This window comes from Solanum lycopersicum, chromosome 11 (genome assembly GCF_036512215.1).
Source record: "Solanum lycopersicum chromosome 11, SLM_r2.1".
Classification (NCBI taxonomy): domain Eukaryota; kingdom Viridiplantae; phylum Streptophyta; class Magnoliopsida; order Solanales; family Solanaceae; genus Solanum; species Solanum lycopersicum.
Genome location: NC_090810.1, coordinates 13,647,957 through 13,936,314, shown reverse-complemented (window position 1 = coordinate 13,936,314; position 288,358 = coordinate 13,647,957). Strand labels below are relative to the sequence as shown.

The 288,358-nt window shown below is 34.8% G+C and overlaps 3 protein-coding genes and 1 long non-coding RNA gene across 4 annotated transcripts; 2 read left to right on the top strand and 2 right to left on the bottom strand.

The window, feature by feature from the left end:
* Positions 1–34,543: 34,543 nt before the first annotated feature.
* On the bottom strand, positions 34,544–34,984 carry LOC138339254 (uncharacterized). Its single transcript, XM_069290836.1, has one exon. It carries the CDS (start codon positions 34,982–34,984, stop codon positions 34,544–34,546), a length of 441 nt encoding a protein of 146 aa, XP_069146937.1.
* Positions 34,985–89,545: 54,561 nt separating this feature from the next.
* LOC138339253 (uncharacterized) lies at positions 89,546–90,555 on the top strand. Its single transcript, XM_069290835.1, has 2 exons — positions 89,546–89,784; positions 89,871–90,555. The coding sequence occupies exons 1-2, from the start codon at positions 89,546–89,548 to the stop codon at positions 90,553–90,555; spliced, it is 924 nt and encodes a 307-aa protein (XP_069146936.1).
* A 35,269-nt stretch (positions 90,556–125,824) lies between these two features.
* On the top strand, positions 125,825–235,158 carry LOC138339252 (uncharacterized). The gene is made up of 8 exons (XM_069290834.1): positions 125,825–125,957; positions 126,126–126,833; positions 127,359–127,463; positions 127,947–128,098; positions 128,437–128,679; positions 128,824–129,215; positions 161,359–161,702; positions 235,017–235,158. Exons 1-8 carry the CDS (start codon positions 125,825–125,827, stop codon positions 235,019–235,021), a joined length of 2,082 nt encoding a protein of 693 aa, XP_069146935.1. The 3' UTR covers positions 235,022–235,158.
* Positions 235,159–279,967: 44,809 nt separating this feature from the next.
* LOC138339680 (uncharacterized) lies at positions 279,968–282,602 on the bottom strand. Its single transcript, XR_011212536.1, has 2 exons — positions 281,300–282,602; positions 279,968–281,216 (listed from the first exon to the last, which is right to left on the bottom strand). It is a non-coding gene; the product is annotated as an uncharacterized lncRNA (long non-coding RNA).
* Positions 282,603–288,358: the final 5,756 nt, after the last annotated feature.

Genomic DNA, 288,358 nt, shown 5'->3' with positions numbered 1-288,358 from the left:
CAGTACTTGTTGGAATTTTTGAGGTCTTCCTCAAAAATTCTGCCCAGTTAGAACTTTTGAGAAATCTCAAAATGATTACCAATTTCGACTTGACTGGGTATATGGCCGAGCCGTCAGGGTACCTACATATCCTGTTGAGCCAGAAATCAGATCAAATGTAGTTCCAATCCTTTAAATGATGAATACTGCAAAGAATCTGAGACAAGATCATCAGCAAAAAATGCACATTATGAGCATGATGAAATAGGAAAATAATATTCCATGTGATATTCAAAACCTAGAGATAAAAGACATGTCATATTTTCGGGATGGACAACCCCATAAAGTAAAATAGAAATGTCACATATACAAAAGTAACCTAATGACACTTTTTACAATAAACAACTAACAAAGGCAATTTTTCTTCATTTTTAATTCTTATTTTAAATGGAAAGACTCTAAAAAAAGGTTTAAAAAATATTGAAGAGTGGGTCTTGCTCTCACTTTTTCTTTTTCTTTTTCTTTTGAAAAATAAAGAATGTGATGAGACAGTCAAATCTTGACTACAATTGGTACCAACAGTTAAGATTGCAGGTAAATCTCTCACTCTCTTTTTAAATCTCTTTTTCTAATTAAGATTGAATTGAAGGTAATTTCTACATCTTTAAGTGGTACTTCAAACATAGTTAAAGATCAACAAGATTCGTTCATCCTACTTCAAACACAGGTTTTGAATTGTATCAATCCTCATGTTTCCAGTGCCTCACTATAAAGACTAATTTTATTCACGCATATTCAAAATATTTAATTTTAGCACATTTTTCAAAGTGCACTCACACACACAAGAATGTTTAATGTATACAACTGTGATACCATTTGCTTCGCCCTTTTGTAAATCTCCACTAATGTGAGAATATTTGAAATGACATCATGTAGGGCTTGTCATTGACTTGTAACATAGGCTTAGGGATGGGTGAAATATTTATTTGGCATAAGAGTGACTTAATTCCTCCTTGAGCGACACACTGAATTTGTGCCCTTAATGATTAATACACCTTTAATGAGATCCTCTTCATTGTCCTCCTTTTTTGACTTCTTTTAAATTCTCATTTTTTGGGAGCTTTTCCCTTCTTCTTCTTTTTTTAACCCCTTTTGTTTCGACTTCTTTTAAATTCTCATTTTTTTTGGAGCTTTTCTCTTCTTTTTCTTTTTTTCACTCCTTTTGTTTCGACTTCTTTTGAGTCCTTATTTCCTGGAGTTTTTCTTTTATTTTACTTCTTTCTTTCGACTTCTTTTAAGTCCTCATTTATTGGATCCTTTCTTTTGAATTTTCTCCTCTTTTGTTGTAGTATTCTTTTTCTTGTCTTTCACTGTTCTTGTAGGGGCATTTTTGTCTTTCTTTATTTCTTTCAATCCCTTTTCTTTTGATTCTTTCTCTAGAAATCGTTTTGCTTTCTTGACTTTAGGAGACTTGATATCGTTTGCCTCCGGCAACTCCAAATGCGGATCTTCTCTTATATCCTACACATCTTTGGTTCGCTCAAGAAGGTTGAGCCAAGAGAAGGATAGTGCATATAAGCACTTAAAAGGGAAATGACTAAAATGTGATTGTCCAAATAAAGGGCTTCAGACTCAAAAGTGGGAAAACTAGGAATTAATGTGATTTGATGGGCTTTGAAAGGCACAATCGGATCAAAGAAAACATACAATCCTTTTCCAAACAAAACATTACTCAGAATTTTGCCTCGATAACATTCAAGCCAATCTTCTAGATCAATAGTGCTATGCAATTGAATTTTAAACTAAAAACTCACCATACAATGCACATGAAATCATGAAATTGACTTTGTTCTTATTCTGGATGCATGAAAGAGAATCTTCAAGCATCACAAAAATACTAGTGAGAGGTACCAAATGAATGTATAGTTTACCACAAAATCAGTCATCTCTATCACATCGAATATTTTTACATGCTCTTAACTGCATTGGTCCAAAATGAGTTAAAGACATGACCTTTATGAATACACAAAATTTTTTGTAAAGAATGAATATCGAATCCAAGAAGGGCTGCCTACGTATCTCATTGAGATGAGAATCAGGTGTGCGTAGTTCAAGTAATCATGCCTTTGAAATTATGCACAAACCATTTTATATTTTTTTTTTACTTTTCAATAAAATAATATCGAACCCAAGAAGGGATGACTACGTACCTCACTGAAATGAGAATCACATTGGCGTAGTTTGTGCATATATGACTTTGAAAATATGCACAAACTATTTCATTATATTTTTTTACTTTTGAGCAAAATAATACCGAACGCAAGAAAGGATGTCTTCGTATCTCAACGAAATGAGAATCAGGTTCACGTAGTTCGTTTAAATGTGACATAAAATAATTTTACAATTTAGACAAACTTGAAACAATTTTTGTATCCTCTTAATTGTCAACCTTTGTACTATCTGATGAATGTGGTCTCTCATTTTTTAATAGTAATTACTTGTTTTTGTATTCCTTTTGAATATTTATTGAAATTGTGTCTTTTTCCAATTATTCACGAGAATCACACATTGTTATGACCATTGCAGACTGTTGTCAAGGACAATTTTCATACAAAAATATTATAAATATGTGAGAGCAATACCATCATGCAAAATAATAATAAAAAATAAATGAGTGCGACCCCATAGTCAAAAACTCCCCTCATTTTTCATTTTTACTTGCTATTAATGTCTTGTAAAATACAAAGAATCGAAATTCGCGAGTCCTCTTATCCTTTGCAACTTTAGACGAACAATGATTTCTAAATTTTGACATAAATCAACCTCTCGCTTCCAAAAGAAGAAAAACTCAAAAGGTAAATCTGTTAGTTCGTGTTCATAACGAACAACACAAAATATTATACAAAGAATCAATTAAACACATAAGCACTATTTTGATTGAAGACAAACTCAATTACATATATCACATAACATACAAGCAATCATTTCACGTCCTATACAAATATGTGATCCTTTTATGCCAAGGTTAGACATAACGATTTGAAGGATGTATGATGTTAATTAAAATATTTGTCCCTCAAAGAACTAATTACAAATTTTATGAACAATTTCAAATATGATTACAAAGTAACGAAAAAACAGGATACAAATAATTAGTCCCACGTCGGGGTACCATCATAAACTAAGTCTGTGTGGAAAGACTTCCTCTTGAACTTATTGCTATCTCAGAATAGGACGATACATCGCGGTGACTCAAAAAATAATCAATTAAGGCAGTTTTAAAAGAATTTAAAGAATAAACGAATTTTAAAGCAGTCGCCACCTAATTTTAGGGAAAAACTAGGAGACCATTAAATGATTTACGAAACCAATTTGATTCTAGGTAAGGGGTTCAAATTATTCCGAAGAGAAGGGGTTAGGCACCCTTCAAAATTCACAAATGTGGATCCTGAATGAATTCATTTTTTCCAAATTGAGAAGAAGAATAAAATAATGTACAAGTATAATAAACATTCAAAATGCACAAATATAAAATCAGAAAATAGAAGAAACGTCCTAAGGTTTGCCCAACGTCAATAATATACACAATAATGAATAAAATTACGATTCGAATTTTATTCGAATAGCTTCGATTGAAAGCAACTCGGTGTACCTGTAAAGACACTTAGCAAAGTGTTTGTACTAAATAAATACAAATAAATAAATAAAATAAATAATAACTTCAAATAAAAATACGTCTTATTAAATGGTAGGCTTTGGAAATGGATGTTAGTTTATTCCTTGGCCATTTTAACAAATAAAATATATAAACTTAAATTAAAATTTTGTCTTTAAAAATGGAAAAGCTTCCAAAATCGACGAAGTGTTATTTTCATTGGCCATTTTTAACACCTAAATAATATAAATTTTACTAAATTACCGTCTTAAAAATAGAAAAGTCTCCAAAATTGACGGAGAGATTTTTCTCATTGGTCAATTTTAACATACATGAATATATAATAAATTAGAAATATAGTAAAAATAACAAAACAATATTATAAGATAATAAATTGTGGCAAACTATAATAGATAATGATGAACATATTCTTTTTTTAAAAAAATTAGAGTACATACATGATCAATCTAATCATAAAAAAAATAACAACATAAAAAATACGAAAATGAAACACTAAATCGGTTCCAAACATAAATACCAATGACAATACTAAGTAAAAGAGCAAGAAAGAAAGAGACATTAATTAAAATCATAGAAAAAAAAAAGAAACGAAGCAAATCATTACAACACATATTCATGATGTAATCATAAGTAACAAAAAAAAAGAAATTAAAAGTAACAATAATAACAATGAATGATAAACCGGGAACGATTTATACGTAAAAAACACTTCAATATATCCAAACAAATAAAGAAAAGTACAAAAATTAAAAAATAAACAGTAACCAATAGCTTAGCAAAATAATTTAAAACAACTTCCATATATCAACTATATTTGCTTAAAGAAACAAAACAAATAATACTTTAATGAAGAAATAAAACAATCTGAGCTTCGAAGCTAAGTAACCAATAGCTTAGCAAAATAATTTAAAACAACTTCCATACATCAACTATATTTGCTTAAAGAAACAAAACAATAAAATAATACTTTAATGAAGAAATAAAACAAACTGAGCTTCGAAGCTTACACTTTTCCGGTGAAATCAAATATGTAAAATTTTGGTTAAACCTGATTGTTCCTTTGCATTCCTCGCCAGAATAGTGAGGTTAAGAGAAGGAGGATCGATGTTGGAGGTGAGGTGGCTGTTTGGTTGGTCTGGTAGCGAGCAGATATGGTATTCCATCAATTTTTTGCCAGAGTTTCCGACTTTGAATCAAACACCTATAAAACAATACAAAACAAAAATGTAAAAGGGGAAATGGAAGGGGACTGTTTCATTTTTTTTTTCTTATTTGGCTCCGGTTCATCGGAGCTTAAAGATCCTCGACGGGGCCGCTTCTTACTGCAAAAACGAGAAAGAAACAAAAGAGTTTTGGGGGTGGTGTGGTCGGAGAAGAAGGAAATGGGGTTTGGGGTTTTCTGGTGATTTTTCCGGTGAAGTTTAGTGGTGCTGGTTGGTTGTTTTTTGAGTTTCTGGTAAGGGAAAAGAGAAGAGGGAGGGGGAGGTCAGGTTGGAGATGGGTCAGAGTAGAAAAGGGAAAACGGGGTCTCTTTGGGGGCGGACTTTTAACCAAACTAAGCCATTATATAAAGTCATTCACCAAAATAATATATTTTTCTAAAATTTTACAAATCTAGTATAAACGTATTCTACATTAACGTTTTAGGATATATTTTATTTTTTAAAAGTTGATGGCGTCAGATTGATATACGTTACTGAAAATAACGTTTTAGGAGTAAAATGTTACTTACAATAACGTATATCAACCTAATGCTGTTAGTTTTTTTTTTAAAAAAATATATCCTAAAACGTTACCGTGAAATACGTTTATACTAGTTTTGTAAATTTTTTGAAAAATGTATTACTTTGGAAATTTATTTTATATAATGGCTTAGTTTGGTTAAAAATTCTTTCTTTGGGGGTCGGAAAAATGCAGAGAAATGGGAGTCGTTTTGTTGTTGTTGGTGGCATGGAGGAGGCGGTTTGGTGATGGCTATTGGTACATGATTTTTGGTGGCTGTTTGGTGGTGCTTTGAAGGTGGGTTTATTTGGTGGTTTTCCGGTGGCAGCGAGGAGAGAAGTGGAGGACCACCAATGGGGTTTGGTGGTGGCTGGCCAGAAGGAAGTTTCATAAACATGACAGTCACTAGATATGCTGGGACAAACCCCAACTAAGTCTAGAAAAAACTAAATAAAATACTAAATAATGTAAAGAAACACATGACTATTGTCCTCGGAGAATGAGGACTCACCACTAAATCGCTGAACTGGAGATCGAAATTCAATCTAAGCGCGATCTTGATGCTGCGATAATGAACCTACATGACGAGAAAATTTAGCGCATGTATGTGTTAGTACTTGAAGGCACTGAGCATGTAGGATAGAGTAAAACTAAAACAAAACATAACTGAACAAGCACAAGAGCAAATATAATAATTTCAACATGATATACTGAATTCTGAGCTAACTGGATGTAATGACCAAATTTATAACATGATGAGACTGAACGATAATTGATCTCTAAATATGGTCAATGTAATAGAGTCCGACTGAACTGTGGGACCTACTAATAACCGTTAATAAAACCACATGAGCTAAATGTGGAGTCCGATATATACACTCCATCGAGATTACCCAATATACCCTGCTAGATGTATAAATGCATGTTGGCGTGATCACCAAACTGATTTCCCACAGAGGGGACTTACAACCTACTTAGCTAGTAGTTTTGGGACTAATTGGGTACGTTTTACCCTATTCCAACTTCGTATTATGCTTCTCCCAATGAATTATGTAATCAATTGTTATGACTGAGTTTCTGTAAATATTGGATAACTCAAAACTGAACATCAAACTGAGAATACAATAATTAATCTAGTAATTATGCATTTATAACTGAGGCATGTATATCTGAAGTAACTGAAATATCTGACCTAGCATGTGTAATTTAACAACTAAAGATATACATAGCTAGGGTTTTGAAATTCATGTGATAAGCTGAATAATAACATGGAAATCTGATTTGGAACATACAACTAATTAATTCATGAAGTTTTGTTGAAGTTCTAGAAAATCTAGGTCTAATCATGAAATGGAAATAAAGAATCTGACAAAAAACTAGGGACCCAATGGGTGAAAGGAACCTACTACTGAAATTCCACATACTTTGTGATGAAATCCACAGAGAAATATTTAGATTTTGGGCTGGAACTACTCCAACCTTGTTGCGTTCTTCAACTAGGGTTCTTGAAACTTTTCTCCTTTCTTTCTTCTAATTTTCTAAGTTTTTATTTAATGATTTGACTTAGGTAAGTTTTAGTTATGTTTCTAGGTTTAAACTGACTAATATATGATGATTTAGGATCAAAACAACGTATCTTAGGGTTTAAACAAAGTGGGAAAAGATCAAAAGACTCCTGAGTTAATTCTTGTCGGACCAAACGACGACCTGGACTGACGGGCCGTCGTTCAATCGGCGGTCTATCGTTTGGGTCCGTAGGTTGGGTATGTTCGATAGGCCTTTACTAAAATGGACATAACTTTTTACTCGGAGGTCTAATTTTAGAAAATTCGGTGGCTATGAAAAACTAATTCAATTATCTATTATTTCATAGGTCATGTGATACCTAATTCAGTTTTTGCTAAGAGTTATGATCAATTGAAGTTGACCAAAATGCATTTCTCCCCTAACTTCCTGCTAATTTTGATGTACGATCCGTAGGTCCATCTACGGACCATACTGGTCAATCATGATTCTTGTCAGAGAGTGGGTTAATGGGGTCTTGATCGACGGACACAGACTATGGACCATAGTCTGGCCTACGGAGCGTCGTTCCGTCCGTCGTTCGACACTTAGTCAAAATTTTTTGGGGCTTTAGACTCAAACGAGTGATGCACATTACGGACCATTTATCAGACTAAGGTCCGTCGATTGTAACCGTCGGTTACGCTTGCAGATTTCTGAAAAGCTGATTTCTAATTTGTTTTAGATACGGGGTGTTACATAATATCTCTTAATAGACTTAGAAATTATATCAATACAAATTACTAATAGTTGATTCGAATACCATGCCTAGTACATGTGATTGTTTGTTTCTGGGTTCCATAAGTGAAGCAAGTTTACCTCTTTGTGGTGTATTGTTATATATTGATTCATGAGTGATCAATATTTATATTTAAATTATTAGATGGTTCTTGTAAAGACCGAAATAACATGTTAAGCATTATAAATGATATCTTAGGAAACCTTAGTGTTTCGGGTTGTATTAAAAGTGTGATGAATCACATATGGGTAATTATTATGATTTTTGATATCTTTCAATTAATTATTAAGACATGAATTTGACCGGGAGTTTTCTTATTCACAAGCTTGCACATTATTTTTAGTTTGATGGTCTAAAACATATTTGATTAGGGGGATTTTAGTCAAGGTTTAGTAAAAGTCTTGTAGGAAGTGATGGGCTCAGAAATTTTACTAAATGGGTTCAAAATAAAATAAAAAACTTAAATAAGAGAATAAATTAACAACAAAACAAAGCATGATTGATCAAAATATTCATTACAATTATATTCTTCGAGTCTTTCGTTTCTTGAAACCTATTCATAATATTGTCATTACAAAAAATATTTATTTTTTATATAAATAAGGCTACACCCACTAATTAGGTCATTGTCCATTCAATTTTGCATTTTACTTTTCATAAACTTCAATGCCAAAAAATCTCTTTGAACTGAAACAATGGCTACTGGCAAGAGCAATGCAAATTTCACTAGGCGAAATACAAGGGAATAATTTAAATGTTTCTTTCCATTGACTGTCTTTCAAAAAAATATTATCAAGTCCTTTTTTGAATAAAGAACATATCATCAACATTACAGACATCAACAATATAGGTCTCTAACTAACTCTTACGAGTAATTATCATATTTTCACCAAAATCATTAGTATATAATTCAGTCATTCTCAATATTTTCTTGATGTTAAAATTAAAAAGCGAGTCAACCGGATTCAAGAAAGCAACTTCAATATGTAAATTCGTTCTCACCTTATTAAATCCATCATTGAGTTCTTGAACTTTTCAATAAATAATCTTAAGATAAACTTTAACACGATAATGATGTAAGATAGTTTACTCAGTAACTTTACATCGAGATCTTTCAAAATTCACATAGAACTCATTAAACATTCGGTATCAAAATGTCATACTTAAACAAAAAATGTAGATACATTCTCTATAAGTGAATCTCATTCTTAATCCTCTACATTTTACAATCATCTCTTACCACTTTATTAAGTAGAACGAGTGTGGAGTATTCAACTGGATCAATGGTGCACTTCGTGCTGATCTGGTTACCTGAACCTGCATCATAAACAATGCAGGCTAATTGGTATCAGTACAATGAATGTACGAGTATGCGAGTTGGAATAACAACTCAATATAAAGCAATAAGGACATATGCAATATATATATATATATATATATATATATATATATATATATATATATATATATATATATATATATATATATATATATATATATATATATATATATAAAACTGATAAAACATTGTAACTCTTAGATCATTAAAGATATGACAAAAATAAACTCAAATATACTTATATATCAAAATAATATAGTTTATGTGGGAGTTTCTCTAACCGATAACCATCACTATTAGCCTAAGTGATAATACAATGTCTCGTCCACGCTACCAGAACTGTCCTATATTTTGCCGTCACATAGGACATCCTCTACCTAGTGGATCCACTGGCTAAACTTACATGATCATCTAAAAAGTATGACACATTAATACCCACGATGGCTACATGGTTTACTTGGGGACTTGAGTTATCTGAACTCTCATTCCCACATCAGTCCTTAATACTACTCTTAAAACATACTTTAGATCATACTTTTATTAAAACATCCTTACTTTGGGTTGAGATAATTTACTAAACCCTTTAGCTTTAAAAATATCCTTTCGGAAACAAACTTCCCCTCTTTAACTCAAAAATCTTTTTGGAACTTCTTAGTTCCCTTTTAACTTAAATGTGAAACATTTATCAACCTTTAGGAAGTACTTAGCCCCCCTTATAACTTTAGAGAAATGAACTCAACTCTTACTCTTTACTTAACTTGAAACATTAACTCTTAGGGAATCCTTAGTTCCCTTATACCTTTTGAGAATTTAATTCAACTCCTTTCTCTTTGCTCGACTTGTAACTTGAGCCTTAAATAAAAGTTAAAATGATTTCTTAAGAATCTTTGAAATCTTTAAGAACTCACTTTAACTTGTTTCTTAACTTTTAAAAATTGTCTTTTAACTTCTTTAAGTTTGATCTTAGCTTCCCTTGAATTAAATTATGGATTCAAGGATCATGATCTCATGTTTATGGATGATTTCATGATGTTTATATATACTCTAGAGTGTTGGAATCAACTAGGAATTAAAGGTACATCACTTAGGAACTAGTACTAAAAGATAGGGAAAGAACGGGGTCTCCTGGGGGTATTGGCGCTCTGAGAGGCGTGGGGTTCCAAGGCCTATCAGATAGACCCTGGTCTGGGGATCTCTTGCTGGAACGCTCCAGGTCCTATCAGACAGAGCCTGCCCTGAGACATTTTGGCAGGCGCGACGCCCCAAGGGCTGTCTGACGGGACCTCCGACTTTTCTTCTCTGTTTTTCATCTCTAAACCTCCCAAACTCCCATGATCCCACCCCAAACACTTAGGATCCCTATAACTCATTAAGCAATAGTTTAGACCCGAAAAAAGTCCGGAGACATGAAATGAAACTACTAGAGATCAACTACAATTCAACCAACAAGAACTTCACAACTTTTCATCACGAACATCAAAATTTTCATTCAAATATCTAATTTTCTGTATTGAATCAATTCGGAGTGTGGGTGAAAGGACCCAACACCAAATTATCTCACATACCTTGTTAGGTATCGCCCCCTATGAAATCCACGCAATGATCTTGGTGTTCTTGGACGATTCTTGGCCTTCTCTTTTTTTTTCTCTTTTTCTCCCAAGCCCTAAGGCTTCTAAAACTTTGTAAAAATGATTTGGGACATAGTATTTACCCAAAGATAAACTTAAAATGAATTTGGAAATACTATGGTGAAAAGATAAATTTGCCCTTGCTAAAGTCCGGATTGGATTTTCCTCAGCTCAACAGCCCAACTTTTGAAAAGCATATCTCCCTCATACGACCTAGGAATTTTCACAAACTTGGTAGAGTTGTAATGATATTCCCAAGGGATTTCCAACCATATACAGAACTCACCCAAACTCTTCATGAGCTGCAAGTTATGACCGTTTGAAAATGACCAAAACTCACTTTTGAAAGCAGGAAATTTTCGAGTTTTACTTAGTTATTTCCAAAAATAATTATTCTTAGTTTCTTAGCTTATTCTTAGTTAGTTCAAGTTATGAGTTGTTACAATATCTCCCCTTGGGAAAATTCGTCCTCGAATGAGAAATCTTTCACTAAGCTAAGGGTAGTAATATCATTTCAACACTCAACAAACAAAAGCAAGTAATAACATGCTTATACATAACTTAATAAAATGTTAAGAAGATAATTTAGTTCCTTGATCCACATTTTCTCCGGATTAAAAGAGATGTGAATATCTCTTCTTCATATCCTCCTCAGCTTCCCAAGTCGCTTCTTCAAAAAATTTGTTCATCCGGAAGAACTTGACTGAAACAACTTCCTTTGTTCTGAACTTGCAAACTTGACGATCTAAAATCTGAATCGGAACACCTTCATAGAATAAGTTATCCTTAATACCCACATTCTTTGTTGGTACTATCACTGAAGGATCACGCAAGCATTTCTCCAACATATAAATGTGGAATACCGAATGAACCGCTGTTAACTCTTGGGGTATCTTGATATACCGTGGTTTCACGGTATTATTAATACTTCTTCCTTAAGTTTAGTGTGTCCAAAAGCCTTTTTGTGCTAATTTTTAATATAAGTTTCTCCTTATTTGTAGGAAATCTGTCCAAAGATGAATGTGGAGGTTTTTGAGCGAAGAAATGAAGAAGAGACCACCTACGGATCTTGTGACGGTCCGTCATGCTCATGACGGTCCATAGGTGGCAGCGTAGTGCAACTGCTGAAGGAAGATGGGAAAGTCTGACCAAGTGTGGTGTTACGGAAAGCGTGACAGACTATCGTATCCATTATCGTCCGTCCTGCAGGTTCATCATAAAGTTAAAAGAAGTAGTCCCAGTACCCATATTCCAAGAGTTCAAGTGTTTTGGAACGGAGACACTCGATGGACCGTTGTGCCTGTGACGATCTGTCATACTTGCCGTCGAGGGTAATGAAGAGAGCAGCAGAAGAAATTGCATCAAGTATGGGACGACGGAGTCCATGACAGTCTGTCGTGACCACGACAATCCGTGGTGATGTCCGTCGATCCAGCCACGTTTTGACAGATTTCCAGCAAATAGAGTCCTTATGTAATTAGGATTTTATTTTTTATAAATAGTTTGAAAAACCTCGTTTTTGAGGTTAGACTCTGGATTATTTGGTTAGGCCTTGATTATTGTTAGACTCTTATTTATGTTTTAGACCTTTTGTGAGATTCTTGATTATTTTGAGATTCTTGTAATTGATTGTTGGTGATTTTTGTTGATTAATCAAGCGAACATTCGGATTTTACAAACGTTTGTAACACTCAACCTACTTTACACCCACGAAATTGACTTAGTATAGAAATACATAAACACCAAACATAAACAGCAAGCAGACTTTACAGGAACTTGTCCCAACCTTTATTAATCTGTAATTAATACAAAGGAAGGCTTCACGAATTAGTCTAAGGCTAAAAACACTCTTTCCAAGCCTTAGACGAATTTCCACCCTTAATAAAAAATTTGCACATGGCAGTTACATGCGGAAGTTACAAATGACACCTGTCCGACACTTGTCATCACAAGGTTCAAACTAAGTTTTCCAACAGCTATATTTCTAACAGATAAAATCTAATTCAAATTACATTTTTATCTATACGAAATACTAATATTCTAACACTTAGAATCTTTCAGGCTACATTCCAACACTTAGAATATTTCAGCCAGCTTCCAACACTTAGAATATTATAGCTGTCCTCCAACACTTAGTTTTATTTCAGCAATTCGGGTGAACTGCCTTTGTTCTTGCCATTGTCAAGTCTTCACAGCCTTGCCTTGTCAAGCTAACACGCTGCCTTGCAAATGCCCTTAGCCCGCACGTAAGCCTTGCATGTTCAAGCTGCCTTGCCAACACCCAAGCACCTTGAACTTGTGTTGGTTTGTTTTGCCATCACAGACAATTGCCCAAGTCCTTGACATGTCTGCATGTAGTTAGATCAAGTAGTTTGCGGGTCTAACAGACCACCCTCACCACTTGAACTCGATGTCCTCATCGAGACTGTTTTTAGATAGTCCTCGATTTGAGCATCAAACTGCTATAAGTCTTTTGCCTTTTCCCAAACTGCATCAACTGCAGCCTTGCCTTTCCAATGAACCAAGAATTCTTTCTTAGTATTTTTCTTACTTGTTCCCAAAACCCGGTGATCAAGGATCTTCTTAATTTCAGCATCATACTGTGTAGGTACTGATGGAGGAGCCCTCTTTGACTTGTTTCTGTCCGGATCATCTGCATCTGCAAAGTAAGGTTTCAAGAAACTCACATCGAAAGTGGGATGAATTTTCAACCTTTCTGGCAGCTTTAACCTATAAGCAACTTCGCCCACTCATTTCACCACTTAGAATGGACAATCATACTTAGGAATCAAACTCCGATGTCTGGTCTTACTTACAATCTATTTCCAGATTTGTGGGGTAAGTTTAAGTAACACCCTGTCACCCATATTGAACTCAACTGAGCGACGATGTTGATTAGCATACTTCTTCATGCGCCGCTGAGCCTTGCGTAAGCTATCCTGTGCCTCGGATAACATTTCAAGTCTGTCCCTTGCAACCCTGTATGCTGCTGGACACTTTTCCTGATTTTTAGATTTGGCAACATCTAGTGGCGTCATAGGCTGTCTGCCTAAAATGATTTCAAAAGGGCTCATTTCTATTGCAGACGACTTGTGCAGATTATAGTCGAACTGCGCAGTGTGTAACAATGTTATCCAATTTCGTTGACTTGCTGTCACATAGTGCCTCAAGTATTCTTCCAACAAGTGATTAATTCTTTCCGTCTGTCCATCTGTTTGTGGATAATTTGCAGTAGAAAATTTTAATTCAGTTCCTATCATATTGAACAATGCTGTCCAAAATCTACCAATGAACCTTGTATCTCTATCACTCACAATGTCAGCCGGAACACCAAAAATACTCAACCACAAATTTGTAGAACATATCAGCAGCGACTTCAGATGAACATATTTCAGGTGCAGCAATAAAAACATAATATTTTGAAAACATGTCAACTACCACCATGATAGATGCTTGGCCATCTACTTTAGGAAATCCAGAAATGAAATCCATGCTTACTGATAGCCATGAACTTCCAGGAACAGGCAAAGGTTGCAGCAAACCTGCTTCCTTCTTACGTTCAGTCTTATCAACTTGAAAAACATGACAAGTCTTGACGTATGCCTCTATATCGTCTTCCATCTTTGGCAAAAAATAAACACGAGACAGTAAGGCTAACATCCTTCAACACCGGGATGTCCAGCCCAAGCAGAATCATGCGCCTAGTTCATTAAGTCTTTTCGCAACCCGCCCTGATTTGGTACAACGATTCTCCCCCTATTAAAATAGAGCAGATCGTCCCCGATCCAATACCGTCTCATTGTGCCATCTTGCACTTGAACCATCCATTTAACATATAATGAATTATTTGCAGCACACAACCTGATTCTATCATAGAAATCAGTTTCAAGTTTTGAAATTGAATATACTGTCACAAACACTTCTTTTCTACTCAGCGCATCAGCAACCTGGTTGTGTTTTCCTGGTTGATATCCCACATGAAATCATATTCTGCCAGGAATTCTTGCCACCGTGCTTGTTTAGGACTCAAATTTTTTTGTGTCTTGAAAAATGTATTTTCTACATTATCAGTTCTTACTACAAATCGAGTACCCAAGAGATAGACTCTCCAAACCTGCAAACAGTGTACCTCCTCAACCGTTTCTTTTTAATGTGTTGAGTATCGTTGTTCAGTATCATTCAATTTACTATTTTCAAAGGCTACTGGATGACCTTCCTGCACTAATACGCCACCAATTGTCTTGTCTGACGCATCAATGTGCACTTCAAATGGTAACTCAAAATCAGGCAATTTGAGTATAGGTTCAGATGCAATAGCATTTTCAAATTCTGAAATGCTTCATCACACCGTTCAGACCAAACCCACTTTGTATCCTTCTTCAACAAATCTGTCAAAGCCGCTGCCCTTTTTGAGTAACCAGCAATGAATTTTCTGTAATAGTTAGCCAAGCCAAGAAACGACCTTAAATCCTTCACATGACGAGGTGCCTACCAATCAACAACGGCTTGTACTTTCATAGGATCCATTCGAACTTGGTTTTTACTAACAAGATGCCCCAATAATTTTATCTCTTGTTGAGCAAACTCACACTTTTCCATCTTGACATAAAGTGTGTATTTTCTCAACTGAGACAGAACCAAACTTAAGTGATTAACATGTTCCTCCAATGTTCGACTGTAAATGACAATATCATCTAGATAGACAACAACAAATCCATCAAGATAGTCAAACAGTACATTATTCATTAAGTTGCAAAACGTTGCCGGGGCATTAGTCTGCCCAAATGGCATTACAAGGAATTCGTATGAACCATATCTAGTTACACATGTTGTTTTTGGTTCATCACCATCTGTTATCCTAACCTGCCAATAACCCGCCCTGAGATTAAGTTTTGTGAACCAGCATGCCTTACTCAACTTGTCCATCAAATCCTGCACCAACGGAACCTGATACTTGTTCTTTATAGTTGCCTTGTTCAGCGCCCTGTAATCTACACACATTCGCATTGTCCGGTCCTGTTTCTTTTAATATAAAATAAGAGCACCATATGGGGCCTTAGATGGCTGAATCAATCCAGCATCCAACAACTCATTCAATTGTTTGCGTAATTCAACAAATTCCTTAGGAGCCATATGATAAGGAGCCTGTGCAGGAGCAACCGTACCAGGAAGCAACTCAATTTTATGATCAATATCCCTCCTTGGTGGTAGATTCTTTGGTAATTCAGGCGGCATAACATTAACATACTGTTTAAGCAATTCAGCAATACAATCAGGCACTTCCATTTTCACATCAGGTTTCGCTTCAACCAAGGCAGCAAGTATAGTGTCATCACCTTTCTTCAGCCCTTTGTCGATTGACATAGCAGACAAGAACATCCCCTTGTCTTTCTTCTTTGCAACTTTATTAATGTTCCCAAATGGATGAATTCCTTTGAGAAATCCAGCATTGCTTCCATTCATGACCATCACTCATTCTAAGTGAGGAAACTAAACAAACTGGAATTTTCTTAGAAAATCAATCCCAAGTATGATTTCAAATTCACCAAGCGGCATCACCATCAAATTATGTTTTCCCACCAAACTTCCAGCTGACATAGACACACCATAAGCCATACCCACAATGGCCTATGCCCTAGCATTGACTGTTTTGACGTGGAAGGGCTTTTAGACAACTTCAGCCCCAATTTTGTAGCAATTTTCACATCTACAAACGTATGTGTGGCCCCTGTATCAACCATTGTCATCACACGTTATTCTTTCACTTTCATTTCTTTATGAATTAGGGAAGCATGAGGATTCGAAGTACTATACATTTCTCCAACATTATTAATCCCTATAATATGGTTGAAGGACAATCCCAATGGGTTTGCCATTGCAGCCACGATTTCCTCATCTTCCTCCTTTTGATTCATATTTCCAGCAAGCAAAGCATTTACTTTTTCTCTGTTTGGACAAGACTTGTCCAAATGAGGACCACCACAAGTCTAACAGCCCTTATAATTACCATCTTTGTTCTTTGGTCTGTCTTTCCCATCCTTCATTTGTGTCTTTCCTTTGTCATTTGTATTGTCCTTTCGACTATCCTTTTTCCATTCCCCTTTCTTATCATTCTTTTGCTTAGTTTTTGAAGTGGAGGAAACATCTGTCAAAGGATGAGTCGTTCGGAAATCAACAAACAAATCTGCAGCAGCAATTGTACCAGGCAGATCTTTAACATTCTGCCTCCTGAGTTCGTTTTGAGCCCAACCTTGCATACCCGAAATGAAGTTGTGTAATTTATCATCATCAGACATATTTTGTATGTCTAACATCACAGAGGTAAATTCTTTAATGTATTCCCTCACCGAACCCGTCTGCCTTAGCCTTTTCAATTTATCCCTTGCAAGCCAAGATGCGTTGCTAGGAAGAAATTGATCAGACATTTATTTTATTAACTTATCCCATGTATCAATTCTAGGACGAGCAACACTTACATCATCTGCATTTTGAGTCCTCCACCAAAGTTTAGCATCACCCATCAAGTACATTGTGATAATATTTAACTTGTCAGCGTCAGGCACTCTTGCAGCAGTAAAATACTGTTCCATGTCCCAAATGAAGTTTTCCAGTTCTTTAGCACTTCTTGCGCCACTAAAGGCCTTAAGTTCTGGAATTTTAACCTTAGATGATTCAACACTATTTGAACTCAACGTAGCCACAGCCCGACACAATACAACGAGCTCTTCACAAAGGTTCTCATTTTCCTTCTGCAGTCCCTCAAGTTGTTGCGTAGTTGTGATTCGAAAATCCAAGATTTCAGTGATATGATTATCAACATTCTCTCGATATACACCAATCTCCCCCTGAACTTTCTCAGCGTCAAGTCTCAAATCAATGACTTGTGTAAACAAATCCACAAACGTAGAGTCTCCCAAGATATTATCTGTAAACCCAACGAATGCTTTTGATTTTTCGTGCCAGTTCCCACAATTCTGTGTTTTTTACCATCCTTCAACCGTGCTCTGATACCAATTGAAAGAGGGTCGATTTATTTTTACCGAACACCACTCTAGGTAGTCTTACAAAAGTCTGTAACACTCAGCCTACTTTACACCCACGAAATTGACTAAGTATAGAAATACTTAAACATCAAAGTTAAACAACAAACAGACTTTACAGGAACTTGTCCCAACCTTTATTAATCTGTAATTAATACAAATGAAGGCTTCACGAATTAGTCTAATGCTAAAAACGCTCTGTCCAAGCCTTAGACGAATTTCCACCCTTAATAAAAATTTTGCACATGGCAGTTACATGCGGCAGTTACAAATGACACCTGTCCGACACTTGTCATCATAGGGTTCAAACTAAGTTTTCCAACAGCTATATTTCTAACAGATAAAATCTACTTCAAATTACATTCTTATCTATACGAAGTACTAATATTCTAACACTTAGAATATTTCAGGCTACATTCCAACACTTAGAATATTTCAGCCAGCTTCCAACACTTAGAATATTTTAGCTGTCCTCCAAAAAATAGTTTTATTTCAGCAATTCGAGTGAAATGCCTTTGTTCTTGCCATTGTGAAGTCTTCACAACCTTGCCTTGTCAAGCCAACAAGCTGCCTTGCCAATGCCCTTAGCCCGCATGTAAGCCTTGCATGTTCAAGCTGCCATGCAAATACCCAAGCACCTTGAACTTGTGTTGCACTATTTTGCCATCATCCATGTCAAGACCAATGCCCAAATCCTTGACATGTCTGCATGTAGGTAGAAGTAGTTTGCGGGTCTAACAGTTGGGGATTTGGTGCTTTTAGACAGTTGTGGGTTACCTTGTCTTCCGGGCAAGCTCAAGTCCAAACGGACTGGCCCTTACTTGATTACCCAAGTATTCCCTCATGGAGCAGTTGAGTTAAAAACCAAGTAGGGAGTGCGGTGGGCATACTGCATCGGTGAATGAAGTGATACATGCATACCATCTTGATGAAGACTGAGTAATCAAGTGTCCTCAGTCGTGCCGCGACGTTAAACCAGACGCTTGTTGGGAGGCAACCCAATACTTATAGTTTTTTCTTTTTAGTAATGGTAGAATTTGCTACTAATGGGTTTTAAAGTTGCAGGCACATCACCAGGAAATTCTGCAGAAATTACTCTGCAGCAGTCACTGACGGATACAGCGACGGACCGTTGCTCCTGCGCCGGACCGTCGCATGAATCCGTCATGCCGGGTAATCTTTCTGTTATTTTCAAACTAGGGCACACCCGACGGAACCAATGACGAACCGTCACAACCGAGACGGACCGTCATCGGGGAATCGTCGCGTCTTTAATGAAGCGTACCCTACCCGACACGGTTGGGTTTTTTTTTTAAAATTCATCATTTAAAACCCCCACCCTTCATTTTACCCCATTCTTTCACTCTTTCTCCCATTTCCCTCCCTTTTCAACTTTCAAAGCTCTCTTACAACCGATCATTTTCCCCAAATTCCTCAAAATTCATCATCTACTAGTCGGAGCTGCTGCTGTGAGTGTCTACTTGATTACCAAGTACCTTTCCCTCTTATTTTTCTCAAATTCTCAGGTATGTGTCTCTAATTTCTACTAATTTATATTGCATTTTTGTTTATCTATTAGTAGTAGCCTAGTTCTTCTTGATATGTTCATTCTTTATTAAATTTTGTCTGACCTAGGTTAAAAAAATCCTCGAAATTACCGTGTTAAAACCCTAGAAATAGGTGCTTTAGCATGGCTAGTTTACTAGGTATTTGGGTTAGACAAATGTAGGCCAAAACACTACCAATTCGATTTGGGTCATAGGGGATGAATGGGGCATCTACAGTTCTGTCACTGAGTTACAAAGCGAGACCCCGATGACGGACCGTCGTACCCAGGACGGACCATCATTGGGTCCGTTCCAACCGCCCTAACACCCTACTGTCCAATTTTCTCCAAGTGTCCACCAACGGCCACATGCGCGACGGAGCGTCATTCCCACGACGGTCTATCCTGCACAACTGTTCTGGTTGTCAGAGACCCTATTCCTAAGGGTCTCTCACTTTTTATAAGTGTCCTTCAACGGAAACATGTGACAGACCGTCATCCCTACGACGGTACGTCCTGCACAACCGTTCTGGTTGTTAGAGACCCTGTTCCTAAGGGTCTTTCTCTATTTTTCTAAGTTTCCTCAAATGGACAAGTACGATGGACCGTCATACCCACGACGGTCCATCCTTCATGGCCGTTATGATGGTCAGAGACACCTCTCCAAAGGGTCTCCATATTTTTTTTAAGTGTCTTCTGACGGACACCAACGACGGACCGTCGTACCTGTGACGGTTCGTCCTGCACATACCGTCACACTTGTCAGAGACTCTCCTTCAGGGTTCTCCATATAAACATAGTCTAAGTAAGACAGGAACGACACCATGACGGTCCGTCGTACTCACTACGAGCCGTCACCTGGTCCGTTGTTTTTCACTGTTACTATTGCAATGTCATTTTTTTTAATTTTGTGTGGTTTTGCTTGTCTTGTTTGCTCCTTCTAGTACGAATATTGATCCTTTACAGGTACTATCTACTATGGCACCAAAACAAGATCGAGTCTATGCACGCAGGTGATCCAAGTCTGTCGCCCCGTTTGCCCGTCTGGTCATTGGCTCTGATGATGAGCGTGACACCGAGTACTTGCCCCCAGGCACTTCAACCCCATCCTGTGCTGCACGTGCTGCAAGAGCCACACCAAAAAAGGTGGCGTCCGACGTAGTCACTGCCTTCCAGTCTGATGAGGAGCGCACACTGACCGGCACACTTTTCGGGACAACCACAAATGAAGAAATAGCATCTGGCTCCTTAGGAGTTTCATGGTCGGAGGAAGCCTCTGGATCTGCTGAGGTTCCCTCACCCGCCACCGCTGCGGCGTCGGCCTCGTCTGAAGAGGCTGACAGTTCAGAATCCACAACCGGTTCACCAGCTGGTTCTCTCACCCCAGTTACTAACCAGCCCAACCGGTGGTGTGTCGACGGGCAATTTCAAGTCTATTGACGATGCCTGAGATCCACAATCTCTTCACCAAACATCGACTGGAGTGTACACCACGTCCGTTTGGACGTTATAGTGAAGAGCTGGTCCGAGAGTTCTATGCATCCTAAGTAGCGGCTCTTCGATCACTGATTGATAGGCGGGCTACCCCCGCCAAACAGGCCCATTGGAGAAAGTCCGAGTACGTGGCGTTAAGGTTGATATCTCCTTGCCTACCATCCGCCGGTTTCTATATGGCTAGTTTGTTGATGCTAATCAGACCCCTCTCACTGCCGAGTTTGACTATCGATGGCAGATTAATAAAGATGGCCAATTCCTGCGTGAGCCATCGCTGAGAGAGACCACCAAGAGGTGGATGGCCCTGCACTTGTCCGTTGATGGAGAGGGTGCTGACTGGGTGACCGAGCCAAAGGGGGCCATCAAGAAGGCCAACCTGACTTTCACGGCGAAGTTTTTGTGGTTGATTGTCCGCCACTGCCTTTCCCCCACAGCCGCTGATAATATCGTCACATGGGATCGAGCAGTACTGATGGTGACGATGATAGTCGGGTTTAAGGTGGATTTTGCATGGCTTCTACAAGCGGTCATGCACGAGAGGGCTTTTAAGGTCACAACTTCTTACCCTGTCTCGTGCATGATATTTTCTCTATGCAGGTCCGCAGGTATGCCTATATGGCACGTTGATCAGCTCAAGACCCCTCTGGGCACTGTTGATATCGGCCTCATCAGGGATGAGGCCAATGAGTTGGCTCCACACAGAGGGCCCCTCCAGAGTTGCCTCCACTTGTTGACAATCTGGCTGATACAGTAGCACAAGCCTGCACGGCTACGCAGGCGACTTCCAGTGACATTACCCCGGCCGAGTTTATCCCGGGTAGTAGCACTGCCTCGAGCTCCTCTCGCTCAGCCCCTTTACCCGCTCTGGTCCCGCTTGCTAGGGTCCAGAAATTAGAGGCGCAAATGGCTACACTTCTGCATCATATCCAGCCTTGGATGTAAAGGTCTATTGACGAGGCAGAAGAGCGCTTGGAGTGGAGAATGGTCCAACACACAGAGCAGAAGATCGCTGAGGTTCATCAACGCTTGGATGCTTTTGAGTTACGGGTGCTAGCCCGTCCAGCCCTTCCGGTGGATTTGTCGATTCTTCAGGCTGCGGTCGACAATCTTTGCGCAGATATTGATATGATCTTAGAGGCTAGGGTGCCTGAGTCTGAGGCCCCTTCTGCAGAGCCTGCTGAAGACACAGTGATGGCGGCCCTATTCACCACTTCAGAGATTCCACCACCTCCCCCTTGAGAGCATGCAAAGAGGTGTAAAGGTCTAGAGGAGGATGAAGCTCGAGCACGGAAGAGGGAGCGCCGTGAGATGGAGGCTGTCAGGAGAGCCTCGCTTGCTGAAGAGGAGGCGCATCAGATGAGAGCAGGAGAGTTAGCTGTTGGGGCGTCTAGCTCTAGAACGGTGGAGATAGCGGGAGGCACTGCTGATAGTGCGTTGATGTTGAGGACACCACTAAGGGTGTCCATATTACAGAGGTAGTGGGTTCCAGGGAACCAGACCCACCAGCTTGCTGATCGTCGGCGCTTTGCGCCCCAGGTTTGCTTTACCTACCACTCTAGCATTTCAATTTTTTTATGCATTGGGGACAATTGCATGTCTTTTTGTTGGGGTGGGGTAAATGGAAAGTGAGTGCTAGGGGGAAGTCTGAGTAGCCCTATTCACTATCCTCTTTTGGGGGTTTTCTTGCCTGTTTTCTATTTCCCCAAGAGACTAGAGCCGTCAATATTGGCTAGGCCTGTTAGGCCAGCCTGGCCTAACCCGGGATTTAGTAGGGTTGGGCTAAGATTTTTGGAGCCCGTTTAAGAAAAGGGCTTTTTAGCCCGACTTGAATAAGTCTGTTGATTTGTGGGGCTTGAGAAATATAGATAGGGCCGGCCCGTAGGCTAATATAAATTAATTTAAAAATATAATATAATATCAAAACTTAAAATTAAAGAGAGTCCAAACTAAAAACAATTAAGTAAATATTTCTATTTAGATATTTATATTTTTTCTTGGAAAAATACTTAATAAATACTATAAAGATAATTTTATGGGATAATTTTAGAGACCTCTCTCCAAGTTTCGCTCTATAACACGGATCTCCATGTGGTTTACGATATTATGTCTACCTCCCTTATTTCCATTTACTTCTAACAATTTTATAAAATTATTTAAAATAAATATAAATTAATTTAGATTTAATAATTTTACCCTTTTTACATTAGTTCCTTTATATTAATAAATATTATATAAAGAATAATTTATTTAACAAATATTTTAAAAATAAATCAGCACAAATACATATTTTTTATCAAACAATGATCAAAGTCTTCATTCAAGCTGACTCACCATTTCACCAAATATTAAATCTTCATATCCATTTCATCTTTATCAATAAATGTAGATTTTTTCCCTAAAATAACCCATCATTTTCCATCAACAATTTCTTCAAATAAAAGATAAAAATGAACACCTCAAAAGAAAAAGTCGATAAGAACAATGAAATTTTGTCTAGTTAAACATTTTCACGAGCAAAGAAGAAATATGATCCAACGAATAGAGATAAATCATTGAATATTAGATCTAAACTTGTATATATAAGGGTAAAATTATCAAATTTAAATTAATTTATATTTACTTTAAATAGATTTAAAGAATGGTTACAAGAAAATAGAGATAAGGGAAATGGACATAACATCGTAAACCTCAAGGGAGGTGAGTGTTATAGAGCAAAACCTGGAGGGAGGTCTTCGAAATTATCCCTAATTTTATTTTTTGATTTGATTAACAAGTAGTAACATTAGCATCAAATAATTTTATTTTGTGATATTTATGATAATATTTTAAAATTATGATTTTTAACTTAATTTAATAATTTTTTAAAAAGTGGGCTGGCCCGGCAAGCGTGTAGCCCGCATACTTGTGGGTTGGGCCGACTGTTTTCTGGACCATGCCAAAAATGGCTAGCCGTAAAATGTCAAAGCCTGTATGAGTTTGCCCGGATTGGGTGGGCTAGCCCATATTGACAGCTCTACAAGAGACTGATTACTTTTTCTGTTGAACCGACATGTCTATATCTTGTGTACATAGTTTAATTCTAGAGCATGATGGCTAAATGATATCCTGATAAAATGGAAAATGATGCATGACTAGGCATAGTAATTGATAAATGTGTGGCTCTAAGCATGACATAGAGGTATACCACTGCATGACCCTAAGTCTAAAACTCGAACTAGGTGTCTGATAATCTGGTAGAGTGATAAGATTTCAAGTGAGTGTGAGGAAGATTTGAATAGTCCACTATTTGTACTGAGCTAGAACTTGCCTGGTTAGTCCTGCTAAAAGTAAGGTGTAATAAACGATTAGAAAAGGATCATAGGCCCTTATTCATTATAGCCCATTTTTAGCCTAAATAAAACAAAACCAAATGAAATTTATCCTTCTTTGATCCAAATGATTTGAGCTTAAATTAGACCTTTCTTTTTAACCCCAACTGATCTTTTCTAGGAATAATGTGTTGGCCCTGGTCCCTCCTTGGACATGTGCACCTCAGCTTATGCCAAAAGCATAAGTTGAGGGTGGCTAATGCACTAAACATCCTTTATGGCCTGACCCACCTTTGGGTATTGTGTACTTTGACTCATGGCAAAGCCATGAGTTGAGGGTGGCTATTATGAGGAATGCTCTGGAAAGTGGGGTTGAAAGAACAAAGAGAGAGAAAGAACAAAAGTAAAGTGACTCAAGAATTAGTTGAAAGAAAAGTAAAAAAAAATACAAAAAATACAAGCAAGAGAAGAAGAGAGTCACTTACAAAAATGAAGAAAAAAGGGAAAATAGCAAGGTGAAAGAATATGGGAAGCTGGCAAAATAAAATGATAAAAAATGGTATGTTTAGCCGATATGTCTAGGAGTGATAAAAGTCACTAAAGTATATCTAAATATACCCTACCTGACCATGAGCCTGTGTTACAATCTAAGAAAGTCCTATCGTGATCCTAAGGGTTGTATAGCGAACTTAAAGCAGTGAAAATAAGGGCAAGCTTATGGAAATAGTTATGAATGAGTGTGAATTTGTTCTGAGAGTGAGTGTTGAAAAGAAATCCTTATACTGAAACTGAAATCATTGTGTGAAAAATGAGGATTTTGTTTTGAAGTGAGGACAGTAGTTGCAGTACAAGAAATATTAGCACCTCGGTGAGAAACTGAAGAAGATAGGCGTTTGTGCATGGTGAGTCTGTGTCATGGTCTGATTCCACATAATTCAAGCCTAATAGTGATAGCATGCATAAATATGGTGAGATTAATCAGGATTGATAGCCAAATGATTACAAAGGATAAAACATGGATACTATTGTACAAAGATTTTGTATTGAGTCATAGTGCGTCGCTTGAGGACAAACAATGAATTTAAGTTGAGGGTGTTGATATATTGTGGTTTCACGGTATTATTAATACTTTTTCCTTAAGTTTAGTGTGTCCAAAAGCCTTTTTGTGCTAATTTTTATATAAGTTTCTCCGTATTTGCAGGAAATCTATCCAAAGATAAATGCAAAGCTTTTTGAGCGAAGAAATGCAGAAGAGACCACCTACGGAGCTTGTGACGGTCCTTCATGCTCGTGACGGTCCTTAGGTGGCAGCGTAGTGCAACTGCTGAAGGAAGATAGGGAAGTCTGACCAAGTGTGGGGTTAGGGAAAGCGTGACGGACCGTCGTATCCATTACGGACCGTCCTGCAGGTTCGTCAAAAAGTTCAGAGAAGTAGTCCAGTACCCATATTCCAAGAGTTCAAGTCTTTTGAAACGGAGACACTTGACGGACCGTTATGCCTGTGACGATCCGTCATACCTGCCGTCGAGGGTAATGAAGAGAGCAACAGAAGAAATTGCATCAAGTATTGGACAACGGATTCCACGACGGTCTATTGTGACCACGATGATCCGTCGCGATGTCCGTCGATCCAGCAGCGTTTTGACAGATTTCCAGCAAATAGAGTCCTTATGTAATTAGGTTTTTATTTTTTTTATAAATAGTTGGAAAAACCTCATTTTGAGGTTAGACTCTGGATTATTTGGTTAGACCCTTTATTATTGTTAAACTCTTGATTATTTTTTTAGACCTTTTGTGAGATTCTTGATTATTTTGAGATTCTTGTAATTGATTGTTGGTGATTTTTGTTGATTAATCAAGCGAACTTTTGGATTTTACTCTATCTCATTGAAGTAAGTACATGATTCTTATACCATATATTTGAATATTGTGATTAAGACTATGGGTAACTAAACTCCATAACTAGGGTTGTGGGAACCATAGACAAATAATGAGGTAAAACCTAACTAAAATAACAATTCTAGAATAGTGTCTTGCATGTATTGATAATTCTTTCGTGTAGAAGTCTTTTTAATGGATGATCAACGTTAAAACTCGCCTTAATGCTACTTGTTGGACCAAGGAGGTAGATAATAGGAAAAGAATTATCAACATAGATTTAGTGTATACTATCTAATAGGCTAGTATTGATATCTACGAGGTAATAACTTAGTCAAATATTTAAAACGGTGCTTAATAGGAGGTAAAGATAAGGGTAAGGATAGCAACACACGTATACGGACCAAGGTGCGGAGTGAAATTTTCTAGATGTCGGATCAAGGATTTAGAAATACATAACTTATCACTTTGCATGCAACATACTAGGAAAGAATTGTTATAGTTAGACTTATCAAGTTATGAACCAGTGGGGAAAACGTAAACCCTAGTTACTTTCATTAATTGATTAAACTCCAACATTTAAAGCTGTTAAGTGTCTCTTTTAATTTTGCTAGTTATTTTGATTTATTTAGAAATAGAAACCCCCCTTTTATCATTATTGCTTTCCAAGGAAGTAATTGACTGAACAATAATAATAATAGATTGAAGTTAAGTCTAAACTATTTTCCTCGTGGGAACGATCCCAACCTTACTAGTTGTGTTATTTACTAGACACGACCGCTTTACTTCTTATTTGAGAAGTAAGTTTGAGCGTATCATAGCTCCAACTCATAACCACATTGCCCACTCTCTAGGAGATTCTATAAGGTCCAGTATGGCGGGGACTAAGTTTCCCTTCTTACCAAACCTCATAACTCCTTATACGGTTGAAACCTTAAGATAAATCCAATCATTGACCTCAAACTCTAGTGGATTTGTCCTAACGACTGTGTAGGACTTTTGGAGACTTTGTGTTGTCTTCAACCTTTCTTGAATCACTTTCACCTTCTCCATAGCTTACTGAAATAAATGTGGTTCTGTTAGCCCTGCTTCACCAACTTTGAACCACCCAATAGGAGATTTGTACCTTCTCCAATAAAGAGCTTCATATGGGGCCATTTGGATCCTCGAATCATAACTCTTGTAATAAGCGAACTCAATAAGAGGTATACGATTTTCCCCATTTCCCTTGAAGTATATCATACAAGATCTCAACATATATTCTAATGTATGGATGGTACTCTCTGCTTGTCCATCTATATTAGGATGAAAAGAAGTACTCAACTTTGCCTTTGAAATAGTGGAGACAGGAACTCCATGAAATCTTACTACTTCTTGAAGGCACAACTTAGCATAATCCTCGACCGAATATGTAGTCTTTACTGGCAAGAAATAGGTCGACTTTGTCATTCGATCGACAATCACCCAAATAGAATCATGTTGCCTTTGAGATCTTTGAAAGCCTGCGTTGAATTACATAACAATCATCTCCTACTTCAATTCCGGAAGTTTGATATTCTGAGCTAAACCTCCGGGCCTTTGGTGACATCAACCAATCAATATATTTCACTTATGAATGGTTCATAAGACAAGAATATATGCGAAGCTTCTCCTTAGTTTATCACCCTTATATATCTCCTTCTGATGCATACATCCATCAATTCAATTCAATAAATCGAAGGAGAAGATTCTTATTTTAGAAAAATTGTCGTTGTATTGTAATATTTATTACAAGATTAACGTATTTCTCTTACTTTGGTAACTTTATATTTTTAGTTATTCCTTTTGAATTTATCATTCATAATAAATATTTGCCTTAAATACACGTATATAGACACATGCAACTAGTGGTGTACAATATCAAACTGAAAATGAATCAAACAGAAGATCGAGTCAAATAACAAAAAATCTTATTTGTGGTTTGGTTTGATTTTATTTTATTTGATTTGGTATTGAAATAAAATCCAAGTATACTTTTTTGATTTGATTTCAACTAAAAAAGAAGTCAACCTGAGACCAAATCAACCCGACAATATATATATAATTTTAAAAAGTTATTTTTACATAAAATTAGGGGGTGTCAAGTGAGCTGGTTGAGTTGAAATTGAATATATTAAAATGGGTTGAAATAGAAATCGAGTTGGGTCTTCACTTGCCGAAGTTTACTTTGGGTTCAAATGTGTTGATTTGGGTCTTGATCCGCCCTTATTTACCCGATTAATCTCAATAATTCTAACATAATGATATCTAACTTTTATAATCACAATGCGAATTTCAGCTCAAGTTTTTTTAGAAAAAACAACAAATGGAAAGGTAAATCCTAAAAGATGTTGAATAGATAATAATTATACCTTTATTATAAGAATGTATCCTAGTAAAGATATCTAAAATAGTTGAAACTGGAAATTAAATTGGACTCAATTGAGAATTCTAAAAATAGGTTATGCTTGACTGAGTTGAGATTGAACCCAATTAAAATTATCTTTAGCCCAACCCTTATAATTCTTGACGGGTTACTTATGTGTGTGTTTTTTACCCTCCACCCCCCCCCCCCCAAGGAAATCTCACCCCTTTTGCTTCCTTGGTGACTCTAATTTACAACCTTCATGTTGGAAGTAAGGGAGTTGGAAGTGAGGGGTGCTTACCATCCGAGCAGCTCCCTCTACATAAAAGTATTGACTTCTATATAATTTCTAAATATCACTTCTAATTTTTCATAGTTTTTATCATCTAATATATTTTTTAATTTTTGAGATTTAGAATTTTGAATAGTGAAGTAAAAGTTATAATCAATTGATATATGTAACTCTAATAAAGCACAATTCCAAATTAACTAAACACTAGTCCTAACAAAATAAATAAATAAATTAAGTCAAAAATAAAATGAAATAATGTTGAATATTTATACTTTAGTTTTACATTGATTTAGACATTTACATTACATAACCTAATTTTAATTTTTATTTAATTCTAATCATGTAATTAATTCTTTTTAGACTTATTTTAGCATGAGTACTTTGAAATTATAATAATCATTTTCATAATGACTTATTAATTTGAAAATTTTATTTTATGTGATATTATTATTATTATTTTTGAATATTTTAGTGTCATCACACAACTCATAATTTGTGTTATTTTGTTAAATAACACCTAAGATAGTTGTATTATTCTTGGATTAAAAAAATATCTGGAGGACAAGTTAAACATATACTTGTATGAACATTTTACCAAAAAATAAAAAAATCAAGGTTTATTAGTATCGTTTAATTTACTAATTAAAAAGTTAAACACAAATGATTTTATTTAATATTTAAAAAATTGAACCACCCCGAAAAATTGTAAAGTAAAAAAAACCCTAATTTTATTAATTTCATTTATAAATTCAAAAGTTTTACACAAATAATTTAAGTTGATATTTAAAAGGGATAATTCACAAGTACCCCCCTCAAACTATGCCCCAAATTCCAGAAACACACTTATACAATACTAAGGTCCTATTACCCCCTTAACTTATTTTATATATAATTTTCTACCCTCTTTGCCTTACGTGGCACTATCTTGTGGGCTCAGTGTGTGTTGACATTTTTTTTTCAAACTAGTGTCACGTAGGCCCTTATAAAATAAGTTCAGAAAATTATTATAAAATAAGTTCAGGGGGGTAATAGGACCATAGTACAATATAAGTGTGTCTCTGAGATTTCGAGCATAGGTTGAGAGGGTTCTTATGCATTTTCTCTATTCAAAATGAATTAATCTAATTATCATGTACCACTAGATATTGTTATCTCAGAAATAGTGAGATATTCTTATCTTTGAAAGAGTGTTGAATTGCTGCATTGATCTCTTAAAATACAACACTTACTATATGACACAACTACCATAAAATGGGTATTTGCTTAGTGAAAAAGAGTCAATGATGATTTATATGTCAACTAGTATTTGAAATATCTTTTTAACACTTCCTATTTGATAAATTTTAACAACTTAATTTTCCCCTGTCTCTTTTGTTTCTAAAATTCGAATTGAAACTACAATAGAATTTTGAAGTTTATCAAATCACCAAATTATAATTACGAAATATCTATTCCAATTTAGGATCAAATAATCAAAATAAATTATCTAATTTATTTAAATAACACATATAATCTACCATATATATATGGAGCTGATCGAGCAAACCAAGCTTTTGTGATAAAATATAATGGCATTATAATAACATAAGAATAACAAATTGAGAAGAGATGACAAATATGGAAGAACATATATCGCATAATCATTCATATGTATTAATTGTTTAATTTAATTAGAGATTAAAATGGATGTAGACACAATTCAATTAGTTGTAGTTATTTTTGTGAGTGTTTTAATTGTAATTATACTCGTGGATGTTTTAAATTAAATAAAAAAGAGGAGAAGCACCATAGAATTATTTTGAAATATAAAACTTAAGAAAAAGAGGGTAAAAGGAAAATACTTTATAATATATTGCTTACACTGAGTTATTAAAGATAAATAACCTAATGACTACTATGAGAAACTTTCTAAAATGGACAAATCAAGAACTATGAGAGATACCAAAAAAGGAAACGGTGTGTGTATATATATACACACACTGATAGGTAAGAAACTAATTCCAGAGATATATTGTTGTGTGAGTAAAACACAATGGAGAAGAAGAGAGGACTGATAGAAGAGAATTTTTTATTGACTGAAAAAAAAACTGCAATGCAGTCATTCTTATATATAAAAACATAGTAAACGTTAAGCTAATATATAGTAACTATCCAACAAGATTTTCTCCTAAAAACTAGGTAACAACCCACGTTTAAACTAGTTCCTAAAGACTAGGACAAACAAAACAGATACGAATTTATTTTCTAACAGAACTCTAATTTACTAAACTGAATTATTAAAACTAACACCCTCCCTTAAACTGAAAACTCTCAAGCTTCAGTTTAACTTCAGCTTCTTGAACTCTTCCATTATGTTGATGCCCATCAACCTCCTCAGCTTTTGGAAAGGGAGAGACCTGAGAGGTTCAGTAAAAATGTCCGTCAACTGATCTTCACTTCGGTAGTACTGCAGCTCTACTGTTCCTTCGTTATTGAGATCTCGTAGGAAATAATACTTCACATCAATGTGCTTGCTTCTTCCATGTAGAACAGGATTTTTCGATAGCTTAATGGCAAAGTTGTTATCGCAGAAAATTATAGTTGCTCCTTTTTGTTTGAATCGTAGTTCTTCAAGAATTTTCCTCAACCAAATAGCTTGACAAGCACAGGCTGTAGCAGCAACAAATTCTGCTTCAATATCGATAAAGTGACAATTTTTTGCTTCCTGGAAGACCATGAAATAGCCCCTGTGCCTAGCACAAAAACATAACCTGAAGTGCTCTTTCTGTCGTCTTGATCACCTGCATAATCGCTGTCAACAAAACCAATCAAATTAGATTTTTCACCCTTCTTGTAGAACAAACCGAAATCCTTAGTTCTTTGTAAGAAGCGAAGGATTCTCTTGGCAGCTAGCAGGTGAATTTCTGTCGGGCTCTCCATATACCTGCTTATAAGACTTACACCATACATGATGTCGGGCCTTGTGGCAGTAAGATACATCAAATTACCTACAATTTGCCTGTAGAGTGTGTTGTCTACCTTAGCTCCTCTTCCAGCTTTGTTTAGCTTCAGGCCAAACTCAACTGGAGTATCGGCGGAATTGCAATTCTTCATCTTGAATCGGTTTAAAATTTCCCGCACATATTTCTTTTGGGAAACAAATATACCATCATCAGATTGCACTACTTCAAAACCAAGAAAATAATGCATCTTACCAAGATCAGACATCTCGAATTCATCCATCATAGATTTCTTAAAATCAGAAAACCTGGCACTATCATTCCCGACAAATATAAGATCATCAACATATAAACACACAATGAGCATTTTCCCAAATTCTCCAATTTTAACAAAAAGAGAGTGCTCATATGGACATTTCAGGAAACCAACTTTTCGAAAGTAAGCCTCAATGCGACTATACCAAGCTCGTGGAGCTTGTTTTAGTCCATAGAGAGCCTTTTTCAACTTGTATACCTTATGCTCATCTCCAATTTTAATATAACCAGAAGGTTGTTCAATAAATACCTCTTCCTCCAAGTATCCATGTAGGAAAGCTGATTTGACATCCAATTGAAAGATTGACCACGAATTTTGTGCCGCCAAGGCAATTACCATTCTAATGGTGTCATGCCTTGCGACTGGAGCAAACACTTCAGTGTAGTCCACACCATGCTCCTGCTTGTATCCCTTAGCCACCAATCGCGCCTTATACTTGTCAATTTCACCATCTTCTTTCAATTTTGTCTTATAGACCCACTTGACACCAATGGTTTTCTGCCCCTTCGGAAGATCTGATAACTCCCAGGTTCCATTTCTTTCAATAGCATCAATCTCATCATCCATAGCTTTCCTCCATTTCTCCTCTTTGACAGCATTCTCAAAAGTTGTAGGATCGCAATCTGCAAACAATGCAAAATGGGAAACATCTTCATTAACATCAATTCCTGTTACCTTGTAATCCGTCATCCATGCGGGCCTTCTACGAGCACGACGAAGAGGCTGTTCAGCTGCATCAGTCTCTTCTAAAGTTGCTGGTACAGTTTCAGCAATTGGTGAAATTTCAGCAACAGCTGGTAGAATTCCAGCAGCTGTAGAAGCTGAATTCTCTGCACTTTCAGGCATCGCAGCTACTTCTTCGGCTCCAATATCAAACACAATTGGAGTAGACTTCTCCATACTCTATTCCCAAGTGTTTTCTTCATCAAAAATGACATCTTTGCTGGTCACAACTTTTTTTGTCAAAGGATTGAACAACTTGTATGCCTTGGATGTGTCGCTAACACCAATAAAAACACATCTCTCACCTATATCGTCAAGCTTCTTTCTTTTTGCTTCTGGGACATGTGCATAAGCAATGGACCCAAAAATTTTAAAGTGGTCTACTGCCGGTTTCCTTCCGCTCCAAGCTTCCTCAGGTGTAACATCTCGAAGAGCAAAAGTGGGACATCTATTCAAGATGTGAATGCTCCAATTCACTGCTTCTGGCCAAAATTCCTTTGGAACTCTTCCTCGAGCTAGCAAGCTACGAACCATATTGAGAATGGTTCTGTTCTTTCTCTCTGCCACACCGTTTTGTTGCGGTGTATATGCTGTTGTGAGCTCTTTCCGAATGCCACTAGTCTTACAAAAATCAACAAATACCTTAGAGCAATATTCTTCTCCGCGATCTGTTCGAAGGTTCTTAACAGTTCTTCCAGTCTCATTCTCCATGTGAGCTTTGAAGATTTTAAATACATTAAAGGCCTCCGACTTTTATTGCAGAATATACACCCAAGTCTTCCTGGAATAATCATCAATAAAAGTAATAAAATACTTTTTACCTCCATTCGAGATCGGTGTTATTAGCCCGCAAATATCTGAGTGTACCAACCCCAATACCTCTTTGGCTCTCCACGACTTACTTTTTGGAAACTGAGAACGATGTTGTTTGCCAACAACACATTCTTCACACACTTGGGAGGGAACAACAATTTCAGGAAGCCCCGTCACCATACTCTTCCTTTGAAGGATCTTCAAGCCACCAAAGTTCAAGTGACCATATCGAAAATGCCACAACCATGATGGGTTTTTCACTTCTGCCATAGAGCAAGAATGAACATTTTCAATCTTCAAAGGAAACAACCTATTTTGACTCATTTTCACAATAGCAATAATTCCTTTGGAAGAATAAGAAATTTCACATGCACCATTCCTTAAGATGATGACATATCCTTTTTCTAACAGTTGACCGACACTCAGCAAATTGCTTTTCAAAGCTGGAACATAGAACACATTAGATATGATCTCCACACACCCATTTTTGGTTCTAAAATTTATATTACCCTTTCCCATCACATTCACAGTAGATAGATCACCAAAACTAACTGTCTATCGGAAGCTTTCATTTAAATAAGTAAAGAAGACTTACTTCCAGTCATGTGGTTACTACAACCAGTATCCACATACCAAAGAGCTTGTTGGTCAGGCTCTTTTTCAACATGAACTGCCATTAACAAAGTTTCTCCTTCTTTGTTCTCAACGAAATTTGACTTCTCTTGTTTCTCATCAGGCAGCCTAGTATAACATTCAGAACGATAATGACTAAATTTATGACAACGATAACATTCTACCTTGGATTTATCGAAATCCCTTCCTCTGCCTTACCGTAGTCATTACCTCTAAAATTTCCGCAGCCTTCTTTGTTGCCTCCGTCTCTATTTCCACGATCTGCTCTTCCTCTTCCTCTTCCTCTACCTCTACCCCTTCCTCTAGAATTGGAAGAAATAAAAGTAGAAGCCTTTAAGGCCTGCTCCTCAGAAGCTGAATTTTGATTCATCTTCTGTTCATGTACCAATAAAGAGCTTTGCAATTCATCAAGCGATAACTCATCTATATCTTTTGACTCCTCAATTGAGCAAACAACATAATCATACTTCGGCGTTAAAGAGCGCAATATCTTTTCAACAATTGTGACATCGTTCATCTTCTCTCCATGGTATCACATTTTGTTGCTAGTCTCCATCGTTCTAGCACAGTAACTCATTACAGACTCTCCTTCCTTCATCTGCAAAGTCTCAAAATCCCTTCTTAAGGCTTGAAGTTGTGCGCGCTTCACTCTAGCAGTACCTTGATATTTCTTTCTCATGGAGTCCCATATATCCTTGGAAGTTTCTTTACAAAGAATAGTTTCCAAGATAGGACGTTCAATAGCCTGAAAGAGGTAATTTTTTGCCTTCAAATCTTTCAACTTTCTTGCTTCGAACTCCATCTTTTGAGCATTCGTCAAAGCCTCGACTTCCGTTGGAGCGTTGATGCCATCCTCGATAATTTGCCAATACTCTTTTGACCGTAAAAAATTTTCCATCAGCATACTCCAATGGTCATAATGACCATCAAAACGAGGAATGGCTGCTTGCACGAAGTTGTTCTCTGAAGCCATAAACTCACAATATCTCTCTTTGTTTTCTTTTTGAAACTAACCTGCAGCTCTGATGCCACTGATAGGTAAGAAACTAATTCCAGAGATATATTGTTGTGTGAGTAAAACACAATGGAGAAGAAGAGAGGACTGATAGAAGAGAATTTTTTATTGACTGAAAAAAAACTGTAATGCAGTCATTCTTATATATAAAAACATAGTAAACGTTAAGCTAATATATAGTAACTATCCAACAAGATTTTCTCCTAAAAACGAGGTAACAACCCACGTTTAAACTACTTCCTAAAGACTAGGACAAACAAAACAGATAAGAATTTATTTTCTAACAGAACTCTAATTTACTAAACTGAATTATTAAAACTAACAACACACGTCTACCAAACACATGATAAGAGAAGGTCTTAATTGGATGATTTTGTTTGTTGGAATGTACACAGTATCTTTTCACCAGATTGCGATGAAATGATCATACCACTTTGCTAAACTTCACTCCAATTAATTTTTTTTAACTTATCAATGAACTCATAAGACAAAACTACGCGAGAGGTTTCTCCTTCTTTTATTAGTTTTATCCATTATCCTTTTGATGTTGACATTATTTCTTTAACAAACGATTCAATTCAATAAAAGGGGAAATATTTTTTTGGTTGAGAAGATTTGTCTTTCTCTTGTACTATATTTATAACAAGTATTGCATGGGTATCTTTTAACTTTGTTAATTTCATAAATTTATCTTCTTTTTATAAAAAGATTTTCTACCACAATTAATGTTTGCCTTTTTAAACTTATGTTTACAGTTATGTTTCACGACATGGTTTTTTGAATTAACTTAAAATTTTGTCAAACCCAAAACTATTTTTAAGTCTTTTTATTGCGTGACCTATTTTTAAGGCAGTTTTTGATTTTTTAAAGTACTTGACAAATATAAAAAATAACTTATAATAAGTCAAAAATGTGTTAAAATAACTTAGGAGCTGTTTGGCAAGGTTAAAATTACGTGAAATAAGTTTTAGAAAATCAAGGTTTATTGGTTTGGTTTGATTTATTAATTTAAAAATTTGAAACAAATAATTTGGTTTGATATTTGAAAAAATTGGAACCAACTCGAAAAAATACTATGTTGAAAACCCCCAATTCTATTAATTTGATTTATAAATTTAAAATTTTAACATAAATAGTTTAATTTGATATTTAAAAAATCTTAATCGATCCAATCATTTGCACCCACGTACAACAATTGATATTCTTATATTAAATAGAGTGTTCGATTCATGCTTTAAACTTTTAAAATACAACACTTACTAAAAGTAGGTAACTGCTCGTAAAATATGAGTCAATGATGATTGATACAATCAACTAGCATTTGAAACATTTTTTCAACACTAACTATTTGATAAATTTTTTCAACACTCAATTTTCCATAATATCGTTTGTTTCTTAAATTCAAATAGGAACTACAGTAGAATTTTGATGTTTATCAAGTCACCAAACTATAATTACGAAATATATTCTACCCCAATTTAACATAAAATTCATAAAATAAATTGGCTAATTTACTGAGGGAGCAAACCAAGTTTTGTAATAAAATATAAAGACACTATGATAATATAAAAATAACAAATTTGAGGAGAGATTGATACGCTCAAATTTACTTCTCAAATAAGAAGTAAAGCGGTCGTATCAAGTAAATAACCCAACTAGTGAGGTTGGGATCGTTCCCACGAGGAAAATAGTTTAGACTTAAGTTTAACCTATTATTACTATTGTTCAGTCAATTACTTCCTTGGAAAGTAAAAACAATAAAAGGGGGGTTTCTATTTCTAAATGAATGAAAATTACTACCAAAATTGAAAGAGACACTTAACAACTTTGAGTGTTGGAATTTAATCAATTTATCAAAGTAACTAGGTTTTACGTGTTCCGCATATGTTCCTAACTTGATAATTCTAACTATAACAATTCTTTCCTAGTATCTTGCATGCAAAGTGATAAGTTAAGTATTTCTAAATCCTTGGTCCGGCATCTGAAAAATTTCACTCCGCACCTTGGTCCGGCTACGTGTGTTGCTATCCTAACCCTTATCTTTACCTCATATTAAGCATCGTATTCGATATTTGACTAATTATTACCTCGTACCAATCAATACTAGCCTATTAGATAGTATACACTAATCTATGTTGATAATGCTTTTCCTATTATCTACCTCCTTGGTCCGCAAGTAGCATTAAGGCGAGTTCTAACGTTGGTCATCCGTTAAAAAGACTTCTAAGCGAAAGAATTATTAATACATGCAAGACACTATTCTAGAATTGTTATTTTAGTTAGTTTTTATCTCATTATTTGCCTATGGTTCCCACAACCCTAGTTATGGAGTTTAGTTACTCATAGTCATAATCACAATATTCAAAAATATATTAGATAAGAATTTATGTACTTACTTCAATGAGAAAGAGTAAAATCTCAAAGTTCACTTGATTAATCAGCAAAAATCACCCACAATCTATGATAAAAGTCTCAAGATAATCAATAATCTCTCGAAGAGTCTACAAATTAATCAAGAGTCTAACACTAATACACAGTCTAACAATGCAGAGTCTAACAATACGGAGTCTAACAATACCGAGTCTAACCTCAAAAACAAGGTTTTTAGAACTATTTATAGAAAATAAAAACCTAATTAAACAAGGACTCTATTTGCTAAAATCTGTCAAAACGCGGCTGGGTCAACGGACCTCGCGACGGATCGTCGTGGTCACGACGGACCGTCATGGAATTTATTGTCCCATACTTGTGCGATTTCTTCTGCTGATCTCTTCATTACCCTCGACGACAAGTATGACTGACCATCATAGGCACAATGGTCCGTCGAGGGTCTTCGTTCCAAAACACTTAAACTCTATGAATATGGGTACTGGGATTACTTCTCTGAACTTCATGACGAACCTACAGGACGGACTGTCATAGACACGATGGACCATCATGGACTCCATAACCCCACACTTGGTCAGACATCCCCATCTTCCTTCACCATCTGCACTACGCTGCCACCTACGGACCGTCACAAGCACGACGGACCGTCGCAAGCTCCGTAGGTGGTCTCTTCTACATTTCTTCGCTCAAAATCTCCTCATTCATCTTTGGATATATTTCTTGCAAATAAAGAGCAACTTATAAAAAAATTAGAACAAAAAGGCTTTTGGACACACTAAACTTAAGGAAAAAGTATTAATAATACCATGAAACCATAGTATATCAACACCCTCAACTTTAATTCGTTGTTTGTCCTCAAGCGACGTACTATGACTCAATACAAAATCTTTGTATAATAGTATCCATGTATTATCCTTTGCAATCATTTGGCTATCAATCCCAATTAATCTCATCATATATATGCATGCTATCATTATTAGGCTTGAATTATGTGGGATCAAAACATGACACAGACTCACTATGCACTAACACCTATCCTCTTCAATTTCTCACCGAGGTGCTAACAATGCCGGTATTGCAACTAGTATCCTCACTGTAAAACAAAATTTTCATTTTTCACACAATGATTTCAGTTTGAGTATAAGAATTACTTTTCAACACTCGCTCTCAGAACAAAGTCACACTCATTCAAACCTATTTCCATAAGCTTGCCCTTATTTTCACTGCCTTAAGTTCGCTATACAACCCTTAGCATCACGATAGGAATTTCTTAGCTTGTAAAATAGGCTCAGGGTCAGGTAGGGTATATTTAGGTATACTTTAGTGACTTTTTGCCCTCCTTGACATATCGGCTAAATCTACCACTTCCTATCATTTTATCTCGCCCAGTTTCTCATATTCTTTTACCTTGCTATTTTCTCTTCTTTTTTCATTTGTGTAAGTGACTCTCTTATTTTCTTGCTTGTATTTCTTGTATATTTTTATTTTTCTTTACTTTTATTTCAACTAATTCTTGAGTCACTTTACTTTTGTTCTTTCTTTATGTTTGTTCTTTCAACCCCACTTTCCAGAGCATTCCTCATAATAGTCACCCTCAACTCATGGCTTTGCCATGAATAAAGGTACACAATACCCAAAGTTGGGTCAGGGCCATAAAAAAGGTTGTTTACTGCATTATCCACCCTCAACTTATGCTTTTGGCAAAAACTGAGGTGCACATGTCCAAGGAGGGAACAGGGCCAACACATTGTTCCTAGAAAAGATCAATTGGGGTGAAAAAGAAAGGTCTATTTTAAGCTCAGATCGTTTGGATCAAAGAAGGATAAATTTCATTTGGTTTTCTTTTATTTAGGATAGAAATGGGCTATATTGAATAAGGGCCTATGATCCTTTCCTAATTGTCTATTAAAGCTTACTTTCAGCAGGACTAACCAGGCAAGTTCTAGCTCAGTACCAATAGTGGACTATTCAAATCTTCCTCACACTCTCTTGACATCTCATCACTATACCAGATTATCAGGCACCTAGTTCGTATTTTAGACATAGGGTAATGCAATGGTGTACCTCTATGTCATGCTTAGAGCCACATATTTATCAGTTAATATGCCTAGTCGTGCATCATTTTCCAATTTACCAGGATATCATTTTAGCCATCATGCTCCAGAATTAAACTATGTACAAAAGATATAGACATGCTGGTTCAACAGAAAAAGTAATCAGTCTTTTGGGGAAAAAGAACACAGACAAGAAAACCCCAAAAGAGGATAGTGAATTGGGCTACTCAGACTTCACCGTAATACTCACTTTCCATTTACCCCACCCCCTACAAGAAAAACATGCAATTGTCCCCAATGCATAGAAAATTTAAATACTAGAGTGGTAGGTGAAGCAAACCTGTGGCGCAAAGAGCCGTAGATAATCAAGTTGGTGGGTCTGGTTCCCCGGAACCCACGTCCTCTGCAATCTGGAAACCCTCAGTAGTGTCCTCAGCAACAACCACACTATCAGCAGTGCCTTCCGCTATCTCCACCGTTCGGGAGTTAGACGCCCCAGCCGCTAACTCTCTTGCTCTCATCTGGTGCGCCGCCTCCTCAGCAAGTGAGGCTCTCCTCATAGCCTCCATCTCACGGCGCTCCTTCTTCCATGCTCGCGCCTTGTCCTCTGCTATACTCCTACGCCTCTTGGCATGCTCTCGAGGGGGAAGTGGTGGAATCTCTGAGATGGCGAATGGGGCCGCCAATACTGTGTGTTCAGTAGGCTCGACAGAAGGGGCCTCAGACTCACGCACCCTAGCCTCTAAGATCGTGTCGATATCTGCGCGAAGACTGTCAACCGCAGCCTGAAGAGTCGACATATCCACCGAAGGGGCTGGCCGGGCTAGCACCCGCAACTCAAAGGCGTCCAAGCATCGGTGAACCTCAGCGATCTTCCGCTCTGTATGCTGGACCATTTTCCGCTCCAGGCGCTCTTCTGTCTCGGTAATGGACCTCTGCATCCACGACTGGATATGATGCAGAAGTTTAGCCATTTGCGCCTCTAATTTTTGGACCCTAGCAAGCGGGAACAACGCGGGTAGAGGGGCTGTAGGAGAGGAGCTTGGAGCAGTGCTACTACCCGGGATAGACTCGACCAGGGTAGTGTCAGTGGACGCCACTTGTGTAGCCGTGCGGGCCTGGGCTACTGTATCAGCAAGAATGTCAGCAAGTGGGGGCAGCTCTGGACGGCGCCCTCTGCGTGTAGCCAACTTATTGGCCTCATCTCTGATAAGGCCGACATCAACCAAGCCCTCGGGGTCTTGAGCTGATCTACGTGCCATATATGCACACCTGCGGACCTGCAGAGAGAAAAGATCATGCACGGGAAAGGGTAAGTAGTTGTGACCTTGAAAGCCCTCTTGTGCATGACTGCTTGTAGAAGCCACGCGAAATCCACCTCGAACCCGGCTATCATCGCCGTCATCAATACTGCTCGATCCCATGTAACGATATTATCAGCGGCTGTGGAGGAAAGGTAGTGGCGGACAATCAGCCACATGAACTTCGCCGTGAAAGTTAGGTTGGCCTTCTTGATGGTCCCCTTTGGCTCGGTCTCCCAGTCGGCACCCTCTCCATCAACTGATAGGTGCAAGGCCATCCACCTCTTGGTGGTCTCTCTCAGCGATGGCTCGCGCAAGAACTGGCCATCTTTAACCAGCTGCCATCGGTAGTCAAACTCGGCAGTGAGAGAGGTTCGAGTAGCATCAACACCCTCGCCGTATAGATACCGGCAGATGGCAGGCAGGGAAAAGTCGACCTGCATGCCCTGTACTCGGACCTGCTCCAGTGGGGCCTGTTTGACAGGGGCAGCCCGTCTCTCAATCTATGATCGAAAAGTCTCTACGTAGGATGCGTAGAACTCTAGGACCATTTCTTCACTATAACGTTCCAATGGACGTGCTGTCCACTCCAGACGATGCCTGGTGAAGAGATTGTGGATCTCAGGCATCGTTGGGAGACTCCCTGTAAGGACCCGCCGCTCCAATATGAGTGTTCGAGTCATAACTCCTTTGTCAGTCAAGAACTTGGCGTCGGAGTAGACTTGAAATTGCTCGTCGGCACACCACCGGTTGGGCTGGTCAGTAGCTGGGGTGGGGGCATGAGCTGGTGATCCTGGTGTGGCTTCCGAACTGACAGCCTCATCAGATGAGGCCGACGCTACAACGGTGGCGGGTGCGGGAACCTCAGCAGAGCCGGAGTCTTCCTCCGACCACGATATTCCTAAGGAGCCAGATGCTCCTTCTTCGTTGGTGGCTGACCCATAAGGTGTGCCGGTCAGTGTGCGCTCCTCATCAGACTGGGAGGCAGTGACTACGCTGGACGCCACCTGTGTGGGTGTGGCTCTGGTGGCACGTGAAGTACCAGAAGGGATGGAAGTGCCTAGGGGCACGTACTCGGGGTCATGCTCATCATCAGAGCCAATGACCATGCGGGCAGACGGGGTGACAGATTTCGATCACCCGCGTGCGTAGATTTGATCTTGCTTGGGTGCCATAGTAGATAGTACCTGTAAAGGATCAATATTAAGACGAGTAGTGGCAAACAAGACAAGCAAAAGCACACAAAAAAATTTAAAATAGTACGTCATTTCTATAGTAACAGTGACACACGACGGGCCTGGTGACGGCACGTCGTGACTATGACGGACCGTCATGGGGTCTGTCGTGTCTTACTTAGACTATGTATATATGGAGAACCCTGAAGGAGAGTCTCTGACTAATATGACGGTATGTGCAGGACGGACCGTCACAGGTACGACGGTCCGTCGTAGATGTCCGTCAGAGGACACTTGAAAAATATGGAGACCCTTAGGAGAGGGATCTCTGACCGTCATAACGGTCATGAAGGACGGGCCGTCGTGGGTATGACGGTCCGTCGTACTCATCCATTTGAGGACACTTAGAAAAATGTAGAGAGACCCTTAGAAACAGGGTCTCTGACAACCAGAACGGTTGTGCAGGATAGACCGTCGTGAATACGACGGTCCGTCACATGTGTCCGTTGGAGGACACTTAGAAAAAATGAGAGATCCTCAGGAATAGGGTCTCTGTCGACCAGAACGGTTGTGCAGGACGGACCGTCAATTTTCGTTGGAGGACACTTAGAAGAAATGGTCAGTGGGGTGTTAGGGCTGTTGGAACGAACCCTACGATAGTCCGTCGTGGGTACAACGGTCCGTCATCGTGGTCTCATTCTTTAGATCAGTGACAGAACTGGGGGTACCCCATGCATCCACGATGATCCCAAATCAAACTTGTAGTGTCTTGGACCTACATTTGGCTAATCCAACTACCTAGGAAACTAGCAATGCAAAAACACATATGTCTAGGGTTGTAAACATGGCAATTTTGAACATTTTTAACATAGGTTAGACAGAATCTTATATAAAAGAAACGAATATATCACGAAGAACTAAGCTAATACTAATTAATAAACAAAAATGCAAGATAAATGAGTAGAAATTAGAGACACATACCTTAGAATTGGAGAAAAACAAGAAGGACAAGTACTCGATGACCAGGAAGACACCCACAACAGCAACTCCAACTAGCAGATTAGAACTTTTAAGGCTTTGGAGAATTTTGGGGGGGGGGGTAATGATCGGTTGATAGAAGGAGAGATTGTGGAAGTTGAAAATAAAGGACAATGGGAGGAATAATGAAGGAATGTGGGTGAAATGAGAGGTTGGGGAGTTTAAATGGTGACATTTTTTTAAAAACTCCAACCGGGTCGGGTCGGGTACGCCTCATTAATGACGCGATGATTCCCCGACGATGGTCCATCGCAGTTGTGACGACCCATCGTTTGTTCCATTGTGTGTGCCCTAGTTTGAAAATAACAGAAAGATGTACCTGGTACGACGGATGCATACGACGATCCATCGCAGGCGCAACGGTCCGTCACTGTATCCGTCAGTGACTGCTGCAGAGTAATTTTCTGCAGAATTTCCTGGTGATGAGCCTGCAAATTTAGAAACCCATTAGTAGAAAAATGCTACCATTAATAAAAATACTATAAGTATTGGGTTGCCTCCCAACAAGCACCTGATTTAATGTAGCGGCACGACTGACGACACTTGATTACTCAGACTTTATCAAGATGGTTTGCCTCTATCACTTTATTCCCCGATGCTTTATGCCCAAAATAGAGTTTTATTCGTTCTCTATTAACCTCAAACCGCACTTCCTTCTTGGCTTTTAACTCAAGTGCTCCATGAGGGAATACTTGGGTAATCAAGTAAGGACCAGTCCATTTGGACTTGAGCTTGCCCGGAAGACAAGGCGACCCAGAACTGTCTAAAAGCACTAATCCCCAATCATAAACTCTTGTTTTGCACTTTTTTGTTCATTCTCCTTCTTCATCTTTTCTTTGTGGGATATGGAAGATACTGATTGGAGATCACCACTCTGCCTCATGGTCCTACAAATGTTGAAGGTCGCTTCTTCATTGTTCAACCGAAATTTCATCTGTCCCTTTTCCATATCGAGTAAGGCTCTACCTGTAGCAAGGAATGGACTCCCAAGAATAATAGGCACTTCAAAATTGACTTCACAATCAAGAATAAGAAAATCATCCGGAAAGATGAATGACTCTACTTTTACTAGGACATCATGGAGTATCCCTATAGGCCGTTTCACTGCCCGATCAGCCATTAGTAGCCGCATCGCAGTGGGGTTTTGGATCCCCCAAACCCAACTTTTTGTAAATCGAGAGGGGCATGAGATTTATGCTTGCCCCCAGATCACATAATGCTTTCGCAAAATATAATGACCCAACTGTACAAGGAATAGTGAACGCACCCGGATCTTCGTTCTTTTGTACGAGGGATCTTGTAGCAATAGCACTACAATGTTGTAGTCTATCATCATCCTCAAAAGTGACCGATCTTTTCATGGTGACCAGATCTTTCATAAATTTGGCATAACCGGGCATTTGTTCTAGAGCTTCTACCAAAGGGATATTGATAGAGAGCTGCTTCAGCATTGTTATAAAACACCGATATTTACCATCCTCGGTTTTTTTCACTAATCTCTAAGGGAAGGGTGGTGGTGGTCTAGACATGGGAATTACGTTCATAGGCACTTCTGCATCTTTTCCATTGCTCTGTTCTTCCTCACCACTACCCTTTACCACTTTATCATCATCCTTTCTCACATTTTCCTCATTAGACGGCATAGGTTTGGTCAATGGTTTGCTTACCACCCCTAGTAGTGATTTCCATACAGTGCGCATCATTTTTTGGATTTTGTACAGTGTTATTAGGAAGAGTGCCCGGTTGCCGTGTGTTCACTGTCGCAGTTAATTGGGCCATTTGCAACTCGATCTGTTTAATCGATATTGCATGTGTATCAACTTTTTGCCCAATACTAGCTAAATCACGCCTTAACTCTTTAATGTGCTCATCACTAGCATCGAACCTCCTCATCATTTTGTGCTACATATCCTCAACTTGCGCCATACTATCTCCACCATCCCTAGGAGTAACTTCACGATTTTGGGGAGGGACATAGGGCCGATTCCTATCAATTCTGTTACCGTAGTTACCCCTGTTGAAGTTGTTGTTGCGGTTGTATTTTCCTTCTCGGACATAATGACCCTCACAGTTATAGTTACCATAGATCCGACCTTGGTTCCCTTGACCTTGGTGCCAGTTATCCTTATTTGAGCCTTGGGCGCTCGGTCAGAAACCCCCCGTCTGCTTATTTACTGCATAAGTGTCCTCCGCATAATACATCATTAGGAGGTGATGGTTTAGCCAAGTAGTTGACTGCATTTATCTTTTCTGCACCCAGTGACATGTTTTAGTACCAACCCAAGCTCAGTTCTCATCTGAGCCATTTGTTCACAAATCTCATCTGTGGCTGGGTTATGAGTGAAGTGCACTGCGAAGGTGTTTTTGTCGGTATCTGACTTCTTAGTAATCCAACCTTTATTATTCTGAGAGATTTTCTCTAATTTTTCAGCAATCTCAGCATAAGGACATTCCCCATAAGATCCACCTGCTATAGTGTCCAACACCGCTTTATTATTATTATCATGCCCCGATAGAAGTATTCCTTTAATGACTCATCATCTATACGGTGATTTGGAACACTTCTCAAGAATGAGGTGAATCTATCCCAAGAAATACTGACTCTCCTGGTAGTGCCACAAAGTTGTTCACTCTGTCTTTGTGGTTTAGTTTCTTGGAGACCGGATAGTAGCGTGCTAAGAAAACATCCCTTAGTTGGTTACAAGTGAAAATTGAGTTATAAGGGAGCTTAGTGAACCATATAGCAGTCTCTCCCGTCAGTGAGAGAGGAAACACTCTTAGCCCTATTACATCTAAGTCCAAGTCAGACCTCCCTACACAGCTTTTACACACTGCCCTTACCTTAGCTATATGGGCACAAGGTAGCCCTGAAAACAAACCTCAGGTAGTGAGCATTTGCATCAGGCTACTTGTTACTACAAAGGTGTGGCCTGTGGGTAGCGGAGGAAAGACAAGTGGCCTCTGTAGTGTGCTTGGGGCCGTGGAATGGGATTTTATCCCCTCTGTTAGTGTTCACCCGGAGCATCAGGTAACAACTGACCATGAACATCAACCGGAGCTGGGATGTTCTGGTTTGGATCAGCATCATTGATTCCCAAGTTTCGATTCATGTTGCGTAGGGTACACTCTAATTCGTGATCGTAGGAAACAAGGGGTCTCTTCCTCTCCGTGAATTTGGCATACAAGGAGATAGTTCTGAAAGAATCAAAAACAATAAAACAAAGTAAAATCAAGAAAATATCAACTAAACTATAGTAATAAGTTCAAGTTAATGTTAAAGCTATATTCCCCGGCAGCGGCACCAAAATTTGATACGCTCAAACTTACTTCTCAAATAAGAAGTAAAGCGGTCGTGTCAAGTAAATAACCCCACTAGTGAGGTTCGGATCGTTCCCACGAGGAAAATAGTTTAGACTTAACTTTAACCTATTATTACTATTGTTCGGTCAATTACTTCCTTGGAAAGCAAAAATAATAAAAGGGGGGTTCTATTCTAAATGAATGAAAATCACTACCAAAATTGAAAGAGACACTTAACAGCTTTGAATGTTGGAATTTAATCTATTAATCAAAGTAATTTGGGTTTACGTGTTCCCCACAAGTTCATAACTTGATAATTCTAACTATAACAATTCTTTCCTAGTATCTTGCATGCAAAGTGATAAGTTATGTATTTCTAAATCCTTGGTCCGACATCTAGAAAATCTCATTCCGCACCTTGGTCCGGCTACGTGTGTTGCTATCCTAACCCTTATCTTTACTGCATATTAAGCATCGTATTCGATATTTGACTAAGTTATTACCTCGTACCAATCAATACTAGCTTATTAGATAGTATACACTAAATCTATGTTGATAATTCTTTTCCTATTATCTACCTCCTTGGGCCGGCAAGTAGCATTAAGGCGAGTTCTAACCTTGGTCATCCGTTAAAAAGACTTCTAAGCGAAAGAATTTCTAATACATGCAAAACACTATTCTAGAATTGTTATTTTAGTTAGGTTTTATCTCATTATTTTCCTATGGTTCCCACAACCCTAGTTATGGAGTTTAGTTACTCATAGTCATAATCACAATATTCAAATATATTAGATAAGAATTTATGTACTTACTTCAATGAGAAAGAGTAAAATCCCAAAGTTCACTCGATTAATCAGCAAAAATCACCCACAATCAATGATAAAAGTCTCAAGATAATCAATTATCTCTCAAAAATTTTACAAATTAATCAAGAGTCTAACACTAATACACAGTCTAACAATGCGGAGTCTAACAATATCGAGTCTAACCTCAAAAACGAGGTTTTTCAAACTATTTATAGAAAATAAAAATCTAATTAAACAAGGACTCTATTTGTTGGAAATCTGCTAAAACGCGGCTGGGTCGACGGACCTCGCGACGGATCATCGTGGTAACGACGGACCGTCATGGACTCCGTCGTCCCATACTTGTGCAATTTCTTTTGCTTCTCTCTTCATTACCCTCGACGGCAAGTATGACGGACCGTCATAGGCACAACGGTCCGTCGAGAGTCTTCGTTCCAAAACACTTAATCTCTTGGAATATGGGTACTGGGATTACTTCTCTGAACTTCATGACGAACCTGCAGGACGGACCGTCATAGACACGACGGACCGTCATGGACTCCGTAACCCCACACTGGGTCATACTTCCCCATCTTCCTTCAGCATCTGCACTACGCTGCCACCTACGGACCGTCACAAGCACGATGGAGCGTCACAAGCTCCGTAGGTGGTCTCTTCTGCATTTCTTCGTTCAAAATCTTCGCATTCATCTTTGGACAAATTTCCTGCAAATAAAGAGAAACTTATATAAAAATTAACCCAAAAAGGCTTTTGGACACACTAAACTTAAGGAAAAAGTATTAATAATACCGTGAAACCACGGTATATCAGAGATGACAAATATGGAAAAAAGATATGTCTGATCATTAATATGTCTTAATTGTTCAACTTAATTAGAAATTAAAATGGATGTTGACACATTAAATTTATTGCAGTTATTTTTCTGAATATTTTACTTGCAATTGTACTTGTGGATGTTATAAATTAAATAAAAAAGAGGAGAAAGACCATATAACTCTTTGACATAAAATATGGAAGAACAAGAAGGCAAAAGATAAATACATTGTAATATTGCTTACATTGAGTTATTAAAGATAAATAACCGAATGAGAAACAACAAAAAATAATCAAGTATAGTATAATATAGGATAACAAAGCATGACAAGAGAAGGTGTTAATTGGATGATTTTGTTTGTTGGGGGTGCAGCCGATATCTTATCATCATATTGGGTTGAAATGATCATATTGTTTTTCAAAACATCATCCCGATTCAAGTTTTTTAACTTATCAATGAACTCATAAGATAAAACTACGCGAGAAGCTTGTCCTTCTTTTATCACTGTCATCCATTCTCCTTCTGGTGTTGACGTTATTTCTCTATCAATCGATTCAATTCAATAATTAGGAGAAGAAAATTTTTGTTTGGAATGATTTGTATTTCTCTTGTACTTTATTTATAACAACTATTGCATGGGTATCTTTAACTTTGATAAGTTGATATAATCTTTTTTAGCTATTTTTGTGTTTGCCTTTTATTTTTTTATTTTCTTTCCTTAATTAATGTTTGTCTTTTATATTTTTAATTTTCTTTCAATTATTAATGTTCTCTTTTCATAAATATATATTGACTTATGCATCACAACATTTACAATATGACAAAAATACCATAAAAATAAGTAATGCTTATGAAAAATGAGAGGGTGTGTGGATTGACTTAAAATCCGGTCAAACTTATTTTTAACTTAGCTTTTGACTTCTGGAAGTATTTGACAAATAAAAAAAAGTTAAAATAGGACAAAAAAAGACTTAAAAGATGTAAGAAAGTGTTTGACAAGGTAAAATGACTGAAAATAAGTTCAAGACGACTTGAAATAAGTCAAAACCTAGAAGTAGGTCTCCCTCTGCTTTTTATTTCTTATTTTTACTTAAGAGTTAACTTTGACTTAGTATTTGATACTCCCTCTATCCACAATTGTTTAACAGATGTATTAAAAATAGACATCCAAGATTAATTGTCAATTTAAAAAAAAAAAGGAATAATAAATCATTTTTTCCAATTCTGCACTTAATAATTACTCCATTTTGTTCAATTGAAAAGTTATGTAGACTTTTGATATTCTTGGTATAGTAAAGTTATATTAGTCAAATTACATCTTGTATTAAATTTTCATTGAGGGGAGTGCATGACCTTATCTTGACAAATAATTATAGACGGAAGGAGTATAATTTTTCAACATAATTAAGACGTTAACATATGTTGAAAGTTACTTAAGTTATGTGCCTCACCATGTTTAATCTAGGGATTATTAATAAATTTATATATAAGAACAATGTCTATTTAAAAGAGAAAATACATCAAAATTCTCCTAAACTTTCCAGCAAAACTTAGTACTTGAACTATATGAGCGTTTAAATACCCCTTAACAATTTGAAAGTGATTAAGTACCTCCTTAAGGGCTGACGTGGCAAAACAAAGTACTCACTCTTTTAAAAGTGCGTAAAACAATAATTAAAAAAATGGTAATATCAAACATATGACATTCTTTTATTGGCAAATATATAACTAATAGGCTTTAACTTTTTCTATAAGGTAATTTTTTTTTTTAAAAAAAGTGAAATTTCTTGTTTAGAAGTAAATGAAATTTGTGGGGTAATTTTTTTTTTTTTAAATAATCTTTTTGTCTTCTCCTTCTTTTAATGTGTTCCTAAAATATTTTCTTTCCCATTGACACACTCTTTATACCTTTATTCTTTCATATTTGTCATTATTCCTTCAAGTTCATCTCTCACCTCACTAGCCATTCATTAATCCATAAAACTCAACACCTAATTCATATTATTGAATGTTTACTTTCTTGAATTTTAAGTAATCTGTTTTGAATTTTATGAGTTGTGATGCAAAAAAAGTTGGTCTATCGACTTTCATATACAACCTTCATTTTATATTTGAGTTGTTAAGAAAAAAGTACTTTTTATAAAAAAATCATTTTCCAAGAGCAAATTTGTAGGAGAAGGAGAGGGAGACGGTTCAAAGAAAAATAATAAGTATGCTATTTTTATAAAAAAAAATTGATGAATGTTAAAGAAAAAATCAAGTATAGAAGTTTGAAAATGATCGGAGAAAAAAGAAGTCACTGAAAGCTAAAAAGTGTGAAAATCAAAAAAGAAGAAACACACGGGTGGGGTGTAGAAAAAAGGGGTGGAAGGTGGGGCAATTTTAATTTTAAAAGACATTTTTAATTAATTTATTAGTGTAATGAATTTTTTTAAAAAAATTGAAAAAGGGTAAATCAGTTAAAAAATAAATTGAAAATTAATGACGTGGTGCTTACATAGTTGTGACGGAGCACTTACATGACTATGATGTTGCAGGTTAAAATGATATTTTACTCTCAGGGTTGTATTAATTCACATACAAATTTTAAGGGGGTATTTAATCGCCCGTGTAGTCTAAGTGCAAAATTAAGTTGTGCTACGATTTTTTTTAGGGGGGGGGGGATATGTGTTTTCTCTAGTTAGAACAGTAAATTCCAATTCATGATGATTGTTTTATAAGTTAAATATTGCAAAAAAAAACACAACACAATTTCCTTTTTAATTAGAAATTAAGGTCATGCTTGCAATGAAATTTTTGCTGAAATTCAAAAAAGGGAAGTTTTTTTTTTTTTTTAAAAAAAGTGTTATTAAATACAGCCCATTACCTTGGGAGTTAAAATCTTCTTCTCGAATAGTTTCTTTTGAAGAATCTGAAGTATTGATTTTCTATACAAAGTATTTATGTCTAAAATTGTTGATTCATTTGATCAACTTTTTAAAGAAAAACAATTAACTGCTTTCTATATTGACAAAAGTTATAAAGGTAAATTTCCCCATAAGCACTATTGGGACCTTGATCAATAAGAATTTTTGGTCCTATTTTTTCATGTTTTTATTAAATTGAGTATTTGAACACCCCAAAATTACTCATTATTGTACAAGAAGTTTTTGGGTAAGAACAAGGGAAATTTAGGGTGATTTCATTATTTTCATCAAGATTCTTTTTAAAGGTAAATAGTTTGTTCCCCAATTCTGTACTTTGATTTCTAGGCCTTAGAGACGGTAATTGTGGACCTATGGGAGGGTTTGGGTTCATCCAAAGGTGGGGAAACTCGGGTTTATGAGGATTTTGGTGTGTAAGACCTTGGATTTTTATAAACACATTTGTTCTGAATTTAATTACGTAATTCTCTTATGTAACCATGGGCCTTATTATAGTTTTAGACAAATAAATGATGGGAAAGTATTGGATTTGATGGAAAAATAATGAGGTTGACCTGAGTTTGAGAATAATTTATAATCCAGGAACGTTACACTAGTTGGGATTTATTTTATACTTGTGTTCTAATTTAGACCTAGGACAAACTAAAATTTTACAAAAGGAGTGAACAGTCTGTGATCAAACGTCTATTAATAGTTGTTTGGCGCCCAAGCAAGCTAGACTGAAGCTATTAGTCATGCATGTCTTTAATTTCATAGTACCTTCAAATTATAAAGATATTACATGTATAGATCTTTGGGTACGAAGTTTGTCCAGATGAACATGTGATATAGTTGCTTAAGATAATAAGACATTTGATAGCTAATGTTGACCTTATTATTGTTGTTGACTGTTTCTGTAGGGGTGTCAATCTATGAGGTTGTATTGTTTCCCATTTATGTTATATGTGGTTTATCAACTGCTTCACTGGTATAACTTGTATATATATTGTTAGGGAGACGGGAGGAGTATAAACTTAAATATTAGCTTGTTTCCATTCTCATGCAATTAATGTGTTTATTTAGGTGTAAAAGTGTCATTTTATTAATTGTGATGGTCCATTGGCTCGGGTAAACTTCATAATACATACTAATGGTTGGCTTGATTACCATGTGTGGTACATAATATCTCTTAATAGACTCAGAAATTATATCAGTACAAATTACTACTAGTTGATTCGAATACCACACCTAGTACAAGTGATTGTTTGTGTGTGGGTACCATGAGTGAATCAAGTTTACCTAAGTTGGGATTTATACCATTAACCATATATTACTAAATAATGTTTATTAGAGAATAAATATTTGCTCAATTTTAATAGATCATATGCTCGTTTATGGTGTCTATTTACTTATATAGTAGATGATTTGGTGTTAGAGTTTTACTTACACACGGATGGAAATTGGACATGTCATCGGGTACGATTGTAGCACAAGATTATATGTAATTTGTCTTGATTATGGGAACGGTATAGTTCCAACTTCTTGTGCTAGTACATTTTGTATGTATTGAACGGGACCGAGTAGAGATAGTTGTTTTAGACTGATTGACAAAAACATACTCTCTAAACTTTTAAATGTTCTTATATTCTTAGTCCTGATATAACTATTATGATCTGTACATATTAATTATCGTTTTGATTTGTTGAAAGGTGAGATACTGAGATGAGTCAATATGGCTGGTAAATTGGATGATAATAATATATATTGGTGAAATAATAAGTTAGTTGATAGAATCTATGTCTTGTTATAAAGATTGATTGATATTTCTTTTTGAGAAACTTATAAGTTTTCATCGTGTCAAATCTTGCAAGTGGATTTATGAATTTGACACATTAAATAAGTAAAGTAGTGCTCTAAAGGAAATTAATCATTAAGTTAAATACGTCAGTAATTTAATTTATTGATTAGTATCTGAATTCTTAACATGGGGAATTACATAAGTGTTTAATGGGGCATTACTAAATAGAGGAGTGCATTTACAAATTTCTAGTGGAATGATTTGTAATTTATTATGGTAAGAATAATTTAAATTAATTATTTGAAATTATTTCCATAATAGAAAGCCTCGATAATTAATTCTGTGGTTCCTATAGTTCCCATATTTAACTAGAACTCAGTATTCTATTTCTATGCAAAAAGAATAAGAATATGAGTTTTTCTATTCTTTAAGAAAAACTAGGTTTTCTAGTTATTTTTGGATTAGGAAGAAATCTCTATATATAGAGATTCTCCTACCCTAGAAAAGAGAGGATTAATTTTCTATTCGATACTTGCCCACCCAAGTATTGAGAGAGTTCGGATGTGACTTGGGGTCACTGTATAAGACCATAACTATTGTTTATCTTATAGATTCGCTTCAAGTTCTGTCTATCTTGTAGATTCGCTTGAAGGTATCAGTTCACTTTTCAAAAGGTATTTATCGAATTAAATTTCAGTATGTTTATGTGTTTTAGCATGATATATATTTTAACTTGAACGGTTTTGATTATGTATTATTCATGTCAGTAGTAAAGATCCTGATATGCTTCCGCTATATATATACGTTTTCCAATATTTGGTATCAAGAGCTAGACTTACATCCAAAAAGATAACATGTTTGATATATATATATATATATATATATATAGATGTAAAGATAACATGTTTGATATATATATATATATGCGTGTGTGTTTTGTTATATATACATTGAAAAATAAGTTATGGATTGATCGGCAGACGGCTATGGAAAAGATACGTAGTCGTTCATCAAGTGACGGTTAATCTGCAAAACTGATTTTCAGTTCTTTAAAAGGAGAGGCGACACATGCTATGTAACGAGCTACCATTACATTGTTAAAGAATTGTGCTTTTTTTATTGCCAATCATGAATTTTTTTTGAAAAAAAATAATGACAAATAAATAAATAAAGAGAAGATAGGATTGGTGGCTGCCTCTGCTTGCATGCAGTAAGAAGAAGGTTTTAACCCACTGTCTTCACCACCAAGACAATTATTTGTCTTGACGATGCCAAAATTCTACGTTTTTTATGGTAATTTTATTTATTTATTTTATTTGTTTACTTTTTCTTTCTTGATTATATAATTATATACATGAGCCTTGAATAATTACACGTGTATATAATATTATATGATATATATGTCAGGAATTATGATTAATAAATAATGTGTGCTAAAGTTATCTATTTATTTGGAATCATTTATATACATATGAGATTATACTTATACACGAATTGAGAATTATGATTAATAAATATATTCTACTGACATGATTTATTTATTTGAGTCATTTAGTATTTTCAATGTATCATGTATAAATTGTTCTAAGTAAATACTAGCGGTAAGTTTTCATTTATATGGATGGAGGTTTATCTTAAGATGCTAGTAATGTCTATTTATTTATGAGAAGAGCTATTAATGGTTTTCACCGGTATAAAAAGAACAAAACAAAATATTTTGGATTCTCAAGTGTATTAATTGAGAACAATTTGTTGTAAGAAGGTTTGTTGTGTGTCTTAGTTAAAAGAAAGACACATAATATACCTTATGCTCGTGAGATAATTATTAAAAGAGAATGGAATTTGAATCAAGTTGTTTTAATCTTTAACTTTGCCTTAAACGATTAATTTTTCAAATTTGGTCATAGTTTAGGTGGTCATGAATTTTATGACCTTTGATTGACTTGAAATTTGATGGTTCCAACGAAAATTGTTCAGATGGGTTTAGGTAGTTTGTCATATTAAAATGTGATTTGAATATGATAAGATCATTCTTTATGTTAGTTATGTTTATATTAAATTTAGAACATGATTGCACATGGTTATTTGACATAAATTGATATGTGATAAGAATGCAGGTCATATTGTTTTAATTCCTAAAGATGGTTAAATCACTTGAATTTGAATTTGGTCATAGCTTTGGAAATGAAGATTCTTATCAGACTCCAATTGACCTAAAATTTGATAAATTCATTGATAACGACCTAGTAAAAATTACTCATTACTATGTGGTTATAGTTTTTTGAGATCATTAAAATGATTTTAAAGTACTTTAGAATTAAAATGTGATTTAGCATGAATGACATTCTTTATATTGATTTTATTTATGTTATATGTGGTACATAATTACATGTGATGAGTTAACATAAATTGATATATGATAAGGATGTAGATCTGTTCATTTTTTCTCAAATCGTTTGAATCTGAATTTGGTTATAGCTTTGGAGATAAATATTAATTTTTGAAGTCCGATTGACCTGATATTTGATAGTTTCATTAGAAATGATCAAATTTGAAATATTGATTGTTATGAACTGATTTTTAAATTTAAGGTCATTTAGATTATAGATATTTCTTTGTACATTGAAAATCAATTTTAATGAAAAATTACTTGACTAAGATATAATGGTGATAGAGATTATTCCCTATGGTTATCATGACTAAATTTTAGTGAAGTATTAAGTTTATGTGTTGACTTAAACCTTCCTCCATAACGGATGAAATTAATACAACTCATTAAAATAGAACCTCTAATTTGATTATTTGTATTGATTCTCCTAAACTGAGCAATATTTGATTGGATCAATGGATATAGGGATAATGATATTCACTTAATTTAAATTAACATATACTCTCCATCTGAGTTGGATTTTATTTTAAATTTGTTGAAGTGAATATTTGACACCATATATGTATGATGAATAAGTAGTCATTTTTTCATCAAAATTTATTGTTCAAGATGTATTGATATCTATGAAGCGTGTTTTGAATTTTAACATTCAATGTATACAAATACTTTTTTTTCTTTTGAGATTTTAGAAGTTCATTCTTTATTATTGATTGGTGTATCTATTTCACAAAATGTTGATATATGATAAGAATTACTGAGCGGGAAAATCTTAAATTCCATTTTGGCCAAATAATTTTTTCAACCAAATTGATCATAGTTTTGGAATTAAAAAAAAAAAGAAACTCTGATTGATCTGAAATTTGGTTGATTAATAAGAACGACCTAGTAAGAAATTAATTTCTTTCTGATCGTTATATGAGTTTTTGGTCATATTTGATTAAATTGTAGTGAAGTATTCGTTTTATGTGTTGGCGTAGACCTTCCTCCACATCGAATAAAATTGATGCAAATCACTATGTATTTAATCGTCTAGTTTTGATACTCTATATTAACTCTCCTAAACTGAGTAATACAAGATTGGATCAATGTATCTAGAGGATTTTCATTTGACTAAACTAATAGTAGACTCTCCATCTGAGTCAGGTCTGCATAAGTTTATAGAGGGAATCGGTCATCGTACATGTGTATTGTATGAGTAGTTCTTCAATCCCATCGATTGGCTATTCGAGATGCATGGATATATATGTATAAATGGGCCCTGAATTTTGTATTCAGGATTATTCAAAATATAATGATTTACTTAATGTATTATATCTCATATTCTCAACAGACTTTACGCAGTCACTTAGTACTACTTAAGCTTTTCTTTTGATAGGGATAAAATATTAATTCAAATAATGCATTATACATATACCTTGTGTTAGAAGGAATTATTTTCAGTTTCTAACTACATAAGAGATGAATATTTGATATGTTTGTTTGTAACTCTCCTATCATTGAATTTGATGTATATTTCATTTATAGTAGTATGTAATGCGTGATTTTTTTTATTAATATTATCTCACATGAATTGAATTTATTAATCTATCTCATAGGAGAAAGTATTTTTAAATTGAATGAAGCTTTTTGTACATTAAAATCTAAGTTATTTATTTTGAATAGAACTTCGAGGTTGGTTAATAGAAAGACATAACAGTTCATTGAAAGTGAAGTCACTACCAACATGTGAGTTCTGTTTAGAAGGAAAAATAAGTAAGAGACTTTTCCTCATAAAAAGGAAAAGGTGGTACTGATAAGTTAGAATTATTCTATCTTGATTTATGAGGTAAATTAACATTCATGCAAGAGATGACTTTGAGTATTCTAAGATTTCCACAAACGGTTACTCATGATATGAATATTTTTTTTTAAGTTTTTCTAGTCTGAATATCTTGATAAACTGATTAAGATATTTTAAACTAATACAGCATCATGAAAAAATATATATAAAATCATTGCGATCTGATTGTAGTAATTTAAACCTCTTTACAGAGCTCATGAGTCACTTATATTATACAATAATTACAGTTCAATTGTCTACACCAGACGCTCTATAATAGATTGGTGTAGAAGAGAAAAGAAGTAGATTCTTATGAAGATGATAAGATTAATTATTGACTTACTATTAGTTATTTTGTTTCTTTCGGGATAGGTTCTAAAAAGTACATATCACATTCTTAATTCAATTTCATTCAGATCAGTACCTTGGACAACTATAGACCTAGTTGGATGAGGTAAGTCTAATATGTGACATGTTCAGATATAGGATTGTCCAGCACATTGGCTGAGTGGGAGAATAAGAAAATTTGAATTATGAATAGAATGTGTGTGTTAATTGGATATTTCAAAAACTGAAAAAGGGTTTATTCTAGTGTACTAAAGAAAATAAGACAATTGTTAACAGAATCGTCTGATTTTTTTGAAAAGGATCATTTAGTAGACCACGTTCCTAGAAAGAAACTCGTTTTACAGGAATTGAACAAACAAATAACAAATAAGTCGATTATAAATTCAGACACTCAAGAACATCTAATGGGTATGTCAGAATGGAGGTTTTATGGTATTTAAGTAGTGGGAGAAACGTTACTAGACATAAGAAAACTACTTTCTCAAGTACTGGGACTGATGTTTAGCATATTAAAAAAACACTTCATGAATAGTTGCTAATATTTCAATATAGAAAGATTTTAAAGATAATATTAAAACTCAAGAACATGAAAGGTGGTTATAATATTATTACTTAGTCGTAATGTGAGAATCATAACAAAGATTGATTTATTTTGTATGTTTGAGAAATACTTTATGATAGAGCTCCTAAAAAGAAGTACACTCTTGGAGGGTTTTATGATAAGGTCTCTCAAGATCTAATACAAAATTTATTTGTTACGACAAAGCACTACTAGACAAAATTGCATGAGAAAATAGTTTGGTAAATTTTCTTTAGATAAGAAATAAAGGAACGCCTGCGAAAGTTTACGTGCATAGCTAAGAGTCTAAGTGGGAGATTGTTAGGGTATATACTATTAATCATGTGTTTAGACATAGTATTCTTACAAATTTCAACATATTTGATTAGTGGGATTTTAGTCAAGATTTGAGAAAAGTCTTGTAGGCAGTGGTGGGCTCTGAAATTTTACCAAATGTGCCCAACACAAAAAGGAAAAAAACTTACATAAGCGAATAATTTAACAACAAAAGAAAGCATTATTGATCAAAATATTCATTACGATTATATTCTGCGAGTCTTTCATTTCTTGAAACATATTCATAATATTATCATCAGAAACAATATTGAATATTTTTTTTCTAAATAAGGCACAATACATCCTCTAATTAGGTCATCGTCCATTTAATTTCACATTTCACTTTTCATAAACTTCATTGACGAAAAATCTCTTTGAACTGAAACAATGGCTACTGGCAAGAGCAATGCAAATTTCACAAGGCAAAATACATAAAAAAAAATTAAATGTTTTTTGCATTGACTATCTTTCAAAAAATATCATCAAGTCCTTTGTGGGTAAAGAATATATCATCAACATCACGGACATCAATAATATATGTCACTAACTAACTCTTATGAGTAACCATCATATTTTCACTAAAATCATCAGGATATAATTCAGTCATTCTCAATACTTTATTGATGTTAAAATCAAAAAGCGAGTCAACCGGATTCAAGTAAGCAACTCCAATAAGTAAATTTGTTCTCACCTCATTAAATTAATCATTGAGTTCTTGACGTTGTCAATAAATAATCTTTAGTTAAGCTTTAACACGATAATGATGTGAGATAGTATACTTAGTTACTTTACATTGAGATCTTTCAAAATTCACATAGAACTTATAAAAAGTTAGGAATCAAAATGTCATACTTAACAAAAAAATGTAGATACATTCTCGTTAAGTGAATCTCATCCTTCATCCCTCACATTATGCAATCATCTCTTCACCACTTTAAAGAGTTGAATGACATTTGTAATATCCTGTTGTTTCCTCATTAAGCTTATCTGTAATAGCCAAAATATCTTTCATCAAGTGCAATATGAAAGAAATATCAAATGTTTGACAAAATTTAAGACATCATGTTGCTCAAGCGCTCTATTCAACAAATTAAGAATCAACATCTATAATTTTAAATACCCCAACAAGTAAACTAAAGCTGATGAACAAAACAATGGATTGCATGAGTTGATCTACTTTCTTGTCGAATGAAAATTTAAGGCCATTCAGTGTCGTTGCATATATCTTTCTCCGTAATAAAATTTCCCACGTATATGATGTACACTCAGAAAATATCAAGCAAGAAAATGAACAATTGCTTTTTAAAAAGAAAACATAAAGCACTAGTTCTATGAATATGAACAATCCCAATTGACCTTTCAATTAAAAATCTCTATTTAACAGCATATCACAAAACAATTTTCATTTTCTCTTTACGTGACGCATCGCAATATTCATCGACTAGCAATGACAAATAGTAACCATTTAGATCCTTCATAATAGCTTAATTGTTTCAATCTTACATGCAGTGATAATATCTTTGTCAATTTTATGAGAACTAAAATTATTATTTGTAATGAATTCATTCTATTGTTAAAGAAAAGTCAATGAAGAATGAATCGGGGCAAGAAACTCTTTTGAGTAACTTGGAATTACCCAATCCAGTCTAGATTTGAAAGAAGTCGGAGTTATTTAGGTGTAGGAAAAATCTAGAAATAAATAAGAGATATAATAGTGATTTTTATTACATGAGTGGATAGATAAGAAAATAACAAACCCGTACCATTTTAGTAATCGAATTTTGATGAGTAGTACTTCCGAATATAATATTTTCGTGAAAGGGTACATTCTACCTCCGTAGGGAAAAGTAGAGTGGGATTTTGGCCTCTAGAGTGGCAAACTTTCAACTCCCCGAATCAGCCTTTTAATTTGTATAACCTATTTTCTTAGGTTATCGTTGAGAGGAAAGGGTTTTTATCTAAGAATTATGGTGGCAAAATCCCTAATTTGGGTATTATGATCATGAATTTGAACTAGGGTTCATAATTCTTTAGTATTTATTTATTGACTCCCATGTATAAATTTTTAATTGTACACCACGAACAAGCGAAACAAATCTGAAAAAGGAAGGATCAAGTTTTCTAGGGTTTCAAGCTTATTTCGAGGTAGGTGATGGTTGCAATAGTATGATTGTATGATATACACTTGTTTTGCTTTGTTGTGATACTTGTATATGTATGCATGCTGCAATATTAGTCATTGATGTTGAAATGAGGTATGTAAATATCAATACCAGGAAATCATGATTGAATAGTGATCTTGATGTGCTAATGTGATATGTGATTGGGATCGGCTGCCACATACGTTATGACATACTAATTTGGATCGGATTATAATATTTTGGCATGCTAACTTGATTGGTTGCCGTGTTCCGACATAAAAATTGGATCGGACTGCCACATTCTGGCATGCTAACAATTTGACTTTGGGTCCATGAAAGGACCAACTATGTGATGAAGCATGTGAATTGCGATGTTGATTCTTATGATAGTATTGGATATTTTGATATTTATGAATGTGTTATAATGTTTTAATTTCTTTTTTATGTTTCACCAGTGGGATAACCACATAATTTTACCAGTACTTTATTGTTGTGTACTAATTCTGCACTTCCTATTATTTTTTGTTGAGTACATGACATCTTCCAGCAGCTATTGACAACCTCGTTTATAAGATAAGTGATCATTCGAATTCAGGGGTGAGATAGCTCTACCGTGCTTCTTTCAGTTCTGTTTGTTTAAGTGCACTCTTTTCGGACTCAAACTATTTTGTTAAGGTGTTGTTAGTTCTTGGATTGTACTCTTTGTTCTTCGACTTGTCATTGTTAGAGTTTTGGTACACTGACTTTCATGTTATTCTAAGTGTATTTTCTGTATTGTTTAGTTTATTTAATTTGCATTTGTAACTTAAATACCTTTGCTTAGATTATTTGCTTTAGCAGGATGGTAATAGTGGCTCTCCCATTAAAGTGTTAGTATGGCTGTTAATCACGACGGTTTGGGTCATGACATTATTATTTCTTGAAGCTTTTTTCAACACAAGATCTCTAATTTAATCACACCGCCTCTCATACCATGAAAGAATTTCAAAAATTTACCTTTGATTAATGATGACTCATCTTATCGATGTCCATAAAATATCAATCCTTGATTCGAAAGGAGTCTCAGCACCTCAACTAAAGCATTTAAACAAATTGTGTGCTCTTGTTTGGTTTGATTAGATTTTTAAAAAAATGCATCTTGAATAGATTGATATTCTCGCATTATTAGATCTTCATACTTCTTCATTGTTTGGTTGTGATCACAATTCGATCAACCAATGTGTACATTTTTTTGTGTCGACTACTATTGCTATATAACTTGACATAGTCTGATAACATAATTCTTTAACTGGTGAAGGCAATGATGATCTCCAACAACTTCTACAAATTCTTTATTTATGATGCAAGTTCAACCATGAACTTCTTTGATTTGTACATATATATGCAAAAATAAAGTTATGCTAACATATTTGTGCACCACATTTGACCCATGTTTTAGCTAAGCTGATAGGATATATTCATGTATTTTAAGTATAATTACTATATACTTAATCATCTAATCATATTAACCACGTGACAAGGTAAGGTGTTAGTTGGATGATTTTATTTGTTTGGATGCACATGATAACTACTCATAATGTTGTTGTCAAATCATAAAATCCTAGTTCAAAACATCATCAAATTCAATATTTTTAACTTATTAATGATTCATAAGACAAGACTACATGTTAATCTTCTCCTTATTTAATCACTCTCATATACTCTCCTTCTGTTGTAGACATCCATCAATTCATTTCAATAAAAAAGAGAAGAAGATTCTTACTTTCGAAAAACTGTCTTTATATTGTAATATTTCTTACAATTATTAACGTGTTTCTCTTACTTTGGTAACTTTATCAATTTAGTTATTACTTTGGGATTTACCATCCCTAATTAGTATTTGCCTTAAATAGACGTATATAGACACTTGCAACTAGCTGTGTACAAAATAAAATTGAAAATGAATCAAATAGTAGATCGAGTCAAATAACATCTTATTTTTGGTTTGACTTGATTTGATTTGGTATTGAAATAGAATCCAAGTATACTTTGTTGATTTGGTTTCAACTAAAAACAAGTCATCCAGAGACTAAAACGTCATTATATATATAATTTTAAAAATTATTTTATACATAAAAGTAGGGGGCGCTTAGTGGGCTGGTTTGGTTAGAATTGGAGATACTAAAATGGGTTGAAATGGAAATCGAGTTAGGTCTTGACCTACCCAAGTTTATTTAGGTTCAAATAAATTGGTTTAGGTCTTCAGCCACCCATTTTTTCTCGATTAATCTCAATAATTTTAACATAATTTTTATTATCTTTTATAATCACAATGCGAATTTTAGCTCTAGTTTTTTTTTTGAAAAAACAAAAACAAAAAATGGATAGATAAATCCTAAAAAATGTTGAATTATTAATAATTCATACCTTTAATATGAGAACATATCTTAGTAAAGAGTTTTAAAACAGTTGAAACTGGAGATTAAATTTGGCTACATTGAAAATTCTCTTTAAATGGGTTATGTTTGAAAGAGTTGAGATTGAATTCAATTTAAATTATCTTGAGCCCAACCCTTATAATTCTTGGCGGGTTGGACGAGTTACCTATGTTTGAATTTTTTTGCCCCCCCCCCTCTTCCCTAGGAGATCTCACCCCTTTTTCTCCCTTGGTAACTGGGACTCGCAACCTTCAGGTTGGAAGTGAGGGGTGGTTACCATCGGAGTAGCTCCCTCTACATAAATATCATGCCCCAAGACTACACCGTGGACGTGGCCGGCACCCAACGACCATTGTTGGCCTTGAGAGAACCCTTGGCTTGGATTACTTGACTTAGCAGAACACTTAACTTAACTCAAGTATAAATATGGAAACATTCTCATGAAAACACTTTAAATAAATAGTCTTGTCCAAATATGGTAGTTAAGTCTAAAAATAATGTATGTCAATCTGCTGCAAATAAAGAGAGACCAAAAACTGACTGTTTGACTATCTGTTTGTCTATGAAGCCTCTACTACTACTAAGATGAATATTAGGAAAAATCCCACAAAATACTATAAAGAAAATACGGAAAGTAATTAAAGAGCCCTCCGGAATGCAAGAGGGCTCACCACTGACTTTGAATGCTTAAGCTGGATCAACGAGGCGCTGGATGCTGATCCTGGTTACCTTCTTCTTTGTCATAAGATGATGCAGACCAACTGATTCAATATATTGAATGTACGAGTATGCGAGTTGGAATGCTAAACAAAAACTGATAATCTTTAAAGGGTCAAGAATGAACTTACATTAGCTTTGATCAACTCAAGCAGTCACAGCTGACTGTAAATGTGTTGAAGTTTTTCTACATAGTTTCAAATCCTGCAACTCTATATAAAGTAGTAAAGACACATGCAATATATTATAAAGTTTGTAAAATAGTGTAAACACTTAGTTCATTAAAAGTAACACAATAATAAACTAAGCTTTAAGCAATAAAGTTTCTGTTGGAGATTCTCTAACTGACAACCATCCATATGAACCAAAGCGATGGTACAACGTCATACCTCATGTTTCAAGAGTACCTCTCTATACCTTATCGTCGATATATAACCTGATGTACTAAGTCGATCCACTAGTATATGCTAAAAAGCACTAACTAATCGTCTAAAAAGTATGATCCTTTATTTTGTCCATGATGGCTACATGGTTTATGGAGACTTGAGTTGGTATGAACTCGCGTTTCTATATCGGTGCTCAATACTACTCTCAAAATACTTATCTCATATGTTTTTAAAGAAACTTATTCTCTAGTCTGAGGTAATTGCTCAAACTTAGGTTTAGAAGCTCTCTTGGAAATTATAGCTCCCATTTTCTAAAACTAACCAAACGCTCTGTAGAACTAGCTTCCTTTCTTTCTCAAAATGTGAAAACATTTGTAACTCTTTGGGACTACTTAGTTCCCTTATTGATTTTTAGAAATGAACTCACTCTATACTTTTTTCTCTACTTGTAACTTAACTCTTAGAGAATAGTTAGTTCCCTTATAACTCTTGAGACTTAAACTAAACTCATTACTCTTTGCCCAACATGTTGATTGAGCCTTAAAACAAAGTTAGAGTGTTTGTTTAAGACTCTTCAAAACCTTAAGAATTCACTTTTACTTACTTCTTAACTTTTAGACTTGACTGTTAACTTTTTCCAGTTTGATCTTAACTTTCCTTGAATTGGATTATGGATTCAAGGATCTTGATCTCATGTTTATGGATGATTTCATGATTTTTAGATGAACTTTAGAGTGTTGGAATCAACTAGAAATTATAGGTAGATCACTTGGGAACTCGTACGCAAAGATAGGGAAAAGGATATCTCGAGGTGACCCTGACGCTCTTAGAGGCGCGGGGCACCAGAGTTTGATGGATAGAGACTGTCTTGGGAGGATCAGGCTGGTAAGACATGCTAGGCTCTGTTAGAAAGAGGCTGCCTTGAAGGGCTCTGGCAGTCGCAGCGGCCCAAGGCTAGGGCTTCCCAAACGGTTTTTTCTGACTTTTCTTTTCCAATTTTCAATTCTACACCTTTTAAACTTCCATGGATCTCACCCAAAACACTTAGGATCACTAAAATACTCAATAACTAATAGCTTTGACTCGTAAAATAACCTGGAAACATGAATCAAACAAATAAGCCTTGCTAGAACTCAAACAACAAGAATTCAACAATTTTTCGTCAAGAACTTCAATGTTCATCATTCAATCTATGCGCTAAATTAAACATATTGTTGTGTGGGTGGAAGAACCCATCACAGAAAGATCTCACAAACCTGATTAGGGATCACTCCCGACGAATTCCACTTGGTGAAATCTTGTTCTTTCTCCATTCTCCTTCTTCTCTTCTCTTTTCTCCCAAAGTCTAAGCGTGAAAACTACTTTTATAATCTGAACTAAAACTTGGTTTTACCCCAATTAAACTCTTAAACAAATTAGTAAATAGTAGGGTGAAAAGACTACTTTGCCTTTAATAAAATCCGGATTGTGTTTCCTCAGTCCAATAGCCCAACTTCCGATAGGTATATCTCCCTCATACGACATAGAATAGGAGAAAACTCGGCACCGTTGGTGAAGATCTTTCCAAGTGATTTCCATTCATATAAAAAAACTGCCCCTAACTCCTCCTAAGCTAGAAGTTATTGCAGTTTGAAAATTACCATTACATAAGAAATTTCCAGATTTTTCCTATTCATTTCGAAAATAACTATTTTTAGTTTCCTTGGTTTAATCCTAGATAATTCGAATTACGAGATGTTATAATAAAAGTATTGTCTTTTAATTATAATTTCTAAATATCACTTATAATTTTTCATAATTTTTATCATCTAATATATTTTAAAATTTTTGAGATTTAGAATTTTAAGTAGTGAAGTAAAAGTTATAATCTATTGATATATGCAACTCTAATGAAGCACAATTAAAAATTAACTAAGCAGTACTCCTTAAAAAAAATTAACTCAACACTAAAATGACAATAATGTTGAATATTTATATTTTAGTTTACATTTATTCAGGCATTTAAACTGAACAACCTAATTCTAATTTTAATTTATTGTTAATCATGTAATTAATACTTTTTAGACTTATTTTAGCGTGATTGAGTACTTTTAAATGATAATCATTTTCATAATGACTTATTGATTTGAAAATTTTATTTTATATGATTTATTATTATTTTTGTTGAATATTTTAGTGTCATCACACATCTCAAATTTTGTGTTGTTTTGTTGAGAAGCCCCTTAGATAGTTGTATTATGGTTGGACTAAAAAAATATTTGGAGGACAAGTTAATTATATGCTTGTATGAATAATTTATCGGAAGAATAAAAAAATCAAGGTTTATAAGTATGGTTTAATTTATTAATTAAAAATTTAAACACAAATGATTTAGTTTGATATTTTAAAAAATCGGACCAACCCAAAAAATTGCGAAGTTGAAAACCACCAATTTTATTAATTTGATTTATAAATTTAAATTTTTTACAAGAATAATTTAGTTTGATATTTAAAATGAGTCAATTTGATGGTCATGTATGGTCATGTATCACTAGATATTCTTATCTCAGAAAGATTAAGATATTCTATCTCAGAAAGAGTGTTCAATTGATGCATTAATCTTTTATATTACAACACTTACTATATGACACAACTACGATAATAACATGTAATTGTTTCGTAAAAATGAGAATGATGATTTATATGTCAACTAGTATTTGAAATATCTTTTCAGCACTTACTATTTGATATATTTAACAACTCAATTTTTGTCAATCTCTTTTGTTTCTCAAATTTGAATTAAAAATACAGTAGAATTTTGATCAAGTCACCAAATTATAGTTACGATATACATTCTATCCCAATTTAACATAAAATAATCAAAATAAATTAACTCATTTATTTAATTAACAACATGCAATCTACCATATATATAGGGAGCTGAGGGAGCAAGTCATGTTTTTGTAATAAAATATAATGACATTTTAATAACATAAAAATAACAAATTTGAGAAGAGATGACAAATACATGAGGACATATATCGCTTTATCATTAAAATGTATTAATTGTTTAATATAATTAGAAATTAAAATGGACGTAGAGTCATTTAAATAAATTGTAGTTATTTTTATGAGTGTTTTAGTTTTAGTTATATTTGTGGATGTTTTAAATTAAACAAAAAAGAGGAGAAACACCATAGAATTCTTTTGAAATTAAAAACGGAAGAAAAATAAGGTTAAAGAAAAATACTATGTAATATTGCTTACATTGAGTTATTAAAGATAAATAACCTCATGACTCCTAGGAGAAGCTTTCTAAAAAGAACAAATCAACAACTATGAGAGAGACAACAAAGAAATATATATATATATATATATATATATATATACACGATAACAATAACTGACAAGAGAAGGTGTTGATGGGATGGTTTTGTTTTTTGGGATTTACACAGTAGCTTTTCATCAGATTGTGATGAAATTATCATATCGTTTTAGAATGACCAAAACACCCTTTTAAAAAATTCGGATTGGACTTTTCTCATTTCAACAGCCCAACTTCCAAAAGTCATATCGCCCTCATACGACCTCAAAATTTCGTAAACACAACGCTTTTTTTAGGATGTTCCCAAGAACTTCCATCCATATAAAGAACTCACCCTAACTCCTGCTGAGCTAGAAGTTATGGCGGTTGAAAATGTCACGACCCAAAATGGGTCGCGACTGGCACCCACACTTACCCTCCTATGTGAGCGAACCAACCAATACAAATCCAAACATTTCAATATAATAAACAGAATATAATGCAAAAGACTTAAACTCATTAATGAAAATCAATTAAATAACTTCTAAAAAACTCAACAACTATTATTATCCCCAAAATCTAGAAGTCATCATCACAAGAACATCTATCTCAAATTACTAAATCTAAGAGTATCTAAGAAGCTAAAATAAATGAAAGCTAGTCCATGCCGGAACTTCAAGGCATCAAGACACGAAGAAGAAGACCCAGTCCAAGCTAGAAACATTAGCTCACCCTGAAATCCGGTGTAGTGAAGACTGGCTAGAGTTGCGGTTGAGTTGAAGACGATGGTACGTTTGCTGTACTCCACAAATAACAAAGAAAGAAACATACAAGTAGGGGTCAGTACAAACACAAGTACTGAGTAGATATCATCGGCCAACTCAAAATAGAAAACAGTATATATCAGATAATATCATAACATCAACTACAATACTCAACATGCGGCATTTACAATTACCATAACCCTTGGTCACAACACCAATCACATCAATGAGGACTCACGCCTCCATATCATACTCATTTGGGAAATAGGTTCATTAAGTTGAGTATATTAACATATTTCAAGATTCATTATCTTTATTTCTCTTGTGTCGGTACGTGACACTCCGATCCTCATATACTATCCTGGTGTCGGAACGTGACACTTCGATCCTCATATACTATCCTGGTGTCGGAACGTGACACTTCGATCCTCATAAACTATCCTGGTGTCGGTACGTGACACTCCGATCCCCTAATTCTACGTGTCGGTTCGTGACACCCGTTCCCCTAATTCTACGTGTCGGTTCGTGACACCCGATCCCCTAATTCTACGTGTCGGTTCGTGACACCCGCTCCACTAATCTCATTCTATTAATTCATCAAGCCTTCTTTTATACTAAGGCACCAGCAATCTCATTGCTTTAGTTTATCAAGCCTTCTTGTATACCAAGGCATCATCATTAACAAAGAGGTGTTCAAGATTTAGGATTCAATAGCCTCATCATGCTTATTTTATCACAATTATATAATCACATTCATGCAAGCATACAATTAAGCATATAGAAGGGTTTACAATACTACCCAATACATATCATTCGCTATTAAGAGTTTACTACGAATAGTATAAAAACCATAACCTACCTCCACCGAAGATTCGTGATTAAGCAAGCAATTTCCCAAAGCTTTGTTCTTCTTCTCGTTTCCCCTCTTTCTCGTTCGATCCTCTCTCTCTCTTTGTTCTTTCTATTTTTCTTATTCAAACCCCTCTTTCTTTTACCCTAATTAGCATATAATTAAGTATAAAAGATGAGGAATTAACCCATTAATTAACTCAAGGTTACCTCTTTTAACCCCCAAGTAATTGAGTTATTAATATTAAACCACTAACTTTATAATTATAGCAGGAATAGTCCAAAACGTCCCTTAAAACATTTAAAGAAATCCGACCCAGCCTTGGATTACGCAGTCTGTGACAGTCCGTCGTGCCTGCGACGGTCCGTCCGGCTGCTTCCGTCACAGAGTTCGGAGATTCAATTTCACCAAAGGTTCTGTGACGGTCCGTCGTGCCTACGATGGTCCATCCTCCCATGTCGTCACGAAGTTCAGAGAGTCGATTTCAGTACCCAAATTTCAGAATTCTAAGTGTTTTGGAATGAGACCCCCTCGACGGTCCGTCGTTCCCATGACGGTCCGTCGTGAGATCCGTCGACCTAGACAGTTTTTTTTCAGAAATAAAATCTGCTGCTCAAAACGAATAAACAGGTCGTTACAGTAGATACCAATTTACCCATCGTTCGTCCTCGAACGATCATAAGAAGAAAAACAAGGGCAAAAAGGAGTACCTGAATCTGTAAACAGGTGTGGGTATCTTTCTTGCATATCAGCCTCTTTCTCCCAAGTGGCTTCTTCAACTGGTCGATTCTTCCATTGAACTTTGATGGATGCAATCTCCCTTGACCTCAGCTTGCGGACTTCTCTATATAAAATAGCAACAGGTTCCTCCTCATAAGACAAATTCTCATCAAGCAAAACTGAATCCCAACGGATAATGTAGTTTCCATCCCCATGGTATCTTTTCAACATAGACACATGAAATACCGGATGCACTCCTGACAGCCCTGGAGGCAAGGCTAGTTCATAAGCCACCTCCCCTACTCGCTTCAGTACTTCAAAGGGACCAATATACCTTGGGCTTAGTTTACCTCTTTTACCAAACCGCATCACCCCTTTCATGGGTGAAACCTTCAGCAAGACTTGTTCACCCTCCATGAACTCCAAGTATCTAACTTTTCGATCTGCATTTTCCTTTTGCCTACCTTGCGCCGCTAACAGCTTTTCTTGAATAGATTTCACTATGTCTAATGAATCCCTCAAAAGGTAAGTACCCCAAGGTCTAGCCTCAAATGAATCAAACCAACCAATGGGAGACCTACATCTCCTCCTATACAATGCTTCGAATAGAGCCATATCAATACTTGAGCTATTATTGTATGAAAACTCTGCTAAGGGTAAGAAGGTATCCCAATGACCTCCAAATTCTATCACACATACACGAAGCATATCCTCCAACACTTGAATCGTTCGCTCAGACTGACCATCGGTCTGAGGATGGAACGTAGTACCAAGGTCCAACCTAGTACCCAATTCAGCATGAATGTTTTCCAAAACTTAGAAGTAAAATGTGTACCTCTATCTGATATGTTGGAGAGTGGAAACCTATGCAACTGAACAATTTCTGAGATATAGATTTGGTTAACTTCTCTGCATTGTAAGTCACCTTGACCGAAATGAAGTGAGCAGACTTAGTTAACCTATCAACGATTACCTAAATGGAGTCATATTTACTCATTGTCTTTGGAAGACCAACCACGAAGTCCATTGCAATCCTTTCCCACTTCCATTCAGGAATGGACATTCTCTGAAGTGTTCCTTCGGGCCTCTGGTGTTCATACTTTTCTTGTTGACAATTTGGACATTTGGCAACAAAATCAACAATGTCGCGCTTCATTCTACTCCACCAAAAGTGTTGCTTTAGGTCATGGTACATCTTGGTTGCACCAGGATGTATAGAGTACCTTGAACTATGAGCCTCTGTCAGAATAGTGTTGATCAAATCATCAACGCGGGGTACACATACCCTTCCCTTGATTCTCAAAACACCTTCCTCATCGATTTGTGCTTCCTTAGCCTCTCCTGGCAATTCTTTATTTTGGATTCTGCTTAGTTTCTCATCATCAAACTGTTTTCCCTTAATCTTGTCAAGAAAAGAAGATCTTGCCTCCACACAAGCTAACAATCTTCCTTTCTCATTTACTTCTAACCTCATAAAGTCGTTAGCCAGAGTCTGAACCTCTTTAGCCAATGGACGTCTAGAAACTTGCAAGTGAGCTATACTTCCCATGCTCCCTGCCTTTCTACTTAAGGCGTCTGCCACAACATTAGCCTTTCCCGGATGATACAAGATAGTGATATCGTAGTCCTTCAATAGTTCCATCCATCTCCTCTGTCTCAAATTCAAATATTTTTGAGTGAAGACATACTGTAGGCTACGATGATCCGTGTATACTTCACACTTAACCACATACAGATAGTGCCTCCATTGCTTTAATGCAAATACTACCGCAGCCAATTCCAAATCATGGGTCGGATAATTGCGTTCGTGCACCTTTAATTGCCTCGAAGCATAAGCAATTACATTCTTCTCTTGAATTAGCACTGCACCCAAACCAGAATAGGATGCATCACAATAAACAATGAAGTTCTTACCTTCCACGGGCAAGGTGAGAATTAGTGCAGTAGTCAACAAAGTCTTGAGCTTCTGAAAGCTTTCTTCACACTCGTCCGACCATACAAATGGAACATTCTTCTTAGTCAAGTTCGTCAATTGGGAAGCAATGGAAGAGAATCCCTTGAAAAATCGACGGTAATAGCTAGCTAAACCAACAAAGCTCCTTATTTCTGACACATTAGGTAGTCTTACCCAATTCTTTACTGTCTCAATCTTAGAAGGATCCACCATCACTCCATCCTTAAACACCACGTGCCCCAAGAAGGACACTGAATATAGCAAAAACTCACACTTGGAGAATTTGGCATAAAGCTTTTTCTCCCTCAACATTTCCAACACAATTCTCAAATTCTCCTCATGTTCTTTCTTGCTCTTTGAGTATATCAGTATATCATCAATAAATACGATCACAAAGAGATCAAGATATGGATTAAAAATCCCGTTTATCAAGCTCATGAAAGCAGCAGGGGCATTCGTAAGACCAAAAGACATCACTACAAATTCGTAATGCCCATACCTGGTCCTAAAAACAGTCTTTGGCACATCCGTTGCCCGTATTTTCAATTGATGATAAATGGATCTCAAGTCAATCTTAGAGAAGACACAAGCACCTTGTAACTGATCGAACAAGTCATCAATGCGAGGAATGGGATACTTGTTCTTAATAGTTACCTTGTTCAACTGCCGATAGTCTATGCACATCCGGAAACTCCCATCCTTTTTCTTCACAAATAACACCGGAGCACTCCAAGGAGATGCACTTGGTCTAATGAAGCCTTTCCTCAACAACTCTTGAAGTTGGGCCTTTAATTCTCTTAACTCTACGGGAGCCATTCTATAAGGGGGTATATAAATGGGGCGAGTACCCGGTTTCAGATCGATGCAAAAATCAATATCTCTATCCGGTGGCATACCAGGATGATCTGCAGGGAACACATCCAGAAACTCATGGACTACCGAAACCGACTCAATTGAAGGTACTTGGGTAGTATCATCCCTGATATGCGCCAAGAAAGCTAAACAACCCTTACTAACCATTCTCTTAGCACGAAGAAAGGAGACGATTCGAACCGGATTGGAAGTGTAGTCGCCCTCCCACACTAACATATCTGTCCCAGGCTTGGCTAACATCACAGTTCTAGCATTACAATCCAAGATCGCAAAATTTGGAGGCCAAGTCATACCCAGAATTACATCAAAATCAACCATTTCTAAGATAACCAAGTCTACATAAGTATTGCTCCCCACAAAAGTCACCAAATAAGACCTATATACTTTTTCAACTATCACTGACTCACCCACCGGAGTAGACACACGAATAGGTATGTCAAATAATTCACAATGTAAATTAAGACCATTAGCAAATGAGGAAGATATATATGAAAATGTGGAGACAGGATCAAATAATACAGAAGCCATGCAATCACAAATCAAAAGATTACCTGTGATAACAACATCAGATGTCTCCGCTTCAGATCTCCCAGGGAAAGCATAACAATGGGCCCTATCACCTGTCTGCCCGTTGCCCCTACCATGTTGTGCTGTAGTGGCTCTAGTTTTCCCGTCACGCCGGCCGTTTTGGTGACCACCATTACCTCGGCCACCATGTCCTCCAGAATAACGGCCTCTACCATGACCACCTCTACGTCTAGCTATTGGGGGTCTATAACTCTGTTTTGGACAATTCCTCCTAATATGTCCAATCTCCCCACATCCATAACACTCCTTGGAGTCAAGCATAGGTCTCTCAGAGAAGTGTTGACCGGTCTGACGTGGACCCCCAACTACAGCCTGTAGTGAAGACTGAATTGGTCGGACTGAGTAACCTCCTGAACCCTGTCCTCTAGAGTAAGAACCATTGAACTCACCTCCCTTTCGAAACCTTTCTGATGTTGATGCCATGGTGAAGTCATATGGCTTCACTCCTTCCACCTCTATCACGAAGTCTACCACTTCTTGAAAGGATTTTGCCGTAGCCGCTACCTGTAAGGCTGAAATCCGCAATTCTGACCTCAACCCCTTCACAAAACGACGAATCCGCTCTTGTGGACTGAAACAAAGTTGGGTGGCATACCTGGATAATGCACGAAACTTAGCCTCATATGCCGTAACTGATATCCTACCTTGCTCTAGGCTCAAGAACTCATCTCTTTTCCTATCCCTCAGTGTCCGGGGGATGTACTTCTCCATAAAAAAGCTAGAGAATGATGCCCAAGTCATAGGTGGTGCCTCTGTTGGTTGACACTCAGCATGTGACCGCCACCACATTTTGGCGTTCCCTTGAAACTGATAAGTCACAAACTCAACACCAAACCGTTCTACTATACCCATCTTGTGTAGTAGCTCATGACAGTCAATCAGAAAATCGTAGGCATCCTCAGATTCAGCACCCTTGAAGACTGGAGGTTTCAATTTCAAGAACTTACTGAAAAGTTCATGCCGATCATTTGTCATTATAGGCCGTGTAGTCAAACGAGGAAACGTACCTATTTCCAATGAGGCATCCATGTGGGGAGCCACAGTAGCTGCATGTTGTACCTCCGGAACCTGAGGTACTGGTACAGAAAACACTGGAGGTGTCTGGCCCTGATCAGATAACCCGCTAAGATAAAAAAGAACCTAATTGATCATCTCTGGGGTAGGTTGGGGTGGCATTTCCTCATTCTGCACTTGTTCATTTTCCCCTTCCTCACCCTCTCTTACCATTTCCTCAGTCGGTGGAGGAGTCACCGCCCTAGTACCAGATGGGCTAGGTGCTTGTCCTCTTCCCCTAGAGAACGTCCTCCCACGACCTCTTCCACGGCCTCTTGCCACTACTCCTCTTCGAGCTACAGCCCCAGTGGCTGGCTCAGACGCTTCTTGTCTTGCCGGTGTTGGTGTTGGCGCAGTCGTTGCTCTAGTTCTAACCATCTGCGAAATAGAGTGAAGATGGTCAAATACCAATTTGTATCACCTAGATACCAATTGGATCCAAGTAATAGCACGAAAGAAAGAAAGAATGGAATTTTCCTAAAGTCTTATAGCCTCTCAAATAAAAGTAAAGGCGTCCCCCTACCGTTCCTCAAGACTCTACTAGACTCGTTCTTGTGTGATGAGACCAACGAACCTAATGCTCTGATACCAAGTTTGTCACGACCCAAAACGGGTCGCGACTGGCACCCACACTTACCCTCCTATGTGAGCGAACCAACCAATACAAATCCCAACATTTCAATATAATAAACGGAATATAATGCAAAAGACTTAAACTCATTAATGAAAATCAATTAAATAACTTCTAAAAAACTCAACAACTATTATTATCCCCAAAATCTGGAAGTCATCATCACAAGAACATCTATCTCAAATTACTAAATCTAAGAGTATCTAAGAAGCTAAAATAAATGAAAGCTAGTCCATGCCGGAACTTCAAGGCATCAAGACACGAATAAGAAGACCCAGTCCAAGCTAGAAACATTAGCTCACCCTGAAATCCGGTGTAATGAAGACTGACTAGAGTTGCGGTTTAGTTGAAGACGATGGTACGTTTTCTGTACTCCACAAATAACAAAGAAAGAAACATACAAGTAGGGGTCAGTACAAACACAAGTACTGAGTAGATATCATCGGCCAACTCAAAATAGAAAACAGTATATATCAGATAATATCATAATATCAACTACAATACTAAACATGCGGCATTTACAATTACCATAACCCTTTGTCACAACACCAAGCACATCAATGAGGACTCACGCCTCCATATCATACTCATTTGGGAAATAGGTCCATTAAGTTGAGTATATTAACATATTTCAAGATTCATTATCTTTATTTCTCTTGTGTCGGTACGTGAAACTCCGATCCTCATATACTATCCTGGTGTCGGTACGTGACACTCTGATCCCCTAATTCTACGTGTCGGTTCGTGACACCCGTTCCCCTAATTCTACGTGTCTGTTCGTGACACCCGATCCCTTAATTCTACGTGTCAGTTTGTGACACCCGTTCCCCTAATTCTACGTGTCGGTTCGTGACACCCGATCCCCTAATTCTACGTGTCGGTTCGTGACACCCGCTCCACTAATCTCATTTTATTAATTCATCAAGCCTTCTTTTATGCTAAGGCACCATCAATCTCATTGCTTTAGTTCATCAAGCCTTCTTTTATACCAAGGCATCATCATTAACAAAGAGGTGTTCAAGATTTAGGATTCAATATCCTCATCATGCTTATTTTATCACAATTATATAATCACATTCATGCAAGCATTCAATTAAGCATATAGAAGGGTTTACAATACTACCCAATACATATCATTCGTTATTAAGAGTTTACTACGAATATTATAAAAACCATAACCTACCTCCACCGAAGATTCGTGATCAAGCAAGCAATTTCCCAAAGCTTTGTTCTTCTTCTCGTTTCTCCTCTTTCTCGTTCGATCCTCTCTCTCTCTTTGTTCTTTCTATTTTTCTTATTCAAACCCCTCTTTCTTTTACCCTGATTAGCATATAATTAAGTATAAAAGATGGGGAATTAACCCACTAATTAAGTCAAGGTTACCTCTTTTAACCCCCATGTAATTGAGTTATTAATATTAAACCACTAACTTTATAATTATAGCAGGAATAGTCCAAAACGTCCCTTAAAACAATTAAAGAAATCCGACCCAGCCTGGGATTACGCAGTCTGTGACGGTCTGTCGTGCCTGCGACGGTCCGTCTTGCTTCCGTCACAGAGTTCAGAGACTCAATTTCACCAAAGGTTCTGTGACGGTCCGTCGTGCCTACGACGGTCCGTCCTGCCATGTCGTCACGAAGTTCAGAGAGTCGATTTCAGTACTCAAATTTCAAAATTCTAAGTGTTTTGGAACCAGACCCCCTCGACGGTTTGTCGTGCCCATGACGGTTCGTCGTGAGATCCGTCGACCAAGACAGTTTTTTTTCAGAAATGAAATCTGCTGCTCAAAACGACTTAACAGGTCGTTACAGAAAATGACCAAAAACCCGCTTTCAAAATCTGGAAATTTTCTAGATTTCCCTATTTATTTCTAAAAATGATTATTCTTTGTAGGGAAAATGCATAAGTACCCCCTCAACCTATGCCCAAAATCTCAGAGACACACTCATACTATATTAAGGTCCTATTACCCCCCTAAACTTATATTATGAATAATTTCCTTCCCTTTTTCGGCTTACACTAGCTTGAAAAAAAATATCAACACACACTGGGTCCACATGATAGTGGCACGTAGGCTGAAAAGGAGTAGAAAATTATTTATAAAATAAGTTCAGGGTGGTAATGGACCTTAGTATAGTATAAGTGTGTCTCTGATGTTTTGGGCATAGGTTGAGGGGGTACTTGTGCATTTTCCCTTCTTTGTTTCTTAACTTTTTCTTCGTTATTTCAAATTATGAGATGTTATAGTAATATTTCTTACATTGAGTTATTAAAGACAAATAACCTAATGACTACTAGGAGAAGCTTTTTAAAAAGAACAAATCAACAACTATTAAAGAGTCAAAAAGAAAACGGTATATAGTATAATATACGATAACAAAAACATGACAAGAGAAGGTGTTAATTGGATGTTTTTGTTTGTTGGGATGTAAACGGTAGCTTCTCATTAGATTGCAATGAAATGATCATATTTCTTTGCAAAACTTCATCCCAATTCAATATTTTCAACTTATCAATGAACTCATAAGACAAAACTTCGCGAGATTTATATTTCTCTTTAACTATATTTATTACAACTATTGCATGAGTATCTTTTAACTTTGGTAATTTCATAAATTTAGCTTCTTCTTCTTTTTTATAGATTTTATATGACAATGAATGTTTGCCTTTTATAGACTTATGTTTTTACCTATGTATCACGACATGATGTTTGAATTGACTTAAAGATTTGTCAAATCCAAACCTATTTCTAAGTCTTTTTTTTGCGTGATTTATTTTTAAGTCAGATTTTAATTTCTTAAATTATTTGACAAATATAAAAAATAACTGAAAATAAGTCAAAAAATGATTTAAAGTAAGTTACGAACTATTTGGAAACGTTAAAATGACTTGAAATAAGTATTAAAAAATTGAGGTTATTAGTTTGGTTTGATTTATTAATTTAAATTTGACAAAATAATTTGGTTTGATATTTTAAAAAAATTGAAGCAACCTGAAAAAATTCGAGGTTGAAATATCTCAATTCTATTAATTTGGTTTATAAATTTAAAATTTTGACATAAATAGTTTAATTTGATATTTACAAAATCTTAGCCGACCCAATCCTTTACACCGCACTTGCAACAATCGATATTCTTATATTTAAAAGAGTGTTCAATTTGTTACATTAACCTTTTACAATATAACACTTGCTAAAAATAGGCAATTGCTTATAAATATGAGTCTATGATGATTGCTACAACCAACTAGTATTTGAATCATTTTCTCAACACTTACTATTTGATACATTTTTTCAACACTTAGTATTTTGATATTTTTTTTCAATAACTCAATTTTCCCCAATATCGTTTGTTTCTTGAATTTAAATCGGAACGATAGTAAAATTTTGATGTTTATCAAGTCACAAACTACAATTGCAAAATGTAATCTATTCCAATTTAAGATAAAATAATTAAAATAAATTTATAAATTTATTGATGGAGCAAACCATGTTTTTGTAATAATATATAAAAGCATTATGATAATATAAAAATAACAAATTTGAGGAGAGATTAAAAATATGGAAAAAAAAAGATAGTGTGATAATTAAGATGTATTAATTTTTCGATTTAATTAGAAATAAAAATGGACGTAGGCACATTAAATATATTGCAGTTATTTTTCTGAATATTTTAATTGAAATTGTACTTATGGATGTTATAAATTAAATAAAAAAGAGGAGAAAGACCATATAATTCTTTGAAATAAAATATGGAAGAAAAAGATAGTAAAAGAAAAATACTTTGTAATATTGCTTACATTGAATTATTAAAGATAAATAACTGAATGAAAGACAACAAAAAGTAACCCAATCTATCTATATATATAATTGAGGATCATAGAGGAGGTGATGTGGCACCTCTCTATGAGCTCCATTCATTTTTTCTTATATTTTTTCTTTTATTTGACTTTTTTTCTTATTTTTTTCAATTTTTTTTTATATAACTTATACCTCTTTAATTATATAAATTCTATTCTTAAATTAGTATTAATAATATTCATAACCCTCAAACCTTTCATATTCATAACCTCTTAAACCTTTTATATTCATAACTTCTAATTATTTTATGTGAAAGGTTATATTAACACTATAAAATCATACTAAAATTGTTTGTTATTTTGTAGTCATCTTTGGTAGAGAATTAATGCAAGAAATATTGCAATCGTTGTAAGCTTTGAGGTGCATTATTTTTTTAAATATTATTTCATATATTACTTTTAATTAGCAAGTAAGACTAATATGTCATCATATTTTTATTTCTTCTAGATAAATTATTTTGTTTTGTTATCTTTGAGATTTATTTTATGACTAATAATGTATTTGTTATTATTTTTCTTTACTCTTGTATATAGGATGAAATGATAACATCAAGCGATGAAAATAAGTGAATTTTGAGTTTAAAATATTGATTATTTGTCCAAAATGATTATGTAGGAGAATTTATGATTGAATGTAATTTTCTTTATTCTTTATGAGATATAATATTTTATTTTTTTAACTTTGAGATTCATTTTAGGACTAATAATTTATTTGTAGTTATTTTTCTTGACTCTTGTATATAGGATAAAATGATAAAATTCAAAGATGGAGATTAATGGATTTTGAGCTATATAGTGATTATTCATTATTTTTTTAGGTCCTTAAGAAGTAATGTTTCTATTATATTATTTCCTTTTGAATTACTTATATTTTATCAAAAATGATTATATGTGTTTAAATGTAATGTTCTCCTTATTCTTTATCTTTTTCTTCTTTTGGTAGATAATGTTTTAACTTATTTAATCAGTTTTGTCGATTATAAAAGATATATCTATAGTGAAATGGTTAGACATTCTTGCATAATTTGATTTTACAAGGAAAAATAGTTTGATATGTCTAATATAATTACAACTCTTTCTTTGTTGAATCATACATTTAATATTATTTGTTTATGTTCGTGAAGATAGAAATCTTGAATTTTTTTAATAAAAAAACATTTAATTTATCCTCCTTAGACCTCTATATGATTCTTAGATAATTTAACTATATATAATGATAACATTCTTCAAAAATAATTATTTGTTTAGATAAATTCATCTCACTTTTTTATTGATAATATTAGTTTATTGTGTTTGTGACTTATAATATTTTAAAGCATAGAAGTAGAAATCGATATGCTACTTAAAAAAATATGTGCATATACTTTTATAATCCGGTGAAACAATTTTATTAACAAAAATGGTAGAACATAAGAATGTAAAGTTAATTTATTATTTTTAAAATACACATGGTTTTATAAAAAATAAATTATTTATTAATATGTAAAATTACAATTCTTAAATTTTTCATTTTTGTTGTTTTTCTTAGAATATTTCAAGTTGTTTATTAATAAGTGTTTATGTTTTCATATTTGTTATTTTTCGGGAGTTCTAAAGTTATTTCAAAATTACGATTAATTTATAATTTTAAAAATTTAATTAATTTCCTACCTTTCTATTTACTTATAATAAAATATTTGTCACAATAACTCTATTTTGTTTGTTTTCATTTTCTATAGTTAATGTTCTTTATTAGTGTAATAATGTACAAATATTAGTCTTATTATGTTACAAAAGTTCAAAGTCATATTATTAATCCTTTTAGTAACTGTGACTTTTTATTCTTAGGAATTTATTATGTTAAATGTAATATTTATTTTAAATGTGAAATATATTTTTTAATATTTTGTGTTTAAGCCAAACAAAATTAAAAAGAAAATAAGAATTGTGTATGTGTCATTTTCTTGAATCTTTTTTTCGTAGTTAATTCTCTTTTATGTTATTTTTAAATTTTATATTTTTTCCCAATATAAGTTGTCCGAAAAATAATTGAATATCTAAACCTAAGTATAATGATGATGATGGTGATAATAATAATAATAATAATAATAATAATAATAATAACTAATAATAATAATAATAATAAGTATGAAATTTAACTAATTTAGATTTTTAAACTTTTCTTTATTTAAAATTAAATTATTAAAAATTTATTAATACAAATATTAAATTAATCTAATATTGTACAGTAAAAATAATTAAAACATGTGATGATTGGGTCATGAAGAGGACAAGTAATAGTAATTGTGGATAATGATTTATAATAGTGTTGGCTAACTATATAGTCATGAATACTAACCATTAATAGCAATCCGAGTTATACATTGCCGAAAAATTATACTAAGAATATAATTTATAAATTTACAAATAAGCATAAAAGAACGATTAGATTTAAAGTTTACATAAATATGTATAAATTATACTAAGAAAATCTCAAATAAAAAAGGAAAAAATGATCACAAGTTTACATTTAAGTAGTTCTAATATTACCCAATTCTTATTAGTTATTACCTTCCCTTTTTCTCTATAAAATTTATTTTTAATATTTAACTTTTCGAAGTTCACATATATTGATTTCTTAATAAATTTCATATTTAATCTAAATATTTTTCATAGTTTCTCTTCTATAAAATTATGTGATTAACAAAAAATTCTTTTTATTAAAGTAATTATTGATATTAATATGTAATTTTATTTTAATCTTTTTTACAACCGCGCGAAGCGCGGCTAAGTACACTAGGAAAGTATAATATAGGATAACAAAACAAGATAAGGTGTTAATTTGATGGGTTTTTTGTTGGGGTGCAGACAATAACTTCTCATCAGATTGGGGTAAAATGATCGTATTGTCTTTCAAAAATTCATCTCAGTTCAAGTTCTTTAGCTTATCGATGAATTCAATAAAAGGTAGAAGAAAAGTTTTGGTCGGGAAGATTTGTCATTCTCTTGTATTATATTTATAACAACTATTTCTCTATCAATCAATCCAATTCAATAAAAGAGAGAAGAAAAATTTTGGTCGGGAATATTTATGGTTCTCTTGTACTATATTTATAACAACTATTTCATGGGTATCTTTAACTTTGGTCAATTGATATAAATCTTTTTAGCTATTTTTGTGTTTGCCTTAAAAAAAAATCTATTTTCTTTCCTTAATTAATGTTTGTCTTTTATATTTCTGATTTTCTTTCTATTATTTATGTTTTCCTTTTATAGACATATGTATTGACCTATGTATCACAACATTTACTATATGACACAACTACCATAAAAATAAGTAATTGCTTATGAAAATTAAGAGGGTGTTTGAATTTGCTTAAAAGCCGGTCAAACTTACTTTAAGCATAGCTTTTGACTTCTGGAAGTATTTGACAAATATAAAAAAATAATTTAAAATAACTCAAAAAAAGAATTAAGAAGTCGGAAAGTGTTTGACAAGGTAAATATGATTGAAAAAAAATTTAAAACAACTTTAAATAATTCAAAACCCATTTGATAATATTTTAAAGAAAAAAAAATTAAGTGCTTTCTATATCGACAAAAGTTATAAAAGTAAATTTTCCAATAAACACTTTCAGGACCTTGATAAATAAGAAGTTTTGGTCTTATATTTTTGAGAAAATGCATAAGTACTCTCCAAACCTATGCCCGAAATCTCAGACACTCACTTATACTTTATTAAGGTCCTATTACCCCCTAAACTTATTTTAAAAATAATTTTGTACCCCTTTTCGGCCTATATGACACTATGTTATGGGCCCTGCGCGTGTTCAAATTTTATTTCAATCTAGTGTCATGTAACCCAAAAAAGGCTAGAAAATTATTTATAAAATAAGTTCAGAGGGGTAATAGGACCTTAATATAGTCTAGGTTTATCTCTGGGATTCCACGCATAGGTTGAGGGTAAAACTTTAGTTTTTTCCAAATTTTCATCTGCTTATTAAATTGAGTAATTAAAAACCCCAAAACCACTCATTATTGTACAAGAAGTTTCTAGGTAAGAACAAGGAGGACTTAGGATGAACCTTTGTAATGGTAAATAGCATGTTCCCCAATTCGATCCATTATTTCTACGCCTTACAAACGTTAATTGTGGCCCTAGGGAGGGTTTAGGTTCATCCAAAGGTGGGAAAACTCATGTTTATGACGATTTTTGTGTGTATGACCTTGGCTTTTTATAAACACAATTGTTCTCGATTTAAATACCATAGTTTTCTTATGTACTCATGGAACTTATTGTAGTTTGAGAAAAATAAATGATGGGAAAGTATTGGAATTGATGGAAAAATCATGAGGTTGACCTGAGTTTGAGATTATGTTTTAATCCAAGAATGTTATGCCAATTGGAATTTATTTTGTGCTTGTGTTCTTATTTAGACTTAGGACAAACTAAAGCTTTACTAAATGTGTTAATAGTCTGCGATCAAACTTTTGTAATAGTTGTTTGGTGCCCAAGCAAGCTTGACTTAACCAAGTAGTCATCGTTGACACCCAATTTTAACCCTCGAAGATAAATTAATTAACAATTTCTTAATTCTAAACGACTTGAAATAATTAATTTTACATTGTTCAAAATTATTGTTGTTATCATTATTGTTATTATTGTTATTATTATTATCATAATTATTTATTATTATCATTAAATACATGTTTTTCCATGATTTCTGAATAATATATATTTTATAAAATGTCTTATATATTTAGTATGTTTTTATAAATATTTTTGAAAAAAAAACCATCTTGAAAGGTCTCAGTTTGAGTCGAATACTCTTTAATTTAGTTAAATTCAATTATAGTAGCAATCATTTTCTACTTTTAATTAATCACTCTTTCAATCTAGTTTACTATTTTATTTCGTCGAATTAATTTTCTCGTTAATTAATTCAATTATATATTCATTTCGTTCAAGTTCTAATTTGAAAGGATTATTATCTATTTGTGGCTTGACACCAATGTGTTAAACCCAATTAAAGCCACTTTTGGGTTTTCTATTTTTGCAACCGGCCGGCCCACTTAAAAATTTAACCCAATTTTCTCAAGCCCCATTCCTCTTTTCCCAATTCCAACCCAACAACAAAAGCTAAAGTCAACCCAACTCATTCTTAACCCGACCCCATTTGATTTTTAAAGAAAGAAACCCAACTTCAGCTTCACCAAAAAAAAAAACCCAGAATTAGGGCGTGAACGACCCCCTCTCATCCCTTTTCTTATTCGCACTGCAAGCCAACAATTCCACACGGTTTTAACAGGACAAAGCTCAGTCGCGCGTAATGTGTCTTTCTCTTCTCCTTTTTCATCTCTTGGCCGAACCTCTGCACACTCGTACATTCCAGCAGCCTACCTGTTTTCTTTCATTGTCCAGGTGTTGCAATCTCAGGCTGCATATGTCCTTGCCTCGAGATTGGACAACTTTCGTTAATGAGACATTGGAAATGGTTGAGTAATTGAAGAGCTTTTTTACAAGCACATGTGATTCACCTGCCTTTGGAGAAAATATGAATAAAAAAATTAGAAACGGGCTTTGTTCTTATTCTATTTTTTCAGCCCTTTTCCCCCAAAGTCGCATCCCTAATCTTCTACTATATATTTCTCTTTTGATCACCATTAGAAGGGGGATTTTGGGGGGGAGGCGGAAAATTTTTCTTTTTTTTTTTAAAATAGCATAGAAAGAGTTGAGGAGATTTTTTTAAAAAGAAAGTCACAAAGAGAGTTATAGAAAGTTGGAAGAAAATAATCGATAAGAGTTAAAGGAGATACTGGAAAATATATATGGATTACATATAGAGCTTAAATAAAAATTTGTTTGATAACATTCTGAAAGAAGGAGATTAGATCATTTAAGATCTGTGTTTTCTCCTTTGCGTCTTTTTCGTAAGCCTCCTGGAAATTTAAAGAGGAGGGGTTTTTCGCAAGAGTTCTGCCCAGTTTTATAGCTTGTCGTCTGCGCTCAAGACCTGTTTGTGGTGAAATTTAGTCGTCGCTAGCTCGATTCTCGACTGAGCTTGCCGCTCCAAAAAATCTTAACTCCCATCATTCGTCTTGTATTCTTGATAAAGCCATAAGTGCTCAACCTTTGGAGGCATTCGACTATAGAATTGACGTATAAGTTTCGGAGTTTGAGGATTCCAAGTAAGTCAAGAAATTAGAAGATTTGAATAAGTTGGGCCAAAGGAGGCCCAATTTATTTAAATTTTCTTTCATGTGGTATTTTGTTATCTTTGGGCCTAAGCCCTTGTCGTCTTTTATTTTTATTTTATTTATTTATTATTACATGTTTAGTCTAGGACAGGTATAAATATAAATGGGCCTAAAGTCCAAAACTGGTGGGTCCAAATTTTGGTCAGGCAGACAGAAAAGCCGGATTTGAATCCAAATCTCTCTTTCCCTCGCTCTCTCTCCTTACATGCTTTAGTTCTTTGTCGATTGATTATCATTAGTATTAAAGTTAAAGAATATGAATCCCCACAGAACACCTCAAATGTTTTATCGACTTAGAATTAACTATTTTTTGCAAATAATTTGCTTAGATAAATAAGTTGGTATTTTAAACTCTCTACTATTCTAACCATTTTCAAATTAAGTCAGTTCAATTTTTAGCCAAACAAAGTTAGTTGTTGGATAACCGTATTAAGCGGGTCTTTTAGGTGCCTCAAACACCTTCCTAAAATACAATATGAATCACGAACCCCATTAAAGTTTTCAAACAATTTTCTCTGTTAAGTTATTTGAAAACAATAGTTTTTCTTGATTTTTTAAAAAGTTAAGTGGCGATTCTCAGTTTCAAAGAGCATTTAAAATAAATATTTTTCCGAAAATATATCATACAGAAACGGAGACTCTGCCGGGGATGTACGAGGATTCTAACATTAAAACTAACATTATTTGGCTATAATTTCTTAATTGTTAAGTTTATTATTATAATTTTGTATTTTTCATTGCATATTTCCGGCAATTGGAAACAGTTTGCTTTACCAAAACGAAAGTTACGTGACTTTCCATGACTTTCTTTAGAAAAACACAAAATTCGTTTGGAAGTATCAAGCAAATAGTTGGAAAGCGGTCATTTGAAGATGTTTGGTAGCTTCACCCCGATATTTGTCCGACACGGGTAACCTCAACTTGAAAACTATTTTAGTAAAGCCTAATCTAGAGAGAAACCAAAACCAAAATTAAGTATTATCTTAAGATTGCTTAATACCCAAGATGTATTAAGTCCATTTAGTAGAAAACTGCCAAAGTCGTGTCTATGGTCTTCGACCTCACGACACATCATTTTATGTGACATTTGAATGATGTACGTGTGAAAACCAATTTGGGGTGGGTAAACCTAACTAGTTTCTGGTTTGCAGATATGGACCATTTACAAAAATCGACATGGTCGTATCAGCACCACCTCAACTCACGATGTGGTATAATAATCTGGATGGGGATCATAGAAGAACCCTCAACAATTATGTGGATGCATAAACAGAATTAATCAACATGAACGGTTGGCCAAATTTGGTTGAGGTACTTACGGGATATTGGGATAGTCAAAGAATGGTGTTTCGATTCGAAACCGCCAAAATTACCCCGACTTTGGAAGAGATCAGAGACTGTATAGACACACTAGGCATTGTGATAGAAAGAAAAGCGATAAAACAAGAAGACATTTTTATCCCTAATAAGCCTTCTGTAGAAAATATTGCTGAGTGGTTCGTGTTGAGAAAGGACTTTGCCTACTGGTGCCAAGTTTGCCACATAGCATTCAAAGATCTTTAAATTCCATTTGGACATGCGAGCTTCTACTCCACTTACAACCAAGAGTTCAAGGTCTCTTACATAGAATGGAATGAGATTCGTCCTCTAGCATTTCCTGTAGCGTTTTTGGGAACAATGGTCTTCCCTCATGGCCCAAGTCTGAGCATCAATACCCGAGTCATAACACTCACACATACTTTGTTCAAAGGGTATGAGAACCAAGAGACAACAAAGTACTACCCTATAGCTGCAGTCATCTTGTCTGATATGTATCGAGCCCTGGGAAAATGCAAGGAGGGGCATCGGTAATTCAAAGGGTGAAACTTGCTCCTTCAGTGGTGGATCCTCAACCATTTAGTGAAGGGTGCTGGGACTCGGGAGCTCCATACTCTTGACAACAAGAACACCCTTAAATAGTTGAATGACATGTTGTATTGGGCGAATATGGACAATCGGAGAACAAGGCGGAGATGGGCTCAGATTCTTTCCGAATTGAGAGAAGAAGATCTCCAATAAATGCTTGATCGTTTCATCTCCAAAGAAGTCGTCGTGGAGAGCCGCAGACAGATTGTGCTTCCTCTACCAGGTATTCAGGGAATTCTCCCTTATGCACCCTTTCGAGTCTTGCGACAGTTTGGGAGGAGACAAACTGTACCCAAAGAGGCATACTGTGACGCTTATGTATACGATATCAAAGATGATAGAGTGCACGACGCGTTTGAAATGTTCAAAGAATGGAAAAGTGATAAGTGTATGGATAAAGACACCACCGTCGCTGGCCGATTCAATGCTGGATATGACAAGTTTTACAAAGAATGGTTGAAGAAGGACATACAAAACGTCTCCTCCAAAGCCCCGCGCAGCTTTCGCAGCGTAACAGATAGAGAAGCCAAAGCAGTGGACGAGCTACAAGAGGTAAAGAAAGAGGCCCAATAAGTGTATGCTAAGTTTTTCGAGAACCCAGATACTTTAGAGAAGGCGACTCAAGAGGTAGAAAGACTAAGGCGTGTTTATGATGATTTCGATACTTGGGTCAAGGAGAAAAACGAGAGGATGCGATACAAAATTTTGGAAGACAGGACGCCTGGGTGAATGATTCTTTTTGATGGTAAGATATATGTTTCAGCAGTACAAGACTCAGGGGGACGGCGACGGGCAAGACAATCTGGAGCGACATAGTAGATTTCGCCCCTGCGCGGGTTTTTCTATATGTATTTCTCATATTAGCCCCTGCGTGGGCCTTCCTTTATTGCACTTTTAAGTGTCCCCTGCATGGGTTTTTCTTTAATGTTTTATCTTCTATTTTCCCCTCTTTGAACATTATTATTCACTTGTGAATCATTCAAATGCGCTAGGCCTACCCTTGGCACACCCTTGGCACAAAAGGGTCCCTCTATATGTGTTAGGACGCGATATATGTGTTATTAATTGTTTATGTATTCTGTTGCTATGAATTAGGATATCGAAAATCCACTCCTTTCAAGAAATTTTTAAATATAAAGAAGTCACTATTACAAATGTCCGACCAAAGCTTTCTGAGTCTTAGTTTCTCACTCAAAAGACAAACATCATCTCCAAATTGTAAACACTATTCTACCGTCTCAGGAAAGGCAAAAATAACTGCTATGGACAAGGGTAAGAACATCCAGATGGAACTCACTAGAGATGAACTACAAAGAAATATCGAATAGATCACTCGAGAAATTCAAGAAGCCAAGGAGGAAGAGTCGACATGGCCACCGCAATCTACAAAGCTGCAACCGTGAAGCTAGAGGACGATTTGGCATCACAGATGAAGAAAAAGAAAGATGTTGATATGGAGACAGAGTACTTGCGAGAGATGTTGAACATGCTTCAGTTGAAAGTGCAAGAAAGAGAAGCGAAAGAGGCGAGGATAGAATCGGAGAACGCCGCTCTGTTAGCTAAAAGCATGTCACTTGATGAAGAGATGACAGTGGAAATGGAAGAATTCTTTTCCATGAGAGAAAGGATGGCCGCACTGAGGATGAAGAACAAAGCCTTCCATAGCAACATAATTGATAAACTTTAGAAAATGCACGAAAAACACCCCATCTACGAGCAAGAAGCTAATAGTGGTCCCAATAACGCTCACCCTACAGCGACTAGGGAAGATGACGATGACGAAATTATCTACAAACCTCCATTCCTAGGCTGTCTAAAAGGAAGAGACTAATTCTGCAACAAGAAGGAAAATGACTAACGTGTCTTCACCATTTTATCTCTAAAAAAAACTCTATTGTTGCCTATCAATTTCCTTGTAATCCTAATGAACGACTGAATGAAATTTTTTTATCTTGTACTTGAACTACATTGGTCCTGAATTCTCCTTGTGAGATACGTAGGCAGCTTTCCCATGACCGGCCCCTATCATTAAAAAATTTTATTCTCCCCCTTCATGTTACGAGAAGATACGAAGACCAGATCAATGGACATCAAAGAACAGCGGCAGGAAGGCCTTAGCTCAACGTGATTTAGCCTTTCTGAGACAGTGTCAAAACTAAAACAAGCAAACTCCTACTTATTAAAAAAAATGTGTTTCCGTCCTTACTCGTGAGTTGAAGATATCTTCAAACAAAGCAACTTGTGTGTTTATCTGCTCTCTGTGTGATATTATATATTTTGTACTCTGAATCTACACTGACAAATCTGCCTTTGAGTTGTTGTCCTATTGGAGGTACTTTGAAACTAATTTGTGTTGATTAAAAGCTGGCAGATCATCCCTATATCACCAGATCATAAAGTCCCACAGAGTCCTTCACTGGACAAAGCTTAGACAAAGGAAAGACAGTTATGGGGGATAATAACGAAGAAGTGAGTCTTACTGATGTTATGGTGGCTCAACCCACCGTAGCAGACCAGAATGAGTTTATTCAGCAGCTGATGCAGTAGATTGCAAAGATGAGGGTGGAAAAGGAAAGGAGATAGGATCTGCCTCCACCAAGTTTTCCCGCTAACGCTACTGATGGTAGACCTCCAATATACTTCCATTCCTCACATATGGATCCAACCCAGAACCAGACATCAACACCTGCTCAGAATCCGTCAGTTATAAATCTGACTACCCAAAATACTCAATATGCTTCAGCATCTTACCAAACTCTACCTTCTCCTGAAAAAACCATCCCCAAATGCCACCCCATACTCAAAATACCCACCATCAAACTGCTCTGCCACCACAAAATCAAAACCAAAATATTTTCAATCCCCAAACACCCTACCACCACTTAAATCAGAATACCAATCTGCAGACTTACCCACAGAAATTATCAACCCGCTCAAAATGCCCAGAGTCCCTATATAACTTCACCCTTACCAAAAAGAACCAACTTCCAAATTCCCGTCCCTGCCGAGCGTGATGTGCACGGTTCTGAGGTGGACCATTATGAGGAACAGGAAAAGTAGTGAAGGGCAAAGGAAGAGGTAAGGGTTGACATAAAAGAAGAGATTAAGAAATCCATGAAAGAGCTCCAATATGTCCCTGATATCGTCGGGCTTAGTTATGGAGACTTATGTATTTATCCGAATTCGGACATTCCAGAAGGGTTCAAGATTCCAAAGATTGACACCTTCGGAGGAGTGGGCAACTCTATGACTCATCTAAGAGCCTACTGTGACCAGCTCGTGGCAGTTGGAAGAGATGAAGCTTTATTTATGCGGCTCTTCAGCCAAAGCCTGTGCGGAGAAGCTCTTGAATGGTTCACATCACATGAAACCCGATAATGGCCCAGCTGGAATGCATTGGCCAAAGATTTTATTGAACGATTTGCTTACAAAATAGAAGTTGTTCTGCTCGATACTCTTTCGAAAAGATAAAGCAAAAATCAACCGAGAGCTACAGAGAGTTTGCCTATAGGTGGAGAAACGAAGCGACGAGGGTGAGGCCGCCCATCTGTGAAAAAGAAAATGTAAAAGTGTTTGTGCAGGTGCAACAACCCATGTATTACGATCGAATCATGTTGCTCATAGGAGAAAATTTTGCCAATGTAGTAAAAGTTGGTAAAATTATCGAAGATGGGTTGAAAACAGGAAATATAGCTCGTGTTGCTGCATCACCCCCTCCTTTTTATCAAGTCCAAACTCCACTATTCCAAAATTCCCTTCCAAATTACCAAGCTCCATCGCCAAACTATCAAACAAATCCATATCCTAGAACCCGAGCTCCCCGTCCAAATACAAGAAGTTATCAATCGGTGCCTCCTCCCCAACAAGGCAATTCTGACCCTTCTCGGCCCAGATTCGAGAAGAAGCCTTCAAGGAACTTCACTGCGCTCGCTGAAAGCCGAAAAAAATTGTACGATCGACTGGCCGCGGTCGGATTTATCCATCAAGTGGGGCACAAACCGGTGGATACCAGTTCTAAGTTCTATAGGCCTGACCAACGGTGTGCTTATCATTCCAATAGTGTTGGACATGATACTGAAGACTGCATCAACCTCAAGCATAAGACTCAAGATCTGATCGACTAAGAAATGGTCTCTCTTCAAACAATCGCGCCTAATCTCAACACCAACCCTTTGCCGAATCATGGGGGCGCCAATATCAACATGATAGAGACAGAAGATGATTGGTGTGGGACTTAGGTGATAACTCCAGTTGTGCATTACAATCTAGAAAAGGTCGTGGCCTCATTAAGTGTCAAAGAGAAAAAAAAGTTTGTGATCCTGACATCCGCAAAGGTTGTTGCCTTGGTGCCACCAGAGACTCTTGTCAGGCAAAAATTTGTGATTGAGACTGGTACTTCACAAGGTATGACCCAATCCGAGAGATGTTATACTCCCGAGGATCTTTCTCTCCGAGGTCAAAAAAGGGATCAAGCTAAATTCTAATAAACGAGGGTGAGGCAGAGGTATTCTGGAGAAGAATGCAGCGGAAAATTTTTTCTATCGTCAAATATTTGGAGAAGACTCTAGCCTAGATCTCCGTATGGGCCCTACTGATGAGTTCTATATTGCATAGGCAGACTTTGATGAAGGGTCTCGATGATACGTATGTGCCCGTGGGCACAAGAAGCGATAATGTGGCCGCTATGATCAACCAAGTTGTCCGAGGGCATTGGATCAGTTTCTGCGACAATGAGTTGCCTCTTGAAGGGAGGTCACACAACAATACATTGCACATCACTGTAGTATGTCGCGAAAAGGTCGTAAATCGTGTTTTGGTGGATGAAAGATGTGGTCTGAATATTTTCCCGTTGTCGACGCTGAGGCAGTTAAAGTTTGACTTGGGAAAACTTTAGTAAAACCAAGTCAACGTGAGAGCCTTCGATGGAGTACAGAGGGATACGTTAGGAGCGGTGAATGAGATCATCCAAATGGATCCAGCAGAATTCAGTGTACATTGGATATCGATACCAGCTATAACCTTCTTCTGGGAAGGCCTTTTATCCATATGTCTGGAGCTATCCCTTTTACTCTGAATTAGATGATGAAACTCGTTTGGAAGAACTAAGAGCTGGTTATTCATGGAGAAGGGAGTCACTCTAGCAGACATGCACCAATTAATGATAAAGTATATAGTGAGGTACATATTTTTAAATGGTGGAGCTGGTAAATGCCACCGGAGAAAACTTGGCTGCACAGACTCCCATGCCTGCTGTGTACAAAATGATAGCCACTGTGATTCTGCACAATGATTTTGAATCAAGGTTTGGATTGGGAAGAAATTCCTAAGGAATTATTTAGCCTATTTCGGTCCTTGTCAAATGAGCTAGATATGGTTTGTGGTGCGTCCCCACAGATGATGGTATGAAGACGAAGAAAAAGAGTGATCAAGCATTAGCTAAGTCGATCCCAGATCTTTATCAATCATTACCAGACCGGGAGTATGCCGAGCATGAAGACTTTGGGGAACGAATTTGTGGCCTTTTTGAAGAAATTAATGCTATCATTGAAGAAAAGTTCGAGCTAACAGGATTCTGCGATGCTTAGCCAGGAGAGATGCTGCAGAACTAGACCTCCACGCCCATCCTGATCCCCCAAACTCCTTTGTAGAAGGGAATCATTTTATGCATATTTAAATTGATGGTAGTTCGAAAGAGGTCCGAGACCCACCATTTTGCATTTTTCTTACCTATTTAAATTTTTGAATTTCCATTGTGATATTCAAAAAAGGCAACATGGACCTATGCCATGAACAAAGTTTGCATTGTTTTCCAATTTGAATGAAAGCCTCTTTTGTTTATAAAATTTATTTATTTACTCAGATCCTATACTTTGATTGTCTAACTTTGTTTGTTTATGGTTTCAGTAATGTAAGTTTTAAACCTGCCAATGTCATGTCATGTCACGAGCTGAATGAACAAAATGAGGTAGGTGATGATGATGTTGATGATTACAAAGAAGAAAATCAGGACCAAAGTACGTTGCAAGGAATTTTGGCAGTGTGAAAATCAACATAAACCAAATTTAGAGGAAACCGAAACTGTAAATCTGGGAGACCAAGTGTTTCAAAGAGGTCAAAATCAGCGTCCACTTGAATGAAGATCAAAGAAAGGGACTTAGTCATTTACTTACCAAGTACATTGACGTGTTCGTCTGGGAAGTCAGCGACATGCTAGGGTTGAGTACTGATGTTGTATCTCATAAACTCCCAATTAATCTGGGGTTCAATCCGGTGAAGCAAAAGGCTCAAAATTTCAAGCTTGAATAGAGTTTAAAGATTAAAGAAGAGATCACTAAGCTGATAGAGTCTCGATTGGTGGAAGTGACACAATACCCGACTTGGTTGGCCAATGTTATTTCGGTTGCCAAAAAGATGGGAAAATAAGGATTTGTGTCGACTACAGAAACCTCAACAAAGATAGACTAAAGGATAATTTTCCGTTGAAGAATATTCATATTTTGATTTATAACTGCGCTAAGCATGAAATGTAGTCATTTTTTTATTGTTACGCAGGTTATCATCAGATTCTGATGAACGAGGAAGATGCAGAAAAGATATTTTTATTACACTTTAGGGTACATATCATTACAGAGTGATGTCATTTGGCCTCAAGAATGTTGGTGCTACCTATATGAGGGCTATGACAATCATATTTCATGACATGTTTCATAAAGAGATTGAGGTGTATGTGGATGACATCATAATCAAGTCCAGTGAGTGTTCGAACCACTTGACACATCTAAGGAAATTTTTTGATCATTTGCGTCGATACAACTTGAAGTTAAATCCCCCCAAATGCGCTTTTGGAGTTCCAGCCGGAAAGTTGTTGGGATTTTTAGTCAGCAAAAGGGGTATTGAGCTCGATCCTTCTAAGATTAAAACAATTCAAGAGCTACATCAGTGGATTCATAGCTCAATCGATTGTGGTGTGTGAGACTATATTCAAACTGTTGAAGAAAGACGCTCCGACAAAGTGGACTGAAGAGTGTTAGATTGCATTCGACACTATCAAGAACTATTTGTCAAATCCACCGGTATTGGTTACTCCACGAGAAGGGAGTCCTTTATTGTTGTATTTGTCCGTCTCAGATTGTGCATTCAGATGCGTACTCGTTCAACACGTCGAGACATGAAAGAAGGAAAAAGTTATCTATTACATAAGAAAGAAGTTTACTCCATATGAGTCTCGATACACTCTGTTGGAGAGAACATATTGTGTTTTGACTTGGCTTGCCCAGAAGTTGAGACATTATTTGTCTTTGTATACCACATATCTCATTTCCATAATGGATCCATTAAAGTATATTTTCCAGAAGGGATGCCGACAAGAAAGTTAGCTACAAGGAAAATGCTGTTGAGTGAGTTTGATATTGTGTATGTGACTCAGAAGGCGATAAAAGCACAGACTTTGGCTGATCATTTCTCTGAGGAAGAGTCAAAATAGAATCAACTTGAATTCTTGACCGCCATTCAAAATCTTAGTGAAACACTGGATTTCTTATCTCATGTCTTCTTTTCGTGAAAAAGTTACCAATTTAAGTGGAGGGTTCTCGCAGAAAATCCTGTCGATGAAGAGTATGAACCGCTAAAGACTTATTTTCATGATGAAAAAGAGTCATTTATGAGTAAAGATATTTCTGAGGTATACCCCGGTTGGAGATTATTATTTGATGGAGTGGAGAATCATCAAGGGAAAGGCATCAGAGCGGTTTTAATGTCAGAATCTGGGCATCATTACCCCATGGTAGCTAAACTCTGATTTAATTGCATGAACAACATGGCTAAATACGAAGCTTGTATTCTTGTGTTGAAGATGGACATTCACATGAATATTTACTAGTTGTTGGTTATTGGAGACTCTTATTTATTGATTCATCAAGTTCAAGTAGGATGGGCCTTGAAGAACCCGAATATTATACCTTTCGTACAGTATGTACATAAGTTGTGCAAAAGATTTTGCAAGATCGAGTTCATACATACTCCCAGAATACAAAATGAGTTAGCTGATGCTCTCGCCACCATCGTATCTATGCTTAAGCATCCGGATATAGATTATATTGATCCTATGGATATAGAGTTGAAAGAACATCCACTCCATTGTTCCCATGTTGAAGCATACCCATACGGTTTGCCTTGGTTTTTTTATATAAAGAAGTATTTGGTGTCTGGAAATTATCCCCAAGATGCTACGTCCAATCAGAAGAAGTCGATACGTTGTATGACTCTTAATTTCTTTTTAAGTGGAGAAATCCTTTATAGGAGGACTCCAGACATAGGTATTCTCAGATATGATGATGCCGCGAAGCTTATTGAACAGAAACATGCCAAAGTTTGTGGCACGCATATGAATGAACTTACTTTGGCATAAAAGATCCTTCGAGCCAGTTATTTTTGGATGACTATGGAGAATGATTGTTGCAAGTTTGTGCAGAAACATCATAAATGTCAAGTGCATGGTATTTGATCTGAGTGTCACCTCACGAGCTTAAAACTATGAGTTCACCTTGGACATTTGTATCTTAGGGTATGGATGTCATCAGTCCGATAGAGTCAGCTGCTTCTAATGGACACATTCATTTTTGTTTCCATTAATTACTTCACCAAGTGGGCGGAAGCAGCTTCTTACAAGTCAGTAACCAAGAAAGTTGTGGCTTATTTTGTTCGCAACAATTTTATATACAGGTTTAGAGTACTAGAATCGATCATTACTAATAATTGTGAAAATCTTAATAGTCACTTGATTAGAGATATATAAGAAATTTAAGATCACCCACCGGAATTCAACTGCTTATCATCCTCAAATAAATGGAGCTATAGAGGTTGCCAATAAGAATATCAAAAAGATCATGAGGAAGATGATTGAAAATCACTGAGGTTGGCATGAGATGTTGCTATATGCTTTATTGTGTTATCAAACGACTGTCAGAACGTCGACTGGAGCTACTCCCTACTTGCTAGTGTATGGAGCAAAAGTAGTTATACCTGCTGAAGTCGAAATATCATCTTTGAGAATCATCCAAGAACTTGAGTAAAGAAATGTTGAACTGGTCAGAAAGCGGATTGATCAACTAACTTTGATTGATGAGAAGAGAACGGTTGCCATTTGTCATGGTCAGTTGTATCGACAGAGAATGATTCGCGCTTTCCACAAGGGAGTAACAACTAGAACTTTTGAAATCGGTCAATGATTACTTAAGTGCATTTTACCTCATCAAGATGAGTACAAAGGAAAATTCGCACCAAACTAGCAAGGACCTTACATGGTTCTTAAAGTATTATCTGGAGGTGCTTTTGTCCTTTCGGAAATGGATGGCACTGCGTGGCCGAAACCAATCAACTCAGATGATGTCAAGAGATATTATGACTGTCATATACTTGTAATTGATTTTGCTTGTATTTGTTTTGTTTAAGTTTTATCCCTCTTGTAATGAACTACGTCTGACCTGAATTCTCAAGAATGAGATACGTAGGGGACCTATGTTGGCCTCGGTAACTCTATTTATCCCCTTTAAATATTGCTTTGTATATGAACTACGTTTGACCTGAATTCTCAAGAATGAGATACGTAGGTTGACTATGTCGGCTTAAGTTGGTTTGTTTGTAAAATTTCTTATTTTGTTATACCTAAGGGGAACTACGTTTGACTTGATTCCTACCTCAACGGGATACGTAGACGCCACAAGGGTTCGATCATATCTCCCGTAATATTTCTATTCCTCTTTACATTAGAAACTGGACAGAATTTTTAAGAGGGACTCAAAAATTCTCGAGAAGAATATTCTTCCTGAGCAAGTCAAGATTGAAGATATTTCTAGATTTTCAACTGGGACAGAATTTTTGAGAAGATCTCAAAAATTCCGCGATCTACTCAGTTACCGTGGAAAGATAAGCAAGATAGTTAATTGGGACAAAAATTTTGAGGATGGCCACAAAATTCCAGCATGGGTTTATCTACAAGTCTGGAGTGACTCTGAAAACTCCCCAGTGAATAAGCAAATAAACCTCCAAGCATCAGACTTAAAGAAGTTTGTTAGGCCTAATATGACATGACTTGACAATGACCTTTTTCAGATACTATTTCTCAAAAATTTATTCCTCTTAAATTTTCCTTTTATGTTTCATTTGTTTTAGTATAAAATATTTTATCTTATCTATCAAGAGTTGGTGGATCAGGAAGATCAACCGGAGATACCATGTAATGGAGCAAGCAACTGAAGAAATCGACACAGATCAGTTCGTTATAAAACTAAATTTTTTTATGGACGCAGGTTTATAGTTTTGCTTTGATATAAGCAAATCCCCCTGATCGATGAATATGGAGAAGTCAAGGGAGGAGAAAGCTCCCTTAAAATTAAAGGTGTTTCTGTAACCGCGGGAATTATATAATATTGCTTGTACCGGATACTTGGGAATATGAATTGTTTATTTCAATAAATTTTCAACAACTTGAAATTTATATAGAACTTCCAGCTAGATTCCAAGGTGAATCAAGCGAAAGTCTCAAGGAAGAATTTACGGTTTCCATGAAGAACATCATTTGCATCATGATGTCGGATATGATATTATGCATTACCCGGAGGGGTCAGTTATTTTATTGTCTATCAAGGCGATATACTATCTGGAAGTCGTTTTACCGTTATCATCATTTGAGACGACATGATTATCCAGAAAGCACCTAGAAGATCACTATATTGTTCGATTAAAGTACTATCTTTATTTAGTACCAAGGATGATATCAAGAGTTAATATATGTGAATCGCAGGAAGATATTCATGCCCTGTGGAAGATCATGCATTGGGAGTCAATGTCCATGTATCGCGGAAGATCATGCATCGCGATTCAATATCCATGCATTGCGGAAGATCATGCATCACGAGTCAATATCCATGCATCGCGGAAGATCATGCATCGCGAGGTAATATCCAAGCATCGCGAAAAGATTTCATACCTCGTAGAAATTTATGCATCACGAGAAGATTCCATGCCTCTTTGAAATATATGCATCGCGAGAGGATTTCATGTCTTGCAGAAGAGTTATTCATTGTGAGAAGATTACATACCTCGCAGAAATTTACGCATCGCGGGGAGATATTCATGCCCCGCAAGAAGTCATGCACTGCCAGAAAAGGAAATCGTGCATCACAAGAGAAATATTTATCCATCGGCATCCACTACATATTTTTATTTTGATAAAAGTAAACATCAAGAAGAGCACCGAAGACGACGTCAACAGAAATACTAGCACACTGCATCAACTTTCCTTTTTGTTGACATCAAATGAAGAATACATTTAATATTATATTGCAAACACAAGACATAAGTTTTATTTGCTTTACGTCAATCCAATCGAGTTAACATCAAATGTCTAGGAGAACGATTAAACGTCCACATGATAAAAGACACTGTCTCCCTTTTAAATTGCATTTTTATACTAATGAGTTTTATCTCAGGCTTTGTCGAGAGTATCCGAAAGGACGAATTCTCCAAAAAAAATCACATGTGTGGACGAAATCAAATGGATGCAGCATAACGTGGAACTAATTTTAGCAGCGAACTGCAACATAATCAAAAAAGGAGTGTCAAACTTTTAGGGCGCTAAAATGAGGAACGACTTCCACCACAATAAAACCACAGCCCTGTCAGAAGGCATGTGGGTTTTCTTTGGTTTTTGTCAGTTATGGTCTCGCATTCAGATACTTCGATCTAGTGGAGATAAGTTTTCAATCTGAGTGACAATGCACCAAAAGCTTTAGAAATTATGCCCATGCAAGTTCTTATCTATGGATGTGAGGAGCTCCACCTTCACGACTAAGAGGTTGCAAACCTCCTTTCCATACTCGATTTAATTTTTTATTCATCATGAGCCAAAGGTTATCTAACTTAATAGATGTTCTTTTCAACCGATAGAGTCGAACTACAAGTGGCCTGAATTCTCATATAGCCTGAGATATGTAGGAGACCCATTTTTGAGGTTCGGACATAATCCTTGAATTCTCGACCAAATCAATTCTTAAAGATGAATTTGTGGTCAGTCAAAATTTGATGAGTCAATTTCATTTTCCTCGAATTTCTTGCATCAATCCAAGTAAAATGAGAGACAGTTGTTGACACCAAATTTTAACCTCGACTATGAATTAGTTAACGATTTTGTTAATTCTAAACGACTTGAAATAATTAGTTTTACATAGTTCAAAATTATTGTTGTTATCATTACTGTTATTATTGTTAATATTATTATTATTATTATTATTATTATTATTATTACTATTATTATTATTATTTAATTTCATTAAATACATATTTTTTCGTGATTTATGAATAATATATATTTTATAAAATGTCTTTTATATTTGTTTTATAAATTTAATTTTTGACATAAATAGTTTAATTGGATATTTACAAAATCTTAGCCGACCCAATCATTTACACCGCACTTACAACAATTGATATTCTTATATCTAAAAGAGTGTTCAATTTGTTGCATTAACCTTTTACAATACAACACTTGCTAAAAATAGGCAATTGCTTATAAAATATGAGTCTATGATGATTGATACAACCAACTAGTATTTGAAACATTTTCTCAACACTTACTATTTGATACATTTTTTCAACACTTACTGTTTGTTTTTTTTCAACATCTCAATTTTCCCCAATATCGTTTGTTTGTTAAATTCAAATTGGAACTATAGTAAAATTTTGATGTTTATTAAGTCACGACCTACAATTGAAAAATATATTCTATTCCAATTTAAGATAAAATAATTAAAATAAATTTATAAATTTATTGAGGGAGCAACCAAGTTTATGTAATAAAATATAAAAGCATTATGTTAATATAAAAATATCTAATTTGAGGAGAGATGAAAAATATGGGGAAAAAATAGTGTGTGATAATTAAGATGTATTAATTTTTAAATTTAATTAGAAATAAAAATGGATGTAGGCACATTAAATATATTGCAGTTATTTTTCTGAATATTTTAATTGTTATTGTACTTGTGGATATTATAAATTAAATAAAAAAGAGGGGAAAGGCCATATAATTCTTTAAAATAAAATATAGAAGAAAAAGAAGGTAAAAGAAAAATACTTCGTAATATTGCTTACATTGAATTATTAAAGATAAATAACTGAATGAGAGACAACAAATAGTAACCAAGTATAGTATAATATAGAATAACAAAAGCATGACAAGAGAAGGTGTTAATTGGATGGTTATTTTTGTTGGGGTGCAGACAATAACTTCTCATAAGATTGGGATGAAACGATCGTATTGTCTTAAAAAATTCATCCCAGTTCAAGTTCTTTAGCTTATCAATGAATTCAATAAAAGGTAGAAGAAAAGTTTTGATCGGAAAGATTTGTCTTTCTCTTGTACTATATTTATAACAACTATTTCTCTATCAATCAATTCAATTTAATAAAGGGAGAATAAAAGTTTTGGTCGGGAAGATTTGTCTTTCTCTTGTACTATCTTTATAACAACTATTGCATGGGTATCTTTAACTTTGGTTAATTGATATAAATCTTTTTAGCTATTTTTGTGTTTGCCTTTAATTTATTTTTTTTGATTTTCTTTCCTTAATTAATGTTTGTCTTTTATATTTTTGATTTTCTTTCAATTATTAATGTTTTCCTTTTATAGTCATATGTATTGACCTATGTATCACAACATTTACTATATGACACAACTACCATAAAAATAAGTAATTGCTTATGAAAAATAAGAGGGTATTTGAATTGGCTTAAAAGCCGGTACAACTTACTTTAAGCATAGCTTTTGACTTCTAGAAGTGTTTGACAATATAAAAAAATAATTTAAAATAACTCAAAAAAAGAATTAAGAAGTCGGAAAGTGTTTGACAAGGTAAATATGATTGAAAATAAATTTAAAACCACTTTAAATAATTCAAAACCCATTTGATCATATTTTAAAGAAAAAAATTAAGTGCTTTCTATATTGACAAAAGTGATAAAGGTAAATTTTCCCATAAACACTTTCAGGACGTTGATAAATAAGAAGTTTTGGTCTTATATTTTTGAGAAAATGCATATGTACTCTCCAAACGTTAATTGTGGCCCTAGGGAGGGTTTAGGTTCATCCAAAGGTGGGAAAACTCATGTTTATGAGGATTTTTGTGTGTATGACCTAGGGTTTTTATAAGCACAATTGTTCTCGATTTAAATACCATTGTTTTCTTATGTACTCATGGAACTTATTGTAGTTTGAGAAAAATAAATGATGGGAAAGTATTGGAATTGATGGAAAAATCATGAGGTTGACCTGAGTTTGAGGTTATGTTTTAATCCAAGAATGTTATGCCAATTGGAATTTATTTTGTACTTGTGTTCTTATTTAGACGTAGGACAAACAAAAGCTTTGCTAAATGTGTTAATAGTCTGCGATCAAACTTTTGTGATAGTTGTTTGGTGCCCAAGCAAGCTTGACTTAACCAAGTAGTCATCGTTGACACCCAATTTTAACCCTCGACGATAAATTAATTAACGAGTTTCTTAATTCTAAACGACTTGAAATATTTAATTTTACATTGTTCAAAATTATTGTTGTTATCATTGTTGTTATTATTGTTACTATTCTTATCATTATTATTTATTATTATCATTAAATACATGTTTTTCCGTGATTTCTGAATAATATATATTTTTTAAAATGTCTTATTTATTTAGTATGTTTTTATAAATATTTTTGAAAAAAAAAACATCTTGAAAAGGTCTCATTTTGAGTCGAATACTCTTTAATTTAGTTAAATTCAATTATAATAGCAATCATTTTCTACTTTTAATTAATCACTCTTTCAATCGAGTTTGCTATTTTATTTCGTCTAAATTAATATTCTCGTTAATTAATTCAATTATATATTCATTTCGTTCAAGTTTTTATCGGAAAGGATTATTATCTATTTGTGGCTTGACACCAATGTGTTAAACCCAATTAAAGCCACTTTTGGGCTTTCTATTTTGGCAACCGGCCTGCCCACTTAAAAATTTAACCCAATTTTCTCAGGCCCCATTCCATTTTGCCCAATTCCAACCCAACATCAAAAGCTAAAGTCAGCCCAACCCATTCTTAACCCGACCCCATTTGATTTTTAAAGAAAGAAACCCAACTTCAGCTTCACCAAAAAAAAAACCCAGAAATAGTGCGTGAACGACCCCCTCTCATCCCTTTTCTTATTCGCACTGCAAGCCAACAATTCCACGCGGTTTTAACGGGACAAAGCTCAGTCGCGCGTAATGCGTCTTTCTCTTCTCCTTTTTCATCTCTTGGTCGAACCTCTGCGCACTCGTACATTCCAGCAGCCTGTCAGTCGTCCTTCATTGTCCAGGTGTTGTGATCTCAGGCTGCATATGTCCTTGCCTCGAGATTGGACAACTTTCGTTAATGAGACATTGGAAATGGTTGAGTAATTGAAGAGCTTTTTTACAAGCACCTGTGATTCACCTGCCTTTGGAGAAAATAGGAATCAAAAAATTAGAAACGGGCTTTGTTCTTATTCAATTTTTTCAGCCCTTTTCCCCCAAAATCGCAGCCCTAATCTTCTACTATATATTTCTCTTTTGTTCACCATTATAAGGGGGATTTTGGGGGGGAGGGGGAGGCGGAATATTTTTCTTATTTTTTTAAAAAAATAGCATAGAAGGAGTTGAGGAGATTTTTTTTGAAAAAAAAGTCACAAAGAGCGTTACAGAAAGTTGGAAGAAAATAATCAATAAGAGTTAAAGGAGATACTGGAAAATATATATGGATTACATATAGAGCTTAAATAAAAATTTGTTTGATAACATTCTGAAAGAAGGAGATGATCATTTAAGATATGTGTTTTCTCCTTTGCTTCTTTTTCGTAAGCCTCCTGGAAATTTAAAGGGGGGGGGGGGTTTCGCAAGAGTTCTGCCTTGTTTTATAGCTTGTCGTCTGCGCTCAAGACCTGTTGGTGGTGAAATCTAGTCGTCGCTAGCTCGATTCTCGTCTGAGTTCGCCGCTCCAAAAAAGCTTAACTCCCATCATTCGTCTTGTATTCTTGATAAAGCCATAAGTGCTAAAAAGCTAATAATCTTTAAAGGGTTAAGAATGAACTTACATTAGCTTTGATCAACTCAAGCATTCACAGCAGACTGTAAATGTGTTGAAGTTTTTCTACATAGTTTCAAATCGTGCAACTCTATATAAAGTAGTAAAGACACATGCAATATATTATAAAGTTTGTAAAATAGTGTAAACACTTAGTTCATTAAAAGTAACACGATAATAACTAAGCTTTAAGCTATAAAGTTTCTGTTGGAGATTCTCTAACTGACAACCATCCATATGAACCAAAGCGATGGAACAACGTCATACCTCATGTTTCAAGAGTACCGCTCTATACCTTGTCGTCGATATATAACCTGATGTACTAAGTAGATCCACTAGTATATGCTAAAAAGCACTAACGAATCATCTAAAAAGTATGATCCTTTATTTTTTCCATGATAGCTACATGGTTTATGGAGACTTGAGTCGGTATGAACTCGCTTTTCTATATCGGTGCTCAATACTACTCTCAAAATACTTAGCTCATATATTTTTAAAAAAAAACATATTCTCTAGTTTGAGGCAATTGCTCAAACTTAGCTTTAGAAGCTCACTTGGAAATCATAGTTCCCATTTTCTAAAACCAACCAAACGCTTTGTAGAACTAGATTCCTTTCTTTCTCAAAATGTGAAAACATTTGTAACTCTTTGGGACTACTTAGTTCCCTTATTGATTTTGAGAAATGAACTCAGTCTATACTTTTAGTTTTACTTGTAACTTAACTCTTAGAGAATACTTAGTTCCCTTATAACTTTTGAGACTTAAACTAAACTCATTACTCTTTGCCCAACTTGTGGATTGAGCCTTAAAACAAAGTTAGAGTGTTTGTTTAAGACTCTTGAAGACTTTAAGAATTCACTTTGACTTACTTCTTAACTTTTAGGCTTGACTGTTAACTTTTTCGATTTTGATCTTAACTTTCCTTGAATTGGATTATGGATTCAAGGATCCTGATCTCATGTTTATGGATGATTTCATGATTTTTAGATGAACTTTAGAGTGTTTGAATCAACTAGAAATTATAGGTAGATCACTTGGGAACTCGTACGCAAAGATAGGGGAAAATGATATCTCGAGGTGACCCTGACGCTCTTAGAGGCGCGGGGCACCAGAGTTTGATGGACAGACACTGTCTTGGGAGGATCTGGCTGGCACGACATGCTAGGCTGTGTTAGACAGAGGCTGCCTTGAAGGGCTCTGGCAGTCGCAGCGCCCCAAGGCTAGGGCTTCCCAGACGGTTTTTTCTGACTTTTCTTTTCCTATTTTCAATTCTACACCTTTTAAACTCCCATGGATCTCACCCAAAACACTTAGGATCACTAAAATACTCAATAACCAATATCTTTGACTCGTAAAACAACCTTGAAACATGAATCAAACAAATAAGCCATGCTAGAACTCAAACAACAAGAATTCAACAATTTTTCGTCAAGAACTTCAATGTCCATCATTCAGTCTATGCTCTAAATTAAACATATTGTTGTGTGGGTGGAAGAACCCATCACAGAAAGATCTCACATACCTGATTAGGGATCACCCTCGACGAATTCCACTTGGTGAAATCTTGTTCTTTCTCCCTTCTCCTTCTTCTCTTCTCTTTTCTCCCAAAGTCTAAGCGTGAAAACTACTTTTATAATCTGAACTAAAACTTGGTTTTACCCCAATTAAACTCTTAAACAAATTAGTAAATAGTAGGGTGAAAAGACTACTTTGCCTTTACTAAAATTTGGATTGTCTTTCCTCAGTCCAATAGCCCAACTTTCGATAGGTATATCTCCCTCATACGACATAGAATAGGAGAAAACTCGTCACCGTTGGAGAAGATCTTTCCAAGGGATTTCCATCCATATAAAAAACTGCCCCTAACTCCTCCTAAGCTAGAAGTTATTGTTGTTTGAAAATTACCAACACATAAGAAATTCCCAGATTTTTCCTATTCTTTCCGAAAATAACTATTTTTAGTTTCCTTGGTTTAATCCTAGATATTTCGAATTACGAGATATTATAATAAAAGTATTGACTTTTACTTATAATTTCTAAATATCACTTATAATTTTTCATAATTTTTATCATCTAATATATTTTTAAATTTTTGATATTTAGAATTTTGAGTAGTGAAGTAAAAGTTATAATCTATTGATATATGCAACTCTAATGAAGCACAATTTAAAATTAACTAAGCAGTACTCCTTAAAAAAAATTAACTCAACACTAAAATGAAAATAATGTTGAATATTTATATTTTAGTTTACATTTATTCAGTCGTTTAAACTGAATAACCTAATTTTAATTTTAATTTTAATTTATTGTTAATCATGTAATTAATACTTTTTAGACTTATTTTAGCGTGATTGAGTACTTTTAAATGATAATCATTTTCATAATGACTTATTGATTTGAAAATTTTTATTTTATATGATTTATTATTATTTTTGTTGAATATTTTAGTGTCATCACACATCTCATATTTTGTGCTGTTTTGTTGAGAAGCACCTTAGATAGTTGTATTATGGTTGGACTAAAAAAATATTTGGAGAACAAGTTAATTATATACTTGTATGAATATTTTATCGGAAGAATAAAAAAATCAAGGTTTATAAGTATGGTTTAATTTATTAATTAAAAATTTAAACACAAATGATTTAGTTTGATATTTTAAAAAATCGAACCAATCCAAAAAATTGCGAAGTTGACAACCACCAATTTTATTAATTTGATTTATAAATTTAAATTTTCTACAAGAATAATTTAATTTAATATTTAAAATGAGTCAATCTGATGGTCATGTATCACTAGATATTCTTATCTCAGAAAGATTAAGATATTCTATCTCAAAAAGAGTGTTCAATTGATGCATTAATCTTTTATAATACAACACTTACTATATGACACAACTACGATAATAACATGTAATTGTTTAGTAAAAATGAGAATGATGATTTATACGTCAACTAGTATTTGACATATCTTTTCAACACTTACTATTTGATATATTTAACAACTCAATTTTTGTCAATCTCTTTTGTTTCTCAAATTCGAATTGAAAATACAGTAGAATTTTGATCAAGTCACCAAATTATAGTTACGAAATACATTCTATTCCAATTTAACATAAAATAATTAAAATAAATTAACTAATTTATTTAATTAATAACATATAATCTACCATATATATAGGGAGCTGAGGGAGCAAGTCATGTTTTTGTAATAAAATATAATGACATTATAATAACATAAAAATAACAAATTTGAGAAGAGATGACAAATACATAAGAACATAGATCGCTTTATGATTAAAATGTATTAGTTGTTTAATATAATTAGAAATTAAAATGGACGTAGAGTCATTTAAATAAATTGTAGTTATTTTTATGAGTGTTTTAATTTTAGTTATATTTGTGGATGTTTTAAATTAAACAAAAAAGAGGAGAAACACCATAGAATTCTTTTGAAATTAAAAATGGAAGAAAAAGAAGGTTAAAGAAAAACACTATTTAATATTGCTTACATTGAATTATTAAAGATAAATAACCTAATGACTACTAGGAGAAGCTTTCTAAAAAGAACAAATCAACAACTATGAGAGAGACAATAAAGAAAATGATATATATATATATATATAGAGAGAGAGAGAGAGAGAGAGGATAACAATAACATGACAAGAGAAGGTGTTGATTGGATGGTTTTATTTTTTGGGATTTAAACGGTAGCTTTTCATCAGATTGTGATGAAATTATCATACCGTTTTAGAAAGACCAAAACACCCTTTTAAAAAATTCGGATTGGACTTTTCTCATTCCAACAGCCGAACTTCCAAAAGTCATATCACCCTAATACGACCTCAAAATTTCGTAAACACAACGCTTTTTGTAGGATCTTCCCAAGAACTTCCATCCATATAAAGAAATCACCCTAACTCCTTCTGAGCTGGAAGTTATGGCAGTTGAAAATGACCAAACACTCGCTTTCAAAATCTAGAAATTTTCTAGATTTCCCTATTTATTTCTAAAAATGATTATTCTTTGTAGGGAAAATGTATAAGTACCCCCTCAACCTATGCCCAATATCTCAGAGACACACTCATAATATACTAAGGTCCTATTACCCAACTAAACTTATTTTATGAATAATTTCCTACCCCTTTTCGGCTTACATGACACTAGCTTGAAAAAAAATATTAACACACGCTGGACCCACATGATGGTGGCACGTAGGCTGAAAAGGGGTAGAAAATTGTTTATAAAATAAGTTCAGGGGGGTAATGGACCTTAGTATAGTATAAGTGTGTCTCTGATGTTTTGGGCATAGGTTGAGGGGTACTTGTGCATTTTCTCTTCTTTGTTTCTTAACTTATTCTTAGTTATTTCAAATTATGAGATGTTACAGTAATATTTCTTACATTGAGTTATTAAAGACAAATAACCTAACCACTACTAGGAGAAGCTTTCTAAAAAGAACAAATCAACAACTATCAGAGAGTCAAAAAGAAAACGGTATATAGTATAATATACGATAACAAAAACATGACAAGAGAAGGTGTTAATTGGATGTTTTTGTTTGTTGGGATGTAAACGGTAGCTTCTCATTAGATTGCAATGAAATGATCATATTTCTTTGCAAAACTTCATCCCAATTCTATATTTTTAACTTATCAATGAACTCATAAGACAAAACTTCGCGAGATTTATCTTTCTCTTTCACTATATTTATTACAACTATTGCATGAGTATCTTTTAACTTTGGTAATTTCATAAATTTAGCTTCTTCTTCTTTTTTATAGATTTTCTATGACAATGAATGTTTTCCTTTTATAGACTTATGTTTTTACCTATGTATCACGACAGGATGTTTGAATTGACTTAAAGATTTGTCAAACCCAGACCTATTTCTAAGTCTTTTTTTTTTGCGTGATTTATTTTTAAGTCTAATTTTGATTTCTTAAAGTATTTGACAAATGTAAAAAATAACTTAAAATAAGTCAAAAATGATTTAAAATAAGTTAGGAACTGTTTGGAAAGGTTAAAATGACTTGAAATAAGTATTAAAAAATTGAGGTTATTAGTTTGCTTTGATTTATTAATTTAAAATTTGACAAAATAATTTGGTTTGGTATTTTTAAAAAATGGAAGCAACCTGAAAAAATTCGAGGTTGAAAAATCTCAATTCTATTAATTTGGTTTATAAATTTAAAATTTTGACATAAATAGTTTAATTTGATATTTACAAAATCTTAGCCGACCCCATCCTTTACACCACACTTACAACAATCGATATTCTTATATTTAAAAGAGTGTTCAATTTGTTGCATTAACCTTTTACATTATAACACTTGCTAAAAATAGGCAATTGCTTATAAATATGAGTCTATGATGATTGATACAACTAACTAGTATTTGAAACATTTTCTCAACACTTACTATTTGATACATTTTTTCAACACTTACTATTTGCTATTTTTTTCAATAACTCAATTTTCCCCAATATCGTTTGTTTCTTGAATTTAAATTGGAACGATAGTAAAATTTTGATGTTTATCAATTCACAAACTACAATTGCAAAATATAATCTATTCCAATTTAAGTTAAAATAATTAAAATAAATTTATAAATTTATTGATGGAGCAAACCAAGTTTTTTTAATAATATATAAGAGCATTCTGAAAATATAAAAATAACAAATTTGAGGAGAGATGAAAAATATGGAGAAAAAAAAGATAGTGTGATAATTACGATGTATTAATTTTTCAATTTAATTAGAAATAAAAATGGACGTAGGCACATTAAATATATTGCAGTTATTTTTCTGAATATTTTAATTGAAATTGTATTTATGAATGTTATAAACTAAATAGAAAAGAGCAGAAAGACCATATAATTCTTTGAAATAAAATATGGAAGAAAAAGAAGGCAAAAGAAAAATACTTTGTAATATTGCTTACATTGAATTATTAAAGATAAATAACTGAATGAGAGAAAACAAAAAGTAACCCAATCTATCTATCTATCTATCTATCTATCTATCTATATATATATATATATATATATATATATATATATATATATATATATATGAGGATCATAGAGGAGGTGATGTGGCACCTCTCTATGACCTCCATTCATTTTTTCTTATCTTTTTTCTTTTATTTGACTTTTTTTCTTATTTTTTTCAAATTTTTTTTATAACTTATACCTCTTTAATTATATAATTCTATTCTTAAATTAGTATTAATAATATTCATAACCCTCAAATCTTTCATATTCATAACCTCTTAAACCTTTTATATTCATAACTTCTAATTATTTAATGTGAAAGGTTATATTAACACTGTAAAATCACATTGTTTGTTATTTTGTAGTCATCTTTGGTAGAGAATTAGTGGAAGAAATATTGCAATAGTTGTAAGCTTTGAGGTGCATTATTTTTTCAAATATTATTTCATATATTACTTTTAATTAGCAAGTAAGACTAATATGTCATCATATTTTTATTTCTTCTAGATAAATTATTTTGTTTTGTTATCTTTGAGATTTATTTTATGACTAATAATGTATTTGTTATTATTTTTCTTGACTCTTGTATATAGGATGAAATGATAACATCAAGCGATGAAAATAAGTGGATTTTGAGTTTATAATATTGATTATTTGTCCAAAATGATTATGTAGGAAAATTTATGATTGAATATAATTTTTCTTATTCTTTATGAGATATAATATTTTATTTTGTTAACTTTGAGATTCATTTTAGGACTAATAATTTATTTGTAATTATTTTTCTTGACTCTTGTATATATGATAAAATTCAGAGATGGAGATTAATGGATTTTGAGCTATATAGTGATTATTCTTTATTTTTTTAGGTCCTTAAGAAGTAATGTTTCTATTATATTATTTCCTTTTGAATTATTTATATTTTGTCAAAAATGATTATATGTGTTTAAATGTAATGTTCTCCTTATTCTTTCTCTTTTTCTTCTTTTGGTAGATAATTTTTTAAGTTATTTAATCAGATTTGCCGATTATAGAAGATATATCTATAGTGAAAATGGTTAGACATTCTTGCATAATTTGATTTTACAAGGAAAAATAATTTGATATGTCTAGTATAATTACAACTCTTTCTTTGTTGAATCATACATTTAATATTATTCGTTTATGTTCATGAAGATAGAAATCTTGAATTTTTTTAATAAAAAAAAATCTAATTTATTCTCCTTGGACCTCTATATGATTTTTAGATAATTTAACTATATATAATGATAACATTCTTCAACAATAATTATTTGTTTAGATAAATTCATCTCACCTTTTTATTGATAATATTAGTTTATTGTGTTTATTACTTGTAATATTTTAAAACGTAGAAGTAGAAATCGATATGCTACTTAAAGAAATATGTGCATACACTTTTACATGCCGGTGAAACAATTTTTATTAACAAAAATGATAGAACATAAGAATGTAAAGTTAATTTATTATTTTTAAAATACACATGGTTTTATCAAAAATAAATTATTTATCAATATGTAAAATTACAATTCTTAAATTTTTCATTTTTGTTGTTTTTCTTAGAATATTTCAAATTGTTTATTAATAAGTCTTTATGTTTTCATATTTGTTATTTTTCGGGAGTTCTAAAGTTATTTCAAAATTATGATTAATTTATAATTTTAAAAATTAAATTGGTTTCCTACCTTTCTATTTACTTATAATAAAATATTTGTCTCAATAACTCTAATTTGTTTGTTTTCATTTTCTATACTTAATGTTCTTTATTAGTGTAATAATGTACAAATATTACTCTTATTATGATATAAAAGTTCAAAGTCATATTTTTAATCCTTTTAGTTACTGTGACTTTTTATTTTTAGGAATTTATTATGTTAAATGTAATATTTATTTAAAATGTGAAATATATTTTTTAATACTTTGTGTTTAAGCTAAACAAAATTAAAAAAAAAAAATAGGAATTGTGTATGTGTCATTTTCTTGAATCTTTTTTTCGTAGTTAATTCTCTCTTTTGTTCTCTTTTATGTTATTTTTAAATTTTACATTTTTTCCCAATATAAGTTGTCCCAAAATTAATTGGATATCTAAACCTAAGTATAATAATGATGATGATGATGATGATGATAATAATAATAATAATAATAATAATAATAAAAATAATAATAATAATAATAAGTATGAAATTTAACTAATTAAGATTTTTAAGCTTTTCTTTATTTAAAATTTAATTATTAAAAAGTTATTAATACAAATATTAAATTAATCTAATATTGTATAGTAAAAATAATTAAAACATGTGATGATTGGGTCATGACGAGGACAAGTAATAGTAATTGTGGATAATGATTTATAATAGTGTTGGTTAACTATATAGTCATGAATACTAACCATTAATAGCAATCCGAGTTATACATTGCCGAAAAATTATACTAAGAATATAATTTATAAAATTACAAATAAGCATAAAAGAACGATTAGATTTAAAGTTTACATAAATATATATAAATTATACTAAGAAAATCTCAAATAAAAAAGAAAAAAATGATCACAAGTTTACATTTAAGTAGTTCTCATATTACCCAATTCTTATCAGTTATTACCTTCCCTTTTTCTCTAAATTTATTTTTAATATTTAACTTTTCGAAGTTCACATATATTGATTTCTTAATAAATTTCATATTTAATCTAAATATTTTTTATAGTTTCTCTTCTACAAAATTATGTGATTAACAAAAAATTCTTTTTATTAAAGTAATTATTGATATTAATATGTAATTTTATTTTAATCTTTTTTATAACCGCGCGAAGCGCGGCTAAGTACACTAGTAAAGTATAATATAGGATTAAAAAAGCATGACAAGAGAAGGTGTTAATTTGATGGGTTTTTTGTTGGGGTGCAGACGATAACTTCTCATCAGATTGGGGTGAAATGATCGTATTGTCTTTCAAAAAATCATCCCAGTTCAAGTTCTTTAGATTATCGATGAATTCAATAAAAGGTAGACGAAAAGTTTTGGTCGGGAAGATTTTTCATTCTCTTGTACTATATTTATAACAACTATTTCTCTATCAATCAATCCAATTCAATAAAAGGGAGAAGAAAAGTTTTGATCGGGAATATTTATGGTTCTCTTGTACTATATTTATAACAACTATTTCATGGGTATCTTTAACTTTGGTCAATTGATATAAATCTTTTTAGCTATTTTTTTGTTTGCCTTAAAAAAATTTTTATTTTCTTTCCTTAATTAATGTTTGTCTTTTATATTTTTGATTTTCTTTCAATTATTAATGTTTTCCTTTTATAGACATATGTATTGACCTATGTATCACAACATTTACTATATGACACAACTACCATAAAAATAAGTAATTGCTTATGAAAATTAAGAGGGTGTTTGAATTGGCTTAAAAGCCGGTCAAACTTACTTTAAGCATAGCTTTTGACTTCTGGAAGTGTTTGACAAATATAAAAAAGTTATTTAAAATAACTCAAAAAAAGAATTAGGAAGTCGGAAAGTATTTGACAAGGTAAATATGATTGAAAATAAATTTAAAACCACTTTAAATAATTCAAAACCCATTTGATCATATTTTAAAGAAAAAAATTAAGTGCTTTCTATATCGACAAAAGTTATAAAGGTAAACTTTCCCATAAACACTTTCAGGACCTTGATAAATAAGAAGTTTTGGTATTATATTTTTGAGAAAATGCATAAGTACTCTCCAAACCTATGACCGAAATCTAAGACACACACTTATACTATACTAAGGTCCTATTACCCCTTGAACTTAATTTAAAAATAATTTTGTACCCTTTTTCGGCCTATATGACACTATGTTTGTCACGACCCAAATCAGGACCGCGACTGGCACCCACACTTACCCTCCTATGTGAGTGAACCAACCAATCTAACCTTAACATTTCAATATAATATCAATAGAAAGTAATGCGGAAGACTTAAACTCATTAAATAAAGACCAATTCATTAACTTCTAAAATTCAACATCTATTATTCCCCAAAACCCGGAAGTCATCATCACAAGAACATCTACGATAAAACGACTAAACTAAGAGTATTCTAAAAGCTAAAAATACATAAGAAGCTAGTCCATGCCGGAAGTTCAAGGCATCAAGACTTGAAGAAGAAGATCCAGTCCAAGCTAGAAGCATTAGCTCACCCTGAATTTCCGATGTAGTAAGACTGGCTTGAATTACTGTTGAGTTGAAGACGATGGCACGTTTGCTGCACTCCACAAATAAACAAGAAGAGAACATAAAAGTAGGGGTCAGTACAAAACACGGGTACTGAGTAGATATCATCGCCCAACTAAAAATAGAAATAAATATATACCAAGTAATATCATAAAATCAACTATGATACTCAACATGTAGCAAGAACAAATACTATATCATTAACAATTACCGTCAAGTTCACACATGAGGACTCAAGCCTCGATACCATACTTATTTGGGAATCATGTTCATTAGATTGAGTATATTAACATCTTTCAAGATTCATTATCTTTATTTCTCTTGTGTCGGTACGTGACACTCCGATCCCTCAATATTCATTAATCCTCTTGTGTCGGTACGTGACACTCCGATCCCCTAAATCTATGTGTCGGTTCGTGACACCCGATCCCCTAAATCTACGTGTCGGCTCGTGACACCCGATCCCCTAATACTACGTGTCGGTTCGTGACACGCGATCCCCTAATACTACATGTCGGTTCGTGACACCCGATCCCCTAATTCTACGTATCGGTTCGTGACACCCGATCCCCTAATACTACGTGTCGGTTCGTGACACCCGATTCCCTAATTCTATGTGTCGGTTCGTGACACCCGATCCCCTAATTCTACGTGTCGATTCGTGACACCTGATCCCCTAATTTTCCTTCCATCAATTCATCAAGCCTTCTTTCTTACCAAGGCATCATCAATCTCATTAATTTAGTTCATCAAGTCTTCTCCCTTACCAAGGCATCATCATTAAAAGGAGATTAGGTTTTTATCAAGATTTGGGATTCAATAACTTCATCATGCTTAATATAATCACAATTATATAATCACGTTCATGCATGCATACAATTAAGCACATAGCAGGGTTTACAATACTACCAATACATATCATTCTCTATTAAGAGTTTACTATGAAAGCATGAAAACCATAACCTACTTCCACCGAAGATTCGTGATCAAGCAAGCAATTTCCCAAGCTTTGTGTTTTTCCTCTCGTTCGATCCTCTCTCTCGTTCAACTTTCTCTCTCTTTCTCTTGTTCTTTCTATTTTCTTTATTCAAACCCCCTTTCTTTTACCCTAATTAGTATATAATTAAGAATAAAAGATGGCAATAATAACCCACTAATTAACTTAAGGTTACCTCTTTTAACCCCCATGTAATTAGACTTATTAACATTAACCCACTAACTTTATAATTAAGGCAAGAATAGTCAAAAACGTCCCTTAAAACGTATCAAGAAATCCGACCCGGACTGGGATTGCGCAACCTATGACGGGCCGTCGTGCCTGCGACGGTCCGTCCTGCAGGTCGTCGTAAAGTTCAGAGACCCAAATTTCCATCAAGGGTCTGTGACGGTCCGTCACACCTGTGACGGTCCGTCCTGCCATTTCGTTACGAAGTTCAGAGAGTTGATTTTCAGTACCCAATTTCAGATTTTCTAAGTGTTTTGAAACGAGACCCTGCGATGGTCCGTCGTGCCCATGACGGTCCGTCGTGGGGTCCGTCGCCTCAGCCTGTTTTTCCAGAAATAAAATCTGCTGGTCAAAACGACTAAACAGGTCTTTACATCAGATACCAATTTACCCATCGTTCGTCCCCGAACGATCACAAGAAGGAAAACAAGGGCGAAAAGGAGTACCTGAATCTGTAAACATATATGGGTATTTTTCTCGCATATCCGCCTCCTTCTCCCAAGTGGCTTCTTCAACCGGTCGATTCTTCCATTGCACCTTGATGGATGCAATCTCTCTTGACCTCAACTTGCGAACTTCTCTATCTAAAATAGCAACAGGCTCCTCCTCATAAGACAAATTCTCGTCAAGCAAAACTGAATCCCAACGGATAATGTAATTTCCATCCCCATGATATCTTTTCAACATAGACACATGGAATACTGGATGCACTCCGGACAGCCCTGGAGGCAAGGCTAACTCATAAGCCACCTCCCCTACTCGCTTAAGTACTTCAAATGGACCAATATACCTTGGGCTAAGTTTACCTCGCTTACCAACTCGCATCACCCCCTTCATTGGCGAAATCTTCAACAAGACTTGTTCACCTTCCATGATTTCTAAGTCTCTAACCTTTCGATCTGCATATTCTTTTTGTCTACTTTGCGCCGCTAGAAGCTTTTCTTGAATAGACTTCACTTTCTCTATCGAATCCCTCAAAAGGTCAGTACCCCAAGGTCTAACCTCAAATGCATCAAACCACCCAATGGGAGACCTACACCTCCTCCCATATAGTGCCTCAAATGGAGCCATATCGATGCTCGAGTGATAGCTATTATTGTATGAAAATTCCGCTAAGGGTAAGAAGCTATCCCAATGGCCACCAAATTCTATCACACACGCACGAAGCATATCCTCCAACACTTGAATCGTTCGTTCAGACTGACCATCTGTCTGAGGATTGAATGCGGTACTAAGGTCCAACCTAGTACCCGATTCCGCATGCAGTGTTTTCCAAAACTTAGAAGTAAACTTCGTACCTCTATCTGATATGATGGATAGTGGAACCCCATGCAATCGAACGATTTTTGAGATATAGATCTTGGCTAACTTCTCTGCATTGTAAGTCACCTTTACCGGAATGAAATGAGCAGATTTAGTTAACCTATCAACAATCATCCAAATGGATTCATACTTACCCATTGTCCTTGGAAGACCAACCACAAAGTCCATTGTAATTCTCTCCCACTTCCATTCCGGAATGGGCATTCTCTGAAGTGTTCCTCCGGGCCTTTAGTGTTCATACTTTACTTGTTGATAGTTTGGACACTTGGCAATAAAGTCAACAATATCACGCTTCATTCTACTCCACCAAAAGTGTTGTTTTAGGTCATGATACATCTTGGTGGCACCCGGATGTATAGAATACCTTGAACTATGAGCTTCTGTCAGAATAGTGTTGATCAAATAATCAACACGGGGCACACATACCCTTCCCTTGATTCTCAAAACACCTTCCTCATCGATTTGTGCTTCCTTAGCCTCTCCTCGCAATACTTTATCTTGGATTCGCCTTAGTTTCTCATCATCAAACTGTTTTCCCTTAATTTTGTCAAGAAAAGAAGATCTTGACTCCACACTAGCCAACAATCCTCCCTTCTCATTTACTTCTAATCTCATCAAGTCATTAGCTAGAGTCTGAACCTCTCTAGCCAACGGGCGTCTAGAAGCTTGCAAGTGAGCTAGACTTCCCATGCTTCCCGCCCTTCTACTTAAAGCATCCGCTACAACATTCGCCTTCCCCGGATGATACAAAATAGTGATGTCGTAGTCCTTCAGTAGTTCCATCCATCTCATCTGTCTCAAGTTCAAATCTTTCTGAGTAAAGACATACTGTAGGCTACGATGATCCGTATAGACCTCACACTTAACCCCATATAAATAGTGTCTCCATTGCTTTAATGCAAACACTACCGCGGCCAATTCCAAATCGTGGGTCGGATAGTTACGTTCATGCACTTTTAATTGTCTTGAAGCATAAGCAATCACATTCTTCTCTTGCATTAGCACTGCACTCAAACCCGAATAAGATGCATCACAATAGACAGAGAAATTCTTACCTTCCACTGGCAAGGTGAGAATGGGTGCGGTAGTCAATAACGTCTTGAGCATCTGAAAGCTTTCCTCACACTCATCTGACCATACAAATGGAACATTTTGCTTAGTCAAGTTCGTCAGTTGGGAAGCAATAGAAGAGAATCCCTTGACAAATCGGCGGTAGTAGCTAGCTAACCCAACAAAGCTCCTTATTTCTGACACATTAGTAGGTCTTACCCAATTCTTCACTGTCTCAATCTTAGAAGGATCCACCATCACTCCATCCTTAGAAACCACGTGCCCCAAGAAGGACACTGCATCTAGCCAAAACTCACACTTAGAGAACTTGGCATAAAGCTTTTTCTCCCTCAACATTTCCAATACCATTCTCAAATGCTCTTCATGTTCCTTGTTGCTCTTTGAGTATACCAATATATCATCAATAAATACGATCACGAAGAGGTTCAAATATGGCTTAAAAATCCCGTTCATCAAGCTCATGAATGCGGCAGGGGCATTCGTAACACCAAAAGACATCACTACAAATTCGTAATGCCCATACCTCATTCAAAAAGCAGTCTTTGGCACATCCGTTGCCCGTATTTTCAGTTGATGATAACCGGATCTCAAGTCAATCTTAGAGAAGACACAAGCACCTTGTAACTGATCGAACAAGTCATCAATGCGGGGAAGAGGATACTTGTTCTTTATGGTTACCTTGTTTAGTTGTCTGTAGTCTATACACATTCGAAAACTCCCATCCTTCTTCTTTACAAACAAAACCGGAGCACCCCAAGGAGATGCAATTGGTCTAATAAAGCCTTTGTTTAACAACTCTTGAAGTTGGGCTTTTAACTCTCTTAACTCCGCGGGAGCCATTCTATAAGGGGGTATCGAAATGGGGCGAGTACCCGGTTCAAGGTCAATACAAAAATCAATATCCCTATCTGGTGGCATACCAGGAAGATCTGCAGGGAACACATCCAGAAACTCACGGACCACCGAAACTGACTCAATCGAGGGTACTTGGGTAGTGTCATCATTGAGATGTGCCAAGAAAGCTAAACACCCTTTACTAACCATTTTCTTAGCACGAAGAAAGGAGATGATACGCACCGGATTGGAAGTGTAGTCACCCTCCCAAACTAACGGATCTGTCCAAGGTTTGGCTAACGTCACCGTTTTAGCATTACAATCCAAGATCGCAAATTGCTGAGAAAGCCAAGTCATACCCAGAATTACATCAAAATCATCCATTTCCAAGATAACCAAATCTACATAAGTGTTGCTCCCCACAAATTTCACCAAACAAGACCTATATACCTTTTCAACTACCACAGACTCACCCACCGGAGTAGAAACACGAATAGGCATATCAAGTAATTCACAATGTAAATTTAGACCATTAGCAAATGAGGAAGATACATAAGAAAATGTGGATCCAGGATCAAACAATACAGAAGCCATGCAATCACAAACCAGAAGATTACTTGTGATGACAGCATCAGATGCCTCCGCTTCAGACCGCCCAGGGAAAGCGTAACAATGGGCCCTATCGTTCATCTGTCCGTTGCCCCTACCATGTTGTGATGTAGTGGCTCCAGTTTGCCCATCACCTCGGACGTTTTGGTGACCACCATTACCTCGACCACCACGTCCTCCAGAATGACGGCCTCTACCATGACCACCTCTACCTCTAGCCATTGGGGGTCTATAACTCTGTTTTGGACAATTTCTCCTAATATGCCCAGTCTCCCCACACCCCTAACACTCTCGGGAGTCAAGCATAGGTCTCTCAGAGAAGTGTTGACCGGTCTGAGGTGGACCCCCAACCACAGTCTGTAGTGAAGACTGAATGGGTCGAACTGCGTAACCTCCGGAACCTTGTCCTCTAGAGTAAGAACCATTAAACTCACCTCCCTTTCGAAACCTTTTTGATGTCGATGTCGAGGTGAAGTCATCTGGATTCACTCCTTCCACCTCTATCACGAAGTCTACCACCTCTTGGAAGGATTTTGCCGTAGTCGCTACCTGTAAGGTTGAAATTCGCAACTCTGACCTCAACCCCTTCACAAAACGGCGAATCCGCTCTTGTGGACTGAAACATAGTTGCGTGGCATATATGGATAGTGCGTGAAACCTAGCCTCGTAAGCATTAACCGACATCCTACCTTGCTCTAGGCTCAAGAACTCATCCCTTTTCCTATCCCTCAAAGTTCGGGGGATATACTTCTCCATAACCAAGCTAGAGAATGAGGCCCAAGTCATAGGTGGTGCCTCTGTTGGTTGACACTTAATATGTGACCGCCACCACATTTTGGCGTTCCCTTGAAACTGATAAGTCACAAACTCAACACCAAACCGTTCTACTATACCCATCTTGTGTATTAGCTCGTGACAGTCAACCAGAAAATCATAAGCATCCTCCGATTTAGCACCCTTGAAGACCGGAGGTTTCAATTTCAAGAACTTACTGAAAAGTTCATGCTGATCATTTGTCATTATAGGCCCAGTAGTCAATGTGCCTATGTCCAATGAGGCATCCATACAAGGAGCCATAGTGGCTGCATGTTGTACTTCTGAAACCGGAGGTGTTGGCGCAGAAAACACTGGAGGTGCCTGACCTTGATCAGACAACCCACTGAGATAGGCGAGAACCTGATTGATCATCTCTGGGGTAGGTTGGGGTGGCAATCCCTCATTTCGCACTTGTTCAGTTTCCCCATCCTCCCCTTCTCTTATTACTTCCTCAGTCGGTGGAGGAGTCACTGCCCTAGTATCAGATGGGCTAGGTTCTCGTCCTCTTTTCCTAGAGGACGTCCTCCCACGACCTCTACCACGGCCTCTTGTCGCTGCTCTTCCTCGAGCTACAGCCCCAGTGGCTTGCTCAGACGCACCCTCTCCTGCCGATGCTGGTGTTGGTGTTGGCGTAGTCGTTGTTCTAGTTCTAACCATCTGCGAAAGAGAGTGAAGATGGTCAGATACCAATTTGTATCACCTAGATACCAATTGGATTCAAGTAGTAGCAGGAAAGAAAGAAAGAAAGAATGAAATTTTCCTAAAGTCTTATAGACTCTCAAAGAAAATTAAAGGCGTCCCCCTACCGTTCCTTAAGACTCTACTAGACTCGTTCTTGTGTGATGAGACCAACGAACCTAATGCTCTGATACCAAGTTTGTCACGACCCAAATCCGGGCCGCGACTGGCACCCACACTTACCCTCCTATGTGAGCGAACCAACCAATCTAACCTTAACATTTCAATATAATATCAATAGAAAGTAATGCGGAAGACTTAAACTCATTAAATAAAGACCAATTCATTAACTTCTAAAATTCAACATCTATTATTCCCCAAAACCTGGAAGTCATCATCACAAGAACATCTACGATCAAACGACTAAACTAAGAGTATTCTAAAAGCTAAAAATACATAAGAAGCTAGTCCATGCCGGAAGTTCAAGGCATCAAGACTTGAAGAAGAAGATCCAGTCCAAGCTAGAAGCATTAGCTCACCCTGAATTTCCGATGTAGTAAGACTGGCTTGAATTACTGTTGAGTTGAAGACGATGGCACGTTTGCTGCACTCCACAAATAAACAAGAAGAGAACATAAAAGTAGGGGTCAGTACAAAACACGGGTACTGAGTAGATATCATCGGCCAACTCAAAATAGAAATCAATATATACCAAGTAATATCATAAAATCAACTATGATACTCAACATGTAGCAACAACAAATACTATATCATTAACAATTACCGTCAAGTTCACACATGAGGACTCAAGCCTCGATACCATACTCATTTGGGAATCATGTTCATTAGATTGAGTATATTAAAATCTTTCAAGATTCATTATCTTTATTTCTCTTGTGTCGGTACGTGACAATCCGCTCCCTCAATATTCATTAATCCTCTTGTGTCGGTACGTGACACTCCGATCCCCTAAATCTATGTGTCGGTTCATGACACCCGATCCCCTAAATCTACGTGTTGGTTCGTGACACCCGATCCCCTAATACTACGTGTCGGTTCGTGACACCCGATCCCCTAATACTACGTGTCGGTTCGTGACACCCGATCCCCTAATTCTACGTATCGGTTCGTGACACCCGATCCCCTAATACTACGTGTCGGTTCGTGACACCCGATCCCCTAATACTACGTGTCGGTTCGTGACACCCGATCCCCTAATTCTACGTGTCGGTTCGTGACACCCGATCCCCTAATTCTCCTTCCATCAATTCATCAAGCCTTCTTTCTTACCAAGGCATCATCAATCTCATTGCTTTAGTTCATCAAGCCTTCTCCCTTACCAAGGCATCATCATTAAAAAGAGATTAGGTTTTTATCAAGATTTGGGATTCAATAACTTCATCATGCTTAATATAATCACAATTATATAATCACGTTCATGCATGCATACAATTAAGCACATAGCAGGGTTTACAATACTACCAATACATATCATTCTCTATTAAGAGTTTACTATGAAAGCATGAAAACCATAACCTACCTCCACCGAAGATTCGTGATCAAGCAAGCAATTTCCCAAGCTTTGTGTTTTTCCTCTCGTTTGATCCTCTCTCTCGTTCAACTTTCTCTCTCTTTCTCTTGTTCTTTCTATTTTCTTTATTCAAACCCCCTTTATTTTACCCTAATTAGTATATAATTAAGAATAAAAGATGGCAATAATAACCCACTAATTAACTTAAGGTTACCTCTTTTAACCCCCAAGTAATTAGACTTATTAACATTAACCCACTAACTTTATAATTAAGGCAAGAATAGTCAAAAACGTCCCTTAAAACATATCAAGAAATCCGACCCGGACTGGGATTGCGCAACCTGTGACGGGCCATCGTGCCTGCGACGGTCCGTCCTGCAGGTCGTCGTAAAGTTCAGAGACCCAAATTTCCATCAAGGGTCTGTGACGGTCCGTCACACCTGTGACGGTCCGTCCTGCCATTTCGTTACGAAGTTCAGAGAGTTGATTTTCATAACCCAATTTCTGATTTTCTAAGTGTTTTGAAACGAGACCCTGCGACGGTCCGTCGTGCCCATGACGGTCCGTCGTGGGGTCCGTCGCCTCAGCCTTTTTTTCCAGAAATAAAATCTTCTTCTCAAAACGACTAAATAGGTCGTTACAATGTTCTGGGCCCAGCGCGTGTTCAAATTTTATTTCAAGCTAGTGTCATGTAACCCAAAAAAGGCTAGAAAATTATTTATAAAATAAGTTCAGAGGGGTAATAGGACCTTAATATAGTCTAGGTTTGTCTCTGGGATTCCACGCATAGGTTGAGGGTAAAACTTTAGTTTTTTCCAAATTTTCATCTGCTTATTAAATTGGGTAATTAAAAACCCCAAAACCACTCATTATTGTACAAGAAGTTTCTGGGTAAGAACAAGGAAGACTTAGGATGAACCTTTGTAATGGTAAATAGCATGTTCCCCTATTCGATCCATTATTTCTAGGCCTTACAAACGTTAATTGTGGCCCTAGGGAGGGTTTAGGTTCATCCAAAGGTGGGAAAACTCATGTTTGTGAGGATTTTTGTGTGTATGACCTTGGGTTTTTATAAACACAATTGTTCTTGATTTAAATACCATAGTTTTCTTATTTACTCATGGAACTTATTATTATTGATGAACTTGAAGACGTGTTTTGCTGATCTTGATAGTGTTTCTCTATGAATATTGTGACTGCAGAAAATTGAGTTGTTATTAAGAATATGTAAACTATAGAGTGTAGTGATTGAGTTGTGTATTTGGTAAACTGTGAGTTGTTTGTAGTATGGAGGTTCAGATAGGGTGTAAGGAGTACCTGTATTTTGATCCCATAACTTGTATTTAGAGGTTTTCTTATTGGGTACCACGTGGTTTGGTACTCACAACTTGCTTCTACAAATTTTTTTAGGTTACGAGCCCGGATTTTCGTGATACATTTCATTCTCTTTGTTTCCGAGGCATCTTGTGGAGGATTGTCAGGTAGCTGCTTGTCATCTCAGCAAACTTGTGACTTTGTTTTTACTTGAAAGACAACTTTCATGTAAGACTTGCATTTTTATTTCAATTCTAGTATTTACTATAGAGGCTTGTGCACGTGACTACCAGGTTTTGCGAATTGAATTAAGTTGACTTGTTTCCGTATTAGTAATCGTTATCAGACATTGGTCTTATTTCTGCATTTTCTCGAAATTATTGGGTTTGATTGACTTGTCTTGGTTGGATAAGACGAGTGTCATCACGCCCATTTTTGGGTCGTGACACAATGATGATTTTTATGCCAACGAATATTTGAAATATCTTTTCCACACTTACTATTTGATATATTTTAACAACTCAATTTTCCCCAATCTCTTTTTTTTCTCAAATTCGAATTAGAACTACAATAGAAATTTTAAGTATGTCAAGTCACCAAATTATAATTACGAAATATATTTTATCCCAATTCAACATAAAATAATCAAAATAAATTAACTAATTTATTGAAATAACAACATATAATCTACCATATATAGGAAGTTGAGGGATCAAACCAAGTTTTTGTAATAACATATAATGGCATTATAATAACATAAAAATAACAAATTTGAGAAGAGATGACAAACACGGAAGAACATATATCGCATAACATTAATATGTATTAGTTGTTTAATTTAATTAGAAATTAAAATGGACGTAGACACATTTAAATAAATTGTACCTATTTGGTGAGTGTTTTAATTTTAATTAAATTTGTCAATGTTTTAAATTAAATAAAAAATAGGAGAAACATCTAGAATTCTTTTGAAATTAAAAATGAAAGAAAAGGAAGGTAAAAGAAAAATACATTGTAATATTCCTTACATGAGTTATTTAAGATAAATAACCTAACGACTACTAGGATAAGATTTCTAAAAAGAAAAAAATCAACAACTATGAGTGAGACAAAACAAAACGGTATATATTATAATATAGGATAACAAAAACATGACAAGAGAAGGTGTTAATAGGATGTTTTTGTTTGTTGGGATGAACACGGTAGCTTCTCATTAGATTGCGATGAAATGATCAAATTGTTTTGCAATACTTCATCCCTATTCAAATTTTTTTAACTTATTATTGAACTCATAAGACAAAACTATGCAAGAGGTTTTCTCCTTCTTTTATCACTTTCATCCATTCTAATTCTGACGTTGACATTATTTCTCTATAAATTGATCAACTCAATAAATGGAAAAGAAATATTTTGATTAGGAAGAATTGTCTTTCTCTTGTACTATAATTATTACAAGTATTGCATGGATATCTTTTAACTTAAGTAATTTCAAGAACTAGCTTCTTCTTTTTTTAAGATTTTCTACCATAATTAATGTTTGCCTTCTATAGACTTATTTTTACACCTAAGTATTACGACAGGATGTTTGAATTGACTTAAAATTTGTCTAACCCAAAACTATTTTTAAGTTTATTTTTTTGCGTGACCTAATTTTAAGTAAGTTTTTTTATTTCTGAAAGGATTTGACAAATATACAAAAATAACTTAAAATAAGTCAAAAATGATTTAAAATAAATTAGTAACTGTTTGCCAAGGTAAAATAACATGACATAAATTTTAAAAAATTGAGGTTTATTATTTTTGTTTGATTTATTGATTTAAAAATTTGACAAAAATAATTTGATTTTATATTTGAAAAAAATGGAACCAACCCGAAAAAATTCGAGGTTGAAAAACCCCAATACAATTAATTTGGTTTATAAATTTGAAATTTTTACATAAATAGTTTAATTTGATATTTTAAAAATTGGAGTAGATCCAATCATTTACACCCCACTTATAACAATTGATATTCTTATATTAAAAAGAGCGTTCAATTTGTTGCATTAGCCTTTTACGATACAACACTTGCTAAAAATAGGTAATTGCTTATAAAATGTGAGTCAATGATGATTGATACAGTAACTAGTATTTGAAACCTTTTTTCAATACTTAGTAATTGATACTCAATTTTCCCCAATATGGTTTGTTTCTCAAATTCAAATTACACCTATAGTAGAATTTTGATGTTTATCAAGTCACCAAACTATAATTACAAAATATATTCTATCCCAATTTAACATAAAATAGTTAAAATAGATTGACTAATTTATTGAGGGAGCAAACAAGTTTTTATAATAAAATATAAAGGCATCACGATAATATAAAAATAACAAAATAATGTGTTAATTGGATGGTGTATTTTGTTGGGGTGCAGATGATAACTTCTCATCAGATTGGGATAACTTCTCATCAGATTGGGGTGAATTGATGGTGCTGTCCTGCAAAACTTCATCCCAGTTCAAGTTCTTTAACATATCAATAAACTCATAAGACAAAACAACCCGATAAGCTTGTCCTTCTTTTATCACTTTCATCCATTCTTCTTCTGGTGTTGACATTATTTCTCTATCAATCGATTCAATTCAGTAAATTGAAGAAGAAAATTTTTGGTTGGGAGATTTATGTTTCTCTTGTACTATATTTATAATAACCAACGTATGGGAATCTTCAACTTTGGTAAGTTGATATAAATTTTTTAACTATTTTTGTGTTTGCCTTTTATTTTTTTATTTTTCTTTTCGTAATTAATGTTTGCCTTTTATATTTTTCATTATCTTTCAATGATTAATGTTTTCCTTTTATAGAAATATGTATTGACCTATGCATCATAACATTTACTATATGACACAACTACCATAAAAATAAGTAATTGCTGATGAAAAATGAGAGGGTTTTTGGATTGGCTTAAAAGTCGGTCAAACTTACTTTTAACTTAGTTTTTGATTTCTGGATGTGTTTGGCAAATATAAAAAAATAATATAAAATAAGTCCAAAAAAAACTTAAAAGAAGTCGAAAAGTATTTGACAAGGTAAAAAAATTACTAATAATAAGTTTAAAACGACTTAAAATATTTCAAAACCCAAAAGTAGGCCTTCCCCTACTTTTTATTCTTTGATTTAAAGTCATTTCAGTTTGATTTTTTTAATTTGACATAAAAGATAACTTTGACTTAGTATTTGATACTCCCTACGTCCACAATTGTTTGACAGACATACTAAAAATAGATATCCAAAATTAATTATCAATTTAAAAAATCAAGAAATAATGAATCAATTTTTTCCAATTCTGCCCTAATAATTACTCCATTTTGGTCAATTAAAAAGTTATATAGACTTTTGATATTCTTGGTATAGTACAGTTATATTATTTTACATTTTGTATTAAACTTAATGAGGGGAATGCATTACCTTACCTTGACAAACAATTATGGACGGAGGGAGTATATTTTTTTCAACATAATTAAGACGTAACTGTGACAACCCCCGTGGGATCCACATACTCAGGTATTGTCTCTGCCATGGGTGGCCATTCGCTCTTTTTAATCCCCTCTTATTGGCATGCAGCCTCAAGGGAGAATCGAACCCGTGACCTATGGCTCCTTTACATCCCTCCCAAGGAGATCGCCTTTCACCAGGCATCTGCTACAACATTTGCTTTGAGTGTAGTGATATGGGACACTTTGTGAGAGACTGCCCTAGGACCAGACGTGGTGGCTTACATCAGGGTTCTCAGGTTTCGACTTCCAGGGCTGCACAACCTCCAGCTAGGGGTGGTGCACAGAATGGTAGAGGTGGTTCTCATTCAGGTAGAGGTGGTTCTCGTTCTGGTCGAGGTGGTGGTCGTGGAGGTTCACAATCTGATGGAGGTCGTTCTCACTGTTATGCTTTTCCAGGTAGGCCAGAGGCTGAAGCCTCAGATGCTGTTATCACAGGTATTATTCCGGTTTGTCATCGACCAGCTACTGTACTATTTGATCCAAGCTCTACTTATTCTTATGTGTCCACATATTTTGCTCCTAGTCTGGATATATTGTGTGAGTCTCTTGATTTTCCGATACGTGTTTCTACTCCTGTCGGGGATTCTGTAGTTGTAGATCAAGTGTATCGTTTATGTACTGTTACTTTGATGGGGTATGACACTCATGCAGATCTAATGGTCTTAGAAATGATAGATTTTGATGTGATTCTTGGTATGGATTGGTTATCTTCTTACCACGCAATTTTAAATTGTCATGCCAAGACCATCACTTTAGCTATGCCTGGAATTCCTATAGTAGAATGGAGAGGTACTCATAGTCATCCTTCTAAGGGTGTGATATCATTCCTTAAGGCTCGTCAGTTGGTACAGAAAGGATGTTTGGCGTACATGGCCCACATTCGAGATACTAGTATTGAGACTCCTATGCTTGAGTCTATTCCAGTAGTGAGTGAATTTTCAGAAGTATTTCTGACCGATTTGTCAGGTCTTCCACCACATCGAGATGTTGGTTTTTGTATTGATGTGGAGCCAGGCACTCGGCCTATTTCCATTCCTCCTTATCGTATGGCACCAGCTGAATTGAAAGAGTTAAAGGAGCAGCTGCACGATTTGTTGAGCAAAGGTTTTATTAGACCAAGTGTATCTCCTTGGGGTGCTCCAGTGTTATTTGTGAAGAAAGATGGATCTATGCGTATGTGTATTGACTATCGGCAGTTGAACAAGGTAACCATCAGAAATAAGTATCCGATACCTCGTATTGATGATTTATTTGATTAGTTGCAGGGTGCTTCAGTTTTCTCCAAAATTGACTTGAGATCTGGCTATCATCAGCTGAAGGTTAGGGCGGAGGATATCCCTAAGACGGCTTTTCAAACACGTTATGGTCATTACGAGTTTTTGGTGATGTCTTTCGGACTGACTAATGCCCCAGCAGCTTTTATGGACTTGATGAATAGAGTGTTTAGACCATATTTAGATTCCTTTGTTATTGTCTTCATAGATGATATATTGATATACTCACGCACTAAGGAGGAATATGAGCATCATTTGAGGATTGTTCTTGGGATTCTAAAGGAGAAGAAGCTTTATGCAAAGTTTTCAAAGTGTGAGTTTTGGCTTAGTTCGGTAGCATTCTTGGGACATGTAGTGTCCAAGGAGGGTATCATGGTGGATCCTAAGAAGATTGAGGCGGTTAGAGATTGGGTCAGACCTACTTCAGTTACTGAGATTCAGAGCTTTTTGGGCCTTGCAGGTTATTATCGACGGTTTGTTGAGGGTTTCTCATCCATTGCATCTCCATTAACTAGATTGACACAGAAGGAGGTGACTTTTCAGTGGTCTGACGAATGTGAGGTTAGTTTCCAAAAGCTCAAGACTTTATTGACTACTGCTCCGATTTTGACCCTACCCGTGGAGGGAGAGGATTTTGTCGTATATTGCGATGCTTCTCGGATTGGTCTTGGTTGTGTGTTGATGCAGAAGGGAAGGGTGATAGCTTATGCTTCGAGGCAGTTAAAGGTTCATGAGAAGAACTACCCTATTCATGATTTAGAGTTGGCGGCTGTGGTGTTTGCATTAAAGATTTGGAGGCATTATCTTTATGGTGTGCATTGTGAGGTGTTCAAAGATCATCGTAGTCTCCAGTATATATTCAATCAGAGGGATCTAAATTTGAGGCAAAGGAGATGGTTGGAGTTGCTCAAAGACTACGATATGACTATTCTTTATCACCCAGGCAAAGCAAATGTTGTAGCAGATGCCTTGAGTCGGAAGGCGGTAAGTATGGGTAGCCTAGCCATGTTACAGGTTGGTGAGCGTCTCTTAGCTAGGGATGTCCAATCCCTGGCCAATAGCTTTGTGAGACTTGATATTTCAGAATCTGGTAAGGTGTTGGCTTATATGGAGGCTAGGCCATCCTTGTTGGAGCAGATTCGGGCTCAACAGTTTGATGATGGTGATTTTTGTAAGATTAGGGACAAGGTTTTAAAAGGAGAAGCCAAGGCTGCAATTCTTGATAGTGAGGGAGTTTTGAGGATTAAGGGTCGTATATGTGTTCCTCGTACAGGTGATTTGACTAGATTGATCATGGAGGAGGCTCATAGTTCGAGGTACTCTATTCATCCGGGGGCTACTAAGATGTATCGTGACTTGAAGCAACATTATTGGTGGTGTCGTATGAAGAGGGACATAGTAGATTTTGTATCCTGTGTCTGAATTGTCAGCAGGTGAAGTATGAACACCAAAAGCCTAGAGGTGTGACACAGAGGATGCCTATACCTGAGTGGAAGTGGGAGCGTATTGCTATGGACTTTGTGGTAGGATTGTCGTGTACTCTGGGTAAGTTTGATGCTATATGGGTCATTGTGGATCGACCGACTAAGTCTGCACACTTTGTACCAGTTCAGACGACCTATAATTCAGAGAAGTTAGCCAAAATCTATATTCGAGAGATAGTTCATTTGCATGGGGTTCCTATTTCTATTATTTCAGATCGTGGCACTCAATTTACATCTCATTTCTGGCGGTCTATGCAGAAAGAGTTGGGCACTCGGGTGGATCTTAGTACAGCCTTTCACCCTCAGATTGATGGTCAATCTGAGCGGACTATTCAGGTTCTCGAGGATATGTTGCGGGCATGTGTGATTGACTTTGGTGGTCAGTGGGACCAGTTCTTACCTCTAGCGGAGTTTGCTTACAATAATAGTTATCACTCAAGCATTGTGATGGCACCATTTGAGGCTCTGTATGGTAGGAGATGTCGATCTCCAATTGGCTGGTTTGATGCATTTGAGGTTAGACCATGGGGTACAGATTTGTTGAGGGAGTCCTTGGACAAGGTCAAGTTGATCCAAGATAGACTTCTCATGGCTCAGAGCAGGCAAAAGAGTTACGCAGATAGGAAGGTTCGTGATTTGGAGTTTATGGTTGGAGAGAGGGTTCTACTTAAGGTTTCACCCATGAAGGGTGTGATGAGATTTGGAAAGAAGGGCAAGTTGAGTCCAAGGTACATTGGTCCCTTCGAGGTTGTGGATCGTATTGGTGAGGTGGCATATCAGTTGGCTTTGCCACCTTGGTTGTCAGGTGTCCATCCTGTATTTCATATTTCACTGCTTAAGAAGTATCATCAGGGTGGTGATCACGTGATTCAATGGGATTCAGTGTTACTTGATCAGAATTTGACTTTTTGAGGAAGAGCCGATCACCATTTTGAATAGGCAAATTCGGAAGCTAAGGTCCAAAGAGATTGCTTCAGTAAAGGTTCAGTGGAAGCATCGTCCAGTGGAGGAGGCTACATGGGAGACAGAGGCAGACATGAGGAGTAAATATCCTCATCTTTTTTAGCGTTCAGGTTAGCTCTTTTATTTTTCCGTTCGAGGACGAACATTTGTTTAAGTGGTAGGTTATGTAACGACCCGCTAGGTCGTTTTGAGAACTAGGACTAGTTTGACTCCTTTTGAAAATTTAAAGGGGTATTTTTAAACTATTAGGTAACTATGAGTACCCAATTGATGAAACTTTTATTAAATAAATAATTAGAAAATAGGTTAGTGGGGTTTCACTGTTAATAAACTCTTGTTTAGAAAATAAAAAGGGGGTGGAGGCAGAAACTTACCGTAAGTGACGAACGAGAGGAGAAACAATAACCTCTACTAACGAAAACAAGGAACTTATCATCACTTTTCAATTCTACCAAGGTATGGTGTTAGAGTAATTTGGTTTGTTGTTGTTATTATATTATTACATGGATAGTTAATATCAAAGTGGGAAGAACAATTGGTATCAATTATAATTAAAAGAAAAAATGGCAGATCCTTCTAAAAATTTCCTACCGGCTTTCTGATGGTGTATATTGATTTAAGGGCTGATTTTTATCTTATTTTATCATTTTATTTCTTGTTACTATTATTCTAATTGATGGAAAAAAAAAAGGGAATTGGAATTGAAAAGTTTGGATGGCAGCACGTATGGAAGTTGAGCCATTATATTGGCAGGAGACAAAAGTGATTGTCCATCATGAGCCAATTATTGGCATGCCAATCATGGACAATCATTGGAAATAATGTGTTAATGATTGGCCTTGGCATAAAATTCTTTGACATTGGCATGTTAAAAAAATAAATGACCTGCAGATGGTCATGTTGCAGTGATTCTGTTTGTATGCGGTCATTGTTACGTGACCTGCTTAAGCTAATTATCAAATTTAGATTTAAATTTAATATATTGAGATTGGTAATTAATTATTAGGTGTTATTTTATATGATCTAACATTGAATTTTAGTCCATTTGAAGAGGTTAAAGTTAAGTTCTTGGCTTGAAATTTAGCAAGTATGAAAAATTTGGCATTCCAATATATATCAAGATTTGGAGTTTGGTTGAAAATATGAGTGAGTTTTAGCGTCTATGATAGACATATAATAATTTGAATGTCTACAAAAATTGCTTACTTATGAATATTGCATCATTGGTAGATCGTGAACATTCCAAAACTTAACGAAAAGGGAAGGAACTATCTTGAGGATTCGTGACACGAGCTCGACACTTGAGGTATGTTAAGACTTTTAGACTTGTTGAAGGACGTTTTCCTAATTAAAGATTAAAAATGAAAATAGACAAAGGCGTAAAGGCGGAAGATGGGGGTCTCGTATCAATGGTGTGACGGGCATTGGTACGATTACCGGTGTTATAAAACGGAAAATTACTACTATAGAATGTGGATTGTAATTAGAGAATGCCAAGCATATGGGCATTAGCTGATGTATTATTGACTTGAAATCCTTGTGTGATTATGTTTTCTTTGTTACACCCTTATACTTGTGATTATTGAGGTTGTTATGTATTATGTTCATATTGATTGATTGAGATGCATCATCATCCCCTATATTGAAATAATATTGTATACATGCATTGACATGAGATTGAGTATAAGATGAGCACGTGGAGATCGTCCGTGCTGGGGATGGTAAGATATTAAGATTGTAATTTTGGGCACGTGGAGACCGTCCGTGCGGAAATTGTTTGATATTATGATGGTGCGTGGAGATTGTCCGCACAGACACGTGGAGATCGTCCGTGTTGGTATATGGACCTTGCGAGTCCCCCATGGGTCATGAACTCTCGATGTAATTCCGAGGAGTTTCATGTATATACGGTTGAGTGAGTACTGGGTATTCTGAGACATACCATTACATGTATCATATTGCATTGCATTTCATCACATCATTCATTCTTGATGATTATATATTTCGTTTGGTGTTTGGAAAGTACTTAATGTTGATTTCCTTTATTGATGAAACTTAAATAGTAAGGGTAATATATATATATATACTTGTATAATTTAAGAATTTATTTTCTTATATAAACTTCCGTCACTACTTCTTCATTGTCAGTCAATGAGACATACTGGGAACACGTGGTTTCGTACTCATACTACGCTTGTTGCACTCTTTGTGGTGCAGATTCGATTTCGAGTAGGAGCACATCTCGTGGAGCAAATTGAGTCCGGCTTGAAGTTCTTGGAGTTGTGGTGAGCTGCTTGGCTGTTCCGTAGCCCACACCTCCCTCTATCTTTTATTTATTCTGTTATTAGTATTCAAACAGGATATCCCTTATGTTAGATTTGTCATTTAGTTTCAGACTTGCTTCGAATTTTAGAACCTCTTGTACTTAAGACACCAATTCTTGGGGTGATATATTTTATCTTCCGCATTTCGTACTTATAAGGAACTCAATGTTGGAGATTCTTGCTAAGCGTTGGTTTTTTTTTTACTCATTTGTTGGTTTAGTTGGGTTAATATGTTGGGTTGGCTTACCTATTGGTTGGGAACATAGGTGCCATCACGACTTGTAAAATTTGGATCGTGACAGTAATATATGTTGAAAGATACTAAAGTTATGTGTCTCACCATGTTTAATCTAGATTTTATTGATGCATTTATATATAAGAACATTGTCTATTTAAATGATAAAATACATCAAATTCCTCCTGAACTTGGCATTAAAACTTACTTAGTACTTTCTAGGTGAAATCTTGTTACTTTCTAGGTGAGATCTTGTTCTTTCTCCCTTCTCCTTCTTCTCTTCTCTTCGCTCCCAAACCCTAATCGTAAAAAGTATTTTTCTAATCTGAACGAAAACTTCGTTTTACCGCAATTAAACTCTTAAAAGAATTAGAAAATAGTACGGTAAAAAGACTACTTTACCCTTACTAAAATGTGAATAGAACTTTCCTCACTCCAATAACCCAACTATTGAAAATCATATCTCTCTAATATGACATCGAAAAATAGCAAACTCGGAACCGTTGTAAAGATCTTTCAAGGGCTTTCCATCCATATAAAGAACTGTCCATAACTCTTCCTGAGCTAGAAGTTATGATCGTTAAGAAATGACCAAAAACTTACCTTTACACTTGGATTTTCCATATTTTTCCTATTCTTTCCATAAGTAACTACTCTTAGATTCTTGGTTTAATTCTAGATATTTCAAGTTACGAGATGTTACAATAAAAGTATTGACTTCTATATAACTTCTAAATATCACTTATAATTTTTCGTAGTTTTCACCATCAAATATATTTTTAATTTTTTTGAGATTTAGAATTTTGAATAGTGAAGTAAAGGTTATAATCCATTTCTATATGCAATTCTAATTAAGCACAATTCAAAATTGACTAAACAAAAATCCTAGCAAAAATAAATAAATAATTTAAATCAACACTAATGTTGAATATTTATACTTTAGTTTTATATTGATTTAGACATTTAAGCTACATAACCTAATTTTAATTTTTATTTAATTTTAATCATGTAATTAATACTTTTTAAACTTACTTTAGTGTGATTAATTTTAAATTATAATTATTTTCATAATTATTTGTTAATTTGAAAACTTTTATGTAATTTATTATTTTTTTGTTGGACATTTTGGTGTCATCACACATCTCGTATTTTGTGTTATTTTGTTGAGAAGAACCTTAGATAGTATTATTATGGTTGGATCAAAAAAATATTTGGAGAACAAGTTAATACATGTATGAATATTTTACCGGAAAAATAAAAAAAATCAAGGTTTATTAGTATGGTTTAGTTTATTCATTTAAAAGTTCAACACAAATTATTTGATTTGATATTTGAAAAAATCGAACCAACACGAAAAATTGCAAAGTTGAAAATCCCCCCAAAAAATCAAGGTTTATTAGTATGTTTAGTTTATTAATTTAAAATTTCAATACAAATGATCTCGTTTGATATATTTGAAAAAATCGAATCAATTTATACATTTAAATTTTTACACAAAAAAATTAATTTGATACTTAAAATGAATCAAGCTGATGATCATGCATCACTAGATATTCTTATCTCAAAAAGAGTGAGATATTCTGATCTTAGAAAGAATATTCAATTGATGCATTAATCTATTAAAATGCAACATTTACTATATGACACAACTACCATAAAAATAGCTAATTTCTTTGTAAAAATTAGTCAATGATGATTTATATGTCACTGGTATTTGAAATATCTTTTCAACACTTACTATTTGAGATATTTTAACAACTCAATATTCCCCAGTCTCTTTTGTTTCTCAAATTTGAATTGGAACTACAGTAGGATTTTGATGTTTATCAAGTCAGGAAATTATAATTATGAAATATATTTTATGCCAATTTAACATAAAATAATCAAAATAAATTAACTTATTTATTTCAATAACAACATATAATCTACTATATATAGGAAGCTGAGGGATCAAATCAAGTTTTTGTAATAAAATATAATGGCATTATAATAACATAAAAATAACAAATTTGAGAAGAGATGACAAATACGGAAGAACATATATCACATGACAATAATTTGTCTTTATTATTTAATTTAATTAGAAATTAAAATGGACGTAGACACATTTAAATAAATTGTAGTTATTTCTGTGAGTTTTTTAATTGTAATTAAATTTGTGGATATTTTAAATTAAATAAAAAAGAGGAGAAACACCACAAAATTCTTTTGGAATTAAAACCGGAAGAAAAGTAATTTAAAAGAAAAATACATTGTAATATTGTTTACATTGAGTTATTAACAATAAATAGCGTAATGACTACTAGGAGAAGCTTTGAAAAAAGAACAAATCAACAACTATGAGTGAGACAAAAAGAAAACTGTATATATTATAATATAGGATAACAAAAAACAAGAAAAGAGAAGGTGTTAATAGGATGTTTTTGTTTGTAGGGATGAACACGGTAGCTTCTCATTAGATTGCGATGAAATGATCAAATTGTTTTGCAATACTTCATCCCTATTCAAATTTTTATAACTTATTAACGAACTCATAAGACAAAAACTACGTGAGAGGTTTCTCCTTCTTTTATCACTTTCATCCATTCTACTTCTGACGTTGACATTATTTCTCTATAAATTGATCAACTCAATAAATGGAGAAGAAATATTTTGATTAGGAAGAATTGTCTTTCTCTTGTACTATATTTATAACAAAGTATTGCATGTGTATCTTTTAACTTATGTAATTTCAAGAATTAGCTTCTTTTTTATGGAATTTCTACGGTTATTAGAGTGCTTTTGGTATAAAAGGAAAACATTTTTTGGAAAATATTTTCCAATTTTCTCATGTTTGCTTGGGACAAATGTTTTGAAAAAACGTTTTCCAAATCATCTTATTTTCCTCAAAATTAAGGAAAATGATTTCCCTTCAAAAAATAAGGAAAATAATTTCCAAAACTCTCCTTCAAATTTAATTTTCATTTTTTGGGGAAAAACAACAATTTAAAAAAATTCAATTTTAAATTATTTTTTTTACCCGATCCCTGACCTCCATCCACCCACCACTGCCCCCTCCCCTACCCCCCATCGGCCAGCCTCCCACCCACCCCCACCCCCCAAAATATAATTTTAGTTTAAAAATACTATAAATTCAAATTTTTATTTTTTCATTCCTACCCCCTCCTCCACCCCACCCCACACCCCCACCACCCCAAATAAAAATTGTTTTAAAAAATATTTTCTATTTGATAAATTATTTTTTACTCTAGTAAAAATAAAAGTTGTCTTTTAAAAACATTTTTCATTCATAAACAAAATACTAAAAATCATTTCCGAAAAATATTTCTACTCACCAACCAAACATGAGAAAATAAGTCCAAAATCTACTTGTTTTCCAGGAAAACATTTTGTAGGAAAACATTCTCCTTCATACCAAACACACCATTAATGTTTGCCTTTTATAGACATATTTTTACACCTATGTATTACGACAAGGTGTTTGAATTGACTTTAAAATTTCTCAAACCCAAACCTATTTTTAATTCTTTTTTTTCGCATGACCTATTTTTAAGTCAGTTTTTTATTTCTGAAAATATTTGACACATATAAAGTAACTTATATCAATTGATATTCTTACATTAAAAAGAGTGTTATATTTGTTGCATTAACCTTTTAAAATACAACACTTACTAAAAATAGGTTATTGCTTTTAAAATATGAGTCAATGATTGTAACGATCATATTTGGTCGTTTTGAGCACTAGACTTTTTATGTTAGAAAATACTTTTCGATAGATCTAAATGGATGTTTTGGACTATTCATAATTATAATTATGAAATTAGTGGGGAATTTAAATAATTTATTCAGTTGGTGGTTAAAGAAAATAACATTAAAATTAATAAAGGTCACTTTTTCTATTTTTATTATTAGTCTAATATAATAACTAGGGAGTAAATATTTTATAGGAAGAATAAGGGTTTCAAACGAGAGACCAGGAAGAAGCATTGAGCGAAGAAAGCCACGGTACTTCAGGTGATTTTCTTAGTGTTATTATTGTTGTTATACTATATGGGTTGGACAATGTGACAAGTGCACATTAATGGAACTGAAGGAAATTAATGTATTGATTAAAGTTAATTTGATTATTTATATTGAATGTATAGATTGTTAATGGAATTGATTACGAGTAGTTGGAAAATTGAAAAATGCAAAGTTAAAAAGACATTCTGATTGGTCACATTATAGGTGAAACAAATAATGAATTAATGTTTAGATAGTAAGGAAAGTTACAGATTATATATGTTTGGTTGATAACTGCCAAGGTGAATTAAGGTAAGGGTCATATTGTAATTATTAATATTATTATATACAAAATGGTGGCAACATGCATGTTGAGGAGTTTTGGTTGAAAAGTGCACGTGTGAGTGCACACTGCACAGTTTGGTGTTGTCCTGCGCTGGTTTCGTTACAGTGCTTCAAACTTCTGGCATCAATGTTTTGATCTAAGATTATACATTACGTGTGAATATATTGAGATAGGTAGTTGAATATTTGGTGTATTATACTATTTAAATTTTATTAAATTTGTGGTAATTGGAGAAATTAAGACTTACCATTAGGCTTAAACTTTAAGAGATTGATTATAGAATTAGGTGAATTTATAGGTATGGGCTGGACACAGAATAATCAGAATTTTTATGACCTTGTGAACTTACACCTTATACATATATATGCATACATACATACATACATACATACATATATATATATATATGTATATATATACATGTATATATGTATATATATATATACACATATATATATGTATATATATACATGTATATATGTATATATATACATGTATATATATATATATATATGTATATATATATGTTTATATATATATGTATATATATATGTATATATATATATATATGTATATATATATATATGTAAATATTTATTTGATAGATTGGAAGGGTTCGGAGGCAATAAGGAAAGGTAAGGCATTGGAGAAGTAGTTGCTTGACTTCGATTCTTCGGTGGAGGTAGGTTATGGTTTATTTTTATTCGATGGATCAACTCTAAATAGCGATCGATATGTATTGGGTGATATTGTAGAGTCTCCTATGTACTTGATTGTGTGGTTGTATGTTTTGATTGTGTGGTTTGTGGTTGGCCTTAAATTATGAGACTGTTGAATTTCTAATCTTGAACACTCTCTATTAAAATGACGCCTTGAATAAAAAAGGCTCGATGAAATAAAATAATGAGATAATTGGATCGGAGTGTCAGGTTCCGGCACAGTATTATGGGATCGGAGTGTCACATTCCGACACGGTATATGGGATCGGAGTGTCACGTTCCGACACAATGACATTAAAGGAAAGGAATCTTGAAGTAACTTAATATACTTAACCTCAAAGAACCTATATTTCAAATAAGTATGGTGTGGAGGCATGAGTCCTCATAGTTTTGCTTGATGTTGTGATTGATGGTGTACCTGTTATGGTGTTGTTGTCAATGGTTCATGTGCTTGTTGGTTACCACCAGTTAAGTATTGTGGTTGATTTTATATTATTATTCAATGTATATTGGTTTCTATTTTGAGTTGGCCGATGATACCTACTCACTACGTGTTCCTTGTACTGACCCCTACTTGTATTTTCCTCTTTGTTCTTTTGTGGAGTGCAGCAAGTGTACCATCGACTTCGACTCGCCCTCAGCTCTAGTCAGTCGCCAGCACATCAGAGTTCAGGGTGAGCTATTATTTCTAGCTCGTGCTGGATTCTCTCATTCACGTCTTGATGTCTTTGAATTTCGGACATGGACCATCTTTTTACTTATTTTGGTTTCTTAAATACTCTTAGACTTTGAAATTTGAGGATAGATGGTCTTGATGTGATGACTTCCAGATTTTAGGGATAATAAGTGTTAAACTTTAAAAGCTTATTTAATTGGTTACATTAATAAGTTTTGGATCTTCCGCATAATTTTTGGTTATTCATAGTTGAACTATTGGTAAATGTCGGGGTTTAAATTTGTTGGTTCGCTCACCTAGTATGTTAAGTGTGGGTTCCACTCAAGACTCGTTTTGGATCATGACAAACTTGGTATCAGAGCGTTAGGTTCGTTGGTCTCATCACACAAGAAAAAGTCTAGTAGAGTCTTGAGGAACGGTATGGGACGCCTTTACTTTTCTTCGAGAGGCTATAGGACTTTAGGAAAACTCCATTCTTTCTTTCTTTCGTGCTATTACTTGGATCCAATTGGTATCTAGTTGATACAAATTGATATCTGACATTCTCACTCTATTTCGCAGATGGTTAGAACTAGAGCAAGAATTGTGTCAACACCAACACCAGCAAGACAGGGCGCGTCTGAGCCAACCATTGGGGCTGTAACTCGAGGAGGAGCAGTGGCAAGAGGCCGTGGTAGAGGTCGTAGGAGGATGCCCACTAGAGGCAGAGGACGAACACCTGGTCCATATAGGAATAGAGCAGTGACTCCTCCACCGACTGATGAGGTAGTGAGAGAGGGTGAGGAAGGGAAAAATGAGAAGGTTCAAGATAAGGAAGTACCACGCCAGCCTACCCAGAGATGATTAATCAGGTTCTTACTTATCTTAGCGGGTTATCTGATCAGGGCCAGACACCTCCAGTGTTTTCTGCCCCAGCACCTCAGGTTCAGGGGGTACAACATGCAGCTGCTATGGCTTCCCGCATGGATGAATCATCGGAAATAGGCATGTTTCCTCGATTGACTACAGGATCTGTAATGACAGGTGATCAACATGAACTTTTCATTAAGTTCTTAAAGTTGAAACCTCCAGTCTTCAAGGGTGCTGAATCTGAAGATGCCTATGATTTTCTGGTTGATTGTCATGAGCTTCTACATAAGATGGACATAGTAAAATGATTCGGTGTTGAGTTTGTGACCTATCAGTTTCAGGGGGATGTCAAAATGTGGTGGCGGTCGTATGTGGAGTGTCAACCAGCACAGGCACCACCTATGACTTGGGCATCATTTTCTAGCTTATTTATGGAGAAGTATATACCCCGGACTTTGAGGGATAGGAGGAGAGATGAGTTCCTGAGCCTAGAGCAAGGAAGGATGTATGTTGCTGCTTATGAGGCCAAATTTTGTGCACTATCCAGGTATGCCACTCAGCTTTACTTCAGTCCACAAGAGCGGATTCGCCGCTTTGTGAAAGGATTGAGGTCAGATTTGCAGATTCCAGCCTTACAGGTAGCTGCTGCAGCAAAATCCTTTCAGGAAGTGGTTGATTTTGTAATAGAGGTAGAGAGGGTGAAGCCAGACGACTTTACCACAACATCGACATTTAAGAAGTTTCGTAAGGGAGGTGAGTTTTATGGTTCTTACTCCAGAGGGCAGAGTTCAGGAGGTTATCTAGCCCGTTCTATTCATTCTTCATTGCAGGCTTCAGCTGGGGCCCGTCGCAGACCAGTCAACCTTTTTCTGAGTTTGGAGGTTATCTCCAGACTTCGTCATTTTCACAGAGACCTATACTTGACTCCAGGACTTGTTATGGATGTGGAGAGGCTAGACATATTAGGAAATATTATCCAAAATAGAGTTACAGATCCCCAGTAGTTAGAGGTAGAGGTGGTCATGGTAGAGGTCGTCATTCTGGAGGACGTGGTGGCCAAGGTAATGGTGGTCACCAATTCAGTCGGGGTGGCGGGCAAGTTGGAACTACTGCAGCGCAACTTGTTAGGGGCAATGGACAGACAGGTGATAGGGCCCATTTTTATGCTTTCCCCGGGAGGTCTGAAGCCGAGACATCTGATGTTGTTATCACAGGTACTCTTTTGTTCTGTGATTGCATGGCTTCTGTATTGTTTGATCCTGGATCCACATTTTCATATGTATTTTCCTCATTTGCTACTGGTCTTGATTTATATTGTGATTTGCTTGACATGCCTATTCGTGTCTATACTCCTGTGGGTGAGTCTGTGATAGTTGAGAAGGTGTATAGGTCTTTCCTTGTGACTTTTGTGGGGAGCAATACTTATGTAGATTTCATTATTCTAGAGATGGTTGATTTTGATGTAATTCTGGGTAAGACTTGGCTTTCTCCAAATTTTGCAATCTTAGATTGTAATGCTAAAACTGTGAGATTGGCCAAGCCTGGGACAGATCCACTAGTGTGGGAGGTGACTATATTTCCACTCCAGTTCGTATTATCTCTTTTCTTCGTGCTAAGAGGATGGTGAGTAAGGGTTGTTTAGCTTTCTTGGCACATCTCAAGGATGATACTTCCAAAGTACCTTCGATTGAGTGTGTTTTGATAGTCCGTGAGTTTCTGGATGTGTTTCCTGCAGACCTTCCCAGTATGCCACCGGATAGGGATATTGATTTTTGTATTGATATGGAGCTCGGTATTCGCCCCATTTCCATTCCCCCTTATAGAATGGCTCCAGCTAAGTTAAGAGAGTTAAAGGCCCAACTTCAGGAGTTATTAGGTAAAGGTTTTATTAGACCGAGTCATCCCCTTGGGGTGCTCCTATTTTATTTGTGAAGAAGAAAAATGGAAGTTTTCGGATGTGCATAAAGTACAGGCAGCTGAATAAGGTAACTATTAAGAACAAGTATCCCATTCTTCGCATTGATGATTTGTTCGATCAGTTACAAGGTGCTTGTGTCTTCTCTAAAGTTGATTTGATATCTGGTTATCATCAATTGAAAATACGGGCAACATATGTGCCAAAGACTGCTTTTCGAACCAGGTATGGGCATTATGAATTCTTAGTAATGTCTTTTGGGCTTACGAATGCCCCTGCTGCTTTCATGAGCCTGATGAACGGGATTTTTAGGCCACATCTGGACCTTTTTGTTATTGTATTCATTGATGATATACTGATATACTCAAAGAGCTGGAAAGAACATGAGGAGCATTTGAGAATTGTATTGGAGTTGTTAAGGGAGAAAAGGCTTTATGCCAAATTCTCCAAGTGTGAGTTTTGGCTAGATTCAGTGTCCTTCTTGGGGCACGTGGTTTCTAAGGATAGAGTTATGGTGGATCCTTCTAAGATTGAAGCAGTGAAGAGTTGGTAAGACCTACTAATGTTTCAGAGGTAAGGAGCTTTGTTGTTTTAGCTAGCTACTACCGTCGATTCATCAATGGATTTTCTTCTATTGCTTCGCAACTAACAAATTTGACTAAGCAGAATGTTCCATTTGTATGGTCGGATGAATGTGAAGAAAGCTTCCAGAAACTCAAGACCTTGTTGACTATTGCACCAATTCTTACCTTGCCAGTGGAAGGTAAGAATTTTATTGTTTATTGTGATGCATCTTATTCTGGTTTGGGTGCAGTGCTAATGCAGGAGAGGAATGCAATTGCTTATGCTTCAAGGCAATTGAAAGTGCATGAACGTAACTATCCGACCCATGATTTGGAGTTGGCTGCAGTTGTATTTGCATTAAAGCAATGGAGACATTATCTATATGGGGTCAAGTGTGAAATTTATGCAGATCATCGTAGTTTACAATATGTCTTTACTCAGAAAGATTTGAATTTGAGGCAGAGAAGGTGGATGGAGCTATTGAAAGACTATGATATTACTATTTTATATCACCCAGGGAAAGCTAATGTTATGGCAGATGCTTTAAGTAGAAAAGCAGGGAGCATGGGTAGTTTAGCCCACTTACAGGTTTCTATACGCCCATTGGATAGAGAAGTTCAGACTCTGACTAATGATTTTATGAGGCTGGAAGTACTAAAGAAAGGAGGATTTTTGGCCACTGTGGAGGCAAGGTCTTCCTTTCTTGACAAGATTAAGGGAAAGCAGTTTGTTGATGAGAAGCTGAGCTGAATTCGAGATATGGTATTGCGAGGAGAGGCTAAAGAGGCAATAATTGATGAGGAAGGTGTCTTGAGAATTAAGGGAAGAGTATATGTGCCTCGTGTTGATGATTTGACTCGCACTATTCTTACAGAGGCTCATAGTTCGAGGTATTCAATACATCCTGGTGCAACCAAGATGTATCGTTTTTTAAGGCAACATTAATTGTGGAGTAGAATGAAGCGTGACATTGTGGATTTTGTTGCCCAACTCCCAAATTGTCAGCAGGTAAAGTATGAACACCAATGGCCTGGAGGTACACTTCAAAGAATGTCCATTCCTGAATGGAAGTGGGAAAGAATTGGAATGGATTTCGTAGTTGGTCTTCCAAAGACATTGGATAAGTTTGATTCTATTTGGGTAATTGTTAACAGGTTAACTAAGTCTGCTCACTTCATTCTGGTCAAGATGACTTACAATGCAGAGAAGTTAGCGAAGCTCTATATCTCAGAAATTGTTCGATTGCATGGAGTTCGACTTTCCATCATATCAGATAGAGGTACGCAACTTACTTCTATGTTTTGGAGAACATTACATGTTGAATTAGGTACTAGGCTGGATCTTAGTACTGCATTTCATTCTCAGACCGATGGTCAGACTGAGCGAACGATACAAATGTTGGAGGATATGTTTCGTGCATGTGTGATAGAATTTAGTGGTCATTGGGATAAATTCTTACCCTTAGCAGAGTTTTCGTACAACAACAGCTATCATTCGAGTATTGATATGGCCCCATTTGAGGCATTGTATGGGAGGAGATATAGGTCCCCCATTGGTTGGTTTGATGTATTTGAGGTTAGACCTTGGGGTACTGATCTTCTGAGAGAATCATTAGAGAAAGTGAAATTTATTCAAGAAAAGCTTTTAGCAGCTCAGAGTAGGCAGAACGAATATGCAGATCGAAAGGTTAGAGACTTGGATTTTATGTAGGTTGAACAAGTCTTGCTGAAGGTTTCACCCATGAAGGGTGTGATGCTGTTTGGTAAGCGAGGTAAGCTAAGTCCGAGGTATATTGGACCATTTGAAGTACTTAAGCGCGTGGGGGAGGTGGCCTATGAATTAGCCTTGCCTCCAGGGTTGTCAGGAGTACACCAGGTATTTCATGTGTCTATGTTGAAAAAATACCATAGTGATAGAAATTATATTATTCGTTGGGATTCAGTTCTTCTTGATGAGAATATGTCTTATGAGGAGGAGCCTATTGCTATTCTAGATAGGGAGGTCCGCAAATTGAGATCAAAGGAGAATGCTTCTATCAAGGTTCAGTGGAAGAATCGGCCAGTTGAAGAGTCCACTTGGGAGAGTAAGGTTGATATGCATGAAAGATATCCACATCTTTTTACCGATTCAGGTACTCTTTCTCGCCCTCGCCTTTCATTTGATCGTTCGAGGACGAACGATGGATAAATTGGTATCTATTGTAACGACCATTTTTGGTGGTTTTGAGCACTAGAACTTTTTATGTTAGAAAATACATTCCGATAGATTTAAATGGGTGTTTTGGACTATTCATAATTATAATTATGAAATTAGTGAGGTAATTTAAATAATTTATTTAGTTGGTGGTTAAAAAAAATACCATTAAAATTAACAAGGGCCACTTTTACTATTTTTATTATTAGTCTAATATAATTACTAGGGAGTAAATATTTTATTGGAAGAATAAGGGTTTCAAATGAGAGAACAGGAAGTAGCATTGAGCGAAGAAATCCACGGTACTTCAGGTGATTTTCTTAGTTTGTTTATTGTTGTTATACTATATGGGTTGGACAATGTGACAAGTGCACATTAATGGAACTGAAGGAAATTAATGTATTGATTAAAGTTAATTTGATTATTTATATTGAATGTATAGATTGTTAATGGAATTGATTACGAGTAGTTGGAAAATTGAAATGTGCAAAGTTAAAAAGACATCTGATTGGTCACATTATAGGTGAAACAAATAATGAATTAATGTTTAGATAGCAAGGAAAGTTACAGATTATATATGTTTGGTTGATAACTGCCAAGGTGAATTAAGGTAAGGGTCATATTGCTATTATTAATATTATTATATACAAAATGGTGGCAACATGCATGTTGAGGAGTTTTGGTTGAAAAGTCCACGTATGAGTGCACACTGCACAGTTTGGTGTTGCCCTGCGCTGGTTTCATAACAGTGCTTCAAACTTCTGGTATTAATGTTTTGATCTAAGATTATAGATTACGTGTGAATATATTGAGATATGTAATTAAATATTTGGTATATCATACTGTTTAATTTTTATTAAATTTATGGTAATTGGAGAAATTAAGACTTACCATTAGGCTTAAACTTTAAGAGATTGATTATAGAATTAGGTGAATTGATGGGTATAGGCTGGACACAGAATAATCGGAATTTTTATGACCTTGTGAACTTACACCTTATCTATATCTATCTATATATATATATATATATATATATATATATATATATATATATACATATATATATAGATATATATACATATATATATAGATATATATATTTGATAAATTGGAAGGGTTCGGAGGCAATAAGGAAAGGGAAGGCATTGGAGAAGTAGTTGCTTGACTTCGATTCTTCGGTGGAGGTAGGTTATGGTTTATTTCTATTCGATGGATAAACTATAAATAGCGATTGATATGTATTGAGTGATATTGTAGAGTCTCCTATGTACTTGATTGTGTGGTTGTATGTTTTAATTGTGTGGTTTGTGGTTGGCCTAAAATTATGAGACTGTTGAATTTCTAATATTGAACCCTCTCTATTAAAATGACGCCTTGAATAAAGAAGGTTTGATGAAATAAAATAATGAGATAATTGGATCGGAGTGTCACGTTCCGACACAGTATTATGGGATCGGAGTGTCACATTCCGACACGGTATATATAGAGTGTCACGTTCCGACACAATGGCATTAAAGGAAAGGAATCTTGAAGTAACTTAATATACTTAACCTCAAAGAACCTATATTTCAAATGAGTATGGTGTGGAGACATGAGTCCTCATAGTTTTGCTTGATGTTGTGATTGATGGTGTACCTGTTATGGTGTTGTTGTCAATGGTTCATGTGCTTGTTGGTTGCCACATGTTAAGTATTGTGGTTGATTTTATATTATTATTCAATGTATATTAGTTTTTATTTTGAGTTGGCCGACGATACTTACTGACTACGTGTTCCTTGTACTGATCCTTGCTTGTATTTTCCTCTTTGTTCTTTTGTGGAGTGCAGCAAGTGTAGCATCGACTTCGACTCGCCCTCAGCTCTAGTCAGTCTCCAGCGCATCAGAGTTCAGGGTGAGCTATTATTTCTAGCTCGTGATGGATTCTCTCATTCACGTCTTGATGTCTTTGAATTTCGGACATGGACCATCTTTTTACTTATTTTGGTTTCTTAAATACTCTTAGACTTGGAAATTTGAGGATAGATGTTCTTGATGTGATGACTTCCAGATTTTGGGGATAATAAGTGTTTAAACTTTAGAAGCTTATTTAATTAGTTACATTAATAAGTTTTGAAACTTCCGCATTATTTTTTGTTATTCATAGTTGAACTATTGGTAAATGTTGGGGTTCAAATTTGTTGGTTCGCTCACCCAGTAGGTTAAGTATGGGTGCCACTCACGACTCGTTTTGGGTCATGACAATGATAATTGATAGAGTCAACTAGTATTTGAAACATTTTTCCAACACTTACTATTTGATACATTTTTTCAACATTTAGTATTTGATACATTTTTTCAACAACTCAATATCCTTAGTATCGTTTGTTTCTCAACTTCAAATTGGAATCACTTTAGAATTTTGATGTTTATCAAGTCACCAAATATAATACAAAATATATTCAATCCCAATCAATATATATATATATATATATATATATATATATATATATATATATATATGAGGATCTTCAATCCGCCTATGTGGCATGCCTCAATGATGAGAAAATATATATTTTTTTTAAAAAAATAGGGCTTTTTAGATTATTTTTTTTACACAATAATATTATGTGTATATGTACATTGCTATTAATAAGTTACTTAATGAGCATTACACCTCCTAACCTTTTAATAATATATATAACACTTAACCTTTAATTTAATAATATAACTCCTAACCTTTGATATTCATAACCTTCAAAATATTTAATATAAAAATTATAACTCCTAAATATTACACCTATAAAAACCCACTTTGATACATTGCATGATGGTCATTTTATTTTTATTTTCCTTATTCTTCATTTTTTATTTCTTTGATTTGTTAATTTTTTTTGTCTTCTTTGATCTGATTTTTGCAGGAGAGGGATGTATAATGAAAAATGTTATATATTTTACATAGTTTGATTTTATGAGGTAAATGATTTGACATGTCTAATTATCATTATCACTTTTGTTCTATTGTAATTATATATTTGATATTATTAGGTTGGATTGTTGATTATACAAATCATGATCCTTTTATAGAAAAAATAATTTGTTCATTTTCTTTTTTGCTTCTCTTTGCAGTTTTTTGAGATTTTTTTTCTTATTCTTATAGTTTCTACCAACACTTATTGTCTTTATTCACTTTGTAAATTAGAAGAATTAAATTATGTTATGTTGAGAACATGATCCTTCTTTCCTCTTCAAATCATATAAAACTAAATATTTTAAATATTTTTGCTTGATTAGTTAATTATAATTTTATGTCTTTTGTTGTTAATATTGTAAGGATTGTAATTATGTTAAAGAATGTGATCCTTTTTTCCCCTTCAAATCATATAACTAAATAATTTTAATATTTTTGCTTGATTAGTTAACTATAATTTTATTTATGTTTGTTGGTATTATTGTAAGGATTGTTTATAGTTCTCCGGTTAAACCTCCGATGCAATAAGAGTTGATTGTTCCTTGTCAGATTAATTAGTTAACTGAAAAACGCCAATATATCTTATTTCTAATGTCGTCTAACATTATCTTCCTCTTCACTAACTATAAAAATGTTACGTAAATATATAATAAATATAAGTAATAAAAAAAAGTAATATATCACATCTTAATATAAAGTAAATAAAATACTAAATATTAAATACAAATAATATATAGCTAAGAATCAAATAAATCGATTCCTCTTATAATTTCGTATCTCACAATCACATAACAATGATATGGTAAAAATACATAATTTTAACGTTGCATTATTTATTATATTATTTATATATAGAAATTATTTATAGGCCAAATGTTTCACAATTTTTAGAATTTAATCAACAAGAAATTAAATATTTTTTAATTTTATTTTAAAACATCCGTACGATTACTTTTTTTTGTTGATAATTTCTAAAAAAATTCTATTCCTTTTGATTAACTTTTTAATTCTATGTCCTTTTTTAAATTTGTTTTTAGGGATAATGCTCAAGTACCCCCTCAACCTATGCCCAAAATCTCAGAGACACACTTATACTATACTAAGGTCCTATTACCCCCTGAACTTATTTTATTAATAATTTTTTACCCCTTTTTAGCTTACGTGGCACTATCTTGTGGGCCCAACGATAGTTGACTTCTTTTTTCGAACTAATGCCACGTAGGCTAAAAAAAGATAGAAAATTACATCTAAAATAAGTTCAGGGGGGTAATAGGACCTTACTATAATATAAGTGTGTCTCTGGAATTTCGGGCATAGGTTGAGGGGGTACTTGGGTATTTTCCCTTGTTTTTAATTAATTTTTCTCTTAATAGATATCTCTCCTATAATATAAAATAAGAAAAAAAATATATTGTTCAAAATAATAGTAATTACTAAAATAATGTCTATCATTAGAAACATATATGGAGACTTTTAATAATTTGAAATTTCTAAAATGAGGTATAAAAAAATATGTCATATAATTAAATAAATCATAAAAATGGTGGAGGATTTTACTTAAACATACTTTTGTTTATTAAGCAAATATGTAACTTTTTTTTTTCAAATATGTAACTTTTTTTTTTAATCTTTTTCCTCTTATTTTTATATATTTATTTTTAATTTAATTTTTATCATAAACTCACACCTCTTCATCTTTCATAACGTCTATACTTAATTAATACATATTAGTAATACCTATACTTTCGACTTTATACCTTGATAACCTTAAATTACTTAATTTTAAATCAAAAAAAAAATTCTAACCAAATATATTTATGTTTAGTTTAATTGTCCTCTACTTTAATCTTGTAATGTAAAATCTATCGACAAAGATTGTTTTGTGTAATTATTTTTATTTCTAATAACAATGATACAAAATAAGATATAGAAAATAATTGATTTTTTTTTGCAAGAAATTATAAGACTTGTAGATACGCTTAGCCGCGGAAGATAATCAAAATAATTATGAAGTTATTTTTAAATTTTAAATAAAATATAAATCATGAAAAATATAATAAAAATTAATTAAGAGAATTCATTTAAAAATTTTGCTTAAATTAATAAAAAGCTAAAGACAAGCAAACTTGATTATGTTAAGATACGATGCTAATTGTTACTGTTTATATATATATATATATATATATATATATATATATATATATATATATATATATATATATATATATATATATATATATATATATAAATTAGTAAAAATACTAAAGACGAGCAAACTTGATTCTCTTAATTACGATGCTAATTGTTTGTGTTTTCTTAATGGAATTAAATAAGCAAAGACTAAAAAAATAAAAAATAAAAAATATCGTAATTAAGAGAATCAAGTTTGCTCGTCTTTAGTATTTTTACTAATATATATATATATATATATATATATATATATATATATATATATATATATATATATAAAATTAGTAAAAATACTAAAGACGAGCAAACTTGATTCTCTTAATTACAATGCTAATTGTTTGTGTTTTCTTAATGGAATTAAATAAGCAAAGACTAAAAAAATAAAAAATAAAAAATAAAAAAAAGAAAAAAGGGAGACTAAAAATAGCGTTGAAATAAATTTTAAGAAAATGTAGAATTATAAAAGAGAATTTATCAAGGAAAAAATTATTACAGATACTCATTTCAAATATACTTATTACTTACCTATTCATCCTCCGTTATAATGATTCTAAAAATTTTCCTAGATTTTTCTCTACACTTTAATTATATGAAAATATTATTTATCGTTAATAATTATAAATATTCATATTATTTGTGAACACTTTTTCTATGTTTACTTTATTTAGGAAAAATTCAAGAGTCTAATTATAAGTTTTTATTAGATATATAAGTTTTTTTTTTTAATCTTAACATAAAACCTTGTATCGTTCATTTATAATTGTTCATTTAATACTTATTTTATTATGCGTTTTAACAATAATATATTATTTTTATGTTAATTCTCTACCACTAAAAATTATTTTACCGAACTAAAATTATGTATCATGCATTTCCTTACAAAGAATCAATATAGAGAGAGAACTTTACATTTTAATATATAAATATTGAAGTACTTTTTAAGTCTTCAAATTATAGATAACTTATCTATTACAAATAATTTTTCATATTTCTAAGTCTTTTTATTGAATTAATTACTATTTTAATTCTTTTGATATTTTTTAAAAAAAAGCTAAAAGACTAAAGATCTCACTTTAAATTTTTAACAAAACATCAAAGTTAACCATATTTAATTTTGAGTACTCATTCAAATGGATGATAAAGTCATAAATTCTTAGTTATATATTATAATTAACATAGAAGAATCAGTACTATTCAACCAAAAAAAAGTATAGGTATTTGACCGTATTGCTAATTTAATGTATTTATTTTTTGATAAAATTAATTTATGAATTGAGTTGAAATTACAAAGCTAAATGATAAAATTTATTAGCTAATATATTTGGATTTAAAAATTAATTAAAAATAAAACTTTTATACACCGTACATAGCGCGGCTAAGTTTACTAGTTTAACATAAAATAGCTAAAATAAATTGACTAATTTATTGAGGGAGCAAACCAAGTCTTTGTAATAAAATATAAAGTCATTATGATAATATAAAAATAACAAATTTGAAGAGAGATGAAAAGTATGGAAAAAAAGTTATAGTGTGATCATTAATATGTCTTAATTGTTCAATTAATTAGAAATTAAAGTGGATGTAGACACATTGAAATAAATTGCAGTTATTTATTTTAGTTACAATTGTACTTGTGGGTGTTATAAATTAAATAAAAAAAGTTGAGAAAGCCCATTTAATTCTTTGAAACAAAATACGAAAGAAAAAAATTGTAGAAGAAAAATTATTTGTCCTATCGCTTAGATTGAGTTATTAAAGAAAAATAACCAAATGAGAGACAACAAAGAGTAATCAAGTATAGTATCATATTGGATAACATAAGCATAACAAGAGAAGTTGTTAATTGGATGGATTTTTTTGTTGGGGTCAGACGGTAACTTCTCATCAGATTGGGGTGAAATGATGGTATTGTCTTGCAAAATTTCATCCCAGTTCAAGTTCGTTAACTTATAAATGAACTCATAAGACAAAACTACGCGAGAAGCTTGTCCTTCTTTTATCGCTTTCATCCGTTCTTCTTTTAGTTTTGACTTAATTTCTCTATCAATCGATTCAATTCAATGAAAGGAAGAAGAAAATTTTTGGTTGAGAAGATTTGTGTTTCTCTTGTACTATATTTATAATAACCAGTGCATGGATATCTTCAACTTTGGTAAGTTGACGATATAAATTTTTTAGCTATTTTTGTGTTTGCCTTTTATTTTTATGATTTTCTTTTGTTAATTAATCTTTGCCTTTTATAATTTTGATTTTCTTTCAATTATTAATATTTTCCTTTTATAGACATATGTATTGACCTATGTATCACAAAATTTACTATATTACACAACTACCATAAAAATAAGTAATTGCTTATGGAAAAATGAGAGGATTTTTGGATTGGTTTAAAAGTCGGTCAAACTTACTTTTAACTTAGCTTTTGTTTTGTGAAAGCGTTTGACAAATATAAAAAATAATTTAAAATAAGTCAAAAGAAGACTTAAAAGAAGTCGAAAAATGTTTGACAAGGTAAAAAATGACTAAAAATAAGTTTAAAACGACTTAAAATATTTCAAAACTCAAAAATAGGTCTCCCCCTACTTTTTATTTTTTTCTTAAAGTCATTTGAGTGTGATTTTTTTAATTTGACTTAAAAGATAAGTTTGACTTAGTATTTGATACTCCCTGCGTCCACAATTGTTTGACAGATATACTAAAAATAGATATTCATTATTAATTGTCAATTTAAAAAATCAAGAAGTAATGAATCAATTTTTTTTCCAATTCTACCCTAATAATTACTCCGTTTTATTCAATTGAAAAATTATGTAGACTTTTAATATTCTTGATATAGTATTGTATTAAATTTTTATTGATGGGAGTGCATTACCTTACCTTGACAAACAATTGTGGACGGAGGGAGTATATTTTTTTCAACATAATTAATACGTAACATACGTTGAAAGTTACTAAAGTTATATTCCTCACCATGTTTAGTCTATTAATTATTAATTTATATATAAGAATTGTCTATTTAAAAGAGAAAATACATCAAATCTCTCCTTAACTTGACATTAAAGCTAAATTAGTACTTTAACTATATGGGTGTTTAAATATCGCTTAACAATTTGAAAGTGATTAAATATCACCTTAAGTGCTGACGTGGCAAAGCAAAGTATTCACTCTTCCAAAAGCGCGTGATACAATATTTTAAAAAAACTAAATGGTAATATCAAACACATGACCTTTTTTTATCAGCAAATTGTAATGAACCGAACTTTTTTTTATATATTTGAAAATTTTTGAGCTATTTATTAATTACAATTGTTTAGTTGACAGGTGATTTTAAATAATTAATTTTAATTAATAGCTAATGGACTAAGTCCATAAGTTAGTTAAAAATCATATACATTTTGACCCATCATTATTAAAATTAAATTAGGGATTTATGACTTTTAATACCAAATTATTTTTGGAAAAGAATGAATAAGGGAACAGAAACTCACCATCGGAGATAGGGAGCCGACTCGATCAAATTGCAGGTAGTTGAAGAACCTTTTAATTGCTAAGCTACAAAAGGTGCAAATAATATTATATTAATTTAAGTATTTCGGAAATTAAAGTTATCTTTAAAAAAATGCAGTAAGGTAGCGTTCTTTTTGTCCTTTATATGTATTAATTTTTTTTAAAATTTTGATGGGATAATGTTTTCTTTCCCACTACTAACTGATGATTCTCAAATGATTTGGGCGTGAGTGGTAATGAATAATGATGCTTGAAATTGATTGTAGGGTTGGGGATTCGACTATTTGAGATTATTCTCATGAAGTGCTCGTATATGGTTTTGTTGTTTCAAAACCTATTCTAGAGTGTAATAATTTGATCTAAAATTTGATGAGTTGATATATACCAAATTAAAATATTAGGTAGTATTATATGAATATTATTAGGATTATCCGATATAGAGGAATTTAGACTTAACCCTAAGCTTGAAATTAAGAACTTAATTATAAATTTAGGTGAGTTATTGGGTCCATTCTAAACATATGGAAACGTGAGTGTTGTTAGTTTTAAAATCTTATAGTGCTCATTTATTTGAATAGATTTCTTTAAGTTGGAAGTTCAACGAAACAGGAAGGCTCAAGTTCTGGGGTGGACTCTCTACTATTTAGGGCAAATGGATTTCTTAACTCTTGTTAAGTGTATGAAATGTGTGTATTTCCTTGTTGTATATGTTTGGGAGCGATGAGATTTGATGATGGGCTGAGTTTTTCACATTGGTTAATTCAAATGATGAAAAAAAGGGATAACAAAAGACAATGTGATTAATTGTTTATGTGTGATGTGTTGAGAAATGTTTGAACTTTGAAGGCTTGTTGAATCAATGTTGATGTGATATAATGTTTGTGTGCTGTGAATTATGCAATGTTATGAAAATGGTCATCTCTTCATTATTTGTGTGATCATGTCATTTGTATTATTTTGAGGCAAGGTTGTGACAAATGTTATGTGCATTTAGAAAGAATGATAATTTAAAGAGGATATACCATTTCGAGGGACGTATCGCGCTCCGCTACAGATACTATATTTCGAGGGACGTATAGCGCGCCGCGATGATTACTTTATCGAGGATCATGTCATGCGCCGTGAAAGATGCATGGACAGATATGTCCTGTATGGGTCCCGGTCTGAGAGACAACGAATGTGTATCACTAGGTCAGACATACATCATTATACTTGACATTGCATTTCATTGCATTGCATATATTTATCATTAGTGAACTTTATATTGTGTTTTGTTGATCTTGTGATTGCCTTTTTACGGAACTTGTGATTGTTGAATACTGAGCTTTTTATTGAGGATATATGATTTGTCTAAGTGTTGTTATTGAGTTACGTGCCATGTAAACTGTGAGTTGTTAAGTTGGGCTAATTTTTATTTGTTTGTAGTTCTGGAGGTTGTTGGGTTTTATTTGACCTAAATTACTTACCATAAATAGGTTTTCCTTTTAGGAAAAGGTTTTGAATTGACTAATCCTTTTTCTGGTAGGAAAAGGTTTAGGACTTTATAAATAGAGGCGTGTTCCTTCTAACCTAATTAGCATTCATAATATAGTCTTAAGAGCTACGAGAGTTTGGTTAGGGGGAGAATTTATGGGTCACAAGTTGGATACGTTATCACTTGTGTGAACCTCCCATGTATTCCGAGTGAATTGGTTGAGGTTGCTTCTCTCTGTATTTTGTACTCTCATATTTATAGTGGATTGCTCATCTCCTTTGTGGACGTAGGTCGATTGACCGAACCACGTTAAATCTTTGTGTCTTTTAGTATATTTCGCGTTGTCTTCTTACTCGTTGTCTTTCAAGGTTTGTTTTGCTAGCTTCCGCATTTACACCTGCTTATTTTCGGTCCTAACAAGTGGTAACGGAGCCAGATTCAATGATGGAGTCAGGTTCAGTGGTTTGATAATCGATGATTGAACCAGGTTAGAAAGAGGTGTTCCTCTTGGTGGGCTTAGTTCTAGCCGCAACCATTTTTGACAGCAATGAAGATTTTATTGGAGAAATTATTTCAGAGAGGTGTTGAGACATAGATTTTGCAAAGGAGATTGTGGAGAGGAGAAGCAAGTTGTTGAAGATTAAGTAAAGAAGGTGGACAAATTTATTTTGTCAGAAATTCAGGCCAAGGGGGAGATTTTTTGGGTTTTATTTGACCTAAATTTCTTACCATAAATAGGTTTTCATTTTAGGAAAAGGTTTTGAATTGACTAATCCTTTTTCTGGTAGGAAAAGGTTTTGAATTGACTAATCCTTTTTCTGGTAGGAAAAGGTTTAGGACTCTATAAATAGAGGCATGTTCCTTCTAACTTAATTAGCATTCACAATGTAGTCTTAAGAGATATGAGAGTTTGGTTAGGGGGAGAATTTATGGGTCACAAGTTGGATACGTTATCACTTGTGTGAACCTCCCATGTATTCCGAGTGAATTGGTTGAGGTTGTTTCTCTCTGTATTTTGTACTGTCATATTTATAGTGGATTTCTCATCTCCTTTGTGGACCTAGGTCGATTGACCGAACCACGTTAAATCTTTGTGTCTTTTGGTATATTTCTCGTTGTTTTTCAAGGTTTGTTTTGCTAGCTTCTGCATTTACACCTGCTTATTTTCGGTCCTAACAGAGGTTCGATTGGGGTGGTAGGAGTACCCGTATTTCATCCCCTTCGCTTGTATTAAGGGATTTACTTGACGAGTACCGTGTGGTTTGGTACTTACCCCTTGCTTCTACAAATTTTTTGTAGGTTATGAGCCTTGATTTTTACGGTACTTGTCATTCTCTTCTTTCCGAGGCTTCTCGGAGATTTGTGAGGTAGTTGTTGGTCCTCACAATATACATACTTACTCCTGTTTATGATTTTGTTCTACTCTAGAAACAATAGCATATGAAACTTACATTTTCTTTTGATTCAATTGTAATACTCTAGAGGCTTGTACACGTGACAACCTGGTTTTGAGGTATAATTAAGTCGATAATAAATTTTCTGCATTTTATTGTAATAAGTTGAATTTTATGCTGACTTGTCTTGGTGGGATAAGAGAGTGTCATCACATCCATTTTTGGGTCGTGACAAAATGGTATCAGAGCCCCAGGTTCATAGGTCTCACGTGTGTACCAGTTGAGTCTAAGTAGAGTCTTGAGGATCTGTACAGAGACGTCTGTACTTATCTTTGAGAGGCTATAGTGACTTTTTAGAAAAATCTTCACTTCTTGAATCTCTATCATGCATACTTGATCCTATATTGATTCTTGACGCTTTATTCCATTCACTCTCATGTATAATGTTGACTCGTGCGTGGTTGCTCATGTAATAATTGATTTCGTGTATGGTTTGAACATTAGATCTGGTATTATGATGAAAGTAATATACTTATGGAAATTATGTGACGTTAGATTTAAAATTTCCAGCAATTTGAAGGGATTGTGTAACGTTAGTTACCCTAGTAAAGTGAATAGTAATGATGTGTAATATAGGCAATATCTGGAGTGGTTTGATTGGGAGTGGAATGATTAAAAGGATGGCTTGATAAAAAAAATAGTATAACCTTGGGAAATACAATTGTTATAGTTGTCATAACATATACGGGTTACTTAGCGAATGATGTTGTACCAATTGAGATTAGAATCTCTTTGTGGTTCATAGTTTGAGTGTATACCTAAGAAGGTCATGAAACGATTATTATAATGGTGGCAACTTTTACTTGGTTAGAGTTATGGGATGTGTTATTCTTGTTATGGACCTGATCTATGAAGGAATGCATCACCTTGATAAGAGACTGAATGAATTCGACAACGATTTGAAGTTATTGAATGGATAGAAACGTGTGGAAATATTGCGTATAATTTTTATTGGTAGGTATGATGTGTTCTAGTGGTGGATCTAACGAACTTTTAAGATATATGGTACTAGTGGTAAATAAAAATAGGTTTGTTGATTTTTAAGTGAAAATATTAAATACTTAAGGAGTTATAAATTGTATCACATGTTTAAATAATGAGATTTACTGTAGTATTCATATTTGAGAAACCAACTAATTTTTTACTACAGACGCTTGAGTTAAGCATTGTTTATAAGTAAGCTTGTAGTGATGGATCTTTGGTACAATATTAATGCGTTTAGTTTGTAAAGTATATCTTGAGGATTTTTAAATAAGGCCTAGTTATTTCATCGTTAGGTCCGATAAAGTGGATAGATATTTGAATGATAAGCTTATGCGTAAATGAAGTCCTAAATAATATACTTATGTGAAGACAATTGAAAATTTTTGTGAGAAAGTATTCATATAATTAGGTTAATCCTTTGAATTTGATTGGTATAACTGTGTTTAAGGTGTCATATGGATGAAAATGTTGAATTTATGGTGTTGACAATATCTAACTGAGCATGATGGTAATAAGAGTTCTTGATTGATTGTGAGTAGGATGCAACTATATAATAAGAACTCAGTGTTGAAGATTTGGAAAATGTTGTCTTTTCACTTCTTGTTAGTTAAGTTTGTTAAAATATGTTGGTTGGCTTACCTATTGGTTGGGAATATAGGTGCCATCACATGATTTTGGGTCGTGACAAATTTGGTATCAGAGCTCTAGGTTCATCGGTCTCAAGAGTACAAGAGCAATGTCTAGTAGAGTCTTGCGGATCGGTATGAAGACGTCCATACCTATCTTCGAGAGGCTATAGGACATTTAGGAAATATTCTGTTCTTTTATTCCTTATCGTGCACACTTGACCTTGTAGAAATTCTAATCTTGATATCTCATTCTCTCTCAGATGGCGAGGAATCGTACGTCGGCAAGTGGTGGTCAGGATCCTAATCCTGCGCCTGCTTCTGGGAACCCTATCCGAGGTAGAGGTAGGGGACGAGCTCGAGGTCGGTGTAGGGGCCGTATTGCAGCACCTGTGGGTGGTCAAGTACCAATAGCTACCCAGGGTCATGATAGGACCGTACCTCCTGATGCAGATGTTCTTCATGGGGATGTGCAAGATCGTGTCGAGGGGGATGGGCCAGCTCAGGCTCCAACCAGTACTATTGTTCCCCCCGTGCTTCAAGATACCCTGGCTCGTATGTTAGGAATCCTAGAGGGGCTGGCCCAGGCAGGAGCTTTGCTTGTCACTTCTGATGGCTCACAGACCCGTGTTGGAGGTCAAACTCCAGATCCGATAGTTGCTCCAGATTCTCAGACTCCCAGAACTCAGCCAGCTGCCGCTGTAGCTCCTCATTTGGATAGTATGGAGTTTCCAGATATGACATCACATTTGGTGAACAGGCCTTCTATGACTATTGATGAGCAAAAGATGTTTGGGAGGTTCAGACTAATGAATCCTCCTACTTATACTGGTGACTTAGCTGAGGATGCATATGAGTTTATAGTTAGTTGTCATGAGAGGTTGCATAATCTTGGATTAGTGGAGTCTCATGGAGTTGACTACACAGCGTTTCAGATGACTGGCTCTGCTAAGCAGTGGTGGAGGGATTATATTAGTAGTAGGCCAGCTGGATCTCATCCACTATCCTGGACTGAGTTTACTCAGGTATTTCTATCCAAATTTGTTCCACGCAGTGAGAGGGAGCGCGAGAGGGCCGAGTTTGAGGGTTTGCAGCAAAATGGTATGTCAGTTGCAGAGTATGAGGGTAAATTTCATGCCTTGGCTAGGCATGCTTCAATGATACTTCCCACAGAGGCTGAGAGAGTGAGGAGGTTTGTTAAGGGGCTGATTATTCCAATTCGTCTAGGAGTTTCTCAGGTTGCTGCTTCTGGTGTTCCATTCCAGAATGTGGTAGATGCTGCTAAGGAGTTGGAGATGATTCGACGCGAGGGATTTGAGTAGCGAGAGGGCAAGAGGACTCGTTATTCAGGTGATTATGGTGGTGCTCCGTCTAGGAGTCGGGGTTACTTGGGCAGAGGTTATCACCCTCAGTCCAGCAGACCCATTCATGCTGCCATACCAGCGTCTGAGGCTGGTTACGCTGGGCATAACTCTTCGAGCTCGGTACATACTTCGCAGGGTTCATCTTCTAGACCTGTAGTTCATGGAGGGCATTCAAGTCATTCCGGTTCCTCTCATCAGCCGGCGTCTCGTAGGGGTTGCTTTGAGTGTGGTGATATGGGACACTTTGTGAGAGACTGCCCTAGGACCAGACGTGGTGGCTTACATCAGGGTTCTCAGGTTTCGACTTCCAGGGCTGCACAACCTCCAGCTAGGGTTGGTGCACAGAATGGTAGAGGTGGTTCTCATTCAGGTAGAGGTGGTTCTCCTTCTGGTCGAGGTGGTGGTCGTGGAGGTCCACAATCTGATGGAAGTCGTTCTCACTGTTATGCTTTTCCAGGTAGGCAGAGGCTGAAGCCTCAGATGCTGTTATCACAGGTATTATTCCGGTTTGTCATCGACCAACTACTGTATTATTTGATCCAGACTCTACTTATTCTTATGTGTCCACATATTTTGCTCCTAGTCTGGATATATTGTGTGAGTCTCTTGATTTGCCGATATGTGTTTCTACTCCTGTCGGGGATTCTGTAGTTGTAGGTCAGTTTATGTACTGTTTCTTTGATGGGGTATGACACTCATGCAGATCTAAAGGTCTTAGAAATGATAGATTTTGAAGTGATTCTTGGTATGGATTGGTTATCTTCTTACCACGCAATTTTAAATTGTCATGCCAAGACCATCACTTTATCTATGCCTGGAATTCCTATAGTAGAATGGAGAGGTACTCTTAGTCATCCTTCTAAGGGTGTGATATCATTCCTTAAGGCTCGTCAGTTGGTATAGAGAGGATGTTTGGCTTACTTGGCCCATATTCGAGATACTAGTATTGAGACTCCTATGCTTGAGTCTATTCCAGTGGTGAGTGAATTTTCAGAGGTATTCCCGACCGATTTGCCAGGTCTTCCACCAGACCGTGATATTGATTTTTGTATCGATGTGGAGCCAGGCACTCAGCCTATTTCTATTCCTCCTTATCGTATGGCACCGGCTGAATTGAAAGAGTTGAAGGAGCAGTTGCAGGATTTGTTGAGCAAAGGTTTTATTAGACCAAGTGTATCTCCTTGGGGTGCTCCAGTGTTATTTGTGAAGAAAAAAGATGGATCTATGCGTATGTGTATTGACTATCGACAGTTGAACAAGGTAACCATTAGAAATAAGTATCCGATACCTCGTATTGATGATTTATTTGATTAGTTACAGGGTGCTTCAGTTTTCTCCAAAATTGACTTGAGATCTGGCTATCATCAGCTGAAGGTTAGGGCGGAGGATATCCCTAAGACGGCTTTTCGAACACGTTATGGTCATTACGAGTTTTTGGTGATGTCTTTCGGATTGACTAATGCCCCAGCAGCTTTTATGGACTTGATGAATGAAGTGTTCAGACCATATTTAGATTCCTTTGTTATTGTCTTCATAGATGATATATTGATATACTCACGCAGTAAGGAGGAACACGAGCATCATTTGAGGATTGTTCTTGGGATTTTAAAGGAGAAGAAACTTTATGTAAAGTTTTCAAAATGTGAGTTTTGGCTTAGTTCGGTAGCATTCTTGGGACATGTAGTGTCCAAGGAGGGTATCATGGTCGATCCTAAGAAGATTGAGGCGGTTAGAGATTGGGTCAGACCTGCTTCAGTTACTGAGATTCGGAGTTTCTTGGGCCTTGCAGGTTATTATCGACGGTTTGTTGAGGGTTTCTCATCCATTGCATCTCCATTAACTAGACTGACACAGAAGGAGGTGACTTTTCAGTGGTCTGACGAATGTGAGGTTAGTTTCCAAAAGCTCAAGACTTTATTGACTACTGCTCCGATTTTGACCCTACCCGTGGAGGGAGAGGGTTTTGTCGTATATTGTGATGCTTCTCGGATTGGTCTTGGTTGTGTATTAATGCAGAAGGGAAAAGTGATAGCTTATGCTTCGAGACAGTTAAAGGTTCATGAGAAGGACTACCCTATTCATGATTTAGAATTGGCGGCTGTGGTGTTTGCATTAAAGATTTGGAGGCATTATCTTTATGGTGTGCATTGTGAGGTGTTCACGGATCATCGTAGTCTCCAGTATATATTCAATCAGAGGGATCTAAATTTGAGGCAAAGGAGATGGTTGGAGTTGCTCAAAGACTACGATATGACTATTCTTTATCACCCAGGCAAAGCAAATGTTGTAGCAGATGCCTTGAGTCGGAAGGCGGTAAGTATGGGTAGCCTAGCCATGTTACAGGTTGGCGAGCGTCCCTTAGCTAGGGATGTCCAATCCCTGGCCAATAGTTTTGTGAGACTTGATATTTCAGAATCTGGTAAGGTGTTGGCTTATATGGAGGCTAGGTCATCCTTGTTGGAGCAGATTCGGGCTCAACAGTTTGATGATGGTGATTTATGTAAGATTAGGGATAAGGTGTTAAAAGGAGAAGTCAAGGCGTCAATTCTTGATAGTGAGGGAGTTTTGAGGATTAAGGGTCGTATATGTGTTCCTCGTACAGGTGATTTGACTAGATTCATCATGGAGGAGGCTCATAGTTCGAGGTACTCTATTCATCAAGGGGCTACTAAGATGTATCGTGACTTGAAGCAACATTATTGGTAGTGTCGTATGAAGAGGGACATAGTAGATTTTGTATCCCAGTGTCTGAATTGTCAGCAAGTGAAGTATGAACACCAAAAGCCTGGAGGTATGACTCAGAGGATGCCCATACCTGAGTGGAAGTGGGAGCGCATTGCTATGGACTTTGTGGTAGGGTTGCCACGTACCTTGGGTAAGTTTGATGCTATATGGGTCATCGTGGATCGACTAACTAAGTCTGCACACTTTGTACCAGTTCAGACTACCTATAACTCAGAGAAGTTAGCCAAGATCTATATTCAAGAGATAGTTCGTTTGCATGGGGTTCCTATATCTATTATTTCAGATCGTGGCACCCAATTTACATCTCATTTCTGGCGGTCTATGCAGAAAGAGTTGGGCACTCGGGTGGATCTTAGTACAGCCTTTCACCCTCAGACTGATGGTCAATCTGAGCGGACTATTCAGGTTCTTGAGGATATGTTGCGGGCGTGTGTGATTGACTTTGGTGGTCAGTGGGACCAGTTCTTACCTCTATCGGAGTTTGCTTACAATAATAGTTATCACTCGAGCATTGAGATGGCACCATTTGAGGCTCTGTATGGCAGGAGATTTCGATCTCCAATTAGCTGGTTTGATACATTTGAGGTTAGACCATGGGGTACAGATTTGTTGAGGGAGTCCTTGGACAAGGTCAAGTTGATCCAAGATAGACTTCTCATGGCTCAGAGTAGGCAAAAGAGTTATGCAGATCGAAAGATTCGTGATTTAGAGTTTATGGTTGGAGAGAGGGTTTTATTGAAGGTTTCACCCATGAAGGGTGTGATGAGGTTTGGAAAGAAGGGCAAGTTGAGCCCAAGGTATATTGGTCCTTTCGAGATTGTTGAGCGTATTGGTGAGGTGGCGTATCAGTTGGCTTTGCCACCTGGTTTTTCAGGTGTTCATCCTGTATTTCATATTTCCATGCTTAAGAAGTATCATCAAGGTGGTGATCATGTGATTCAATGGGATTCAGTGTTACTTGATCAGAATTTGACTTTTGAGGAAGAGCCGATCACCATTTTGGATAGACAAATTCGGAAGCTAAGGTCCAAGGAGATTGCTTCAGTAAAGGTTCAGTGGAAGCATCGTCCAGTGGAGGAGGCTACATGGGAGACAGAGTCAGACATGAGGAGTAAATATCCTCATCTTTTTGATCATTCAGGTTAGCTCTTTTATTTTACCGTTCGAGGACGAACGTTTGTTTAAGTGGTAGGTGATGTAACGACCCGCTAGGTCGTTTTGAGAATTAGGACTATTTTGACTCTTTCTGGAAAAAAAAATTAAAGGGGGGGGGGTATTTTAACTATTGATAACTACAAGTACCTAGTTGATGAAACTTTTATTAAATAAGTAATATAGATAATAGATTAGTGGGGTTTCACGGTTAACATACTCTTGTTCAGAAAATAAAAGGGGTGGAGGCAGAAACTTACTGTAAGCGACGAACGAGAGGAAAAACAATAAGAATTGCTCAGGTAAATGCAAGCAATTTTCATTCTTTCTCAATTCTGCATATCAAAATAGGTTGTCAGAGGGCATTAGATTGTTGTTATTATTTTATTCTTATGTTGTTATTTAAGGGTGCTTTTCTTTCTTTTTTTTGTTTTCATGGGTGAGATATAGTGTATAGTGAGTTGAGAATTTATTTATTATCACGGATTGGGATTTCTAGGGACGTTAGTGTGGTTATTAGGTGATATTCTAATAGAATCTTAATCGCTAGACGTATTGTGAAAATCTGGAAATTTGCAGAAAATCTAGAAATTTGATCTGCAAAATTTCCCTCCCGTATAATTAATATTGCATAAGAATGATGGGGAAAGGTGTTGAGCCAATCATTGGGCAATGATTGCCAATGATTGGCATGTGACAAATTGGCACTGTTATGAATTCTGGGAATTGCCAGTGATTCCCGTTGATTGCCCAGCGATTTTCTGTTCTTATTTATTTTTATTTTTATTTTTTTATTTATTTTTTTATTGAGATAGATAATTAATTATTAGGTGTTATTTTATATGATCTAACATTGAATTTAGTCCATTTGAAGAGGTTAGAGTTAAGTTCTTGGCTTGAAATTTAGCAAGTATGAAAAATTTGGCATACCAATATGTATCAAGATTTGGAGTTTGTTGAAAATATGAGTGAGTTTTAGCGTCTATGATAGACATATAATAATTTGAAATGTCTACAAAAAAAATTGCTTACTTACGAATATTGCAAAATTGGTAGATTGGGAACGTTCCGAAACCTTGCGAAAAGGAAAGGAAAAAATCTTAAAAGATTCGTGGCACAAGTTCGGCATCTAAGGTATGTTAAGACTTTTTAGACTTGTTGAAGGACGTTTTCCTAATTCAAGATTAAAAATGGAAATAGACAAAGGGGTAAGGGGAAAAAATGGTGGTCTCGTATCAATGGTGTGACGGGCATTGGTACGAGTACCGGTGTTATAAAAAGGAAAATTACTATTATAGAATGTGGATTGAAATTTGAGAATGCCAAAGCATATGGGCATTAGCTGATATATTATTGACTTAAATTCCTTGTGTGATTGTGTTTTATTTATTTCACCCGTATAGTTGTGATAATTGAGGTGGTTATGTATTATGTTCATATTGATTGATTGAGATGCATCATCATCCCCTCTATTGAAATAATATTGTGCACATGCATAGACATGAGACTGAGTATAAGTTGGGCAAGTGGAGATCGTCCGTGCTGGGGATGGTGAGATGTTAAGATTGTAATTTGGGCATGTGGAGACCGTCCGTGCGAAAATTGTTTGACATTATGATAGTGCGTTGAGATCGTCCGCACAGACACGTGGAGATCGTCCGTGTCGGTATATGGACCTCGCGAGTCCCCCATGGGTCATGAACTCTCGATGTATTTTCGAGGAGTATCATGTATATACGGTTGAGTGAGTACTGGGTATTCTGAGACATATCATTACATGGCATCATATTGCATTGCATTTCATCCCATCATTCATTCTTGATGACTATATGTTTCATTTGGTGTTTGGAAAATATTAAATGTTGATTTCCTTTATTGATGAAACTTAAATAGAGAGTGTAATATATATATATACTTGTATAATTTAAGAACTTATTTTCTTATATAAACTCCCGTCACTACTTCTTCGTTGTCGGTCAATGAGACATACTCGGTACACGTGGTTTCGTACTCATACTACGCTTGTTGCACTCTTTGTGGTGCAGATTCGATTCCGAGTAGGAGCACATCTCGTGAAGCAAATTGAGTCCGGCTTGAAGTTTTTGGAGTTGTGGTGAGCTGCTTGGTTGTTCCGTGGCCCACATCTCCCTCTATCTTTTACTTATTCTGTTATTCAGTATTCAGACAGGATATCCCTTATGTTAGATTTGTCTTTTAGTTTCAGACTTGCATCGTATTTTAGAAGCTCTTGTACTCATGACACCATTTCTTGGGTAGTATTTTTTTCAGTTTTCCGTATTCGTACTTATAAGAACTCAGTGTTGAAGATTTGGAAAATGTTGTCTTTTCACTTCTTGTTAGTTAAGTTTGTTAAAATATGTTGGTTGGCTTACCTATTGGTTGGGAATATAGTTGCCATCACGACTCGTGATTTTGGGTCGTGACACTTAGTAGAATTCATCATCAACTTTTTTCAAAGATTGAATTTTTGGTTGAGTGACAAGCAACTAGGTGTGGGAGATTCCATGTGGTTATGTCGAGCTAGATTGTTCAAATTATGATATGTAACTTATTAATGTTCAACGATGTGAGCCTACAATATTACGCGATCAATAAAGATTCAAGGGGATTAAAATTACTTTGTTGACAGGATGATACAAATTGTTATGATGTGTTACATAGACATTTGATAGTCGGCAAAGATTATGAGATTATAGTATACCGAATTATTGGAGTAACCAAGAATTTTTTTAGTGTTGGTATATGGTATATGATAAATTATTGGAGTAACCAAGAATTTTTTTAGTGTTGGTATATGGTATATGATGATATCGAATATTAGTTGAAATTTGGTATCTAAAATATTACGTGAAGTTGACAGTGGGTGTGATTTAATTATTTTACCTCGATGGAAAATTAATTTTATAATTGAAATTATCAGTCTCAAGTGCTCATATATGTCATGTAATGCTTAAATGGAATGAGAGAAAGCAATTTTTTTGAAAAAAAATTGAGGATACAATGTGCTTGCTAAGAAGACCTTGATACTAGTGACAATATGAGAGCAAGGTAAATGATTGATGTGGTTATGATATTTGTTAGTATTAAGAGTGTTGACTTTGGTGATGTACTGTAACAAGTATGCGGAGTTTGATAAATCTAGTATGTGTAAAATTATAATGGAGATCAGACCGGTTTGGTGGCTAAAAAATATATATATAAATTGAGGGATGTAGTCAGATGAATGAAAATATTGAAAAAGGCATTATGGAGAAAGTATATAATGTTATTCGACCTTGATTTCGTATATTCTTATGTTGACCACCTACTTCTTTTAAGATATGATTTAGAGTATGATTAATTGCATATGTCCACGTGTGTTTTTTACAATTATGGGTGAATTTCTACCTCTTGTGTCCTCTTGATAGAGTATGATCCTTTGGCAGGCTTGGTCATTTCATTTATGATAAATTTGACGTTATTGGGATAGTTAGAGTATCTCAACGTGTCTACAGACACAACCTTTCTTATAAGAACTTATATAAGAGCTATTATGAAGAGTTACAATTGTCTAACAAGTTAAAGGTTCTATATTTTTAAGTGTATCGCTTGTTGGGTTTAAGCATTTCCTTCTTGGGGTTGAATAAGTTTGATTTTTCCTTGATGAGCACTCGATGTCTAAAGTTTAATATTTTATAACTTAAACTCGTAAAAAGATTATGTTGTGCAAAGGGAATTATGATAAGATTTGTGATGGTTTGGGCATTGTAAGTGTGTTGTAATTTGTTCAGGTTGACTTCTGGTTATGGTCGATATTGGTTAAGAAGGTTATCTTTGTTATATGAGAAGAGATTTGTCATGATGATTGTTTATGGTCAACTGAATGTTAGTTCAGATTGGGTTCATGGGTTAGTCCGTGGTTGATAATCACTCTTAGATCTTCCAAAGTTCGATTCAAAAGTTCAATTGTTAGTATATGATCTTGATGGAATGGTCTTAAGGAGGAGTTGACTTAGAGAGACGAACACAGACTAGTAGGTCATAACTCAAGCTTTTCGGTTGCGTTGATTATTTTTTTCCTTTCTTCTTCCATATGTTTAGGGACAAATATAGTTTTTAGTGATGAATAATGTAATGACCGAGAAAAAAAAATATATCTGAAAAATTTTGAACTATTTATTAATTACAATTATTTAGTTGACACGAAATTTTAAATAATTAATTTTTACTGGTGGCTAATAGACTAAGTCCATAACTTAGTTAAAAATCATATACATTTTGGCCATCATAATTAAAATTAAATTAGGAATTTATGACTTTTAATACCAAATTATTTTTAGAAAAAGAATGAATAAGGGAATAGAAACTCACCATCGGAGACGTGGTAGCTGACTCGATCAAATTGCAGGTAGTTGAAGCAACTTTTTTTTAAAGTAGTCACAAGCATTAATTGCTAAGCTACAAAAGGTGCAAATAATATTATATTAATTTAAGTGTTTAAAAAATTGAAAGTTAGCTTTTAAAAAAATGCAGTAAGGTAGCGTTCTTTTTGTCCTTTATTTTTATTTTTATTTTTTTTAATTTTGATGGGATAATGTTTTCTTTCCCACTACTAACTGATGATTCCCAAATGATTTGGGCATGCGTGGTAATGAATAATGATGCTTGAAATTGATTAAAAGGTGTGGGAATTCTACTATTTGAGATAATTCCCGTGAATTTCTCGTATATGGTTTTGTTGTTTCAAAACCTATTCCAGAGTGTCATAATTTGATCTCAATTTTGATAAGTTAATATATACCAAATTAAAATATTAGTTAGTATTATATGAATATCATTAGGATTATGCGATTTAGAGGAATTTAGACTTTAACCCTAAGCTTGAAATTAAGAATTTAACTATAAATTTAGGTGAGTTATTGGGTCCAGGCTTAACGTATGGAACTGTGGGTGTGGTTAGTTTTGAAATCTTATCGTGGTCATTTATTTGAATAGATTGCTTTGAGTTGGAAGTTCAACGAAAGGGGAAGGCTCAAGTTCAGGGGTGGACTCTCTACTATTTAAGGCAAGTGGATTTTTAAACTCTTGGTAAGTGTATGGAATGCGTGTAATTCCTTGTGGTATATGTTTGGGAGTACTGATATTTGGTGATGGGTTGACTTTTTTCACATTGATTAATTCTAATGATGAAAATAGGGGTAAAAAAAGGCAATGTGATTAATTGTTTATGCGTGATGTGTTGAGAAATGTTTGAACTTTGGAGGCTTGTTGAATCATTGTTGATGTGATATCATGTTTGTATGCTGTGAATTGTGCAATGTTATGAAAATGGTCATCTCCTCATTATTTGTGTGAGCATGTCATTTGCATTATTCTGAGACAAGGTTGTGACAAGTGTTGTTCCCTCTTATAATAATATATGATTGAGTATTTGAACACCCCAAAACCACTCATTATTGTACAAGAAGTTTCTGGGTAAAAACAAGGGAAACTTAGGGCGATTTCATCGTTTTCATCAAGAACCTGTGTAACGGTACGTAGTTTGTTCACCAATTTTGTACTTTGAATTCTAGGCCTTAGAGACGGTAATTGTGGCCCTATGGGAGGATTTGGGATCATCCAAAGGTTGGAAAACTCAGGTTTATGAGGATTTTTGTGTCTAAGACCTTTGGATTTTAATAAACACATTTGTTCTTGATTTAATTACCGTAATTCTCTTATGTAACCAAGGAACTTATTATAGTTTTAGACAAATAAATGATGAGAAAGTATTGGATTTGATGGACAAATCATGAGGTTGACCTGATTTTGGGATTAAATTATAATCCAAGAATCTTAGGCCAATTGGATTTATTTTGTACTTGTGTTCTAATTTAGACCTAGGACAAACTAAAGCTTCACAAACGGAGTCAACAGTCTGTGAACTTCTATAATAGTTTTTTGGCTCCCAAGCATGCTAGACTTAAAAAAGTAGTCATGCATGTCTTTAATTGAATAATACCTTTAAATTATTGAGATATTACATGCATAGATCTTTTGTGTATAAATTTTGGGCAGATGAGTTTGTTAGGACAATAAGGCATTTGATTGCTGATGTTGACATTGTGATTGTTGTTGGCTGTTTTTGTTGGGGCGTTAATCTCTGAGGTTTTGTTATTTCCCATTTATGTTATATGTGATTATCAACTGCTTCATTAGTACAACTTGTGTATGTTTTGTTAGGGAGATGGGAGGAGAATAAACTGAAATGTTATCTTGTTGTCATTCTCATGCAATAAATGTGTTTATTTGGGTGTAAAGGTGTCATTTTATTCATCGGGTAAGATGCATGATAAATACTAATGGCACTCCATTACAATGTGTGGTACATAATATCTCTTAATTGACTCAAAAATTATATTAGTACAAATTGATAATAGTTGGTTCGAGTACCACACCTAGTACATGTGATTGTTTGTGTGTGAGTTCCATGAGCGAACCAAGTTTACCTCATCGTAGTGTATTATTGTATATTGATTCATGAGTGGTCAATAATTATATTTAAATGATGAGATGGTTCTTGTATAGACCAAAATTACATGTTAAACGTTGTAAATGATGTCTTAGGAGTCCTTGGTGTTTCGCATTATATTAAAGGTGTGATGAATTCCATATGGTTGATTGTTATGAATTTGGATATGTTTCAAGCGATTGTTAAATCAGGATATTGATCGGCAGTTTTCTTATTCACAAGCTTGCACTGTATTATATTGTTGGTCTGGTGGTCTAGAACATATTTGATTAGGGGGATTTTAGTGAACATTGAATAAAAGTCTTGTAGGCAGTGGTGGGCTCAGAAATTTTACCAAATGGGTTTAACATAAAAAAGAAGAAAACATAAATAAGCGAATAAATTAACAACAAAAGAAAGCATGATTGATCAAAATATTCATTACAGTTATATTCTGCGAGTCTTTCATTTCTTGAAACCTATTGATAATATTATCATCTGAAAGATATAAATATTTTTTTTTCTAAATAAGGTCGAATGCATCCTCTAATTAGTTCATCTTACATTCAATTTTGCATTTAACTTTTCATAAACTTCATTGCCGATAAAAGCTCTTTAAACTGAAACTATGGCTACAGGCAAGAGCAATGCAAATTTTACAAGGTGAAAGACAAGGGAATAATTTAAATGTTTCTTTGCGTTGACTATCTTTCAAAAAATATCATCAAGTCGTTTTAGGGTATAGAACTTATCATCAACATCACATGTTAGGATCGAATTCACGCACACACACTAGATAAATGAAGAGAAAGAGATGAGAGATCTTGAGAGAGAAAGAGAAAACCCAATATTTCGTGGTAACACCCCGTGAGTAAACTTCTACGGCGGTGAGGTATATTTATATTAATAATTCAGAGTATTTTTGGTTACAAAGAATAAATAGAGAATAAATAGTTTTATATATTAATCAGGCTCCACTACCTAACAATTCTCCCACTTGGAGACTGACTCAGCCATCAAAAAAAAAATACATTCTCAAAAAAAAAAACATCAACATCTTTACCACACCGCAACATCTGTAGAAACAACTACAGAAGACCAACCGAGGTTTTACATAACCTCAGTTTCCCAACATCAACACATTTCGTCAACATGTCTGCCGGGTTCTTTGCACCCTCTATCTTCTCCAAGCAAATATCACCATCCTCCACTGCCCTGCGAGTGAAATGGCATCGCCTTCTGATGTGCTTTGTCTTCGAATGATAGACTGAATTTTTCACCAACTGTATGACACTCTGGCTATATGAGTAAAGAATATTCTCGTTCTGCTTCTTGCCCAATTCCTTAAGATAATCTGCCAGCCAATGGAGTAGTCATGGGTGTCACGCCCCTTTTTTTTCTCCGTATTTTTTATTTTTATCGTTTGAAAGAAAAAGAGTTTTTCCAATTAAAGTGACGTTTTGAAAAGGAATAATTATTATTTAGAGTCGCCACTTGGAATTCGGTTTTGGTGTTCCAAGTCACCTTATTTAAATCCCTAATCAAAATCAAATTTTGACTCTATTTTATTGGTCTGCGAACTAGAAATTCGGATAAGGAATTCTGTTGACCGAGGGGAAGGTGTTAGGCACCCCTCGAGTCCCGTGGTTCTAGCATGGTTGCTTTATTGATTTCAGTATGACTTAACTTATTTTTGGACATTATATTATTTAATTAATAATAAAATTGTTATTTACCCTTAAATTTATTTTAAACTTATTTGAAATTGACTTATTTATTTTAAATGAGTTTAATTTTTTTTTACTATGCGTCCATTAATTTTAAACATGAAATATATATATATATATATATATATATATATATATATATATATATATATATATATATATATTGCCTATATTTGTATGTTTTTATTTTTTAATGTTATTATAGAAATTTTTTACAAATTGGAGTTAGTGTGGAAAAGAGATTTTCGAGTTCAAGATAATTTAGGAATATATATATATTTATTTACTAGATAAAAATAAGAAAAATACATAAATTTTATAAGATTTGAAGTAAGTTTTTATAAAGAAATTCTAAATAAATTAGAAATGTTTTATTTTAAATTATATATATATATATATATATATATATATATATATATATATATATATTATAATTTTCTGTAAGATTTGTGTCTCTCTTCTTCTTCTTTTTTAAAATTCATTTTATCATTATTTTTATTTTATTTTTATTTATAAAGTTTGTCTTCTTCTCCTTTTTTTTTAAATTTTTTAATAATTTTTGTTACCTTTTTTTGTAACGTTTTTTTTTCCACTCATTTTTTTTATTTTCTTGTTTTATATTTTTTTTTATTCTTCTTCTCTCTTTTTCTTTTTTTTTTTAAATTTTATTTTAGATTTTATATATTTTTTTTCTGTATCTCTGTTTCTCTCCCTCTTTTCCTCTTTTCCCTTTTTTATTTATTCATTTTTTACGTTTTTTCCTTTTTCCTTTTTTATTTTTCTGTTTCTTTTTTTAAAAAATCTGTTATTTTTTTTCTTTTTTTTTCTTTTATTTTATGCTTTTTTTTCATGATTTTTCTTTCACTCGTTATTTTTAATTTTAGTTATGACTCTTAATAATATTTATATATTCTCTCAATGATAAATTTTAATAATTCGAATTAGATAACTATCTTACACTTATTCTAAAGATAATTTTTAATCCAAATAATGTGTAAAAAAATTGAAATATATTACACATAAGTTTTTTAAATTACTTAATCAATTAAAAATTTTAGTTTACATCCTAATCTAACAAGTTTATAAATTTTTTTTTTTTAGTGAAACATTAGGCTCCAGAAAAACATTAGCTATTAAATATCACAAAATAAATTCTAATATAAATTGCATCTAAAAAAAATAACAGACATTAATAATAATGCAAAAAAAAAGAATGTATGATACATCTTTTATTTTATATTATTTTTGTTAGCAAGAAACATTTTTTTTTTCATTTTTCAGATCTAGAAAAAAAAAATCTTAACATGCATCACATATTGATATTGCATAATAATAACATACGATTCAAAGAACTTCATATTATTAGATATAAATTTTCATATAACATTACATTTAAATAATATGAGAGTTTAGAATTACCTCACTGCGAAGATGGATATCACGAAAAATAACTTCTATGATCTATTGATTTGAGCCACGAATTTGAAACCACGACAAAAGAACTCTAACTCTGACCTATTCTCGAAAGAATGACTCACTTTTCTTCTCTTTGTGTTTGCTCTATATATTTTCTATGTATTTCTCTGTATCTGTGTCTGCTCTATATTTCCACTGAACGTGTTTTTTATAATATTTTTGGATGAGAGTTTGGGTGCTAATTAAAAGGAACGTAATAGAGTTGGATTAGGATTTAATTTGAAATATTGTTGAGGGAATTGGGGTTGAGATGAGGAGGGATATAAAATAAATAAATAATAATAGTAATAGAAAATTAAAAAAATAATTAAAAAAATGTGATAAACGTGCAAAGAGAGAGAGAGAGAAGAAAGAAAAAAAATAATAAAAAAAATAAATGGGATGAGATTTTTTAGTAAAATAAGTTAGGAAGTTGGGAATAATTAGGATAAGGGGAAGGTAATTTGAATATTTAGGATTCCCCTTTTTTTCTTCTTCTACTATTATTTTTAAACTAATTAAAAGTTGAAGATTTAAAACAAATACCATAAATTCCTAATTTTTTATTATTAAAGTAATTTACACAATTAATTTATTTTTTATTTATTTTAAATATAACCTTTTTTAAAAATTGGTGTTTGACTCTTTATATTTTGGTAAAAGTTAGGTGTTCACAATGGGTTTAGCATCATTAACCCTGAATCTGCTCAGCACCTTCTCAATGTACAACTCTTGAGATAGATTTAAAGTGCCAACAGATCTATCCCGAGAAATCTTCATCTCCAAAATCTGCTTCGGTTGACCCAAATCTTTCATCTCAAATGCTTCAGACAACCTTGTCTTCAGATTGTTAATCTTCCTCATATTAGATCCCGCAATCAACATATCATCCACATACAAGAGTAGAAACACATATGAATCAGTGTATTTCTTGAAGTAACAACAAGGATCCTTTTCAGCTTTGCAGAATCCACTCTTGGTCATGAAGGAGTCAAACTTCTTGTACAACTGCCTTGGTGCTTGCTTTAGTCCATACAAGCTCCCAGTGATCTTGCACACTATATGTTCCTTGCATGGAACCACAAATCCTTCCGGTTGCTGCATATATATCTCTTTGTCCTGATATGGATGTAAAAATGATGTTTTTACATTCATTTGCTCTAGATGCGAATTATTCGATGCAACAACACTCAACAGAATTAGAATAGAGGTTAACTTCACAACAGAAGAGAATATTTCAGCATAATCAATACCTTTCCTTTGTGAATGTCCTTTAACCACTAAACGAGCCTTGAACCTTCTTTTGCCATTTGGTTCAGTCTTGATTCTGAACACCTACTTGTTCATCAAAGCTCTCTTCCCTGCAGGTAACTCAGTCAACACCCATGTGTCGTTCTTCTTAAGTGACCTCATCTCATCATCCATGGCTTGCTCCCACTTGATCGAATCCTCCACCTGTAGGGCTTCATCAAAAGACTCTGGTTCCCCCTCATCAGTCAGCAATAGATAGTGTAATGAAGGTGAATACCTATCTGGTGCCCTGATGGATCTGGATGATCTCTTTAACACCTGCTCATGTGTAACTTGCTCCACTTCAGATTCTTCAGTAGGAGTTGGTTGAATATTTGCTTCGACATCTCTGGGGTTACTCTTTTGCAACTCAACCTCAACTCCCACTTGCTTTGTAATCTCTAGAACTTTCGGCTCTCTGTCCTTGTACATGATAGACTCATTAAATGTCACGTCACAATGTTTCATGATCTTTCTGTTCTTGTCATCCCAAAACCTGTAACCAAACAAATCAAAACCATAGCCTATGAAGTAACACTTCACAGCCTTGTCATCAAGCTTGTCTCTCTTTTCTGGATCAACATGAACATAAGCAGTCAAACCAAAAGTCCTCACTTGTGAGTACTTGAGTTCTTAACCTGTCCACACCTCCTCTTGAATCTTGAACCCTAAAGGAACTGATGGTCCCCTGTTGATAAAGTATGCAGCTGTGCTCACTGGATCCGCCCAAAGTGTTTTGGGCAGCCCACAGTGTATCCTCATACTCCTTGCACGCTCATTCAATGTTATGTTCATCCTCTCAGCAATTCCATTCTGGCTTGCCTTACCAGGAACTATTCTCATCAATTTGATTTCCTCAGTCGCACAGAATGCCTTGAACTCTGATTTGTCATACTGTCCTCCATTGTCAAACCTTAGGCATTTGACTTTCAAACCGGTCTGATTCTCAACTTCAGCTTTCCACTTCTTGAAAGTAGAAAACACATTTCACTTATGCTTCAAGAAGTAAACCCATACCTTCTATCAATGAAGGTAACATAGAATCTGGATCCTTCAAGTGATGATACTGGAGATGGTCCCCAAACATCTGTATGGACCATTTTCGACCGCACTTTCTTTGGCTCTCTAGGAGTCTTTGTGAAGCTTACTCTTTTCTGTTTGCCCATAACACAGCTCTCGCAAAGACCCATATCAACAGACTTCAGACCCTCTAATGCTCCTTTTGCAACCAGCATCTTCATTCCTTTAGTACTCTTGTGTCCAAGTCTGTTGTGCCACAGACATGATCCAGACGCACCTTCAGCAACAGCGGCCATGTTTATACACCCTGCAGTTGTGTACAAGGTTCCATATTTGGTGCCACGAGCTGCTACCATAGCACCTTTCACGATCTTCCACGAACCTTTCCCAAACTCTGCTGCATATCCCGTGCTATCCAACTGACCAACAGAGATAAGATTTTTCTTGATCTTAGGAATATATTTGACATCCTCCAATGTCCACTGGTTTCCCGAGGTGGCCTTTATGAAAACATCCCCCTTTCCTTCAATCTTTAAGGCTTTATTGTCAGCAATATATACTTTTCCAAAATTTCTAGATTTGAAATTTTTGAACAACTCCTTGCTTGGAGACGAATGGAAAGATGCACCATAATCCAACATTCATGATTCAACCGAGCTGTTTACACTAAGGATTAGAGCATCCCCAATGTCCTCTGCTGAATTTACAGAATCATTGTCATCTCAGAATTTCTGATTCTGTTTTTTCTTTTGCTTTGTACAGTTCATCCGAAAGTGCCCTTTTTCTCCACAGTTCCAACAAGTCATGTTTGATCTGTTCAGGGATTTTCCTCGATTATTTTATTTTGATCAACCATGTTGATTTTGGCCTTTCGTCTTACTTCTCCCCCTTCGGTCAACGCTGAGAGCACTGCCCGATGAATCTCCAACTTCTCGTTTGTGAATACTTTCGTTAAGAACAACATCATGGATTTCATCAAACTTCAGTTTCTCAGATCCACGAGAACTGCTAATCGCAGCAACAATAGTATCCCAAGATTCGGGCAGAGATGACATCAAAATCAAAGCCTTAATTTCATCTTCGAAATTAATATCCACAGAATTGAGTTGACTCACAATCATATTGAACTCGTTTATATGATCAGAAACGAATCCATTCTCAGACATCTATAAATTGAACAATCTACGCATAAAATATACCTTATTCATTGCCGATGGTTTTTCATACATGTTTGACAGTGCCTTCAACACACCGGACGTAGTCTCTGCTTCACGATGTTGAACGCCACGTTTCTTGACAAAGTCAACCGGATCAACCCTAGAGCCTGACGATCCTTGAGGTTCCACTTCTCTTCTGTCATGGATTTCAGCTTCACCCCAGTCAACGGTTTGTGAAGATATTTATGGTACAGATAATCTTCGATCTGCATCTTCCAGAAACTGAAATCGGATCCATCAAACTTCTCGATTACAAGCTTTGAACTATCCATCTTTAGTGATCGTGTTGAATATCCTTAGCTTTGATACCAGTTGTTAGGATCGAATTCACGCACACACACTAGATGAATGAAGAACACAAGAACTTTCAAGAGAAAGAGAATGAGAGATCTTGAGGGAAAAAGAGAAAACTCAATATTTCATGGTAACACCCCGTGTGTAAACTTCCGCGGTGGTGAGGTATATTTATATTAATAATTCAGAATATTTTTTGTTACCGGATAAACAATTATATATATTAATCAGGCTCCACTACCTAACATCACAGACATCAACAATATATGTCTGTAACTAAATCTTATGAGTGACTATCATATTTTCACCTAAATCATCAGGACGTAATTCAGTCATTTTTGGTACTTTCTTGATGTTAAAATCAAAAAGTGAGTCAACCGGATTCAAGTAAGCAACTCCAATAAGTAAATTTAATCTCACCTCATTAAAACGATCATTGAGTTTTTAAAGTTATTGATAAATGATCTAAAAATAAACTTTAACACGATAATGATGTGAGATAGTATACTCAGTAACATTGCATCGAGATCTTTCAAAGTTCACATAGAACTCATAAAAAATTAGGTATCAAAATTTCATACTTAACAAAACAATTTAGATACATTATGCATAACTGAATCTCATCCTTCATCCCTTACATTTTGCGATCATATATTCACCACTTTAATAAGTTGAATGACATTTGTAATATCCTGTTGTTTCCTCATTAAGCTCATTTTAATAGCTAAAATATCTTTCATCAAGTGCAATAAGAAAGCAATTTCAAATGTTTGACAAACTTTAAGATATTATGTTGCTCTGGCATTCTCTTCAACAAATTAAGAATCAACATCAATAATTTTAAATACCACAAAAAGAGTAAACTAAAGTTGAAGAACAAAACAATGGATTGCTCAAGCTGATTTACTTTTTTGATGAATCAAAATTTAAGGCCGCTCAGCCGCCCTTGCATATCTCTTTCTCCATAATAACATTTCCCATGTATATGATATACGCACAAAAATATCGAGCAAGAAAATTAACAATTGCTTTTTAAAAAAACACATAAAGCACTAGTATTATGAACATGAACAATCCCAATAAACCTTTCAATCACAAATTTCTATTTACAAAATATCCAAAACAATTTTCATTTTCTATTTACGTGACACATCATAACATTCATCGACTAGAAATAACAAATAGTAACCATTTAGATCCTTCATAACAACTTAATTCTTTCAATCTTACACGCAGTGATGATATCTTTGTTTGATATACACTTGTTTTGCTTCGTTGTGATACTTGTATATCTAAGCATGTTGCAATATTAGTCATAGATGTTGAAATGAGATATATAAATATCAATACTATGAAATTGTTGAATGTTGATTTGGTTCAACTAAAAAAGAAGTCAATTTGAGACCAAGTCAACTAGACATTATAAATATAATTTAAAAAATATTTATACATAAAAGTAAGGGGTGTTAAGTGGGATGGTTGGGTTGAAATTGGAGATATTAAAATGGGTTGAAATAGAATTAGAGTTGAATCTTGACCTGCCTAAGTTTACTTTTGTTTCAAGTGTATCGGGTTGGGTCCTGATCCACACATTTTAACCCTATTAATCTCAAAAATTTTAACATAATGATATTTAACTTTTATAATAACAATACGAATCGCACCTCAAGATTTTTTTAAAAAAAATAACAAATGGATAGATAAATCCTAAAAGATGTTTCACAGATAATAATTCATAACTTAAATATAAGAAAATATCTTTGTAAAGAATTTTAAAATGGTTGAAATTGGAGATTAAATTGTGCTAAATTGAGAACTCTCTTAAAATGGGTTATGCTTTAGTGAGTTGACATTGAACAAAATTCAAGTTATCTTGAGCCGAACCCTCATAATTCTGGACGGGTTACCTTTGTTGTGTTTTTTTTACCCCCCACCTCCCAGGAGCTCCCACACCTTTTTCTCCCTTGGTGACTCAAACTCGCAACCTTAAGGTTGGAAGTGAGGGCTGCTTATCATTCGATAAGATCCCTCTACAAAAATGTCACACTCTGAGTCTACACCGTTGAAGTGGACGACACCCAACGACCATTGTTGGCCTTAAGCAAACCCTTGGCCAGACTTAGTTAACTCAGCGGAAGAGATAACTTAACTCAAGTATAAAGCTTGAAACATTCTCATGAAAACACTTTAAATAATAGGCTTGGCCAAATATGGCACTTAAGTCTCCAAAATGACATATGTATGGTTGAATCGATCATTAGAAGAACTGGGTCAAAAATTAGGATACATTCTGGCAAAATCAAGCTTCCATCAAAGAGAAGCAAATGAAAGGCTTTCATAAAAATTCTCACAAAATCGAGAATGAAGTTTTCCTTCTGTACATGCTAAATCCTGAATTAATAACTGCTTCTAATTTCCAAAAAAAATACTAATTGTATCGAACTTTCCATTTTTGGATTAGTTACGAAATTTCCATGAAATGAAACAAACCTCATTCCATGGTATTTACATGAGGTGCGTCTTTAAGTAAGTCCCCTAGAGGTCTTAGTTTATCCACAATTTATGTTTCGTCTTTCGTTTCCTTTTCTTTTGTTTCGATAAATCTATCAATCAATTGTGGATCTTTCTTTTTCTCTTGATTCTTTTCTGATTGATATGTATAGATCCTTTTCACGGATTAACGAAAATGTGCAAAATCTCTATTTGCCTCCCATTGTATGAGTCTTTTCCTTTTTGCGTATGACATCGCTACTCCCTTTTGGTAGCATCTACTACTTCAAAACATAATTTGAAAGCCATATTTCAACCCGAAAGTTCTAGAGATGCCGCTAATAACCAACAAATTGCAAGTGTTTATCCTTGCATTGATCCTATTTCAATGGGAACTTGATGAGTCGATCCACCTACACGTCTTCCTTTTACAGTTATATTGGGATTTACCCCACGTATTTCTTGACGTAAAACGGATAGTGGATGAATGTTAGGACAAACCCCACAACATTCAATAAAGGAAAAACAGAAAACAATTACAGAGCTCTCTAGGATGCACGAAGGTTCACCAATGACTCTGAATGCTCAAGATGGATCAATAAGGTGCTGGATGCTGATCCTGGTTACCTGCGTCTTCATAAGACGATGCAGACCAACATACATCAGTATATTCAATGTACGAGTATGCGAGTTCGAATGATAAAAAACAACTTCTATGCTTGAAAGTAATAAGATACTGTCTTGAGAGGCTTTGGCTGGCACCGCGCATCAGGCCCTATCAGAGAGAGGCTGCCTTGAGGGGCTCTAGCAGGCGTGGCACCCCAGGGCTTGTCAGACAGGATTTTCAACTTTTCTTCTCCGACTTTCAATTCTAAACCTTATAAACTCCCATGGATCTCACTCCAAACACTTTGCTGACTAAAATACTCATAACTCAATAGTTTAGACTTGTAAAACAACCTAGAAACACGAATCAAACAACCAAAGGCATACCACAACTCAACCAACAAGAATTCAATTGTTTTTCATCAAGAACTTCAATGTTCATAATTCAATCTACTCTAATTGCGCTAACTTAAACTTATTTTTGGGTGGGTGGAAGAACCCATCACAGAAAGATCTCATATACCTGATTAGGTATCACCCCGACGAATTCCACTAAAATCTCTTGGAGTTCTTGGTGAAATCTTGTTCTTTCTCCCTTCTCCTTCTTCTCTTTTCTTTTCTCCCAAACCCTAAGCGTAAAAAGAACTTTTCAAATCTGAACTTAAACTTGGTTTTACCCCAATTAAACTCTTAAAATAAATTAGAAAATTGTACAATGAAAAGACTACTTTACCCTTTCTAAAATCCGAATAGATCTTTCCTCACTCCAATAGCCAAACTTTCGAAAAGCATATATCCCTTAAACGACATCAAAAAATAGAAAACTTAGCGCCGTTGGAAATATCTTTCCAAGGGATTTCCATCCACATAAAGAACTGCTCATAACTCCTCCTGAGCTAGAAGTTATGACCGTTTTAAAATGACGAAAACTTACTTTTACATTTGGAAATTTTCCACATTTTTCCTATTCTTTCAAAAAATAACTATTCGTAGTTTCTTGGTTTAATCCTAGATATTTGGACTTACAATATGTTATAATTTAAGTATAGACTTCTACATAATTTTTAAATATCAAATATATTTTTTCATAGTTTTTATCATCAAATATATTTTTTAATTTTTTGAGATTTAGAATTTTGAATAGCGAAGTAAAGGTTATAATCCATTTCTATATGCAACTCTAATCAAGTAAAATTCAAAATTAACTAATCACTAATTCTAACAAATAAAAAAATTAACTCAACACTAATGTTGAATAATTATACTTTTGTTTTACATTAATTTATATATTTAAGCTACATAACCTAATTTTAGTTTTTATTTAATGTTAATCATGTAATTAGTGCTTTTAGACTTACTTTAGTGTGATTGAGTACTTTCAAATCATAATTATTTTCATAAATTTTATTTTATGTGATTTTATTATTATTTGTGTTGAATATTTTAGTGTCATCACACATCTCATATTTTTTGTTATTCTGTTGAGAAGCACCTTTGATAGTTCTATTATGGATGGATTAAAAAATATTTGGAGGACAAGTTACTTATATACTTGTACGAATATTTTACCTGAAAAGTAAAAAAAATCTAGGTTTATTAGTATTGTGTAGTTTATTAATTTAAAAGTTAAACACAAAAGATTTGGCTTGATATTTGAAAAATCGAACCAACAAGAACAATTGCGAAGTTGAAAACCCCAATTTTATTAATTTGATTTATACATTAAAATTTACCATAAATAATTTAATTTGATATTTAAAATGACCAAGTTGATGAACATGTATCATTAGATATTCTTATTTCAGAAAGAGTAAGATATTCTTATATATCTCAGAAAGTGTGTTCAATTGATGCATTAATCTTTTACAATACAATACTTACTATATGACACAACTACCATAAAAATAGGTGATTGCTTTGTGCAAATGTGTCAATAATGATTAATATGTCAACTTATATTTGAAATATCTTTTCAACACTTACTATTTGATATATTAACAACTCAATTTTCCCAATCTCTTTAGTTTCTCAAATTCGAATTGGAACTACAGTAGGATTTTTAAGTTTGTCGAGTCATCAAATTATAATTACGAAATTTATTTTATCCCAATTTAACATAAAATAATCAAAATAAATAAACTAGTTTATTTAAATAACAACATATAATCTACCATATTTATTTATAATCTACCATATATAGGAAGTTGAGGGATCAAACCAAGTTTTTGTAATAAAATACAATGGCATTATAATAACATAAAAATAATTTTTTTTGGAAGAGATGAAAAACACGGAAGAACATATATCGCGTAACATTAATATGTATTAATTTTTTAACTTAATTAGAAATTAAAATTAATGTAGACACATTTAAATAAATTGTACTTATTTTTGTGAGTGTTTTAATTGTAATTAAATTTGTGAATGTTTTAAATTAAATATAAAAGAGGAGAAACACCATAGAATTCTTTTAAAATTAAAAATGAAAGAAAAGGAAGGTAAAAGAAAAATACTTTGTAATATTGCTTACATTAAGTTATTAAAGATAAATAACCTAACGACTACTAGGAGAAACTTTCTAAAAAGAACAAATCAACAACTATGATTGAAACAAAAAACAAAACGGTATATATTATAATATAGTATCAAAAAACATGACAAGAGAAGGTGTTAATTGAATGTTTTTGTTTGTTGGGATGCACAAGGTAGCTTCTCATCTGATTGCGATGAAATGATCATATTGCTTTGCAAAACTTCATCCCTATTCAAAAATTTTAAATTATTATGAACTCATAAGATAAAACTACGCGAGAGTTTTCTCCTTATTTTATCACTTTTATCCATTCTACTTCTAATGTTGACATTATTTCGCTATAAATCGACAATTCCATAAAGGGAGAAGAAATTCTTTGGTTAGGAAGATTTGTCTTCTCTTGTACTATAATTATAACAAGTATTGCATGAGTATCTTTTAACTTAAGTAATTTCAAGAATTAACTTCTTTTTTCAAGAGTTTCTACCATAATTGATGTTTGCCTTTATAGACTTATTTTTACACTTATGAATCACGACAGGGTGTTTGAATTAGCTTTAAAATTTGTCAAACCAAAACCTATTTTTAATTGTTTCTTTTAAGACATTTTTTTATTTCTGAAAGTATTTGACAAATATAAAAAAAAACTTCAGATAAGTCAAAAATAATTTAAAATAAATTAGGAACTATTTGCCATGGTTAAAATAACATGAAATAAATTTTAATAAATCGAGGTTTATTAATTTTTTTTGATTTCTTGATTTAAAAATTTGACAAAAATAATTTGGTTTGGTATTTGAAAAGAATGGAACAACCCGAAAAAAATTCGAGGTTGAAAAATCCCAATTCTATTAATTTGTATTACAAATTTGAAATTTTTACATAAATAGTTTAATTTGATATTTTAAAAATCGGAGTTGATCCAATCATTTACACTCCACTTACAACACTTGATATTCTTATATTAAAAATAGTACATGTTCAATTTTTTGCATTAACCTTTTACAATACAAAAGTTGCTAAATATAGGTAATTGCTTATAAAATGTGAGTCAATGATGATTGATACAGTCAACTAGTATTTGAAACCTTTTTTCAACACTTAGTATTTGATACTTTTTTTCAACAACTCAATTTTCCCCAATATCGTTTGTTTCTCAAATTCAAGTTGGAACTATAGTAGAATTTTGATGTTTATCAAAGTCACCAAACTATAATTACAAAATATATTCTATCCCAATTTAACATAAAATAGTTAAAATATATTGACTTATTTATTGAGGGAGCAAACCACGTTTTTATAATAAAATATAAAGGCATCACGATAATATAAAAATAATAAGAGAAGGTGTTAATTGGATGGACTTTTTTGTTGGGGTGCAGATGATAACTTCTCATCAGATTGGGGTAAAATGATGGTATTGTGCTGCAAAACTTCATCTCTGTTCATGTTCTTTAACTTTTTAATGAAGTCATAAGACAAGACTACCCGAGAAGTTTGTCCTTCTTTTATAACTTTCATCCATTCTTATTCTGGTGTTGACATTATTTCTCTATCAATCGATTCATTTCTGTAAAAGCAAGAAGAATTTTTTGGTTGGGAAGACTTGTATTTCTCTTGTACTACATTTATAATAACCAGCATATGGGTATCTTCAACTTTGGTAAGTTGATATAAAGTTTTTTTTAGCTATTTTTGTGTTTGCCTTTTATATTTTTTATTTTCTTTTCTTAATTAATATTTTCCTTTTATATTTTTCATTTTCTTTCAATTATTAATGTTTTCCTTTATTAGACATATGTATTGACCTATGCATCATAACATTTACTATATGACACAACTACCATAAAAATAAGTAATTGTTTATGAAAAATGAGAGGGTGTTTGGATTGGCTTAAAAGTCGGTAAAATTTACTTTTAACTTAGTTTTTGATTTCTGGATGTGTTTGACAAAATAATATAATATAAGTAAAAAAAAAACTTAAAAGAAGTCGGAAAGTGTTTGACAAGGTAAAAAAAGACTAAAAATAAGTTTCAATCGACTTAAAATATTTCGAAAGCCAAAAGTAGGTCTCCCCCTACTTTTTATTTTTTGACTTAAAGTCATTTCAGTTTGATTTTTTTATTTAGACTTAAAATATAACTTTGACTTCGTATTTGATAATCCCTGCAACCACAATTGTTTGACAGGTATAATAATATCACGACCCAAATCGGGCCGCGACTGGCACCCACATTTACCCTCCTATGTGAGCGAACCAACCAATCTAAACCTTAACATTTCAATATAATATCAACAGAAAGTAATGCGGAAGACTTAACTCATTAATAAAATCAATAACTATTATTATCCCCAAAATCTGGAAGTCATCACCACAAGAACATCTACGATCAAATGACTAAACTAAGAGTATTCTAAAAGCTAAAAATACATAAGAAGCTAGTCCATGCCGGAAGTTCAAGGCATCAAGACTTGAAGAAGAAGATCCAGTCCAAGCTAGAAGCATTAGCTCACCCTGAATTTCCGATGTAGTAAGACTGACTTGAATTACTGTTGAGTCGAAGACGACGGCACGTTTGCTGCACTCCACAAATAAACAAGAAGAAAACATAAAAGTAGGGGTCAGTACAAAACACGGGTACTGAGTAGATATCATCGGCCAACTCAAAAAAGAAAACAATATATACCAAGTAATATCATAAACTCAACTATGATACTCAACATGTAGCAACAACAAGTACTATATCATTAAAAATTACCGTCAAGTTCACACATGAGGACTCAAGCCTCGATACCATACTCATTTGGGAATTATGTTCATTAGATTGAGTATATTAACATCTTTCAAGATTCATTATCTTTAGTTCTCTTGTGTCGGTGCGTGACACTCCGCTCCATCATATTCATTAATCCTCTTGTGACGGTACGTGACACTCCGATCCCCTAAATCTACGTGTCAGTTCGTGACACCCGATCCCCTAAATCTACGTGTCGGTTGGTGACACCCGATCCCCTAAATCTACGTGTCGGTTCGTGACACCCGATCTCCTAAATCTACATATCGGTTCGTGACACCCGATCCCCTAAATCTACGTGTCGGTTCGTGACACCCGATCCCCTAAATCTACGTGTCGGTTCGTGACACCCGATCCCCTAATCTCATTCTATCAATTCATCAAGCCTTCTTTTATACCAAGGCATCATCAATCTCATTACTTTAGTTCATCAAGCCTTCTCCCTTACCAAGGCATCATCATTAACAAGAGATTAGGTTTTTATCAAGATTTGGAATTCAATAGCTTCATCATGCTTAATATAATCACAATTATATAATCACGTTTATGCAAGCATACAATTAAGCACATAGCAGGATTTCCAATACTATCAATACATATCATTCGCTATTAAGAGTTTACTACGAATAGTATGAAAACCATAACCTACCTCCACCGAAGATTAGTGATCAAGCAAGCAAATTTTCTCCAAAGCTTTGTGTTTTTCCTCTCGTTCGATCCTCTCTCTCGTTCAACTTTCTCTCTCTTTCTCTTGTTCTTTCTATTTTCCTTATTCAAACCCTCTTTCTTTTACCCTAATTAGTATATAATTAAGAATAAAAGGTGGCAATAATGACCCACTAATTAACTTAAGGTTACCTCTTTTAACCCCAAGTAATTAGACTTATCAACATTAACCCTCTAACTTTACAATTAAAGTAGGAATAGTCCAAAACGTCCCTCAAAACGTGTAAAAAAATCCAACCCAGACTGGGATTTCGCAGTCTGTGACGGCCCGTCGCGCCTGCGACGGTCCGTCCTGCTGCCAGTCACAGAGTTCAGAGACTCAATTTCTCTCAAGAGTCTGTGACGGTCCGTCACACCTGTGACGGTCTGTCCTGCCATTCCGTCACGAAGTTTAGAGAGTCGATTTTCAGTACCCAGTTTCAGATTTTCTAAGTGTTTTGAAACGAGACCCTGCGGCGGTCCGTCGTGTCCATGACGGTCCGTCATGGGGTCCGTCGCCTCAGCCTATTTTTCCAGAAATAAAATCTGCTGCTCAAAACGACTAAACAGGTCGTTACAATAGATACCAATTTACCCATCGTTCGTCGCCGAACGATCACAAGAAGGAAAACAAGGGCGAAAAGGAGTACCTGAATCTGTAAACAGATGTGGGTATCTTTCTCGCATATCTGCGTCCTTCTCCCAAGTGGCTTCTTCAACGGGTCGATTCTTCCATTGAACTTTGATGGATGCAATCTCCCTTTATCTCAACTTGCGAATGTCTCTATCTAGAATGGCAACAGGTTCCTCCTCATAAGACAAATTCTCGTCAAGCAGAACTGAATCCCAACGGATAATGTAGTTTCCATCCCCATGGTATCTTTTCAACATCGACACATAGAATACCGGATGTACTCCGGACAGCCCTGGAGGCAAGGATAACTCATTAGCCACCTCCCCTACTCGCTTAAGTACTTCAAATGGTCCAATGTACCTTGGACTTAGCTTACCCCTTTTACCAAACCGCATCACCCCTTTCATGGGCGAAACCTTCAGCAAGACTTGTTCACCCTCCATAAACTCCAAGTCTCTAACCTTCCGATCTGCATACTCCTTCTGTCTACTTTGAGCCGCTAGAAGCTTTTCTTGAATAGATTTCACCTTCTCCATCGAATCCCTCAAAAGATCAGTACCCCAAGGTCTAACCTCGAATGCATCAAACCAACCAATGGGGGACCTACATCTCCTACCATACAATGCTTCAAATGGAGCCATATCAATGCTTGAGTGATAGCTATTATTGTATGAAAATTCCGCTAAGGGTAAGAAGCTATCCCAATGGCCACCAAACTCTATCACACATGCGCGAAGCATATCCTCCAACACTTGAATCGTTCGCTCAGACTGACCATCGGTCTGAGGATGGAACGCGGTACTAAGGTCCAACCTAGTACCCAATTCCGCATGCAGTGTTTTCCAAAACTTAGAAGTAAACTGCGTACCTCTATCTGATATAATGGAGAGTGAAACCCCATGAAATCGCACCACTTCCGAGATGTAAAGTTTGGCTAACTTCTCTAAATTGTAAGTCACCTTGACCGGAATGAAATGAGCAGACTTAGTTAACCTATCAACAATCACCTAGATGGAATCGTACTTACCCATCGTCTTTGCAAGACCAACCACGAAGTCCATTGCGATTCTCTCCCATTTCCATTCCGGAATGGGCATTCTCTGAAGTGTTCCTCCGGGCCTTTGGTGTTCATACTTTACTTGTTGACAGTTTGGACATTTGGCAATAAAGTCCACAATGTCACGCTTCATTCTACTCCACCAAAAGTGTTGCTTTAGGTCACGGTACATCTTGGTTGCACCCGGATGTATCGAATACCTTGAACTATGAGCCTCTATCAGAATAGTGTTGATCAAATAATCGACGCGGGGTACACATACCCTTCCCTTAATCCTCAAAACACCTTCCTCATCGATTGTCGCTTCTTTAGCCTATCCTTGCAACACTTTATCTCGGATCCGGATCAATTTTTCATCATTAAACTGCTTTCCCTTAATCTTGTCAAGGAAGGAAGATCTTGCCTTTACACAAGCCAACGATCCTCCCTTCTCATTTACTTCTAATCTCATAAGGTCGTTAGCCAGAATCTGAACTTCTCTAGCCAATAGGCGTCTAGAAGCTTGCAAGTGAGCTAGACTTCCCATGCTTCCCGCCTTTCTACTCAAAGCATCCGCTACAACATTCGCCTTCCCCAGATGATACAAAATAGTGATGTCGTAGTCCTTCAGTAGTTCCATCCATCTCCTCTGTCTCAAGTTCAAATCTTTCTGAGTAAAGACATACTGTAGGCTACAGTGATCCGTATAGACCTCACACTTAACCCCATATAAATAGTGTCTCCATTGCTTTAATGCAAACACTATCGCAGCCAATTCCAAATCATGAGTTGGATAGTTACGTTCATGCACTTTTAATTGCCTTGAAGCATAAGCAATCACATTCTTCTCTTTCATTAGCACTACACCCAAACCAGAATAGGATGCATCACAATAAACAATGAAATTCTTACCCTCCACTGGCAAGGTGAGAATTGGTGCGGTAGTCAACAAAGTCTTGAGCTTCTGAAAGCTTTCCTCACACTCATTCGACCATACAAATGGAACATTTTGCTTAGTCAAGTTCGTCAGTTGGGAAGCAATAGAAGAGAATCCCTTGACAAATCGGCGGTAGTAGCTAGCTAACCCAATAAAGCTTCTTATTTCTGACACGTTAGTAGGTCTTACCCAATTCTTTACTGTCTCAATCTTAGAAGGATCCACCATCACTCCATCCTTGGAAACCACGTGCCCCAAGAAGGACACTGCATCTAGCCAAAACTCACAATTAGAGAACTTGGCATAAAGCTTTTTCTCCCTCAACATTTCCAATACCATTCTCAAATGCTCCTCATGTTCCTCCTTACTTTTAGAGTATATCAGTATATCATCAATAAATACGATAACAAAGAGATCCAAATATGGTTTAAAAATCCCGTTCATCAAACCCATGAACGCAGCAGAGGCATTCGTAAGACCAAAAGACATCACTACAAATTCGTAATGCCCATACCTTGTTCGAAAAACAGTCTTTGGCACATCCGTTGCCCGTAGTTTCAATTGATGATAACCGGATCTCAAGTCAATCTTAGAGAAGACACACGCACCTTGTAACTGATCGAACAAGTCATCAATGCGCGGAAGAGGATACTTGTTCTTTATGGTTACCTTGTTTAGTTGTCTGTAGTCTATGCACATTCGAAAACTCCCATCCTTCTTCTTTACAAACAAAACCGGAGCACCCCAAGGGGATGCACTTGGTCTAATGAAGCCTTTGTTCAATAACTCTTGAAGTTGTGCCTTTAACTCTCTTAACTCCGCGGGAGCCATTCTATAAGGGGGTATAGAAATGGGGCTAGTACCGGGTTCAAGATCAATACAGAAGTCAATATCCCTATCCGGTGGCATACCAGGAAGATCTGCAGGGAACACATAATGAAACTCACGAACTACTGAAACCGACTCAATCGAAGGTACTTGGGTAGTGTCATCCTTGAGATGTGCCAAGAAAGCTAAACACCCTTTACTAACCATTTTCTTAGCACGAAGAAAGGAGATGATACGTACCGGATTGGAAGTGTAGTCACCCTCCCACACTAACGGGTCTGTCCCAGGCTTGGCTAACGTCACCGTTTTAGCATTACAATCCAAGATTGCAAATTGCGGAGAAAGCCAAGTCATACCCAGAATTACATCAAAATCATCCATTTCTAAGATAACCAAATCTACATAAGTGTTGCTCCCCACAAAGTTTACCAAACAAGACCTATATACCTTTTCAACTACCACAGACTCACCCACCGGAGTAGAGACACGAATAGGCATATCAAGTAATTCACAATGTAAATTTAGACCATTAGCAAATGAGGAAGATACATAAGAAAATGTGGATCCAGGATCAAACAATACAGAAGCCATGCAATTAAAAACCAGAAGATTACCTGTGATGACAGCATCAGATGCCTCCGCTTCAGATCTCCCAGGGAAAGCGTAGCAATGGGTCCTCTCACCTGTTTGTCCGTTGCCCCTACCAGGTTGTGATGTAGTGACTACAGTTTGCCCATAACCTCGGCCATTTTGGTGACCACCATTACCTCGACCACCACGTCCTCCAGAATAACGGCCTCTACCATGACCACCTCTACCTCTAGCCATTGGGGGTCTATAACTCTGTTTTGGATAATTCCTCCTAATATGTCCAGTCTCCCCACATCCATAACACTCTCTGGAGTCAAGCATAGGTCTTTTAGAGAAGTGTTGACCGGTCTGAGGTGGACCCCCAACTATAGTCTGTAGTGAAGACTGAATGGGTCGAACTGAGTAACCTCCGGAACCCTGTCCTCTAGAGTAAGAACCATTAAACTCACCTCCCTTTCGAAACCTTTTTGATGTCGATGTCGTGGTGAAGTCATCTGGCTTCACTCCTTCCACCTCTACCACGAAATCTACCACCTCTTGGAAGGATTTTGCAGTAGCCGCTACCTGTAAGGCTGAAATCCGCAACTCTGATCTCAACCCCTTCACAAAACGGCGAATCCGCTCTTGTGGACTGAAACAAAGTTGGGTGGCATACCTGGATAATGCACGAAACTTAGCCTCATATGCATTGACCGACATCCTACCTTGCTCTAGGCTCAAGAACTCATCCCTTTTCCTATCCCTCAAAGTTCGGGGGATATACTTCTCCATAAACAAGCTAGAGAATGAGTCCGAAGTCATAGGTGGTGCCTCTGTTGGTTGACACTCAATATGTGACCGCAACCACATTTTGGCGTTCCCTTGAAACTGATAACTCACAAACTCAACACCAAACCGTTCTACTATACCCATCTTGTGTAGTAGCTCATGACAGTCGACAAGAAAATCATAAACATCCTCTGATTCAGCACCCTTGAAGACCGGAGGTTTCAATTTCAAGAACTTACTGAAAAGTTCATGCTGATCATTTGTCATTATAGGCCCAGTAGTCAGACGTGGAAATGTGCCTATGTCCAATGAGGCATCCATACGAGGAGCCATAGTGGCTGCATGTTGTACTTCTGAAACCGGAGGTGTTGGCGCAGAAAATACTGGAGGTGCCTGACCTTGATCAGACAACCCACTGAGATAGGCGAGAACCTGATTGATCATCTCTGGGGTAGGTTGGGGTGGCAATCCCTCATTCTGCACTTGTTCATTTTCCCCATCCTCCCCTTCTCTTATTACTTCCTCAGTCGGTGGAGGAGTCACTGCCCTAGTATCAGATGGGCTAGGTGCTCGTCCTCTTCCCCTAAAGGACGTCCTCCTACGACCTCTACCACGGCCTCTTGCCGCTTCTCTTCCTCGAGCTACAGCCCCAGTGGCTGGCTCAGACGCACTCTGTCCCGCCGGTGTTGGTGTTGGTGTTGGCGTAGTCGTTGCTCTAGTTCTAACCATCTGCAAAAGAGAGTGAAGATTGTCAGATACCAATTTGTATCACCTAGATACCAATTGGATTCAAGTAGTAGAACGAAAGAAAGAATGAAATAATGAAATTTTCCTAAAGTCTTATAGCCTCTCAAAGAAAAGTAAAAGCGTCCCCCTACCGTTCCTTAAGACTCTACTAGACTCGTTCTTGTGTGATGAGACCAACGAACCTAATGCTCTGATACCAAGTTTGTCACGACCCAAATCGGGCTGCGACTGGCACCCACATTTACCCTCCTATGTGAGCGAACCAACCAATCTAAACCTTAACATTTCAATATAATATCTACAGAAAGTAATGCGGAAGACTTAACTCATTAATAAAATCAATAACTATTATTATCCCCAAAATCTGGAAGTCATCACCACAAGAACATCTACGATCAAATGACTAAACTAAGAGTATTCTAAAAGCTAAAAATACATAAGAAGCTAGTCCATGCCGGAAGTTCAAGGTATCAAGACTTGAAGAAGAAGATCCAGTCCAAGCTAGAAGCATTAGCTCACCCTGAATTTCCGATGTAGTAAGACTGGCTTGAATTACTGTTGAGTCGAAGACGACGGCACGTTTGCTGCACTCCAAAAATAAACAAGAAGAAAACATAAAAGTAGGGGTTAGTACAAAACACGGGTACTAAGTAGATATCATCGGCCAACTAAAAATAGAAAACAGTATATACCAAATAATATCATAAACTCAACTATGATACTCAACATGCAGCAACAACAAGTACTATATCATTAACAATTACCGTCAAGTTCACACATGAGGACTCAAGCCTCAATACCATACTCATTTGGAATTATGTTCTTTAGATTGAGTATATTAACATCTTTCAAGATTCATTATCTTTAGTTCTCTTGTGTCGGTACGTGACACTCCGCTCCCTCATATTCATTAATCCTCTTGTGTCGGTACGTGACACTCCGATCCCCTAAATCTACGTGTCAGTTCGTGACACCCGATCCCCTAAATCTACGTGTCGGTTCGTGACACTCGATCCCCTAAATCTATGTGTCGGTTCGTGACACCCGATCCCCTAAATCTACGTGTCGGTTCGTGACACCCGATCCCCTAAATCTACGTGTCGGTTCGTGACACCCGATCCCCTAATCTCATTCTATCAATTCATCAGGCCTTCTTTTATACCAAGGCATCATCAATCTCATTACTTTAGTTCATCAAGCCTTCTCCCTTACCAAGGCATCATCATTAAAAAGAGATTAGGTTTTTATCAAGATTTGGGATTCAATAGATTCATCATGCTTAATATAATCACAATTATATAATCTCGTTCATGCAAGCATACAATTAAGCACATAGCAGGATTTCCAATACTATCAATACATATCATTCGCTATTAAGAGTTTACTACGAATAGTATGAAAACCATAACCTACCTCCACCGAAGATTAGTGATCAAGCAAGAAAATTTTCTCCAAAGCTTTGTGTTTTTCCTCTCGTTCGATCCTCTCTCTCGTTCAACTTTCTCTCTCTTTCTCTTGTTCTTTCTATTTTCTTTATTCAAACCCTCTTTCTTTTACCCTAATTAGTATATAATTAAGAATAAAAGGTGGCAATAATGACCCACTAATTAACTTAAGGTTACCTCTTTTAACCCCCAAGTAATTAGACTTATTAACATTAACCCTCTAACTTTATAATTAAAGTAGGAATAGTCCAAAAAGTCCCTCAAAACGTGTAAAGAATTCCGACCCAGACTGGGATTTCACAGTCTGTGACGGCCCGTCGCGCCTGCGACGGTCCGTCCTGCTGCCCGTCACAGAGTTCAGAGACTCAATTTCTCTGAAGAGTCTGTGACGGTCCGTCACACCTGTGACGGTCTGTCCTGTCATTCCGTCACGAAGTTCAGAGAGTCGATTTTCAGTACCCAATTTCAGATTTTCTAAGTGTTTTGAAACGAGACCCTGCGACGGTCCGTCGTGCCCATGACGGTCCGTCGTGGGGTCCGTCGCCTCAGCCTGTTTTTCCAGAAATAAAATCTGCTGCTCAAAACGACTAAACAGGTCGTTACAAATAAAAATAGATATCCAACATTAATTGTCAATTTAAAAAAATCAAAAAAATAATGAATCAGTTTTTACAATTCTGCCCTAATAATTACTCCATTTTTTTCAATTAAAAAGTTATGTAGACTTTTGATATTCTTGGTATAATAGAGTTATATTATTCAAATTACATTTTGTATTAAATTTGATGAGGGGAGTGCATTACCTTAACTTGACAAACAATTGTGGACAGCGGAGTATATTATTTTAAACATAATTAATACGTAATATATGTTGAAAGATACTAAAGTTATGTGTCTCACCATGTTTAATCTAGATATTATTAATGTATATATATACAAGAACATTGTCTATTTAAAAGATAAAATACATCAAATCGTTCCTCAACTTGGCGTTAAAACTTACTTAGTACTTTAACCATATGGTGTTTAAATACCCCTTAAGAATTTGGAAGTGATTAAATACCACCTTAAGGGCTGACGTGGCAACGCAAAGTATTCACTCTTCTAAAAGCGCGTGATACAATAATTAAATAAAAACTAAATGGTAATATCAAACACATAACATTTTTTATTGGAAAAAATATAACTTATAGTTTTTAACTTTATCTATAAGTTATTTTTTTAAAAAAATGGAAAATTCTTGTTTAGAAGAAAATGAAATATCTCGGCTCAATTTATTTTTTTAAAATAATATTTTTGTTTTTTCTTTATTTTATTATGTTCCGGAAATATTTTCTTTCCCATTGACACACTCTTTATACCTTTCTTCTTCCATATTTGTTATTTTTCCTTCAAGTTCATCTCTCACCTCACTACTCATTTTCCAAGTAGAGATTTGTAGGGAAGGGAGAGGGAGAGGGTTCAAAGAAGAAATAGTAAGTGTGCTATTTTTTATTTAAAAAATTTGATGAAAGTGAAGAAAAAAACCAACTATTGAAGTTTTGAAATGGTCGGGGAAAGTATGTCAGTGAAAGCTGAAAAGTGTGAAAATCAAAGAAGAAGAAAGAGCGGGGGTGGCGTGGGGTGGGGGTGGGGGGTAAAAGAGAAGGGGTTGAAGAAGGTGGGGCAATTTTAATTTTAAAATCCAGTTTTAGTTATATAGTGTAATGAATTAATTTATTAGTGTTATGAATTAAAAAAAAATTGAAAACGGGTAAATGAGCAAAAATAAATAAATTGAGAATTAATGATGTGGTGCTTATATGGTTGTGATGTAGCACTTATATGTTTATGATGGGGCAGGTGGAAATGATATTCTACTCTCAGGTTATATTTAATTGACATAAAAAATAAAAAATGTTAAGGGTGTATTTAATCGCGCGTGTAGTATAATTGCTAAAGCAAGTTGTGCTGCCAATTTTTTTTTTGTGGGGGGGGGGGGGGGAAGGTTATGTGTTTTGTCTATTTAGTTAACTTCAAATAAAAAGAAAAATCCTATAGAACCGTAAATTCCAATTCTTGATGATTGTTTTATTATATAAATATTGCAAAAAAAAACCCCTTAATTCCCTTTCTTATTGAAAATTAAGGTCATACATGCAATGAAATTTTCGGTGAAATTCAAAAAATAAAAGATTTTTATAGAAAAAAGTGTTGTTAAATCCAGTTCACAACTTTGGAAGTTAAAATCTTCTTCTCTAATATTTTTTTATTGGGTCAATTTTTTGAAGAATCCAATTTTTTTTAAAAGTATTTATTTCTACAATTATTGATTCATTTGATCAATTATTTAAAGAAAAAATTTAAGTGCTTTCAATATTGACAAAAGTTCTAAAGGTAAGTTTTCCATAAGCACCTTTCTGGATCTTGATCAATAAGAAATTTGTTCTTCTATTTTTCATGTATTTATTAAATTGAGTATTTGAACACCCCAAAACCACTCATTATTGTCCAAGAATTTATGGGTAAGAACAAGGGAGACTTAGGGCGATTTCATCGTTTTCATCAAGAATCTTTGTAAAGGTAAGTAGTTTGTTCACCAATTCGGTACTTTGAATTCTAGGCCTTAGAGACGGTAATTGTGGCCCTATGAGAGGGTTTGGGTTCATACAAAGATAGGACAACTCGGGTTTATGAGGATTTGGTGTGCAAGACCTTTTGATTTTTATAAACACATTCGTTCTTGAGTTAATTACTGTAATTCTCTTATGTAACCATGGGACTTATTATAGTTTTAGACAATAAATGATGAGAAAGTATTGGATTTGATGGAAAAATCATGAGGTTGACTTGATTTTGGGATTAAGTTATAGTCCAGGAATCTTAGGCCAATAGAGATTTATATTGTACTTATGTTCTAATTTAGACCTAGCACAAACTAAAGCTTCACAAAAGGAGTCAACTTTCTGGGATCAAACTTCTAAAATAGTTGTTTGGCGCCCAAGCAAGCTAGACTTAACCAAGTTGTCGTGCATGTCTTTAATTGAATAATACTTTTAAATTATTGAGATATTACATGTTTAGATCTTTGTGTACGATGTTTGGGCAGATGAGTTGCTTATGATTGTTATTGGCTGTTTTTTAGGGGTGTTAATCTGTTTGTTGTATCCCATTTATGTTATATTTGATTATTAACTACTTCATTAGTATAACTTGTATATGTATTGTTAGAGAGATGGGAGGAGTATAAACTGAAATGTTAGTTTATTGTCATTCTCATGCAGTAAATGTGTTTATTTGAGTGTGAAAGTGTCATTTTATCCATTTTGGTGGTCCATTGGATCGGGCAACATGCATGATAAATACTAATGGCTTCCTCAATTACAATGTCTGGTACATAATATCTCTAAATAAACTCAGAAATTATATAGGTACAAATTGCTACTAGTTGGTTCGAATACCATGCCTTTAGTACGTGCAATTGTTTGTGTGTGAGTTTCATGAGTTAACCAAATTTACCTCTTCGTACTATATTGTTATATATTGATTCATGAGTTGTCAATATTTATATTTAAATGATGAGATGGTTCTTGTATAGACCGAAATTATATGTTAAACATTGTAAATGATGTCTTAGGAGTCCTTGGTGTTTCAGGTTATATTAAAGGTGTGATGAATCACATATAGGTGATTGTTATGACTTTGGATATGTTTCAAGCGATCGGTAAGTCAAAATATTGATCGGGAGTTTTCTTATTCACAAGCTTGCACTGTATTATATTGTTAGTCTGGTTGTCTAGAACATATTCAACTAGGGGGATTTTAGTCAAGGTTTTATAAAAGTCTTGTAGGTAGTGCTGGGCTCAGAAATTTTACCAATTGGGTTTAACATAAAAAAAAAAGAAAAAAAACATAAATAAGCGAATAAATTAACAATAAAATAAAGCATGACTGATCAAAATATTCATTACAATCATTTTCTGTGAGTCTTTCATTTCTTATTTCTTGAAACCTATTCATAATATTATCATCAGAAACAATATTAAATATTTTTTTTTCTAAATAAGGTACAATACATCCTCTAATTATTTCATCTTCCATTCAATTTTGCATTTAACTTTTCATAAACTTCATTGCCGACAAAGCTCTTTGTACTGAAACTATGGCTACTGGCAAGAGCAATGCAAATTTCACAAGGCGAAATACAAGGGGATTATTTAAATGTTTCTTTCCGTTGACTATCTTTCAAAAAATATCATCAAGTCCTTTTAGGATAAAGAACATATCATCAACAGCACGGACATCAACAATATATGTCTCTAACTAACTCTTAAGAGTAACCATCATATTTTCACCAATATCAGCAGGATGTAATTCAGTCATTCTCGGTACTTTCCTGATGTTAAAATAAAAAAAGCGAGTAAAGCGGATTCAAGTAAGCAACTCCAATAAGTAAATTTGTTCTCACCTGATTAAAACAATCATTGAGTTCTTGAAGTTGTCGATGAATCATCTTAAGATAAACTTTAACACGATAATGATGTGCGATAGTATACTCAGTAACATTACATCGACATTTCTCAAAATTCACATAGAACTCATAAAAAATTAGGTCTCAAAATGTCATACTTAACAAAAAAAATTGGATACATTCTCCATAAGTGAATCTCATCCTTCATCCCTTTCATTTTGCAATCATGTATTGAAGACTTCAGTAAGTTGAATGACATGTGTAATATCCTGTTATTTCCTCATTGAGCTCATTTGTAATTTCTAAAATATCTTTTATCAAGTGCAATATGAAAGCAATCTCAGATGGTTGACAAACTTTAATATATCATGTTGCTCTGGTGCTCTCTTCAACAAATTAATAATTAACATCAATAATTTTATATAACCCAACAAGAGTCAACTAAAGTTGATGAACAAAACAATGGATTGCATGAGCTTATCTACTTTTTTGACGAATCAAAATCTAGAGCCACTCAGCCGCCCTTGCATATCTCTTTCTTCATAATAATATTTCCCATGTATATGATATACACTTGAAAATATAGAGCAAGAAAACTAGCAATTGCTTAAAAAAACATAAACTAGTATTATGAACATGAACAATCGCAATAAACCTTTCAATTACAAATCTCCATTTAACAACATATCCAAAACAATTTTAATTTTCTATTTACATGACACATCACAACATTCATCGACTAGCAATGACAAATAGTAACCATTTAGATCCATTATAACAACTTTATTGATTTAATCTTACACGCAGTGATGATACCTTTGTCAATTTTATGAGAAGTAAAATTATTATTTTAACAACTTTATTCCGTTGTTATGGAAAAGTCAATGAAGAAAAAATCGGGGCAAGAAACTCTTTTGAGTAACTTGGAATTACCCAACACAGTCAGATTTGGAAGAAATCGGAGTAATTAAGGTGCAGGAAAAATCTAGTAATAAATAAGAGATCTAATTGTAAATTTTATTAAATGAGTGGATAGAAAAGATGATAACAAGCATGTACCACTTTACAGAATGGAATTTGGATTAGAAGTACTTCCAAAAATAATATTTTAGTGAAAAGGTACATGCTGCCTCCATCAGGGGAGCTAGAGAGGGACTTTGGCCTCTAGAGCGGTAAGGGTTTAACTCCCTGAATCAACTTTTTGATCCGTAGAACCTATTCTCTGGGTTATCATCAATTGGGAAGGGTTTTGATATAAGAATTATGGTGGAAACAACCCTAATTTGGGTATTATGATCATGTGTTTCAACTAGGCTTCATAGTTTATTAGTATTCAGAAATTTGTTCTTTCTTTGTTGTCTCACATATATAAATTGTTGTTTGTAGACCACGAAAAAAAGGTACAAACTCGTAAAAGGAACGATAAAGTTGTATATGTTTTCAAGCTTATTTCAAGGTAGGTGATGATTTTGATTCTATGATTATGTGATATACACTTGTTTTGCTTCATTGTGATACTTGTATATGTATGCATGTTGCAATATTAGTCATAGATACAGTAAAATCATGATTGAATGGCAATCTTGATGTGTTATTATTTTGTATGTGTCACGATCCAAAAATTGACGTGATGGCACTCGTCTTATCCCACCAAGACAAGTAAGCCTAAAACTCAACTATTATAATAAAATGCGGAAAATTTGCTACCAACTTACATTATACCCCAAAACCTGGTTGTCACGTGTACAAGCCTTTAAAGTATTACAATTGAATCAAAAGAAAATATAAGTCTCATATGATACTGTTTCTAGAGTAGAACAAAATCATAAACAAGTGTAAGGAGGGATGCAGAGATGATCAACAACTACCTCAAAAATCTCCAGGATGCCTCAGAAAAGAAGAGAATAATATCATAAAAGTCCGGGCTAGTAATCTACAAAAAAATTATGGAAGCAAGGGGTGAGTACTAAAACCACACGGTACTCAGAAAGTAAATCCCTAAACACAAGCTAATGGGATGAAATACGGGTAATCCCACCACCCCCAACCAAACCTCCACAACTACAACCTGCATAAACATCAGCCCATCCTTACATATCACAGTTTACATAGCATGTAACTCAACAGCAATACTTAGACAAATTACATATCCTCCACAACAACACTTTAACAAATTACATACTCCACAACAATAAAACTTAAACAAATTAGATATCCTCAATAGCAACACTTCAACAATTTAAATATCCTCAATATGGACACTTCAATAAATTACATGTCCTCAACAACAACACTTCAACAAATTATATATCCTCAATAATAAACTCAGTATTCAACAATCACAAGTTCCGCAAAAAGGCAATCAGAAGATTAGAAAAACATAATATCAAATTCACAATGATAAGTATGTGCAATGCAATGGAATACAATGTCAAGTATAATGATGTATGCCTGACCTAGTGATACACACCCGCTGTCTCTCAGTCCGGAACCCATGGGGGACATATCTGTCCATGCATCTGTCACGGCTCACGACACGACCCTCGATATAGTAACCATCACGGCGCGCGATATGTCCCTCGAAATATAGTATCTGTAGCGGCGCGCGATACGCCCCTTGAAATGGAACATCCTTTGAAGTACTCATTCTTTCTCAATGCACATAACACTTGTCACAACCAATGCCTCGTACTAATGCAGATGACAAGTTCACACAAATAATGAGGAGATGACCATTTTCATAACATCGCACACTTCACAACCACACAAACATTAAGTCACATCAACAATGATTCAACAATCCTTCAACCCTTTCTCAACACATCACACATAAACAATTGATCACATTGCCTTTTGTTATCCCTTTTTTTTCATCATTAGAATTAATCTATGTGGACAAGTAAACCCATCAACAATTCTGTTACTCCCAAACATATACCACAAGAAAATACACGCATTTCATACACTTAACAAGAGTTTAGAAATCCACTTGCCTCTATTTATCGAACAGTATCTCCGGGACTTTAGTCTTCCCTTTTCGTTAGGCTTCAAATCAATCAAATCTATTCAAATAAATAACCACAATGAAATTTTGAAAGTAACGACACACACATTATTATGTGTCTAGCATTGACCCAAAAACTTGCTCATATGTATAGTAAAATTTCTAAATCTATATTCCAAACCAATAGGTCAAATTTCATATTCCCTAAATTTCAAGTTTAAGATTAAGTCAATATTTCTCCAAACACTACAACTCTAATAGTATTCCTATAATTTAATACCCTTATATCTAATTATCTATTTTTATCATAGCAACACTGAATCATAATGTGATAAGTATACGGGTAAAGAACCAAACATCAAAACAAATAAAATTTGTGAATGTTCAATTCATTCGCTACCTGGAAGTTACAATATAAAATCTTAAATTTATCACCAATATTCCTTCTAATAATTTAAGACATTAGTACGTGATCAATAGATTAAGGTGTTGCCAAGCATTATTAACCTACATTTAATTATTAAAATATTTAATTCTATTTAACAAAAAATATATACAACACAATAATTTCCTGCAAACCCACTATCATATTCCATTGTCAACATCAAAGCAACAAGTTTCTTTTCTCGCCTAAGCCTAAAATTTTGAAATCACTAGGTTCGTACAATTCTCACCTGATAGTTGTTTCTCCTACGCCGTTCAGCTTGTGGGTTTTTCGTCCATCCTTTCTTTCTTTACTTTTGTAGATTAACTATATGTCAAAAGTAATAAACCCTAATAACTTATTTTTAGTATAGGTCAAATAGTATTTAATAAGCTGACATTGAACCATTATCATAATTTAAATAAATAAATTATTTAATATATACCTATTAATTAAATAATTGTAGTTATCGAATAATTCAAATTTATCAAATCAATTTCACCGACTAATATTAATCTAGGACGACAATCAAGAGGAGTAAAACAGTAATTTTTTTAAAAAAATTACCAAAAATGAACTTATGGGTCGTCTCATTATCCACCACTAAAAATCATGTTCATCCTCGAACATAAGGAAGAAGATATAATAACTAATGTTACCAAAAGTCTAAGTTATGACCTACCCGTCGGTTTTCATCTCTCTAAGTGAGCTCTTCATTATGACCATTCCATTAAGAATTCTACTAAGAACAGAACTTTCAAATCAAACTTTGAAATATCTATAATTTTAAAGTGATTATCAACCAACATACCATCCCATGAACTCAATCTAAAGTGAAACCCATTGGACCATAACACAACCTTCATAACAAGTCTTTTATCACATAACCAAAATAACCTTCCAAATCTATCCTGGAAACAACTACAAGTGAGCCTAAATTAACCACCTGACACCTATAATGCACATTTAATCACATATGTTATCACAATTTCATTTTCACCATACAATCTTTTTACGAGATTAAGCTATAAAAATTTGATCTTTAAACATCGGGAACCCCTTAAGGGAGAGTCAAGCATATCTAACCCCCCCCCCCAAAAAAAAAAGGTGGTCAAGTTACCACCTAGAGAGTGATACGTCTAAGTATACAAAACCTCCAACAACACTATCGTGATACTAGATCAATAAGTTTACTTGCAGACAACTCTTAAGAATGATAAAGCCAGACCCAATGCGCCGCTCACATTCAATCACACATAGCCTTTACGGGACCTCGACAACAAGATAAATAGTAAAATTATAGTACAACTCTAAATACCCTTGGTAGCTCTTTTATATATTTTTATAAGAACGGTAGTACATGTAGATTACTAGAATACTTCAACTTCTCCAAGACGACACCAAGTATGTCATATCTAAAATAATTAAGTCTATCAAACCATTCTATCCTATCAAGAAGATAATTACACGATCAATACACCCTATCCACCACTAGAGATTCACCCACAGATGTTGAAACACGAGTAGCATAAATAATGAATCGTACTCTAAATAATGTCCAGTACGAAGAAGGTGGTCACATAAGAATGTAAGGAACCAAGGTCGAATAACACAAAATACTCTTTTATATTGTCCAATCAAATATGTCCATTCAATTGACTCCATTTCTGTGATTTTTAGCCACCCACAATCAACTAGTCTGCTATTATAATTTTACACATACTTGATTTATCAAATTTCACATACTTCTCATTGTAATTTGTTGAAGCCAACACTCTCAATATCAACAAACATCATAACCATGACATTCATTTGCCTTACTCTCAAACTGTCACTAATATAAAAGTATTCTTAGCAAGCACATTGTAACTTTCAAAAATTTCAAACTATTGCTTCATCTCATTGTATTTAAGCATCTCATGATAAATATGGGTCACACATGAGACTGATAGAACTAATTCCAAATCTAATAGTACTTTTCTATCGAGGTACAACATTTGAATCTCACCTAAATTAAGCTTTAAACAAATTTACACACACAATATTTCAACAACCATTTCAAACCGTCATATAACTCATTCTAAAACTCATAGAAGTACTTAAAAACTTCAGTAATTCTATATATCATAATCTCTATTCACAATCAAATGTATATAAAATGTATCATAATAGTCTGTATAGCCTCATAAATAAATAGTATCAATTACTTTGAAATCCTCAATAACCAACTCGAATTACAGGTCCATACCGTTGGTTCCCCATAAGTCATCTATCATATTTTGAACAATCTACCTCGACATAACCACATACAATATTCCACACATCATTACTTGTAACCCAAATCAAAACTCAATCTTTATAAAAGTCGATGCTAAATTCATAGAAAGTCTATACCGAACCAATTCACATCCATAGTCATAGTAGAACTTATATATAGAAATCCATAATCCTTCAACTTCGAACCAAGAGTCTATGTGAGGTTTCTTGTTCCTTCACATCTATTCAATTCTTTTCACGATGCAAATTTAAATACCTTGAATTCTTCAATACACCCATTTTTTTCACTCGTTCACTTGCTTACCAATCATATAATTTGACTAACAACCCTTGACATTTTTGCTTATCCTCTAAATAAATTTTTAAATGCAATCATTCCTTAAGTACTTTAATAATTAAAATAACACTTTTTATGACTCAAACCATATATAAGTCCTTTCAAATTCTCAATATTCAATGCGATCAATCTTTTTTTTACCTTACCAATTCATATCTTGAGGAAACACACTATCAGAAACCAAAATTCACCATGACAAATTTGAATTTCGAATCCAATTGTGCAACCCAATTCCTTTATCCATCAACATAAGCTCAATCCTTGAAGATTTTTGTGAATACATGTACCTTATCTTGTCATTAATCGACTCTCCATCGACCTTATCATATCCTTTGCTAAAAATCAAACCATAATCATTATTGAACTCAAAATCATAAAACAACTTATCATTATACTCAAGTTGAACGACTGTACACTCCTTTCTCAACTTTATCCAATAATATTTAACCAATCACTGTTATCATAAGTAGAGCAAAAGAAGAGAATATATCATAAAAGTCCAGGCTAGTAATCTACAAAAAAATTGTAGAAGCAAGGGGTGAGTACCAAAACCACACGGTACTCAGCAAGTAAATCCCTATACACATGCTAATGGGATGAAATACGGGTACTCCTACCACCCCTAACCGAACCTCCACAACTATAACCTGCATAAACATCAGCCCAACCTAATAGATCACAATTTACATAGCATATAATTCAACAACAACACTTAGACAAATTACCTATCCTCCACCACAACACTTTAACAAATTACATACTCCACAACAAAAACACTTAAACAAATTAGATATCCTCAATAGAAACACTTCAACAATTTACATATCCTCAATAACGACACTTCAACAAATTCCATGTCCTCAACAACAACACTTCAACAAATTATATAGCCTCAATAATAATCTCAGTATTCAACAATCACAAGTTCCGCAAAAAAGCAATCAGAAGATTAGAAAAATACAATATCAAGTTCACTAATGATAAGTATGTGCAATGTAATGGAATGCAATGTCAAGTATAATGATGTATGTCTGACCTAGTGATACACACCCACTGTCTCTCAGTACGGGACCCATGCGCGACATATATGTCCATGCATCTATCGCGGTGCACGACACGACCCTCGATATAGTAACGATCATGGCGCGTGATAGTCCCTCAAAATATAGTATCCATCGCGGCACGCGATACGTCCCTCGAAATGGTACATCCTCTTAAGTACTCATTCTTTCTTAATGCACATAATACTTGTCACAACCAATGCCTCAGAATAGTGCAGATGACAAGGTCACACAAATAATGAGGAGATGACCATTTTCATAACATCGCACACTTCACAACCACACAAACATGAAGTCACATCAACAATGATTTAACAAGTCTTCAACCCTTTCTCAACACATCACACATAAACAATTGATCACATAGCCTTTTGTTATCACCTTTTTTTTCATCATTAGAATTAATCAATGTGGACAAGTCAACCCATCACCAATACCGTTACTCCCAAACATATACCACTAGAAAATACATGCATTTCATACACTTAACAAGATTTTTGTAATTCACTTGCCTCAATTTATCGAACAGCCACTACGGGACTTTAGTCTTTCCTTTTTGTTAGGCTTCCAAAATCAATCCAATCTATTCAAATAAATAACCACAATAAAGTTTTGAAACTAACGACAGACACATTATTATGTGTCTAGCATTGACCCAAAATTGCTCATATGTATAGTTAAATTTCTAAATCTTAATTCTAAACCAATAGGTCTAATTCCATATAACCTAAATTTCAAGTTTAAGATTAAGTCAATATTTCTCCAAACACTACAATTCTAATAGTAAACCTATAATTTAATACCCTTATATCTAATTATCTATCTTTATAATAGCAAAACTAAATCATAATGTGATAAGTATACTGGTAAAGAACAAAATATCAAAACGAATAAAATTTGTGAATGTTCAATTCATTCGCTAACTGGAAGTTACAATTTGTAATCTTCAATTAATCGCCAATATTCCTTCTAATCATTTAGGCCATAAGTACGTGATCAATAGACTAAGGTGTTGCCAAACATTATTAACCAATATTTAGTTATTAAAATATTGAATTCTATTTAATAAAGTATATATACAGCACAGTAATTTCCTGCAAACCCACTATCATATACCATTGTTAACATCAAAGCAATAGATTTAATTTCTCGCCTAAGCCTAAAATTTTGAAATCACTAGGTTTGTACAATTCTCAGCTGATAGTTGTTTCTCCTACGGCGTGCAGCTGGTGAGTTTTTCGTCCATCCTTTCTTTCATTTCTTTTCTAGATTAACTATATGTCAAAAATAATAAACCCTAATAACTTGTTTTTAGTATGGGACAAATAGTATTTAATAAGCTATGACATTGAACTATTAATCATAAACAAAATAAATAAATTATTTAATATATATCTATTAATTAAATAATTGTAGCTATCGAATAATTCAAATTTATCAAATCAAAATTTACTCTAGGGCGACAATCAAGAGGAGTAAAACGATAATTTTTTGTTTTTAAATTACCAAAATTGAACTTATGTGTCGTCTCAGTATGATTAGGATCGGCTGCCAAGTACGTTCCGGCACACTAACTTTAATCGGATTGTTATGTTACGACATGCTAACTAGATCGATTGCCTTGTTCCAGGATAAATATTGATCAGATTGCCACATTTCGGCATACTAACAGTTTGACTTTTAGTTCCATGAAAGGACCAACTATGTGATGAAGCATATGAATTGTGATGTTGATTCTTATGATAATATTAAATATTTTATTATTGATAAATGTGTTATAATGTTGTAATTTATTGTTTATGTTTCACTAGTGGGATAGTCACGTGATCCTACCAATACACTATGGTTTTATACTAATTTTCCTTTTGATCTTCTTTTTTGTTGAGTACATGGCATCTTTCGGCAGCTATTGACACATCTCGTTTATAAGATCAGTGACCGTTCGAATTCTAGGGTGAGCTAGTTCTTCTGTGTTGCCTTGAGTTCTCTTTGTTTAAGTCCACTCTTTTCAGAATCAAACTATTTGTTAAGGTGATGTTAGTTTTGGGGTTGTACCCCGTGTTCTTAGACTTTTCATTGTTAGAGTTTTGGTGCATTAACTTTCATGTTATTTTAAGTGTATTTTCTGCATTTTTTATTTTATTGACTTGCTTCTGTAACATAAATATCTCAGTTTAGATTATGTACTTTAGTTGGGTGGTAGTAGTGGTTCTCCCGCTAGAGTGTTAGTGTGGGTGCCAATTAGTACGGTTTGGGTCATGATATTATTATTTTTTGAAGCTTTTTTCAACAGAAAATCTCTAATTTTATCACACTGCCTCTCATAGCATGAAAGAATTTCAAAAAGTTACCTTTGCTTAATAATGACTCATATTACCGATGTCCATGATACCAATTCTTGATTCAAAAGGAGTCTCACAACCTCACCAAAATATGTTAAACAAATTATGTGCTCTAGTTTGGTTTGATTAGATTGCTTAACAAATGCATCTTGAGTTGTTTGATCTTGTCGCATTATTAGATCTTCATACTCCTTCATTGTGTGTTCATGAGCACGATTCGGTCCACCAATGTGTACATTTAATATTTTTTTGTGTCAACTACTCTTGCTATATCACTTTACATAGTCCAATTACAGAATTCTTTTACTGGTTAAGAAAATGATGATCTCCGACAACTCCTACAAATTCATTCCTTATGATGAAAGTTAAACAATGATCTTCTTTGATTTGTATATACAAATGGGAAAATTAAGTAATGCTTATGTATTTGCTCACCACATTTGACCCATGATTTAGATAAGCCGATAGGATATATTCATGTATTTTAAGTATAATTACAATATAATTAATCATCTATTAATATTAACCACATGACAAGGTAAGGTATCAATTGGATGATTTTGTTTGTTTGAATGCACACGATAACTACTCATCATGTTGTTGTCAAGTCATCAATTCTATTTCAAAAAATCAACCAATTCAATATATTTAACGTATTAATTATTCATAAGACAAGACAATGTGCGAAGCTTCTCCTTATTTTATCACTCTCATATACTTTCTTTCTGATGCGGACATCCATCAATTCATTTCAATAAAACGGAGTTGGGTCTTGACATGCACAAGTTTACTTTGGTTCAATGTATTGGGTTGGGTTTTGACCCACCCATTTCAACCCAATTAATCTCAATAATTTTAATATAATGATATTTAACTTTCTATAATCATAATACGAATTTCAGGGCAAGATTTTTCTTTTAAAAAAACAACAACAAATGGATAGAGAAATCCTAAAAAATGTTGACTAGATAATAATTCATAACTTTTTTAAAAGAAAATATCTTAGTAAAGAATTTCAAAACAGTTGAAACTTGATAGTAAATTGGGCTAAATTGAGAAATCTCTTAAACTTGATTAAGCTTGAATGAGTTGACATTGATTCAAATTCAAATTATCTTGAGCCCAACCCTTACAATTCTTGATGGGTTTGACAAGTTACCTATGTTTGGGCTTTTTTTAACCCTCCCCTTCCAGGGTCTCCCACCCCTTTTTCTCCCTTGGTAACTCAAACTCGCAACCTTCAGGTTGAAAGTGAGGGGCGCTTACCATTCGAGAAGCTCCCTCTACAAAAATGTCATGCTTCGAGTCTACACCTTGGACGTGGTCGGCATCCAGCAACCATTGTTGACGTTAAGCAAACCCTTGGCCAGACTTAGCTAACTCAGCGAAAGACTTAACTTAACTCAAGTATAAAGCTGGAAACATTCTCATGAAAAAACTTTAAATAATAGTCTTGGCTAAATATGAAACTTAAGTCTCAAAACAATATTTGTATGGTTGAATCGATCATCAGAAGAAAAATTAGGCAAAAAAATTAGGGTACATTCTGGGATTATCAAACTTCCAACGAAGAGAAGCAAATGAAAGGCTTTCATAAAAATTCTCGTTGAATCGAGAATGAAGTTTTCATTCTGTACATACAAGATCATAAATTAGTAATTGTTTCCAATTTCCAAAAAAATACCAATTGTGTCGAACTTTCCATTTTTGAATAGTTACGAAATCTCCATGAATAGGATTACACCACATTCCATGATATTTACATGAGGTTCCTATTTAACAAAGTCCCCGAGAGTTCTTAGTTGATCCACAATTTATGTTTCATCTTTCGTTTCCTGTTCATTTTTTCGAGAAATCTATCGATCAATTTCGATTCTTTCTTTTTTCTCTTTTTTCTTTTCTGATTGAGATGTATAGATCATGTTCATGGATTAACGAAAATGTGAAAAATCTTTATTTGCCTCTGCCATTCTATGAGTCTCTTCCTTTTTGCGTATGGCATCGCCACTCCGTTTGGCAGCATCCACTAGTTTAAAACTTAATGTTTTCGGGATGCCTCTAATAACCAACGAATGTCAAGTACTTTTCCTTATGTGTATCCTATTTCAAGGGGAACTTGATGAATTGATACACCAGCATTCCTTGCTTTAACTATTATATTGGTAGTTATTCCACGTACTGGTTGATGTAAAATGGATAGTGGATTTGTTTCTGTCTGCAAATAAAGAGATACCCAAAACTGACTGTTTGACTATCTTTTTGTCTATTAAGCCTCTAGTACTAAAAAGATGAATGTTGAGACAAATTCCACAACATTCTATAAAGGAAATAGAAAAAACAAATAAAGAGTGCTATGGGATGCAAGGAGGCTCACCACAGACTCTGAATGCTCAAGATGGATTAACAGGGTGCTGGATGCTTATCCTGGTTACCTGCGCCTTCATCATAAGACGATGCAGGGCAACTGACATTATTACATTAGATGTACGAGTACACGAGATGGAATGATATACAAAAACTTCTAAGCTTGAAAGAATTAAGTGACTGTCCTGAGAGGTTATTGTTGGCACGGCGCGTCAGGCCCTGTCAGATAGAGGCTGCCCTGAGGGGCTCTGGCAGGCGCGGCTCCCCGGGACTTGTTAGACGGGATTTTTGACTTTTCTTCTCTGGTTTTTAATTCTCAACCTTCTAAACTCCCATGGATCTCACCCCAAACACTGAGGCTCACTAAAATCCTCAATACCCAATAGTTTAGACTCATAAAACACCCTTGAAGAACTAATCAAACAACCAAAGGCATACCAAAACTCAACCAACAATATTTCAACGGCTTTTCATCAAGAACTTCAATGATTAGATATCATCCCTGACGAAATCCAATAGAATCTCTTGGCGTTCTTGGTGAAATCTTGTTTTTTCTCCCTTCTCCTTCTTCTCTTCTCTTTTCTCTCAAACCCTAAGCATAAAAAGTACTATTCTAATCTGAACTAAAACTTTGTTTTACCCCAACTAAACTCTTGAAACAAATTAGGAAGTAGTATGGTGAAAAGACTAGTTTATCCTTACTAAAATTCGAATAGAACTTTCCTCACTCAAATAGCCCAACTTTTGAAAAAACATATCTCCCTAATATGACATTTAAAAATAGCAAACTCAGAGCCATCGAAAATATCTTTCCTAGGGCTTTCCATCCACATAAGGAACTGCCATAACTCCTCGTGAGCTAGAAATTATGACCGTTTGAAAATGACCAAAAACATACTTTTACACTTGAGAAATTTTCCAGATATTTCTTTTTCTTCACGAAAATAACTATTCTTAGTTTCTTGGTTTAATCCTAGATATTTCGAGTTACAAGATGTTACAATAAAAGTATTGACTTCTATATAATTTCTAAATATCACTTATAATTTTTCATAGTTTTTATCATCAAATATATTTTTAAATTATTTGAGATTTAGAATTTTGAATAGTTATGTAAAGGTTATAATTCATTTCTATATGCAACTCTAATGAAGCACTATTTGAAATTAATTAAACAATAATCCTAACTAAAAAACAAATAAATTAACGCAACACTAATGTTTAATATATATACTTTAGTTTTACATTGATTTTGACATTTAAACTACATAACCTAATTTTAATTTTTATTTAATGTTAATAATGTAATTAATACTTTTTAGTCTTACTTTAGTGTGACTGAGTACTTATAAATTATAAACATTTTCAAAATGACTTATTAATTTGAACATTTTATTATATGTGATTTTATTTTTATTTTTTGTTGAATATTTTAGTATCATCACACATCTCATATTTTGTGTTATTTTGTTGAGAAGCACTTTTGATAGTTCTATTATGATTGAATTAAAATTGTCACGACCCAAAACTAATCGTGATGATACCCACACTTAAACCCCTAGGTGGGAGAACCAACAAATTTAACCCTAAATTACAAACTACAAGCATAATGCGGAAGTTTAAAAATTTACTAAATATCTTTTCCAAAACTTGAAAGTCATCACGACAGGGACATCTTATCTCTAATTACTAAGTGTAAGAGTATCAAAGGCACCAAAAAAATGAAATAAAGTAATTTGTGTCCGAAAACTAAGGACATTAGGTAATGACTGAGATAATACAACCCAAACTCTAATGAATAGCTCACCCTTGAACATGATATGGCGAGACTTGATAGAGCTGAGGCGATCCAAATTCGTCGGTACAGTTATTGCACTCCATATAAGGAAAACAAAGAAAAATACAATTAGGGCTCAGTACGAGACAACATATACTGAGTAAGTATCATCGGCCAATCCAAAATAGTAAATAATATACAAAGAATAACAGTATAAAATAAACTATAGTACTTAATAGGTGAAAAGCAACAAACAACATGAACAAGTGACAACTGAAACAAGTACGTAATCAATAACAATATCAAGTACACACGAGGACTCATGCCTCCACATCACGTTCGTTGGGAAATGTGTTCTTTGAGATTGAGTACATTAGATTAATTTAATATCCTTTTCCTTTAATGTTATTGTATAGGAACGTGACACTCTGATCCAATTATAACGTGTAGGAACGTGACACTCCGATCCAATTATACCGTGTCGGAATGTGACACTTCATTTTAATTATACCGTGTAGGAACGTGACACTCCGATCCAATTAAACCATGTCGGAACGTGACACTCCGATCCAAGAATACTGTGTCGGAACGTGACACTGCGATCCAAGAATACCGTGTCGGAACGTGACACTCCAATCCAAGAATACCGCCAATTTATCATTTATTATCACCACTTTCAACTCATTGTTATATTATTTCATCAAACCTTCTTAATTCAAGGCATCACTTCGATAAAGAGATTCATAAATATAAATTCCATGGTCTCAAGATTTCAGACCAATCACAAAACACACAACCAAGCCACACAACCACAAAATGAAGTACAAAGAAAACTTCATATTATCATTCAATGCATATCAATCACTATTTAGAGTTTACTATCAAATATCATAAACCATAACCTACCTCCACCGAAGAATCGAAGGCCAGCAAGCTAGCTTCCCAATGATTTTCCTTTCTTTAATGCCTCAACGTGTTTCCAATCTATTAAGTATGCATAACTCATAAGTAACGGGACTATAGACACTCATATAACTCTAAAAAATGTCCTAAATTTGATGTCAACTCCTGTATTTCTCAAATTGCAAGCGTAGTATTAAGTCTCAATTCCTCTAAAAATATTAATCGAAAATCACCAATTATGAAACTAGTGATAGCAGACCGTGCATTCAATTCAATTCCTATCTAATTATAGAGGTTAATTATAATATCAATTGATAATTAAATAATAGTAACCAAACAGTTCGTACTCCACCGCTTGCAATACTTTTTATACCACAATCATCGTATACAAAAACTGTCATATCCTCCTTATCATTGACTATCCCATTACTCACACATACAAACTTCTTTAATTATTATTACAATAGCCTAATCTCCCAAACTTTATTTGTTACTACCCTAATTTGACCAATCATCAACCCTAAAATTTGTCTCCTAACTTTTCAGTTAATTAATATCTTGACCAATGGAAATTAACTAATAGTCTTCCATTTCCATTCCAAAACAACATGATAAATGTCCAGATATCCAGTGTATGTCTGTACGATTATGAAAGGCTTAAATTGTTACCTAAAATTCCAATCTAAGGGTAAGTCATAATTCCTCCAATTAGTATATATTTAATGAAATTTAATAATTTGATACACCTAATTTTTGATTACATATCTCAATATATTAAACCTTTATTATAATGTGCTAACATATAACAGAACCTTGAATATAAAAGGTCATTGCGTTAGTATCAGTGACCTGGATGTATAATTTGTATACTGAATTGAAATTTTGGCTATTCTATATTAATAAGTATTTAGGTTATAGTTATATCATCAATGACAATAGTCAGGCAATTCTTATCCACTACTATTTATATCCCCAATATCAAAAACTAAGATTCTGACCAAAAAGAAAAATCATTAGTTTCCTTTAGTTCCATTAATGTCCACTTGATTGCCTCTTCCTTTAACAAAAAATAAATCACACTATCAAACCCATATAGTATAACAGTAATAATCAAAATAAGAAAATCACCTGAAGTACCGTGACTTTCTTCGCTCAACGCTACCTTCTGTTCTCTCGTCTACTTTTATTCTTCTCTACAAATTATGTTTACCTAATTAATATATGAATAATTATAGGAGTGGTAAAAGTGACCCACTATTAATTTTGATATTATTTTCTTTAACCACCAACTAAATAAATTAGTAAAACTTCCGCACTATTTTTATAATTATAATTACGAATAAGTCAAAATGTCCATTTAGAACCCATTGGAAAGTATTTTATGAAATAAAAAATTCTAGTGCTCCAAACGATCAAGAGGATTTAAAATATAATATTTGGAGCACAAATTAATAATATACTTGTATGAATATTTTACCTGGAAAATAAAAAAATCAAGGTTTATGATTTGGTCTGATATTTAGAAAAAAATGAAACAACACGGAGAAAATGCGAAGTTTAGAACCACCAATTTTATTAATTTGATTTATACATTTAAATTTTTACATAAATAATTTAATTTGATATTTAAAATGAATCAAGCTGATGATCACGTATCACTAGATTTTTTAATTTTCAAAAAGAGTCTGATATTCTTATGTCAGAAAGAGTGTTCAGTTGATGCATTAATCTTTTACAATACAACATTTACTATATGACACAACTACCATAAAGTAGGTAATTGCTTTGTAAAAATGAGTCAATGATGATTTATATGTCTAACTAGTATGTGAAATATCTTTTCAACCGTTACAATTTAATATATTTTAACAACTCAATATTCCCTAATCTCTTTTGTTTCTCAAATTCGAATTGGAAATACAGTAGGATTTTGAAGTTTATCAAGTCACCAAATTATAATTATGAAATATATTTTATCCCAATTTAACATAAAATAATAAAAAAATTAACTAATTTATTGAAATAACATATAATCTACCATATAAAAGGAGCTGAGGGATCAAACCAAGTCTTTGTAATAAAATATAATGGTATTATAATGATATAGAAATAACTAATTTGAGAAGAGATGACAAATACAGAAGAACATATATCGCGTAATATTAATATGTATTAATTGTTTAATTTAATTAGAAATTAAAATGAATGTAGACACATTTAAATAAATTGTAGTTATTTTTGGAGAGTGTTTTAATTGTAATTAAATATGTGGATGTTTTCAATTAAATAAAAAAGAGGAGAAACGCCATAAAGTTCTTTTAAAATTAAAAACGAAAGAAAAGGAAGGTAAATGAATAATATTTTGTAGTATTTCTTAGATTGAGTAAATAAGGATAAATAACCTAATGACTAATAGGAGAAGCTTTCTGAAAATAACAAATCTACAACCACTAGAACAAATATGATACATAGGTATGACATCAAATTTGTCATTAATTATTCGTTTTTAGTGACAAAATTTACTTTTTGTGGTTAAATATATGAGACAAATATTTCTAGTGACGAAACATAAGAATTGTAGCAAAGTTTATCCAGTAAAGTTTTTCACCAATAAATCATTTTATGCCATTTTGTCAAATAGTGTTAGTCACGAATTTAAAATTATCGGTAACACACTTTTCGTCACTATTAGTGTATGTAATTCATGACAAAATATTTTTTGTCTTATAATTTATTAAATTTTTAACACAAAAGAATTTCATCTAAAATAATATGTTGTTACAATATCGACAAATCAGAATTCGTAGTTAAATATTATAAACTTTAGCGATGAATATTTATATGTAATCATTATGACATTTATTTTGTCACTGATAATATAAATAATTGGTGATAAATATTTTATTGTCTCTAATCAATCTATGATTTAGTGACAACGAAAATATAGACGACTTAAATTTGTAGTGAATGATTAAACTATTTACTACGAAAATAATTCGTAGCTAAATACAATTTTTTTCTAGAATTATTCATAATTACAGGTGAATACTTACAAAAAGAATAATACAAGTTTTTCATAAGGAATAGACAGATATTAAAACCAATGAAGTCGGTGAATTTCGTAAAAACGAAAAAAGTTCAATTCATCAATTATCTTAAACTACGCAATTATAAAATGCATATTTTGAAAAATACAATCCGGGTTATAGATATTGTGAGTAAGCACGACTCTACCACTAGATCACTAATATTTATTTGTTTAGCACTTTTCTTTTTTATTTGATACACTTTCATTGATAAGCATGATAAAAATATTTTTTGTCGAATCTTTGTGCTAAGTTTTGTGCATGTTTATTGATTTGTGACTGGTAAACTAGAGTAACTATATAGAGATAACACGGACTTACAAACTTTGTATTTGCAAAGGTGTAATATATTTCTTGAATTTCTATTAATTTTTTCTATGAGTGTGAAAATTGAAATAAACTAAAAAACAAAAGTACAAATAAAAGGAATGAACTAACGATTATAAATAATTATGCTGAATATATCCAAAGATATATTAAAAATACACCGTTTAGTTAAAATATAATCTACATCTAAATCAATTGTGGGTGATAAATTTCATGTATTTGTGTAAGAGTATAAATTATTATATAATATAGTTTCTACAACAATTAAATTTGAAAGAAGTTAATGAAGTATAAAATAAAACAAAAATAAAACACAAGAGAGAGTTGGTCTAATGGTAAGCATTCTTCACATCCAACGTTAAGGTTGTGAATTCGATTTCCCAAGGAAGCATAATGTGTGATATATATATATATATATATATATATATGATATATTTTATCATATATACATTTAAGAACAAATTTTTTTTTGTATATAAAATATAGTCATTAGTGAAAAAATAAGATTTTGTTCAACTATGAAATACATATAATTTAGAGATAATTGATTTCGTCACTGATTGAAGTAAAACAATTAGCGACGCTAAAGTTTTATCGGTAGTAATAACCATTTTAGTGACAAAACATACTATTAACTACAAATAAAAATACTTTTTGAAACAAAAATAAATTTGTCACAAATACTTTTAGCGACGAAGCACTAAATCGTGTTTGTATACTTTTATAGACACACCTTTAGTGACAACAGAGTAACAAATTATTTTTTGTCATACAAGATTTTTAGTGACGAAATATTATTTATTAATGACAAAACGGAAAAGACTCAAAATTATCTTTGAACTATCGAAAATAGCTCAAATATACCCTTAAACTATATTCTGGCTCAAACATACCCTTCTAATAAAGTATTGGGTCACTTTTACCCTTACTTTTAACAGAGGGGGGTTAAGTGCCATACGGACGCCACGTGGAGGCCACACGGACGCCATGTGGATGCCACATAAGCACCAAACAACCTCACCTCCACATAGACTCATAAATCTTAATTGCTATTTTTTCCCACATTTCTCTAATAGATACAATTTTCACCCCATTCTTATTTCTCTAAAACATAATACAATTTCTCCTTTCTTTCTCTAGTACGATTTTCCCTTTCTCTTATACGATTTCCACTAGGGTTTCACAGATTTCCTCTCATGGATGCCATTGGATTTCAAATTTGATATCGCGGGGGCTCTAGGTTACGAAGTGGATTTTCGCGTCTCAGTCACATGAGTTGTAAAAACATCGTTCGATAAGCTTGAAATTTAAAATCTACAACATAACTTAAACGAAGGAAACTACCAGGTGCACAAAATAGAAGATCAAAGAAACGGTACATTTCACTGGAATGAAAATTCAAAAAGACAACAATCCATGAGCTATTCCACCGACAAAGAGGAATTACAGGACATATGCAAAGGGAATATATATATATAAAAACTATTTTTGTAATGATAAATTTTATCATACATACATTTAAGAACAAAATAAATTTTTGTATATAAAATATAGGCATTAGTTAAAAAATTAGATTTTGTTCAACTATGAAATACATATAATTTAGAGATAATTGATTTCATCACTGATTGAAATAAAATAATTAGCGACGCTAAAGTTTTATCGGTAGTAATAACCTTTTTAGTGACAAAACATACTATTAACTACAAAAAAATACTTTTTAAAACAAATAAATTTGTTACAAATGTTTAAGAATTTTGGGATGATTTTTCTTTTTGTAGTTAATATAATACTTTTAGTGACGAAGCACTAAATCGTCTTTGTACACTTTTAGGACACATCATTAGTGATAACTGAGTAATGAATAATTTTTTGTCATACAAGATTTTTAGTGACGAAATATTATTTATTAATGACGAAACAGAAAAGACTCAAAATTATCTTTGAATTATTGAAAATAGCTCAAATATACCCTTAAACTATATTCTGGCTCAAAGATACCCTTTTATTAAAGTATTGGGTAACTTTTACCCTTACTTTTAACAGAAGGGTGTTAAGTGCCATATGGACGCCACTTGGAGGCCACAAGGACGCCATGTGGATGCCACATAAGCACCAAACAACCTCACCTCCACATAGACTCATAAAATCTTAATTACTAATTTTTCCCTCATTTCTCTAATAGATACAATTTTCACCCCATTCTTATTTCTCTAAAATATAATACGATTTCTCCATTCTTTCTCTAGTACGATTTTCCCTTTCTCTTATACGATTTCCACTAGAGTTTCAAAGATTTCCTCTCATGGATGCCATTAGATTTAAAATTTTATTTTGTGGTGGATCTAGGTTACGAAGTGGATTTTCGCGTCTCAGTCACATGAGCTGTAAACACATCCTTCGATAAGCTTGAAACATAAAATCTACAATATCACTTAAACGAAGGAAACTAAAATATTAATTGCATACCAGGTGCACGGAATGGAAGATCAAAGAAACGATACATTTCACTGGAATGAAAAATGCAAAAAGAGAACAATCCATGAGCTATTCCACCGACAAAAAGGAAATACAGGACATATGCAAAGGGAATATATATATATATATATATATTAAAAAAATTAGAAAATTGTAAGGTGAAAAGACTACTTTACCCCTGCTATAATCCGAATAGAACTTTCTCACTCCAATAACCCAATTTTCGAAAATTATATCACCCTAATACGACATCAAAAATTAGCAAACTCGCCGCTGTTTGAAAGATATTTCCAAGGTCTTTCCACCCACATAAAGAACTGATAACTCCTCTTGAGCTAGAAGTTATGACCGTTTGAATATGACCAAAACTTAGTTTCTTGGTTTAATCCTAGATATTGGAGTTACGAGATGTTACAATTAAAGTATAGACTTCTACTTAATTTTTTAATATTAAATATAATTTTTCATACATTTTATCATTAAATATATTTTTTTAATTTTTTGAGATTTTAGAATTTTGAATAGCGAAGTAAAGGTTATAATCCATTTCTAGATGCAACTCTAATCAAGTACAATTCAAAATTACCTAAGGACTAATTCTTAAAAATAAAAAAATTAACTCAACACTAATGTTGGATACTACATAACCTAATTTTAGTTTTTATTTAATGGTAATCATGTAATTAATACTTTTTAGACTTACTTTAGTGTAATTTAGTACTTTTAAATTATAATATTTTTCATAAACTTTATTTTATGTGATTTTATTATTATTTGTGTTAAATATTTTAGTTGCATCACACATCTCATATTTTGTGTTATTTTGTTGAGAAGCACCTTTCATAGTTCTATTATGGATGGATTAAAAAAATATTTGGAGGTGTCACGACCCAAAACAAGCCGCGAGTGGCACCCACACTTATCCTCTTATGTGAGCTAACCAACAAATCTAAACCCCAACGTTTACCAATATTTTAATCATAATGAACAATATATAATGCGGAAAACTTAAAACTCATTAATATAACCAATAAATAACTTCTAAAATTTAATATTTATTATTCCCAAAATCTGGAAGTCATCACCACAAGAACATCTATCCTCAAATTACTAAATCTAAGAGTATCTAGGAAGCTAAAATTAGTAAACAGATGGTCCATGTCCGAACTTCAAGACATCAAGACGCGAAGGAAAGAATCCAGTCCGAGCTAGAAATAATAGCTCACCCTGAAATCTGATTATGCTAAAGTCTGGCTAGAGTTGCGGACGAGTCGAAGTTGTTGGCACATTTGCTGCACTCCACAAGTAACAAAGAGAAACAAATACAAGTAGGGGTCAGTACATGGAACATGTACTGAATAGGTATCATCGGCCAACTCAAAAAAGAAAGCAATATATATCAGATAATAACATAAAATCGACTACCATACTCAATAGGTGACAACAACAAGTACCATAACCATTGTCCACAACCCAAGCACATCTATGAGGACTCAAGCCTCCACACTATACTCATTTGGGAAATAGGTTCTTTAAATTTGAGTATAATAACATAATTCAAGATTCATTCTCTTTATCATCCTGGTGTCGGAACGTGACACTCCGATCCCCTACTACTACGTGTCGGTACGTGACACTCCGATCCCCTAATACTACGTGTCGGTTCGTGACACCCGATCCCCTAATTCTACGTGTCGGTTCGTGGCACCCCATCCCCTAATTCTACGTGTCGGTTCGTGACACCCGATCCCCTAATTCTACGTGTCGGTTCGTAACACCTGATCCCCTAATCTCATTATTTTCCAGTTCATCAACCTTCCTTCATATCAAGGTATCATCATTAATAGAGTGGATTTAAGGTTTTTAAGATTCCACAGTATCATCATTATAATCCATCACCATTTACATAATCTCAACATGCAACAACATAATTAAGTATATAGAAGACTTTACAATACCACCCAATACATATAAATCGCTATTTAGAGTTTACTATGAAATAGCATAAACCATAGCCTACCTCCACCAAAGAATCGTGATCAAGCAATCTACTTTCCCAATGTCCTTGCTGTCTCTTCGTTTCTTCTCTCTCTCGCTCGTTCTCTCTTCTTTTCTCTATTCTTTCTATGTTTCCTTATTCAAGCTCTTTTTCTTTTACCCTAATTATCATATAATTAACTATAAAAGATGATAAAAGTAACCCACTATTTATTTCAAGGTTATCTCCTTTAACCCCCAAGGAATTAAATTATTAAACTTGCCCCACTAATTTCATAATTATAAGCATGAATAGTCCAAAACGCCCCTTAAAAACTTTTAGCAGAAATCCGACCCAGTCGAGGTTACGTTGCTCGTGACGGCCCATCGTACCTGCGACGGTCCGTCCTGCATGGTCGTCACCGAGTTCAGAGAGTCAATTTCAGTAAAAAGGTCGGTGACGGTCCTTTCTGGCTACGACGGTTCATGCTGCAGTTCCGTTGTGAAGTTCAGAGAGTTGATCCCAGTACCAAAAATTCAGAGTTTAAGTTTTTTGGGACGGAGATCCTCGACAATCCGTCGTGACCATGATGGTCCGTCGTGTGTTCCATCGACACAGTCAGATTTTATCAAAACTAATTCTGCTGTTCTAAACGACTAAACAAGTCGTTACAATAGATACCAATTTACCCATCGTTCGTCCTCGAACGATCACAAGAAGAAAAACAAGGGCGAGAAAGAGTACCTGAATCTTTAAAAAGGTGTGGGTATCTTTCTTGCATATCCGTCTCCTTCTCCCAAGTGGACTCTTTAACTGGCCGATTCTTCCATTGAACTTTGATGGATGCTATCTCTTGATCTCAACTTGCGGATTTCTCTATCTAGAATAGCAACAGGCTCCTCCTCATAAGACAAATTCTCATAAAGAAGAACCGAATCCCAATGAATAATGTAGTTTCCATCCCCATGGTATCTTTTCAGCATAGACACATGAAATACCGGGTGTACTCCTGAGAGTCCTGGAGGTAATGCCAATTCATAAGCCACCTCCCCCACGCGCTTGAGAACTTCAAATGGACCAATATACCTCGGACTAAGCTTACCTCACTCACCAAACCGCATCACCCTTTTCATGGGTGAAACCTTAAGCAAGACTTTTTCACCCTCCATGAACTCCAAGTCTCTAACCTTTCGATCTGCATATTCTTTCTGCCTACTTTGAGCCGCTAAAAGCTTTTCTTGAATGAATTTCACTTTGTCTAATGATTCCCTCAGAAGGTCAGTACCCCATGGTGTCACCTAAAATGCATCAAACCAACCAATGGGAGACCTACATCCCCTCCCATACAGTGCCTCAAATGGGGCCATATCAATAATTGAGTGATAGCTATTATTGTATGAGAATTCTGCTAAAGCTAAAAAGTTATCCCAATGACCGCCAAATTCTATCACACATGAACGAAGCATATCCTCCAAAACTTGAATCGTTCCCTCAGACTGACCATCGGTCTGCTGGTGAAACGCAATACTAAGGTCCAACCTAGTACCTAATTCAGCATGCAATGTCCTCCAAAACATAGAAGTAAATTGCGTACCTCTATCTGATATGATGGAGAGTGGAACCCCATGCAATCGAACAATTTCTGAGATATAGAGTTTGGCTAACTTCTCTGCATTGTAAGTTACCTTAACCGGAATGAAGTGAGCAGACTTAGTTAATCTGTCAATAATTACCCAAATAGAATCAAACTTACCCAATGTCTTTGGAAGACCAACCACGAAGTCCATTGCAATTCTTTCCCACTTCCATTTAGGAATGGGCATTTTCTGAAGTGTTCCTCCGGGCCTCTGGTGTTCATACTTTACCTGCTGACAATTCGGGCATTGGGCAACAAAATCAGCAATATCACGCTTCATCCTACTCCACCAAAAATGTTGCCTTAGGTCACGATACATCTTGGTTTCACCAGGATGTATAGAATATCCTGAACTATGAGCCTCTGTGAGAATAGTGTGAACCAAATCATCAACACGGGGCACACATACCCTTCCCTTAATTCTCAAAACGCCTTCCTCATCGATTTTTGCTTCTATAGCCTCTCCACGCAATACCTTATCTCGAATCCGAATCAGTTTCTCATCAATAAACTGCTTTCCCTTAATCTTGTAAAGAAAGGAAGATCTTGCCTCCACACGGGCCAAAAATCCTCCCTTCTCCATTACTTCTAGCCTCATAAAGTCATTAGCCAGAGTCTGGAAACCTGTAAGTGGGATAGACTTCCCATGCTCCTTGTTTTTCTACTTAAGGCATCTGCCACCGCATTAGCTTTTCCTGGGTGATACAATATACTAACATCATAGTCCTTCAGTAGTTCCATCCATCTCCTCTGTCTCAAATTCAAATCTTTCTGAGTAAAGAAATACTGTAAACTACGATGATCTGTATAGACTTCACACTTAACCCCATATAGATAATGTCTCCATTGATTTAATGCAAACACGACTGCAGCCAACTCCATATCATGGGTCGGATAGTTACGTTCATGCACTTTTAATTGCCTTGAAGCATAAGCAATCACATTTCTCTCTTGCATTAGCACTGCACCCAACGCAGAATAAGATGCATCACAACAAACAATGAAATTCTTGCCTTCCACTGGCAATGTAAGAATTGGTGCCGTAGTCAACAAGGTCTTGAGATTCTGGAAGCTTTCTTCACATTCATCCGACCATACAAATTGAAAATTCTGCTTAGTCAAATTTGTCAGTTGGGAGGCACAGAAGAAAATCCCTTGACAAATCGGCGGTAGTAGCTAGCTAAACCAACAAAGCTCCTTACCTCTGTAACATTGGTAGGTCTTACCCAACTCTTCACTGCTTTGATCTTAGAAGGATCCACCATCACCCCATCCTTAGAAACCACGTGCCCCAAGAAGGACACTGAATCTAGCCAAAATTCACACTTGGAAAATTTGGCATAAAGCCTTTTTTCCCTCAACACTTCCAATACAATTCTCAAATGTTCCTCATGTTCTTTCCTGCTCTTTGAGTATACCAGTATATCATCAATAAACACAATGACAAAAATATCCAGCTATGGCTTAAAAATCTCGTTCATCAGGCTCATGAACGCAGCAGGGGCATTCGTTAGTCCAAAAGACATTACTAAGAATTCATAATGCCCATACCTGGTTCGAAAAGCAGTCTTTGGCACATCTGCTGCCCGTATTTTTAATTGATGATAACCAGACCTCAAATCGATTTTTGAGAATATACAAGCACATTGTAACTGATCGAACAAATCATTAATGCGAGGAAGAGGATACTTGTTCTTAACAGTTACCTTATTCAGTTGCTTGTAGTCTATGCACATCCGAAAACTATCATCCTTCTTCTTCACAAATAAAACAGGTGCACCCCAAGGGGATGCACTTGGTCTAATAAAACCTTTAGCTAACAACTACTGAAGTTGGGCGTTTAACTCCCTTAACTCTGCTGGAGCCATTCTATAAGGGGGTATGGAAATGGGGCGAGTACCCGGCTTCAGATCAATACAAAAATCAATATCCCTATCCGGTGGCATACCAGGAAGGTCTGCAGGAAACCCATGTAGAAACTCATGGACTATCGAAACAGACTCAATCGAAGGTACTTGGGAATTCTCATCCCTGAGATGGGCCAAGAAAGCTAAACAACCCTTACTCACCATTCTCTTAGCACGAAGAAAGGAGATGATACGAACTGGGGTGGAAGTACAATTACCGTTCCACACTAGCGGATCTGTCCCAGGCTTGGCCAATGTCACGGTTTTAGCATTACAAACTAAGATTGCAAAATTTGGAGAAAGCCAAGTCATACCCAGAATTACATCGAAATCAACCATCTCTAGAATAATCAAGTCTACATGAGTATTGTTCCCCACAAAAGTCACAAGACATGACCTATACACCTTCTCAACTATCACAGACTCACCCACAGGAGTAGAGACACGAATGGGCATGTCAAGCAAATCACAATGTAAATCAAGACCAATAGCAAATGAGGAAGATACATATGAAAATATGGATCCAAGATCAAATAATACAGAAGCCATGAAATCACAAACCAAAAGATTACCTTTGATAACAGCATCAGATGTCTCCGCTTCAGACCTCCCAGGGAAAGCATAACAATGGGCCCTATCACCTGTCTTCCCGTTGCCCCTACCGTGTTGCGCTGCAGTAGCTCCAGTTTGCCCGCCACCCCAGTTGGTTTGGTGACCACCATAACCTTGACAACCACGTCCTCCAGAATGGTGGCCTCTCCCATGACCACCTCTACCTCTGACTATTGGGGGTCTGTAACTCTGTTTTGGACAAAACCTCCTAATATATCCAGTCTCTCCACATCTATAACACTCTCTGGAGTCAAGCATAGGTCTCTGTGAGAACGACGGAGTCTAGGCATAACCTCCAAACTCAGAGAAATGTTGACCGGTCTGCGGTGGACCCCCAGCTACAGCTTGCAGTGACGACTGAATGGGTCGGGCTGTGTAACCTCCTGAACTCTGCCCCCTGGAGTAAGAACCACTAAAGTCACCTCCCATACGAAACTTCTTAGATGTCGAGGCCATGGTAAAATCGTCTTGGTTAACCCCCTCCACCTCTATCACAAAATCCACCACTTCTTGAAAGGATTTTGCTACAGCAGCTACCAGTAAGGATGGAATCTGCAAGTCTGACCTCAATCCCATCACAAAACGGCGAATCCGCTCTTATGTACTGAAGCAAAGTTGGGTGACATACCTGGATAGTGCACGAAACATAGCCTCAAAAGCAGTAACCGACATCCTGCCTTGCTCTAGGATCAGGAACTCATCTCTCCTCCTATCCCTCAAAGTCCGGGATATACTTCTCCATAAATAAACTAGAAAATGATGCCCAAGTCATGGGTGGTGCCTGTGCTGGTTGACACTCAACATATGACCGCCAACACATTTTGGCGTTCCCCTGAAACTGATAGGTCAAAAACGCAACGCCAAATCGTTCTACGATGCCCATCTTATGTAGAAACTCATGAAAATCAACCAGAAAATCATAAGCATCCTCAGATTCAGCACCCTTGAAGACTGGAGGTTTCAACTTCAAAAATTAAGTTAAGAGTTCATGCTGATCACTCGTCATTATAGGCCCGGTAGTCAATCGAGGAAACGTGCCTATTTCCAATGAGGCATCCATGCGGGGAGCCACAGCTGCTGCATGTTGCACTCCCGGAACCTGAGTTGCTGGTGCAGAAAACACTGGAGGTGTTTGGCCTTGATCGGATAACCCGCTAAGATAAGCAAGAACCTAGTTAATCATCTTTGGGGTAGGTTGGGGTGGTAACTCCTCATCTTGCAATTGCTCATTTTCCCCTTCCTCACCCTCTCTTACTACCTTATCAGTCGGTGGAGGAGTTAGCGCCCTATTACTAGCTGGACTAGGTGTTTGTCCTCTACCACTAGAAGACGTCCTCCCGCGACCTCTACCACGGCCTCTTGCCACTACTCCTCTTCGAGCTACAGCCCCAGTGGCTGGCTCAGACGCACCCTGTCCTTCTGGTGTTGGTGTTGGCGCTGCTGTTGCTCTATTTCTAACCATCTGCGAACCAGAGTGAAGATGGTCAGATACCAATTTGTATCACGTAGATATCAATTGGATCCAAGTAATAGCACGAAAGAAAGAAAGAATGGAATTTTTCTAAAGTCCTATAGTGTCTCAAAGAAAAGTAAAGGCGTCCCCCTACCGTTCCTTAAGACCCTACTAGACTCGTTCTTGTGTGATGAGACCAACGAACCTAACGCTCTGATACCAAGTTTGTCACGACCCAAAACGAGCCGCGAGTGGCACTCACACTTATCATCTTATGTGAGCGAACCAACAAATCTAAACCCCAATGTTTACCAATATTTCAATCATAATGAACAAAATATAATGCGGAATACTTAAAACTCATTAATATAACCAATAAATAAGTTCTAAAATTTAATACTTATTATTCCCAAAGTCTGGAAGTCATCACCATAAGAATATCTATCCTCAAATTACTAAATCTAAGAGTATCTAGGAAGCTAAAATAAGTAAACACATGGTCCATGTCCGAACATCAAGACATCAAGACGCGAAGGAAAGAATCCAGTTCGAGCTAGGAATAATAGCTCACCCTGAAATCTGATTATGCTGAAGTCTGGCTAGAGTTGCGGACGAGTAGAAGTTGTTGGCACGTTTGCTGCACTCCACAAATAACAAAGAACAACAAATACAAGTAGGGGTCAATACAAGGAACATGTACTAAGTAGGTATCATCGGCCAACTCAAAATAGAAAGTAATATATGTCAGATAATAACATAAAATCGACTACCATACTCAACAGGTGACAACAACAAGTACCATAACCATTGTCCACAACCCAAGCACATCTATGAGGACTCAAGTATCCACACCATACTCATTTGGGAAATAGGTTCTTTAAATTTGAGTATAATAACATAATTCAAGATTCATTCTCGTTATCATCCTGGTGTCGGAACGTGACACTCCGATCCCCTACTACTACGTGTCGATACGTGACACTCCGATTCCCTAATACTACGTGTCGGTTCGTGACACCCGATCCCCTAATTCAACGTGTCGGTTCGTGACACCCGATCCCCTAATTCTATGTGTCGGTTCGTGACACCCGATCACCTAATTCTACGTGTCGGTTCGTGACACCTGATCCCCTAATTCTACGTGTCGGTTCGTGACACCCGATCCCCTAATCTCATTATTTTCCAGTTCATCAACCTTCCTTTATATCAAGGTATCATCATTAATAGAGTGGATTTAAGGTTTTTAAGATTCCACAGTATCATCATTATAATCCATCACCATTTACATAATCTCAACATGCAACAACATAATTAAGCATATAGAAGACTTTACAATACCACCCAACACATATCAATCACTATTTAGAGTTTACTATGAAATAGCATAAACCATAACCTACCTCCACCGAAGAATCGTGATCAAGCAATCTACTTTCCCAATGTCCTTGCCGTCTCTTCGTTTCTTCTCTCTCGCTCGTTCTCTCTTCTTTTCTCTGTTCTTTCTGTTTTACCTTATTCAAGCTCTTTTTCTTTTACTCTAATTATCATATAATTAAGTATAAAAGATAATAAAAGTAACCCACTATTTATTTCAAGGTTATTTCCTTTAACCCCCAAGGAATTAAATTATTAAACTTACCCCACTAATTTCATAATTATAAGTATGAATAGTCCAAAATGCCCCTTAAAAACTTTTAGCAGAAATCCGACCCTGTCGAGGTTACGTCGCTCGTGACGGCCCGTCGTACCTGCGACGGTCCGTCCTACATGGTCGTCACCGAGTTCAGAGAGTCAATTTCAGTCAAAAGGTCTGTGACGGTCCGTCGTGGCTACGACGGTTCGTGCTGCAGTTCCGTCGTGAAGTTCAGAGAGTTAATCCCCGTACCCAACTTTCATAGTTTAAGTGTTTTGGGACCGAGATCCTCGATGATCCGTCGTGACCATGACGGTCCATCGACACAGTCAGTTTTTATCAAAAGTAATTGTGCTGTTCGAAACGACTAAAAAGGTCGTTATAGGAGGATAAGTTAATTATATACTTGTATGAATACTTTAACTGAAAAGTAAAAAAAATCTAGGTTTATTAGTATTGTTTAGTTTATTAATTTAAAAGTTAAACTCAAATGATTTGGTTTGATATTTGACATGAAAAATTGCGAAGTTGAACACCCCAATTTTATTAATTTGATTTATACATTTAAAATTTTTACACAAATAATTTAATTTGACATTTAAAATGAACCAAGCCGATGATCATGTATCACTAGGTATTCTTATCTCAGAAAGAGTAAGATATTCTTATATCTTAGAAAGAATGTTCAATTGATGCATTAATCTTCTAAAATACAACACTTACTATGTGACATAACTACCATAAACATGGGTAATTGTTTTATAAAAATGAGCCAATGATGATTTATACGTCAACTAATATTTAAAACATCTTTTCAACACTTACCATTTGATACATTTTAACAACTCAATTTTCCCCAATCTCTATTGTTTCTCAATTTCGAAGTGGAACTACATTAGGATTTTTAAGTTTGTCAGGTCACAAAATTATCATTACGAAATATATTTTATCCCAAATTAAAATAAAATAATTAAAATAAAATATAATCTACCATATTTAGGAAGTTGAGGGTTCAAACCATGTTTTTGTAATAAAATATAATGGCATATATTTGTATTCTCTTGTACTATAATTATAACAAGTATTGCATGAGTATCATTTAACTCAAGTAATTTCAAGAATTAGATTTTTTTAAAAAAAGAGATTTTATCATAATTAATGTTTGCCTTTGTAGACTTATATTTACACATAAGTATCACGACAGGTGTTTGAATTGACTTTAAAATTTGTCAAACCCAAACCTATTTTCAAGTGTTTCTTTTTCGTGATTTTAAGTCTTTTTTTTTTATTTCTGACAGTATTTGACAAATATAAAAAATAACTTAAGATAAGTCAAAAATGATTTAAAATAAATTAGGAACTGTTTGCCAAGGTTGTAATTACATGAAATAAATTTTAGAAAACTCGAGGTTTATTAATGTTTTTTTGATTTATTGATTTAAAAATTTTAAAAAAATAATTTGGTTTAATATTTGAAAAAAAATGGAACCAATCCGAAAAAAATTCGAGGTTGAAAAATCCCATTTCTATTAATTGGTTTACAAATTTGAAATTTTTACATAAATAGTTTAATTTGATATTTTAAACATCTAAGTTGATCCAATCATTTACACTCCACTTATAACAATTGATGTTCTTATATTAAAAAGAGTGTTCAATTTGTTGCATTAACCTTTTACAATACAACACTTGCGAGAAATAGGTAATTGCTTATAAAATGTGAGTCAATGATGATTGATACCGTCAACTAGTATTTATAAACTTTTTTCAACACTTAGTATTTGATACATTTTTAACAACTCAATTTTCTTCAATATCGTTTGTTTCTCAAATTCAAATTGGAACTATAGTAGAATTTTGTTGTTTATCAAGTCACCAAACTATCATTACTAAATATATTCTACCCCAATTTAACATAAAATAGTTGAAATAAATTTTAACGACTCGCTAGGTCATTTTGAGAACTAGGACTAGTTTGACTCCTTTAAAAAATTTAAAGGGATATTTTTAAACTATTCGAAACTAAGAATATTTAGTTGATAAAATTTTTAGTGAAGAATTAATCTAGTTAATAGTTAGTGGGTCATATCCATAATTCATTTAATACCTTTTTACTTGACCTATTAATTGATTTAGGTTAGTGGGGTTAGTTTATTTATTTTACTTAATTAATATTAGAAGTGCAGAAATAAAAAAGAGGTAGAAACTGATTCTTTAGGGCAGCGTAGATTACAGAATAAAGAGGAACGAAATAAAATATTGAAGGTAAAAGTTTTTCCTTAACTGATCTATATTCTGCATAAGCATGCATTAGTGGTAAAAATTGTTGGCGTGAAGAATCTGTTGATATCGTATTGTTTGTCGTAACTTGTTATTAAAAGAGATATAACTTTAGTAAAATTATTAGATTGAATTCAATGGATTTTTAGTTATTAAGAATTCCTAATGATTTCCATATATAGGAATATTTTAAAGTTGAAATTTATGTATAGTTGTAGTTACAGGATTTGAAGAAAAAAAAGGGTCGTTGGTCTATAATTTTTTCGTATTCATTATTATTAGTATATCTTTTTTTGGTATTAAAAGGTGGGGAGGGGAATGGAATCTCAAGCCAATCATTGGGCAATCATGCCAATGATTGGCAATTAAGAGAAGCTTTGGGAAAAAAAGGAATTGGCACGTTGTAGGCAAAATTGACTTTTAGGAAAAAAAAAAAGAAAAAAGGGAGAAGGTCACGTTGGAGCAGTGGTTCGTTGATTCTTATTTTATACATATATAAAATTAAGATATTAGTTTGATATATTGAGATAGGTAATTAATTATTAGGTGTATATTATATAATTTAACATTGAATTCAAGGGTATTGGGAGATGTTAAAGTTAAGTTCTTGGCTTGAAATATAGCAAGTATGAAAAATTTGGCATACCAAAATATATCAAGATTAGGAGTTTGGTTGGAAATAAGAGTGAGTTTAGCGTCTATGATAGACATATAATAATTTGAATGTCTACAAAAATTTGCTTACTTATGAATATTGCATAATTGGTAGATTGAGAACGTTCCGAAACTTTGCGAAAAGGGAAGGAACTATCTTGAAGATTCGTGGCACGAGGTTCGGCTCTTAAGGTAGGTTAAGACTTTTAGACTTGTTGAAGGATGTTTTCCTAATTAAAGATTAATAATGAAAATAGACAAATCGGTAAGGGCGAAAGATGGGGGTCTCATATCAATGGTGTGACGGGCATTGGTACGAGTATCATTGTTATAAAACGGAAAATTACTACTATAGAATGTGGATTGTAATTTGAGAATGCCAAGCATATGGGCATTAGGTGATATATTATTGACTTGAAATCCTATTGTGATTGTGTTTTCTTTATTACACGTGTATAGTTGTGATAATCGAGGTGGTTATGTAGTATGTTGATAATTGACTGATTCGGGTGCATCATCATCCCCTTTATCGAAATAATATTGTGTACATGCATTGAAATGAGATTGAGTATAAGTTGGGCACGTGGAGATCGTCCGTGCTGGGGATGGTGAGATGTTAAGATTGTAATTTGGGCACATGGAGACCGTCCGTGCAAAACTTGTTTGATATTATGATAGTGCGTTAAGATCGTCCGCACAGACACGTGGAGATCGTCCGTGTTGGTATATGGACCTCGCGAGTCCCCCATGGGTCATGAGCTCTCGATGTATTTCTGAGGAGTATCATGTATATACGGTTGAGTGAGTACTTGGTATTCTGAGACGATTCATTACATGGTATCATATTGCATTGCATTTCATCACATCATTTATTTTTTTGATGATTATGTGTTTTGTTTGGTGTTGGAAAAGTACTTGATGTTTGATTACCTTTATTGATGATACTTAAATAGTGAGTGTAAATGTAATATATATATACTTATATAATTTAAGAATTTATTTTTTAACTCCCGTCACTACTTCTTCGTTGTCGGTCAATGAGACATACTGAGTACAGGTGGTTTCGTACTCATACTACACTTGTTGCTCTCTTTGTGGTGTAGATTCGATTCCGAGTAGGAGCACATCTCGAGGAGAAGTTTGAGTTCGAGTTTGGAGTATCTTGGAGTTTTGGTGAGCTACCTTGCTGTTCCGTGGCCCACACCTCCCTCTATATTTTACGTATTCTGTTATTCAGTATTAAGACAGGATATCCCTTATGTTAGATTTTTTTCATTTAAGTTTCAGACTTGCATCGTATTCTAGAAGCTCTTGTACTTATGACACCAATTCTTGGGTAATATTTTTTTTAGTTTTCCGCATTCGTACTTATAAGGAACTCAGTGTTGGAGATATGAAAAATTATTGTCTTTTTACTCATTAGTTAGTTAAGTTTGTTAAAACATATTCGTTGGCTTACCTATTAGTAGGGAACGTAGGTGCCATCACGACTCGTGATTTTTGGGTCGTGAAAAATTTGGTATCAGAGCCCTAGGTTCATCGGTCTCAATAGTACAAGAGCAATGTCTAGTAGAGTCTTGCGGATCGGTATAAAGACGTCTATGCCTTTCTTCGAGAGGCTATAGGACATTTTGGAAATATTCTATTCTTTTATTCATTATCGTGCACACTCGACCTTGTAGAAATTCTAATCTTGATATCTCATTCTCTCTCAGATGGTGAGGAATCGTACATCGGCAATTGGTGGTCAGGATCCTATTCCTACGCCTACTTTTGGGAGCGCTATCCGAGGTAGAGGTAAGGGACGAGCTCGATGTTGGGGTAGGAGTCGTATTGCAGCACCTGTGGATGGTCAAGTACCAGTAGCTACCCAGGGTCGTGATAGGACCGTACCTCCTGATGCAGAGGTTATTCATGGGGATGTGCAAGATCGTGTCGAGGGGGATGGGCCAGCTCAGGATCCACCCAGTACTATTGTCCCCCTAGTGCTTCAAGATACCTTGGCTCGTATGTTAGGAATCCTAGAGGGGCTGGCCCAGGCAGGAGCTTTGCCTGTCACTTCTGATGGCTCATAGACCCGTGTTGGAGGTCAAACTCCAGATACGATAGTTGCTCAAGATTCTTAGACTCGCAGGACTCAGCCAGCTGCCGCTGTAGCTTCTCGTTTCGATAGTATGGAGTTTCCAGATATGACATCACATTTGGTGAACAGGCCTTCTATGACTATTGATGAGCAAAAGATGTTTGGGATGTTCAGACTAATGAATCCTCCTACTTATACTGGTGACTTAGCTGAGGATGCATATGAATTTATAGTTAGTTGTCATGAGAGGTTGCATAATCTTGGATTAGTGGAGTCCCATGGAGTTGACTACATAGCGTTTCAGATGACTTGCTCTGCTAAGCAGTGGTGGAGGAATTATATTAGTAGTAAGCCAGCTGGGTCCCATCCACTATCCTGGACTCAGTTTACTCAGGTATTTCTATCCAAATTTGTTCCACGCAGTGAGAGGGAGTGCAAAAAAGGGCCGAGTTTGAGGGTTTGCAGCAAAATGGTATGTCAGTTGCAGAGTATGAGGGTAAATTTCATGCCTTGTCTAGGCATGTTTCGATGATACTTCCCATAGAGGCTGAGAGAGTGAGAAGCTTTGTTAAAGGGCTGATTATTCCGATCTGCCTAGGAGTTTCTCAGGTTGCTGCTTCTGGTGTTCCATTCCAGAATGTGGTAGATGCTGCTAAGGAGTTGGAGATCATTCAACGTGAAGGATTTGAGCAGCGAGAGGGCAAGAGGACTCGTTATTCAGGTGATTATGGTGGTGCTTCGCCTAGGAGTCGGGGTTACTAGGGCAGAGGTTATCACCCTCAGTCCAGCAGACCCATTCATGCTGCTATACCAGCGTCTGAGGGTGGTTACACTGGGCATAACTCTTCGAGCTCGGTGCATACTTCGCAGGGTTCATCTTCTAGACCTGTAGTTCATGGAGGGCATTCTGGTCATTTAGGTTCCTTTCATCAGCCTGCGTCTCGTAGGGGCTGCTTTGAGTGTGGTGATATGGGACACTTTGTGAGAGACTTCCCTAGGACCAGACGTGGTGGCTTACATCAGGGTTCTCAGGCTTCGACTTCCAGGTCTGCACAACCTCCAGCTAGGGTTGGTGCACAGAATGGTAGAGGTGGTTCTCATTCAGGTAGAGATGGTTCTCCTTCTGGTCGAGGTGGTGGTCGTGGAGGTTCACAATCTGATGGAGGTCGTTCTCATTATTATGATTTTCCAGGTAGGCCAGAGGCAGAATCCTCAGATGCTGTTATCACAGGTATTATTCCGGTTTGTCATCGACCAACTACTGTATTATTTGATCCAGACTCTACTTATTCTTATGTGTCCACATATTTTGATCCTAGTCTGGATATATTGTGTGAGTCTCTTCATTTGCCGATACGTGTTTCAACTCCTGTCGAGGATTCTGGAGTTGTAGATCGGGTGTATCATTTATGTACTGTTACTTTGATGGGGTATGACACTCATGCAGATTTAAAGGTCTTAGATATGATAGATTTTGATGTGATTCTTGGTATGGATTGGTTATCTTCCTACCACACAATTTTAAATTGTCATGCCAAGACCATCACTTTAGCTATGCATGGAATTCCTATTGTAGAATGGAGAGGTACTCTTACTCATCCTTCTAAGGGTGTGATATCATTCCTTAAGGCTCGTTAGTTGGTACAGAGAGGATGTTTGGCTTACTTGGCCCACATTCGAGATACTAGTATTGAGACTCCTATGCTTGAGTCTATTCTAGTAGTGAGTGAACTTTCAGAAGTATTTCCGGCCAATTTGCCAGGTCTTCCACCAGATCGTGATATTGATTTTTGTATTGATGTGGAGCCAGGCACTCGGCCTATTTCCATTCCACCTTATCGTATGGCACCGGCTGAATTGAAAGAGTTGAAGGAGCAGTTGCAGGATTTGTTGAGCAAAGGTTTTATTAGACCAAGTGTATCTCCTTGGGATGCTCCAGTGTTATTTGTGAAGAAGAAAGATGGATCTATGCGTATGTGTATTGACTATCGGCAGTTTAACAAGGTAACCATTAGAAATAAGTATCTGATACCTCGTATTGATGATTTATTTGATCAGTTGTAGGGTACTTCAGTTTTCTCCAAAATAAACTTGAGATCTTGCTATCATCAGCTGAAGGTTAGGCGGAGGATATCCCTAAGACAGCTATTCGAACACGTTATGTTCATTACGAGTTTTTGGTGATGTCTTTCGGATTGACTAATGCCCCAGCAGCTTTTATGGACTTGATGAATGGAGTGTTCAAATCATATTTAGATTCCTTTGTTATTCTCTTCATAGATGATATATTGATATACTCACGCACTAAGGAGGAACATGAGCATCATTTGAGGATTGTTCTTGGGATTCTAAAGGAGAAGAAGCTTTATGCAAAGTTTTCAAAGTGTGAGTTTTGCCTTAGTTCGGTAGCATTCTTGGGACAAGTAGTGTCCAAGGTGGGTATCATGGTGGATCCTAAGAAGATAGAGGCGGTTAGAGAATGGGTGAGACATGCTTCAGTTACTGAGATTCAGAGTTTCTTGGGCCTTGCAGGTTATTATCGACGGTTTGTTGAGGGTTTCTCATCCATTGCATCTCCATTAACTAGATTGAAATAGAAGGAGGTAGCTTTTAAGTGGTCTGACGAATGTGAGATTAGTTTCCAAAAGCTCAAGATTTTATTGACTATTGCTCCGATTTTGACCCTACCCGTGAAGGGAGAGGATTCTGTTGTATATTGTGATGCTTCTCGGAATGGTCTTTGTTGTGTATTAATGCAGAAGGGAAAAGTGATAGCTAATGCTTCGAGACAGTTGAAGGTTCATGAGAAGAATTATCCTATTCATGATTTAGAGGTTGCGGCTGTTGTGTTTGCATTGAAAATTTGGAGGCATTATCTTTATGGTGTGCATTGTGAGGTGTTTACGGATCATCGTAGCCTCCAATATATATTCAATCAGAGAGATCTGAATTTGAGACAGCGGAAATGGTTGGAGTTGCTCAAGGACTACGACATGACTATTCTTTATCATCCAGGCAAGGCAAATGTTGTAGCAGATGCCTTGAGTCGAAAGGCGGTAAGTATGGGTAATCTAGCCATGTTACAGGTCGAACAGCGTCCATTAGCTAGGGATGTCCAATCCTTGGCCAATAGCTTTGTGAGAATTGATATTTCAGAACCTCGTAAGGTGTTGGCTTATATGGAGGCTAGATCATCCTTGTTGGAACAGATTCGGGCTCAACTGCTTGATGATGGTGATTTAGGTAAGATTAGAGACAAGGTGTTAAAAGGAGAAGCCAAGGCTGCAATTCTTGATAGAGAGGGAGTTTTGAGGATTAAAGGTTGTATCTGTGTTCCTCGTACAGGTGATTTGACTAGATTAATCATGGAGGAGCCCATAGTTTGAGGTACTCGATTCATTCGGGGGCTACTAAGATGTATCGTGACTTGAAACAACATTATTGGTGGTGTAGTATGAAGAGGGACATAGTAGATTTTGTATCCCGTTGTTTAAATTGTCAACAAGTGAAGTATGAACACCAAAAGCCTGGAGATGTGGCACAAAGGATGCCTATACCTGAGTGGAAGTGGGACCGTATTTCTATGAACTTTGTGGTAGGATTGCCACGCACCTTGGGTAAGTTTGATGCTATATGGGTCATTGTGGATCGACTGACTAAGTCTGCACACTTTGTACCAGTTCAAACTACCTATAAATCAGAAAGGTTAGCCAAGATTTATATTCGGGAGGTAGTTAAGTTGCATGGGATTCCTATATCTATTATTTCAGATTGTGGCACCCAATTTCCATCTCATTTCTGGTGGTCTATGCAGAAAGAGTTGGGCACTCGGGTGGATCTTAGTACAACCTTTCACCCTCACACTGATGGTCAGTCTGAGCGGATTATTCATGTTCTTGATGACATGTCGCGGGCGTGTGTGATTGACTTTTGTAGCCAGTGGGATCAGTTCTTTACTTTAGTGGAGTTTGCTTACAATAATAGCTATCACTCGAGCATTGAGATGGCACCATTTGAGGCTCTATATGGTAGGAGATGTCGATCTCCAATTTGCTGGTTTGATGCATTTGAGGTTAGACCATGGGGTACAGATTTGTTGAGGGAGTCCTTGGACAAGGTCAAGTTGATCCAAGATAGAATTCTCATGGCTCAGAGTAGGCGAAAGAGTTATGCAAATCTTAAGAATCGTGATTTAGAGTTTATGGTTGGAGAGAGGGTTTTATTGAAGGTTTCACCCATGAAGGGTGTGATGAGGTTTGCAAAGAAGGTCAAGTTGAGCCCAAGGTATATTGATCCTTTCGAGATTGTAGAGTGCATTGGTGAGGTGGCGTATCAGTTGGCTTTGCCTTGTGGTTTGTAAGGATTCCATCCTGTATTTTAGATTTCAATGCTTAAGAAGTATCATCAGGGTGGTGATCATGTGATTCAATGGGATTCAGTGTTACTTGATCAGAATTTGACTTTTAAAGAAGAGCCGATCACCATTTTGGATAGGCAAATTCGGAAGCTAAGGTCCAAAGAGATTGCTTCAGTAAAGGTTCAGTGCAAGCATCGCCCAATGGAGGAGGCTACATGGGAGACAGAGTGAGACATGAGGAGTAAATATGCTCATCTTTTTTAGCGTTCAGGTTAGCTCTTTTCTTTTCCCGTTCGAGGACGAACTTTTGTTTAAGTGGTAGGTTATGTAACGACCCGCTAGGTCGTTTTGAGAACTAGGACTAGTTTGACTCCTTTTGAAAATTTAAAGTGGTATTTTTAAACTATTCGAAACTAAGAATATTTAGTTGATAAAAATTTTAGTGAAGAATTAATCTAGTTAATAGTTAGTGGGTCATATCCATAAGTCATTTAATACCTTTTTACTTGACCCATTAATTGATTTAGGTTAGTGGGGTTAGTTTATTTATTTTACTTAATTAACATTAGAAGGGCAGAAAACAAAAGAGGTAGAAACTGATTTTTTTTGGGCAGCGTAGCTTACAGAACAAAGAGGAAAGAAATAAAATATTGAAGGTAAAAGTTTTTCCTTAACCTATCTATATTCTGCATAAGCATGCATTAGTGGTAAAAATTGTTGTTGTCGTAACTTGTTATTAAATGAGATATAACTTTAGTAAAATTATTAGATTGAATTGAATGGATGTTTAGTTATTAAGAATTCCTAATGATTGCCATATATAGGAATATTTTAAAGTTGAAATTTATATATATAGTCGTAGTTGCAGGATTTGAAGGAAAAAAAAAGGTCCTTGGTCTATAATTTTCTCGTATTCATTATTATTAGTATATCTTTTTTTGGTATTAAAATGGTAGGGAGGGGAATGGAATCTCAAGCCAATTATTGGGCAATCATGCTAATGATTGGCAATTAAGAGAATCCTTGGAAAAAAAAGAAATTGGCACGTTGCAGGCAAAATTGACTTTTAGGAAGAAAAAAATGAAAAAAAGGAGAAGGTCACATTGGAGAAGTGGTTCGTTGATTCTTATTTTATACATATATAAATTAAGATATTAGTTTTATATATTGAGATAGGTAATTAATTATTAGGTGTATATTATATAATTTAACAATGAATTCAAGGGTATTGGGAGATGTTGAAGTTAAGTTCTTGGCTTGAAATTTAGCAAGCATGAAAAATTTGGCATACCAATATATGTCAAGATTGGGAGTTTGGTTGGAACTATGAGTGAGTTTAGCGTCTATGATAGACATATATTAATTTGAATGTCTACAAAAATTTGCTTAATAAATATTGCATAATTGGTAGATTGGGAACGTCCAAAACTTTGCGAAAAGGGAAGGAACTATCTTGAAGATTCGTGGCACGAGGTTCGGCTCTTAAGGTATGTTAAGACTATTAGACTTGTTGAAGGTCGTTTTCCTAATTAAAGATTAAAAATGAAAATAGACAAAGGGGTAAGGGTGAAAGATGGGGGTCTCGTATTAATAATGTGACGACCATTGGTACGAGTACCGGTGTAATAAAATGGAAAATTACTACTATAGAATGTGGATTGTAATTTGAGAATGCCAAGCATATGGGCATTAGGTGATATATTATTGACTTGAAATCCTTGTGTGATTGTGTTTTCTTTATTACACCTGTATAGTTGTGATAATCGAGGTGGTTATGTAGTATGTCGATATTTGACTGATTCGGGTGCATCATCATCCCCTTTATCGAAATAATATTGTGTACATGCATTGATATGAGATTGAGTATAAGTTAGGCACGTGGAGATCGTCCGTGATGGGGATGGTGAGATGTTAAGATTGTAATTTGGGCACGTGGAGACTGTCCGTTCGAAAATTGTTTGATATTATGATAGTGCGTTGAGATCGTCTGCACAGACATGTGGAGATCGTCCGTATCGGTATATGGACCTCGCGAGTCGCCCATGGGTCATGAGCTCTCGATGTATTTCCGAGGAGTATCATGTATATACGGTTGAGTGAGTACTGGGTATTCTGAGACGATTCATTACATGGTATCATATTGCATTGCATTTCATCACATTATTTATTTTTTTGATGATTATGTATTTTGTTTGGTGTTTGGAAAGTACTTGATGTTTGATTACCTTTATTGATGAAACTTAAATAGTGAGTGTAAGTGTAATATATATACTTATATAATTTAAGAATTTATTTTTTAAACTCCCGTCACTACTTCTTCGTTGTCGGTCAATGAGACATACTGAGTACACGTGGTTTCGTACTCATACTACACTTGTTGCACTATTTGTGGTGCAAATTCGATTCCGAGTAGGAGCACATCTCGAGGAGCAGTTTTAGTCCGAGTTCGGAGTGTCTTGGAGTTGTGGTGAGCTGCCAGGCTGTTCCGTGGCCCACACCTCCCTCCATCTTTTACGTATTCTGTTATTTAGTATTCAGACAGGATATCCCTTATGTTAGATTTGTCATTTAAGTTTCAGACTTGCATCGTATTCTAGAAGTCTTGTACTTATGACACCAATTTTTGGGTAATATTTTTTTTCGTTTTCCGCATTCGTACTTATAAGGAACTCAGTGTTGGAGATATGAAAAATTATTGTCTTTTGACTCATTAGTTAGTTAAGTTTGTTAAAACATGTTCGTTGGCTTACCTATTAGTGGGGAACGTAGGTGCCATCACGACTCATGATTTTTTGGTCGTGACGTAAATTGGCTAATTTATTGAGGGAGCAAACATAGTTTTTATAATAAAATATAAAGGCATCACGATAATATAAAAATAACAAGAGAAGTTGTTAATTGGATGGGCTTTTCTGTTGGGGTGGAGATGATAACTTCTCATCAGATTGGGATATCTTCTCATCAGGTTGGGCTTAAAAGATGGTATTGTCCTTCTAAACTTCATCCCAGTTCAAGTTCTTTAACTTATCAATGAACTCATAAGACAAAACTACCCGAGAAGCTTGTTCTTCTTTTATCACTTTCATCCATTCTTCTTTTGGTGTTGACATTATTGCTCTATCAATCGATTCAACTAAGGAAAAGGAAGAAGAAATTTTTGGTTGGGAAGATTTGTGTTTCTCTTGTACTATATTTATAATAACCAGCAAATTGGTGTCTTCAACATTGGTTAGTTGATATAATTTTTTTTAGCTATTATTGTGTTTGCCTTTTATTTTTTTTATTTTCTTTTCTTAATTAATGTTTGCCTTTTATATTTTTCATTTTCTTTCAATTATTAATGTTTTCCTTTTATAGACATATGTATTGACCTAAAAATAAATAATTGCTTATGAAAAATTAGAAGGTGTTTGGATTGGCTTAAAAGTCGATCAAACTTACTTTTAGCTTAGTTTTTGATTTCTAGATGTGTTTAACAAATATAAAAAAAAATTTAAATAAGTAAAAAAAATAAGACTTAAAAGAAGTCGGAAAGTGTTTGACAAGGTAAAAAATGACTCAAAATAAGTTTAAAATGACTCAAAATATTTTAAAATCCAAAAGTAGGTGTCCCCCTACTTTTTATTTTTTGACTTAAAGTCATTTCAGTTTGATTTTTTGTAATTTGACTTAAAAGATAACTAACTTAGTATTTGATACTCCCTGCGTCCAGAATTGTTTGACAGGTATACTAAAAATAGATATCCAATATCAGTTGTCAATTTAAAAAATCAAGAAATAATGAATCAAAATTTTCCAATTCTGCCTTAAAAATTATTCCATTTTGGTCAATTGAAACGTTATGTAGACTTTTGATATTCTTGGTATAGTAGAGTTATATGATGCAAATTACATTTTATATTAATTTTCATGAGGGGAGTGCATTACCTTACCTTGACAAACAATTGTGGACGGAGGGACTATATTATTTTCAACATAATTAAGACGTAACATATGTTGAAAGATACTAAAGTTATTTGACTCACCATGTTTAATCTAGATATTATTAATGTATTAAGATATAAGAACATTTTCTATTTAAATAATAAAATACAACAAATCCCTCTTAAACTTGTCCTTAAAACATACTTAGTACTTTAACTATATTGTGTTTAAATACCCCTTAAGAATTTGGAAGTGATTAAATATCACCTTAAGGGCTGACGTGGCAAAGCAAAGTATTCACTCTTCCAAAAGCGCGTGATACAATAATTAAAAAAAACAAAATGATAATATCAAACATATGACATTTTTTTAGTGGAAAATATACAACTAATAGTTTTTAACTTTTTCCATAAGTTATTTCTTTTTTTAAAAAAATGTAAAATTCTTTTTTAGAAGTGAATGAAATATGTGGGCTCAATTTATTTATTTTTAAAAAAATAATCTTTTTGTTTTCTCTTCATTTTATTGTGTTCCGGAAATATTTTCTTTCCCATTGACACACTCTTTTATACCTTTCTTCTTCAATATTTGTTATTTTTCCTTCAAGTTCATCTATCACCTCACTAGCCATTCATTAATCTACAAAACTCAACACCTAATTCATCTTATTGGATGTATTTTTTTTTGGAACTTTAAGTAACTCATTTTGAATTCTATCAGTTGTGATGCAAAAATGTTGGTCTATTAACTTTCATATACAAACTTCATTTTTCATTTGAGTTGTTAAGAAGAAAAATACTTTCAATAAATATAATATTCCAACTACAGATTTGTAGGAGAGGGAGAGGGAGAGGGTTCAGAGAAGAAATAGTAAGTATGATTTTTTTTTGTAAAAACAAATGATGAATGTTGAAGAAAAAAACCAACTATTGTAGTTTGGAAATGGTTGGGAAAAAAAGAAGTCAAAGAAAGCTGAAAAGTGTTAAAATCAAAAAAGATGAAGGGGGGGGGGGTTAGAAGAGAAGGGGTGGAAGAAGGTGGGGAAATTTTAATTTTAAAACTCATTTTTAATCAATTTATTAGTTTAATAAATTAAAAAAATTGAAAACGGGTAAAGATCAAAAACAATAAATTAAAAATTAATGACGTGGTTCTTAGATGGTTATGATGTAGCACTTACATGACTATTATTGGACAGGTGGAAATGATATTCTACTCTCATGGTTGTATTTAATTCAAATAAAAATGTTAAGGGTGTATTTAATAGCGTGAGTAGTTTAAGTGCTAAAGTAAGTTGTGCTGCAAGTTTTCATTAATTTTTTTTGGGAGTGGGGTGGGGGGAGGTTATGTGTTTTCCTTATTTAGTTAACTTGAAATAAAAAATAAAGTCTTACAGAACCGTAAATTCCAATTCTTGATGATTGTTTTATTAGTTAAATATTGCAAAAAAAAACCTTAATTTCCTTTCTTATTGAAAATTAAGGTCATACTTGCAATGAAATTTCTGCTGAAATTGAAAAAACGAAAGGATTTTTGTAGAAAAAAAGTGTTGTTAAATCCAATTTGTTACTTTGGAGTTTGGAAGTTAAAATCTTCTTCTATTATAGTTTTTTTTTTGGGTCAATTTTTTTGAAGAAACCGAACTATTTATCTTTTTTAAAAAGTATTTTATGTCTTAAATTGTTGATTAATTTGATCAATTGTTTAAAGAAAAAAATTAAGTTCTTTCTATAGTTACAAAAGTTATAAAGGTTAATTTCCCATATGCACTTTCCGGACCTTTATCATTAAGAAATTTGGGTCTTATACTTTTCATGTGTTTATTAAATTGAGAATTTGAACACAGCAAAGCCACTCATTATTGTACAAGAAGTTTCTGGGTAACAACAAGGGAGACTTAGGGCAATTTCATCGTTTTCATCAAGAACCTTTGCAAAGGTAAGTAGTTTATTCACCAATTCGGTACTTTGAATTCTAGGACTTAGAGACGGTTTTGTGTACCTATGGCACGGTTTGGGTTCATCCAAAGGTGGGTAAACTCAGGTTTATCAGGATTTTTGTGTATAAGACCATTGGATTCTTATAAACACATTTGTTCTTGATTTAATTACCATAATTCTCAATGTAACCAAGGAACTTATTATAGTTATAGACAAATAAATGATGAGAAAGTATTGGATTTGATAGAAAAATCATGAGGTTGACTTGATTTTGGGATTAAGTTAAATCCAGGAATCTTAGGCCAATTGGGATTTATTTTGTACTTGTGTTCTAATTTAGACCTAGGACAAACAAAAGCTTCATAAAAGGAGTCAACAGTCCGTGATCAAACTTCTATATAGTTGTTTGGCGCCTAAGCAAGCTAGACTTAACCAAGTAGTCATGCATGTCTTTAATTGAATAATACCTTTAAATTATTTACATATTACATGTATAGATCATTGTATACAAAGTTTGGGCAGATGAGTTGCTTAGGATATTAAGGCATTTGATTGCTAATGTTGATCTTATGATTGTTGTTGGCTGTTTTTGTAGGGGTTTTTTATCGTGAGGTTTTGTTTTTTTTTCATTTATGTTATATGTGATTATTAACTGTTTCATTAGTACAACTTGTGTATGTATTGTTAGGGAGATGGGAGGAGAATAAACGGAAATATTAGCTTGTTGTCATTCTCATGCAATAAATATGTTTATTTCGGTGTAAAGGTGCCATTTTATTCATCGGGTAAGATGCATGATAAATACTAATGGTTCGCTCAATTACAATGTGTGGTACATAATATCTCTTAATTGACTCAGAAATTATGTCAATACAAATTGATAATAGTTTGTTCGAGTACCATGCCTAATACATGTGATTGTTTGTGTGTGAGTTCCATGAGTGAACCGAGTTTACCGTTTCACAGTGTATTATTGTATATTGATTCATGAGTGGTCAATATTTATATTTAAGTGATGAGATGGTTCTTGTATAGACCGAAATTACATGTTAAACATTGTAACTGATGTCTTAGGAGTCCTTGGTGTTTCACATTATATTAGAGGTGTAATGAATCATATATGGGTGATTTTTATGACTTTTGATATGTTTCAAATGATTGTTAAGTCAGAATATTGATCGGGAATTTTCTTATTCACAAGCTTGAATTTATTATATTGTTGGTCTGGTGGTCTAGAACATATTTGATTAGGGGGATTTTAGTCAACATTTAATAAAAGTCTTGTAGGCAGTGGTGGGCTCAGAAATTTTACCAAATGGGTTCAACATGACAAAGAAGAAAACATAAATAAGCGAATAAATTAACAACAAAAGAATGCATGATTGATCAAAATATTCATTACATTATATTCTGCAAGTCTTTCATTTCTTGAAAGCTATTCATAATATTATCATCAGAAACAATATTAAATATTTTTTTTCTAAATAAGGTACAATGCATCCTCTGATTAGTTCATCTTCCATTCAATTTTGCATTTAACTTTTCATAAACTTCAATGCCAATAAAATCCCTTTAAACTGAAACTATGGCTACAGGCAAGAGCAATGCAAATTTCACAAGGCGAAATACAAGTGAATAATTTAAATGTTTCTTTGTGTTGACTATCTTTCAAAAAATTTCATCAAGTCCTTTTAGAGTATAGAACATATCATCAACGTCACGGACATCAACAATATATGTCTCAAACTAAATCTTAAGAGTAACCATCATATTTTCACGAAAATAATCAAGATGTAATTCAGCCATTCTCGATACTTTCTTGATGTTAAAATCAAAAAGCGAGTAAACCGGATTCAAGTAAGGAACTCCAATAAGTGAATTTCATCTCACTTCATTAAAACGATCATTAAGTTATTGAAGTTATTGATAAATCATCATAAGATAAACTTTAACACGATAATGATGTGACATAGTATACTTATTAACATTGCATCGAGATCTTTAATGACTTTATTCCGCTATAATCAATCTTACACGCAGTGATGATATCTTTGTCAATTTTATGAGAAGTAAAATTATTATATTTAATGACTTTATTTCGCTGTAATGGAAAAGTCAATGAAGAAAGAATCAGGGCAAGAAACTATTTTAAGTAACTTGGAACTACCCAACCCAGTGTAGATTAGGAAGAAATTGAGTTATTAAGGTGTAGGAAAAACCTAGTAATAAATAAGAGATCTAATTGTAAAAATTTGAATGGGTAGTACTTTCGAAAATAATATTTTAGTGAAAGGGTACATTCTGCCTCCGTCGGGGGAGCTAGAGCGGGATTTCGGCCTCTATAGCGGTAAGGTTTCAACTCCCTGAATCAATTTTTCAATCCATAGACCCTATTTTATTGTGTTATCATTGATGAGGAAGGGTTTCGAATTATTGTTGAAAAAGCCCTAATTTGTGTATTATGATCATATGTTTGAACTAGGGTTCATAGTTTGTTAGTTTTCTGAAATTTAGTGTTTCTTTATGGACTCCCATATATAAATTATTGTTTGTAGACCACAAACAAGCAGAACAAATCCGAAAATGAAGGATCAAGTTGTCTAGGCTTTCAAGCTTATTTCTAGGTAGTTGATGATACTGATATTATGATCTTTTGATATCCACTTGTTTTGCTTCATTGTGATACTCGTATATGTATGCATGTCGCAATATTAGTCATAGATGTTGAAATGAGATATATAAATATCAATACTATGAAATCATGGTTGAATGGTGATCTTGATGTGTTATTGTGATGTGTGATTGGATCCTGACACATACGTTCCAACACACTAACTTGAATCGAATTGTCATTTTCCGGCATGCTAACTAGATCGCTTGCCTTGTTCCAACAAAAAAATTTGATCAGATTGCCACGTTTCGGCATGATAACATTTTAGTTTCGGTTCCGTGAGAGGATCAACTATGTGATGAAGCATATGAATTGTGATGTTGATTCTTATGATAGTATTAAATATGTTGATATTTATGCATGTGTTATAATGTTGTAATTGATTGTTTATGTTTCACTAGTGCAATAGTATCGTGATTCTACCAGTACACTATGGTTTTATACTAATTCTCCACTTGCTCTTCTTTTTTGTTAAGTGCATGACATCTTCTAGCAGCTATTGACTCACCTCGTTCATAAGATCAGTGACTATTTTAATTCAAGGGTATGCTAATTCATCCGGGCTGCCTTGAGTTCTCTTTGTTTAAGTCCACTCTTTTAAGACTCAAACTATTTGTTAAGGTGATGTTAAATTTTGGCGTTGTACCCTATGTTCTTAGACTTGTTGTTACAGTTTTGGTACATGGACTTTCATGTTATTCTAAGTTTATTTTCCGCATTTTTTTAGTTTATTAGACTTGCTTCTGTAACATAAATATATTACTTTAGATTATGTACTTTAGTTGGATGGTAGTATTGGTTCTCCCACCAGAGTGTTAGTGTGGGTGTCAATCACGACTGTTTGGGTCATGATATTATTTTTTTAAAGCTACTTTCAATAGAAGATCTGTTATTTTATCACACAACATCTCATACCATGAAAGAATTTCAAAAAGTTACCTTTGCTTAATGCTGACTCATCTTATCGATGTTCATGAAATATTAGTCCATGATTCAAATGGAGTCTCACCACCTCAACAAAAGCTTTAAACGAATTGTGTGCTCTAGTTTAGTTTGATTGGATTGCATAACAAATGCATCTTGAATTGATTCATCTTGTCGCTAATTAGATCTTCATACTTCTTCGTTGTGTGTTCATGAGCACTATTCGATCCACCTATGTGTACATTTAATCTTTTTTTTGTGTCAACTGCTATTTGGATATCACTTGACATAGTCTGATTAAAGAATTCTTTCGCAGGTGAAGACAATGACGATCTACGACAACTTCTACAAATTCTTTCCTTATGCTGAAAGTTCAACCATGATCTTCTTTTATTTGTACATACATATGGAAAAATTAAGTAATGCTTACATATCGGTGCACCACATTGATCCATGTTTTAGCTATGTTGATAGGATATATACATGTATTTGAAGTATTATTACTATATACTTAATCATATATTCATATTAACTACGTGAAAAGGTAAGGTGTCAGTTGGATGATTTTGTTTGTTAGGGTGCACAAGATAACTACTCATCATGTTGTTGTCAAATCATCAAAATATAATTCAAAACATCAACCATTTCAATGTTTTTAACTCATTAGTTATTCATAAAACAAGAGAAGGTGCGAAGTTTCTCCTTATTTTATCACACTCATATACTCTCCATCTTATGCACACGTCAATCAATTCATTACAATAAAATGTAGAAGAAGATTCTTACTTAAGAAAAAATATCTTTATATTGTAATATTTATTAAAACTATTAATGTGTTCTCTTACTTTGGTAACTTTATCAATTTAGGTATTCTGTTGGAATTTACCATCCATAATTAATATTTGCCTTAAATAGACTTATGTAGACACTTGCAACTTGTAGTGTACAAAATAAAACTGAAAATGAATTACAGTAGATCGAGTCAAATAACAAAAAATGTTATTTGATGTTTTGTTTGATTTGATTTGGTATTGAAATAGAATCCAAGTATACTTTGTTGATTTGGTTCGACTAAAAAAGAAGTCAACCTGAGAACAAATCAACTCGACATTATAAATATAACGTAGAAAATATTTTATATATTAATGTAAGGGGTGTCAAGTGGGTTGGTTGGGTTGAAATTGGAGATATTAAAATGGGTTGAAATAGAAATCGAGTTGAATATTGACCTGCCCAAGTTTACTTTCGGTTCAAGTGTATCTGGTTTGGTCTTGACCCACCCATTTTAACTCGATTAATATAAATAATTTTAACATAATGATATTTAACTTTTATAATCACAATACGAAATGCAGCTCAAGATTTTTTAAAAAAACAACAACAAATGGATAGATAAAAACTAAAAGAAGTTGAATAGATAATAATTTATGACTTTAATATAAGAAAATATCTTTGTAAAGAATTTCAAAATGGTTGAAACTGGAGATTAAATTGGGCTAAATTTAGAACTCTCTTAAAATGGGTTATGCTTGAATGAGTTGACATTGAATCAAATTCAAGTTATCTTGAGCCGAACCCTTATAATTCCTGTCGGGTTACCTATGTTTGGGTTTTTTTCTATCCCCCACCTCCCAGGAGCTCCCACACCTTTTTCTGCCTTGGTGACTCGAACTCGCAACCATCAGTTTGGAAGTGAGGGGTGCTTATCATCTGATCAACTCCCTCTACAAAAATGTCACACTCCGAGTCTACACCCTGGACGTGGCCGACACCCAACGACCGTTGCTGGCCTTAAGCAAACCCTTGGTCAGGCTTAGTTAACTCAGCGGAAGACATAACTTAACTCAAGTATAAATCTTGAAACATTCTTATGAAAACACTTCAAATAGTAGTCTTGGCCAAATATGGCACTTAAATCTCCAAAATAACATATGTATGGTTGAATCGATCATTAGAAGAACTGGGCCAAAAATTAGGATACAATCTGGGAAAATTAAATTTCGATCGAAGAGAAGCAAATGAAAGACTTTCATAAAAATTCTCGCAGAATTGAGAATGAAATTTTCATTGTGTACATGCTAAATCATGAATCAATAACTGCTTCCAATTTCCAAACAAAAAAACAATTGTATCAAACTTTCCATTTTAGATTAATACGAAATTTCCATGAAGTGGATCAAACCTCATTCCATGGTATGTACATTAGGTTCCTCTTTAAGAAAGTCCCTGAGAGGTCTTAGTTGATCCACAATTTTTGTTTCATCTTTATTCTCCTTTTCTTTTGTTTCGAGAAATCTATCGATCAATTCTAATTCTTTCTTTTTCTTTTGATTCTTTTCTGATTGAGATGTATAGATCATGTTCACGGATTAACGAAAATGTGCAAAATCTCTATTTGCCTCTACCATTCTGTTAGTCTCTTCCTTTTTGCGTATGGCCTCACCACTCCCTTTTGGCATCTACTAATTCGAAACTTAATCTGAAAGCCATATTTTAACCCGAAAGTTCTTGAGATGCCACTAATAACCAACAAATTGCAAGTGGTTTTCCTTGCGTTGATCCTATTTTAATGGGAACTTGATGAGTCTATCCACCTACACCTCTTTCTTTTACTGTTGTATTGGGATTTACTCCACGTATTGCTTGACGTAAAACGGATAGTGGATTTTTTTCTGTCTTTCATTGAATCTTTTTTAATATGCAAATAAAGATATACCCAAAACTGACTGTCTGACTATATATTTGTCTATGAATCCTCTACTACTAATACGATGAATATTAGGACATACCCCACAATATTCAATAAACGAAAAACAAAAAACAATTAAAGAGTGATCTAGGATGCAGGACGGCTCACCAATGACTCTCAGTGCTCAAGATGGATCAACCAGGTGCTGGATGCTAATCGTGGTTACTTGTATCTTCAAAAGGCGACAGACCAACTGACATCAGTACGTTGAATGTACGAGTATGCGAGATGGAATGCTAAACAATAACTTCTATGATTGAAAGGATTAAGAAACAGTCTTGAGAGGCTTTGGCTGGCACCACGCATCAGGCCCTATCAGAGAGAGGCTGCCTAGAGGGGCTCTAGCAGGAGCGACACCCCAGGGCTTGTTAGACAAGATTTTTGACTTTTCTCTTCCGATTTAAAATCATAAACTTCTAAATTCCCATGGATCTCACTCCAAATAATTTGGCTGACTAAAATCCTAAAAACCCAATAGATTAGACTCGTAAAACAGCCTGGAATCGTGAATCAAACAACCAAAGGCATACCACAACTCAACCAACAAGAATTCAATTGTTTTTCATCAAGAACGTCAATGTTCATCATTCAATATACTCTAATTGCGCTAAATTAGACTGTTTTTTTGGGTGGGTGGAATAACCCATCACAGGAAGATCTCACACACCTGATTAGGGATCACCTCGACGAATTCCACTAAAATCTCTTGGCGTTCATGGTGAAATCTTTTTCTTTCTCCCTTCTCTTTCTTCTCTTCTCTTTTCTCCCAAACCCTAAGCGCAAAAAGATTTTTCAAATCTGAACTAAAACTTGGTTTTTTACCACAATTAAACTCTTAAAAAAATTAGAAAATTATAATGTGAAAAGACTACTTTACCCTTGCTAAAATCCGTATAGAACTTTCCTCACTCCAATAACCCAATTTTCGAAAAGCATATCTCCCTAATACGACATCGAAAAATAGCAAACTCGGCGCTGTTGGAAAGATATTTCCATGGTATTTCCACTCACATAAAGAACTGCCCATAACTCCTCCTGAGCTAGAAGTTATGATCGTTTGAAAATGACCAAAACTTACTTTTACACTTGGGAAATTTTTCAGATTTTTCCTTTTCTTTCCGAAAAATAACTATTCTCAGTTTCTTGGTTTAATCCTAGATATTTGGAGTTACGAGATGTTACACTTAAAGTATAGACTTCTACATAATTTTGAAATATCAAATATAGTTTTTGATGGATTTTACCATCAAATATATTTTTTAATTTTTTGAGATTTAGAATTTTGAATAGCGAACTAAAGGTTATAATCCATTCCTATATGCAACTCTAATCAGGTACAATTCAAAATTGACTTAACACTAATTCTAACGAATAAAAAAAATAACTCAACACTAATGTTGAATACTAGATAACCTAATTTTAGTTTTTGTGTAATGTTAATCATGTAATTAAAAATTTTTAGACTTACTTTAATGTGATTGAGTACTTTTAAATTATAATCATTCTCATAAATTTTATTTTTATTTTTAATTATTATTTGTGTTGAATATTTTAGTGTCAGCACACATCTCATAATTTTTGTTGTTTTGTTGAGAAGCACCTTTCATAGTTCTATTATGGATGGATGAAAAAATATTTGGAGGACAAGTTAATTATATACTTGTATGAATACTTTACCGGAAAAGTAAAAAAAAAAAAATCTAGGTTTATTAGTATTGTTTAGTTTATTAATTTAAATGTTAAACACAAATGATTTGGTTTGATATTTGAAAAAATCGAACAAACACGAAAATTGCGAAGTTGAACACCCCAATTTTATTAATTTGATATATACATTTAAAATTTTTACACAAATAATTTAATTTGACATTTAAAATGAACCAAGCAGATGATCATGTATCACTAGATATTCTTATCTTAGAAAGAGTAAGACATTCTTATATCTCAGAAAGAATGTTCAATTGATGCATTAATCTTTTACAATACAGCACTTACTATGTGACACAACTACCATAAACATAGGGAATTGCTTTGTAAAAATGAGTCAATGATGATTTGTACGTCAACTAATATTTCAAATATTTTTTCATCACTTACCATTTGATATATTTTAACAACTCAATTTTCCCAATCTCTTTTTTTTCTCAATTTCAAATTGAAACTACAGTAGGATTTTAAGTTTTTCAAGTGACCAAATTATAATTACACAATATATTTTATCCCAATTTAAAATAAAAAATTAAAAATAAATTAACTAATTTATTTAAATAACAACATATAATCTACCATATATAGGAAGTTGAGGGATCAAACCAAGTTTTTGTAATAAAATATAATGTCATATAATAACATAAAAATAAAAAAATTTAGAAGAGATGACAAACACAGAAGAACATATATCAAGTAACATTAATATGTATTAATTGTTTAATTTAATTAGAAATTAAAATGGACGTAGACAGATTTAAATAAATTGTACTTAATTTTGTGAGTGTTTTAATTGTAATGAAATTTGTGAAAGTTTTAAATTAAATAAAAAAGAGGAGAAACACCATAGAATTCTTTTGAAATAAAAAACAAAAGAAAAGTAAGGTAAAAGAAAAATACTTTGTAATATTGCTTACATCGAGTTATTAAAGATAAATAACCTAATGACTACTAGGAGAAGCTTTCTAAAAAGAACAAATCAACAACTATGATGGAGACAAAAAAGAAAACAGTATATATTATAATATAGTATAAAAAACATGACAAGAGAAGGTGTTAATTGAATGTATTTGTTTGTTAGGATGTACATGGTAGATTAAAATCAGATTGCGATGTAATGATCATATTGCTTTGCAAAACTTCATTCCTATTCAAAATTTTAAACTTATTAATAAACTCATAAGACAAAACTACGCGAGAGGTTTCTCCCCTTCTTTTACAAGTTTTATCCATTCTACTTCTGATGTTGACATTATTTCTCTATAATAGACAATTTAATAAAGGGAGAAGAAATTTTTTGGTTAGGAATATTTGTCTTCTCTAGTACTATAATTATAACAAGTATTGCGTGTGTATCTTTTAACTTAAGTAATTTCAAGAATTAGCTTTTTCTAAGAGTTTCTACCACAATTAATGTTTGCTTTTATAGACTTATTTTTACACATATGTATCACGACAGGGTGTTTGAATTGACTTTAAAATTTGTCAAACCCAAACCTATTTTTTTAAGTGTTTCTTTTTCGTGATTTTAAGTCATTTTTTTATTTCTGAAAGTATTTGACAAATATAAACAATAACTTAAGATAAGTCAAAAATGATTTAAAATCAATTAGGAACTGTTTGCCAAGGTTATAATTACATGAAACAAATTTTAGAAAACTCGAGGTTTATTAATGTTTTTTTGATTTATTGATTTAAAAACTTGACAAAAATAATTTGGTTTAATGTTTGAAAAAAATGGAACCAACCCGAAAAAATTCGAGGTTGAAAATTCCCATTTCTATTAATTTGGTTTAAAAATTTGAAACTTTTACATAAATAGTTTTGTAACAACCTGTTTAGTCATTTCGAGCAGTAGAATCATTTGTGATAAAACCTGAATGGGTCGTCGGATCACGCGACGGACCGTCATGGTCGCGACGGACCGTGATGGACCTCGTCGTCCCATACTTGTGTAATTTCTTCTGCTGCTCTCCTCATTACCCTCGACGACAGGTGGGACGAACCGTCATAGGCACAACGGTCCGTTGAGCGTCTTCGTTCCAAAACACTTCAACTCTGAAATCTGGGTACTGGGACCAACTCGCTGAACTTCACGATGGAACTACGGCACGGATCGTTGTAGATATGACGGGCCGTCATAAACCTCTTTACTGAATTTGACTCTCTGAACTTTGTGACAGACCGTCGCAGATACGACGGGCCGTCACAAGTTTTGTAACCCCAACTTTGTCGGATTTCTGCTAAAAATTTTAAAGGGGTGTTTTGGACTATTCATGATTATAATTATGAAATTAGTGGGGTAAGTTTAATAATTTATTTACTTGGGGTTTAAAGATGATAATAAGGAAATAAATAGTGGGTTACTTTTATCATAACAGATTATATGATAATTATGGTAAAAGAAAAAGAATCTGGACAAGAAAAAGAAAAAGACAAAGAGGGGAGAACAAGCGAGAGAGAGAGAACGAAGAGGAAAGAAAAGGCATTGGGGAAGTAGCTTGCTTGATCAGGATTCTTCGGTGGAGGTAGGTTATGATTTATTTCTATGTGATAGATAAACTCTAAATAGCGATCGATATGTATTGGGTGGTATTGTAAAGTCTTCAATATGCTTGATTGTGTGTTTGTATGTTGTGATTGTGTAATTGTGGTTTTCAGAATGATGAGACTTTTGAATCTTCAATCTTAAATCCTCTCTATTAAGATGACGCCTTGACATAAAGAACGCTTGATGAACTAAAATAATGAGATAAATGGATCGGAGTGTCACGTTCCGATACTTAGTATTTGGGGATCGGTGTGTCACGTTCCGACACATAGTATTAGTGGATCGCAGTGTCACGTTCCGACACATAGTATTAGGGGATCCGAGTGTCACGTTTCGACACATAGTATTAGGGGATCGGAGTGTCACGTTTCAACACGGTAGTAATAATTGATCGGAGTGTCATGTTCCGACACGGTAGTATTAGGGGATCAGAGTGTCACGTTCCGACACGATAATAATAAAGAGAAGTAATCTTGAATTATGTTAATATACTCAAGTTCGAAGAACCTATTTCCCAAATGAGTATGGTGTGGAGGATTGAGTCCTCATAGGTGTGCGTGGTGTTGTTGCCAATGGTTCTTGTACTTGTTGTTGTCACCCACACTTATCCTACTATGTAAGCGAACCAACCAATCCAAACCCCATCATCCCAAAATCTGGAAGTCATCATCACAATAACATCTATCCTCAAATTACTAATTCTAAGAGTATCTAGAAAGCTAGAATAAATAAAATGCTAGTCCATGCCGGAACTTCAAGGCATCAAGACATGAAGAAGAAGATCAAGTCCAAGCTAGAAGCGTAAGCTCACCCCGAAATCTGGTGTAATGAAGACTGGCTAGAGTTGTGGTTGAGTTGAAGACGACGGTACGTTTGCTGCACTCCACAAATAACACAGAAAGAAACATACAAGTAGGGGTCAGTACAAACACAAGTACTGAGTAGGTATCATCGGCCAACTCAAAATAGAAAATAGTATATATCAGATCATATCATAAATCCACTACAATACTCAATCTGTAGCAACAACATGTACAAGAATCTTTGGTAAATAACGCCAAGTACACTCATGAGGACTCAAGCATCCATAACATACTTATTTGGGAAATAGGTTCTTTTCATACAAATTTATTAACATAATTTCAAGATTCATTATCTTTATTCCTCTTGTGTCGGTACGTGACACTCCGCTCCCCTACTATTATGTGTCGGAATGTGACACTCCGATCCCCTAATTCTACATGTCGGTTCGTGACACCCGATACCCTAATACTACGTGTCGGTTCGTGACACCCGATCCCCTAATACTACGTGTCGGTTCGTGACACCCGATCCCCTAATTCTACGTGTCGGTTCGTGACACCCGATCCCTTAATTTTACGTGTCGGTTCGTGACACCCGATCCCCTAATTCTACGTGTCAGTTCGTGACACCCGCTCCACTAATCTCATTCTGTTAATTTATCAAGCCTTCTTTTATACCAAGGCATCATCAATCTCATTACTTTAGTTCATCAAGCCTTCTCTTATACCAAGGCATCATCAATCTCATTACTTTAGTTCATTAAGCCTTCTTTTATACCAAGGCATCATCATTAACAAGAAGTTTTCAAGATTTAGGATTCAATAGCTTCATCATGCTTATTTTATCATAATTATATAAACACATCATGCAAGCAAACAACTAAGCATATAGAAGGGTTTACAATACTACCCAATACATATCATTCGCTATTAAGAGTTTACTACGAATAGCATAGAAAACATAACCTACCTCCACCGAAGTTTCGTGATCAAGCAAGCAAATTCCCCAAAGCATGTGTTTCCTCTTCGTTCGTATCTCTCTCGATCGTTTTCTTTCCCTCTCCTTGTTCTTTCTATTTCTCTTATTCAAACCCTCTTTCTTTTACCCTAATTAGCATATAATTAGGTATAGAAGATGAGGTATTAACCCACTAATTAACTCAAGGTTACCTCTTTTAACCCCCTAGTAATTGAATTATTAATATTAAACCACTAACTTTATAATTATAAGCAGGAATAGTCCAAAACGCCCCTTAAAATATTTACAGAAACCCGACCCAGCATGGGATTACGCAACCTGTGACGTTCCGTCATGGCTATGACGGTCCATCCTGCAGGTCCATCACAAAGTCCAGAGACTTAATTTCTGTGGAAGATGTGTGACGGTCCGTCGTGCTCACGACGGTCCGTCCTGCCATTCAGTCACGAAGTTCAGAGAGTCGATTTCAGTACCCAAATTTCAGAATTCTAAGTGTTTTTGAATGAGACCCCCTCGACAGTCCGTCGTGCTCATGATGGTCCGTCTTGGGATCCGTCGACTCAGCCAGTTTTTCCAAAATTAAAATCTGCTGCTCAAAACGACTAAAACAGGTCGTTACAATAGATACCAATTTACCCATCGTTCGTCCTCGAACGATCATAAGAAGAAAAACAAGGGCGAAAAGGAGTACCTGAATCTGTAAACAGGTGTGGGTATCTTTCTTGCATATCTACCTCCTTCTCCCAAGTGTCTTCTTCAACTGGTCGATTCTTCCATTGAACTTTGATGGATGCAATCTCTCTTGACCTCAGCTTGCGGACTTCTTTATCTAAAATAGCAACAGGCTCCTCCTCATAAGACAAATTTTCATCAAGCAGAACTGAATCCCAATGAATGATGTAGTTTCCATCCCCATGGTATCTTTTCAACATAGACACATGGAATACCGGATGCACTCCTGACAGCCCTGGAGGCAAGGCTAATTCATAAGCCACCTCCCCTACTCGCTTAAGTACTTTAAATGGTCCAATGTACCTTGGTCTTAGCTTACCTCTTTTACCAAACCGCATCACCCCTTTCATGGGCGAAACCTTCAAAAAGACTTGCTCACCCTCCATAAACTCTATGTCTCTAACCTTTCGATCTGCATATTCCTTTTGCCTACTTTGCGCCGCTAAAAGCTTTTCTTGAATAGATTTCACTTTCTCTAATGAATCTCTCAAAAGGTCAGTACCCCAAGGTCTAACCTCAAATGCATCAAACCAACCAATGGGAAACCTGCATCTCCTCCCGTACAATGCTTCTAATGGAGCCATATCAATACTTGAGTGATAGCTATTATTGTATGAAAACTCTGCTAAGGGTAAAAAGTTATCCCAATGACAAACAAATTCTATCACACATGCACGAAGCATATCCTCCAACACTTGAATCGTTCGCTCAGACTGACCATCGGTCTGAGGGTGAAATGCAGTACTAAGGTCCAACCTAGTACCTAATTCAGCATGCAATGTTCTCCAAAACTTAGAAGTAAACTGCGTACCTCTATCTGATATGATGGAGAATGGAACTCCATGAAATCGAACGATTTCTGAGATATAGATTTTGGCTAACTTCTCTGCATTGTAGGTCACCTTGACCGGAACGAAGTGAGCAGACTTAGTTAACCTATCAACGATTACCCAAATAGAATCAAACTTTCCCAATGTCTTTGGACGACCAACCACGAAATCCATTGCAATTCTCTCCCACTTCCATTCAGGAATGGGCATTCTCTAAAGTGTTCCTCCGGGCCTCTGGTGTTCATACTTTACTTGTTGACAATTTGGACATTTGGAAACAAAATCAACAATGTCGCGCTTCATCTACTCCACCAAAAGTGTTGCTTTAGGTCACGGTACATCTTGGTTGCACCCGAATGTATAGAATATCCGGAACTATAAGCCTCTGTAAGAATAATGTGGATCAAGTCATCAACACGGGGCACACATACCCTTTCCTTAATCCTCAAAACACCTTCCTCATCAAATATCGCCTCTTTAGCGTCTCATCGCAACACCATATCCCGAATTATGCTTAGTTTCTCATCATCAAACTGTTTTCCCTTGATCTTGTCAAGAAAAGAAGATCTCGCCTCCACAGAAGCTAAAAATCCTCCCTTCTCATTTACTTCTAGCCTCATAAAGTCATTAGCCAAGTTTTGAACCTCTCTAGCCAATGGACGTCTAGAAACTTGCAAGTGAGCTAGACTTCCCATGCTCCCTACCTTTCTACTTAAGGCGTCTGCCACAACATTAGCCTTTCCCGGATGATACAAGATAGTGATATCGTAGTCCTTCAGTAGTTCCATCCATCTCTTCTGTCTCAAATTCAAATCTTTCTAAGTAAAGACATACTGTAGGCTACGATGATCCGTGTATACTTCACACTTAACCCCATATAGATAGTATTTCCATTGCTTTAAGGCAAACACTACCACAGCCAATTCCAAATCATGGGTCGGATAATTACGTTCGTGCACCTTTAATTGCCTTGAAGCATAAGCAATTACATTCTTTTCTTGCATTAGCACTACACCCAAACCCGAATAGGATGCATCACAATAGACAATGAAATTCTTACCTTCCACTGGTAGGGTAAGGATTGGTGCAGTAGTCAACAAGGTCTTGAGTTTCTGAAAGCTTTCCTCACATTCGTCCGACCATACAAATGGAACATTCTGCTTAGTCAAGTTCGTCAATTGGGAAGCAATGGAAGAGAATCCCTTGACAAATCGACGGTAAAAGCTAGCTAAACCAACAAAGCTCCTTATTTCTGACAGATTAGTAGGTCTTACCCAATTTTTCACTGTCTCAATCTTAGAAGGATCCACCATCACTCCATCCTTAGAAACCACGTGCCCCAGGAAGGACACTGAATCTAGCCAAAACTCACACTTGGAGAATTTGGCATATAGCCTTTTCTCCCTTAATACTTCCAACACAATTCTCAAATGCTCCTCATGTTCTTTCTTGCTCTTTGAGTATATCAGTATATCATCAATAAATACGATTACAAAGAGATCCTCATATGGCTTAAAAATCCCATTCATCAAGCTCATGAAAGAAGCAAGGGCATTCGTAAGACCAAAAGACATCATTACAAATTCGTAATGCCCATACCTGGTCCGAAAAGCAGTCTTTGGCACATCCGTTGCCCGTATTTTCAATTGATGATAACCGGATCTCAAGTCCATCTTAGAGAAGACACAAGCACCTTGTAACTGATCGAACAAGTCATCAATGCGAGGAATGGGATTCTTTTTCTTAATAGTTACCTTGTTCAACTGTCGGTAGTCTATGCACATCCGGAAACTCCCATCCTTTTTCTTCAAAAAATAACAGCGGAGCACCCCAAGGAGATGCACTTGGTCTAATGAAGCCTTTGCTCAACAACTCTTGAAGTTTGGCCTTTAACTCTCTTAACTCCGCGGGAGACATTCTATAAGGGGTTATAGAAATGGGGCGAGTACCCGGTTTTAGATCGATGCAAAAATCAATATCTCTATCCGGTGGCATACCAGAAAGATTTGCAGGGAACACATCCAGAAACTCACGGACTATCGAAACCGACTCAATTGAAGGTACTTGGGTAGTGTCATCCCTGAGATGTTCCAAGAAAGCTAAACACCCCTTACTAACCATTCTCTTAGCACGAAGAAAGGAGATGATACGAACCGGAGTGGAAGTATAGTCGCCCTCCCACACTAACGGATCTGTCCCAGGCTTGGCTAACGTCACAGTTTTAGCATTACAATCAAAGATCGCAAAATTCGAAGAAAGCCAAGTCATTCCCAGAATTACATCAAAATCAACCATTTCTAAGATAACCAAGTCTACATATGTATTGCTCCCCACAAAAGTTACCAACCAAGACCTATATACTTTTTCAACTATCACAGACTCACCCACCAGAGTAGACACACGAATAGGTATGTCAAGCAATTCACAATGTAAATTAAGACCAGTAGAAAATGAGGAAGATACATATCAAAATGTGGAGCAAGGATCAAATAATACAGAAGCCATACAATCACAAATCAAAAGATTACCTGTGATAAAAGCATCAGATGTCTCCGCTTCAGACCGCCCGGGGAAAGCGTAACAACGGGCCCTATCACCTGTCTGCCCGTTGTCTCTACCATGTTGTGCTGTAGTGGCTCTAGTTTGCCCGTCACCCCGGCCGTTTTGGTGACCACCATTACCACGTCCTCTAGAATAACGGCCTCTACCATGACCACCTCTACCTCTAGCTATTGGGGGTCTATAACTCTGTTTTGGACAATTCCTCCTAATATGTCCAGTCTCCCCACATCCATAACACTCTATGGAGTCAATCATAGGTCTCTCAGAGAAGTGTTGACCGGTCAGAGGTGGACCCCCAACTACAGTCTGTAGTGAAGACTAAATTGATCGGACTAAGTAACCTCCTGAACCCTGTCCTCTAGAGTAAGAACCATTAAACTCACCTCCCGTTCGAAACCTTTTTGATGTCGATGCCATGGTGAAGTCATCTGGCTTCACTACTTCCACCTCTATCACGAAGTCTACCACTTCTTGAAATGATTTTGCCGTAGCCGCTACCTGTAAGGCTGAAATCCGCAATTCTGACCTCAAACCCTTCACAAAACGGTGAATCCGCTCTTGTGGACTGAAACAATGTTGGGTGGCATACCTGGATAATGCACGAAACTTAGCCTCATATGTAGTAACCGACATCCTACCTTTCTCTAGGCTCAAGAATTCATCTCTTTTCCTATCCCTCAAAGTCTGGGGGATATACTTCTCCATAAACAAGCTAGAGAGTGATGCCCAAGTCATAGATGGTGCCTCTGTTGGTTGAAACTCAACATGTGACCGCCACCACATTTTGGCGTTCCCTTGAAACTGATAAGTCACTAACTCAACACCAAACCGTTCTACTATACCCATCTTGTGTAGTAGCTCATGACAGTCAACAAGAAAATCGTAGGCATCCTCAAATTCAGCACCCTTGAAGACTGAAGGTTTCAATATCAAGAACTTACTGAAAAGTTCATACTGATCATTTGTCATTATAGGCCCTGTGGTAAGACGAGGAAACGTGCCTATTTCCAATGAGGCATCCATGCGGGGAGCCACAGTAGCTGCATGTTGTACCTCCAGAACCTGAGGTGCTGGTGTAGAAAACACTGGAGGTGTCTGGCCCTGATCAGATAACCCGCTAAGATAAACAAGAACCTGATTGATCATCTCTAGGGTAGGTTGGGGTGGTAATTCGTTATTCTGCACTTGTTCATTTTCCCCTTCCTCACCCTCTCTTACTACCTCCTCAGTAGGTGGAGGAGTCACCGCCCTAGTACCAGATGGGCTAGGTGCTTGTCCTCTTCCTCTAGAGGACGTCCTCCCACGACCTCTTCAACGGCCTCTTACCACTACTTCTCTTCGAGCTACAGCCCCAGTGGCTGGCTCAGACGCTTCTTGTCTTGGCAGTGTTGGTGTTCGCGTAGTCGTTGCTATAGTTCTAACCATCTGCGAAATAGAGTGAAGATGGTCAGATACCAATTTGTATAACCTAGATACAGATTGGATCCAAGTAATAGCACGAATGAAAGAAAGAAAGAATGGAATTTTCCTAAAGTCTTATAGCCTCTCAAAGAAAAGTAAAGGCGTCCCCCTAACGTTCCTTAAGACTCTACTAGACTCGTTCTTGTGTGATGAGACCAACGAACCTAATGGTCTGATACCAAGTTTGTCACGACCCAAAACGCGTCGTGAGTCGCACCCACACTTATCCTACTATGTGAGCGAACAAACAAATCTGAACCCCATCATTTCAAACATAATGAACTAAATACATTGCGGAAGACTTAAAACTTATTAACAAAATCAATAATCAACTTCAAAAACTCAAAACTTATCATTATCCCCAAAACCTGGAAGTTATCATCACAAGAACATCTATCCTCAAATTACTAATTCTAAGAGTATCTAGAAAGCTAGAATAAATAAAAGGCTAGTCCATACCGAAACTTCAAGGCATCATGACATGAAGAAGAAGATCTAGTCCAAGCTAGAATCATTAGCTTACCCTGAAATCCGGTGTAATGAAGACTGGCTAGAGTTGCAGTTGAGTTGAAGACGACGGTACGTTTGCTGCACTCCACAAATAACATAGAAAGAAACATACAAGTAGGGGTCAGTACAAATAAAACTACTGAGTAGGTATCATCGGCCAACTCAAAATATAAAACAGTATATATCAGATCATATCATAAATCCACTACAATACTCAATCTTTAGCAACAACATGTACAAGAATCTTTGGTAAATAACGCCAAGTACACTCATGAGGACTCAAGCCTCCATATCATACTTATTTGGGAACTAGGTTCTTTTCATTCGAATTTATTAACATAATTTCAAGATTCATTATCTTTATTTCTCTTGTGTCGGTACGTGACACTCCGCTCCCCTACTATTATGTGTCGGAATGTGACACTCCGATCCCCTAATTCTACGTGTCGGTTCATGACACCCGATCCCCTAATACTACGTGTCGGTTCGTGACACCCGATCCCCTAATACTACGTGTCGGTTCGTGACACCCGATCCCTTAATTCTACGTGTCGGTTCGTGACACCCGATCCCTTAATTCTACGTGTTGGTTCGTGACACCTGATCCCCTAATTCTACGTGTCGGTTCGTGACACCCGCTCCACTAATCTCATTCTGTTAACTCATCGAGCCTTCTTTTATACCAAGGCATCATCAATCTCATTACTTTAGTTCATCAAGCCTTCTCTTATACCAAGGCATCATCAATCTCATTACTTTAGTTCAGCAAGCCTTCTTTTATACCAAGGCATCATCATTAACAAGAGGTTTTCAAGATTTAGGATTCAATAGCTTCATCATGCTTATTTTATCACAATTATGTAAACACATCATGCAAGCATACAATTAAACATATAGAAGGGTTTACAATACTACCCAATACATATCATTCGCTATTAAGAGTTTACTACGAATAGCATAAAAACCATAACCTACCTCCACCGAAGATCCGTGATCAAGCAAGCAAATTCCCCAAAGCTTGTGTTTCCTCTTCGTTCGTATCTCTCTCGATCGTTTTCTTTTCCTCTCCTTGTTCTTTCTATTTTTCTTATTCAAACCCTCTTTCTTTTACCCTAATTAGCATATAATTAGGTATAGAAGATGAGGAATTAACCCACTAATTAACTCAAGGTTACCTCTTTTAACCCCCAAGTAATTGAGTTATTAATATTAAACAACTAACTTTATAATTATAAGCAGAAATAGTCAAAAAACCCCCTTAAAATATTTACAGAAATCCGACCCAGCCTGGGATTACGCAACCTGTGACGGTCCGTCATGGCTATGACGGTCCGTCCTGCAGGTCCGTCACAAAGTCCAGAGACTTAATTTCTGTGGAAGATGTGTGACGGTCAATCGTGCTCACGACGGTCCGTCCTGCCATTCCATCACGAAGTTCAGAGAGTCGATTTCAGTACCCAAATTTCAGAATTCTAAGTGTTTTTGAACGAGACCCCCTCGACGGTCCGTCATGCTCATGACGGTCCATCGTGGGATCCGTCGACTCAGCCAGTTTTTCCAGAAATAAAATCTTCTGCTCAAAACGACTAAACAGGTCGTTACACCAAATGAGTATGGTGTGGAGGCTTGAGTCCTCATCGGTGTGCCTGGTGTCGTTGCCAATGGTTCTTGCACTTGTTGTTGTCACCTGTTAAGTATTGTGGTTGATTTTATATTATTATTCAATATATATTGCTTTCTATTTTGAGTTGGCCGATGATACCTACTTAGTACGTGTTCCTTGTACTGACCCCTACTTGTAATTTTCTTCTTTGTTATTTGTAGGGTGCAGCAAGCGTGCCATCGACTTCGACTCGCCCTCAACTCTAGCAAGTCTCCTGCATACCAGATTTCAGGGTGAGCTATTGTTCATAGCTCGGACTGGATTCTCTCATTCACGTCTTGATGTCCTTGTAGTTCGAACAATGACCATCTGTTTACTTATTTTAGCTTCTTAAATACTCTTAGATTTAGAAATTTGAGGATAGATGTTCTTGGTATGATGACTTCCAGATTTTGGGGATAATAATTGATAAACTTTAGAAGCTTATTTATTGGTTATATTAATAAGTTTTGGGACTTCCGCATTATATTTTGTTCATTATGATTGAAATATTGGTAAATGTTGGGGTTTAGATTTGTTGGTTCGCTCACATAGGAGGATAAGTGTGGGTGCCACTCGCGGCTCGTTTTGGGTCGTGACAAACTTTGTATCAGAGCGTTTGGTTCGTCGGTCTCATCACACAAGAATGAGTCTAGTAGAGTCTTGAGGAACGGTAGGGGGACGCCCTTACTTTTCTTTGAGAGTCTATAGGACTTTAGGAAAATTCCATTCTTTCTTTCTTTCGTGCTATTACTTTGATCCAATTGGTATCTAGGTGATACAAATTGGTATCTGACATCTTCACTCTATTTCGCAGATGGTCAGAACTAGAGCAACAACTATGCCAACATGAATACCGGCAAGACAGGGTGCGTCCGAGCCAACCACTGGGGCTGTAGCTCGAGGAGGAACAGTGGCAAGAGGCCGTGGTAGAGGTCGCAGGAGGAAGCCCTCTGGAGGTAGAGGACAAACACCCGTCCAGCTAGTAATAAGGCGATGACTCCTCCATTGACTGATGAGGTAGTGAGAGAGGGTGAAGAAGGGGAAAACGAGCAGGTTCAAGATGAGGAATTACCACCCCAGCCTACCCTAGAGATGATTAACCAGGATCTTACTTATCTTAGCGGGTTATCTGATCCGGGCCAGACACCTCTAGTGTTTTCTGCACTAGCACCTCAGGTTCCGGGAGTATAACATGCAGATGTTGTGGCTCCCCGCATAGATGCCTCATTGGAAGTAGGCACGTTTCCTCGATTGACTACAGGGCCTACAATGATGAGTGATCAGCATGAACTTTTCATGAAATTCTTGAAGTTGAAACCTCCAGTCTTCAAGGGTGCTGAATCTTAGGATGCCTATGATTTTCTGGTTGATTGTCATGAGCTGCTACATAAGATGGACATAGTAGAATGATTCGGTGTTGAGTTTGTGACCTATCGGTTTCAGGGGAATGCCAAAATGTGGTGGCGGTCGTATGTTGAGTGTCAACCAGCACAGGCACCACCTATGACTTGGGCATCATTATCTAGCTTATTTATGGAGAAATATATGCCCCGGACTTTGAGGGATAGGAGGAGAGATGAGTTCCTGAGCCTAGAGAAAGGAAGAATGTCTGTTACTGCTTATGAGGCCAAATTTCGTGCATTATCCAGGTATGCCACCTAGCTTTGCTTCAGTCCAAAAGAGCGGATTCGCCGTTTTGTGAAAGGATTGAGGTCAGATTTGCAGATCTCAGCCTTACAGGTGGTTGCTGCAGCAAAATCCTTTCAAGAAGTTGTTGATTTTGTGATAAAGGTAGACGGGGTGAAGCCAGACGACTTCACCCTGGCGTCGGCATCTAAGAAGTTCCATAAGGGAGGTGAGTTTAGTGGGTCTTACTCCAGAGGGCAGAGTTCAGGAGGTTACCCAGCCCGACCTATTCAGTCTTCACTGCAGGCTGTAGCTGGAGGTCCATCGCAGACCCGTCAACATTTCTCTGAGTTTGGAGGTTATCCCCAGACTTCGTTGTTCTCACAGAGACCTATGCTTGACTCCAGAGATTGTTATGGATGTGGAGAGACTGGACATATTTGGAGATATTGTCCAAAACAGAGTTACAGACCCCCAATAGTCAGAGGTAGAGGTGGTCATGGGAGAGGCCGCTATTCTGGAGGACGTGGTAGCCAAGGTAATGGTGGTCACTAAATCGGCCGGGGTGGCGGGAGAGCTGGAGCTACTACAACGCAACATGGTAGGGGCAACGGGCAGACAGGTGATAGGGCCCATTGTTATGCTTTCCCCGGGAGGTTTGAAGCAGAGACATCTGATGTTGTTATCACAGGTAATCTTTTGGTTTGTAATTGCATGAATTCTGTATTATTTGATCCTGGATCCACGTTTTCATATGTATCTTCCTCCTTTGCTACTGGTCATGATTTATATTGTGATTTGCTTGACATGCCTATTCGTGTCTCTACTCCTGTGGGTGAGTCTGTGATAGTTGAGAAGGTGTATGGGTCTTGTCTTGTGACTTTTGTGTGGAGCAATACTCATGTAGACTTGATTATTCTAGATATGGTTGATTTCGATGTAATTCTGGGTATGACTTGGTTTTCTCCAAATTTTGAAATCTTAGATTGTAATGCTAAAGGTGTGACATTGGCCAAGCCTGGGATAGATCCGCTAGTGTGGGAGGGTGACTATATTTCCACTCCAGTTCATATTATCTCGTTCCTTCGTGCTTAGAGAATGGTTAGTAAGAGTTGTTCAGCTTTCGTGGCACATCTCAGGGATGATACTTCCCAAGTACCTTCGATTGAGTCTGTCTCGATAGTCCGTGAGTTTCTGGATGTGTTTCCCGGAAACCTTCCTGGTATGCCACCGGATAGGGATATTTATTTTTGTATTGATCTGGAGCCGGATACTCGCCCCATTTCCATACCCCCTTATAGAATGGCTCCAGCTGAGTTAAGGGAGTTAAAGGCCCAACTTCAGGAGTTGTTAGGTAAAGGTTTTATTAGGCCAAGTGCATCCCCTTGGGGTGCTCATGTTTTATTTGTGAAGAAGAAGGATGGAAGTTTTCGGATGTGCATAGACTACAGGCAACTGAATAAGGTAACTATTAAGAACAAGTATCCTCTTCCTCGCATTGATGATTTGTTCAATCAGTTACAAGGTGCTTCTACCTTCTCAAAAATCGATTTGAGATCTGGTTATTATCAATTGAAAATACGGGAAGCATATGTGCCAAAGACTGCTTTTCGAACCAGGTATGGACATTATGAATTCTTAGTAATGTCTTTTGGGCTTACGAATGCCCCTGCTGCTTTCATGAGCCTGATGAACGGAATTTTTAAGCCATATCTGGATCTCTTTGTCATTGTATTTACTGATGATATACTGATATACTCAAAGAGCAGGAAAGAACATGAGGAGCATTTGAGAATTGTATTGGAAGTGTTGAGGGATAAAAGGCTTTATGCCAAATTCTCCAAGTTTGAGTTTTGGCTAGATTCAGTGTCCTTCTTGGGGCACGTGGTTTCTAAGTATGGAGTGATGGATTCTCTCATTCACGTCTTGATGTCCTTGCAGTTCATACATGGACAATCTGTTTACTTATTTTAGCTTCTTAAATACTCTTTGATTTAGAAATTTGAGGATAGATGTTCTTGGTGTGATGACTTCAAGATTTTGGGGATAATAATTGATAAACTTTAGAAGCTTATATATTGGTTATATTAATAAGTTTTGGGTCTTACGCATTATATTTTGTTCATTATGGTTGAAATATTGGTAAATGTTGGGGTTTAGATTTGTTGGTTCGCTCACATAGGAGGATAAGTGTGGATGCCACTCACGACTCGTTTTGGGTCCTGACAAGTTTAATTTGATATTTTAAACATCGAAGTTGATCCAATTATTTACACTCCACTTACAGCAATTGATATTCTTATATCAAAAAGAGCATTCAATTTGTTGCATTAACCTTTTACAATACAACACTTGCTACAAAAATGTAATTGCTTATTAAATGTGAGTCAATTATGATTGATACCGTCAACTAGTATTTGAAACGTTTTTTCAACACCTAGTATTTGATACATTTTTTAACAACTCAATTTTCCCCAATATCGTTTGTTTCTCAAATTCAAATTGGACCTATAGTAGAATTTTGTTGTTTATCAAGTCACCAAACTATAATTACTAAATATATTCTATCCCAATTTAATAAACTGACTAATTTATTGAGGGAGCAAACCATGTTTTTATAATAAAATATAAAGGCATCACGATAATATAAAAATAACAAGAGAAGGAGTTAATTGGATGGGCTATTCTGTTGGGGTGGAGATGATATCTTCTCATTAGATTGGGATATCTTCTCATCAGGTTGGGTTGAAATTATGGTATTGTCCTGCAAAATTTCATCCCAGTTCAAATTCTTTAACTTATCAATGAACTCATAAGACAAAACTACCCGAGAAGCTTGTCCTTCTTTTATCACTTTCATCCATTCTTCTTCTGGTTTTGACATTATTTCTATATCAATCGATTCAATTAAGTAAAAGGAAGAAGAAAATTTTTGGTTGGGAAGATTTGTGTTTCTCTTGTACTATATTTATAATAACCAACATATTGGTGTCTTCAACATTGGTTAGTTGATATAAATTTTTTTTGCTATTTTGTGTTTGCCTTTTATTTTTTTGATTTTCTTTTCTTAATTAATGTTTGCCTTTTATATTTTTCATTTTCTTTCAATTATTAATGTTTTCCTTTTATAGACATATGTATTGACCTAAAAATAAATAATTGCTTATGAAAAATGAGAAGGTGTTTGAATTGTCCCATAAAGTCGATCATACTTACTTTTAACTTAGTTTTTTATTTATGGATGTGTTTGACAAATATAAAAAACAATTTAAAATAAGTCAAAAAAAGACTTAAAAGAAGTCGGAAAGTGTTTGACAAGGTAAAAATGACTACAAATAAGTTTAAAATGACTCAAAATATTTCAAAACCCGAAAGTAGTTCTCCCCCTACTTTTTATTTATTGACTTAAAGTCATTTCAATTTGTTTTTTTAATTTGACTTAAAAGATAACTGACTTAGTATTTGCTACTCCCTGCGTCCACAAATGTTTGACAAGTATACTAAAGATAGATATCCAATATTAATTGTCAATTTAAAAAATTAAGAAATAATGAATCAAAATTTTTCAATACTGCCCTAATAATTAGTCCATTTTGTTTAATTGAAAAGTTATGTAGACTTTTGATATTCTTGGTATAGTAGAGTTATATTATTCAAATTACATTTTGTATTAAATTTCATGAGGGGAGTGTATTATCTTACCTTGACAAACAATTGTGGACGGAGGACTATATTATTTTCAACATAATTAAGACGTAACATATGTTGAAAGATACTAAAGTTATTTGCCTCACCATGTTTAATCTAGATATTATTAATGTATTTAGATATTAGAACATTATCTATTTAAAAGATAAAATACAACTTGGCATTAAAACATACTTAGTACTTTAACTATATTGTGTTTAAATACCCCTTAAGAATTTGGAAGTGATTAAATAACACCTTAAGGGCTGACGTGGCAAAGAAAAGTATTCACTCTTCTAAAAGCGCGTGATACAATAATAATAAAAAATGCTAATATCAAACACATGACATTTTTTTATTGGAAAATATATAACTAATAGTTTTTAACTTTTTCTATAAGTTATTTCTTTTTTAAAAAAAAAATGTAATATTCTTGTTTAGAGGTAAATAAAATATGTGGGCTCAATTTATTTATTTTTTTAAAAATAATCTTTTTGTTTTCTCTTCATTTTATTGTGTTCCAGAAATATATTATTTCCCATTGATACAGTCTTTTATACCTTTCTTCTTCCATATTTGTTATTTTTCCTCCAAGTTCATCTCTCCTGCCATTCATTAATTCACCAAACTCAACACCTAATTCATATTATTGAATGTAAACTTTATTGAATTTTAAGTTATTCATTTTGAATTGTATCAGTTGTGATGCAATAAATGTTGGTCTATTAAATTTCATATACAACCTTCACTTTTCATTTGAGTTGTTAAGAAAAAAATACTTTCAATAAATCTCATTTTCCAAGTATAGATTTGTAGGAGAGGGGGAGGGAAAGGGTTAAAGAAGAAATAAAAAGTATGCTATTTTTTAGTAAAAAATTGATGAATGTCGAAGAAAAACACCAACTATTGAAGTTTGGAAATGGTCGGGGAAAAAAAGATGCCAGTGAAACCTGAAAAGTGTTAAAATCAAAGAAGAAGAAAGAGAGGGGGTGGGGAATGGGAGGGGTAGAAGAGAAGGGGTGGAAGAAGGTTGGGCAATTTTAATTTTAAAATTCAGTTTTAGTTAATTTATTAGTGTAATGAATTAAACAAATTTGAAAACGGGTAAATGAGCAAAAAAAAAATAATTGAGAATTAATGAGATGGTGCTTATATAATTGTAATGTAGCACTTACATGTTTATGATGGGGCAGGTAGAAATGATATTCTACTCCTACGGTTATATTTAATTGATATAAAAATGTGAAGGGTGTATTTAATCGCGCGTGTAGTTTAAGTGCTAATGTAAGTTGTGCTGCAAATTTTTTTTCAAGGGGCGGGGGGACGTTATGTGTTTTCTCTATTTAGTTAACTTGAAATAAAAAGCAAAATCCTATAGAACCGTAAATTCCAATTCTTGATGATTGTTATATTAGGTCAATATTGCAAAAAAGAAAACCTTAATTTCCTTTCTTATGGAAAATTAAGGTCAATTTCTAATGGAATTTTTGCTGAAATTCAAAAAATGAAAGATTTTTTTATAGAAAAAAGGGTTGTTAAATCTAGTTCATTGCTTTGGAAGTCAAAATCTTCTTCTCTAATAGTTTTTTTTTGGTCAATTTTTTGAAGAATCCGATGTATTTTTTTAAAAAAAAATGTATTTATTTCTACAATTGCTGATTCATTTGATTAATTATTTAAAGAAAAAATTAAGTGCTTTCTATATTGACAAAAGTTATAAAGGTAAATTTCCCATAAGCACTTTCCGGACCTTGATAGATAAGAAATTTTTGTCTTATATTTTTCATCTGTTTATTAAATTGAGTATTTGAACACCCCAAAGCAACTCATTATTGTTCAAGAAGTTTCTGGGTAAGAACAAGGGAGACTTAGGACAATTTTATCGTTTTCATCAAGAACCTTTGTTAAGGTAAGTAGTTTGTTCACCAATTCGGTACTTTGAATTCTAGGCCATAGAGACGGTATTGTGGCCCTATGGGAGGGTTTGGGTTGATCCAAAGGTGGGAAAATCGGCTTTATGAGGATTGTGGTGTGTAAGACCTTTGGATTTTTATTAACACATTTTTCTTGATTTAATTACTGTAATTCTGTTATGTAGCCATGTGATTTATTATAGCTGTAGACAAATCAATGATGAGAAAGTATTGGAGTTGATGGAAAAATCATGAGGTTGACCTGATTTTGGGATTATGTTATAATCAAGGAATCATAGGCCAATTGGGATTAATTTTGTACTTATATTCTAATTTAGACCTAGGACAAACTAAAGCTTCACAAAAGGAGTCAACTTTCAGGGATCAAACTTCTATAATAGTTTTTTGGCGCCCAAGCAATCTAGACTTAACCAAGTCTAAATTGAACACGTGTGTCATAACCAAGTGCCCCTTAATGTTGCATCGAATTTGGTATTTTATGAAAGATCTAAGCACATTGAGATTTGACTCTCTTTCTTAGAGAAAATATTTTTATGCACTATTGTTACAAAGTTTATAAAGTCGAGTGATCAACTTGTAGATATCTTCACCAAGACCCTTGTAGATATATTTAATTGAATAATACCTTTAAATTTTTGAGATATTACATGTTTAGATCTTTGTGTACGATGTTTAGGCAGATGAGTTGCTAAGGATATTAAGTCATTTGATTTTTGATGCTGGCCTTATGATTGTTGTTGGCTTTTTTTGTAGGGGTGTTAATCGGTGAGGTTTTGTTGTATCCCATTTATGTTATATGTGATTATTAAATACTTCATTAGTATAACTTGTATATGTATTGTTAGGGAGATGGGAGGAGTATACACTTAAATGTTAGTCTATTGCCATTCTCATGGAATAAATGTGGTTATTTGGGTGTAAAAGTGTCATTTAATCCATTGTGGTAGTCCATTGGATCAGGTAACATGCATGATAAATACTAATGGCTCGCTCAATTACAATGTGCGTACATAATATCTCTAAATAAACTCAAAAATTATATTGGTACAAATTGCTACTAGTTTGTTCCAATACCACCCTAGTACATGTGATTGTTTGAGTGTGAATTCCATGAGTGAACCAAATTTACCTCTTCGTAGTGTATTTTTATATATTCATTCATGTGTTGTCACTAATTATATTTAAATGATGAGATGGTTCTTGTATATACCGAAAATACATGTTCAACATTGTAAATGATATCTTAGGAGTCCTTGGTGTTTCGGGTTATATTAAAGGTGTGATGAATCACATATAGGTGATTGTTATGACTTTGGATATGTTTGAAGCGATTGTTAATTCAAAATATTGATCGGGAGTTTTCTTATTCACAAGCTTGCACTATATTATATTGTTAGTCTGGTGGTCTAGAACTCTTTGACTAGGGGGATTTTAGTCAAGGTTTAACAAAAGTCTTGTAGGCAGTGGTGGGCTTAGAAATTTTACCAAATGGGTTCAACATCAAAAAGAAAAAAACATAAATAAACAAATAAATTAACAACAAAAGAAAGCATGATTGATCAAAATATTCATTACAATTATATTGTGCGAGTCTTTCATTTCTTGAAACCTACTCATAATATTATCATTAGAAACCATATTAATTATTTTTTTTCTAAATAAGGTATACTACATCCTCTTATTATTTAATATTCCATTCAATCTTGCATTTAACTTTTCATAAACTTTATTGCCGAAAAAGCTCTTTTTACTGAAACTATGTTTACTGGCAAGAGCAATGCAAATTTCACAAGGCGAAATACAAGGGAATAATTTAAATGTTTCTTTGCGTTGACTATCTTTCAAAAAATATCATCAAGTCCTTTTAGGGTAAAGAACATATCATCAACATCACGGAAATCAACAATATATGTCACTAACTAAATCTTAAGAGTAATCGTCATATTTTAACCAAAATCATCAGGACGTAATTCAGTCATTCTCAGATTCAAGTAAGCAAATCCAATAAGTAAATTTGTTCTCACCTTATTAAAACGATCATTGTGTTCTTGAAGTTGTCGATAAATCATCTTAAGATAAACTTAACACGATAATAATGTGAGATAGTATACTCAGTACCATTACATCTAGATTTTTCGAAATTCACATATAACTCATAAAAAATTAGGTCTCAAAATTTCATACTTAACAAAAAAATTTGGATACATTCTCCATAAGTGAATCTCATCCTTCATCCTTTACATGTTGCAATCTTGTATTCACCACTTTAGCAATTTAAATTACATTTGTATTATCCTGTTGTTTCCTTAATAAGCTCATTTGTAATAGCTAAAATATCTTTCATCAAGTGAATACGAAAGCCATCTCAAATATTTGACAAACTCTAAGATATTATGTTTCTTTGGCGCTCTCTTCAACAAATTTATAATCAAAATCAATAATTTTAAATACCCCAACAAGAGTCAACTAAAGTTGATGAACAAAACAATGGATGGGCATGAGCATATCTACGTTTTTTACGAATCAAAATTTAAGGCCACTCAACAGACCTTGCATATAGCTTGCTTCATATTAATATTTCCGATGTATATGATATACACTTAAAAATATCATGCAAGAAAACTAACAATTTCTTTTTTTAAAAAAAAAACATAAAGCGCTAGAATTATGAATATGAACAATCCCAATAAAGCTTTAAATTATAAATATCTATTTAACACATACCCAAAACAATTTTAATTTTCTATTTATGTGACACATCACAACATTCATTAACTAGCAATGACAAATAGTAACCATTTAGATCCATCATAACAACTTGATTGATTCAATCTTACACGCAGTGATGATACCATTGTCAATTTTATGAGAAGTAAAATTATTATATTTAATAACTTTATTCCATTGTTATGGAAAAGTCAATGAAGAAAAAATATGGGCAAGAAACTCTTTTGAATAACTTGAAATTACCCAACCAGTCTAGATTTGAAAGAAATAGGAGTTATTCAGTTGTAGGAAAAACCTTGAAATAAAAAAGAGATCTAATTGTAAATTTTATTACATGAGTGTATAGTAAAGATGATAAAAAACCTATACCACTTTACAGAATCGAATTGGGAGAGTAATACTTCCGAAAATAATATTTTAGTGAAGGGGTACATTGTGCCTCCGTCCAGGAGCTAGAGCGGGATTTTGCCTCTAGAGCGGTAAGGTTTTAACTCCCTGAATAATATTTTTGATCCGTAGAAACTATTCTTTATATTATCATCGATGGGGAAGGGTTTTGATGTAAGATTTATGGTGGAAAAAGCCCTAATCTGGGTATTATGAATGCTCATGGGTTTCAACCAAGGTTCATAGTTTATTAGTATTCAGAAATATAGTGTTTATTTATTGTCGCCCACATATAAATTGTTGTTTGTAAACCACAAACAAGAGGAACAAACCCATAAAAGGAATGATCAAATTGTTTTCAAGCTTATTTCAAGGTAGGTGATGATTCTTATTCTATAATTGTGTGATATACACTTGTTTTGCTTCATTGTGATACTGTATATGTATGATGTTGCAATATTAGTCATAGATATTGAAATGATATATATATATATATATATATATATAGAGAGAGAGAGAGAGAGAGTAAAATCATGATTGGATGGTGATCTTGATGTGTTATTATTATGTGTGATGGGGATCGGCTGCCACGTACGATCCTGCGCACTAACTTGAATCGTATTGTCATGTTCTGGCATGCTAACTAGATCGATTGCCTTGTTCAAGCATATATATTTGGTTAGATTGCCACATTTCGGCATACTAACAGTTTGACTTTGGCTTCCATGAAAGGACCAACTATGTGATGAATCATATGAATTGTGATGTTGATTCTTATGATAGTATTAAGTATGTTGTTATTGACGAATATGTTATAATGTTGTAATTGATTGTTTATGTTTCACTAATGGGATAGTGTTAGACACGTAAGCTACTTGATCTAAATACGCGTAGACATGTCAAGGTCTTGAGAATTGGTCTTGACATGAATGGGGGCAAAACAGTGCAAACACAAGTTCAAGGTGTTTGCGTGTTGGCAAAGCAACTTGAACATGCAAGGCTTACGTGTGGGCTAGAGTCATCGGCAAGGCAACGTGTTGGCTTGACAAGACAAAGCTGTGAAGACTTGAGGATGGGAAAAACAAAGGCATTTCATGTGAATTGCTGAAATAAAAGTAAGAGTTGGAGGGCAGCTAAAATATTTTAAGTATTGAAAACTGGCTAAAATATTCTAAGTGTTGGAATATAGCCTAAAATATTCTAAGTGTTAGAATATTAATATTTCGTGTGGATAAGGATGTAATTTGAATTAGATTCTATCTGTTAGAAATATAGCTGTTGGAAACACTAGTATGAATATTGTGATGACAAGTGTCGAACAGGTGTCATTTGTAACTGCCGCATGTAACTGCTATGTGGAGAAATTTTATACAGGTGGAAATTTTATTTAAGGCCGACGAGTGTGATTTTGGCCTTAGGGAAGTTTGTGAAACCTTCACTATTTAATTCTACTGCTGAAGTATTTCTATGCTTAGTGAAATCTGTGTGAGTATTTCTATGAGTTTCTGTACATTCTATTCACTATTTAACTCTACTGCTGAAGTATTTCTATGCTTAGTGAAATCTTTGTGAGTAAGATAGGATGAGTGTTGCAAATGTTTCTAACACTGCCTAGGGTGGTGTTTGGTAAAAATAAATCAACCATCTTTCAATTGGTATTAGAGCATGGTTGAACAATGGTGAAAAATGCAGAGCTGCGGGAACTAGCACGAAAAATCAAACCATTCGTTGGGATTACAGATGATACTCTGGGAGATCCTTCATTTGTGGATCTGTTGACACAAATCATTAATTTGAGAATTAACGTTGAGAAAGTTCAGGGGGCGATTGGTGCATATCAACAGAATGTTGATAAACACATCACTGAATTCTTGAATTTTCGTAACACAACTATACAACAACTTGAAGGCTGGAGAAGGAAATTAAAACCTTCTTTCAAAGATTGTTGTATTGTGTCGGGTAGTTGCACCGTTCAGTTCAAATCGTGTTGAATCATATAAGGTTAAAATTCTAGAACCTAAAGCCTTTAGTGGTGCAAGAAGTGCTAAAGAACTGGAAAACTTCATTTGGGACATTGAACAGTATTTTACTGCTGCAAGGGTGTGTGACACTGACAAGTTAAACATTACCACAATGTACTTAACGCGTGATTCTAAACTTTGGTGGAGAACTCGAAATTCAGATGATGTAAGTGCTGGTGGTCCTAGAATTGATACGGAGGACAAGTTAATGCAAGAAATGCGCGATCAATTTCTTCCTAGCAATGCCTCTTGGCTTGCAAGGAATAAGTTGAAAAGGCTAAGGCAGACACGTTCGGTGAGGGAATACATTAAATAATTAACCTCTGTGATGTTAGACATTCAAAACATGTCTGATGAGGATAAGTTACACAACTTCATATCGAGTATGCAAGGCTGGGCTCAAAACGAACTTTAGAGGCAGAATGTTAAAAATTTGCCTGGGGCAATTGCTGCTACAGATTCGTTGGTTGATTTCTGGACAACTCATCCTTTAACGAATATTCCCTCTACTTAAAAAACTAAGAAAAAGAGTGAAAAGAAAGAGGAATGGAAAGAATAATCGTAAGGAATGTACAAACAACAAAGTAAAGGAACAAATGAAGGACGGTAAAGACAAACAAAGAAAAAAGATTGTAATTCTAAGGGCTGTTGGACTTGTGGTGGTCCTCATTTGGCCAAGTCTTCTCCAAACCGGGAAAAAGTAACTGTTTTGATTGCTGGAAATATGAATCAAAGGGAGGAAGATGAGGAAATTGTGGCTGCAATAGAAAATCCATTGGGATTGTCCTTAAACCATATTACGTGGGTTAATAATGTTGGAGAAATGTAAAGTGCTTAAAGTCCTCATGCTTCCCTAATTCATATAGAAATGACAGTTAAAGAACAATGTGTGATGGCAATGGTTGATACAGGAGCCACTCACACGTTTGTAGATATGAAAATTACTACAAAATTGGGCTGAAGTTGTCTAAAAGCCCTTCCTACGTCAAAACAGTCAATGCTAAGGCACAGGCCATTCTGGATATGGCTTATGGTATGTCTATGTCAACTGAAATTTGGGTAGGAAAACATATTTTGATGGTGATGCCGCTTGGTGAATTTGAGATCATACTTGGGATTGATTTTCTAAGGAAATTCAAGTTTGTTCCATTCCCTCACTTAGATGGAGTGATTGCCATGAATGGAAAAAATGTTGGATTTATTAAAGGAGTTCATCCATTTGGGAATGTTAATAAAGTTGCAAAGAAGAAAGACAAGGGAATGTTCTTGTCTGATATGTCAATCGACAAAGGGGTGAAGATGGGTGATGACACTATACTTGCTGCCTTGGTTAAAGTGAAACCTGATTTTACGATAGAAGTGCCCGATTGGGTTGCTGAATTGCTTAAACAGTATGTTGATGTTATGCCGCCTGAATTACCAAATAATTTGCCACCAAGGAGGGATATCAATCATAAAATTGAGTTTCTGCCTTGTACAGTTGCTCATGCGCAAGCTCCTTATCGTATGGCTCCTAAGGAATTGGCTAAATAGCGTAAACAATTGAACTAGTTGTTGGATGGTAGATTAATTCATCCATATAAGGCTCCATATGGTACCCTTGTTTTATTTCAAAAGAAACAGGACGGGACGATGCGAATGTGTGTAAACTACAGGGCACTGAACAAGGCAATTGTAAAGAATAAGTATCTGGTTCCATTGGTGCAGGATTTGATGGATAGGTTGAGGAAAGCATGCAGGTTGAAAAAACTTGATCTTAGGGTAGGCTACTGGCAGGTTAGGATAGAAGAAGGTGATGAACCAAAAACAACGTGTGTAACTAGATATGGTTCATATGAATTCCTTGTAATGCCATTTGGGCTAACTAATGCTCCGGCAACATTTTGCAACTTAATGAATAATGTAGTGTTTAACTATTTTGATGACTTTGTTGTTGTCTATCTAGATGATATTGTTATTTATAGTCGATCATTGGAAGAACATGTTAACTCACTTAAGTTTGGTTCTGTCTCAGTTTAGAAAATACACACCCTATGTTAAGATGGAAAAATGTGAGTTTGTTCAACATGAGTTAAAATTTTTGGGGCATCTTGTTAGTAAAAACCACGTTCCAATGGATCCTAAGAAAGTGCGAGCCATTGTTCATTGACAGGCACCTCGTCATGTTAAGGATTTGAGGTCGTTTCTTTGATTGGCTAATTATTATAGAAATTCATTGCTTGTTACTCAAAAAGGGCAGCGGTTTTGACAGGCTTGTCGAAGAAAGATACGAAGTGGGTTTGGTTTGAACGATGTGATGAAGCATTTCATATTCTAAAGGAAGCTATTGCATCTGAACCAATACTCAAATTGCCTGATTTTGAGTTACCATTTGAAGTGCACACTGATGCGTCAGACAACGCAATTGGTGGCGTGTTAGTGCAGGAAGGTCATCCTATGGCCTTTGCAAGTAGGAAATTGAATGATGTTGAACTGAGATACTCAACACATGAAAAAGAGATGGTTGTTGTAGTACACTATCTACAGGTTTGGAGAGTTTATCTCCTAGGCACTCGATTTGTAGTAAGAACCGATAATGTAGCAAATACATTTTTCAAGACATAGAAAAAGTTGAGTCCTAAATAAGCACGATGACAAGAATTTCTGGCAGAATACGATTTCATGTGGGAACATAATCCAGGAAAACATAACCAGGTTGCTGGTGCGCTGAGTAGAAAAGAAGTATTTGTTGCAGTATATTCAATTTCAAAACTCAAAACTGATTTCTATGATAAAATCAGGATGTGTGATGCAAATGATTCATTGTATGTTAAATGGATGGTTCAAGTGCAAGATGGCACAATGAGACGGTATTGGATCGAGGACGATCTTCTCTATTTACAAAAGGGAGGATCGTTGTACCAAATCAGAGTAGATTGCGGAAAGACTTAATGAAAGAGGCGCATGATTCTGCATGGGCTGGACATCCATGTGTTGAAAGGATGTTAGCTTTACTGTATCGTGTTTATTTTTGACCAAAAATTGAAGATGATATAGAGGCATATGTCAGGACTTTTCATGTTTGTCAAGTTGACAAGAGTGAACGTAAGAAGGAAGCAGGTTTGTTGAAACCTTTGCCTGTTCCTGAAAGGTCATGGCTATCAGTAAGCATAGATTTCATAACTGGATTCCCTAAGGTAGATGACAAAGCATCTATCATGGTGGTAGTTGACAGGTTTTCAAAATATTTAATTTTTTTTGCTACACCTGAACTATATTAACTTGAAGTTGCCGCTGATTTGTTCTACAAATATGTGGTTAAGTATTTTGGTGTTCCGGCTGACATCGTGAGCGATAGAGATACAAGGTTCACTCTATGGTTTTGGACAACTTTGTTCAATATTTTTGGAACTGAGTTAAAACTGTCTATATCGAATCATCCACAAACAGATGGGCAGACGGAAAGAATTAATCACTTGTTGGGATAATACTTGAGGCACTATGTGACAACAAGTCAACGTAATTGGGTGGCATTGTTAGACACTACGCAGTTCTTCTATAATCTACACAAACCGTCTGCAACAGAAATGGGCCCTTATGAAATTGTATTAGGCAAACAGCCTATGACGCCACTAGATGTTGCCATATCTAAATATCAGGGAAGGTGTCCAGCAGTGTACAGGGTTGTAAGGGACAGACTTGAAATGTTATCTGAAGCACAAGATATCTTGCGCAAGGCTCAGCGGCACATGAAGAAGTATGCTGGTCAACATCATCGCGCAGTTGAGTTCAATGTGGGTGACAAAGTGTTACTGAAACTTACTCCACAAATTTGGAAAATGCTTGTAAGTAAGAATAGACATCGGGGTTTGATTACTAAATATGATGGTCCATTCGAGGTGGTGAAACGAGTGGGTGAAGTTGCTTAGAGATTAAAACTGCCAGCAAGATTGAAAATTCATCCCACTTTCCATTTGAGTTTCTTGAAACCTTACTTTCCAGATGAAGATGATCCGGACAGAAACCAGTCGAAGAGGGATCCTCCATCAGTACCTACACAGTATGATACTGACTTTGAGAACATCCTTGATCACCGGGTTTTCGGCACAAGTAAGAAGAATACTAAGATAGAATTCTTGGTTCACTGGAAAAGCAAGAGTGCAGTTGATGCAATTTGGGAGAAGGCGAAAGACTTATGACAGTTTGATGCTCAAATCGAGGACTATCTTAAAACAATGTCGATGAGGACATCGAGTTCAAGTCGTGCGGGTGGTCTGCTAGACCGGTAAACTACTTGATCTAACTATGCGCAGACGTGTCAAGGACTTGGGTGTTGATCTTGACATGAATGATGGCAAAAAAGTGCAAACACAGGTTCAAGGTGTTTGGGTGTTGGCAAAGAAACTTGAACATGCAACGCTTACGTGCGGGGTAGAGTCATCGACAAGGCAGCGTGTTAGCTTGAAAAGGCAAAGCTGTGAAGAAATGACGATGGGAAAAGCAAAGGCAATTCACGTGAATTGCTGAAATAAAACTAAGTGTTGGAGCGCAGCTAAAATATTCTACGTATTAGAAGCTAGCTGAAATATTCTAAGTGTTGGAATGTAGCCTGAAATATTCTAAGTGTTATAATATTAACATTTCGAGTGGATAAGGATGTAATTTGAATTAGATTATATTTGTTAGAAATATAGCTGTTGGAAACACTAGTTTGAATCCTGTGATGACAAGTGTCGGACCGGTTTCATTAATAACTGCCGTATGTAACTGCCATGTGCAGAAATTTTATAAAGGTAGTAATTTCGTGTAAGGCTGAGGAGTGTGATTCTGGCCTTACAGAAATTCGTGAATCCTCCCTTTGTATTAATTATATGATTAATAAAGGTTGGGACAAGTTCCTGTACATTCTGTTCGGTGTTTAACTTTGCTGCTTAAGTATTTCTATACATAGTTAAATCTGTAAGAGTAAGATAGGCCAAGTGTTGCAGACGTTTGCAAGAATGCCTAAGGTAGTGTTCGGTAAAAATAAATCGACCCTCTTTCAGATAGCAACGTGATTCTACAAGTACACTATGGTTTTGTACTAATTTTCCTTTTGATCTTCTTTTTTGTCGAGTTCATGACATGTTTCGGCAGTTATTGACACAACTCATTTTTTAGATCAGTGACCGTTCCAATTCAAGGATGAGATAGTTCTTCCGTGCTGCCTCTTTTCAGATACAAACTATTTGTTAAGGTGATGTTAGTTTTGGGGTTGTACCCCATGTTCTTAGATATGTCATTGTTAGAGTTTTCGTAAATTAACTTTCATGTTATTTTAAGTGTATTTTCTGCATTTTTTATTTCATTAGACTTGCTTCCGTAACATTAATATCTTAGTTTGGATTACGAACTTTTGTTGGATGGTAGTAGTGATTCTCCCACCAAAGTGTTAGTGTAGGTACCAATCACTTTTGTTTGGGTCGTGATATTATTATTTTTTGAAGATTTTTCCAACATAAGATCTCTAATTTTATCACACCGCCTCTCATACCATGAAAGAATTTCAAAAAGTTACTTTTGCTTAATGCTGACTCATCTTATCGATGTCCATGAAATATCAATCCTTGATTCAAAAGGAGTCTCACCACCTCAACAATAGCTTTTAAACAAATTGTGTGCTCTAGTTTTGTTTGATTAGATTGCTTAACAAATGCATCTTGAATTGTTTGATCTTGTCGCATTATTATATCTTCATAGTTCTTCGTTGGAAGTTAATCTTTTTTTGTGTCAACTACTCTTTCTATATCACTTGACATAGTCCGATTACAAAATTCTTTCACTGGTGAAGACAATGATGATCTCCGACAACTTCTACAAATTCTTTCCTTATGATGAAAGTTCAACCATGATCTTGTTTGATTTGTACATACATATGGAAAAATTAAGTAATGCTTACATATTTGTGCACCACATTTGGACCATGTTTTTGCTAAGCCGATAGGATATATTCATGTATTTTAAGAATAATTACAATATACTTAATCATCTATTCATATTAACCACGCGACAAGGTAAGGTGTTAGGTGGATGATTTTGTTTGTTGGGATGCACACGATAACTACTCATCATGTTGTTATCAAATCATCAAATTCTATCAATTCATTTCAATAAAATGGAGAAGAAGATTCTTACTTTAGAAAAAATGTCTTTATATTGTAACATTTATTACAATTATTAATGTGTTTCTATTACTTTGGTAACTTTATCAATTTAGTTATTCCTTTGGAACTTCCATAATTAGTTTTTGCCTTAAATAGACGTATATAGACACTTGCAACTAGATGTGTACAAATCAAACTGAAAATGTTTTACATTAGATTGAGTCAAATAACAAAATATCTAACTTGATGTTTTGTTTGATTTTATTTGTTGTTGAAATAGAATCGAAGTATACTTTGTTGATTTTGTTCAACTAAAACAGAAGTCAACTTGAGATCAAATCAACTCGACATTATAAATATAATCAAAAAATATTAATTTTATACATAAAAATAGAGGGTGTCAAGTGGGCTGGTTGGGTTGAAATTGAGATATTAAAATGGGTTGAAATAGAAATCGAGTTGGGTCTTGACCTGCCCAAGTTTACTTTGGGTTCATTGTATTGGGTTTGATTTTGACCCTCCCATTTTAACCCGATTAATATCAATAATTTTAATATAATAATATTTAACTTTTTATAATCACAATACGAATTTCAGCTCAAGATTTTTGAAAAAACAACAACAACAAATAGATAGATAAATACTAAATGATGGTGACTAGATAATAATTCACAACTTTAATAATAGAAAATATCTTACAAAAGAATTTCAAAACGGTTGAAACTGGAGATTAAATTGGGCTAAATTGAGAACTCTCTTAAAATGGATTATGCTTGAAAGAGTTGATATTGTACTAAATTCAAATTATCTTGAGTCCAACACTTATAATTCTGGGTGGGTTACTTATGTTTGGGTTTTTTACACCTCTCCCCCTCTAGGAGATCCTGCCCCTTTTTCTCCCTTGGTGACTCGAACTCGCAACCTTCAGGTTGGAAGGGAAGGGTGCTTACTATCCATGCAGTTCCCTCTACAAAAATGTCACACTTCGAGTCTAGACCCTGAACGTGGTCGGCACCCAACGACCATTGCTGACCTTAAGCGAACCCTTGGCCAAACTTAGTTAAATCAGCGGAAGACTTAACTTAACTCAAGTATAAATCTGGAAACATTCTCATGAAAATACTTTAAATAATAGTCTTGGCCAAATATGACACTTAAGTCTCAAAACAATATATGTATTGTTGAATCGATCATCAGAAGAAAAATTAGGCCAAAAATTAGGATACATTCTGGGAAAATCAAACTTCCATCGAAGAAAAGCAAATGAAAGGCTTTCATAAAAATTCTCATAGAATCGAGAATGAAATTTTCATTCTGTGCATCCAAGATCATAAATTACTAAATCCTTCAAATTTCCAAAAAAATACCAATTGTGTCGAACTTTCCATTTTTGGAATAGTTACGAAATCTCCATGAATAGGATCAAACATTCCATGGTATTTACATGAGGTTCCTCTTTAAGAAAGTCCCCTAGAGGTCTTAGTTGAACCACAATTTATGTTTCATCTTTCGTTTCCTTTTGTTTTGATATATCTATCAATCAATTCCGATTCTTTCTTTTTTCTCTTGATTCTTCTCCGATCGAGATGCATACATTATGTTCATGGATTAACGAAAATGTGAAAAATCTCTATTTGCCTCTGCCATTCTATGACTCTCTTCCTTTTTGAGTAGGGCATCGCCAATCCCTTTGGCAGCATCCACTAATTCAAAACATAATGTTTTCGGGATGCCGTAAGTAACCAAAGAATGTCAAGTACATTTCGTTGTGTGGATCCTATTTCAGTGGGAACTTGATGAGTCGATACACCTGCACGTCTTGCTTTTACTGTTATATCGGGAGTTAATCCATGTATTGCTTGGCATAAAATTAATAGTGGATTTGTTTCTGTCTTTCATTGAATCTTTTTCAATTTGCAAATAAAGATATACCCAAAACTGAGTGTCTGACTATCCATTTGTCTATGAAGCCTCTACTACTAAAAAGACGAATGTTAGAAATAAATCCCACAAGGAAATAGAAAAACAATTAAACAGTGCTGTGGGATGCAAGGAGGCTCACCTCTGACTCTGAATGCTCATACGGATTAACAAGGTGCTGGATGTTGATCCTGGAATCCTGCATCTTCATCATAAGACGATGCGGTCCAACTGACATCATTACATTGGATGTACGAGTACGCGAACTAGAATGCTAAAAAAACAACTTCTAAGATTGGAAGGATTAAGAGACTGTCCTGAGAGGCTCTAGTTTGCAAGGAGTGCCAGGCCCTATCAGATAGAGGCTGCCTTGAGGAGCTATGGAAGGCGCAGCTCCCCAGGACTTGTTAGATGGGATTTTCGAATTTTTTTCTCCGATGTTCTAATCTTAACCTTCAACTCCCATGGATCAATTTCAAACACTAAGGCTCACTAAAATCCTCAATACCCTATAGTTTGGACTCGTAAAACAACCTTGAAGCACTAATCAAACAACCAAAGGCATACCACAACTCAACCAACAAGAATTCAACGATTTTTCATCAAGAACTTCAATGATTAGGGATCATCCCTGACGAATTTCACTAAAATCTCTTGGCGTTCTTGGTGAAATATTGTATTTTCTCCCTTCTCCTTCTTCTCTTCTCTTTTCTCATTAACCCTAAGCGTAAAAAGTACTAATGTAATCTCATCTAAAACTTGGTTTTACCCCAACTAAAATCTTAAAAAAATTAGGAAATAGAATGGTTAAAAGACGACTTTAACCTTACTAAAATCCGAATAGAATTTCCCTCCCTCCAATAGCCCAACTTTCAAAAAACATATCTCCCTAATATGACATTGAAAAATAGCAAACTCGGAGCCGTTTGAAAGATCTTTCCTACGGCGTTTTATCCACATTAAGAACTGCTCATAACTCCTCCTGAGCTAGAAATTATGATCGTTTGAAAATGTAATGACCATTTTTGATCGTTTTGAGCACTAGAAATTTTTATGTCAGAAAATATTTTTACATAGATTTAAATGGGTGTATTGGACTATTCATAATTGTAATTATGAAATAAGTAGGGTAATTTTATTAATTTATTTAGTTGGTGGTTAAAAAGAATAATAGTGAAATAAATAGGGGTCAATTTCACCACTCTTATAATTAGCTATATGATATTTAGGAAGAAATATTCTGTAGAAAGGAAATAAGGGTTTAGCCAAGAGAAACCATATCTAGAGCAGTCACAAAGCGATTGTTCCATCAGGTAAATCAAATTTAACTTGGATATGGGACATATGGGTGATGGTCGTATTATTGTTATTAATATTATAATAATGTAAAATAGGAAGGGGATGTTAGCAATTAGATGTATTGGCTTGTATAACTGTTTCCAATGAGTATTATTATTATTATTATAATGGTTATTCTATTGATTGGGAAGGACAAATATATATTATATAATGGTTGTTGTTGGCTGAGAGGAGATTAGGTGTGGTTATTAATTAAGGGAATATTGTTCATTCATTAGGGAACGGTTATTGTAGTCTGGAACGGTTATGCACGGTTGCGTGCCACTAATTTCTTAATCAGTTGCTTCAAACATTAGTATTAATATTTTATTCTTGCATTATAAATTATATTTTGATATATAAAAATAGGTAATTACATATTAGGTGTATGAAATTATTTAAATTTCATTTAAGTTATGCTAGTTGGAGGAAATTTGGACTTATCTTTGGATTTGATTACGTTGAAGTATTAAAACAATACATGGCAAATTATAGTTCAGTGAATTTAGTGGATGGGTGGCAATTGAAAGTTCATGTAAAATTTAATTATTATCGTCATATTCCTGTAGTTTTGAAATGGGTTTCGTGTGTTGGTGTGTAACAATTATGTTACTTTGATTGTTTTATTAGATAGTTATCTGTGTTAATTGCTAGTAAAATCATAGCAAATGGCTAGTCTACTATTATTAAAAACTAAATACATCACTAGGTATGCAGACTTAAAATTAAAGTCATTGATTCTTATATCTTAATAGTAAAAACAAGTCATTTAGAAAGGTGAATAGAGTATATAATGATAGTCCAAGTATGTAATGGTTGATCCTTATTTTAATAGTTAAAAAAAGAAGTAACAGTTGCTAGCTTACCACTGTTTCTGTAGCAAGTGATACATAATTTAACATTATTGATCTTATTATCGTGTTTTAAAATTAGATGTTAGCATATGGAGATAGATAACTAAATATCAGATGTATGATGTATTTGATAGATTGGAAACATTTATGGCTATTGACGAAAGGAAAATCATTGAAGAAGTAGCTTGTTTAAACTTTGTTTCTTCGGTGGAGGTAGGTTATGCTTTATTTCTATTTGATAGATAAACTCTCAATAGCGATTGATATGTATTTAGTGATATTGTAAAGTCTCCTATGTACTTGACTGTGTGGTTGTTATTCCTGATTGTGGTTTGTGGTTGGCCTAAAATTATGAGACTGTTGAATTTCTAATCTTGAACACTCTCTATAAAAGTTACGCCTTGAATAAAGAAAGCTTGATGAAATAAAATAATGAGATAATTGGATCGGAGTGTCACGTTTTGACACGGTATTGGATTAGAGTGTCACATTCCGGCACGGTATTATAGCATCGGAGTGTAACATTCCGACACGGTATATGGTATCGGAGTGTCACGTTGCGCCACAATAACATTTAAGGAAAGGAATCTTCAATTAACTTAATATACTCAATCTCAAAGAACCTATTTTCCAAATGAGTATAGTATGGAGGCATGAGTCCTCATAGGTGTGCTTGATGTTGTGATTGATGGTGTACCTACTATGGTGTTGTTGTCACTAGTTTATCTGTTTGTTGCTTGCCACCTGTTAAGTATTGGAGTTTATTTTATATAATTATTCATTATATATTGGTTTCTATTTTGAGTTGACCAATGATCCCTACTCAGTACGTGTTCCTTGTACTGACCCCTACTTGTATTTTCTTTGTTGTTCTTTTGTGGAGTATAGAAAGTGCACCATCGACTTTGACTCACCCTTAGCACTAGCCCGCCTGTAGCACATCAGAGTTCAGGGTGAGCTATTAATTCTAGCTCATGCTGGATTCTCTCATTCACGTCTGGATGTCTTTGAATTTCAGGCATGGACTATCTTTTTCCTTCTTTTGGTTTCTTAAAAACTCTTAAAATTGGTAATTTGAAAATAGCTGTCCTTGATGTAATAACTATCAGATTTTGGGATAATAAGTATTAAGCTTTAGATACTTATTTAAATTTGTTACTTAATAAGTTTTGGAGCTTCCGTAATATTATTTTTATTTATAGTTGAACTATTGGTATATGTTGGGGTTTAGATTTGTTGGTTCGCCCACCTAGGAGGTAAGTGTTGGTGCCACTCACTTGAGAAATTTTCCAGATTTTTCCTTTTCATTTCAAAAATAACTATTCTCAGTTTCTTGGTTTAATCGTAGATATTTCGACTTACAAGATGTTACAATAAAAGTATTGACTTCTATATAATTTCTAATATCACGTATAATTTGTCATAGTTTTTATCATCAAATATATTTTTTAATTTTTTGAGATTTAGAATTTTGAATAGTAATGTAAAGGTTATAATTCATTTCTATATGCAACTCTAATGAAGCACTATTCAAATTTAACGAAACACTAATCCTAACTAATAAATAAATAAATAAACGCAACACTAATGTTGAATATTTATACTTTAGTTTTACATTGATTATGACATTTAAACTACATAACCTAATTTTAATTTTTATTTAATGGTAATCATGTAGTTAATACTTTTTAGTCTTACTTTAGTGTGATTGAGTCCTAATAAATTATAATCATTTTTATAATGACTTATTAATTTCACAATTTTATTTTATGTGATTTTATTAAAATTTTTGTTTAATATTTTAGTGAATCACACATCTCATATATTTTTTTATTTTGTTGAGAAGCACTTTTGATAGTTCTATTATGATTGAATTAAAATTGTCACGACCCAAAACGAGTTGCGAGTTGTACCTATACTTAACCCCCTAGGTGGGAGTACTACCAAATTTAACCCCAAGTTACAAACTACAAGCATAATGCGGAAGTTTAAAAACTTACTAAATATCTTTTCCAGAAATCTAAAAGTCATCACAACAAGGACATCTAATCTCCAATTACTAAGTGTAAGAGTATCAAAGACACCAAAATAAATGAAATAAAGTAATTTGTGTCCGAAAACTAAGGACATTAGGTAATGACTAAGAGAATCCAACCCAAGCTCGAACGAATAGCGTACCCTTGAACCTGATATGCCGAGACTTGATAGAGATGAGGGCGATCCAAGTTAATCGGTATACTTGTTGCACTCCATGTAAGGAAAATAAAGAAAAATACAATTAGGGCTCAGTACGAGGCAACATGTAGTGAGTAAGTATCATCTGCCAACCCAAAATAGTAAATAATATACAAAGAATAATATTATAAAATCAAGTATGGTACTTAATAGGTGATAAGCAACATATAACATGAACAAGTGACAAATGAAGCAAGTACGTAATCAATCACAATATTAAGCACACACGAGGACTCATGCCTCCACATCACGTTCGTTGGGAGATGGGTTCTTTGAGATTGAGTACATTAAATTAATTTAATGTCCTTTTCCTTTAATGTTATTGTGTTAGAACGTGATACTCTGATCCACTTATAATATTTCAGAACGTGACACTCCGATCCAATTATAGCGTGTCGGAACGTGACACTCCGATACAAGAATACTGTGTCGGAACGTGACACTGCAATTCAAGAATACGGTGTCGGAACGTGACACTCCGATCCAAGAATACCGTCAATTTATCCTTTTTTATCACCACTTTCAAGTCATGAGTATATTATTTCATCAAACCATCTTAATTCAAGGCACCGCTTGGATAAAGAGAGTTCAAGAATATAAATTCCACGGTATCAAGATTTCAACCAATCACAAAACACACAACCAAGCTACACAACCACTAAATGAACTACAAATAAAACTTCATATTATCATTCAATGCATATCAATCACTAATAAGAGTTTACTATGAAATAGCACAAACAATAACCTACCTCCACCGAAGAACCGAAGGCCAGCAAGCTAGCTTCCCAATGATTTTCTTTTCTTCAATGCCTCAACGTGTTTCCAATATATTAAGTATGCATAAATCATAAGTAAACGGGACTATACACACTCATATTACTCTAAAAAAATGTCCTAAATTTGATGTCATCTCCCGTATTTCTCAAATTGCAAGCATAGGATTAAGTCTCAATTCCTCTAAATAAATTAATCAAAAATCACCAATTATGAAACTAGTGATAACAGACCGTGCATTCAATTCAATTCCCATCTAATTATAAAGTTTAATTATAATACCAATTTATAATTAAATAATAGTAACCAAAGAGTACGTACTCCACCGCTTGCAATACTTTTTATACCACAATCATCGTTCACAAAAATTGTCAGATCCGCCTTATAATTCAATATCCCATTACTCACACATACAAACTTCTCTAATTATTATTACAATAGCCTATTCTCCCAAACTTTATTTATTACTACCCCAATTCAACCAACCATCAACCCTAAAATTTGTCTCCTAAGTTTTCACTTGATTAATATCTTGACCAAAAGAAATTAAATGACAGTCTTCCAGTTCCATTCCACAAAACCATGATGAATGTCCATGTATCCACTGTATGTTGGTACGATTATGAAAGCCTTAAAGTGTTACCTAAAACTCAAATCTAAGGGTAAGTGATTGAAGAGAACTTACCCCTAGAACAAGAACCTGGTTCTTGTAAGTTGGTTTAAGACAGAACAGAAACACTTGTTTAAATTAAAAACCTTCCTCAATCAAGGAAGGAAAAACCTTGTTTTATTAATCTAACTAGATGATTTTATGATTTAAACTCAATAATCAATAACTTCACCACTACGACAACTTTTAATTAACTATAATCGACTGCCTCTACTCTCCAAAAGGCCAAACCCACCTTTTGTTACAAACCTGACCAAAACTCAACTCTACAAGAAGCCAAACCCACTTCTTGTACAAAGAAACGTACTATCTACTCAACAATTATTCAATAGAAATAATTTTACACGTTCAAGACTTTCTAACTCAATAACTTCTTGAACTTAGTATCAATATTGATCTTGAAGGCTTTTACTTGATGAATAACTCTCGTTTTTCTCTCGATGTAAAAGTCATGCCTTTCTCTTCTGCGTTTGATCTTCTTTTATAGAGATTTCTCGTGCCTTGAATCCTTATCAAATAAGGTAAGGAAGTTGCAATTATAGTTGAACAAGGAGTACTTATTTTACCTATTATTGTACAATCCTTTTTCTATACAACTTCCTTACTTAATAAAATATATTAAGGTTCCCTTATTTGTATCAACTTGTATTTTCAGCATCTTTAGCACCTGTACATTTAATTGTTTAATTCTGGCTGCGACAATTAATTCCGATGGCTGCTGGCTGCGATACTTAATTCCAATGGAGAAATCTGGCAATCTTATGTATACATATATTTGCATTTCTTGTCTATCATCAAAACAAAAATTTTATATTCTTGTAGAATTCAGATTCTATCAGTGTTTGTCCTTGTCATTGTTGTGTATAAAGCATACACACCCAAAAACCATAAGATGTCCTAAATTTGGTTTTCATCCTTTTAGCAACTCATATTGTGTATTGTTTAACACTGATCTGATCATGAATCTATTTATAAGATAGAACCCTGTGTTTACTGCTTCAACCCAATAGGATTTTGGAATTTTGCTTGAGATCAACATTGTTTTTGCGATAGCTTCAAATGTTCTATTTTTTCTCTTAACTAATCCGTTTTGTTGTGGTGTTCTAGGTGCTGAAAAGTTGTGCTCAATCCCGTTTGAAATACAAAATTGTAAGAATTGTGAGTTTTCAAACTCCATCCCATGATAAGATAGGATGCTAATTATTTTTTTGTTGAATTTCTTCTAAACTAACTTTGCAAAGATTTCAAACATAGTGAATGTTTCATCCTTTGTTTCAAGAAACAATGTCCAAGTGAATCTTGAATAATCATCGACTATTACAAACAC

Excerpts from the sequence above, each read along its gene's own strand:
- LOC138339254 (XM_069290836.1), bottom strand. The coding sequence starts at position 34,984 with ATGGCTTCAGAGAACAACTTCGTGCAAGCAGCCATTCCTCGTTTTGAT.
- LOC138339252 (XM_069290834.1), top strand. The coding sequence starts at position 125,825 with ATGGCTCCTTTACATCCCTCCCAAGGAGATCGCCTTTCACCAGGCATC. Across the intron at positions 128,099-128,436 it reads ATATTTCAGAATCTGGTAAG|GTGAAGTATGAACACCAAAA; the intron begins GTGTTGGCTTAT and ends AATTGTCAGCAG. Across the intron at positions 128,680-128,823 it reads AGATAGTTCATTTGCATGGG|GTTCTCGAGGATATGTTGCG; the intron begins GTTCCTATTTCT and ends CGGACTATTCAG.
- LOC138339253 (XM_069290835.1), top strand. The coding sequence starts at position 89,546 with ATGAAAGAGCTCCAATATGTCCCTGATATCGTCGGGCTTAGTTATGGA. Across the intron at positions 89,785-89,870 it reads TGCGGAGAAGCTCTTGAATG|TTGTTCTGCTCGATACTCTT; the intron begins GTTCACATCACA and ends ACAAAATAGAAG.